Source organism: Manacus candei, unplaced genomic scaffold (genome assembly GCF_025592945.1).
Source record: "Manacus candei isolate 608988 ecotype Guabito, Panama unplaced genomic scaffold, ASM2559294v1 h1tg000046l, whole genome shotgun sequence".
NCBI lineage: Eukaryota > Metazoa > Chordata > Aves > Passeriformes > Pipridae > Manacus > Manacus candei.
In genome coordinates this window covers 8,016,673-8,231,839 of record NW_026138094.1, presented here as the reverse complement: position 1 = coordinate 8,231,839, position 215,167 = coordinate 8,016,673, and the positions used below count along the sequence as shown (strand labels likewise).

The 215,167-nt window shown below is 42.9% G+C and overlaps 5 protein-coding genes across 17 annotated transcripts; 4 read left to right on the top strand and 1 right to left on the bottom strand.

Annotated features, from left to right (window-relative positions):
• Positions 1 to 28,048: 28,048 nt before the first annotated feature.
• On the top strand, positions 28,049 to 56,930 carry ABHD17C (abhydrolase domain containing 17C, depalmitoylase). Its single transcript, XM_051796965.1, has 3 exons — positions 28,049 to 29,097; positions 52,557 to 52,736; positions 55,422 to 56,930. Exons 1-3 carry the CDS (start codon positions 28,565 to 28,567, stop codon positions 55,639 to 55,641), a joined length of 933 nt encoding a protein of 310 aa, XP_051652925.1. The 5' UTR covers positions 28,049 to 28,564; the 3' UTR covers positions 55,642 to 56,930.
• Positions 56,931 to 63,336: 6,406 nt separating this feature from the next.
• CEMIP (cell migration inducing hyaluronidase 1) lies at positions 63,337 to 176,393 on the top strand. Of its 5 annotated transcripts, none has more exons than XM_051796946.1 (29): positions 63,337 to 66,687; positions 121,044 to 121,151; positions 123,970 to 124,122; positions 124,794 to 124,932; positions 125,702 to 125,938; positions 126,322 to 126,501; positions 130,523 to 130,593; positions 131,323 to 131,418; positions 132,048 to 132,169; positions 134,358 to 134,499; positions 135,330 to 135,521; positions 143,988 to 144,163; positions 144,739 to 144,948; positions 150,297 to 150,502; positions 153,725 to 153,794; positions 154,544 to 154,672; positions 155,358 to 155,443; positions 158,156 to 158,287; positions 160,157 to 160,192; positions 160,284 to 160,439; positions 161,874 to 162,054; positions 163,781 to 163,996; positions 164,911 to 165,122; positions 165,586 to 165,771; positions 166,471 to 166,675; positions 167,484 to 167,567; positions 167,891 to 168,048; positions 171,044 to 171,144; positions 172,250 to 176,393. In XM_051796946.1, the coding sequence occupies exons 2-29, from the start codon at positions 121,076 to 121,078 to the stop codon at positions 172,375 to 172,377; spliced, it is 4,080 nt and encodes a 1,359-aa protein (XP_051652906.1). In that variant the 5' UTR covers positions 63,337 to 66,687; positions 121,044 to 121,075; the 3' UTR covers positions 172,378 to 176,393. The 5 variants fall into 5 exon arrangements, with proteins under 5 accessions (XP_051652906.1, XP_051652905.1, XP_051652903.1 ...); XM_051796945.1 differs by having other exon boundaries at positions 63,338 to 66,687; positions 123,973 to 124,122; positions 167,481 to 167,567; XM_051796943.1 differs by having other exon boundaries at positions 63,338 to 66,687; positions 167,481 to 167,567.
• LOC127475290 (cell surface hyaluronidase-like) lies at positions 66,681 to 113,849 on the top strand. Of its 8 annotated transcripts, XM_051796936.1 has the most exons (22): positions 66,681 to 67,361; positions 67,482 to 68,043; positions 68,325 to 68,494; positions 68,806 to 68,994; positions 69,314 to 69,483; positions 70,290 to 70,499; positions 74,235 to 74,440; positions 76,126 to 76,195; positions 76,832 to 76,960; positions 77,983 to 78,068; positions 79,424 to 79,555; positions 79,676 to 79,711; positions 80,166 to 80,318; positions 81,579 to 81,756; positions 87,007 to 87,222; positions 93,488 to 93,696; positions 104,559 to 104,735; positions 106,551 to 106,764; positions 107,512 to 107,613; positions 109,838 to 109,998; positions 111,250 to 111,359; positions 113,480 to 113,844. In XM_051796936.1, the coding sequence occupies exons 1-22, from the start codon at positions 66,992 to 66,994 to the stop codon at positions 113,698 to 113,700; spliced, it is 4,071 nt and encodes a 1,356-aa protein (XP_051652896.1). In that variant the 5' UTR covers positions 66,681 to 66,991; the 3' UTR covers positions 113,701 to 113,844. The 8 variants fall into 8 exon arrangements, 5 of the variants coding, with proteins under 5 accessions (XP_051652896.1, XP_051652897.1, XP_051652895.1 ...); XM_051796937.1 differs by having other exon boundaries at positions 66,681 to 68,043; positions 68,806 to 68,844; positions 113,480 to 113,847; XM_051796935.1 differs by having other exon boundaries at positions 66,681 to 68,043; positions 113,480 to 113,847.
• Positions 176,394 to 182,377: 5,984 nt separating the features above from the next.
• Positions 182,378 to 198,755, bottom strand: MESD (mesoderm development LRP chaperone). 2 transcript variants are annotated; one of them, XM_051796964.1, is made up of 3 exons: positions 198,484 to 198,755; positions 185,023 to 185,255; positions 182,378 to 184,268 (listed from the first exon to the last, which is right to left on the bottom strand). In XM_051796964.1, the coding sequence occupies exons 1-3, from the start codon at positions 198,601 to 198,603 to the stop codon at positions 184,004 to 184,006; spliced, it is 618 nt and encodes a 205-aa protein (XP_051652924.1). In that variant the 5' UTR covers positions 198,604 to 198,755; the 3' UTR covers positions 182,378 to 184,003. The 2 variants fall into 2 exon arrangements, with proteins under 2 accessions (XP_051652924.1, XP_051652923.1); XM_051796963.1 differs by lacking the exon at positions 198,484 to 198,755 and adding an exon at positions 189,449 to 189,640.
• A 127-nt stretch (positions 198,756 to 198,882) lies between these two features.
• TLNRD1 (talin rod domain containing 1) lies at positions 198,883 to 201,979 on the top strand. The gene has a single exon (XM_051796962.1). The coding sequence runs from the start codon at positions 200,143 to 200,145 to the stop codon at positions 201,208 to 201,210; it is 1,068 nt and encodes a 355-aa protein (XP_051652922.1). The 5' UTR covers positions 198,883 to 200,142; the 3' UTR covers positions 201,211 to 201,979.
• Positions 201,980 to 215,167: the final 13,188 nt, after the last annotated feature.

Below are 215,167 nucleotides of genomic sequence, written 5' to 3'. Positions count from 1 at the left end.
TGTACTCAGCCACCATCCCCCCCTGCTCTGTCAGGCTCTGCTCGCTACTTGCTTGTGCCAAAGACAGAGGTTGGTCCATGAAAATGTGCCATTCGAGCTGTTTTGCTGTGAAAATTGGGTTTTCAGCAAAGTGATGTTCTTTTGGCGTTTGCTCAGATGTTTGTGAGCATCTTTGATGAGTGGGCACATTGTGCCAGACCGTGAGTCCCTTTTGGAAATGCAGCTGCCTGGCAGCTCTTCGGTGCTTTTCCAGTGCATTTTAATAGGCTCTTAGTTGCTTTTGAAGAACATTACCCACACAGAACGGGTGTTGCATCCATGACAAGCAGGGTACAGTGTGGTTGGGATGTTTTAGGATCCCACCTAGCACTCCTTTCGTATGGATCACCATTAAATGTGCTCTCACATGCTAAATCAAGTGTACTTCTGGGCACCGTGGTGACAGCTGGGTGTGAAAGTGCTGGGAGATAGTAATTCTGGTGTGGAATATGGGTTTGGAGATGCTGGATTTGGGATGGAGCCACATGTTTGGTGACCAGTAGTCACTGCAGCTCAGCAGGGCACCATGATAGAAATCCACAGAGTCTGGTGTGCAGGAAAGAAATGGAACTAAGCCTCACTGTATCCCTGCACTTACTTAAACTGGCACTAATGACTCATAACAACAGGTCAAGTATTCATTATGATGATAGAAATACATTTTTCCATGGGAGCTAATTCTTAACCATATTTCCATCATTATACCGTCATAGTTCAGGAAGTATTACTCATTTAATTTTCCCAGATTTTCTCCAAGTTGGATGTAACAGGGAGAGATACAGGTTGAATTCTTCCCTCATGTTTTACCAAGTTTCATCGTATTCCTGGTTGGGAATACCTGGCAGCATCTTTCTTCAAACTTTGTGGTCTGTCCCACATAAAATGAAATGGAATCACTTGAGCTGTATTAATGGATGTGGGATCAGATCCAGAGGTTGCTAGGGCATCTTTTCATTAGCTCTGGAAAAAATTATCTTCTAATTATAGACTGGCACTAAATACTAATATACAAAATGTGCCATTTGGGACCCAGTGGAAGAAAATGTCAACCCAAGGCTCACACCTGGATGATGCAGCAGTGCAGAAGTGCAATTACCATGGCTTTTGCAGAAAAACATATAGTGGCTGGACACACTGCTGTAATTACAAATGTGCAGGCAGAGCTCAGAGACTGAAGAAAGTCCATACTGCAGCTTGGGAACCTTCCCCAAAGCACACACTCTGTTACAGGAGACTGAATCCCCCAAAGCTGCTGCTACCTCTTAGAAATAGCAGGTTCCTCTTTTTAGTGAAGAAGGTGAAGTTTTAGATACTTGGAATGCCTTTAAAAACAAGAGGTCTGGAAACATGGGAGCAAGTGCAAGGTTGAACTACTTTGGTGCACCCTGTCATCCCAAACATGTTTTGGGTGGCTCTCAGAGCCTCCCCACAGTTGCTGCCCATCCCTGGCTGCTGTGGCTAATGACCCTTCCCTTGGAGCCCAAAGCAGTTCTGTGTGTGGCCCTGATGGGAAGTGACTTCAGTCTGCAAAATAAAATCACAGTACAGTTGTTTTCCACTTAACACTGGGATTACTGGCCTCACAGACCCATTGCCACTGAGGAGCAAGGATTTTGAAGACCCGAGCTTGCCTTGTTTGAGGCCTCCAATTTGCTAAATGAACACGCAAGAGAAAACACTGCCCTGGCACAGGTACACACAGCCCACTCTGCCTTCACTGCAGTGTGTGTGGTAGGGGGCAAAAGCTGGATCATAATACTTTCCATTTCATGAAAGTGTTTATCCTGTGGAATTATCTCAGAAGCAGCACTCTGCTCCCTGGATTTCCTTTGCTGCATGTAATTTCAATGTGTCCAGAGCCAAATGTGTGTGACAGCCTTGGGATACCAAAACATGACTCGTGGAGGGGACATAAGTGCTGTGGGATTTCTTCCTTCCTTCCTTCCTTCCACTCGCTCAAACAGATGCCATTAGGTTCTGGTCCATGTAATTTGGAGCAGAAGTCATCAGGAGGCAACACCGTAAAGTGCTGGTGATGATAAATTAAGCCAGAGAGAGCCACCATAGAGTGAATGCTCTGAAAATTCACAGCTGCTTGAGGTGACCCATACTGGACTCTGGATGTGAGGGACAGATACAGTTACCTTGCTCTTCTCTGGGAAACGTGAGCAAACATGGATCCCACCTTCATAAGAGGTACCTGGAAACACCAGCTCATACCCCCCCCGGCAGTGTCTCCTTGGCACAGCTTGCAGAGGTGGAATTACATTCCTCCCTGTTCATCCCTGTTCCCCACAGTGCTCTCCACTATGTGACTCAGCCCACCAGAGCTCCTGCAAGGCTCCTGTACCAAAATGGAAAAAAAAATATGCTATAGTGAAAGAAAATCTGGGTTTGGACATTGATTTTATGCAGCATCAACCAGTCATGGCCTCTTCCTTTAATACCAAGCCATGTGTCATCATGGTTTTCTTGTGCAGTCAGGAAAGGTTCTTGCCCGATGATTTATTTGGTGACGTCGAAAGGGATCTTTGTCATTGCACCCAGGAAGCTTAAACACCGAATGTTTGCATCTCTTCTGGTGTGGCATGGAAAAATATCAAACCCTTTGACTGAAAAACTTTATTCTGTGCAACCCTGAAACTTCATGATGGTAACAGCTTTATGAAAAATTATCAGATTACTGATACCACAGTAACTTGATGTGTTTATCTTTGTCATTGTCTGTTTAAAAACTGCATTTCATGGGGTAGACAAAAAAAGATATGCAGTGAAATTTGTTAAATGCCTATGAAAAGTTTTAATTATTGAGAAACTATGTTGTGCACTTCCTTTAAGCCATATCGATGCCCCCACTCCACAGAGATGCTTAATCTAAAGGAGGTCTGAATTGGAGTTTATTTAGATTCTTCACATATTTTTTGTGACCTCCATGATTTAAGGTCAGAGACGTCAGCAGGGAGTCAATGGAAGTTGTCACTTTAATCATTTTAGTTCTAAAGATTCATAAAAGTTAAGCGAATTGACCTAAATTTTCAGATCCTGCTGAGGGAGTGGGGTTCTGCACTAACCTACCAAGGCTGACCTGGATATATCAGCTGGTAATGAAATACTGGAACAAACCCACTGAAGCAAGTGCCAATTATATAAATAAGGCTACTAAAAGACAAAAGCCTTACATCAGTCAAAGGCAATATTTGATATTTATAGATCACTATAGATACACATGACACTTGATCGCAGACTGAGCACCTGCTCCGAGCTCAGGTAACATTTCCTTTGACAGGTTTGTAAAATATCCATTTTGTCCCATGTTGGTGAAGGGTGAGTAGATTTTTGTACCAATGTTAATAAGGCGTCAAGGCAATTTTTCAAGACTCTTTTTAACACCAGCCAAGACCTCAGCATTGAAAAAGAGAACTTTATTAGCAGGGGTGGGAATATCAGATAACAGATTCCTGTTTTCCTCTTGGTTTTGTGCTCGTTCATCCATCAGGAGCATGTTTCACAGCCATTTAAAACACTGGAACTGAGCTTCCAGCAACAAGTCCATTAATAACTCCAGCTTCCAGGAGGTTCTAAAATTGGGTTAAAGATATCCTGAAGGCACAAATTTTTTTGGTATTTAAGTCTACCATCCAGAAGAGAAACTGTTTTTCTCAAAAAAAAAAAAAAAAAAAAAAAGGAAAACTTTTAGTTCTTTTAGTTGTTTCTCATGAAGAGAATACACACTAAATGCTGCATTTTTTGGCTCCCTGTCACCTGTGACATTGAGTTAAAAAACTACTTTTCTCAAATGTGTCCAGAAATGTTACTGAAATGGTTTCCACCTTCCTCTGTTCCTCATTGGACTTGGAGCTCGACAGTAGTGGAGAAGGTTTGTTTGCTGAACTGCAGGTCACAGCAGAGCTTTGCAGACACAACCCATGGCTCAGGAGGTGCAGTTTGGACATTTGGAAGAACTTCTATCAGAGAGCTTGTGCAGTTGGGAACAGGCTGCCAAGGGTTCTGCTGTCTCCATCTTTGGCTGGGCAGAGCCTTGGTTGACCAGATCTCAAGCTGGGGAGAGAGCCGATTCCCCAGGAGGTGGAAGAGGCAGGTCCATGGGTGCTGTAGCTCCAGTGTTCCTGGGATTTGATGGGGTCAGCTCCAGCCCTCAGCACAGCCCAGTCAGAGAAGGCACAAAGACCTTTATGTGGTCACTGACCCTGAGCCAGTTAAAAAGTCCGTCTGGCCTCCTCAGCCAGGCAGAGCAGCCACAGGACTGAACATACTTGGCCACAAGACTTGGGCTGCGACCACCTCCTCACCCCTTGACTCATCCTTTCCCATATCCAGAGTCCTTGAGAAAGTGCTCTGTACCACACACTGCCTGTCAGATGTTCTGCTGCTGAGCTGTTCCCACACCCATCCTCCTTTAAAGAGCAGATCAGTTCTCTGAAATGACTCAAGTTGTTGACAAAAATCCCTCAAGGCTGCTGACAGGAGCCCAGAGATACAGCCTATCAGCATGACCAGTCCCTGAGTTTTGCAAGCAACTTTTCCTTTTTATTACAGGCCCTGAGAAACCAAGAGAGGGAAGATAGAGACCATCTTGATGCAACACAATAGCTGTTGCCTGATTTGGCATGTTGTTTTGCTGGAGGATCTCCAGTATCCCATCATATAAAATGGTTATTTACAGAGTGAAACGCAAACACAGCAGTTGCCAGACGTAACACCAGTGGGAGAAGTAAACGAGGATCTTTAATAGGTAATGTCACAATTTAGCTGCCAGCTAAAATGTTTTCCTATAGGATTATTTCCACCATCACCCAGAAGCAATATGGATTGGTGTCCATGCAATTTGTAGGTCACATGTGAAGTCTACTCAGGAAGCACAATGCTGTGTCAGAAGTATCCTGGATTGATGCAGTCTAAGAAGGGAGGCTGTAATTTCCAGTGGTGTCAAAGTATAGGCCCTAGTTCAATATCATTGAACTATCAATTATATCAATTTAGGTTTTACTTGATTTTTAACTGTCTGAGCTGGAACTAGAGCCAGTCATTCCATGGCTCTTACAATCCCATTGTCATGCAAGCTCCTTTTCAGATGTAATATTTGATAGGTTCATCAGCTTTTTGGAAATTGATGCTTTTTAGTCCTTAATATTCCTGAGGTAAAAGCACTCTACTTGTTGGCTTTTTCACTTCAGTAAGGATCTGCAAAGCTGTGGGGATCTCTCCAAGAAGGCCTGTGTTCCTTACTGCTGGGAATAGGAACAAGTTGTTGCAGGGTGCTTATGGATGGTCTCGGTTTGGAGTAGGACAACTTACACAAGACCATGTCAGATGCATCATTTCTGATTCAGAGACTGCCTAACCCAAACCCACCAAAGGTGAAGATGGAGAAGGAAGTTAAAGCCAATCTGTTCCTTTCCAGTCTTTATTTGGGTGTTTTCAACCCTGGGTACCACATCAGGACTGATCCCCTCCCACCCCAGAACTCACACATTGATCTTCAGCATCACGCTGTGACAAGGAGGTGTCTTTTTGGGACACTGACATACACAGGGGTTAAATGACTCTATGCACCAAAGCAAATCACTGGTGACCCAAAATTACAACGTGGGAGTTCCTGACTCTTAGGACCATGCTCATTCCACTAGACCACACTGCCTCCTGAGAAAATATGTTTTAATGGTATCTGGCCAGCTGTGTAAACATGTCAAGAGACAACCATGTAAAAGTGAACTGCTCCCATTAGGCAAGTTGTAGTCTATTTTATTTGTAAGCAATAATCCCTCCTCCAGGATGATATTTTCACAAACAAAAAATAGGGAAATGAGGAAAAACAAAAGCATTACAGAAAATGTTGATGACATGACCAAGTTCATTTCCCCTTGAACAGTGAGCCTCTTCCCCTCTACCAGACTCTACTTTCTAGCCTGGCTTCTGATTTGAGAGCTAGTTTTGGGGGTTGATGGGCTGGTGCCCATATGGCAGGTAGGAAAGACACCTCTTTTCACCTTATGGGGTTTCCTCAGCTGATGAACAATCACCCCTTCTTAAAAATATGTTGCTGTCAGAGTCAGAGCTATCAGTTAATGAGTCTGAGCACCCTCAGTGTTCAGTGTTGTGATTCTTCATTTATGAGAAGAAAAAACTTTGCCTGATGTTGGACACAGCCAGCCACCCAACAACCAATCTTTATTCTTTTATTAAAATGCCTCTTTTCTGTCTTTGCATTACAGGGTACAGAAGAACAAGGGATGTATTTAACAGTAATGTGACCCATCCTGGTCACTGGTTTTTGGTATAAAAAACAGAGGATGGGTTGCCATTTACTACCACTATGAAGATAAAAAGCAGTGGGTTTGGTTAAGTAAAATGTCCCAGCACTTGCGTGAGCTGATTCCTCTGAGACAAAATGTTTCAGGCTTAGTGGGACTGACTGATGTCTTGAAAGAAAAACCATTGCTGTACCTGCTCCCTAGTTCACTATCAAGGGCCCTTCTCTTGGCTGTGTAGGCGGCACAGGCACCCTGGGGCTCAAATCACTTCCCTTTGCTCCAGCATGTGGGCACAGCTGCATCAAAAAGTAGTGACATTTCTCACTTCCAAACAGTTTGGTTCAGGTTCTGGTGTCAATGCAGTTGCTAAGTGATCCCACTGAGTGATCCCACTGCTCCATACTCTGCTCTACAGCACTGGAATGCTCTATCCAGGGGAGCAGGCTCTGGCAGTTCATTTCAGCTCTCAGCTTTGCCCTTACACATGTATCATGTTGTTTCTGCAGCCTTTGTCAGTAGTGCTGTCTCTGTTCCTCTCCAGAAGCTACATGCAGAGCCAGCTTCCCCAGGGAGCTGCACCCATGCAGGGCAGGAGATCCAACACTCTTCCTCTGCTGCCAAGTGCACGGCGACAACAGGAAAGAGAAACGCTCACCTTCTGTGTCACCTGCAACAGGCTTGTCCCACAGGGTCTTCAAGGTCCACACAGGTTTTCTGAGGCTGGAGGCTGACTGACAGCAGTAAGTACTGAGCCAAGCACTGCAAAAAGGCACAGCTCAGCTCAGGCTGGGGCTCTGAGCATTGATAATAAATTATTTTATTCTTTGTTCAATGGGATTGTGTTGGAGCCTGCAATCCCCACTGATGCTATCTTGTTGGGCAGTGGATGATAGAAACTAAAAGGCAGTCACAGTGAAAGAAATCAAAGATGATTCAGAAATTCCAGGTATGCTAATGAAGCAGGAATGCCTGGTACAGGCAGGAAGAAAGTTGGAGTGTTGGATGTTAAAGATAACGCTGGCATTGGCAATGCTGAGAGTGGATATTTCTCACAGAGCAAGTCAGGGGTAGGTAGTTCTCATGGCTTATTTCTTATCTGGGTTTCCCACTGGGACTGTTGCTTCCATGACTTTCCTCTTCTTCCTTGCCCTCCCCTTTCCCATCCTCAGCCCTTTTTGGGCTGGATTTTTCTCCAGGGGGTCACCCCACCCAGTGGGTGAGAAAATGCCTCTGTGGATGTGTGGATGGAGTGTGATACCAGCCCCACAAACAGGGATTTGGAGCTGACAGTGGCTGTGTTGGGCCCTGGCAATAACAGTGAGGTGGATTAAGCTGTGACCTGGCCTTGATGCAGCAGGGGAGCTGTTCTGTTCCCCTGGGGGGGCAGGTCTGGGCCTCCTCTGGCTGTTACACCAGGAGTGAGGATGAGCTGTACGTGGGTGTGAAGCCTCGTGCTCCTGGGCTGAAGAATCTGTGCAGGGCTCACAGGGAGATGCTGTTGCTTCACCAGCCCCATCCTGACCAGGCAGCTCTTGGCAGCTGTGTGAGGTTGCTGGTGGGTCCTTCAGACCTGACTTTCTCACATGAGGCTCCTCAGCCCTCTGAGGCTGGAGGAAGAGCACCTGGCTGCCTTGTGAGCTGTCCGAGGAGAGGGACTGGCTCTGAATTCTGCTGACGAGGGCTGTGGTGGAGGGTTTTTGTAGAGGCCCCAGCTCAGGGCAGGATTTTAGCAGGTGTTGAGGTCTCCCCGAGGCCGGTTTCCGGCAGGCTGAAAGCAGCCTTTCAGCATTACCAGTGATGACATTGGATGAGAAAACATTTTTTTTAAACAGTAGTTTCTTCAAAGCAAGATGTGAGAAGCAAAAAGTCCTTCTTAAACTACCATTTGCTTCCTAGAGTAGAGCACTAAAAAGTAATGAAAGCCAGGTGCCTTGGCCTGTCCAAGGAACAGGAAAGGGAAGAAAAACCAACCTCAGCAACCTGAAAATCTACAGTTATAGGAACCTGCTTCTGCACCCAGGGTCCCCCAAGCAGTAGAGGAGCCCAGGAAGGGCATGTGTTTGTGACACCAAAATAGCATGCATGTGGGCAGTGGAGGGAACTGGAGCTCCTGACACAAAATAAAGCAGCTTCCAGGGGCTGGGCTGCTTCCAGGATTTGCCAGGAGGGAGGGGAGAATGCTGAGAGCTGCTTCGGGCACTCAGGGCTCTGGTGCACTAAACAAAGCCCCAGTAAGCCCAGAGCCTGGCCTGAAGGCCTGCTGTCGCACAAGTTGTGTAGGTGTTCAGGGTCCTTCCTGGATGGGGACAGCAATTAGGAGATGAGCTGTGACCAGCTGTATTACACAACCATCAAACCAGTTTGGCCATCCACTGCCCCCCAGTTTCATGTTGAGGTGCCAGTGTGTAAGGCAGCACTGGGCTGACTACACTCCCATGGTGTGTTCATCCTGCCCTTCTGTGTCATCATTTTGCAGGAAAAGCGTTGGGAGTTGCACGTGTGCTGATGGAATTACATGGACATGGCAGAAACGATTCTGACACACTTTCTGAGGGACAAAGGTCACTGTATAAATGTGTTTATATGCAGGAATATATGTCTGAAGTAGGTGTGTGTGGATGTATAAATGTATGTCTGTGTGTATACGGACTCCTGAGCAAAACTTACATGGCTAGAAAATACCTGAAAGGGCTACAAATAATTGCTATGGTGGGCAAGAGGAGCAAGTGTCCCCTTTCCCTGGGCTCCCTCAGCCACCCCAACTCTGCCAAAGACAATGGCAGCAAGCCAAGGGGAAAAAAAGAGATTGGGGGGAGCAGAACCAGGCTGGGCACCCTCTGTTTCACACTGAAAGTGCAGAAATTCAGGGGCTTAATTCTTTTTGCATGAACCTTTCATCTGGACCAAAAGTGCTTGTACAGGCCTAGCTCACTTGCCATGCCCCTGGGCTTACGTACAGGACTGCAGATTTTATCCAGTCCTGCTGACTTTTCTGGGTGGAGATGAAACACTGATTTCCTTTCAGGAAAGCTCATCGGAAAACTCATCTCTTCCTGGGAATGGTTAAATAGTGCTGACTGCACGTATACCTTATGGGAGGAACAGGAGAGGAACAAACCCAGCCAGTTCTAGGTTTTGCAAGTGGTGCAGGCATTGGAGAATAATCTTTAGTAATGAGGGACTGATAAGCACTTTGTTACAGTTTATTAATTTACATGCATGTATTTGACTGATTTCAAGGTCAGATATTTCTGCCCTGGTGTCCTGGTTCAGCCCAGAGAAGGATGCCAGATCCAGGCAGCCACGGGTCTCCCTGTGCAGGATCTGGCTCGTGCTGATGCTGCCTGCAGGGATAGGTCAGCACAGGCAGTGCTTGGTGTGGGGAGAGTCTCTGCACATCCCTCTGAGTATCCCTCTGCATTTCCCTTTGTGTTTCCCTCTGCATATCCCTCTGCCTGTCCCAGCTGACTCCTTGTCCCTCCTGCACAGCCCCAAACTCAGCTGCCAGGTTTTGATTAATGATTGATCCACGCCAACGCCATGCAGGTCCTCCAGTTCCTGCTGACTCCTGATGGCACCTAGTCCAGCAGACACATGGGTGTTATTAGCACTGCAAGGCCAGCAGAGCAAACAGCTCTTCATTGTACACACTTTTGCCAAGATATTATAGCTCAGTTTACACTTCCTGGTAATTAACTCCATCTTTCCCATTCAACAAGAAGCACTGTGTGCCAGATAGGTAGGTCTGCAGAGTTGGGAGGGTTTTATTCCAGTTTGAAAACCCCAGGAAATTACTTTGACAAAACATTTTTCCAGTCATTTAAACACAAGGAAGAAGAAAATACTTCAGCAATAGTCTATAAATGTTAGTTTCTCTCCTCTCTGTTTTCTTCCCCCTTATCCTATCTGAGCCAAGCATGTACCAATGACTTTGAAATTAAATAAAAGTGGGATTGAGTATCGATGATATCAGTGGATACTAGTGGACATCTGACAAAGCTTTTCTTTATATCTAGGGTTTTGTCATAAATGTAGTACCAACTTTAGATACTGCTTTAGACAGATGAAATGCAACTGAACTTCTCCTACAAACAAACACTGTCATGTGTGCCCCTGTACAGGTTTGAGGACTATAAAAGATATGAGTAAGAGGGGGAGGATCTGGCAGAATTGAAATCAAAGCTCTTTTCTTTGCCTTGTTTCTTACCAGGAGAGTCACTGGAGCAGATGCCTGGATTCAATGTGAATTTTTTTTAAGCCTTTTGTTTGAGGGAGCTACCAGGAGCACAGCTACAGCCAAATAATTCTTCAATGTCATCATTACCAGCAACAGGTATTTATCAAAACATCAAGTGAATCCTTCTCTAAATACATAAGTAAAAGACTTGCAGGCTGATAAAGCATGAGAAATGGTGTTGCTCAGCTGACTGGGCACAGGATTGAGTTTCAGGTGACCTGGGTTCAGCCCTTGGCTGTACTGTGGACCCTGAGTTAGGGTCCTTGTCTCTCACCAAGCCCTGGTATTTGTCTAGCTTTGTTACCTACAGGAGTTACTGAAGTTGGTGGAGTTAAGAATAAAGCCATTGATGAAATGAGGAGCTGTTGGGGAGGGAAAGCAGGGCTGAAGGTACCTGGGTTTCCTTCATCTTTGCTGCTGCCCTTCCAGGTACTCAGGAGTGTTCTCCTGGTTGGGGATGGGTATGTTGGACTTGGAGTCAACTGGGCAGGTTGCACAGGTCCCTGGTGGTCCTGGCTGAAAAGGAAGAGCCAAGCCCTTAGCTGCAGGTCTGTTGGTAGGGCAGGCCCGATTTATTCACATAGGTGAGTTCAACTGCAAAGCCTTTGTGGCCAGGACTGTTTTCAATCTGGTGGCTGTGCCCAGAATAACAGGAGCAGGATGTCAGTGGTAGCCTCCAGAGTCACTGCAGCACAAATACTGATCAGTCCCTAACAGATAGTGTTTCCTGTCTCCAGCTTTTAAGAGAGCCTTGTGGGCCAAGGGACTGGAAATCTTCCTCTCTGTTTTACTGGTTGCGGTTTCCAGTTCAGGCAGGTATAACAGGGAAGCGCCTGTTCACTGCTCCATCAGCTCTGGATGTTCTCCAGATGCCACTGGGGAGACCTGATGGCTCCTGAGAAAGAAAATGTGCCCATGAAGGCTCACTGGAGTGATTACTAGCTGTCCCACACCTTGGGAAGCCAGTGCTATCTGTGGCTCTGCCCTGATGAAACAAGGTACTGTCTGGATAACAGCCAGGCCTGAGCGAAATGGTGGGGCAGGGCACAACAAGGGAGCCAGGAGGAAGGAAGTGAAGTCAGCCCTGTGATCCACACCAGATGCTTTGCTACAAACCCCTGCCCTGGTCTGCTGCTACAGCTCCTGGGGGAGCTGCCAAACTGGGCACAGACCTGGCCCATTCCCAGAGTCTCTTTTGGGCAGCAGGCAGCCCTTTAATGTGGGTGACACAGAGCTCTCCCTGCACAGCCAGCAGGGAAGTGTGGTGATCCATAGGGACTGGTGTGATCCCTCTGGGGCTTGCATGGGGGCTGATGGATGGCCAAGGCTGGAAATGTTGGGTGGGTAGTGATCACAGAAAATATTTGCATTGTTTATCAGGCCATGAAAATCATGGGGTTTAAAGGATATATCCATGGAATACAACCAGTAAGTAGTTGCTTAAGACAGCCTGCTGCTGGGACAGCCAAATCATGGCCTCGGGGCAAACCAGGGAGGAGATCCTGTTCCCTGCAGGTCTGCTGGCAGCAGCTCTGGCTGTCCTGAACTCCTGCAGGACTGAGATGACTGCAGCTCTGATCCCAGGGGCCGTGGCTGAGGAAAGAGGAGGCGAGCTCAGAGAGGCAGCTCCACAGGAGCTTCTGACACCAGGAGATGAGGTGAAAGCACTGAAGCTTGGCCTTTTCCTGACTCTTGGTAGCACTGATTTGTTCAAAGAAGTAGCAGTTGGAAGGAGAGGGAGCAGAGCAGATGCAGCTGTGGGGTAGGAGGCCAAGGGAGAAAGAGGCAAGACAAGGGAAGACCACTGCTAAGAGACTCATTTAGCCAAGCCAGCTGCACGTCTCATGTTTTGGTTTTTTTTAATTGATTTTTATACTAACAGACAATTAAGCTGATTTTTTTTTGGGGGGGATGTTTCTCTACTACTGAGTCATTTCCTGGGGGTGGGAAGAAAATAGGATTTCTCTCAAAGCTTCAAAACAGTGGTTTAGGGTTTGGATTAAGGACTCTATCTGCTTCTTCCCTTTCTTTCAATGAAACAGTTACATTTTAAAAAGCATGAAAACAAGAGCCAGTGGTTGACAACCCCTAAACTTCTGCCAGAGCTGCTCTTTGCTCACAGTGTCCACACCGGGTAGCCCAAGGCAGTGTACAGGGTGGAGGATGAGACTGGCCAAAGTGGCCCAGCTCCAGACTGACTTGTCATCATATCACCCACAGAGGTTAATGCTTTTTGCAGCTCCTGCACACGTCACTGGTGTCGGTGCCTGTCTGCTCCGCAACATGCTGACCTTTCTTCTGGTTTACACATCAAAACTGACTGTTTTGGCAGCAGTTTCCAGTTCAGCTCACATGCCTTTGCACTGTAGTGGGTGTAGGGCAAAGCTGCCTATAGCCCCAAAAGCTTATGTGTGGACCTGGGGAAACCTAGTGGTGAGTCTGGATCTTTTTTTGGCCAGAAAGCTGTAAATACAACATGTAAGTCAAATCTTTGCCTAATAAAGGTGGACATCTGCAATCAAGCTAATTTGCTAGAGATTAGAGCCTAATTAAAATTTAAGAGGCAAAGGGGTTGCCAGCCTCAGAGCAGCATGCATTGACAACTAAGGGATGCACTGGCTTTTTGAAAATAAACAGGAGTTAACAACCTTGAAGGAGAAGTCACACCACTCATGAAGCTCCAAGCACCAACTTCACTCTTTCCAGTCTTGCCTGTGGATTGGGGACAGGAAAACCACTGGCTGAGGTAGAACAAACAGCAAAATCTTCCATTGACATCAGTGGGTTCTGGACTCATCGCCTTTTTCATTTGTTTGTTAAGCATGACCTGTAATAGTGTCCAGAGTGTTTTATGCATAGTTTCTCAATGGAGAAGGAGGCAAACATAAGCTTTCAGAGTTATTATGTGTACATCACACAGTTGGCTTAGTGGGACCATTGCTCTTGGTTGAGCACTGGTGTAATTAAGCTGGAAGTCAAACAGAGTCACTGCAGTTACCTCAGATCCAGAGAGATTTATTTCACTGCAATATTTAGCCAGTTATCCTCCATAAATAGTGTGCCATGAAGCCAGTGGTGGGAGAACAGAAGACCTTTAAAGGTGTGCCCATTGACCCAGTGAATGCAGCAGGTATGTTGGCACCATGCACAAGACAAACTTGATCCTACTCAACCCCCAGTTTCTCATGTCTATCTTTCATGGTGCCGTTGCTTGCAAGGACCCTTAGTACTGCATGATGTGCAGTAACACCTGGAATTACAGGCTAGTCTGAAGCACTAACCCTTGGAAGTCAGCAGGCACATGGTCAACAGCAGGCGCTTGTAAAATACAGCCTGTCTGTTGCAAACAGCTTGTTTGCTTATTCCCAGCAGATTGTATTTTAACCCATTCTCAGCTAAGCTTGTGAGGGGCAGTGATTTGAAACAAAAGGAAGCAAAAGAATACGGGTGAATAATTTCCTCCAAACGACGTCATGTGAGTCGTCTTCCTCATGCGTTGTTTGTTTTGCTGATTAGTCTTTAGGTAGATATTCGTATATCAACTGTTATTTTCCTCTGTGAATTGTGGTTTTCTGCCCAGGAGCAAGTCCAGTTTCCAGGGTAATTGGGAAGGCAACTCCTTTCTAACTACGCAAAAGATGAACTGTGTTTCCTGCAACTTTAATGCAGTGGTTGAGTAATAGCCGGACACAACAGTGTCTTCTGTAAGGAAATATGCCAACAGTTGCTGCTTAGAAGTGAATAAAACTAACTTTTTTTTTAATTTAAAAAAAAAAAAGTGTTTTGAATGATTTGAAGCTGCAATAACAGCCCTTTCCAGGCAAAGCTTACTCTTAACAACAGGATGCATTGCTCTATTTAAGCAAGTAATAATATTGATTTTAGTCACTGCACACGCGTCGCTTCCTGTGGGGGGAATTGCACAGAAAAGTAGTTTATTGTGCATCAGATCACTAGTTCATTGCGTATTTGCAGATTTTATAGACAGAGATGTTTTCTAAAGCCATCTGTGTATAAGAAAATATATCTTTGCAGTAAGCTAGTATGTTTATTGGCTGTACAACATACAACAAAATCAAGGTAACTAGCTTCTGAAGGATTGTGTTGCTCTGTTAGCATTAGCAAAACTGTGTATTTAGTGTCTCAATGCTTCTGGCTTACAGTCAGAAAAATTTACTGTCATGAACTGCTCATTCTGGTTGTACAAGACTTTTCACCTAAAAACTCACTCGTGGTTGCTTAAAAGGCAGTTACTCGGAGCAATGGCAAGATTTCGCCTAAGGACTTCTTCATTTGCCCCCTGCTAATGATCTGCTGGGATTCTGGCATCTTCCACAAAATAAGCATAGCAGCAGTAATTCTGATGTCTGTCACTGTTTCCTTACTTATATTAACAGTTTATTTCATGGCTAACTTCCCATCTTGCAGAGTTGGTTTCTCCGTGTCAGGCTGTACTAATGAACAGAGAACAGATTCTGAGCTCTCACTTTTCCAGGGGGTAAAAAAGCCCAAACTCTGCTGAAATCGGTAGAGTTGCTCTGCTTTGACCTGGCATGAGGAGGATTGTCCTCCCCCTTCAGGTAAATGCCTTGGGGCTTTTTTTTCTGCCAGACAGGGCAGCTGCTGACACTGTCCTGGAAGCAATTAACATTTCAATCATCTTTGGGTTTCAGCAGTGCAGTTCCTGTCAGGGCTGAAGCAATACAACATGACAGGCAATGCCCCATGCCCCGACCTGAGACACCATAATAAGATTCCAGCACTTTCCTGATGGTGGAGAGCAGTCAGGATCTCTGCCCTGCACAGTTGGTGGGATGCTGGGGAAGGAAACACTTATCAAAGCTGGTGACAACTTTTGAGCGTGCATACGCAAAGCAAGGCTGTGCTGTGCTTTTAAAGAATTATTTTTTAATCTATCTGTATGTCAGTGGAAGATTTTTAATCAGAAAGCTATCAACATCTGCAGATCCAGGCTTTCTTTCATCATCTGAAGTCAGACTGAACATCTGTCGGCCCAACCATTTTCCTGCAGAGCTATCCACCACTGGGAAGAGGAGGGGGGTGTTAAGCCACCCTCTAACCCCAAGGGCCAGGTTTCTTTGTCAGTGTAAATCGGGAACCTCCTTCCAGTCCAGTGGAGTTGGAAATAAAATCACGATCAGAATGGACCATGCTCTCCCCAATGCCAACAGCCAAAGGGGAACTGGGTCACAGTAAACAGCACAGACAGGGGGGAAAAAAAGGCTCTGGGGGAACCTTGTAATTGAACTTCACCTTTATCCTCTGGCCACATGAATTGCAGTCCCTGAACACTTCAGCTCAAGCTGTTTAGCTCCTTTATCACTTTATCCCTTTTCCATCCTGTTTGTTCCTTTGGCCAGATCTTTCACTGTGGTTAATTGACCTGGTTTCACTGATTTCTGTGAAGACTGGCCAAGCCTCCCAAGCTGGAGAAGTGGGTCACTGTGCATCATGTACACCGAGCCTTCGGGGGGAGGTTTCCTCGACTCTCTCTCAACGGAGGAGCCTTTTTGCCAACACGTGAAGCTGCGTTATCACCTCGATTTCACAGGCTGTGACCGGCTTCTGAAGGAGGAACGCCTGGGAGGTGCTGTGAGGAAAAGGAGGGTCTGGTGACTCAACATCTGTGTGAACCACGCGTGTGTTGGTTCAGATAAATTTAACTTGGGACTTTGTTCGAGAAACTTCAGACGCAAAAAAAACCCCAGCAGATTTGAACTCCCCAATGAGGGGGTTATTGCCAAATGGATGCACTGCATCAAGTGCTCACAAGAAACAAATGTAGCCAAAAGGGAGAAGTAATCCTTCTGTAAGAAATTATTGTGAACAAAACTGCAAATGTTGCCTTCACTGTTGAAATTTGAATCGTGAGAGTGGAATTCCATCCCTCAAAAAAACTGCATTTTGGCCCAAAGGGGGAAGCAGAAAGCTTTCTCTTAAAAAAAAAATAATTAACAGCAGCCACAAGATCTACCCTTGAAACCACTTTCTTTTTAGATCTGGATAAAATTATGCTTAGAGTAGTATTTATTAAGCTAAATGATCAGCTCTAAAAAGACCCAGTCCAGAAGAACAGGAAAGTTACTTAGTGGATGTGTACAATTTTATTCATTTCAATGGGAGTGTTGAACTGTTTCAAGTTAAGCACCAGATTAAGTACTTAATCAGTTCAGAGCCAAAATTCATCCAATTTCTGTAAGAAAAAATACAGTCCTGTTTCAATACAACTAAAGCAGTGCATTGTACCAGTTTCCCTTTTGAAATATAGACAGTAATTGCAATTTGTGAACACAGACACCTCCCAGGCTGAATCATTGAGATGCCTGGAAATGAACAACAGCATTCAGGTAGTGATATTTGCTGTAAAACAAAGGAGCCTGATTTCACCCAAGTACTGCCATATCCTAGTGTGATGCTACTCCCTCGAGTACAGCTGCAAGTGTTTTTCTTATGATAGTGTGAATGACTCAGACAAAAGGGATTTTCCTTCTGTTTCCCCTGAGTGACCCAAATTGCAGAAAGAGGAAAATGCTGCATTTCACACGGGAAGTTTTCCAGTACCTTCCCAAACTCGTCAGACCTTCCTCCTCTGTTCTCCAACTCTGCAATACTTATACTGCAAGCTGGTAATGGCCTTGGTCGGACTGAAAAGAGACAGCACAGCTGGACCAGCAGATACACAGAGCAATGTGCCATTTTTGGACCACCAATTCCCAGTGCCCTCCCTCCAGAGTATCGCTGCAGTGGTGGAGGACACAGCTCTGGCATTAATACAGTCACTGAAAGCCTTCCTGGCATGAATCCGGCTGAGAGCTGGTGGGAAGGGGGGATCTTCTCTTGATAACCAGTGCACAAAGATCTGTCAGCCTGCTCCCTGCTTTGAAGGGTTGTGAGGCATCATCCCTTATGGCATTTGTGGAATCCAGTCTTTATTACCTGCTGACAGACATGAACACCAAACTCCCTTTTATTATTGAACGAAATGAGAGCAGTAAGATATTCAGGTTCCTGTGGTCATGGGAGAATAAGGAATGTGTGCTTAGCTGTAGGATAGTGCTCATCAAATCATGACTTACAGAGAATTGTTCCAATGACACCATCAATATATATAGGATTAATACGTGAAAACCCAGGAAGGCAAACATGTGCTTTGGGTTTTATCTTCTGCACAAGCCTCTAATCTTGCCTCAGGAAATTACCATGTACTTTATCAGTACCTTGGTGTTAATTTTTAAAATCTTAAGACTTCAGCCAAAAGGAACTGGCCATTTACTGTTTTTTCTTTCTTATAAATGTATTAGTTGTTACCTAATTAACTATTTAGCACCCTGGCAGGTTATCACAGTGAGTTCAGCTTGGCAGAGCAGCCGGGTTGTAACCCTGATGGAAAATGTCATTGCTCTCTGTATCTGAAACATTTTGGTTAGTAGAGATTTCAAAGCAGCAGTAACAGACCCTTAATAAGATACATTTGGCAAGAAGATACAAAATAACTATTAAGCTGTTTTACATCTGTTTCCTTTTTCATTCATTTTGCCTTCTCTAACTGTATACTTGACATCAAGCTGCTTTCACAGTAACTTGGATTATTTTCTTTCTGGGTCTCGCCTCCATGTCACTGTCACTGGGTTTCATTACTGCTGCTTCACCAGTGAGTAATGAGTGTCTGTGTACTTACATACCCGGACTCCTGCAGTCAAAGTGATTAGCAGCACATCTCTTTAAACACCCCTGTCAGACAAAGATATGAGGAATGACTGGGCTAGCTTGCTTTAGTTCTGTATTGCCAGTGTTCACACGAGTAGAGTCTGATAATCATATATAAAACAGCGTGAGATTTTGGAAGATTGGGGGCAAATTTGTGGAAAGCTTTATATACTTCAGAAAAAAAATGATCTTTTGAATAAGTACATATGCCCTGAAGTACCTCATATATAACAATGGATGTTGCATCACAGGTTCAGCAAAAGGGAAAATAGTTATTTTTTCATAAGATGGTAAGTAGTTTTTATAAAGTTGTTGTGGGGTTTTTTTCCTGGTACCATGTGTCAAAAAGAAGATAAATGTTTGTTCTCTAGAGAAATGTGAGAACCTTGCTCCTGCCAGTCACTTCTTGATGCTCAGGAGCAGAAGGCTGGCTCATGGGGTGTGGATTGGGGTAAGGCTGGTACTTTGCCCTGCAGCACTGCACTTGCCCAGCCGTGGCAGCATAAAGGCCTTCCAGGGAGACCCTCCCAGTCATCCTCGATGGCCAACAGCCATTGATGGCAGCACGTCATCTATAGACAGGAAGGAGTCTGAAAATAAGGATATTAAGTGTTTCCTAAAAAGGCCGGGCTGACCTGAGCACAGCCCTGTACTCAGCACTGGTTTGTTTGCAACTCTGCAGGTGCTGAGTGTGTTGATTGTATTAGAAGTGGATAACTGCTACCTGATAAGGACAACTGTGATGTTCTGTGTGTTGGTAGGAATAACCAATCGCAAAGAAATGGGGTAAAGAGCTAACAGAGCAAGCAGGAGTTGGCTGAAGAGGTATGGGGGGTTACAGTGAACTCCAGGCTCGATGGGAGCCAGTAGTCCCATGAAGCTCTTAATTAAAAGGAAAAAAAATATTAAAAAAAGGCAAACATTATTCTGGGATAGATCAGTGAAAGTGCAATCTGTAAGCTGTGAGCTCATCCTACTATTCTACTCACCATGAGTAAGGCCACAGCTGGGGTACCTCATCCAGCCTGGAGCTATGAACTTGAGGACAGTTGTGGGTCACCTTGAGAGAGACGAAGAACAGGAATTACTCAGAGACAGAAGTTGCAAAGAAAAGTTGAAGCTACTGCAATAATTTCTGAAGAAATGACAGAATAGAGGTAATGATAAATATGTAAATAAATGTTGTAAAGAGGAAAAGAAATTATTCTTAATGTTGATTGTACATAGAGTAGTGGTGGGCTTAAATTGTAGTAACCCACAGCTTGGAAATCAAGCAAAAATATTGCCAGTGGGAAGAATGGAAACAGAATGGAATAGCTTGACTGAGGTTGCCTCACTAAATGTATTTAAGAACAGGATAAAATGTTAGTTAGGCATGGCATAGGTTTGCCTTCCAGCAGGACTATGAGACCTCCTAAAAGATTACTCAGAACTACTTTTTGTGCTTCTGTGCTTGGATGTAATTATATTGCTTTTTTAGACATTAGAGATCAAATGTAGAAGACTTTTCTAGGAAACTTCCCCTAGACTATGAACATCAGGGTCTGACCTTTTGGAAACCACAATGACTAAAAGGCAATGTGGAGGGATTGAGTGTGCCAGCAAAACAACTCTGAGACCGCACAGAGGACTCTCAGCTCAGAATTTGTCTTCTCTTTTCTCAGAATTTGTCCTTGAGCTAAAAGGTGCAACATTTGGTTTTAAGTAATGGTAACAGTTACAGGGAATCGATGAGGAATAAAGCCAGAATGTGTCATTTCTGCTGCCTCCTACTGCTCTTCTCACAGAGAGGAGCATCTCTGCTCATCTGCCTCTACAGTTGCTTCTTTCACTGGTCCCACGTGCCCAATCCACTCAGCCAGTGCTGCATGTGGAGTATACACAGATTTATCTCAGCAGTTTTGGTAGCTTCATCTCTTCCCTGCACCAGGGATATCTGTTCACTCAAAGTTTGCCCTATTTGCTTTCAGAACATCAGGGTGGAGAATTCCAGATAAGTATTGCAAAAATGAAGATGAGGCTTGGGACAGGCAGCAGTTCTTGATGTCTTGCTGTTGTTGCCATAGGAAGTAAAAAGACTGTCGCCAGCACCTTGTGACAGGTAAAGTCACCCCCAACAGCACCACCAAAGAGGGAATATATTCCACAGTTTAGTTCCCTGCTTCTTCATGTACTGATAAAAGCAGAACAGCTTTTATCCAGGCTTTCTAGGGAGAATAGGGGAGATAAGAGCTTAAATAGAAGGAAGGGAGGAGTAGGTGATGCTTGAGAGTTGGGCTGCCTGGTTTCCAGCCTCAAATGCGTGTTCCAGGTGAAAAGATGTGACCTGCTTTTCAAGTTTACTTCTCTGTCAGGGAATCCAGGGATAGTCTCAGACTAATGGCATTTTTGGGTTTGTATGATTTGAGAAAACCAAGTTTGAGTGATGCTGAGAAGCAAAAACATAGATCTCCATGGTTATAAAAACAAATCACCCTTGGCCATTCTTGTGTTTTTTAAAAATGAAATTCAAGCTGATTATCATAGGGTTATTCCAGGTGAAGAATATGGTTCAGAGTTTGGATGTGAAGATTGACAGACAGTTGGAAGGGTCCACATGTTTCAATAAAGCATTGCTGATTTCTGACAGACAGTAGAATGCAGAAGACTAAATGTGTTTTTCTGTTTTAATTACATGACCAGTACTCATGAATGGGAGCCTGAGCTCCATCTCCACTGACCTTGAAAATGCCCTGGAGGTTTATGATGAAATGAAGCGTATGTTTTCTGATGATTTCTGGAAAATGAGGAAACACAAACAACACTTGTTTTGGTTTTGATTTTTTTTTCAGGGAACAGTGTGATACACCATCAGAGCTCCCACATTATGGCAGGAGAATTTGGAAGTTTTCTGCTTTAATTCCTATAACATTCATGGGATATGGCAGTTCTATGCAGATACTCAGGTCAGGATTTCATATATGACAGCCTCATCGCTGAATATCTGCACCAGTGCAAAACACATGACCAGTAATTCCAGCTCTTGCTGATAAATCAGATCATTTATTGTAGTGAATGAAATGTATGTCTATGCCTCGGTCACATTAATGACTCTGGAGTGCTGTAGACATACACAAGCTGTCTTTTAATTGATAGCTTGATTATTGGTCTGTCCACAGTGACACAGAACTCTGCCTTGTCCAGACTTTGGTAGCAATGCCTCAGTACTCAGTTTCACACCTGAATGAAAATAAGGGTCCTAAAGAGTCTTTGCAGAGCACTTGTTACACCCACACTGAATGCACAGGTGGAAGTGGAGCGTGGATGTGGATCAGCTGCCTTCTGAGGGTCGCCACGGCTGTTGGAAGCCCAGCTGGAAGCCAGGACTCCCAGTGAACATCCTAGATGTATCAGCAAACTAAAAATTCTCACTGGGGAATAGGTGGAAAAGTAATGGACAAGGACAAACATGCAAAGAGAAATGCATCTATGTGAATGTAATTGGCGGGAACTAATTTGTCTTTCACCCCAAATATTAGGTGACTGCAAGGTAGGTAGATAAAGTGGGTTTGATGTGGTTTCCTACAATTAGTATTCATTCTTTTCTCCCACTCTGGGTTTTCTATTGTCTTTGTCTTTTTTTCCCTCTCTCATGATCTGTCTTCATATCCATGTCTTACTATTTTTCACACTTCTTTTCCCTAAGGCTTTCACTATGCAGATTTACAACCCCTTTCATTTCCCAGAATGCTGCTTAAATTCACAGGATGAAAATCAGCCTTTTCTTGCCAGGTTATGTGGTCATCCTCCCTGCCACTCCTGAATGACTCTAGACTGCTATTCCCTTGAGAATTTAACTAGACTGGGATTTATTAAACCCTTAGCCCCCTGTTTGAATGATATATGGCCTCAGGCAGTAGGCACTAAGGTGAATGCACATTGCTGCTTTGTAAAGGCACAGTAAACCACGTTACAGAGTGCAGTGCCCCAGGCATTCCTAAACTATCTTGTCCTGTGTCAGCAAGATGCCTTAAAAAACTCTCTATAGAGCCTTCATTGCTCCATTCTCCCTCTGCTCCCACCCTGTGCATTTCAATACAGTACAGAAAGGATTTCATCCTTAATTGAAATTCCTTTCATCAGCCTAGATATACCCTGAACAAAGATACTGACATGAAAAAGCAGTCAAGAACATATCTTTAAAATGTCAATTTGCCAGTGACAGGCATAAAATGCAGTCACTGCAAATCAAGACTCTAAACCCTCATTGTATATCACATAGCTGCCACTTCCCTCCCCCCCACTATCCCTCCCATAAGTTTTGATGTTTGTACATCTTTGTTTTCCTTTCCACATTCTTCTCATTCTGTATTCACAGCAAATCTGAGGATAGCTGGGTCTTGATTAAAGCCCTGCAAACCTTAGAGAAAGCTGTTTTAAATCCTGAATAGTGTCATTTGTCTTAGGCTCATACTTCAGAAGAAATTGATCATTCAAGCTCCATCGGTTTTCTATTTTTCCTTCTTTTATTCATTTTGGTAAAATAATTGAAGCACTTTTGTCCATATAGACCCGTAAGTTTAATGCTACATGGATTTACATGGCAGGAAATGGCTATGATCTTGCTTGGCTGCAGAAAGAGAAATAAGTAATGAAAGTTCTTTCCACTGGCACAGTGTAGGGAAGGATACACCCAACAGAAAAAACATAAGTGTGGACCATCTACTGAGGGTTATATTTAGCTTGCTTACCCTGGGTAACTAATTTAGGTGGTATATCTTCAAGTCTTGACTTTACAGAGACCAGGGCCTGAAGAAGAGCAGACTCAAGAGAGACTTTATTGTTCTCTGCAACTACTTGAAAGAAGGTTGTTGGCAGGTGGGGGTCGGCCTCTTCTGCCAGGCAACAAGCAATAGGACAAGAGTAAATGGCCTCAAGTTGTGTCAGGGCAGGTTCAGGTTGGATATTAGAAAACCTAATTTCTTCACTGAAAGAGTTGTGAAGCGCTGGAACAGGCTGCCCAGGGAAGTGGTTGAGTTACCATGCCTGGAGGTATTTAGAAGATGTGTAGATGTGGTTAGAGATGAACTTGGCAGTGCTGGGTTAATGATTGGACTCTGTGATATTAGGGATCTTTTCCAACCTGAAGTACTCTTTGATTCTCTGATCTTCTCTCAAACACCAGAGGAATATATGCCTCCAGTAAGTTCTTGATGCCACAATCTGTTGCCATGCATTCTTTTCCAGACATACCACTTCCCACTACACCTGGTTCTCTTGTGTTGGGGAGGGTCTTCTTCCCTCCCCAAAGCAAATTAATTTTTCTCTTTCAAATTCTTCCTTCAAGCACATTTTGCTCAGAAACTGCAAAGAACTTGACAATAACACGGCTGATGAGAACAGAGCCAAGTACGCTCATTAATAGAGCTTCATTATTTCCCCTGCACCTGAGTTTGGTAGATTCCAGTGAGATCTCTTGCCTTGTGCTTCAGCTCATGGAGACATTGCCTGTCAGTGTTGCTACTGCTTTAACATTTTCTAAAATAGGCCTGGGATACACAGTTACTAACTTACATCAGCAGTAAGAAATAATAGTTGCACTTTTCATGCACTGTTTATCCAGGAAATGAGCAAAAACACTTTGAGGAACTTCCTAGTCTGAGTTTGGCATCTGTAACCAGTCCTGCAATCGGATGATGGTTGCAGGTGTGCAGGTATTAGATGTGGACTGTTTATCCAGCTGTAACAGTCACACAGTTGGCCAGCGGCAGCAGGAAGTCAGACATGGTTAATGTTTAACATATATAATCTTCACAGAGCTGCTGCCAGGTGTCTTCTTTGGCTTCAGTCTCACTGTCTTCTCGCCTATTCTTTTGTCTATCTAGTGTTCAGGAAAAGGAAGTGGAGTGCAAAGTTCTCTACCCTTGCAACAGGCATGGCGAGGCCACAGGACATGGAAAGAACCAAGACATAACCAACCACTGTGTGCTCCATTTGTTATATTTGCCTTTTTGGTAGCTATTTGAAGATCTTCCCTGCTCACCTGAAGTATCTTTCTAGGTCCATCAACAATTAACTAAAGGCTGGTTAACTAAAGGATAGTAAAAACATTACAGATAACATGGTTTCCTGTGGGATACATCCCTTCTCTAAGCAGGCTGGACATTTTGTTTATTATCAAATGCTTGCATATTCTTCCCTCACAGACCATATATTAACATTTAGTGAAGAAGCAGGGTACTTCATGGAGGCTTAGTGTCATATTAGCTACAAGGCAGAGCAGTAGGGATGTCTTTATTTACAGATCATTAAAAAGATGAGTTCTGTAGTAACAGAACAAGCAGAAAAACTTGCTTTTCTTGAGCATTTTCACAGTATTTGGTCAAGTGAAAACTATGCAAATGCCTGCTGGCTGCAAAAGGAAAAGGAGAAGCAAGAGCAGAGGGAAGTAAGGAGTTAGGGGAAAAGACATTTGAGATGAGAGGGACTGCTGGATTGAAGCAGTGGTATCAGGGGAACACACAGAGGAAAAATCCCAAATAGCCATTCTTCAAGTAGCAATTTCAAATGTTGAGCAGAGGAATATTGGCACGCTCCCTATCTGTTGTCCCACCATAGCTGAGTACCTGGACATAATGATGTCAGAAGATTTGCACATCCTGGAAACATCCTCATTCCAGGGAAAGAGTGAGATCTTTATCAAAAGAGGAAGCTGAAGGAAGGAGGAAGCATGTTATGAGGAACCAAAGCTCTCTGTGGTGGTGGATGTAGCTAGCATGGTTGTTTGGTGGGCTACTGGAATTAGGACAGCTCTAAGATTTGTATGAAATGTCAGGAGAGCAAACCAAGCTCTGGGCAGCACCAGGGACGGGGTGCATGTGAGAGATGTGTTGGTCTGTGTCCAAGTTTCCACAGCTACCCCTCCAGCCCTGCAACTGTGGGTCCTGGAAGGTTAGCGATGTAGCTGCCACTGAACAGCACACAAATAGATAGATGAAAATTCTCTTAATTTTCACTCTCTTAAGCACTTGTGCATTACAGGTTTCTTTTGAAAACTCAGGATACAAGATACACACTAAATGCTAATTTTGAGTCCTGATTGCATTACTTTCTTGAGCTACAACTTTCCTGAGCATCAAACTCGTGGACACTGTTTTCATCTTGCCATGATGGCAGCAATTTGGGAACTCCTTTTTCTTACTTTTCCATCCTTCTCATCCAGCATGATATCCATTCCAGCCACTTCCTCTTGCTCCCTTCTTCATTTTGCTCTCCAAGACTTTGACAAATGTTATCTTTCTTGAGGAGGCACCCACTGTGCAGCAATTATTTTACTGTACGAGTGATGGACTGAGATTAATGTAAACCCTAGAGAGTGCATGATGTGAACAATGAAGAAATAACTTTAATAACTAATGAGAACTAATGAGGTTTGCACAGCCTTGTTCACTCAAGGAGCAAATTCGTAACACTTCCCCTTTGATTCAAAGAGGACACTTTAATCTCACTACTACAAACATGAGCTAAGGAAGGATCAGGGTGGAGCATGGGAAACATTGTCCTTTTAATTGTCTATTCTTTGGAGTAGCAATCTACTTATGATATAACAGCTTCTGCTGTCTGGCTCTGGGCGAGTCATACAGCCTTTGAAAGGGTTCTGAGAAATGTTAGTTTCAGTTGGTGCTCCATGCCCAAATTCCAGCTCTTATCTTGGTTTCAGTGTGTGTGCAGTGAGAGGGGCACATAGCGGCAGCACGAGACAGGCTCTTCTCAGATCTCATCAGCCAAATCACTTCTCAGGGTATATTAAGGGTTTTCTCAGGGTTGTATCAGTCTTCCCGCAGATTATTTATGGTGCCTCTTGTAACAGCTTAGGTGGAGCTCGAGGGCATTTGTGATACCCAAGGAATTTCACAGGGTTCCTCATTTATGTGTTCTGTATTTTCTTTATCCAGATTTTTCTGTTGCATTCTGTGGAGTAGGAGACCCTTTCCTCATTTCATAAGGTGTTTGAACAGCCTGTACGTGGGGTGTGTTGGCTGTCTCCGCCACCTGAAGGCACCCAGCATCAGTAGGTGGGACACGTTTCATTACCCTGCCTGATCTCTCACCCTCTCACCCTCCCAGCAGGACATGCCTGGAACACATGTAATTAACTGTCCTCTAGAGAACAGTCTGTCCATGCCAGAGGCCACACATTCAAGCTGGTTGGAGATACACATTTCTCCCTTTCATTTTCTCCCTTAACAGTCAGTGTAGACACAATTACTGCTGGCTGAATTTAGCATTTCTAAAATTCCCATTGTTAGCAAAACTAAAGATTGATGTGGATGGAAGCTGGTCTCATTTTTGATGTTCCAAAGGCAAAGGAATATCACACATGACCAACCCTTTTGTAGGTTTTGAACGGACTTTTCCTAGAGTTGGCAAATATTAGCACTGCAAGAGAAGTTCATCTCAGGCTCGTCACTAATGAAATGACCTCAGTTCTTGATGTTTTTGAAACTTTGTTCCTCGTAGGTAGCAAGTCGGGTAATGGACACATATTAGGAGAGCACCATGAATGCCATGCTTCAAGTCAGGGCACTGCTTGGATGTACATGAATTTCACAGTAAGAGGAGCTGCACAGGTGTAATCTTCCCCATATTTTCACTTGGGCTACTTTAAGTGTTGGTTTGTTTTTTTTTTTCATCAAGCACAGAGTGCTCGATAATTAATTTAAGGCTACTGTTATAAGCTATGTTACCAACAGAATGAGACACATAAATGTGTCATTTGCCCACAATCTTTTGCATTCTGCCCTTAGCATTGGTGAATGCAGACACAATACCATGACCACTGATCCATGGGGTCTGCCATATGTCCAAAGTGATTAGCTAATTTATTCAGTGAATTATTTGGGATACGGGTTATTACCCTGATTTTCTGAAGAAATGAGGCTTCTGCCATTGCACCACTTTTAGTTTTCCGTGGTACCTCTTGAAACCACTGGCCAGTTTCACCCAAATCTAACACATCCTTTACACCTTTTGAGCCTGGGACCCAGGGAGCGGAGCCCTGGGCACTGCGGAGGGGCAGCTCCACTGGCATTTCTGCACCGCATGGACAATTCTCTAGGAGCGCTGATCAAGGCCCTGGGGCTGCCCCTCACACGGGGCTCACCCTGGCCCGCTCTGAGGGCTGACGCTGCCCCAGGTGTGACCGCTCAGGGTGACCCGGCCGGGGAGCAGCGCCCGGGACTCCTCAGGATGTGGGAGCTCAGGGGCTGCCCCGGCGCGTCCCCTCCGAGCCCCCTCGGGCGGCGCGAAATGGCCCCGGCGCCTCCCGCCCCTCGCCCCCGGCCCCGCCGCGCACGCGCGAGGGTGGGCGGCCGCCGGAGAGAAGGGGGGTCCCTTAAAGGGCCCGGCGGCTCCTCCCGTGTCCCGGCCGGCGCTGCGGGACCCGCCGCCCGCACCTCCCGCACCTCCCGGCGCCCCGCCCAGGGGCGGCACTGCGGGCACGGCCGGGCGCTGCCCCGCGCCCGCCCCGGCACCTGCGGCGGCGCCGCTCCGCGCCCGTAACCCGGAAGCGCTGCGGCGGCGCGGAGGGGGAGCCGGGACATGGCCGCTGCCCGCTCCTGCCTGCGCGCCGCAGCCGGCATGGCCCTGCCCGCCGCCGCGCGCGGCTGAGCCTCCGCCTCGCCTTCCCCTTCCCTTCGACCCTCCGCATCTTCCTCAGCCTCTTTCTTCTCCTCCTCCCTGCCGGGGCCGGGCCGGGGGCGGTGGCGCTGCGGGGGCCCCTCGCTGCCGTGCGGGGCGTCCCGGGGGCCGGGGCGGAGCGGGCGGAGCCGCGCGGTGTGCGGGGGGTGCGGAAGGTGCTTCCCGGGTTCCTGCATGTTCCCTGCGGGGGGTCGGCCCCGGTGCTGGAGCGCCGAGCTGAGCCGTGGGGTCGGGGCATTCATTTTGTAAATGTGTACGTGTGGCTCATGTTCCGTGAGGGGGGTCTAGAGAGTTGCGCTTGCTGTAGCGTTAGTTGCGGGGGGCTTTAAGGGCTGGTTGTAGTCCATCTGTGTTTCGTGAGGTTGGTTGTGGTTTGTTTTTTGGGGTTTTTTTTTGGTTTGTATAAGCAGTTTTGAGGCTTTGAAGAGCTGCACTGCTGCTGCTGAACTGTAGTTCCTCCAAGGTTGCCATTGTTTGCGTTCTGGGAGGGCGGCCGGTGTCCTCGCAGGGAAGGCGGCAGGTTGCGTTTGGAGGAGGGCTCTGGGGCCGGTTCCGTGTGCTTGTGACTTCTTTTCCAGGATAGGTTTAGCTCTCCTCCGCGGCGTCTCTGATGCCAGAACAAGGCCCCAGAATGAACGGTTTCTCTCTGGGCGAGCTGTGCTGGCTGTTCTGCTGCCCGCCGTGCCCCAGCCGCATCGCTGCCAAGCTGGCCTTCCTGCCCCCGGAGCCCACCTACACCGTGCTGCAGCCCGAGCAGCAGCAGGAGGCCGGGGCGGCGGCCGGGGCGGGCACCCCCACGGGCTCGGGCACCTGCAGTCTGCACCTGAGCGAGCGGGCGGACTGGCAGTATTCCCAGCGGGAACTGGATGCCGTGGAAGTGTTCTTCTCCCGCACGGCCCGGGATAACAGGCTGGGCTGCATGTTCGTGCGCTGTGCCCCCACCGGCCGGTACACGCTGCTCTTCTCGCACGGCAATGCTGTGGACCTGGGCCAGATGTGCAGCTTCTACATCGGCCTTGGCTCCCGCATCAACTGCAACGTCTTCTCCTATGACTACTCCGGCTACGGGGTGAGCACTGGCAAGCCCTCCGAGAAAAACCTGTATGCAGACATTGATGCAGCCTGGCAGGCCCTCAGGACAAGGTAAATGGATGTTGGGGACAAGGTATTTCTGTATCTCCCTTTAATCCTAATAAGTCTGATGTCTGCACAGTTAACCTGCTGAGAGGAGGGGAAGGGTTTGTAGGTGGTCTGAGTTACTTCGATGGCCTCACCGCATGTTCCATCCTCACCACAGCTACAATGTGATTTGCTGGATGGCTTCATTTGCTAAAATGAGGGACAAACCTTCATCCTTGGATGTTTTCTAGATTTAGGGAATTATTCATCTCTATTATGTGTTAGCCATTGCTTCACCATGGAAGATCTCCATCTTGAGTAGGACTTATGGCACTGGTTGCAGTTTGAGCTTGCAGGCTGCCCAAACCCTTTTGTTCAAGACTTGCCCACCACTGTCCAAGGTTAGAGGTAACCCAGGTGAGCCAAAGCTCTGACTGAATTTGGCCGTAGCCTGGGCTAGTGCTTACCAAGAAACTGCTGGTGTTCTGCAATGTGTTTGGTGTTTCAGGTGCAACACAGATGTCTTTCTCTTTTGGCAACCAAACAGCTGTTATCCAATGGGTAGGGTAGATGGGTGGAAGGAAGAAGTGTTGACAGTTGGAAGTGGAGCTGGGGATTCTGCCAGGAGATGCCAAAGTATGTGGCGTCCAGAGGGATAGAGCAGCAGTGAGAAGGCCCTGGCAAGGCAGCCTGGCCAGTGGAAACAGTGAGCCCTTGGCTTCTAGAAAATCCTGAGTAGAGCTGCTGCCTCTGGCTCTGAGCTACAACTGATTGCCCTCTCTGGGCCTCCTGCTTCTTCTGTCCACAGAAACCATGAGCTCCTTTTGCTGTTGCATAAGTGGTTCTTAAAGTATGACCTCGCAGAACATGTCCTGAGAGAGAGAGAGAGCTTTAAAAAGCTTAAATTGTTGCAGTAGGCCAAGAGAAAAGAACGATGAACTTTTTCAGTGCTTGGCTCTGGCGTTGCGTGGATGAACTTGGCTTGCGTGAAATGCGTATTTAATGTCTATCTTAGGGATACGTGCCAGCTTCAGAAATAGTGACAGGAGTTGTTACTAATTTAGATAATTGGCTTTGCAAGAATCCGGGGATTGGTTAGTCGTGGAGTCCAGGCACCTTTTGACATTGCTCTGCCCAAGTCAGGCTAAGAGCAGGGGGGAGAAAGGTGTAGGGGGAAGTTACCCTTTTATAGCATATGTTCTGTCTGTTTGGTGAGCAAACCAGATTCTGGGCTCATTTTCCAGGACTTTCAAATTTATTTTTTTTCCTTGAGTATAAGTAATATGGTTTTATGTAAAGAAGTAATTTTGATATGCTGTGTGCAGACAATGTTATTAAATGCCACTGCTACACATATGGATGATATAAATAAGGTTTAAGGGAGGAAAAGTGCTGTGTCTAAGTCAAACCTGGTTAGTGTTTGTCCTTCAGTTGCTGTGCTTTCTCTCTGTTTCACTTGATTTTTAGTTGATGATATTTTTTTATTTAAACCTTCTACACCTCTGAAAAAGTGCTTTCACATCTGCCTGGAAGTGTTTCTTCTGTGCTGATAGGCATTTAGTGTGTGTTTAAGTTCTACGTAGATCCAGAAACAAGGAGTTCCTTCCCTGGAGTCCTTCAAGAAGCTTCACCCAGTAGGTGATGCCAACACATGCACAGCTTGTTAGGAGAGGATCTGGCCTCCACGAAAGCGTGACTGGACAAGTTTATAGTTTTATATTAGTGTCGTTTCTGTGGTTTATACAAGGTCTAGGCTCTGCTTTCCTCCTGAAATTGAGGGGTTGAAATTTGCCAACTTTTGCTTGGTGATGTTTGTTAATCCCACATTTTAGTGCTGCCTTGAGAGTACTGTTAGAGTAGTTGTGTTATCACTGGTTAGATTTTTAGGAGTCGAAAAGCCATTGGAATTGGCTGCCCAGGGAAATGGTGGCATCACCACCCCTGGAAGTGTTCAAAAGGCATGTGGATGTGGCACTTGAGGATATGGTTTAGTGCTGAACATGGTGGTGCTGGGTTAATGGTTGGATTCGATGATCTTGGTGGTCTTTTCCAACCTTAACAATTGTATGACTACAGTATTTTAGGTGCCCAGTAAAGAAATTGGTTACTGTAAAATGTAAGTTTAAATAGGAAGTTAATTGATTCTCTTAACAGATGACTGTCTTCGTAACAGGTATGAGCTGAAACCTTAGTCTTTCTGCTGACAAATTCTCAAAGGAGTAGTGTGAACCTTATAGGACTGATTATTTCTTAGTCCTTTTAATAAGTCCAAGTGGCTCACAATTAAGTGAAATGTTCTACAGTAAAAATACAAGTCTGCCTGTTGAGGTAAAATGTCATGTTATACCATTCCTGCAGCAGCAGTTCCTTGGTAGCTCCAGGAGTTTGTGTGTGCTTTCATTCTTAATGCAAATTCCTAACGTTTGGCCTCTAGTCATATGGTAGTGAACTGTAATGTGAAGTTAAAAGTGAAGTCTTAAAATAGAGGTTCACTGTGCCATCAAAAGCATTTAGTCATCTGTGCTAAGTTCCGTGGGAAGCTGTTGCTCTTCTGAATCCACCAGACGTTCCACCTGGCAGCAGAAAGGAATCATTAAAATGTTGGAAGTCTGAGACTGTTTTGGTTTTTTCCTTTTAAATTGTGCCTCTGAAGTACCACTGATACTTAGCAACTATTAATTTATCAGTGTATTTTGAAAGTTGCCTCAAGTAAGGTGGCAATTAACCCTACACTTGGAGAAGGCAGATTGCTGTCAAATTTTAGAAATGATGGTGAGCTGACTGGGGTTTGCCAACATGGCTGCACATTTTGACTGTGTTTTTTCAAGGTATTGAAATGAGGATCTTTCTATCACATACACATTTAGGAATTAAACCTTACATAATGAATGACTTTAAAACTATCTTGTAAACAGTGGATGAAAAAATAAAATCATCAAGTTTTTTTGTTCAGTTTCAGTTATCAACCTGTCTTTGCAAAATCAGTCTCAACTGTTCTCTATTTTTTCAGCCTTTGTAAAGGAAACTTATTTGCCTTAACTTAAAGGAATTTAGTATCTCTCCTTATGAATAAAGTCTACTCTCAAAAGATAATTTTACTAATTATTCATTCTGAATGTGAACTGCCAACCCAGTAGAGATGTTGACATACAATTTTATTCCCTTTAAATGAGGTTTTATAGATTTTTTTCTTCAGAGGTCGTAACTATACCATTGGTTATTCTTGTTCTGATATCAAGTATTAATCAGTAATTAATTTGGGCTTTTATATATATTTTTTTCCACTTGATTAATAAATTTCCATCTGGTATCTCAGTGTTACTCAAAAAGAGTTTTCTGTCTTATTGCTACAGATGACATTTTTTTAAAGTGTTTTATTTTAGGCAGGTTGGTTTATTTCTGTTCTGTTTGTTTCAAAACCAGAACCAGAATGAGGAGAAGGTTTATTGGACTCTGTCTTCTCTCATGTTCCATGTGGTTTTAAGTTCCTGCTTTTTATTCAGATGTGACTCTTATCCTGATATCTGGTTGTGTTAGTATAACATCTGCACAGAATGCCTTGATTGTCCTCGTCCTCCCCCCTTTCCTGAATACCACATGGGAAGGTTGAACTTTCTAACACTTTTACATTAAGACAATGTACAGTCCTTAAAAACAGGATACACACGTAGGGTTTGGGCACAGTGCTTAAGCACAAAACCAGTACTGCTTTGTTGACTGCATACTATTTATATTCAAATCAATTTGTATGTTCCCTAAAAATTTGGAGAAGATTGGTGAAATCTTTTAAAATCCCAGTCAAATGAAAGAAGGCACTGCTGCCCCACTCCCCGTACTTCTGGAGTAAAGTATCAGAGGAGAACCTGTTAGTCCATCTTTTGTATCCTGAAAGGAGGGGAAGAAAATGTAATTAGTAAATAGCTTAGAAGAGCAGTTTTTGTTGTATTTAACAAAATACAGCTTAACGTGTTTTTCATGGTGCACCATACAAACTAGTATTTTTTTTAAGCTTCTGATAAGTGATGGATGTTATTGTAATGTTTGAATCCTTCCTTCTCAAAACGTTCACATTTGAATTTGTCTTTCAGTCCATAGGAGAGCATTGGTTCACTTCCATTTTTCCTTATCCTTCTTGGTAAATACGGCATGAATTGTGAAATGGTTAGGAAAATCCAAGGGCTTTTGATCATTGGGTAGCAGATAGATTAGAAAGCTTAAATAGTTTTTTTTTTTAAACTATTTTCCCAAATTTAATGTTATAAATAATCCACACCAAGCCTTTTGTTATAGAGAGATTTTATTATTTGTGTTGCAGATTATCAGCAGATCATTGCTGTTTCCTTTGCAGGAGTTGGTGGAGAAGTCTTATTGTATTCATTTGAGTAAAATCAGGAAATACACTTAATTGGATTAGACTAGAGTAATAACTAATCTTCTGAGGTTGTGTCAGTTTAGTTTGTCTCCATGCTGATGTGATGAAGTGGTTACAGCTTTCCAGGTGAATAATGGCTTCAGTGTTTTTTTTTTTACCTTGATGAATCAAAATAGTTAATTTCTAGTTTAATTTTCTTTGCTACAGAATCTTCTTTGACTAGCACTGTATTTCTGTGCATGATCTAATCTGAGTTCTTTGGATTGAATACTTAAAGGTTTTGATAAAAGGTTACCAACTAAATTCCTGACATGACCAAAGGCAGTGCTTGGTGGAGTCACGACAAATAGTCCTGGAGTAATAGGGTTTCCTTTGCTCATGGACCATCATCTGGTACATTTTTCTGTCACTGACTTTAATAGGATATTTCCCACCACTGGTAATGTTGTTACAGTGTTTCCAAAGGATTGTTCAAAGATGCTGTTCTCTAAAACTTAACTTATTCTACCTGCTATGGTCAAAATTTAAAGAAAAACTGCACATAACTTCATTCAAAAATAGAAGCACACAGAGTCCTCTCCTCTTGTCTATGCAATGAGCAGAGATTAATTCAGATGATGAGTGTCCCAGGGACAAATACCAACAACTGTTTAAAACAGGTGCTCTGATGTTCAAAGTTATTCAAAATGTTTACTGAGCTTTGGTGTTATGTTAGCTCTTCACTGAAGTAAAAGTAGTTTTGTTAAATATTTCCCTATTTCTGTCAGGACTGCAAGATCAAAGCTCTTTTAAAAAGAAAAAAAAAAGGAAATTTTTCACTATCAAGAACATTTTGCAACTGGTATTATTTGGGAAGAAAAATGAGCTGCCAAGGAGCCTTTGGCTAACAGTACATTATCCTGAGTGTAGATAGTCCTGAAATTCAACTGCCTGAACTGGAGATGTTGGTTTACCCTGATGTACATGGGTTGTAGGACCTGGTTCTCAACACAGTCAGAGCATTGAACATAAGGATTTCTAGAGGAACATGTTGTTAAGTCCTGCATGCTGAAGTAACTGAAGGTTTCTGTCTGCTTTTTAGCACTAAATTGCATGAAGTGCACGAGAAGGCTTGCCTTTCTCACTGGGTGGAGAAGCGTCACCTTTTGAGACTGAGCTGATGGTTGCTGTGCTGTGGCTGTTTGAGCTGTGCATGTTGCTGGTAGCTGTTAGATTTGTTCAGATTGGTCTTGACAGAGTGTGAGCTGGACTGTGTAAACTTCAGTGGCTTTGCTCTGAAGCCTGGATTGGTCTCCAGTCCATCACAACCTCAAAACCAAAAAATCCCTCCAAAATTCAACCTTTACCCTACATTACTCTGCTACCTTGGAGCGTTTCTAAGTGCTGGGCTAAACTTACACTAGTTCATTACTTGTGAGCATAAGTAAAAAGAACAAAAAGAACCCTGCTATCCAGGGTTGTCGATACCTGTGGGTATAGATAGATGGAGACCATTTCAAGCTATGAAAGTGGGTTACCTGCCAGCAACTGCCTTTGTGGGGAAAACTGACACTTATTCAACAAATGAATATTTCTGTTTCCTTATTGAGTGAAGAAAACGGGTTCTCTTCAGTTTTCTGGGGATTTTTTTGGTCCTGTGATGTTTCCTCATGTGGAGATAGACTTGTAGAAGGGATAGTGCCAAGCAGTTAGCTGTTTGGAGTCCAACTGGAACATAGGTCTGAATTTCCTATTTCCTTTTAATATGATGTTCCTGGTGGAGAGGCCAATGTGATGATAGTAACTTTTAAACTGTGTCTCAAAACTGTTTTTAAGCAAAATACTGAGAAATTAGTTCTGCAGTTGCATTCTCTGTTGGCTATAAGGCCAACAGTCTCAAAATTATGCAGCACTAGTAAAGGAAATGAGCAAATAACATAGCCTTTTTTTTTCTTAAAGCTAATAATAAATAGAATGAATAACTAACACTCCTTTCTGCCCTCCCTCACAAATATAAATCAATTACAAGGCTGCATTGGAAGCAGTTGAAATGAGTCATAAAATAAGGTACAAAGTGTTGTACCTAACATGCTTGTGCACATACAGGCTTGCTTTTGTCAACTAGCCCCTGAAAAGGTCAGAAATGCTTCCCTGTTGATTAGGAGACAGCTTCAGTTGCCTCTGAACTTGAGAGAAATTGCAGGCACTTACCTCTGGGCAGGAGGAGGGGTTCCTTGTGTTTTCTGGAATCTGGGAAAAGCGCATCTTTTTACAGTTTTTGAATGCTAGTGGCTCTTCAATGTCTGAAGTTAATTAAGAGTTCTTTTTTGTGTAACTCTACAAAATTGGGTTTGTATGGGCTAAAATCCAAACCAAACCAAGCCACAGGCAAACTTCTTGTATCTCTAGGAGTCAGTTTGTGGTGGATAATTGAGGTTGCTGGAGACAAATACTGGTGAATTGAATAAGCAGTGACCCATTTGCTGCTGCTTCATCTTGACTGCCCTGCCTTCCAGTTTTTAGGTGAATGACTTATATTGGTCTTGCACAGTCAGCTGACATCTGATGATGAAGCTGAATTTCATTCCTGACTCCAACTGAGTGTTTTGTTAGCGTTGTTTTTTTCAGTGTGTCAGGTTTTGGGACCAATGGGAAGTGTGTGATTGTAAACGCAGGAAACACTGTATGAACACAGAGGAATAAAGATGCTTTTAATTGAAGGCTAAGAATGTAGAATGGGATGGATGGATGGATGATGCATAGTGTCAGCTTAAGGTCTGAGGAACATCTTTGCATTCTTTATTCCAAAGGCTAATTTGAGAAAAATGGGTTATTGTTGCTTGCACACTAAGCTCTGCTGCCCACAAGCAATCACAGAGAAGTGCAGGCGTAGGCCAGTTGTACAATGACAGCACTATATTGGCATTATCTGTATACATCTCTTTATATTTTTTTTAACCACTCTGTTAACTTTACAGAACAAAGCTTCTCCTGTTGGCATAAAACACTGTGGTTGGATTTTCTGACTATGAGACCAGATAATACAAAGGCACAAAATTGGGCTAAACAGCAGGATCTGGCTCAGTGCCCGTCCACCTTCCCACCCTTGGTTTCATGTCTCCTGATGAGCACATGCATGTCTTTGGGAAAATCCCTACAATCATTAAATAAATCTGGAACCTCTCAACTTTCAAAAAGGGGAATTCCATGCGGGTTCACAAATGAAAAGTGATGTTGATGTGGAAGATGAGGTTTTAAGTTAGTACACTTGCCTCAAAGTCTAGAGGCAAAAATTTAAATTAGAGGTAATCTCAAAGTATTGCCTCTGGTTTTTATTTTGTATTGCAAATTTGTTAGAAAAACTTAATGTATGCTTTCCTGACAGTAATATTATTTATTGGTACAGTCTCTTGAAACTCTTTCTAGGTGAAGATGTCATTTTTAACTGTTGATTTGGAATTGATTGTTGGATTAGACAGTTCGGGCTATGCTTTTAGGAAGATTTGTGTTGCCATGCCTGATTAAAAAATTCTGCTTACATATAGAAATATTACTTTGAGAACTTTGACTCACAGGAGCCTTATTTATCAGCCAAGGCATGCAGCCGAAATGAGCTGCATAGCTCAGTGTCTGGCAAACAACCCTTCTCAAGGCATGCAGTGCCAGCTAGTAGCTCAAAGATATTCTTTCTTTATTATCATTATTACTGTTTTTCAGGATACTGCCACGTATCTTAAGATCCCAGTACGTTTGACTGGTGAAATTTAACTTTTTGTCATGACATGACCATTTCTTTTTGTGTGCAGCAAATGAACAACTGGAATAATGGATAATGGGATCCAAACAGTCTGAAAGTTCTGAGACCAACTTCCAACACTTTTCTCAGGAAAGCACCCTTTAAATAGTATGGCTTGAAATGTTTCTCTTTTAATAAGGTTGTTTAGAATGGGTTTTGCTCGGATTATGGGATCTTTCCTAACTTTCCTCCTCTCTGTGAACTTCTAGTTAGCTTTGCTTTGACTCTCCTCATAGAACTAGAAAAATGGTGTTCTGTATCAGCAAAGAAGTGGAACCAGCTGTATGGTTTTTATCCAGTGTGCAGATAAACTGAGATAAGATTCAGATTATTTTATCATTATTCCATGAATCTTAATTGCTCTTTATAATAAATTAAACAAGACACGTTGTCTTAACTATTACACTACACAATAAATTGCAAGCCTCAATAACATGCAAAATAAAAGATAAACCAACAGTAATAATGAGTGGACTTCTGCTGAGCATTTTGCATCCAAAATGTTGTATGGAACCATCTATACTTTAAGGGAAATCTTGAGAAGTGAACTTGCTGCCTTAAGCATTGGACCGGTTTGTTTGTGCAGAACTTAATCCTTGTCTCAGCTCTGTATAGTCTTCCCCAACATCTGATGAATTTATTTGAGATGCTGACTGTATGACAAGCTGGGAAAAGTGGCATCTTTCAAGGAAATGGTCTTGTTTTTGAAGCATGTTCTCCAGGGCAAATTTACAAAGGTCTTCTCCAACATGCTATTTGTTTTTTATATTAATTTCTCACAAAAACCTGTGTATGTATAAGTGTCTTTTTAGTGCCTTTTTTTTAAATGAAGTAGTTAATTTTGTGTAATATTAATTTTGGAGGTGTTGCCTGGACAGTTTTTACCTTGAGGTAGCTGATCAAGAGCCAGTCAATCTCCTCCTTCCCCAAAAACTGAAATGTACCTCAGCTTGCACATTACACATTTTCTAAATAGTATTTTTTTTATTGCTCCCTACTGCAAAAAGCTTGTCTTTTCCTGGTAAAGCATGGAGTTTAATGTGTGTTAATATTATGGAAAACGTTAGTGTTTCAGTTTGAGTATGAGCATCTTATCAAGTTTAACAAACTGTACAAGTACCAGAGTGGTAGGAAGAGGTGGGGTAGTGTTTCAACTATTTTTGTGCATTCTGGTTTATGCACATGTAACCTTTGCCTCAGACTGGTTAATAAGTACACCAGGAGTTAGCATGCATTGCAGGCAGCACTTTCTGATGCAAGAAAAGCACCCTCTCAGGAGTCAGTTTGGTCGTTTAAGGTATTAAGTGGGGTTTCAACCTTAAGCCTGACCAATATCCCTGAAAGGTTTTGAGTTTTGCTGTATCTCTGCCACATTCTCTGATAAACCCTCTGCCCTCTCCCCTGAACTTGTGCTAATTATTCATGTAATTTGATGTTCACTTCGAAAACCCACTGTGCATAAACCCAGTACAATTAGTCCTTTATCCTGTCTTTGAAATTTGTACTAAAAATCAATCTGATAATGCAGAAACAACTGTCTGTAAAGGAATACAGGCACAAAGTTGTCTTTTAGAAAAAGAAATGGTTCTGATTTGTATCTGCATTAACCAAGAATGAAGATGACAGAATCTACTTGAATATAATTTGGATCTGAATTATTGATAGATCTGGAATGATATGACAATCTTGAAAGATAAGGTTGTCATAATTCCTCCATGTTCCTGCAGTTTTGTAGAGAGGGTTGTAAAGTCTCTTTGATTTATTGAGTTCTTTTCTACCCTGAGATTAAGGAAGTTGGTGCCAAGTATCCCACCCTTCCAAATTGGATGTCCTTCTGTCAAAGCTCATCTAAGACTTGTAGATCATTTTGTGTAGAGCATTGAACACACAGTATTGATAAAAATAAGATCTGACACCTTCCAATTATTTCAGGAAATTACTCTTTCCATCCAAAAATCCACTTTAATATTCATAATAAGGAACATAAAACCTAAGGATGTTTCTTACCTGGATGTAGTAGCAGGAGAAACTGCACTAAAAATTATTCTTCTGTTTGGTTGGGCTTTCAAAGCAATTTTCTATTCTTTTTTATTATATTGATTTTTGTGTTAATTTGAAATAAAGGTACAAATGTTAGTTTAAACTTAGCTTATTTAATTACTGGAATTTTGAGGGGGAGAGGAGGATTTAACAGGCATAATTTGTCATCTTTTACTCTGTTTTTCTTCCTTCCACTACGGCCAGTACTTCTGGGCATAGCCTTATGTGAACTGTGTTCTTTCCTGCTCTTCACTCTAGAACTGACCAGATTTCCTCTTTAAATACTTTTTAAAAGTCTCTTTAAAAATTTCTATTTTGTCTCTGTCTTGAAAGCTTTATGATATTAGGAGAAAGGGAAACACTACATTCATTTGTAAAATGTAACTATGTGCAGAGATAAATAGGAAAAATGTGTGTTGGGGGAGAAAACAGCAGTAGTTTATAACTAAAAGTGCCCATGTCGTGAAATGGTGAACTGCAGAAAACCTACCTGGCCAAATGCCAATTTGGGTAGTAATGTAGACATTAATATACTTCTTTTCCAAGCACTGTGCTGTTATCTGTTATTTCAAAAATAGAAACTCAGACAGTACAAGACTTCCTTATGCTGTGCTGGTTTATTGGGAGGCAGTTAAGTGCCGGTGAGGCATGGACTGGAATTGTTAACATTTTTTCCTGCATAACCAGTTGTTCTGTGGTGATACTGCAATCAAGTAGGGAGCCTGTGTGCTTTACAAGGACTGCATCATAAATAGAGGCAAATAGGGTAGTGATTAACATCAGGAAGCTGCTGTTTATTTTTATTTTTTTAAATTTCTAAGATGCATCCACAGGTCAGTTTCTACCTTTAGCATCAGCTGAAATAATGACCTTAAGTGATTGCATTAACAGTTGTCCTTGATCCACTGCTAGGTACTTCTGCTTCTTGTGGAGTAGCTGTTAATTGTTAAACATCTTTTTTTGGTGGGAAAAAGTTGACTAACAAGAAATCTTTCACCAAAAAAACTACAAAAGCAATTGGCCCTGTTAACTAGGTATGTTGGCAGAAAACACAGTATGCAAATGTGCTGGTTAACCATTGTTAAAACCTCTTGATTTGCACAATCTGAGCAAAATGTCTTTTACTCTGTAGACACTCGGATGATCCCAGATAAGGCAGCTGGATAAGCTGAATAAGTATATATGACCTGGTTTCAAGATTGAATTTTCTGATGTGATTTTAGGAAAGTTATGAAAAAGTTAGTACCTTCCTGAATGTACAGAAGTACTGTTCCCTTTTTTTAGAATAACATTTGATGCTTTAAGACAAGTAAAGTTTAGTGATGCTAATTTTTTTGCATGTAATTAAATGCAGATATATGTTTCTGTAGTAAATTACTTTTTTGTGCTGTCTTTTCAGATTCTTAGCACAAGGCAGGTTTTATGTGCACTTCAACCAAACAGAAGTACACAGAAGAAACTTTGTGATAAATTTTATTGTTCACAATTCTAAGTAGTTTTTACTGGGAGGAGGGATTTAGCCCCTAGGTCTGTGATGATAAAGGCTGTGGCTAGGAAATTTGATTTTTAAGCTCTGAACTAGTTATCTGTGGTCTGCTGTTCTAGAACATCTGGTGCTGTTAATCCTGGTGATTGCTATATATTTTTTTAATCATCTTAGGTTTATATTGACTGTTACTGGGGGTTGAACATTGATTGTGCTAAAAGTTCATTAAAGAAAAATGTGCAAGAGGAAATGAAGGGTGAAACAGTGCAGGCCTTAATATTTGCTTGATAAAGTATAGATTTCGTGGACCAACCTGGTAGAGTCAAGTCAGCCCATCTTTGAGTGACAGGAATGGAAGAACTTCAGGATGAAAGGAATTGATGAGTCTGATTTAAAAGTCAAGTGCTGGTATAAAAATGGCACAGAGAAAGACAGAACACTGAGGTTTTCTTGTCTCTGGAAAGATGCTGGATGAATCTTTTCTAGTAACAGATTGCTTTCATGAAATGACTGTCTTCCATTTGGCAGTTATCGCTCTTGGTATTTGTTAGAATATTTAATGAATCTGTCTGAAAATGGATAATTGAGAGAGACAGAAGAGACTTATCAGGAGGGTTGTGTTTCTCTGTGAGGCTGCTTTTGCCACTTTTTGAAAGCAGATGCTTAAATGTATACAGACTCAGTGTAACAAAGCTCAGTTTGTTACAAGTAAAGTAAATTGGTGTGTGTTTTTTCCACTTACCTGGGGATAGGGAGAAAAATAGAGGTTACAGTGTCACTTATCCGAGTAGGATTTCTTCCTGTTTGTGATTCATAAGACGTGTCAGTGCAGAGGAAAGGCCTCTGTTGTTTTGCTTTCTAAATCAAAGTACTGCCTTTCTTCAAGTCTGTAGAAATGGTTAGAGTAACTCAAAGAAACGTGAAGTGTTTCCAGAGAATTGAAGAGTATTATCCAAGTGGGATATATGGTCTCCTGGATAACACAGGCCATTGTACTTCTTTGCTTGGCTTGCGCATGGAGCCCTTCAGTGTTTATAAGATATTGCATTTCTTTAAGAGAAGCTCATTCTTACTTAATAACTCTGTTCTTCTACAGCATTTGAGCATATTAATGTAAGTATAAAAGGAGAAAGAAATCCAAGTGCCAGCTGAGTCATCTTCATACAATGCTGGCTGCTAAAATACTCATTCTGGGGACAGATGGATTCATCTGCTGTTGGTGCCTTTTAGGAACATTAGACCAGTTCATTGGCATCGACCACTTTTGTATCAGGACCTCTCTGCCATTCCTGTCCTCCATCCTACCTGCCTGCCCTCTCATCCCTTTTCTGTCAGAGACTCTCAAATTACTGCCAGAGCTGTACTAATGCTGCTGGATGGGAAGAAATGCTGCATCCAGCTTGTCTGCTCACATACTTGCAAGGCCTTATCCATTCCAGCTTCCGTGTAATCCTCTGGGGCTCTGGTTCTGGTGCTCTGTGGGAGACACTGCATTCAGACTCACAGGGATCTTTGAAGAACAGTGTGAAAATGTCAGCTGTAATAGGATTTTGGATACAAGCACCTGCTGTTTGTTTAGACGGTTCAACTTTTCCTTTGTTCTCCCCTCTTAGCACTATGGTGATAACACTTGAATATTTTACCAGCTTGTGTTTCAGATAGAGTTGCAACTGCCTGTAAGTGATGTAAGGAAAATGCTACACCAGTGCTGCATATTTCACATTTAATGGCTTGTAAGCTGTATCAAAGAATTGTAGCAAAAAGTAATTTAATGTTGTTAATCTTTGAAAATGTGAAGTTCTTTGTAAAACCTGTAGATTAAATAGCTTTTACTTAGAGACTGAAGCATTAATAAAATGGCAATAGACAGATGAAAGAGGATGCAAAAGCAAGGCAAGAATGGGGAAAAAAAACCCAACAACAAAATCAGACAAACCACAAAACAGAAACTTCCCACACAAAAGAAAATGTTAAGTAGTTAGTTAAGTTAAAACAGTGGTGGGACTAGTTACCTGAGTAGTTGAAGGGCCAAGATCTATAGATATCAAACTTTTTGAGTGGTGTGCTTTGAATTTTTTTCATCTAGCCTTCCAAATATTCGTCCCAAAAGGATTAATCCCAGTTTTACAAACCATTTAATTCTTCTAGAGAATCTAGGCAACTAACTGCCTTCAGCAGAATTTACATATATACTGCTGGTTTAAGATCCTTAGGTCAGGAATACCTTTTTTATTAGTTACAGTGTGTGTGGCTAAGCAGCTGTGCAAACCTGCAGGTTTGCAGGTGAGCTTTGCAGTTTGATTACAGTTTTAGGGTTAGTCCTGTTTCATTGTGTGCTTACACAGTGATAGGTATTTTCAGAAGTTACTGCCTGATATATTGAAAGAAAACTTAACTGGCACCATTTCTTTTCCTCTTGACTATTGTGGTTTGTGCACTTCAGCAGTTATTCCCTGCTTTGTGGCAGCTGAGCTGGACCTGGTGGAAGGGTAGAAGTGTCAGAGGTGGGTGGAGGCAGGTCAAAAGCTGCTGCGCTCCTTGGATAAGTAATCCCAGCTCATGAGTCAGAGGCTTATGTCTGGCATAGGTGCAGCTCGTGGCAATTAGTGCCACAGCAGGGTGGCCTTCACCTCCAGTGTGGTGCTGTAGGTGTGTAGGGGTAAGGGGAACACAGCAGAAAGTTGGTGTTTGATGTGAGGAGTCAAGGCAAGAGCAATGCTCGAGACTGAGGTGTCAGAGGTGCTTCAGCAAACAGATGGGAGTACTGAAAGAATAATACAGTGCTTCTAAACAAAAATGCTTTGAGAAGTGTTGGAGAGCAGCACGATTGCTTCCTCCAGGCTTGTAAACCCCCAGTTTCCCAGTGCTGAGCCAGGGCCAGTGAGGAGGGTTATGTGATGGGCTTGGGAGGTGAGCCAAAATGCATTGGCTCACTGGGAATTTTCAGCCTCGGATATAAGGCAAGGCTCTCCAGTTTGGAAGTAGCTGAAATCTAAGAAACAGCTATGAAAGCACAAAACTTGTGGGAATGCATAACCAGCGTTAATATTTACACTCAGGTTTTCTTAATGTCTCCTAGGGAATCAGTTTCTGTGTTAGTTGACATATACTTGTTTTAACTGAAGTCTCTATTAAAACATAATGTGTTTAGGTAGATGTATATCATCAGATCTTTCTTGTTCTTCAGAACGACCATTATTAGAAGTATAGTTCTAGGGAGTGGTTTACTCATTTTCCAACTTTTGAGTGTAGGATGCCCAAAGTGAAAGTGCAGGCTTTTTGCAACAGTAAAAGGATGGTTGCAGTTTTAATGTCAGGTTAAGTGTTCGGGAGGAGCACACTTATCTGTCTTAGCTCTTCTGTGTTATAGAGCATAGGTGCTGTGTGCAGGTGAAGTAAAAGTACCCCTGGAGGATTGAGATGAGATAGAAGCTGGAGGTGAAGATAATGAATTCCTCACTTCAGAAGATACTATAGACTGAGCTTCTCTGTGAAAGTAACTGAATTTTCTCTGCTGTCTCAGCTTATTTGAATGTACCTCAGAGACTGACTATATAGGTTTTGTACAGCAGTTACAGTAAAGAGTATATAATAGAATATAGCTGACTGAGTTTTTGTGAATTATTGATGCTTTGGTCATGAAAGATAGTTCTTAGTGACCAGTAAAGGTTTCCTGTCCTCTGTATTCCAGGTTTATTTGCTACAGAGCATCTTAACTGAATGCAAAATACTTCGTTAAAGTGAACTCCAGTGCTCTATTTTTAAAATAACTGGAGTGAAAGATACATTTTATTATGCCATCTACCCGTTGTGTCTTGAGACTAAATGGTGTGAATCAGGATTGCTCAAAGAAAGCACTTTGTAAGAAGCAGGAAACTATGAAGAGTGGAAAGCTTCCGTGCATTCAAAACTATTATCTCATGCCAGTGCTGGCTGCAGAACTCCAGCTGATTTTTAAGGTTGCAAAAGCAAAGAAAGTTGGAGGCAATAGGAATTATACTTGAATATGTATATATATATATATATGTATATATACATAGCTCCAATTTCCACTGCTACTAGGTTCTTGTATTTCAACTTACAGTGGGTTTGGTTTGTATTTGCTGCTGTGATTAGAGAAATAAAATAAATAACCCCCTCTAAATGTTGGGAGTTTAGGAGTTTAGGAAGGTGCTCACTCCCTCTGAGTGCACTGAGTATTTGAGTGTTATTTGCCTTTTGTCATAAAGTAGCAGAATGGTAAAGGTAGGTGTTCAAACCGATGGCTCAGCCACATCACTTTACTGGATGTTTTCCAAGAGTCTTTTTTGCTTGTCATTGACCTTCTTGCTAACTTTGACTTGATATGAAAGAATTAATTATTGTAGAGGAAAAGTCACTCTGTTCTATTACATCATCATGCCCATGGCACAAGTTCCTGCTTAAATTTCAATGCATGTTTAATGAAAACTGTTTCCTCGTTCCCTGCTATCTAGGGAAAAAAACCCAAACAACCAAACAAAAAAAACCCCAACAAACCCTCAGTCAGGCAGAAGCAACTGTTCCAAATCTGTTTGTTGTTTATACATAAAACTGATACTTCATGTGGTAGACAAATGAGCAATCTATCATAAACCAAACACCAAAATGAGTATCCTGGGTTATTGTGGTGGTGAAAAGTTGTGTTATAAATACAGTTGGGTTCTCAGTACAAGAGAAAACAAATGGATTTTACTTTTTAGCTCCTTAAAAACATACCAAAGAGATCTGCAAGCACAGATTGCCGATTTTATGCCCATTCTGCCTTTTGTATCACAACAGTATCAGGTAGCTTGGAAGAGATTTCTTCCAGAACACAAGTTTGCAGAGGTTTTCTTTCCTGGCTGATGGTGTGTGTTATCTGTTAGTTTTTCTAATGCTCTTACGTTTCACTTCACTTTTGACTCCTAGTTCTGAAAAATGCTTGAAAATTTAGAATGGATAGATGCAGTTTGATTGCAGTTGTTAAAAAAAATCTCTGCTGTGAGATCATTAACTATAACTAGTTGTGGTGCTAGAGCCTGGTTTATGAATGACAGAAGAGAGACCAGACTGGATCTGTACCTGCAGGTTGCTGCCCTGGGCTGGTGGTACAGTGGTGGTAAGTTGGCTCAAAAATGTGTGGTGCAAGATAAGCACTTGGAAGTGCTGCTGTGGTGTGGTATGAAGTCCTCCAACAAAATGGGTGCTGAAGAGGGAAAAGGAACTTCCTCATAATGATAAAGCAGGGGGGCAAAAAAGAAGGGAAGTGGATTTACTGTTCAAGAGCACTTGGTTTTCCTCTGAGTCCTGAGCAGTTTTACTTGAGTTAGGGAAGGTGTTTCCCACTTTGACACGTGACATCCTCAGGAGCCTATGTTTGAGGTGGATGAACACAAGGTAGTTTCAGGCTGTATTTGAAAAAGGAGCAATTTTTTTAGACGGACCAGTATTATTTGGATTTTATATATATATAAAAAAAAAAGACATCCAGCTGTCACCCCAAAGCTACTCAGTGCAGATTAGCATAAATCAGTTAATTTAAAATGTAATCTCATTACAGTTTGTACTAGGGAATGCCGTGAAATATCATTTACATGGTTGTTCAGGGCAAACTTGCAGTGGGTGGCTCCACTGCTCAGCAGTGTGTAGATCACCTGCTTCTGTCATGGTTGCTTGAGCTCACCAGTGATATTCAATAGCCTTGTTAGGACTTGGTTGAACTTTGAGCACAGTTCTCAATATTTGATGACAGATCATTGATAGTCACAAGACAGTAATCAAGAACCAGTTGAAGTGATTCATGCTTTGGTATAATTAAGTTACTGTACTGCAAAGGATCATCCTAAGAAGTGCCTAAAAGTTGCTTCCACTTGATCCTTTTATTTATATGAAGAGATGGTACATCACTGGATTAGTGCTCCAGTCACAAAATCCAGCAAGCCTGTAATAGTGTAATATTTGCTGATAATTTAGAAAATAGCCCTTAAGAGGGCATTTTGAAGAGTCATAGGTTCATTCTGTAACTCTAGCATTAGTTAGCCTATACTGGTTGGCACTGGGGTTTCTCCATAGCATAACCAAATGGCTCTCTGGTGTGGCAGATTCCTTGATTAAATTTCTCTGGCAGCCATTTAAATTATTTTGAGTGTGAACACATTTGTGGAATTGCTTGTCTGCTCCTATGACAGTGTGCTGGGATATATGCCAAAAAAATCTGTCTTTTTTTTTTGCAGCTTCATAAGACAGAATACTGTACAAACCATTTTGGCTCTTACACGTGAAAATGTGAAATCAAAGATAAAGTGTGATGTACCTGAAGTGGAATCTCATAGTACTTGTAGACTTGGACAGGAAGGAGGTAGAGAAGGAGGAAGTCATCTCATAATTTAAAGAGTCAGTGTCAGTAAAACAGTGAGGAATTTTAGACCTGTGTTTGTGTGAATTCAGGGAAACTGGAGAAACTGGCACAGAGACTCTAGCTGTGTGCCAGGGTTTCCTGTGAATCTTGAAATTTGATTTTTCTCATTTGACAGTTGTTGTTATAGTTAACTCCAAAAATCCTTAATCTAATGCCTTCCTCTCAATTTAATGTTGGCATTTAGGCTGCAAATCTACTGTAATTTCTATGGTATTCTGGCTGACATGCTGGAGTGGTACTTGCTGAAGCACAATGCAAAATTCAGTGTTTTGTTCTGATACAGTAAATTTCTTGAAATAATCTTTATTGGCTGAACTGCTAGTGTTGATTTATTTTAACATAAAAGGCTCACAACATAAAGTCATGCTCAAGGTACACAATCTGCATGCGGGACTTTTCCTTAATTGAGGATTTTTGTTTTTCTTTCTATCCCCAAAATTAGATTTTTAGATTGATAGGGGATTAAATTGCCACTTATTTCTGAAAATGTACATGGATATTTTACGGAAGTGTATCATGATGATGGAGAAGAACCTGTTTGTGTTTCTTGAAAAGCAATCTAAATTCCTCTGGATTATTAAATTTGGAGATAATGCATTTTGAAAAGGGGATAAACAGCATGTTGTAACAAATGGTTTTGTATAAACAGACAGAAGTAGACTTGAATAGGTTATGAAGAACTGAGGATGTGTGTTCTAGCAAAGGTACTCTAGAAGTCACTATTTCCTCCAAATGTGACATGATTGGTGTCATTCTTGGTGTGTGCTGTGTTTTCTTTGTCTTTGAAATGAATGATTTCATTGGTGTTCTGCTGGAGAGGGGAGTGCCCAGTGTCAAACTCAGTCCCCTTGCAGGAATGCAGGAGCTGGTTACCTCATTTTCCTGGCCTTGTATATTTATGGACTGTGTTGTAAGGGAGAGCTTGACCATCACTCGATGCCTTAGTTTAGTAGCAGTTAAACAGCAGGTCTCCACAGCATTATGGAATGGGTTTTGTGCCATCAAAATGCTCTGCCTGGATAGTTTCTGTGGCTATCTTCAAAACTAATTTGTTGCTGTTGCTATATCCATGCTGCTCTATATGCTTTCCAGTTCAGGTAAGGGATAATGGGACAGCAAGAACCATAAGAATTCAAACTGAAAATATAAGGTGTGGTTAACTTCCCGGATTCAGTAAGCCTGAAAAAAGAACTGGCCTCATTACTGAATATGTATTTGGCACCTTTGAGGATTGGCACAGATGCTGTAGCTTTGACCGTGAGCATTGCAGGGCTTCAGCTGTGTGACATGTCTGCAGTCCCACAGCAGCATTCCACTGGCACTCTCAACTGAGTAAGGAGAGAGTAAAAATAGCAGTGGTAAACTTTCCATCTTTATCGCTCGAAGCTGAAGCCCTGGGGGGGAGGAGGGATTTGGTGTCTTATGCTTATAATTAAAGATGCTTTATGATAATACATAGTTTGTACATAGTGCTGTCAGCCAGAAAACATTAAGTACTGTGCAGTGGCAGTTGATGCCATTATCCATGTTGTGTGAGGAAACTGGGGAGGGACATGGCCCAAACCACAGCCATATGGCCGAGCAGATGAACTACAAGTAATTGTGTCCCATCCTCCTTCGCTTTACTCGCTGTCAGCAATATTCCCAGTCTCCTCTGTCCCACTGACCTGCTGGCGTGACTGAGGTCTCTTATTACTCTGTGCAGGAGTAAGTAAAGAGTCTGGGGTGTGGATTCTTAATAACCAGCTTTGGTGCACATAGTTCATGCTGGCATGGGGAGACCAGAACTGCTGGTAAACCTAATTTGTTTAAATTGAGGCAGTAACATGGAGGGCTGGAAAATAACTACTATGACTGTTAACTGTGGAGTGTGTTGGGGCCTTTCCTAGACCTGGCCTGAAGTTGTAGGTACAGACAGCTGTACTGCTTGTGAAGGTTGCTGGTTTGGTTTTTTTTCTACACACATAAATGTAATCTGTAAGCCACACGACATACTCATGGGTTACTGAGTGGAATAGGCTGGAGAGCTTTGAGCTTTGCCACCTGATAAGTGTTTGTGGGTAAGGGGGAGCAGAAGTGATTGCATCATTTATGTAGCAGTAGCTGCAGTTCTCAGTAATGGAGTTCCCTCTGGGAAAAAAAGCATGCCTATCTTTTCTAATTCTTTTTTTTCCCGTTTTCAAATCGGTGTTTTGCATGTGCCCACGGTAACTGAATTATTTTCCTCTTTGGCTGTACTGAAGGCTGGTTTCCATGTTGCAGTGTTGCCCTGCTTGTTTAGAACTCTCTGATGGGCTCCACAGGAGAAGTGCCCGAGCATATCCAGAAATTTAACTTGACTCTCCCGCTCCGTTGGATGGAGCTCTGTTTCCACAGAGACCAAAGCTTGTGTGCTTCAAGGAAGTTATTTTTAGGAGCTGCTGTTTAGCTGGTGGAAAGACTTTCTTCCTTAATAGGCGGGCAGATTGTAACCGGATTCCTCTTTTTCCAGAGTATCTTTTGCCTTTTTCTGTCATGTTCTTTCCATTTTTCTCTGTCGCTCAGTTATCCTTTTGTTGCTGCCTTCTCACCCATGTCTGCTCTTCCTCTCTTCTCTTTCACTTTCTGTATCACTGTTCCTGTTGTGCAAGGATCTAATACCACAAGGAAGTTTGCAGAGTGAGGGAGGGACCCAGCCTTTGCTTTAAGCATGTTGTATTTTAAAGATAAAATCCCCAGGTCGGTTTGTACCCCAGCTGAGCGGTGCTTGCTGAGTCACCAGCTGGGCAGCATTTGGGAGGACACAGAGGATCATGGAGCCAAGCCATGGCCCTCAGCTCTGAGGACCTTGCACAGGTCAGTTATTCATGGCCCTCATGAGTTGTCCTGTGTCCTTTGGCCTCACAATAAATAAATTTTACTTGTAGCTGTTTCTGCTGATGTTTGCAGTAAGCTTAGTGTCTCACTTGTTGATTGATGGCCTAATGGTGAAGGGCTTAAAAAGATAGATCTGTTACAGTAACTTGTCTATCTTGGAAAGTTGGCCTGTCCTTAAATAAAACAGTCCCAGAGATTCTTTTAGTTGTCAGTCAGTAGGAATACAAAAATAGAAAAGACATTTATGTAATGGTAGGCTAAGAGTGCACTAACTCAGTATCCTAATCCCTTTTGTGATTATTTCATTTGTCAAAGTTGTCACATTGACTTTCTATGGAGTTGGATACTGAATAGTTGTAGCATTTATTTAATGATGAAGGGCTACTTTAAGTTTAGAGATCTCTGGGTTTTTTAATGACTCTGTAGACTGTATCTGACTTTAACTGGCATACTAAGAAACTGAGATTTTTCAAACAAAATAACATCAAAAGGAGCGAATCCAAAGCAGATGAATGTTGAAGAAAATTGCTATACTTAGGCAATTGTATGTGTTGAATTCTCTTGCCACCCAATGCTGTCCTGTTACCCTGTGATTCCCATTCAAACATCTGTTTCCGTATTCTGCTTGTAGTGTAAACCTTTTAGAAAGGGAACTTCATGCTTGTCACGGCAGTGGAGTTCAGGATGGTATTGCAAAACCTACCAGCATTAATATATCATTCCATCTCCACTGAAGTGCCATGCAGAAGATCTTGTTTCAGTCCTGTTTTCTTGTATTCCCTGATGTGGATGCATTTCTACCTGTCTTTAATACGATGTAACAGCTGGTCCATCAGCAGATTGGATGCCTGTGCTGCCTTCAGAGCTGCATGCCTGCAGCCCTCCCCACCCAGCCCAGGGAACGAAGCCTGTGAGGACAAGACTTCGCTCCAAGATCTGATAACTGAGTCAACTGTGCTCCTCTGTGTGCTGGACTATATCTGACACTAAGGGAGGGGAAATAAATCTGCTAGGAGAACTTCACAAGATCTCTTTAAGAACATCAGGCCGTGTCTGTGGTGATAGACCACCAGTGTGAGCTGCTGCTTGGTTACCAAGAGGATAAAATTTTACTCCAGGGAGATATTTTTATACAGTTGCTTATTCATATTATGGTAGATGCCAAAAGCACCCTTATGCTCAGCAGTATAGAAGTACTAAGAAAAATTCAGTTTCACAGAGGCTACAATCCAGTCTAGTTATACTTCATCATAAAACGAGGCAATCTTGACAGCCTGTAATTGCATGATTAGTACTGGATTATTCTTCTATTGTAATTGTAATTTTAATTATTAATTGGTTATTCTTCCATTGTAATTTTTCTCTTCTGCACATACCAAATCAACCATTTCATGCTTGAAAGCTGAGTACTCTCCAGGCCTGACCATACACCTTGCAAGCAGCTTTGCAAGGAAATCGAAACCTTCCAGAGACACAGGGGGTATGGCCTAAACTGTAGGGTTTGATTTTCATTGTCAGTGACAGCAGGACTGTCGACAGTGTAGACAGGCAAAAAGACATGTTCTGCACAAATTTATTTTCTACTAGAAATGCATTCTCTTCTGCACTTGATTATTCTTTATACAGCTTGCAGTAGGAAGTGGAGTTACAGATAAAAATCTTCTGGGTAAATATTTTATAATTGAGTAACAACTTTGATTTGCAGCTTTTCTAACAAGTTGTGGTGGCCAAATGCTCTTCACTTCTTCCTATCCACTGTCACCTCCTCCTGTGCCCCTTCCAAATTCCTGTCTATTTTGCATACTTCAAGTGAAAACTTAGTCTCATCCTCAAGTTTTTTTGCAGTATGAAACAGCACACAGGCTAGGACAGTATTACAGACTAAACAGGAATATCAGGGAGCCATCCAAGACTCCCTGTGAACCCTGAATTTTATGGAGTGATGTATCTTTATAGTTACAAAATAAACTTGACACATTTTAAACTGGAAAAGAAAGATGAGGAATAACTTATACTAATCAGAAATTGGAAAAATTAACAGACCTGTCTTTGCTGTCTTCAGCTACACTAACAAGGCGGTTTTGACTTTTTGTTCCAACTGCATGGAAGGAAAGGTGGGCAGAGGAGTAACTATTGTGTTTAATGGTTGAAAAGGTCTTTAGCACCTCGGACATCCAACTGAAATTCCTGAGAGTGACTCTGGATAGGGGAAAGGTCTGTTTTGCTGTGCTGTGGAGTGAAAAACAAGAGCTGTTGATAAAGAAGGTGAAGATTAAGGGACAAATTGACATTCCTTCTTTGAGGACAGTTCTCTTTAACCTTTGTAATATTTTGATTATTTACTTTAATGGACTGGTTTAAAATTTAGATGTATAAGTTCTTGTCTCCTAGAAACAGATTTTAAAGAGCTACAGAGGAAAGGGGGGATGCTCCTAATTTTAGTTTCTTTGGTTTGGTTTTTGCTTCTGTGATGTGAAATGTGTTGTGTTTTGGCTTTTTTTTTTTTTTTTCAAAGGGATCTTTTTTTTCTCTACAGGTATGGTGTTAGTCCTGAGAACATCATCCTGTATGGTCAGAGTATTGGTACTGTCCCTACAGTAGACCTGGCATCTCGGTACGAGTGTGCAGCGGTAATCCTTCATTCTCCCTTGATGTCTGGATTACGGGTGGCTTTTCCTGACACTAGGAAAACCTATTGCTTTGATGCTTTTCCAAGGTATGTATAAATGCTGCAAAGATGGTTGTTCTATACTCAGCATGCTCTTTAGGTGTTTAAAAGGGACTAGTATGCAAATAGATACCAAGACTCGTATTTGTTTCTCCCTGCTGGGGATTGTGTAAGATCGCGATGTTTGTGACCAAAGCAAAGTAAGTCGCTGTCCCTGTTTTGGAAGATTCTGAGATTGTTTTAAGAAGCTCTTGAATATTTTACATACAGAAAACTATATACAACTGGTTTTAGGATAAAACAGTTGCTTTTATAGCGTGGTGCTTCATTGGAAAAGCAATTGCAGCAGACCTAAATTAGAGTATCCAAATATTTGGGAATAGTAGAGGTCCTGAGAACAGCAGATATTCCAGGAATCTTTAAGAACTCCGTTTAAATTATGGGAGAATATGAGAGGGGAATCCAGTCTCTCTGTAGCAGGGCATATAGACCTGGGGGCGAGGAGGGGAGGCACAGATAAAAACCTTGGTGGTCCATAGAAGGGAGAAGACAAAACAGACACTGAAGTCTTGTGCAATACTTGGCTTTGCTTCAGGTCATGCTTGGAATAAGTCTAGTAAGGGATATCTATAGCATTTCTTATGTTTGTTTTATTTTGGTTACAACAGATCAAAATTAGAAGGTGGAGGAGGCCATAGGTACAAATCTCTAGCCAGAAGAGCTGGAGGGAATGGTGACCAAGTCATAGTGGCTCTCACAGTGTCCATGTCCAGTCCCCATGTTTAGAATTCTTCCAAACAGGTTATTAATTAAGTAATTAAATTGTTGGAGGTGCAGACAGAATATGAAGCACTTATACTCCAACTCATTCATCATCCTCAAACCTGAAATCCAATATTTACAAATGCTTCTGCGGGAGCAGGAAAAAACAAAGCCTTAAAAATAGCTCTGATTACAGAAGTAACAGTGATTAGCTGTTACCAGCCAAATCAAATAACAGTTTTAAAAAGAAAAAGTGGAAGGGGAAACAGTGACAACAGATGTACTGTAGCACTCGAGTATTTTGTTCTTGCCCTACTGAGCTTTTCATTGCCGTCAGTCTGACTTCCCTGGTACTGGGAGCAGTGAAAATAAACAGCAGTGCACTTTATGAATGTGTGCAGCTCAACTGTCTGTCTTCACGGTGGGAAGCAAAATAGTTCTGTGTGCACCTACAGTGAATTGCTATTATGTGCATTTTATGTTGGGACTCTGTGAGAGTTTGGTCTCTGTAGATTTTTCTAGCTGCAGAGTCGTGTGGCTGAGAATACTAAGTAAGGCTAATGTGCAGTTTAAATACTGCTTTATGAGTCGCTGAGTTGGCAATGGGACGCCTTCCAATTTTCTGCAAAATACAAATATTATCTGGCTTAATGGTCTGTGAATATATGTGAAAAAAAATAGTTTCATTATCTGAATACTGAAGTGAAAGGGGTTTCCTACAATTGAGAACTTAGTATCTAGCCATGAAAATTATGCATAAATATCTCTGTAGCTGTATGTAGCTGATACATCTGTCACATTGTGGGACTTCGGGATAGACCTTTTCCATGGGCTTAAAACTTCAGTTTATATAGCATGTTGAATATAAAATATTTGCAATTTACATTTAGCTATGATATTAATTTGGGGATGAAAATTATGGGGAAAACTAAAATCTGCATTATTCTGAGGCCTCTCTTATGTTTTCCTGTATGCAGCATAGTTGCACACAACTCAAGTTCCAGACAGGAAAAGTGAAATAGGCTACATTTTAAATAGCACCTTAAATTACTTGAATCTTGCTTTTTTTTTTTTTTTTTTTTTTTGAGAAGTATTGAGACAGGCAGAAATGTGTTTACACTCAGATGTTTACTGGAATACCAGTGGCAGTTCTCTAGAATACTGAATGCTGAGGTTTGTATGTGTGAGGCTTAGTGCTTCAGTTTACATCTTAGTTTTTAGGTAACTTTATAGTTTCATAAAGCTTCTCTGAACCTGTTTTTAAGTCAGCATATGCTGGCATCTGTATTTTTTAAATAATTTTAAGCAGTCTTGATCATGTTGTAAAATCAACAGTCCTACCAGAATTGGATGCCTCCGTGTTCTTCAGGAGCAGGAAAATCCAAACACCTTTTATTAGGTAGGATAAAGAAGTAGACTTGTCCTTCTGTCAAATCGAATATTACCAATATTCATTTTTCCACCCACTTTAGCTGAATCTGCCTAATTTGGGTGTTCAAAGAGAGGTTCAAGCCTCATGAGCCAAGGCTTTGTTTGTTTGGTTTTTTTTAATGAAATCTTATGACTGGAATGTAGTTAATTAGTTCTTAAGCTGTTAAATTGGACAGTGATAATGTGTAATATGAAGAGTCCACATTTGCAGCATGTCCCATGGAATCTCACTTGCCTCACAGTGTTTTTTGTAATAGATACACCCTCTGTTTTGGTGGGGGCTTTTTGGTGCCAAACCTTATTTACATGCTGCCCATTCAACCTTCATGTTGTTAGCACTGGTGGGATGGTGGTGATGGCAGTGCAGGCTCCTGTTTACACGTGTATTTTGGGAATGAGCCTTGTCCCGTATCACTTTTGCACAACTCCGACGATTTGCAGCCATTTGAAAACATGCAGTGGTAACTGGATGTATCAATCATTTAATGGTATGAAAGTTAAAGCCCCGAACTGAGCTGTGTTTTCTTTTCCTTCCCCCAGCATTGACAAGATCTCTAAAGTGACCTCTCCTGTGCTGGTCATCCACGGTACCGAAGACGAGGTGATCGATTTCTCTCACGGCCTGGCCATGTACGAGCGGTGTCCGCGAGCGGTAGAGCCCCTCTGGGTGGAAGGGGCTGGGCATAATGACATAGAGCTTTATGCACAGTACTTAGAGAGACTAAAACAGTTCATATCTCACGAACTCCCCAACTCCTGAAGAAGCCTACCTGATTTTACCTCAGTTACTGTGAACGGAAGAAATTACCTGTTTTTGCACATGCTTTAACTGGATAGCTGTAATAGCTTTATACTATGAAGAAATGCCCTGCCTTGAGGGTGTTCTAATCAAACATCTGATGAAATTTGTCTTTTATATCTGGAAATGATTCTACTAATGCACACAAATATGGTCAACTACTGTAATTCCAACAATTTTTAGCTTCGTTGCCCTGAAGGAAGTGGGAATCCTAGCTGCTTATGGGGACACTTTTTACCTAGTGCTGTATTAATCGAAGATCAGTTCTCTCTGTCTCACTTCAGATCATTTATAATTCTGTCCTACAAAGACTTTTTCCCCCAGTGTTCTCAGTGTGGAGAACACAACTGTTATGAGCTACAGCTTGTTCTGAACAATCATGGGTTCAATCTAAGGGAGTACTTTCTCTGTGAAGTTTCTAGCTGTGGTATTGTAACTGGAAAGTTATTGTGATGAAGTTCCCCCTCCTCCCTTCTAGTGTTCTTTTGTTAACTTACTGATCTTCCCAAGTAAATTATTTAAATATACTTTTACCTGAAAATAAACAAACTACTATATGGGGCTAAACTCTGTAACGACCTCTCCATTACTTGTATAAGCATAACTGGAATATTCTTAAAGGATCTAGGGACAAAATTGCTTTTGTTTAAAAATAAGTGTGTAAATTTACTATTAGAAAACTCATTTTAATATTCAGATTGTCTGAATAATAGCCATAACAGACATTTCCTTCTGTAAAGCATTCCTGTAGACTTTTTAAAAGTACTGTACATATTTGAATTTACATTGTGCATAGATTCTTAATTGGTAGTTTTAATTTAAGTCTAGTTACAATAAACTGCAAAATTCTGGTTTGTATATGATTGAATACATTTTGTTAAAATATGTTTTTATCCCTATATTATTTTGCTATTAAAGTTTTATAAAGTTTCCAGGACAAAAAAAAAAAAATTTACACATTTATGTTTTGATGAATTATGTAACTAAATTTTCATTGAGCTGATCTTTTTAGTTTAGAAGTAATTTGATTCTTTGACACTGGAATCGCACAGATTATGCATCAGAAATGCAAAACACTTAAAAAATTGTTACACTGCTAGCATAGGTCTAATTTTTCCAAATTTAAAGGCCTTAAATGTACTGTAAGCCTCAGATTGTTGTATAAATTGATCGCGATTGATTGCAGTTCGTGTCCTGTTGCTACAATGCAACACAGTGATTGTAATGGAATAAAGGATGCATGGATTAGAGCTTGCTCAAGTTTTGAATCTTATTTGGTGCATAATTTTCATACACAAGGGAAGTATAAATACAGATTTCTTGATAGAGCAACCTGGGTATGTAAATCAGTTGTAAAAGAGATTATGTTTAAATGATGTTCAGCTGGTTTTAAGTAATGAAAAATCATGATTTGTTGCCTGGAAGAAATGTTTGAACACAGTTGTTATGAATCCTTATAATAGGCCTGCAGTTAATTTTCAGCACTGCAAGTGTGTATTGTCTTTGATTATTGCCTTGGCCCTATTTCTGCAAAAGGAAAAAACCTGGTATTTTCACTTACAGTGGAGGGAAATGAGGACATGCATCCAGCTCCACGCCATCTGGGTCCTTAGGCTCTGGATTTGTGCATCTATGTTGTCTAGTTGGGGAGTTTTAAATGTCCCAGGCAGCAGGGCCCCTAGCTGTTGTCTTGGTGACTCTTCCAGCCAAAACTGGCAAGTTTTGCCTATTCATCACCTCAAGCTCACCACTTCCCTCCTGTATTTTAAATAAATGTTCAGATACATGTTTGATTTTAATATCGTATTTATTGTACTTTCATAAATCCACAGTGGGGTTTTTTTTCAGTGTGTGCTTCCTGAGACTATAGCCCTGGGAAACAAAGCTGCTGTCTGTGGTACAGGTAGTCAAGATAACTTTGAGTCAGCCTGTCAATGTAGTGACTTGGGGGATTTTTGCCTAATTGGGCACTGGTTTTTTTCATACCCAGGTTGAACTTTGTGTTGCTCTGAAACTTTAGCCTGCAATGTTTCTTGTCCTTATGACCCCTTATAGCTACCCTTTTACTTAATACAAACTCGTACGTTTAACCTTTTCTCTATAAATTGATTTCTTTGATTACTACTTTTTCAACACCTGCAGTCATTTTGTGACTTGTCTTTGCAGTTGCTTTGCATTTTGTCAGTATTCCTCTGTTAATGAGAGCCCCAGATCCAAATTCAACATTACTGTATGTGTCCTGTGGTCTCTGCACAAGCAGCCTGAGTTCACAGTGTTCTGGATGAACATGAATTTCCACTTGGACTATCTTATATTTGCCTGAATTCCTGCTTAACTAATTCTCAGAGGTGCCTCGCTAATCTGGTTTCTGCATTGTCTGTTTTGCTTTGTGAAGTTAATCTGCATTTAAGTAACACAGATGTTTTGCTCTTAATTAAAATGTTAATGACCTATCATTGATCCACTGGTATGGATCTTCTTACCACTATTTTAATTCAGTGATTTGTTTACCTGTTTGGTCCCTTAAATAATATTCCTTGTAGCCTGGTTCTCATCCAATAGTTCTTCGATTAATTCTGATTTTTTTTATAATTTTCTGACATATGCTATACACAAAATAAATCCTGATAGTGAGCTGCTTTATATTGTAAACTTGTATCAAAGCATCACTTTCAGGCATTTCAGAACACTGCTGGTCAACCTTAGAACTATTAGTTGAATAAATGTGGCCAAGTCATGAAGCTGCAGTTAATCCGTGACAGTGGATTTCAGGTCTTCATTTTTTTAAAATAAAAAAGGGTTAGAACAGAGTTTTTAAATGATGGGAGAGGAGATAATGTGAGGTTATGAAAAACAAATTTTGGGCTAAAAAAAAAAAAATAGTCTGTTCCAGCAAACTGCTAACACTCTGTCATTTAAATATATAATATGGGCCTTTACAAGAACTTGTTATGCATATTTTAGAGCTATCAAGGTGTCACTGTAGAAATGGCTCTGTGTGCCTGGATAAATTATGCAACGGGTCTTCCAAGGGTGTGAGCTATCACTAACATTTTATTGTTGATGGGGATGCTCTGTCCATTTTTCCTGTGTGACTGACCATTCGTGTTCATGTAGTACAGCCACTGATGAGGTATGGCTTGTTCACAGGAAGGTAAGGTCTGGTACATCTGTTTACTATCAGTAGTTGTCTAGCGCTTGCACTTTGAAAAAGCCAGAGAAGAATATTTGTTACAACTTCAAAGGTGGCATTTTCCAAGGAGTCTGATATGTATCCTTTCAAAATTTATGTAACTGTTATAAATTTAACTTGTACTCACATGGAGGCCTGTTACCTGTGTTGCCTCTGCCGCGTTTTTGTTCCTCGTTCTTCCATGTCATTCCTGTAACTTGTGCTCTGCTCGGGGCACTGGCCCTTTAGCTCTAAATACCCAAACCTGTATTTATGCTTGGCATTGTACACATCTTCTATAAACTCTGTATTGTATTTGCTTTTTCTAAATGGTGCTAAACATAGAAATAGAGACCCAGTGTACCTGCTTCCTCTGGTTATTCGTTCAGCCGTAAACCTTGATAGTTCTTATTTGGAAAGTGTTTTCTCCCTTAGGTCTATTCTCGTGAATGCAAACTGATGATCTGGTTTAAGCCCATTTAACTTTTTCTCTATATCCTTTCTTGTAGAGTTCTCCAACTATTTCAGCTCTGAAATTTCTTGTGTGGCAAATGCAGTCATTTGTACTCCAGCGCTGGGTAAGGGTAAGGGGCCTCTTTGATGGTGGGCACTCTGCTGTTGAGAATGAGGTCAGGCACAGAAACTACCTGCGGAGCCTGTATTGCTTTCCAAGTCCAGTGGTAGTTCTTAGATCAGATGGGTGTGAATTTCAAAGTGAGAGGTTGAATTTGGGTCTCATAACTTTGCCACAACAGTAAAAAGCAGGAGCTGGTCCTTGTGGTGGGAGAGTAAGCGCTGCTCCTTTGACTCTGCCTCTGTCGATGTCTGGTTTTGAAGCTGGGTTTCTGCAGTAACTAAGCGAAGTCAGCACAAAGTGTTAGGGAGACATGCCTGCTATCTTAAAAAAAAAAAAAAAAAGAACCCCCAAGAAGACCCATACACCATTAGTATGTCAGTTATAAATTGCCTGCTGGTTTCTGTACGGGTAAAGGTGCTCTGGTTTCCTTAGGGCCCGGCGGTGCGGGGCTGCGAGCGCAGCACGTCGCTTTCTAAAGTAGAATTCCGGGCTGGCTGTACCTGGGCGCTGCTGAGCGCGGCTGTGTTCGCTTCTCCCGCTCCGCCTGGGACGGAGTTGCACTTCCCTCGCTCGCGGAGGCCGGAGCATCCCCGCTCCCCTGGGCCGTGCCAGCGGCGGCTCGGGACAGAACCGACCCTTGTGTTCGGCGGGGGAATCCCTCCGGGGAAATCCAGCCTCCGTCCGCCTGGCTCCGTGCCGAGGGGCAGCCGGGCTGCGCTCCGTCCCTCCCCGCGGGGCTGCCCGGGGTGGCCGTGGCCATGCCGCCAGGTACGAGGGCGGGCGGGGGGCGCCGGGCTGGGAGGGGGCTCTGCGGGACACCCCCGAGGAGCCCCTGGGCCGCCCGGCTGCTGCTGCTCCTGGTGATGGTGATCATGGTGATGGTGATGGGCGCCCGGCCCGGGGCGCAGGCGACGAGCGGACACGGTGAGTGACGACCCGGGGACGGGCGGTGCTGCCGGGGGAGGCGGTGCTGCAGCCCCGGGGGCAGAACCTTCCCCGGGACTGGGGCCCGGCTGCCAGCTCGGGCTGCCCGGGCTGTGGCTGCTCCGGGAGAGGAGAAGGCGCAGGGCTGCTGGAACTGACCCTTTCTTTGTCTGGAGAACCAGCGGAAGGGACACAACACACCTCTGGATCCCACTTTGACTTCAGGACAAACATAGGTGGCTCGGTTTGACTGTGACTTTGAAGGTGACTGCAAGCAGTGGGTCCTTCATTTATTTTCTCCTTTAGTCTCTTAGGCCTTTTTTTAGTTTAAGGGCTGCCTCTGAAGACAGGACATCGATCCAAAGTTTGGTTTATTCTAAATAACGTTTTGCAAAGCAGTTTGCTCTGGAAGCTTTGCAGACCTGCTTAAAGATTTAACGTTGCTTACATTCCAAGTCGCTCGGCTGCAGCGGTGCCATTAGGTGCACTTAGGAATGCTTTGGATCTGCCCCCAGACTGTTTCCCTTTGGCTCAGACCAGCACCAGTGGGATGGCAGCAGTGCCTGCCAGCCTCCTCTGCATGAACCATCGGCCCTCCAACACGTCTGCCCAGGAGGATGGGGTAATGTGGACTCCACTTTACTGGGGTCCTCCTGGAGCTGGGTCCTCTTTCCACTCTCCTTGGGAATTCCTCCCAGGGATCTCACACAAGCAGTTCACCTCCTCCCACATCAGCCCATCGCCAAACTAAACAGAAGAGCTCATTGATCTGTCAGGGGTCTTATGAAAAGGGCTCTTGCAATGCCTGTCGATTGCTCTGAATGAAAGATGCCATAAAGGTGCAAAATGCTGCTTTTGTTATGACATGTTCCCGAGTTACCTGCTGCCATCTAGTCCTACCAGTCATATTTTACAGTTTCTAAGTAATGCAGTGTTATATTTCAGGGATGATCCGGTCTGTCCAGCCAGAGCATTTGGATCAAATTCAGGGATGAATTACAGCCATAAATGGGCATTTTGATATGTGAAATTCCAACATAACAGTACAATACTTAACTAATACTTAGTTAATACTTAACTAATACAGTTACAATATGCAAGCAATCTCTTGGACCCTAAGTCACAACTTTAATCTTAAATCAAACAAAAATCAACAAACCTGAAGCTTGTCAAACATGCTGGGCTGGGATGCCCCTGTCGAAATAGAAGAACAGTCTTAAAAATCCTGTTCTCTGCTTGGAAATGAAAGGAAAGGCCGCAGGAACATTCCAGGGCTCCCAGGACCTGACCTCCAGCCTTTAGCAGGATGCCGTTACACTAAAACATTCAGCATTTCAAACACTTCTGGCAACATGCCATTGAGTTTTGGGTTCCTTGTCCCTTTTAATTATCGGAGCTTTCTTTTGTGTTTGCAGCCCTACTTATCGTGAAGTCCCAACCTACTTATATTGCATGTAATTGTTTTATTGATTAATTCTCAGAGTGTCAATTGAACCTTTGGGCTCAGCCTGGAGAAAGGAGAGGTGGGTAGGAGCACTACCTTAGAAGAAAGTTTGAGCTTCAGAGAGTGACAATTCTCCCTTATCAGTACCTTCTTACAGCAGGATGAAGCTACTGTGGCCTTTGAGCAGCTACAGCTTAACCTTGTTACACCGAGATAGTGGCTTTAATCAGCAGGCAGAGACCAGAGAGGGCACCTAGAAAGCAAAACTGAGTTTTTATGTGTTAGATATCTGTTAGAAAATTAGAAACTGTGCTGGAGCCTGGGGCTGGACCCAAAATGCAAATGGCTCAGTGGGAGTGTAAAAGTTTCCTTTCTTAGGCAACTATGAAAAAGGCTTTTACAGTCTTTATTAAGAATCATTATTTTTCTTAACATTTTCCAGCAAAATTTATATGGAGTAGTATGTACTCTTTTGGTGATGAGGGTTTTTTTAGGAATCTGTATACTCTGGCGTGTATGTATGAATAACTGAGATAGTTTTCCTGATCATTACAGAAAACAATAGTTTAAATTAAAAATTGCAGATGATCATTATTATGTTATAGTACCTAAAACCAGAAGTATCTCAAATCTATTGATTTGGCCTGTTGAAACATTCAATGTTTGTCAAAGTAGTGCAGTGATCTGCACTGTATCCAGGGCTGCAGCAGAACATCCATAAATGCAGATATATAGATATATAGAAATGCATATATTTTGAGGAAACAAACTGCCTGGGATTCTTTGCTTTTTCTGTTTAATAGGTTTTACTATATTTATGATTATTTCAGAACATGGCTTGAATCCCAATAGTTCTTGGTGGGATATGGATTACAGAAGACTGTTGCACAGTAAGAAAAACCTTTCTGGGACCATGGCCTCTTACAAACCCTCCAGCTCCTTCAGAAGCAGCTCTCTGCTGAGTTACCATGGAAGGAAAAGTTTGCTTAGTCAGAACCTGAACCAGAAGCCACAAGAAAAGCAGTTGTCCTGTGATATGCTCCTTAAACTCTCCAGATACATTTTAATGGATATCTTTAGACCTAGCTTGGCCTGGAATCTCTTTCGGTTTCATAACTGTGATCGAGAAGTCAACCTCCCCAAACTTCGTGCCAGCCCCCTCAAGGTGGCCCAGCACAAGGTGAAGCCGTTCCTGCTGCACAGGGTGCTCCGGCTCCTCGGGAACATGGGAGTGCTGTTTGAAGCTCAGCAGTCCAAGGCCTTCTCTCTGCTCAAGAAGCAAATGATTAAACCAAGGAAAACGCCGTTAAAGCCCGAAGAGGAGCAAAGTGGTAGGTACACAAGGAGGAGATGTGGGTTTGGTATCTCTTTCTGGTGCTGTCTGAGCGGAATCGCAGGGCCGGGCATCACTGGATGGAACCCAGAGGTCTGGTCTGTGGCAGGAGGCGCACTGGGCGCTCGGGCTGAGCCAAAGGCAGGACGCGAGGCGCTCATCCCTGGGCAGGAGGGGCGATAGGAGGGCGGGATCCTCCCGGCCCGCGGGAGCGGCTGTGCAGGGGCGCCGCCTCCCGCCCGGCCGCGGCTCTGCAGGGACCGGTCGTGTTCGCCCCGCGGGAGAGCGGGGCCCGTGTCCGTGTTCGTTTCCGTGTCCGTGGGGGGCTCCAGGCACGCAGGTTTGGTGGCTGAGCTGGCGCTGAGCGCACCAGACCCCTCCCACGGCCGGAGTTCATCCCGGGGCGCCTTCAGTTCTCTACTCCGTGGGAACGGGGTGTTGCTCAGGGGATGCTGCCTCCGCTTCTCCTTCCTTTCTCGGAGCAGTAAGGAGGAAACAGGAAACTGCCCAGCGAGGGAGTGTGCCCGGGAAAAAATCGCTTACAGAGGAGGAACCATCCTCCCTGGAGTGCCCGGGAAAACCGCTTTCAGAGAAGGAACCTTCCCGCATTCCTGTGCGAGAGCTGAATCCCTGGGCGGGGGTGTCTGTGCCTTGGGAGTCGATTCTGTCAGGCGACTCTTTCAGAGCAGCTTAGTTCTCTGCCCTTGCCTTAACATGAAGGTTCTCAGCCATCGATATTTGTTATTGAACGTTACAGCTGTGTTTGTAGGCAAAGCATCACAGTCATTGCAACGTGCCAAGACACAGAACAGTCGAGGTTGTCTTGTTCCTGGCAGCCTGTTACAGAAAATGATCCATTTTTTTTTGTTAGAAAGGTAAACTACAGTTTATAACTCACTATAGCACTCGGAGGAGGGGTTGGGTTGGTTATTTTTGTGAGGAAGAGTTACACTAGGCGTGTGTTGGAGGCAGTGAGTATTAGTCATGATTTCTCACTTGCAGGTGTGAGGATGTTCAGGAATGTTCTCATGCTGTGGATGCATCCTGTAATGGAGTGCTGTGGTATAAGCTTCAACACAGTGCTGCTGCAAAACAGAAATCAATGTGGAAAATGAAATTTGGAAAAGAGTGAAAGGAAAAGAGTTTACCTCTCAAGCACCAACCTACAGATAGTAATGGGTGCTTCTGTGTTTATCTTAAAAAGAGATAGGAATCTTTAGAAAACAGGGTAATACATCCAGTCTCATTTAGTCAGCAATTTTCTTCCTCAGGCCAGTGAAAACTTAATGTGGGGTGAAATGGCACTGAAATCATTCACCTGAGAGTAGTTCTTTCAGAAAAAGAATCAACTCAGTCTATTTCTGTGGATTCTGAGGCTACAGAGGAAAAACAGTTTTGAATTATGTAAACAGCACTTACACCTCAAAAATTTTGGTTTCTTGTTCAGGAAAAGTCCCAGGTAAGCAGGAGTGACTTTGGCTTTGTTGATTGTTCCATGAGGCCTGCAAAAAGCTTAGCACTAACCGAAGCCTGGCTTATATTTACCTCCACTATTACTGTGTTAGATTAATCATTGTTGCCTTTTATTTAGATTGCAAGCCCATGAAATCTTTTGCATGAAGTAAATATTTTAAATAGCAATGTATGAGGTTTCTAGGGCCGTAGCAGGTGTGAAATAGAGATTCAGGTCCTCTTCTGCCTCAAATTTTGAACTTCTAGAACCATTGAATTCAGAGAATTTAGTGTATTTTAAGACTAAATACTCCTATATGTCCCGTATTGCCTGAAATTTCCACCAGTAGATAAATCTTTCTCAAAAAAAATTTGCTATTTCTGGTAGCAGCTCTGCTTTCCCATGACCTGCATTCATATGTGTCATATTCAGATAAGGAGGAGGCACAACGCTGACTAATGCTGCTTTTTTGGAAGGAAAATGACAAAAGCTATTTGAGACAGGAATAGAAGTGCCAGCACTAAATGACAGATGAACAGCCGGTAGCAAAGGTGGCAGCTCTAACGTTTCCCTGTATTTATGGAGTACTGAAACAAGGGAGTGTTATCGGGATTTGTTTCTCTGGGCTGGATGCTTATCTTCAGATTCAGCAATTCTCTGGGTCCCAGGACCAGGTGTAAGAGAGTGGATGGGTTTTGTTTAGCATAAGTGAGTGCTGCTCCCTCTTCAGAGCTGCTGTCTGGAGCGTGGGGCATGGCTGTGCCCCACACCCACCCTCCTGCTTCCAGTCTGTTCCTATATTTTGTCTGACAGCACTTGCTCCTTATTAACATGACTATAGTCTCTTTGTGCCCTCTGTCAGAAGAAATCCTGCACCAGAATAAATTTCAGAGGTGACAGATTGGAACAGTTTGACCAGATGATGGCACACAAATGTCTCAGAGACCGACAGCACCTGTGGCTCTGTACCTCTTTGGCTTTGGCCTTGGGCAGGAGCAGTGGCTGGCACAGTTGCCTGCCCAGTTCCAGCTTGTCCTCTCTGGATGTTGTGTGGAGATGAGGGATTACAACTCTGGGAGAGAGAAGGCAGTGGCTGCAGTAAAGTAGGGACCTGTATTTATGTGCCACCCAGAAGCTCAGTTGTGCTGTATTTTAGAGCCTATAAAAAATGTGGTGTTCTGGTACATGGAAAACAAACCAGTGTGTGATGGTCAGTGATAGGTGTGATGATGTGACAGACAGTGCCATGTCCTTTGAGACTGGAGCCTGCAAAGCCAGGAAGGCAGCCCCAGGCCAGGGGGTTAAAAGCATATGGTTTTCTTTGAGGCTGTGTCTTGTCAGAGCATCTTCTAAGCCTTTCCCTCTCACTGCAGACTGACTACAGGTTGATTTGGAAGATGATGGGAGGTGAAGTGGCAGATACCTCTCAGCTCACCCGCTGTCAGGGGAGCTTTTGCAGCTGCTGGGTTACAGTGTTGTCCATAGATCTGCCAGACACAGGACAGCACAGGGCAAAACACCCCCACGGGAAGGTGCCAGAGGTGTCAGCTGCCCCTCAGGAAGGGCCGAGGCATGCCAAGCTCCGGTAGGCACTTCGGGGTCTGGGGCTAGAGCCCCCTCAGCCCTTGGGAAGGCAGCTGGCACTCAGAAACACGCTTTGCACGGGGCTGCTAAGCACAGCTGAGTGCTCTGTGGGTCTGCACAGACACCCCGAGGCCGCTCCCCATCACCCCTGGGAGCTCGGCGAGGAGCCCGCAGCCCCCGGGGCTCGTAGCTGGGGAAGACCTTTCCTGCTGGCAGCGGGGCTCCTCCCGGTCCTGGGCATCAGGGCGCCGGTCGCAGATATACGTCCAGGCTGGAGGGATCGTCCCCGGCTGGGAGGAGCCAGTGGCTCCGCCGCTGTAAACAGTGCGGGCACCGCCAGCGGTTGGGAGATGGATATAAATAGGGAGGCGGAGGGGAGGCAGCCGGAGCGGCAGAGCGGGAGCTGCCTGCGCCTGCCTGCCCTTGCCCTGCCTGCCCCGCTGGGTGCCCGGCAGCCCGGGCCGGCAGCTCCGAGAGGCGTCGGGCAGAGTCCGCGGTCGGCGCTGCCGGGACGCTCCAGGTAAGCGTCTGCAGCGAAGTTTGGAACGCGCCAGTGCCGCTCGTCGATCCGCCGCTGGGTTTGCTCCGCGCCGGCTCCCTCTGTCCGCGCTGCTGTTCTGGTGCCTCGCCGTGTCCGGGGCTGTGTGGAGCGGGAAGGGGGGTTCTGCTTTCGTTCTTGCGACGTTAAGTGGAGGGGGGGAAAAAAGGAAAAAACCCCCAAACAACAAAACCAAAACACATCGAAAGCAAAATGTGCCACTCGCCGGCTCCGTGCACAGCCGCGGCGCACGTGTTGCGGGCGGGGGCGGCCCCGCGGCCCCGGGATGCAGGTAGAGGATGCGGGACTGCCCGGGACGTGCCGAGCGCGGGGAGCTTCGGGGAGCCGTGGCTCCTCCTGCCCTTCGCGCCGGACCCGGAGACGGTCCTGGTCCTGGTGCCGACGCGGGACGCGCCTTGGAGCAGCGAACGGCGGCAGCGCATCAGGTCGGTACCGCGCCCCTCCGCTCCCCTCCGCCTCCCGACCCCGCCGCTGCCGCCGCCCGTCTCTTGCAGGGCCCTGCCCGGAGGCCGTCCCGCACCTCGTCCCGTGGCGACCCGGCTCCGACACCCGCCGCGCCGCCGTGGTGGGCCGGGGGACGGCCCTGCGCCTCGAGAGCTCCGCCGCCTTCCACTCCCTCGTCATCCGCGACGGAGGTAAGCGGGGCCGCCGCCGCCCCGGAGCCCGCGTACCGCGGGGGGCAGCCCACCGGTGGGGGCACCTCCCGGCCCGGCTGTGCGCGCACCCAGCCCCGCTCCGCTCCCCTCGCCACGCAGGGATGCTCGTGTTCGCCGACCACCCCCACGGGCCGCCCATCACCCTGCGGGCCCGCTACATCCTCATCCACGACGGCGGGGAGCTACACATCGGCTCGGAGCGCTGCCCCTACGACTCGCGGGCCACCATCTCGCTGTACGGGCGAGCCACCGAGGGGGCGGCCGTGGAGGGCTTCGGGCAGAAGTTCGTGGGCGTGGGTCGCGGCGGCGTCCTGGAGCTGCACGGCCGACGGCCCCGCTCCTGGACCCTCCTGGACAAGACGCTGCACCCCGGCGGGCTCCGGCACGGCCCCTACTCCTCCGAGAGGAGGTGGAGCAGCCGCGGGCTCAACCTCCGCGTCCTGGACGGCGGCACGGCGCGGGTGCTGGCGGCGGGGCGCTTCGACACCCACCTGCGGCCGGGCGAGGGCCGGCGGCTGAGAGCCTTCCTGGCCCGGCAGCCCCCCGGCAGCGTGGTGGCGGCGGCCGTGGGGGACTCGGCCGCCCGCAGCCTCACGCCAGAGACGCGGCTGCTGCTGCGGGACCGCCTGGGCAGCAGGTTCATCGCCCGCCTGGGATACAGGTGAGGCGGGGGCGGGAGCAGAGGGGGGCGGGAGCGGAGCCACCATGGACAGCTCCACGCGGGGCCGCGCTCCGCCGGGGGCTCGTCCCGACCGAGGGGCGGAGCGGGGCTCGGCAGGGCCCGCGGGCGGGGGCGGAGGGTACCCCGGGTAGGGGTGCGGCGGGCAACCCGTGCCAGAGGGAGGGAAGTGGTGTCGCTCTGCTTGCTCCCTCCTGTCTAAGATTTCTGCGGGGTGGAGGGTCCGGGATGTCACTGGTTTGCTCCTTCCCTGTCTCCTTCAGGCAGCCCTGGGCACTGGTGGGGATCCTAGGAGGGGATCAGCTCTCCACAGCAGAAGATAAGCGGGAGTATCACGGGAATGGAACAACGGGGTTAGCCATAGCCAAAAGAGATTTCCTCACCTACGACGGCACCCGTTTCACTGTTACTGCTTTCAGTGGGTGGATAAAAGGTTCGGTCTTCCCTGACAATTGCTTGTCTTCTGTTGCTTTGCTTTTTTCGGCTGCTGTAAATCTGAACAATGAAATGATAATCATATCATAATCTTTGGCTCACTTGGACAGTGACCAAACTAACAGCAGTTCTCTCTCAAAGTAACATTTTATTTGCCCACAAAGAGATGGCACTGGCATAGTTAATGGCTAGAGCACTTCTATCATGCACAGGGTTATCTAGACAAAAATTAAATTGGTATGCTCTTCAGTTAATTGCATGATTCTGTCATGTGCAACTGTAAAAATAATTGATTGCTTCATTTTTCAGGGGTGCCTCATAATGGATTTAAAGTGGAAGTGACCAAAGGTATAATTATTCATCTGGTGGACGAGGTTACAAGTTGGCTACCTGGTGACCGTATAGTCATTGCCAGTACAGACTATTCTATGCATCAGGCTGAAGAGTTTAATCTCCTTCCTTGTCCTGAATGTAAAAGTAATCAAGTGAAAATTGATGGTACGAAATATTTTTATCAAACTAATTGTTTGTAGTAACTATTTACATTGTCTCATCTTTTACATTCTAATTACCTTTTTAACACATGGGCACATATGAGAGCTGAAGGGCCCAATATTATACTGGGACTTGGAAGTTTGTCCAGAGGCAGCAGTCCTCTGTAGAAATCTGAGGAAGTGTTGATCTCTTCTGGGATCAGGTACTGGGCACATCCCCAGAATTGGTGATTTCTTAGGTGAAAGGTGTACGCTTACTCAGAACAATACAATAACAAATACACTGTGCTCACTCTGAATTAAAAGGTTTGTGATTTCCACAGGTAACCCACTTTATCTTCACATGGGAGAAGTCATAGATGGTGTCGACATGCGGGCAGAGGTTGGTCTTCTCACTAGAAACATACTTATTCAAGGAGAAATGGAAGACGCCTGTTATGGGCAAAACCAATGCCAGTTCTTCTCTTTTGATACATTTGGAGGACACATAAAAGTGAGTAACTTTTAATGCATGTGCTTGTAGGTGGTTTCAGATGGTTCCTTTCCTTTGTAAACAAGTGAAAGGATTAATGCACGAAACTAACATTGTGTCTGGGGGAAAAGACATATCTGTCCATGAAGAAGGGGGAAGTTTGTTGGCCTGTTTTGCAATGGACTTGCTGTAAGTTTGTTCCATTTTCTTCACTGTGTCTGCAAAAACATACCCTTCTATGGGTTAGAGGGGATCCTTTAGCAGCATTGCTGTCAGTAGAGTTAATGTGAAGTTAGTTCACAGGGTACCACTGAAGAAATTGTGCTTTCTGCAGAGCACACCCGCTCCCTCAGAGAAGTGCTGGATCTCACCCTGTTATGCTTCATGTTCTAGGTGGAGGTGCAGTCTTGCTGTGGTGGGGGCTTTATATAAAACTGCTCCTCCACCAGTCGGTGGAAATCAGGGAGCTAAAAATCACTTAAGAGTAAAAGCTGCCAGGAAATAGAGCCTGGTAGCAAATGCTCCCCCTTTCTGTAGTTGGCAGGAGTACCGTGTCTGTCACTGCTATTGCTAAACACTGCACATGCTGTTTGGCAGCTGCTCCTTGGCAGCCCTGAGCCCGTAGGTGTGCAGCTGCTGGCACAGGGCTCTGCAGGTCCTGAGCTGATGTGAGTGGAAATAGGGAGCTGACACTTCCTCCTGGGATCAAACCCCATTTTACTCTGTAAACGTATTGCCTGATGAGAGAAAAAAAGCCCAAACCCATTTTTCTTTTTGTGTGTGTTTCTATTGTAATGCTTTACTTGGATCTACATTTGTCTCAACAGATCCTAAGGAATTTTAGCTCTGTTCACATGTCAGGAGTGGAATTAAAAAACATGGGGCAGCAAATCCTAGGCAGTTACCCTGTGCATTTTCACTTGGCTGAGGATGTGGATGAGAGAGGAGGATATGGACGCCCAACGTACCTCGATAACCTGGCTATCCACCACTGCTTCTCTAGGTGTGTTGCCATACATGGAACTCATGGCCTTCTGGTAGGAGACATATTTTATTAGTACCAAGTTCAGCTCTTTGCTTAGCCAGTGCTAAACAGCACATACCACTTGTGATGTAAAGAGAAATCAGAACATTGAAATAAGGCATCTTTTACCCAAGAAATATACCAACTTCTCAACTTTATTTGCCTGGTGTTGGAGTTAGGACTGTTCCTCTGGTAGTGCAGTTCTTTGAAATGAATGTGAGGTTCTTAGCATAACCTAATTAATATTATCAAAGGTGTGATCAGATGTAGTGAAATCTTTGCCTTGGTAATTCCGGACAATTTGTGATAACAGGAACTTTCATTTAAAATTAAAGCAATGGACTTTAAATGGAGTTGGCTGAAGCAATGGACCTTTAATTTTCAATGGTGATAAAAAAAGACAGGGGTTGTTCAAGTCAGGGCAATGTGAAATATATCCAAAAATGTTCACATGACAAAGGGAATGAAATATGAGCAGGACAGACCCAAACGACCGCTTCAGTGCCAGAAAAGACCTCAGGAACTTGGCTTTGACCTAGATCCTCACAAGGGCATTGTAAAGAGGAACATAAAAAAAAAAGAAGGCTTTAACAACAAAAGAATCTCAGCTGGAAAAGAGAGATTCCTGCTCCAGTCCCAACATGTCCAGTTGCTGTGTGCTCTGCAAGACCCTGTGTGGTGTTTTGGTATCTGTGGGCATTTCCTCTTCACCTGGTGTGTGCTCACCCAGAGACATTCTCTGAGTTATCCATGACCTCCTGTGTTTTTCCTGACAACTTTTTCTCAGTCCTGGAGGTAAAGCTGTGTAAGACACAAAATACATGTGCTCTGTGTGTGAAAAAGTCCCCCTGAAAGGATGCATTAATGAAACTGGGATGCTGTACCATTTGGGAGCACTGTTCATGTATTCTAAACTTGATTTATATTGTCCATATCACTCACAATTATTAATTGCCTTCTAATATTCATCATTTACTCTGTCTGCAGAGCCTGATTCTGTGTAGAGAACCCTTAGGTTGTCAGAAGACTTGTCTAGTACATGTGGATGTAGTTTATTTCTTTTTCCTCCTGTGGGTATTAAACCTCTGGAATTGAAGTAACCTGCCTAGAATGAAAAATTAAGCTTTATGCTAATAATGGTCTTTTAAAGAACAGCAAATGGTCTTGCTCTTTATCAGAAAGGAAGTTATCAAAGGTTCATCTGGATATGTGGGACGAAATAGTTGTGAAATCAAGACTCAGAGTGTGAGATTGAGCCCTACTCATGTGATTGCTGTGGGCTTTGAGTCAGTGAATCAGTGAATAGATTTTAAATATGTAATTTAAAATATGTGATTCTGTGGAAGAAATGTGGTTTTGATATATAGTCATTAAGAAAAAGAGTAATTAAAATGTAATAAAAAGCCTTGCTTTAAAATGAATTAAAATATTTACAATTCCTGAGAAGAGTATGTGTATCAGAGCAAGGCAGTCAAATAACATAGAGGGCAGTTAAATAACATCTGATGCTTCAGCATCAGATTATGAAACTCCAGCCCTTGAGGCAGAGTAAACCAGAGAGGTGGTTTTCCCCATTCCTGTCCTGAGGGTTTAGAAGACGTAATTTTTAGAGGGACATTGGTTGGTACTCTGCTGTGCAGGGGTTATGCAGAGCTGTCCGCAAGGCCCTTCCCCATCTGCTGCTCCACGTGCCAGGCTGGTGCTGCTTTGCAAGCCAGCAGCAGCTTGGGTTCCTCACGGAAGCTGGAAACAGGCTGTGACCTGCCTCTGTGGCCAGACCCACGTCAGGCATGTGCAGGCTGCTGCAGTCTTTCATGTCTGATGTTGCAGTGCATAAAGGTCACTTATATTGTGTTGCTGAACTATATATAATTCAGTGTTTAGAGGCACCTTAATCATCTGCTGTTGGACACAGCAGCAAGGCTGCAACCTGTGCTGTGGACAGTGTTTCATGCTGGCACACACAGTAATGTGCCACTGTGACAGTGCTGCAGGTGGGTGGCTTTCCAGGCTTGTATTTTCTTTTGGTGGTATGCTGGAATTGACTGGGGTTTTGTTCTGATATGTGGACCCTTATCTTCCAGTGCAAATGGAAGTGATCTTTTAATCACGTTATTTCTGGTCAGGAGAGTGATCACTACAGTGTCCTGTGTGTAACTTTTCAGACCTGCCATGCAATTCTGAAGCTGGGACTAATCATATTAATTAAAGCTAAAATCTGGTTTTGGATACAAGTCTGGTTTTTCATGCAGCCATTTGAAGCACAGATTAGTCAAACTGCAGCTAAATGCAGAAGAATGAAACTCTACAATTGAAATGTTGTTTAAAACAATGAGTGGTTTGTTGCTAGTGTTCTTTCCAAAATTAATCCTCCGCGACCTCCTTAGATCAGCTTCTGCCCATCATTTGGGAGAGCAGAAGTAGCCAGGCTTATTGATCTTAGCAGGCTGGCAGAGACAGTTGCATTTTTGTCTAAATCCATTTCCTAGATCTGTATTTCCCAGACTTGGCTGGCAGGGAGGCACACGTTCAGTGTTGCTGTATGTAGGTTCTCTGTCACTCTCCCTGCAGCTCATTCTGAGGAGCTGTACCTGTGTGCAGGGTCAGTGGATTTCCAACACTCCATCAGTAGAGCTGGGTATCTGTTTGTGTTGTGGTGTATTTTTAACTCTCTTTTGAACACCTCATTGAGGCAGAAACAAGAGCAGCAGATGAAAAGTCAGAGGGGTGACTGCCAGGAAAACAATGAAATCCAGCAGAGATATACCTATGGGGACAATACTGTTTGTGACTCCAGATGTTATGTACAGTTGCAGCCCATTAAAGGGAAATTACAGGATATGATTCTATGAAATGGATTTATTTCAAGTATCCCTCTGTATACAAAAATAACCAAGTAGGTTAATATTAGTTAATCTTGCAGTCTAACATAGACATAACTGACGTCAACAGGAATTTTGTGTGCCTGGAGAGGGAATATATATATGCTGACAGGGATCATTTGAGTACAAAGTTAAGATTTCAGTAAGATTTAGTAACAAATAGCTGGTATTTTAACTAGCCTGATCTAGTATTTAAATTTAAAGGAAGGATTTCTGAATTTATCTTCATAAGACTGTACATCAAAGGAGGATTGTGCTAAGTCCTCTTGGTTGAATTAGGGTTTAATGCAATATCCCTGAGCATGTCAATTAATATTAAATAGACTGAAATGGTAAAATATCATCTCTGCCCAAGATGATCATTACAGGAATGAAGTGGCCAGGCACCTTCTGAGAATGGAGGAGAAAAACAGAAATCTCATTAATATAATTTACTTCACATTTAAAGAATTTCTTATTTTATTTTGGAAGTGTTGCAGTCATGAAAATTTCTGGATTAACCATGCCAATTTGTTGGTTTATCATGCGAGACACACTTATATTTACGTATCTTTATTCAGCTAGTCACTCCATGACACTGACTCAAATATTCTCTTTTAGAGCTGAGGGCGGTTTTAAATCAAGTACTTTGAATTTTTCCTTTAATTATGCATGTGATCTTCTTCAGAGTAATTTTAATAGCAGTTTTGCTTTATCAGATCAGTCCACAGCTATGCACACTGCATGTACTTCGAGTCAGCTCAGGGACTGATGGAGGCACCTCTTGCTGTGCAGAGGGGTATCAAACCTGCTCCATCAGTGTTTTGGGAATTTATTGCTAAGCAAAGCACATCAGCTCCTACTGTAGCCTGTATCCTTTTTCCCAGGTAAAAGACACCATTGGCTATGACACCCTGGGGCACTGTTTCTTCCTGGAAGATGGGACGGAGCAGAGGAACACCTTTTATCACAACCTGGGCCTCCTCACGAGGCCGGGGACGATCCTGCCTTCGGATCGCAGTGAGCTCATGTGCCTCGCCATCCGCAGCCACGTCCATGGGAATTACACTCCTGTGCCAAGCACTGACTGCATGTAAGTGCTCCAGGAGCTGTAGCCAGGTTTTGCACTTACATTGTGCTTTACAACTGGGTCTCGAAGACTGGTGTGGTGAAACTTCAAAGGTGCTATTTAATATGAAATGAGAAATTGTAGCTTTTTCTGCCATTTTTCATTTTAAAACTTAACCATGTTTTGCTTGCAAAGATATCTACTAACACCTGCATGAATCCTAGGCAAGGAATATTTGCTGGTGGTTATTCCTGTCACTGTTTTTAGAGAATCATGGAATCACAGAATGGCTTGGGTCGGAAGGGACCTTAAAGATCATTTAGGTCCAACCCCCTTGCCATGGGCAGGGACACCTTCCACTAGACCAGGTTGCTCAAAGTCCCATTCAGCCTGGCCTTGGACACTTCCAGGAATGGGGCATCCACAACTTCTCTGGGAAACCTGTGCCAGGGCCTCACCAACCTCACAGTGAAGAATGTCTTCCTAATATCTAATCTAACCCTGCCCTCTTTCAGCTTAAGGCCATTTCCCCTTGTCATATCACTCCAAGCCCTTGTCAAAGTCCCTCTCCAGCTCTCTTGTACCACCTTACAGGTACTGAAAGGTGCTCTAAGGTCTCCCTGGAGCCTTCTGTTCTCCAGGCTGAATAACCCCCAACTCTCTCAGCCTGTCTCCATAGGAGAGGTGCTTCAGGTCTCTAAATCATAAATATGTCAGAGCACTTTGCTTGTTTCTGAACACCTTTCAATTCTTTCTGAGTACGATGTTAAAGGCTCCATGAAATCTTTCTGATAAATGCAAGTTTCTCCAGCCCTAGTATAGACTGGCAACACAGTTTTGCAGAGGAAATTTGTATTTTCATATTTTCTGTAAAAGAATGCAGCGGACAAACTCTACTTAACTGAATTAATTGCAGTTATTGTTGCTGAAATGCTAAGGTTTCTTGTGTGGTTATTACAGAGTTATTTTACATCTCTTCAGTGGATTTTTGATTATTTAACAGTTAAGGTGGATAAAAAATGTTTGAAAAATCTCTGCTTAGAATGATCAAATTAATTGGTACCGTCATGAGAGAAGGTTTACAGAGTTTTTACATGTGGTCTTTATTACTGACAAAGATGTTATCCAATGCAGTAAGACAACAGATGACAATGTTTTCATAGCTATATTGGCTTCTGTTTGTACCACTATTGATCTTCCCTCTGAAGAAAAACTCCTTATTGGGACAGACAGAAAAATTATACCTCCTTAATCTTCTACTTAATGGGTTATTTGAGGCTTGCAAGGAGAGTTGTTTTGTTTTATTTTGTTTTCCACAAAAGCTTCAGAAATTCATAGAGAATCTCCTAACTCCTGCCATTGCCCCTGAATTTTCAAAACACAGACCAAAAGTTTCACTTTCAGAAATCTTCCAAAGCTGTTTAACTTAAAAAAAAAAAAATCTGGGTTTCCTTCAGCTGCATTGAACAGAGCATGGATTTTGTGTTAATGCTCTCATATAATTTACAATAGGTTCAGCATGTGGTTCCATAAATGACCATGTCTGACATTACTAGATGGTTTCTTTTCCTTTAAGAGTGTCATTAAAAGGTTGTGGGGAGTTTTAAAGTCAATAGGAGAGTTGTGGCTCAAGTCCAGTGCAGTGCTATGAAAATGTATCCCTTCCTGTTTGGTAACTGCTTAGGATCATTTTGATTTTGGTTTTTCAGGGCTGTCAGCACGTTCTGGATTGCAAATCCAAACAACAATTTAATAGAGAATGCAGCAGCTGGTGCTCAGGTAACCATTTAATGGTAGAGCAATGCTTCGCCTCCAGTTCCCATATATTCCACTTTTATTGGTGTCATTAGTGTGAGGGTAATAACTGTAACATTTAGATATGTACTTTTGCAACCTTTGTCTCTGTTAAGAACTTCAGTTATTTTAAGATACTGTAAGTATTTGCCTACACTCCTCCACTGACTTCTCTCACAACTGTAACTGGAAATGGTATGTGATGTCTCTTAGCAAATGTTGATTTTTATTAGTAGTTAATAGTTAAATGCTCAATCAAATTTTATATTTGTGTGTATAAATATACACTCTCCTTGTATTATCCTTTATGTTTACCCAAACCGTGTTTGTGTTTAATATGCCTGTACAGATTGGCTGTTTTCTAATACACCACATGAATTTCACCCACAATAAATGCATTTTTTAAATCCATGTGTGTGCTCCCCAGGGACCCACTGTGCATGCCAAAAGATAAACTGGGAGGTGTAAGAGTCATGGGCTTGTGTGTGTCTCCCCAAGGATCCAAGTTTGGCAGGCTCAGGTTAGGAATCTGGCCAGCACAGTGTGAAATCCTAAATTCCCCAGATAACCTGTATCATTAATTGCAAGGTCCCATTTCTCAGACCTCCCTTTGTCTTCTAGGATGTCGGGATATGGTACATCTTCCACCGGGTTCCCACTGGACAGTCTGAGGGGCGATATCCAGAGGGACAGGCTGAACATACCCCCTTGGGAGTATTTTACAACAACAGAGTCCACTCCAATTTCAAGGCATGTGGATGATTTTTATGTTTCTATCAATATAATAGTATGGCATGGGGCTGACCGTGTGTGCTTCTCTGAAATCAGATGATTGTGGGTGTCTTACATTTTGATAAAATTCTTTTTAACACTATATCAAGACACAATCAACTTTTGGGGGTGATGGTCTTTTTAATTATTAAAGAGGGAGCTGAGCAGAACAAAGGTCTCATTCCAGGCACTTCAGTTGCATGGTTGCATTAGAGGGGATGTGCTCAGGCCATAGGTACACCTACTGCTAAATGAGATTTAAGGAAAGACAGGCAGCACACTGAGCACTGCTGTTGGCTACAGTGGTGCCAGGATATAGGGGGATGAGCAAAAGTCCTTTGTGCCAGGGCCTGCTCATCATCTCTGGAAAATGAGACCAAAAATTCAAGGGTATTTCCAAGAAAAGCACTTTCCTCTAATATACTGTTTACATGAAAACATAATCTGTAAGTTATAAAATGCATTTTTAACTCCTTTCTCAGGATTCTATATTGAAATCAGTGGTGTTCTGTGTGACTTGTATATTTTACATCTTGGTCTAGGGCAGTTGCTGCTCTTGCCCAAAGCCTGTAAGTTGGCTACAGCAGCTCATGTTCTCTTTTGACTGTCAGGGGACTTGTCACTTGTTATTTGAAGCCTTAATTCTTAACAACACTCTTTTTCCAAAAAGTTATCAAGAGCTTGGCAGAGTCCCTTATTGCTTTCTGCGAGGGAGAGAGAGAGTGGGAGTTCAGAGCCTTGCTTTAGGTCAGAAGACAGCCCAAGATGCTGATGCATAACATATGGCAGGGCAGGCTCTGTCCTGACTTCAGCGTGCTACATCCTGTGCTAATGTCATGCTGAGCAGTGCCAAGTGACACCAAAAGGGAAGAGAAAGCCCAGGCTGCAGGCGCTCCCTGTGCCTGCACGCACTGGCTGCCCACATTCATTGATAAAAATCTGGGATCTCCGGTCTCTGTTGAGCGATTTGTTAAAGTAACTGGAGTCATGTGCATTTTCAGGCTGGTTTGTTTATTGGAAAAGGAGTAAAGACGACAAGAGCCAACGCTGAAGATCCCAGAGAGTATCTCACTGTCGATAATGCCAGGTAAGCACATGCTGTATGGCTGAGTATTTTGGATGGTTGTATTGCTTCTTGGCTTCTGCATTGCATTTAGCAGATCATTAATGCCTCGTTATGGCTGGAACGTCTGAGAAAAGCACACAAGCTATCTCTCGTGTGCAGAGGAAAATACTCCACAGATATGCACTGAATTGTTTGTGTTATTGCTGACCAAAAAGGACACACATGCACTTGGGGTTATGAGGACTAAGCAGTGAAGCATGTGAAAGAGGATTTAGATCTCATTAGTCCATTACTGAGTTTGTAAACTCTAACATTAATTACTAATTACTTAGAAGAACTTACATCTGAGACGTGATGTAAGAGACTGCTGAGGTTGGTCTAGGATTAATGAAGAAAATAAGTAGCCTCAAAGGTTTTTGTCAACTGCTTTGAAACCCCTGAGTTTCCTTCACAGGGTGGAAGGAGGTAAATTAAGGCAGTTTTCTCACTCGCTGCAGTCCTATGGGTGTATGTGAGGAGGTTGTGACAGAAATCAGCTGCTGCTCCTGGTCAAGCCTTGTTTTTTTCTCTCCTCCATTATGCCCTATCTATGCCACGTAGGATGTCCCCATAAGGCTGAAAGGAAAGGATGAGTATGTGTCCCTTGTGAGACTTCCCTGCCAGGATCACTCCCTTGGGCACTGAGGAGACATGTGCCTCAGTACATCAGCTGGAAGAAATGGGAGGTGAAGGTAGACTCAGATAAAGCAACAGTGATTTTTTTTTTCCAATTTGTCCAAATCTACCATTAACAGTCAGTATGGCGAGAAACAACCTGTGGGTAATTGAGATGGACCCAGTTCCCAGGGTGAATCCTTTTTTCTTTTGACAGCTTCTCTTTCAGCAGACAGAGAAGCATATGGAGGTCTGGTCTGTACAGGCAAGGAGAGCAGCTCCAATTACTCTGTTATCTTTGCTGAATGAGATTTTTGAACCTGCCTAATTGATTTTCTAGCACCAGCACAGGGATTCTCAATGGCCCTTGTAAGGACATCTACAAAAGGACCCAAGTGACTTAAGAAAAATGTTTTCTATGCCTCTAAATCACGTTGAATCAAACTAAGGAGTAGCTGTGGGCCAATTGAAGTCTAGTGAGAAATCACCTGCTCATTTCACTGGGGCCAGAATTTAATCCTTATGAATGTTTCTTGTTTTCTGCTTTGTACCAAAGCACAGAAATGAAATCAGGCTAATGACTCTGATCCAGACCATATCACCTCTTTAGATCCACCATGCCAATATTTGGAAGCCAAACAAGGTCTGCTGGGCACAACTGCCTCTGTCTAGGGTCAATTCCTGTGTCTCCTGTGCTGTATTAACTAAACTTCTTGCTTCAGGTTTCGCCCACATCAAGATGCTGATCCTGAGAAACCACGAGTTCCTGCTGTGATTGATAACCTTATTGCTTTCAAAAATAATGACCATGGTGCCTGGGCCAGGGGTGGTGACATTATTTTCCGCAACTCAGGGTAAGTTACTGTAATGACCTGTTCTATCATTCCCCTCACAGCAGACATAAATAGGTCTGTAGGCCAAATTCACTGCAGACATTCCTCATCATTTACACTATTGTGTTTCTTCTGTCCCAGGTTTTCAGACAATGGAATTGGACTCACTCTGGCAAGGTAATTTCCTAAAATAGACTTTCTTCCCATTATTTTTCCTCAGCGTAACATGCTCAAGAATAGAAGCTGAGACACTCCCCTGGTAATTAGTATTAGACAGGAGAAAAGCTCACATTTCCCTCTCAGACCACATCAAGTTGTCCCTGGGCAGCCATTAATACAAGGGGCAATTTATTCTTTCTCTTTGTCTCAGCATATCTGGGGAATACATCATAATGGCTGGATATTTCCTCCTGAATGGGAGGTCCTGAATGGGAGGTCCCGATGCTGAAGCACGAAGCTACCTTGGCACTAACTTGCTGGTTTCTAAATGTACTTCAAGGCAGCTTCTTATAGCAGTGCATGCACCTTCTTCCAAAATAAAGAAAAACTCCTGTGCCTGTGGTATAATTAAAAGTGTTAATTAATCAGCAGTGCTGTGCTGCATGGTTACATGGTGTTTCTTTGCTTGCAGTGATGGGACTTTCCCGACAGATGAAGGCTCCAGCCTGGAGGTTACACGCTCAATTTTTGTTGGAGAAAGCAGCAACTTTGGCTCCCAGGGAGGCCAAAACAGCTACTGGGGAAAAGGGGCAAATGGAGAATACAGAACACTGCCCAGAAACAAGTGAGTTATTCTTCTGCCATTTCTTCCTGGCGTGAGTATAAGCTAGAAGAAAAGCCTTAGGAATTAATGTCACTACTGATGAGTAATTTATACCAGGTGTTTAAATTACTGTACAGGCCAGAAATAATAAGCATCCAAATAAACTCACTCTTTAGACCAACAACTCGAGAGCATTCTTGAGTTAATGTGTTTGATTTAGTTTTCTCCTTAGTTTATTAGTCACTGGAGAATGGATTAGACAATCTGAGATATACCATTGGCTTTTGTGTAGTGCTTCAGTAGCGCGGCGTTGAGGTGATGGTGCAGCTCCATACACCATGACACCCTCCCTCTTGCAAGTGTAGCTGGGAAAACACGGCTGGTTTGACAAAGGAGAAATCATTTTTATAGTGTCTTCTTTCTTTTTTGACAGCTGTATGTTATTTTCCATTTTCAGCAGCACAGCCTCCTCTCTAGCAACTACAGTGCCTACCCCTATCCTCACAGCAAGGTGTGCTTCTCCAAGCCTAGATTCTACCTTAATGTTTGGTTTTGGTAAAGCTTACCAATTATTAAACCTTCCACAAGGTATATAAAATTAAGTAATAGGCAGTACTCATTAGATATGCCATGCACACAGCCCTGGCTATACATGTCTCGGCCATAAGTGATAACAGGAATGGGATCTCTGTAGGACAGTAAGAATAATCAGATCTATCCTCAGTTATTATTGGTGATTTTATTGAAATTGAAAAAAACCCTCTTTTGCAGTTCAGACAAGCTCTAATCACATTTTTAAGCAACGTGCTCTTGGAAAGGGGTACGACAGAACATCTGATATCTGTCCTTCTGCACTTGCTTCCAAGGAGACACTTGCCTCCAGGGAGTCTGACTGCTATCGTTTTCCAGTCATGCTCATGTTTTCCTGAGAAATCTGCCTGCCCTGGAACAAGGAACCTGATGGCAATGCTGACATACAGCCCTTTGGGTCTTCATCATGGTGATGAACTCCTGGGTGGCTGGGGGCAAGGGCTTTGAGCTGCTTTACCCCAGCCTGCAAGCCTTAGGCAAGCTTATGAGTCATGTTTTTGGCTTTTGAGCCTCATCCTGTACAGGATCTTCAGCAGAGTTTCATCTTTCCTGTGTGAGGAGTCTTCAGATACCAGTTTTGGGAAAGAAAAGGTGGTTTAGCTGCTTGTTAATATCCTTCTATGCTGTCAGAAGACTCGGAGTTTTCCTAAACTTTTAACACAGGACTGTGTTGGTATTTAAATCTCCCAGGACATTCCCTATTCGTGGATTCCAGATTTATGATGGGCCTGTCAGGATGGCAAGATGCACTTTCAAGAAGTTCACCCCAACTGTTGACAGACACTCAAGTGCCATTGGATTCTTCATGAAAAACTCCTGGCAGATCAGCCCCCAGAACAATGTGTCGCAGATCCTGATGGAGAAAAGTGTAAGTAAGAGAAACAGAAATGTGTGCTGTTAGATGTGCAGGTTTTTGAAGTTTTTAGAAGTGATGAGAGATCTATCCCACAGCAGGATTTCCAAGCCGTGGTGCTTGTTACATTGGTACATGCCAACAATTTATTTTGCAACACTTTTTTTTTTTAAATTAATGAAGGTTATTTAATAGGCAAGTAAAATATGATGATACCTTATGCCTGGGCAGACATTCATAAAATAATTGCATTGGAGAAAGGTTTCACCCTGTAACCAGAAGACCCAGAACACAATTCTTAGCTGGTGTAGCACTGCCAGCTGCTGAGGACCTGGTGAGGACCTGGCCTCAGAGGCTGAGAGGGTCACACATGAGATGTCAGGAGCTGGTGAGCTGCAATACAGTTCTTCTACAGAAATAGCAAATGCACTTAGAAGCAAAGCCATGACCCAGTTTCTGGGATCAGCTGTGAAATTCCTGTTGAGCACAACAGGGACTTGCTTTGAGCTGTGACAGCAGAATGGAGCTCTGTATCTCTGCCTTGGCAGGAGCTGTAGGATGCTGAGCAATTCCAGTCCTTGTCCTGGATTCCTGCAGGGATCATGACCCTGGACACTTGGCTTGGGAAATGACGGATTCCACCTGGCTGGCTCCCAGGGGTCGTGACCTCTCCTTAGATTTTTTTTCAGACAAGGTCCATACTTGTTATGATGTCCATGAACTGTAGTAACTTTGGCTTGAGGTTTGGCTTTATCTTGAGGAAAATTTCCACTGCTCTGAGATTGACCAATATCACCCCCTCTGACAAGCAGACAGTTTGTGTCCCCTCCCTGGTACACTTCAGACCAAGAACCAGAGGGTATTTCATGAGAGGATGACGTTGACTGCAGTCACTTGACTGCTCCCCTAAAGAAAACACAGTTAGTGTATTTTGGTAAGGAGATCTTAGTTACCTTAGATGCTTTATGGAACTCTGGAATAAGGGCTAATTTGCTGTACCTTCTTCATGTCCTCCCTTGGGGAAATGGTTATGAGATGGTCATGGGGAACATGAATGAGAAAATCAACCTGGGACTGGGGAGGGGAACCTAGAGAAAAAAAGTCTGATCAGTGGAGGAAAAAAGAGTTGAAAATTTCCTCCAGTAATGGCTGTAGGACTCTGTCCACCAGAATGGTTTCAGATGGTTGATATCTATGAACATTACACCTTGAATGGCTGAAAATGCAGCTCTTTAATACAGTCACACCATTTGAGGTCAATGAGCCTGTCAAATATCCAGCATTTTTTTGTCTGAGAGGCAGTTTAGTACTGCAAAGTCTTTAAGATACAAGGTTTTCAAAGCAAAAATGACCTTAAGACATCCTAAACTCTTCTGTAAAGCAAATTGAAGTAGTGTAGTGTAAGCCTATTACGAAAAAACCTAAATAAACCCAAACCCTAATGACACTATCCCAAAAATTATTTATTGTGTGTACATTTCCAAAAAATATCCATTTTTAAATTTGGTATTTTACCAACTTAAAAAACATCTATATTTGTAAGCACCTGCATCCCACCAATTTTCACTTTGATTCTGTTTTATCTGGATTCAACCCAGATGTGCTACATCTGATTTCAGACTTGAAGGGCCACAGCCAGTTTATTGTTGTTCATTGCTATATGGGTTAATATATCTTCGACTTGTTAAGATAGAGCCTGTAGACAATTTTAATTAATTTTCCATCTCCAGGGTTCATTTTATTACTTTTTAAAGGGTGGCTAAGTAGTAATTCCCTAAAGGACATCATTTTACCACAGTTTTTTAAGAAGAAATTAAACATTACTGCAAGTTTTATAGTGATGACAAAACTATTAGTCATCTGAAGGAATAATTGTATAATTAATCAGACTAATCAGAAGATTGGTTAGAAAACAAAATAATAAAGCCAGTCAGGTCTTGTTTAAATCCAACATAAAAATAACAGTCAAGCAGAACAGAAGACCTAAACATTACAATGCACAAAAAGTATTTCTAGTTGCCTTTCCTTTGACAAAGCTAAATCTGTGCATTTATCATGAACAACACCACTGCTAGGCTTGTTTGTTTGTTTGTTTTAAAAAGAGTGCTTTAAAAAAGTTATTTCAAAGCAGTGGAAAAAGTAGCTGGTTTTAACCCAGTTGAGATCATGACTGATGGTTGTGGTCTCCTGTAGATCTGTCAGTCAGCAGGAGCTGGAGAGCTCAAGGAAGATGGCACAGCCCAGAACAGAGCCATGCCCAGACAGAACACTTGTGCATCATTTCTTGATGATGCACAAGATCTCTTTTTATTCACAAAAAAGCAACTCATTTATCCCCCATCCATTTGGGGCCCAGGTCCTGTAGAGTGAGGTGAGGAGTAAGAGGGTGTACATGACCTTTTGGGCTCCCATGAACAAGACCACCTTCAGCAGGTGCAGGAGACTCACGAACTCTCCCAAACTCTCACGAGCTCTTTTTACCTCCACTGCCAAAAGTCCCTCTGGTTATTTTGTCCCTGCAGCCAGGAGCTCAGGGTGGATTCAAACCTATTCTACTCCTACCTGTGCCAGCACTACGGCATCTCAGAAACTATTTGTGCCAAAGAAACCCCAACAGTCTGTGCTGGAGGGGGTTGTGGTCCCCAGAAGAGCCCACAGGGGCCAGTGCTGACTTCTGGTTATGGAATAGCGACTCCCATGGGATTGCAGTCCTGCCTGGCCAAGAGATGGGCGCTTCCTAATGTTGACTTTACTATGTTCAGCCTGAGTTGTCTTAGTGCTGAGTTTCTGTGTTAAAGCAAACAGTTCAGGATGGGAAAAAGAAAAGCAGGCACTGAGTTAAAGTCTGTTATCTCCTAAAAATGAGGGCAGAAAAAAAATTATCCCAACCCTACAGAGACGCCTGACCAAAGGGAACTTGGCAGGGTGAGGGTTTGCATCACTCCAGCAGAGCAAAAGCCATGGGGGCAGAGTCCTTGGGTGGTAAAGCAGAGGAAGAGTCACACTGGATGAAAATGGTTTTCTTAAAATGATAACAGCAATACAGTGGTATGGTATGTCTTTTACTGGCAGTTTGTGCCAACACTTGAATTTTAGAAAAAGTTGCAAGTTATTACAAATGCTTTCCAGTACATTATTATTTTTTAATTTAGAGAGTGCAGTCGTCAGGTCTACCCTGCAGGTGTGTTAAATGCCTGCCTTTGGACAGGCTGAGTTAGCATATTCCTAAGAGATTACATACTCACATAAACATCATCTGTCAGGTCTCCCTGTCAGGCTTCAGACAGGTAATTCAAGTAACCTTTATACCATAGCACTCTGAGGCAATCCACACTTAGTGAAAATTAGGTGTCTGAATAGCAGTATGGTATCTATACATGACCTGTCTCTGCACCCTCTTCTAGCTCATTCCTAGCTCCATGTGAACATACCTGAGGAGCTGAGTTTTTGTTGCTGTGTGTGCACTTAGAAAAAAATATACAGTGCCATAGCTGTAATTGCAGACTCAGTTACACCCCTATCCCACAGTGTACCAAACTAAGGTAACCTTGAGGCTTATATAGGAAGTGCCACTGCTCATTAACATTTCCATTTAATTTCTGACTTTCAGACTTTTTAGAGGAGAATGTTAGAGATCAGAAATAGCATTAGCACCAAAACTGTCTGCTGCTGGATGGAAACACTGAGAGTGTTGATCAAATGTAAGCTGTACTGGCTGTGCCTTCCTTTGGTTTGAAGTGCAGCTGACTTTGTTCTGCTCCCCAGTGAAGTGCCTGTTTTCATATTCAACTCCAGAACTGCACTGTCACAAAGTATTTATAAGAGACCTTTGAGCTGCAGCAGTGTTTACATTTTTTAAAATCCCCTCTTTTATAAATTAAAACAAGAGAAAAAAACCAACTTTTGGGATCCTCCTACTTTGCCAAGTAGCCTTTTGGGAAAAACTTCCTGCAGTGCAGTAAGAAAACGTTCTAACAAACTCAAAAACACACATTAAATTTCCATGTGTTTGAACCTCCTTTAAAGGAGACTCTTTCAGGTGTTTATTTATGAGATTCAAACTTAGACAAGAAGGTGGCAGGAAAACGGTTCTAGGCTTCAATTTAATTTTAAAGGAATAAAGACTTTTATTCTGCAAGCAGTTGTTGCTGCAGTAGTCATTCTTTTTAAGGCAATGGGCATCCCATCTAACTCAGAATCACAATAACCCTCCTATTCTCCTAAGCCCTTCTGTTTATTATTGTTAAAATAAAGCCTTTAAAGCCTTTAGTAAACTTGCAGCCTAATCCTGCTGACCCTAATTCTTACTCATGTGCACAGTCCAATTAAAATTAGTTGGGCTAAATGGAACAAATTACAGTCCTTTGGGTCGGCGTGATCCAGTCGCTATTTATGCTGTTTGCTTTCATGCACACTGCTGCCGGATTCATTTGGAATGCTTGACCTGGAGTAATTATTTTCTTGATTACTTCAGAACTTAATCTTCGCAGACAGTAATAATTTTATCTGCGGACGTTAAAATATTCCGTGGTTGGGTTTTTTTGGTTTGTTTGTTTTTTGTTTTTTGGTTTTTTTTTTTTGCTGAACATCTGCAGTTTCCTTGTTTTGCTGGATTTTCATATCAGGGCAGATATTTTTACTTAGCTACTGAAAAATCTTGAGAACAGAGATAATGAGGATAATGCTGCTTCCTGTTATTTCTATTTCCTAAAAAAAAAAAAAAAAAAATTCTTCATGGGATATATTAGAATGTGCACAAGAGCCAATTCTGAGAATTGCTGTCACTTTTAAAAGTTTTATAGGGCTTTAGGAGGAACAATTAGAAAAAAATGACACTCACAGAACCACTAAGAACAGACATGGAAAATATATGAGAAAATTCCCCAAATATCCAGTAATTTTTGTTTCTTTATCAAAAGCTGTGATATTCTTCAGTAAATTTCCTAATCATCCAGTACTTCCTCCACTTTCAGGCATCCTCTTCCTTTTGCCACCACTCAATCTATTGCTGTATGACTTTAAGCAATACATGGTTGTGGGGGTGTCCAGTTTTTGTGAAAACATCTCCTAGGATTAAGGAACAAGAGGGAAAACCAGCATGGTTGGCATTTTTTTTCTAAATAGAAAAGGCAAAACAAAACTCTTTACTCAGACAACAGAGCTCTCCAGTTCCAGCTGTACCACTGTTTTGGCTGTTAGAATGCTGCAAGCGCAAGCCCTTACTTTGAGCTGACCAGTGATTTTTCATCTTATTTTCTCCTCCAGGTGGGACTGAAGGTGTTTTTTGGCAGACCAGGCCAGTGGTTTGGAAACAATGACAATGATGGTGACAAAATGTCAATCTTCCATGACCTGGATGGCTCAGTGACTGGGTACCCAGACACCTTTGTGGGCAGAGCAGACAACTACCTGCTGCATCATCCCGGGTGTCTCACTGTCCCTCGCTGGAATGGGGTGATGTGCACAGGGAAATTCGCACAGGTAACGGGGGGCAGTGCTGGCAGCACCACGGGGTGTGCAGGGTGGGCATCCTCAGTCTGTGAGGGGTGATGGAGTGAAGTGTCCTCAAATAGTCTGTGAGGTAAGAGCTGAATGATAAATTTGGCATAATCTTACTCCTTTCAGTGTCCTCTGCCTAATTCCAAGGAGTCAGTAAAGCTCCTGTTGTGCAGTTGCCTGCTATAAGGAACCCCATCTCCTCCCATTGCCCACAAGAGGCTGCAAGGTGTAATTGTGTTGGAGGAAAGTTTGGTGTTTTCTAGTTCCAGGCATTTGTCCACTCTGTTGTGGGATTCTAGTGGATAGTTCTGGTGAATCAAGTTTCAGTAATGGAAGATGTTACTTCTCCGGTACACCCTACTTGTGTTCAGGATGGTGAAACGGGTGGTTGAGATGAAAACTCCCACTTATTTCCCATCCAGAAGTCACTGGCTGAAGGATGGTCAGCCTTAGGTCAGGATGATCTTAAACCTTCACAGCAGTGAATATCCAGGGTATGTGTGTCACCTTAAGCTAAAAGAAATTGTATGTATTCGCATTAGTTGCACAGCAGAGAGCAGGAGTTGCTATTTAAGTAACTAAACACTGGACTTAAAAAAACCCTGGTGTGTTTTGGCTAGGCAGAAACAGGACTGGGCTCCTCTGAAACACACCCATTGGATTAGGGTTTTGTCCTTGGCACTTAGTTTTGCTCTGTTTCTCTAGAGAAATGGTCAACCCTACTCTAGCAAACCAACAGTTAAATTCAGAATTGCAAAAAAGTAGGCATTTATACTTTTATTTCTATTAATATACTCCTGGTTATGGCACTCTACTTGGTGAGACAGTTTTTCCACCATAGAAAATTTCCTTGGCTAGGTTTAGGCAAGCATAAACATTTGCTTCTCTGGGATCCATTACTTACCAGAGTTTTTCAACTCATCAGCATCCAGCAGGATGAGTAAAGGTCATATTAAATGCTTCACTTTATGGGTTTTGGGGAGGGAAATATATGTATGTGCAGAAGAAGCATGTAGAAGAAATTGGTCCCGTGCAGCAGGGTTTGATTAATTTGAAAAGTATAATTGTCAGAATATTTCAGCTTAACTCTGATTCTCAGCACCCTGAGTAAGTGGTGATTTGTTTGCTTGCTAAATTCTGAGTGTCATACTTCAGATCAAAAGCCTAAAACAGTGAATCCGATTATAGAGAAAGATGGTTTGCTTTGATCTTAGCAACTTTATTACAAAATCTGTTTTTCTTTTCCTTTTCATGTAGCTCTGGTAGACAAGAACTTTTATTCTTCCCTAGTTCAAGCAGGTGAAAATGTCCTTTCAGCTGAAGGAAATACTGACTCCTATGTTACTGCTGAATAGAGCCCTAGATAGTCAGTCTAGGGATGGGCTACTTGGCATGGAAAACTGAGATCCAAGTCCTTCAGCTAACATTGCAGACAAATCCTTTCTGAGCTAAGTGCCTAGAGTACAGTTAATTCCTTTCTGCTTGGTTTCTTTCATTCCCATTTCATGCTCCTCTTCTCCTGGATGTAATTTGCCCAAGAAAGGAAACGCCTGGGGAAAAACAATTCCTCTGGCAGTGTTTTTAGCTCCAAAAAATCCTGGGGACAGGCTTTCCTGAGGGTGTTTTAATCTGGCAGCTCAGGCTGACATTCCCACCCTCTTATGGTTAGTTCTTGGCCTTCCTCCTCACTGTCTCCAAGCAGCATCATGCCATGTTTCCCATGTGGTGTCCAAGACCTTCCTTGAGCAGGGAGCACTACATAATATCTCATGCTTAGGCTTCTTTGGTAGCCTAAAAAAAAGGCTACCAAAGAAGGGTTCTGGGACCAGCTGAAAATCATGAAATTCACATAAGCAAGGACTATCAGGTCTTTCTGTCCTCCCCTTTTGCTTCTGGAGCCTGTAAGGTTGCTGTTGTCCAGATAAGACCAACCCCTTTGCTCTTTAATGATAGTTGAAACTCTCATGTTGTAATGTAAATAAAGCAAGGCTTTGAGGAGGAACATTAAATAGAGGGAGACTCACAGGGAAATCCCAAGAGCCGTCAGCACCACATCTTCTGGCAGTCTCTGTGAGTCACTCAGATTCCATCATCAGGGCACTGAGGTCCTTGGTATTCTGTCAACCTCCCTGTTGCAAAAGCCAGTAATAGAAAATGTAGGGAGAGGCTCATTTCATAGTTCTCTTCATGCAGGTGTGTGAGATTTCCAATGGCACTGAACTGGGACTCCTTGGCACCTCCATTACTTGTTAAAATGTAAATTAGATTCCTGAACCTTTTCTGATATTTATATAAATTTTAAGACAAGTGCTTTGGCTGCCACTGGGTAGTTGAAGCTGTGCACTTACTACTTGCCCACAGACTTCACAGCAGCTCACGAGGGGAGGTTGTGGAAATTCTCCTTTTTGGTATTATTCTTTATTAAAATAAGCAGAGTTTTTGGCAGTATGTGCTATTTTCTTTTATAAGCTTAAGAAGGTGTTAGACAGTCATAAGAGACTGCCACATAGCCAAATTAGTGTCAGCTTTGAATTAACAAAAAATTGATGCCTTGAAATACTAAAATACCTTAGAAAATGCTGTTGATTTTGCACCAGTTCACTTAGTCACTACCAAACTGCAGTTGGCTGAAATAGAAATTATTCCATTTTTGTTAACTCTGTTCTTTCAGTGAATGTTTGCAATTGCACTGATCTTGCACCTCCAAGGTTTTGTCGACTGGGTATCTCTGTGGCTGCTTTTGGTACTGATGCTCCCAAATGTAAAGCAAGCAAGAGATGCAGGACGTAGTGAGGGGGGCTTTTCTAACCACAAGGAATCCATACAGCCCCAGGGTATCTGTGGTGCTTGAGGATTATCAGAACCTCACAGACTGTGAAGAAAGAAAAGCCTGTGAGGTGGTGTCTGTTTTCAGCTTATGATATCTGTTTTTGGACAAAGATGTCCAATTTCGATCTCTGATGTACACCAATTAAAACTCAAAGTAGTTTTCCTGCTGTCAGTGACACCCCAGTATGTCAGAGAAAGCAAGCTACATTTTTTAATTTCTGCAAGAAAGAATTTTTAAAGTATTTACTTGGAAATTTCGTCAACAAAAGGTTTCTCCCTTAGAAATTAACCTTTTTTGAACAGTCAGTCAACCAGAAAGAGGATAGGTTTTGAGCTTCTCATTATTAAGGTGTTTCTCCCCAGCCTGATAGCTGACAGCACCACAGAACAAAAGCAAGGGTAAAGAAACTAGAAAGCAAGAAAATGTTTTCTCAGAAACCAAGACTGTCAGCTCCAGTACTTTGCATGTTGCTTATCTTCATACTCAGTATCCAGTTGAATAGCAGATTCCTCTGAATTGTAAAGAACTTATCTTCTCAGTTTCACAATCTACTCGGGAAAACTGCCATGTAAGCACAGGGAAATCTGACACATCTCTTTAGCATGAAGTGTTAAGCAGCTAAAATAACAACTATGTCCATTAAACCATCTAGGCAAGTAGAAGGTTCACATTTTATAACATTTTAACCAGCTTTTCTTCTTCTATTACATTAAGTTGTCACCACTTCTCATATTGTAAAATCTCTTTATGACCCACTTTCTTTTAAAGATTTTGATGGAGTCAACTGAAAATCGTGGAGATGTTGCTAAGGAGCATGGATTTTAATTCTAGAAAGTGGATGGATTTTTCATTCCAGAGTCCTGTTGACTTAGTGATGCTCCCTGTGGGCTAAACAGGCTCTTCACACAGAATCTGGATTGATTAATCAGGGCATTTACCTGCTGGGACCTCCTCTAGTGAGAAACATTTTGCAAGATCCACCAATCCCCATGGGACTGAAAATCACATCCTCGGTGGCTGGCAGTTCTGGAAGGCAGTCACTCAGTGGCCACCAGTGGTGACTGCAGGAGACAAGTCATTTTACAAATGTTTCTATAACACATATGTGACATTTTTCCTTGTTCTGGTAATTACCCTTTCATTCTCAAAACAGCTGTCACCATTATCCTTAATGTCAGACCTGTGACTTGGTGCCTAGGCCTCTGGAGGAAAATGTTATCAACAAATCTGTGACATGCTCTCCTCATCATCTTACTGAAGCATTCTGCAAACTCTTCCTGCCCTTTTTTGGACTCATTAACCATAGTAGCAAGCAGCTTAGGCCACACATACCTTGCTGTCTTTTTTCCCCCCCTCTTTACACAAATAGCTTAAATTACATAGGAATCTTTTGTTCTTGGTAGTCTGTAATTTAGGAAACGTTGGGGATCATTGAATGCACCTCATTCTTTTCCTGGTTTATTCTATCATTGGTCCATTTAATTTTGTAGTAAGTTCATTCCAACTGTTCTTTGTTAGAAAATGCTGTTTTGATTGAGATAAATTAATATACTGATGGGATTTCAGATCTGACCCCCTGCTCTGATCTCAGTATTTCCCCATCCCGATGTAGCCAAATGAGATTGAAATATGGTTCATTGTATTGCATGTTACTTTCCAATTGTGGTTTGCATATGAATGCAAAATAGGTTTTTCTTCTTGGTCTCATAGATTAAAAAAAATCTTTTATCAGACTATACAAATAATTTATTCTTCCTTGATCCATCAAGAATGAACAAATGGACTGTGCCCAGAGATTTGTTTGGAGAGAATTACTTGATCAATACTTTCAGCCATCAGGAAAAATTTATGTTAAGGTCATTCTGGGATTCACTTTAATCTTTGAGGGTCTGCAGACATCACTCAGGATAGCTTCTCATCATTAACATGTAACGGTGTGAAAGGAGGAATGGATTGAATAGCCAAGAAACATTTACAACCACTTTTGGATTGCTTCTTTGACATGAGACCCAAATTTTTAACTTGAGCATTCAGAATGAGGCTGCTGAATTCAGGGGTGAGACAAAGGGTAGGCAAAGATGGCCTGTCTTTTGGAGGTCCTGAGGAGCTCAAACTCAACATCAGGAACAGGCACAACCACAGAGTCCTTCCGAGCATGAAACTGGAACTGGGAGCTGAACTCCCCAGAATCCCCAGCTAAAATAAGCCCACATATAGACCAGTGAGAGATAGTCTGGTTTTGCAGAGCTTTTGGTTTGTGTAGAAAAGAGGAAGAGAAGCAGATGTGGAGATGTGAGGGCCCTGCATTGTAAGGCAGATACCCTGATAGATGGAGTCATGATCTCTCTGCTAGTCTTGGCTGTGCTTGTATCCTTGTGGAATTAAAATCTGATAAGAAACTACTGCCTCCATTTAGATCTACCTCAAAGACACAAATGGAGTTTAAAAATAATTTTGATGGATGTATGCTCATGTGGAAGCTTGGACATTCCTGAGCTACCATGGATTTTTGTGTTGGATGTTTTAAGTTCTTGATGCAAAGAGCCTTATTCTGCGCTGCGGGAGAGTGAAGGCAGCAGGATTATAGGTGTCCTCATCTGTCCTCAGTGCATCTGAAACCCTTCAGGGAATATGACAAGCTGCCTGCTACAGCCTTGCGTGCAGAGACAGATTTATATGACTAGCTGTGCATCCTAGTTTTGCACTGGAATTTCACATGGCAGAAAGCAGGGGAACATCATGCGTCAGGCTAAAAACTAATGTTTGCCACATGAACTGGCCTTCATTTGAGTGATGGCAGGGCAGAAAAAGCATGCAGCTGGAGTATGGTTTTGTAATTGTTGTGTAGAGTTGAGCTACAGGTCAGAGGCATCTGTTGGTCTGTGCACAGAAGAGCTTTGCTGAAATCTGTGGAATACGGTATTTAGTCTATAAGGTCATATAGTCAGGCCACTGATTTTTAGCCCCCAGAATTTCAGCCTAGTCTACTACTTGAGAGTGAAGATGTGGATTGCATTAGATACCTGGACCTAATCCAAAGCCCATTGAAATAATTTCAGCTTTCTGTATTTTCAATGGAATAAGCCTGTTTTTAAAGTACAGTTATTTGAATTCATAAAAAAGAGTTTTACTCTGCAATACTTCCGTGATTACCCTTCTCCCTAAAGATTTTGAATAGTGAACATTTTTATGGCACTGTACAATTCATATCTCACTTCGTGGTGTCCCCACGGATGGCTGCAGATGCTATTTCTGGTTTACCTTTTTATTTGAACTGGAAATGTTTCAGTGACTTTCCAAATGCTCTGAACTCTTCATTGGCAAAAGCCATTTACAGGCAGCGATGATCAAATGCACATGTTACGGCTGTGCCTGCTGGTTTAATGGATGTGTTTGTCATTTTCCTTTCACCCTCAGCTTTATATCCAGGCCAGACGCCCCAAGAACCTGACCTTGTCCATTGCCAGAGCAGCCTACCCTTCCCATCCTGTGAGGCTGCAGGGCGTGAACAGAGGAGCACCGTACCAGCAGTACCAGCCTGTTGTCATGCTCGAGCAGGATTATGTCATCCAGTGGGATGGCAGAGCACCTGAGGATGTTATCCTGTACCCCATCAACTTCAACAGGTACTGCCCTGTGCTGTTTTCAAAAGGTCTGGAGCTTTATAATGTTCCCAGGTTATTCACAAGTGACCTTTCAAAAGTCTCAGCAAGTTCCGAGAGTGTGGAAGCAAGGTGTTAAAGGTTGGCACTTACTGATGCAGGGAGATGCTTCTGCTTTCACTTTATTCCAGCTTTTTTTGATGTGCAGAGATGTTTCTCTTTCCAGAAAGTTTTGAAATAGAATCCAAATAAGTCCTGGCTTGCTGTCCCTGAAATCCCTCCAGAAGAGCTCTGGCTCTGGTTCATTTGTTTGTACTGGTTGCTGCACACATAATTTATCTCCCATATATATAAAGTGCAGAAATATATCAGAATGTACTTAAAACTTTACATCTTCTGTAATCCAAACAGCTTTGGAATCACTGTTTCTTTTTAACTAAAGTTTTAAAATGTTAGGTTTCAGCACAGCAAAATTACAGGCTGTGCTGTGTTTATTTCCCATGTTTTCTTCTAGCATTATATAAAGACAGGGTATATCCATTTTAGATGTTACTTTTGTCCCTTGCAATCTGTTTCACTTTGCATAACTTAAGTTATGGTTTTTAGTACTGTTCTTACTTCAGTGAAATTACTTGTGCTTTGCACTAGTACCACTGTTAGGACAGAGTCCTGCAACCCAGTCAGCTTAGCAGGGACGTGCATTGCCATGGTCTGCACAGAGGAGATGCTGCAAGGGATGAGCACCACAAGAAAGCCTGGCCATCACCTTGGGTTCTGCAGTTTGTGTGAGTCCTTGGTTATTGGCAAAAACACACTACAGTAAAAGAGAGAGGTTTGTAAATGAAACCTTACATGATTACACACAACAGAGGCTCGGGTTTCCAAAGCAGGTTTTAGATAGTTGGAATGAAAGAAGGCAGAGGCACTGAGGGCGTGAAGCAGCATGTACTGCTGGTGAACCTGGAAGGTTCCCAAGTCCCTCCAGTATTATCCACCAAACCCCACACCCATCCGCTGCTCCTCCAGCAGAGTCTCCCTGCTGTGGTTTTAGCGTAGGATAGTTTTGGCAAAAGCTTGAGTTCTATTTGGTTCCTCTGAACCTTGGAACTGAGAAAATCTGGGGGAAAAATACTATCCTTAGTTCCCACTACGAAGCCCTGTGGGAATGCTCCTGAGAAGGGCAGTGTTTCCTCTTTATACATGCCCATTCCAGCAAGTGACATCCAGCTGGTCCTCTTGATTTAAAGATGTAGTAGTTGCAGGGCCATGACTGAGTCTCTAGATGATTGGTGTTTGGGCACTCCTGTCACAGGGGAATTATTAGAATTAAATCAGTGTTTTCTGTATTAATATATCTCTGTGCACTTTAAGGAAGAGGAAAACCCATTAGTCACTCACGGACAAGCTGAGCTTTGCAATTATTATCTGTCTTAAAATGGTGAGCTATTTCCTTGCAATTACAGAGCTAAATCTTCTGACAAGTAACTGGTTGCTCTGTCACTGTGCCAATCCATACTTGCCAAAGCTTTGGCCCAGAGTCTTCAGACACAGATTTAAATTTGAAGGCAGCACTGAGTCTCTGGTCGATCTCAGCTTGAATTTTAGCTCTTATTTAAGCAGCAACTTTAACTACATTTTGCTATTGAAAACCACAATGTGGTTGTGGTTCCCTTTGTCTTGTTTGAAACCAGTTATTTGAACTGGGCAAAGGTTTGTAGAGTTTTCTGATCCAGAAACAGTTGGCAAGATATCTCTTTTGAAGAATTATAAACAAGAAGTATACTGTAACAAAGGAAAACCACAGTTTTACTTCATTTCATTTAGAGCATCTTGCTAAGAAATAATTGGGAACGAATTGTGTGGCTGCTCTGTCTACACCTCAACTATGCTGGATGCTTACTAATGTGAGACTTCAGGCTGATGCAACAGTGAAATGTCCACACTGCATGGAAAAACATCGAGAAAATAGATTCTTGTGGAAGGGTAAAGGAATTAAAGCAAAAAAGAGGCTTTAGGAGTTTGAAGGAAAACAAGGGTCTGCCTAAGCAGTTCCACATATGACTTTTACTAAGCATTGTATTTTAATAATTTCTGGAGTAGAAGAAATCTTGGATTGTGGAACTCAGAGTAATTAGACATAAAAAAACAGGGAAATTATTTTACCTGTCCCAAGTGGCTTTATGTTTTGTTTGTTCTTTTAAAATTCATAATACTGAATAATATCCCAAAAATGAACTCTTAATATCATAACATCTGTGCCAAGTATGATGCAAAACAAATCATGTTTGATGAACTTTAATAGCAATATTCTAGGATTAATAATTTCAGACAAAACCTGAGTGAACAGTTAAACTGTTGGAAGGCTATATCTGGGATGCTGCCTTTGCAGCTAGGCAGCCCTCGTGCTTCTGGAGTGATTTGCTCTGTGCTGGCTAAAGGAAGGTCAGAGGGGAAATAAGGAATTTGACAGGGAGATGTGTACCAGGATTGGGATTTCTGTGCAGGTCAGGCACAGCACTGATGTTGAATACTTGTATGATTAACACTTTCCCTGCCCCTGAGCCACTGTAGAAAGACTCAGTAGAAGTCATGCCAGTCTGTTGGAAGACTGGAACGCCCAGATTCCTGGGGTGGGCAGGAGCTGGTCGGGATGAATTCACATGACTCAGCTGAAATTGGCAGCTGTGAGCTGCAAATCTTGTCCAGTGAGTTCAGAGGCACCGCTCGGGTGGATTTGCTCAGCAGAGGAGGACACCACCTAGAGCAGTCACCCAGCAGATCTTTTTCTTGTGCTTTCTAACCTCTTTCTTTCTATCTTGCTGCAGTACTTGTGTCTTCCTTGCACTGATTCAAACCATGTTTAGAGTAATCCTTCAATTTCTTCGCTTCCATCAAAATATGCGGCTAAACCAACAGAATTGCTGTGTCCCCACTCGCTGCCCTGTGGCGCAAAGGGGCTTTTTGATGCCTGCTGGTGTTGCTCCCAGGGAGGGATGGACTGGTTTGCATTTGTCAGGGTAGCTGTATCTCTCCTTGGTTTGATGGGTAAACATAAAGCCACGGTGGAGACCCACAGGCTCTGTTTTCAGGCTGCTGGGGAACATTGCTGGCTCAGCAGAAATGCCTGTTTATGCTATGGACCGGGTTGTCTGACTAATGGCTGGGAGTCTCCCTGTGAGGATGAGAACATGGATGGGTATTGATGCTTCTGGAAAGAGGCAGTGCAAGACAAGTAACTTCTAAACGTTTTGGCTAGTGAACAGAGGGAGAGCACAGGCTGGAATTTTAATGACTAGGAATGAAGTGTGCTCCAGAATCAGCCCAGATTTGTTGAGGGTGTTTTTCAGGGCAGAAAGTGTGTACAAAACCTTCATGAACCCTCAGACCCCTTCTCCATGGGTTTTGTTTCTTTGTTGGAGTGGTTTTCACCTTCTCTGCCCCCTCAGAGCTGTTTGTATTTTTCCATTTGTTGTTTTTGGTTTTTTGGGTTTTTTTGCTGCTTCACAGAAGTATGAGAGTTATCTGTAAGACTGAGTTAAGGGCTTTCCTCAAAATTATTATCCCAAAGAACAAAGGTCCACAGAGAAAATTAAGCTTGTTACAAGACAGGGGAGAGGCTGGTAAGTCAAGAGAAGAGGATGGAAAACATAATTTGGTTGCGAGTAAGTGCCTTCTTTCAGGAGCTGGAGAACAGTACAAAGACTGTCACTTCATACATTAATCAAAGTCAGAAATGAAGTCCTTCAATTTAATGACTCGGGCTTTGTGCCTGTGCAAATTTTCTAATCACAGAAGAAGCGAAGGTAAATACTATTATCAAAGGCACAGGGCTGTTCCATAAGTCAGCCAGGCTTCTTTGTGCTATCAGCACATCTAAAGATAAGAATGAAATCTCCTCAAAGCACATATCTGAAGTATAGTGTAATACGTTGTGTTGTTGGAGTGGCCAGAAAGCAGTGGCAGATTAAGCATTCCTTGCTTTTAATGAGGACATACCTCTATACCTGGTCTGCTAAGGCTCAGAGGGAAGGGTTTTCCCTTGTTAGGGCTCTCTGCCATGGTTTGACAGGGCGAATTCAGGGAAATGTGAACAGTTAATAGTATAAAGAGGGTGGGTTTTGTAGGTGGATTGCCAAAGTCTTGCAAGAGGGGGCTTTTCTTTGTACTGCATCTCTCCTGCCAGATGCTGGCTCCAAGGACAGTGCTGAGCAGTATTTCCCAGGCTCTCTCCATTGGTACCCTCTGAGCTTTGTCTGGAGAGGCACAGTGAGGCTCATCATATTGGTGTTCTTTGGTGCCTTGATGCAGGAGTTCGATCTTTATGAGAGTCTTAAAAAAAAAATAAATTAAAAAATAAAAAAGGCAGGGAAGGCCCAAATTTCTTTTCAACAACAAGCAAAAGGGCAGATGCCCATGTGTGTGCCCAGGCACGTGTTCAGCCTTTCCCCTGCTGCGGTGTTTGTGCAGGGATGGGCATGGATTCACTGCTCAACTCCTGTATTTGCTAGGCTGAAGACCTGTGCTTGGGCTTGTTATCTTATTCACCAGTGAATAATCTTAATTGTCTGAAAATTCAAGAGCCCAGAATGAGCTTGGGCCTAAATTTTTCATTAAAAATACTGTACCCTTTCGACCTTGAGTGGTACAAAGCCTCCAGGATGCTGCAATCTGTCCAAAGGTGGAGATTTCAGTGCAAGGAAACTTACACAGCCCAAGTCTGCACTGAGACTCTGGGGGACTCATTATGTTTGTATTTGCCAAGGTTGTGTAGGTAGGTTTTTTTCCTATGGCTTATTATTCAATGCCAGTCTGATTCATACTTTCAGCTACTTGTCATTTTTGTGATTAAATTCCTTAGTGGTGATAAGGTCTGGAGAAAAACAAAGATAACAAGACAAGGCTAGAATGTGCTCGTGGCAGTCTTGCCCAGTTTAGGGATATTTCCTAAATTGTTTCTTTTTCAGATTAACTTGAAATGAGCTTTTCCTCTTGCTTCCCAGATTGATAAATGCACAGGAAGGCATAATTGGTATTTCAAAGTGGAGCTAACTGTTTAAGGCTGTGAATGCTTTCTTGTTCTTGTACGTGCATGAGTTCTGACCTGGATCCCCCAGATCTGGATGGAATACAAGTAACACCAGCACTATTTCCAATAATAATAAGTAAAGTGCTACTTGGGTTTCGTAGCCTGCCCTTCCTGATAACATCTATAATTCAGAGTTAATCATTCACACAACACAGAAGTCAGCAGATATATTTAAATTCCCTTCTGTCTATTTAAATCTTCTAAATTATCCACAGACCAACCCGTGGATGAAAGCCACAGGGTATTTTTTTTTTTTTTAAATTGGAAAGAAGCTAAAACATTTGCCAGAACACCAGGTTGCAGATTGCACCATTTAGTAGAGTTGGGCAGGAGCGAGTGCTGATGTTGCCATGCTCCAGCCATGCTAAAGCCCCCAAAGTCTTTGCCTCCCCACCTGTTCCCTTGCTGCCCTCTGTCCTCTGCAGCCAGGATTAACAAGGAGACATGTCCTTCCTGAGCTGATCATTTTACAGCATGAATTAGAGCAATCTGAGCATCAGACAGTCCCCAGATGGCTGTGGCAAACCAGGCTGCTTGTCCCTTTGAAACCCAACATTGGAAACCTGAGGGTTTTTCCTCATTTTCACCTTTCTCGTGGCCCATGGATTGGGGCTTGGGGGTCCTGAAGGAGCCTCTCCTGACCTGATGTGTATCCAAGGCACAGCAGTGAAAATACAAAGTATGCAGAGATAGAGTACTTGGGAAGACATTAAAAAGATAGAAATTGAATTGGGATGTGATACTTCCATGAAAACATGTAGGGTGGGGAAAAAAGATGAAAAGATTATGTACTGTATTTAAATGCAGGAAGTTTTTATTTTTGCTTGAATACATTTGTCTGCAAGCCAAATGCTGTCTGAGTCAGACCCTGGTTTCATGAGGATCAGCAGAACTGTACCTCAGGGCAGGATCCCTCCTGTAATTTGTTGAGCTTCACAAAAGCAAAAATCAATCTTTTTGCCCAAGGAGATGTGGATAAAACAAAAAGTTTTAATTTATATTAAGATATGATATTTTCAATGGCATTTCCTAAATAGCGACATTTAGGAAACGCATTTAAATCCCAATACACACAAATCTAGTTAGCTAAACAGACACCTGACTTGTTACTATCCCTGCAACAGTCCTTCAGAAGAGTCTATCCTTAACAACAAGGCCCTGAAAAAATTGGCTGGATGTTCACGCAACAGCCATGTTTGTCATCACAGGAGGTTTGGGGTGTGTTTAATGGAGTTGACTTGAAGAGAAGCTGAGGTTGGGAGAAATGTTTTGAGGGAAAAAACATCTGTGTCCTGACTGAGAGCAAGGAGTACTGACCTCCTCTGATTTATTCTTGGGATGAGTTGGAGGCTGAATGGTGGTTATGCTTTTTTTTTTTCCTTTGAAGTTTAAAATTCGGCCTGTGAGAGACAAACTTACCAAAGGAGTACGTGGGGATTTCTGCTTTGTTCCCATATTATGAACAGGGAAGTTTTAAATTCTCAGTTCTCTCCCTCCCTTTGAAAGTTCAACTCACGTAGATGTTGACCAAAATGTCAGAGGGGTTGTTTTTAAATAGGAGTAATAACAGTTGGGGGAGACTGACTCACTGGATAGAACTCTCTTGTTTTTTCAAACCCAGGGAAAAAAAAAATGTAATTTTTAGTTGTACTCTATGGCATTCCCTCATTAGCTTACCCCAGATTTTCATCAGTGAGATCAGGATTTGGACCTTGCACTTCCATGGTCATCAGCTACGTGACACACCATGCCAATAAACATGGTGGGACTGTTTTCTAGAATACTATTCATCAGCTTAGAGGTTCCCTTTGCTAAAATGCAGCCAGGATTGACATCCAGCATAACCAGAAACCCCGGCACTAGATGATACCCATTTGCCCAGGAATCACACTCCATCCAGGGCAGCCAATATTGTGAATTGCTCACAATGTTGAACAAGTGTTGTTTATCCTCTCACAGGCAGTAAGAGCCACAGACATGCACTTTTTCTGTGTTTACTCCAGCCAAATCTCATCTCCAAGTTACATGACTCATTTTATATCCCACCACTGACAAAGGTCTCCCCTTCTTTGCCTGTTTGATCATGTTTCTCTGAGTGTCTTTGCTTTTGAGAGTTTGGGGTTGAACTGGGGGGGATGTTCTGAGGGTTGTAAATGAGGTATGTATGTGTGTACGTGCAGATCTGTATCTACCACATGTCCAAGAACAGGAAACCTCTTGCCTGCTTTTCTGCCTTTCCCTTGTCCTTTTTATGCTTTTGCTTATCCCAGGAAGCCTGCTCATTGCCAAAACATAAGAATACTTTTTTAGCACTTTATCTGATGTTTTTGCTTCACCTGAAAGAGCCAGAACTGCAAATGCCAATATCCTGGTGAAAAAAGAGCCATTTCCAAAAGAAAATAAGCAGGCTAAAGACGTTGGTAAAAATGCATGAAGTGCACTGTGGGGATTGTTGAATGACAGTGACAGAGGGGCAGAAGTGCCAGGTTTTATACATGTCGGTGTAGGCAGACTCTCAAAAAAAGTAATCTTTGAAACTGTTAGGACCTACTAAAGTCTTTTTCCTAGCGTATATTTAGTTTTTCTCCTTTAAATGCCAATTTTATTTTTGTTTTTTTTGCAAAAACACAAAGAAAAATGTTGGCCTGATTAAGAACAAGAATGAAAAAAAGAAAGAAGAATTTTACTTATTTATAAAATGAAATTAACTTTTTCACTAGAAAAGCTTGAGGACACAATCAGTTAGCTTTTGGGGTGCAAATATCCTAAATAGCTCAAGTTAATTTTCTACACATATTAGTATGACCTTCATTTAAATTGGAAAGTCAGACTTTCTACCTGAGAATATTTCATTTTGTTTCTCTTACAAAAAAATTCCTAGAACGAAAGTTGAAGACTCAAAAAAAAAAAAAAGAGTCCTCTGTATTGCTACATTGGCATTTTGTTTATCAAGTCTGACTTCTACCCTTGTGTTTTAAGTGAGATTTCCCCCTTTGTTTGTGCTGGTCTTTAAGCACAAGAGCACCTAAAGCTACACACGTTCCCCCAGCCTTCAGGCAGAAATTACTTTGAATTCATAATTTGGTATCTACTATGAATTCAGTGTTTTCATTCCCTGCCAGTGCTGTGTGTCCCCCCAAGCCTCTGGGCACCTGTGACATTGTCAGCTCATGTGCTGGTACTGAGAGCAGCAAAACCAGGACTTACCTACAGCATATTTAGGCTGGTTCAAATTTTTCTTATTCTACCTACAAATATTCACCCCAGAGTAGCAGCTGATAAATAATATAGAATTAAGAGATTGAAGCAGAGAAATAAAACAGAACCCACAGTTAATGACCACCCAAAAAAAGAGGAAGGTTTCCTGTACTTCAGCCCAGCCAGGAGGGCCTTGTGCAGTGGCTGAGGAAGATACACACACATCTGTTTTACTTTTGACTCAACGTCCAGGATGTCCCACACCTGGTTACTGCTTTGCCTGAGGCTGCATTTCTCCCTCAGTTTTGGCAATGCCATCTAACCCCCATCCAGTGCCCAGCCCAAAGGCAGAGTCACAGGACTGTGCTATGCACAGGGACAGCAGCTATGCTGACATCTCTTGTTTTGATTTCCTGGAGGTGCTGGAGCCCAGCTCAACCACACAACCAGGTATTTTGGAGGCTTTATGGTGGGTTTTGTACAAGCTGAAGAAACAGTCTGAAGTGCAGAACTAAATAGGAAGCTGTTATAATACCGCTAAATTAGAGAGAAAATAACCACCTTATTCCTTCCTATATTTACATAGAGGATAACTTCTAATGCCTTCCCTTCTCACATCTCCTCCCAAGCCCTCTGTTGTGGGAATGTACTAATTTCCATCTCTTCCTCCACAAATTCCAAAGTAGGTGCTTTTCATTTGAACTTTTCAGTCCTAGTGTAATTTATTTCAGTACTTCACTCAGCCTGCTCACGTGCACACCAGACTGTGGCACTCCTATTCCCAAATGCCCTGGCAACTCAAGACAGTCACAGCTGTAGATTTTTCATGCCTTTTTTCCCCCCCTTTCACCCTCCAGTTTCCTTTTCTAATGCCTTTCTCATTCCCTGGGGAGGTGGTAATCAGTGTAGCACAGCACCAAAGCTGGTTCCCAGCATCTGGGGGAGTGACCAGCTCTTCTTGTGATGGTGACTTCAGGGGATGAAATGTGCTAACACAATGCAAATCACCCTTATGAAACAGCCAAATGTCTTGGGATTCCATCCTAAAAATACTACACAAATATGGCTTTGGTACATTTCTTTCATTTCCTCCAGTCAGAGACCAGATCATCTGAAAATATATCCGTTTTCAAGCTGTCCTGTGTTATGACACAGCTGGAGTTGGTTAAAATCTAGAGGGCAGTATCTGGCTTAAGCTGATGGGTCTTTGTGTGGCTTTGATTTATTATCCTAGAACAGCCCGTCCCCTCTTCCATCCTGTAGATAGCTTTGTTTTGTTTTAATGAAAAAACCAGAACAAGGCTGAAATAGCTTTGCTTTATTGCTCTCCATGTGTAAAGCAAAGTAGAGGTCTAGGCATGAAGATTCCCAGATTTTCACCAAATTGAAGTGGTTTCCCCCCATTTATTGCTCTGCAGTCAGGGATGGGTGGTGGGTCACTTCAGGGAAGCCTTTGGAGAAATTTTTACTTCCTGAGGTGTGCAGGATGCAAGGAGACAGACAGTGAAGGTGATGTTTGTCTTTTTCTAAGCCAAATTTATATTTTCACATTTTAACCAGGAAGTTAAAAAAATACATTTAAATCCTTGATGGTTTTGGTGGCATAAGGAAAGCAAACTATGGTACTGGTTCAGGAGTCCTGGTGTTACAGGCTGAACCACTTCAGAGGGGAGGAAGGAGGGAAAAAAAAGCTAATTATCTTGGTATTCAATTTTTCTTTTTAAGTGTAAACTCCTTGTGGCTTTCTGCTTTACACAGCACAAGTGCATCTCACAGACAGGAAAGAGTGTTGGGATCTTTTGTGGAAGAGCCTTCCCATCAGTATCTGAATTACACTGTAGCTGCATCATTCTAAGTCTTGTACTAAAGGTTTCTAATTTGGAGCTGTTTTTTCTCTGCAAGAGGATGGCAGTCAGAATCACAGGATGAAGGAAAGGCACGGGGCCAATCTTTTTTGTAAATATGTAAACTGGGGTAAACAAGAGTTAAAAGGTGATTTAACTTCCCCCTTAGTTACTCTAAACTGACATTGCAGAAAGAGCCACAGAGAGGGAGATTTTAATGGAAACCATAATAATAAACTTTGCTGTAAAGTGGAGGAAGCAGGTCTATTTAGACCGTGGCTCTGGTTCAAGTCGGAGATTACTTTCTAATTCCTGAATCTGTGCCCCCGGTGAAATGTCTGCTGGATGCTGGTTCCCTCTCCCACAGCAGCTCCGGATGGACTGAAACAAGCCCCGGCTGCCTCAGGAGACGTGAGTGGGTATGTGACTGGTTGTACCTCAGCCTTATGGGGCAAGGAAGAGAAAATATCTGATTTTAAGCCATCCTGGCACCTGTCTCAAAGTCCTCTGAGGTCAGCTGGGGTCCCTGCATCAGACCTTCATAATAAGCAGCCGTTGTTTCCAGACAAAGCAAAAAAATCTGATTTTCTTTGGCTTTGAGGATTTGTTGTGTTTTTTCAAAGGAAAAAGAGAACCTCAAAGGACATTTCTTTGTTTTCCCCTGAAGACTGTACTCTTGGCTGCAGACCACCTCTCTTGTGCTCAAACCCTGAAGTGCATTTTTTCCCTTTCCCCCTGCCTGCCCTTTCTGCCGACAGAGGAGACTGGCTGCGTGTTGCCCTCTGCTATCCCAGGGAAGCCGTTTTCCAGGTGGTGGGAGACATCTACCAGCGACGGGCAGGGACGGTGCACAGTGTCCAGCACTACCTTGCTGCTCCTTCCATCGCTCTCAACAGAACTCGTGAGCGGCTCTTCTACTTTGACAGAGGATCAGGGTGAGCCCTGCTGTGCCCCTGGGTGGGCAGCAAGCCCTTGGGGTCTTTCTCTTACCAGCCCCAGCACCTCCTTTCTTCTTTCTCGTAGTTAAGATTCAGGTCTGCCCGTCTTGCATGCTCTCTTCACTGATTTCAGGTCAAAATGGATTTCCAGGCTGGAGTACCTGGGGCAGGTCTATGTCTGCATCCAAGTAGTGATTTGCATTCCTGCTCAGAGAATGGCTGATTTCTTGGCTGGACTGAGCACCTTGTGCATCCCTGCTACTTAGATCACTCCAGGTGTGGGCACAGTGTAAATATTTGTTTGAACTCAATGTACCCCAAAGGGCCATGAAAAAGAACCCTTTTGCAACTGCTGTGGCTCCAACACTGAGACAGTTTGGGAAGTTTCAACTTCTGCATATTCCCATGAAGAGAGATTTCTAAAATAATCACATTCTAAAAATCAGATTTTGTGAAAAAAGGAGAGCACCACAGCACATCTCTTATTTGGAAGGCGTGAAGATGGTTCTATAAATCTTGCACTATCTTTGAAAGGCTTTAGGACACCTTTGGTTAAAAAAACATATTACGAAACTGTGTTTCTCAGTCAGCTAAAATAGGGAGAAAAAAAGTGTTTTGTGGTTTAACCACGAGTCCCATGATGCTTCACCTGACTAAGTAGCTACTTCAGGAATCAGTCCACAAATGCCAGATTTGAAAATAAGACAGGATATATTTATTCATTCAACCATAACACATGAGCAATCGAATCCCGGAACGCCTTCCTTGCTAACCAGGCTCCTTGCTGATGGCCAGGTCTCTCTCATCACAGGAATTGTGAAACATCAATTTGCTAATTAATCCTCCTTAATAAAAAAAAAAAAAAAAAAGCTGCCCAAAGTCTGTAAACAGGTTGTTTACTACTGAATAGCGGGGAAAATGGTCACACGTGTGGATCTGGGGGGGAAAGGCCATGAGCTGCCAGAAGCCATCTGGACCTGGCACATGCAGATTGATGGGTCTAACCTAACTAAATTCTGGCAGTATCAGCGTTTTGGTTCCCCGTTTAGTTCAGCAGTGATTTTTTTAGCCTGTCAGAGCACAGAAGTTACGGGATTGGCATTTTTCTTTTCCTGTTGTTGTTTTTTTGACTTTATTTCATAACGAGTGGGATGTTTCCCCTTCTTTTTTTAACCCCACATCCTTGGAAAGGAACCAAGCTTATTCATTCTTTCTTCCAGACAAAAAGAAACAAATATTTAGTTTTAAAAGAAAGAGAATGAAAATTCCATGCAAAGCTCATGTATCTTTTTGATCCTGAAGCTGAACTGAGCTGTTTATGTAATTTCTTCAGCTTGAATTGTAGCATGGAGAGGATTGAAAACATACTTGGAACAGCCAGAATTAAAAATGAACTCCAAAGGCCAGAAGGCCTGGCTGCCTTGGAGATTCTGTCATGCATGCCTAGAGCTGAGCTCTGCCATGAAGTGAGCTGAAGGGCCAATGCTCATAATTCCAAACAAACCTGTCTCCTTCTGCACAACAGCCTAAGCACAGCTGCTGTTCCTTCTCTGGTGGGATGCCACCACACCCAGGAGCAGCAGGAGCACTTGGGGCTGGAGGGGGGTCTGTCCCACATGCTGCTTGTGTGGCGAAGGCTTGGGCATGGGGGCTGCAAGTGCTGCAGGTCTTGTTACACCAGGATGAGAGGGCAGCTCGACCTACATCCTTGCAGGACCCACTTGACAATGGATGTGCAGATCCTGTCTCTGCTCAGCTTGTCCCCTAAGCCCACAGGGGGTGTCTGATGCCTCTGTTTGCTCCCATTTGTAGGTACCTGTTTGTTCGCCTGCAAGCCCATGAAGCTCGGGAAGGACACAGTTACTGCTCTCAGCGAGGCTGCGAACGTATCAAAATCACGGCGCACATGAGCCCGGGGGACTCCTGGAGCTGTGACCCCAACCCCTTCCCTGAGAGGCCAGTGGCTGCCCAGCACCCCGTGTCCCAGCGCCCAGCTGGGCTGTGCAGGGCATGTGGAGCCCCACAGGTACCACCACGATGCATGAAACAGCCTCTGAGGTCGTGCAATGTATGTGAACCCACGCGTGGTCAATTTGTTCTGACAGTGTACAAGGAGAAGCCGTAGGGAATTCCCACATGTGAATCTGCCCAGCATCACGTAACCTGTGTAAAGGGGAGGGTTTTGCTCTGAATTGCTGCAGCTTTCTGTACTGTGCTTCAAAGATTGCCTCAGAGAAAGTGCCCAACTGGAAGCATGTGGATGCACATTCATGGCACCTTTTTTCCCCTTTCTTTCTTTTAAACTTAAACAAAAGGACCCTTGGGAGGGCTTATTTTGAAGTAGCTTTGAATTCAGAAGTACAACACTGCCGCTGTATTTCAAACTGGGAATAACTGAAAAATTAGATCCAGCTTTTCTCTTTGTTTAGTGTAGATTCATCCCACTCCAAATCCTGTAGAACTGTTTCAGACTCCTACAGACCTGCACTTGAGTTTATATTCAAGCAAAATATATGAAATCCATACTCAACTTTTAAACTTACTTAGTGGCAGAGTCACCATCAGAGGTCTCTTCCAACCAGCCTTCCCACGATCCTTTGACAAATGCTGTCTTAATAATGAGCACTTAATTGTGAATCAGGATCACAATTTGAACAAAGGACTCTAAGTTTTGCAATCATGTATATACAAGCATGGATACCTGCTGTCATTCTGCTGATGAAAACCAGTTAGCAAGCCAACTTTTAAGGTTCTATCTCTGGTGTAATTGCAGGTTGCCATCACCAGCACACCCTCAGTCGAGTATATAAGGATCCAGATCCAATCTCTCAGCAGGGTGGACACACAGAACCACTTGACATCTGCGTTCATTAAGGTATGTCGTGTTTTACTGCATTTGAAGTAGTGGTTAAACAGAGAAAACTTTATCTCCAAGGAAAGCTACTGCAGAATCTTGCTGAGCTTTGGCAGAAGGAAATGGGAAGTTCCCCTGGAAGAGGCAAGTGCATTGTTCTCCCTTACAATTAACTCCATTAAAGTCACTGGGAGTTCCTATTCTATTCAGATGAGGATTTGAGCTTTTATGGGGAAAAAAAGGCCTTTTATCACCTCAGAAGAAGAATTAACACCACCATTCTAATGTAGAGGAAGGGGAGGAAAAACCAGAAGTCATTGTTTACAAAGGATGTGGGGGAAAAAACAAGTTTGTTTTCCTGATTTTTTCTGCTGGCATTGCACTAAAAGATAAAAATAACTATATTTCACTACTGAAGCAGTTTGGAGCTCTCAGGTTGTCCCTGCATGTGCCTTATATGTCTGTCTAGACAGTGAAGGGTGATTGGAATCATTCTTGCAAGAACACTGTCCAGGCTTACATAACTGTGTGCTACTGAATTATAATTAATGCTAACAAATGCCAAGCAAAGCTGGTACAGCATCCTTTAGAAGTCTGAGCAGCCAAGGTTTCTTGCTAGTGCACTGGCTGCACCATCAAAATTTATTCAAAACCATTAGCAAGCAGGTGTTACTGGAGGCAGCATCCTCACCCATGGTGAAGCACAGACACCTCTGTGTGTGCAGCACTCGTGGGACAGGTGTAGTATCCTCAAAGCTTCTTTGCCTTTTCTTAGACTTTAATGCAAAGTGCTGTTTTCCTAAGGAAGTTTTATTTCTAACACGTGTACTCCTAGCTGCAGTAAAGGCTGGGCTAGGCAAGTCATAAAGATTACTGTCTAAAGGATGATTCTCACCCTAAATCTTAAAAGGTTTCAGAGAATTTGGAAATAAAGAAGTACATGCTTTGTTTTTGTTTAGCTGAATGAAGTGCAAAGGTCAGAATTGTTTTAAATTTCTGATCCAAGCTTCCCCATGGGCTGAGTTAGCCAGATGTGGTGTGCCCCACCCCAGTCCTGTAGGGCCATGGGGGTCCATGTGCTGCCTCCTCTGGGGGTCTGTAGCATGTGGATGTGGGACAGGACACACATCAGGACTGTTTCTTTGGCAGAGGCTCACACTTGGGTCTGTTTGCAGTGGTGGTTGCTCTCTGCTGCGTGTGCACCCAGACTTTGTCACACTTCCCACGCTTAGGAGCGTGAGACAGCCAGGACAGGCAAAAGATTTAGTCTGTCTTTGCTCCTCTTCGCTCCCCTCTGGCCACCCATGGCCTGGAGATTCATGTTTCCCTTACCCTTGACCCCCTATTGCATTCAACATCTCCTGACATCTTGCAGAAGCCACTTTTTGACACTTGGCTCCCTCATTCAGTCTGGCCCTATATTCCCTGAAGACATTCATGTCTCAGATTGATGGGATTCATCTGAGCTCCCTGATACCTGTGGGCTTTGGAATTCTGTGTGGATTGCAGCCTTGTGTATCCTGGGTTCAACCTGACCTTGGTACACTGTTGCTCTCCTTGGTGGAGGTTGAGTTCTCTCAGGATTAGCTGTCCCTCAGGATGTGGGGGGATGCACCAGTGCCAGGCACCTCAGAGAGTTTTTGGCTTTCTAAAAGTAAATACTGTGGCACATCTTGGGAAGTGTAACATGGGGAAGGAGCTCTTGCTGTAGGAAAGAAGAAGAGTAGGAGCCATTTCTGCTACAACTTCTTTGAGGCATTGATACAGCCCTACCAAGAAGGAATAGTTTGGTTTTGATATTTAAATTTTCAGAGAAAACAATAAAGTGCATGTGTTACTTCTATTCCCCCATCTGCTGTCTCAGCACCTCTCCCTTGCTCCGTGGTCAAATCCACTTTGCCAAGTGACAGTAATTTCCCCCACATGAAAGGAAGTTGTATTAAGGCTGAACTAAGCATTTACTCTCAGGATTCTTGGCTTCCCAAATGTATCTTCCTAATCCACAGAAGATGCTGATGACCTCATTTCTCATGTTTTTGTACCCATTTTAGAACTAAGGGTTTTTCTTCCTCCTACCACTGACCAACTATCTCACTTCATCTGTACTAATGATACATTTAAAATTATATGTATTTTTAAAATGTAGATATTTTCCTTGCTTACAATTCCCTTATGGAGGAGCAGGATCATAATCTGAGGCTCCCCAACCTGCCTCCATAAAACTACCTCTGTTTTTTTATTACAGGTAAATGGCACAGTGTTCCTCTTCAATAGCAGTGGGATATTCTTCCTGGTGCTGGATGCATGTTCAGGAGCAGTTGTGAGTAGGTGGCATTTTGACACAGTTGCCAGTGAAAACGCTGCCCATGCAATAGCTGATTATGTTCAAACATCCATAAAAGAGAGGTAAGTAAACTGCTGAGAGCCCATTTCATGTAGCAACCTGTGGCTGACAGATAAAGAAAGGAAAACGACCTACTTTCATAACCAAATCTCTGCTCTGAAGAAATCTGGCACAGATTAAACATGTACAAATTCCAAATATCAGCCAGACAATAAGAGAAGCAGCATCTCTCTCCCAGGATTGTACAGATTAGAGCAGTCAGGAACAGGTTTTCTGGAAAACTGGCAATTTCTTCTAAATAATCCATTCATTTTCTATTATGGAGTAGATAAGGCCCTTGCAATGACACTTGCAATCCTGCACACCCATCCCAGTGCCCAGCCATTTCCTGGCAGCCAATGATTCAGTTTTCCATTTCGGAAACAAGTTGATTTCTATTTACTCTTACTGATTGTTTTTGCCTCTTGTGGCAGATGAAAATCATAGGTGTGCCAGATTTTCCAGTGGGACTTTTCTTGGGTAAGCCAATGACTAGACCTGCCTGCCTGCTGGCTCTCCTACCTTGTGTGTGTCTGGCAATGGTCTGGATCCCCTCTGTTTGTGTCTGTCCCACATTCCTTTTGGTTTTATGTGTTGCCACATAAACACGGAACAACAGAGATTGGTAGATAAATTCTTGGCTGCTGGTAGAAGCAGGTCAAATAACCAGAAAACAGACTTTCAGTCCAAGACATTTCTGAGCAGTTTATGACCAACAATTTAAACACCACTGAGTTGTTACATCTGTATTTATGCACATGAGTATGTATATGTATCAGATGTGCATGAAGGGACATATATCCATGTGATGTCTGTACATTTGGTTTGTTTTTCTGGTAGGATGAGTATTTTGCAAGCCTAGGCATTCAGCTAAATGCAACCAGTTGTGCCTGTAATTCACTGCAGGTACAACTCACCGGGGGCTGAAAGCACATCTCTGAGGACCAAAGCAGGCTGAAGCCTGACTGAAAATCAGAGCTAGGATGTAGATAGTTTGAGTCTCACAGCAACTGAGTATCCCTCTCCCATAAGGGATGGACACACTCAGAGTCATTTGTTCTTGTTTTGATTCCACGTGAAGAACAGGTTTAATTTAGGAACATTTAAATGGAGGCTTAAACTTGTAAAAGCTTACATGTGATTGAAAGGGATTTAAACATGTTCCTAAAGTACATGTTCTTACGTACTTTTCTGAATTGGAGCTTAAAGGTCTTGAAGATTCGTAATGAAGCAGTATTTTGCAATCATGCAGTAATTACTGTCTTTCTTTTCAGATCACTTGTTCTTGTGTGCTCTAGAAGTATCACAGACGTGGTGGGCAGCTCTGAAATGTCTGTTTTTACCAGGTTAGGTTCATCAAAGCCTATTGTCTTCCATAAGGGAGGTAAATATATTTATTCCATTATGTTTCTTCTGCATTTTATTGCTTTTCACGTTTGTTTTGCTCTTAATTGGGTTGGGAAACACACCAGTAATTCTGGTGTTTCCCAATCAAAAATGTATATACATCTACATAGTGCTTATCAGTATATTTCCTGCCACAATATGCCAGTGTAACCTAGTAAAAACCTCTTGGCTTAGGGATAGTGAGAAGTAGGATAGTTATTTCAGGGATTTCACCCTACTTCACCCATCAGAAGTTGCATGCTGCAAATTTTTCATCCTAAAGAGAGGATTTTTGTTTTCCTAACAAAAAAAACCAACCAACCAACAAACAAACAAAAAAAAGAGAATCTTTTGATAAAAACTCCATCTCTAAAATTCTACAGCTTTGTGAGGAAAAAAAAATCATAACCTGAAAAGTTGATGAAAAAGAAAACAGCTTGCAGTGAAATAGGAGCTATTTATTTTTTGGATAGAAGGAAGGTGAAATCAACAGTTTGGGAAAGTCCTTATTACAATTTTACCTTGGATTGCTGCAAGAAATCCATTAGCATTGGTCCAGGAAATTCATGCTGGCTTTCCTCCTGGAAAAGCGGGGGCTATTGAGTCCAGGTTTGGACGAATAATGTGAGTGATAAGGGAACAAGAAAACAGCCATCCAGCTTGATTCAGGTTTCAGGACTTCACACAGAGATCAGATGGAAAATTAGCTGTAATTCCAGCTTCTTTTTTTTTTCTCTGGAGTTTGAGGATGTTTTTCCCTATTGCTTTACTGAAATTTCTATCAATTTCTGGTCAAAACTTCAAAGCTTGACTGTTCCAGGGGAGGACAGCACAGTCTTTACAAGAAAGGCAGTGATTTCACTTCGGTGCCTGTTTTGATTCCAAAGAAGCTGTTTCTTGTTTCATCCTTTGAAAAGCAAAAGTTTGAGGGTTTTTTTTGGTCCTGTCCTGAAACTTCATTGTTTCATTCTTTCATCAAAGCCCTGAATACTTTCGAAAAGAATTTTTTTATTAAAAAGGGATCTTTTTTTCTTCATTTTGCCAAACTTGGCCCCTTGAACCACCTGTGCCACTCACTTGGCCGTTTTGGGAGCTTGGTTCAGCCTCCAGTCCTGACTGCTCCTGGGGCACAAAAAGCAGCAGGCAGGGCCAGCACCCTCCCAGGGACATGCTGGTTGGTGGCCACGTTCTTGCCCTGCCACCTCGGTGGGATGCTGGCAGTGGGACTAAGCTGCTGCTGGCTGTTCACAAGCCACCCCTGTTTTGCTTTTCCTAAGGGCAAGGGTGTTCACCCATGTGTCTGCCCTGATTTCCAGTCTGGGTAATTATGTTCTGCTCCATGAGCTTCCTCCTGCTGGTTCAGGTATGTGCACTATTTGACTTCACAGCTCCAGGACTGCTCCTCACTGGGGGGGTGGGCTGCGTTTCAGGGCAGGCTGGAGCATTTCTCCCAAGTGCACATTGCTTCTGCCAGGGATAATGCAAAAAACCCCTCTTGACCCCAGCGGGATCAGGATTTAGGGTCTTGTTTCCTGGTTTTGCAAAACCTTATTTAAATTAGAAGTGTTTACGGGAATAGTCTTGATCCAACCAGCTGCAAATAGCCTTGGGAGTCTTTGCAAGGAAAAGCATAATATAAACACAAGACATTATTATTAAAATGGAAGAATACATAATGCCTTTGTACTTTGGGACAGCAGAGGACCAGAGCAGAGTCGACATGGGGGATAGTTTAGGCGTAACAGGAAGAAATGATGTAAACTAATAAAAGAAGGATTCAAAGTGTCTAACCATTTTCAGGTAGTCAAATATGAAAAAAAGTAACAGTGTTACTTAAAAATAAACAGTAAAACAATATTCCTGATAACTGACATCTGGGTGCCCAGCTTAGCCTGTTGAAATATCTGCAGATTTGTGATGCAGCGAGGTAACGGCTTCAGCGAGGCTCATTTCCGCTTTCATCACCCTTTCTCTCTCCTAAATGTTCCGTTGTATTAATCCAAGGAAAAAAAAGAAGGACTAAAACCTTTCCATGATGTGTGGAGGGAGTCCATGCTGTGCTGCTGCTAAATGAACTGACACACCCAGAAGGTCACTCTCTCTGTGTCTGTTTTTCAGGGAGTTTTGCCATGCTTGGTTATAAAGGACAAGCCAAACCCTCCTGGATTAAAGTCCTTAATCATGCTGGTTATCAGAAAGCTGCTTCTCTACAGCATTACATTCCTTTGAAGCTGAAAGAATATCAATGTCCAGCTAATGCTGATAAGTCACTAAGGTTTGCTTTTTCTCAGATTCCCTCAGAACACATCCCTGCAAAGGCTGTGGCACCCCGGGGTTAGCACTGCTGGGGAGCACCAGCCAGGCAGAGCCCACCACCCTCACCAAAACCTGCTCCTGTCCTTACAAAGTTGTACCAAACCAATGGTGTTCACCTGTATATTTTATAACTAATAAATATATTCTCATCCTCTGTGGTAGAGCTTTATTTTAAAATCAGTGCATCTCAGGGCAGAACAGGAGCAGCCTGTGGGGGAAGAAGTGTTTCTGTATATGTGATTTGGTATCAAAAGGTGAGTTTTAAAGGCAAGAGCCTGCTTTCTGGTAACACTGGGACTGGAAATGGAATTTGGTGTGGAAATTTTAGCAATATCCAGGGAAACAGATGAACTTCAGCAGAAGTAGGGAATTTCTCCCTTCAGTCCTGTTTTCACTCCATTAATGTCTGCTTTTAAAAAAACCAAAGTGTCCATCTGCCATGGCACCTTATGTGAACTCAATATCTGCTTGGTCAGTGTACAGTGATCTTACAACAGTGTCTTCTAACTGAACTGAATGCATAGGGTGCAACAAGGAGTTATAAACGTGTTTCTGTCTGAAGCTAATGACTAGTGAAATGATTGTCCAACTGATGTAAACATTTAATTAGAGACCTATGAAATACGTGCTGCTTAGGATAAAGTCTTGCGTTCCTTTCAGGCAATGCTCATATTGACTTTCTGCTCCCATTCAGGACTGAAACACCACCAGCAGTAGTGGCTAATTCTCTTTGCTTTTTTATGTGCTGCTGGTTGAAGTCAAGACAAAACCAGAGCTTTGTATGCAAAGTGAGAAACAACTGATGATCTCACGGACTACAGTTAAGCACACAGTTACCCCAAAATGGTGACAGACTCACTTTGGTTTAAACATGACGTTACTTGGTGACAGCAGTGAAGGGGCAGGTGATTTCAGACTATCCCTGTCTTCTTCTCAAGACTTACTCAAACAGGTAGGTGTAACAGCTTTGTAATTAATGTCCCGTTGTTTCTTTGGAATCCTCAGAAACGGCCAAACAAGTTGCTACAGGGAAAGGTTAGTGTTTTGTTGGCCAGACTTTTGCTCCCTGGTGAGTTGGTTGCTTTGGCATCCACACACTGGCCAGCTGATATTGTGCTCTGAGTGGGGACTGACTGCCTTGGCTGGGATGCTTGACTCCAGCAGACACAAACCACCCGTGGTCCTTGGATGTGGGGTGAGAGGACATCTGAAAGGTTTATGGGCAGAGAAGGAGATCGTGGCTCCATCCCTACACCAGGTAAGAGAGGTGCAACTCGGGTTTGGCCAGGGGAGAGGTCATGGCTTGCTAGAAAGTGTGAAGAAATCATTGATACTACTCAGTAAAGGTAAGATAAAGTATGATACACAGGACATCACGGGGATGAGGATTGGTAAAACAGCCTGAGCATCTGGAACTGACCCTCTAAGGAGCTCCCTGAAGTCCTTTTGAGCTCCTATTGGTACCTAATTGTTATGATTTCTGAGGCTGTACAGGGGAAGAAAAGCAAGATGTTTTTGGCTCGTGAGCATAAGCCCAGCATTGGAACAAGTACTTACAGAGCAAGCATTTAGCTTCTTGGAGATTTATTTGATAATCTGTGACATGTCCAGACCCTGGATCCCAATAAAACTTTGCAGAGTTCTAACCCCAGGCTGAGACTAAACAATTGGCAAAGGAAGAGCCTGGTGAAGGAAGGAGAGGAATGTGCCTAAACCTCTGAAAAATTTCTATTCCTCCTCCCGCTGCAGAAGGAGAGCAAATGGCAAATGTCCTGGAGAGGAAGGCGTGGAGTCGTGGTGAGCCAGATGCAAACAGTGAAGTACCACAAAAGCAAAAAGAAAAATATTTACATCCTGATGCAGTTATTTGGGTAGTTAAAAGCAGCAGTTTGAAGAGGATTCAGGATGCTGTGATCCTCTTCAGCCACTGCACACACTTTTCTTACCTGGGAGGGAAAAAAGCCTTGAAACCAGGGACACTCTGCAGAGGGTACAATTCCTCCAGGGACCCTTGGGCCATGACATTCAAGACGATGTTTTCAAAGGCTGCTGCTAACTTGGCATGCACCAGGAGCCTGTGTGTGTGAAGCTGCAGGGTAAGTGTTGCACGGGCATTGTGTTTGTGGGAAGCTGCCGTATTCCTCCTGCAGATTCCCTGAGCGGGAGGATCCCCACTCGCGTGCTGGAGTCCACACAGACTGTGCCTGTCCTCGTGGACTTGCAGCTGATCCAGGCATGTTCAACACATCTAAGGCATTTAGGGTATACAGCTGTTGTGGTTATCTATCCCCAGAGTATTTCTGCAGTGGGAACACACTAGGTCTGGCACTCCCTGGAAGCACAGGCTTGGCTATACACTGTCTGTCAGCAGGCATAGCAGAGTCAGTGCACCCTGAACCTCAGCAAACAGGGCTCAGCTTCCCAACACTTTGCTGCTTTGAAAACTTCATGCAGTGGATGAGGGTTTAATTCAGTGAAATGCTGAAATTCTGAGCACTTTGAAAGCTTGAGAAACTGGGAGTCAGTCAGCCTCAGATGGGTGGAGTGATGTGAATTGCAAACGATTTTGTTTTAGTGAAGCCAAAATTTCCTTTTCAAGGTCTGTAAGCCTCTGTAAAAAAGAAAAAAAAAGGGGGGGGGTAATTCTAAATAAAAGCATAGCTTTAAAATAACTTCCCCCCCCCTTTTATTTCTGTCTCAAAATAGTGTGCCAATACTGCAACAAATTAGCAAACACCTTAGCTTTCTTTAATATGTTAATTGTAAAAATTTTCTCTATCTCCTGCTTCTCATTCAGAATCTATTTTTATGGGCATCTGGAATCAAGGAATTTACAGTGATATTTATAAAGAGAATATATAAGCAGAACCTTCTTTCTTCTTGGAAAGATATTAGATAAATTTGTAAGAAACCAAGGTTCACTGGAAAAACAGTCAGAGTGCTGCTTTTGACTCCAGTATTGATTCATTGAGAATTAAAGTCTGTTCCTGAGTTTAATCCTCCTCTTCTTGCTAGTAAAAACAAGCAGCAGATGTGTGGGTGGCAAGCATAAGAGCAAGATGTGGAGCAGAGGCAGCTACACTGATGCCACAGGTTGGGACTGAAAAGCATTTTCATTAGTAACCCCCAGAAATGTGTGTGTTTATTTTCTGAAGATTTTAGCTGTGCCTCTGGCTGGGTGTGCAAAAGCTCCCCCTGCACAGGAATGTCACTGTAGCTAGTGCTGGCATGTCCTCGGGTCAGAAAGGCAAATGTGCACCTTCCTAGCTGGGGCTAAAATGCAAAATTCCATGAGCAGGGCAAGGGGACCATGCAATGTCAGCAAAAAGGGAGCAGAGGTGCTAATTAAACAGCTCCTCCCTCTCTCAGGATGAGCTTCCAAATCGATGTTGGCATCCTTGCATATGCATGAGGAAACAAGCAGCAAGGCTTCAGACCTAACTATCAAATCACTGCACCCTCAGCATCAGCAATGGCTGGGAGAGGGTCCGGGTTTGGCCACCCGGAGCACGAGGGTGCACCGCGGCCCTGGCACTGACCCATCAGGGTCTCCCAGAGCATTTCACCTTGCACAGGTGATCCTGGGGGCACACAGATTTTACTCACAGGGCATCTCAAGTAGCTGTGCAAATAAGTGTCTGCTGAGAGTTCACTCCTCATCAGGCTAGAAGGCACCTTTCTCTCCTGTGAGCTTTTCCAGTTCTTTGGGTATGGCACTGGATCCCTGCTTTGCTCCCAAGCAGGTCAGTGGTCTCTCTTGCTGGGCAGCAGCAGCAGGAGCCACACAGTTTCTTGCTTCTGTTTGATATCTTTGTCAGGGAAGATTAAGCAGCTGCTGCTTTTTTTCCTGTCCTTGTCATGTTTGTTATGGATTGTTAATGCTCCCTGCTTGACATACTGAAAGGAGCTCATCTCCAGCAGATGCTGAAGGTACATCCTCCAAAGAGTGCCAAGGCAGTCTTAAAAAGCACTTCAAAACACTCAATATTGGAAGCTACTTCTAAAAATTTTGTTGTTAGGCTTGGGTGGTTGGCCCAGAGTTGTGCAAGGTGGCAAGTCAAGGTGGGAGCCTGGGGTGTGTTTCTGAATGACTGGTGGTACCGTTCCAGAAAGCTCTGCTCTGACCCTGGGATTCAGGGTGTCTGTGTGACCCCACCATGATGCCTGTGACAATCCAGCTCCCTTGGAGCATTTCTTCACCATTTTGTTCTCAGGATTGTCTGCTGTGTCTTGCCTGAAACCGCAGGGAGGGCAGTGGATAGGGATTCCTCTCTGCAGTGTGCTTTCTAGTACAGTATCACTGCTGACACCTGCAGTAGCAGCCAGCTGAAGACTAATGGTTTCCTGCATCTACTTTTAGCATTGTCTGCTGCTATTGTTCACTTTTTGGAAAGATTCAGCAGCTGGGAATCATTTCAGAGAGTCTGCCTTGCCAGATCCAGGGATATGAGTCCCACTTGCCATTGCCAGGCAGCTTTTAATGGCTAGATATAAATGCTTTTCTCACCCAGGAGAGAAGTCCCAGACGGTATTTGAGAAATGCTGGAGATGATAGGCTTAGGCGGACACTTGTATGGCCCTTCTGCTCTCGGAATGCCCGAATCTGCAGGGAGATTTGTTGACATTGGTGGTTACATCAGAGCTGGAGTCAGCCACGCGGCGCCTGTTCAAGCGAGATGTAGCGTGTTGCTGTATCCCCACGCGGCTCCGAGCGCTGAGCTAAGGAAGCGCTGGCTGGCAGGAGACAGCTGCTCCTGAGCCCGCTCCAGCAGCAGACAGTAATGAGGAGAGTCACTATCTCTTCCTCCTCTTACACCGAACAGTAAAATCGTGTCACTGCTTGTGCCTAATGTTTTGGGAAACATGCTTAATTGAGAGGTTTTGAAGGAAAATTCCTGAGATTATCCTCCGAGCAGCATTTTTCCGGCCATGTGTTAGTCAGAGCTGAATCAGAGGAGTCGGATCCTCTTGGTCCTCTTGGCTCTCAGCCTTTCCAACCCAAGTGCCAGTTAATACTAACATTGCAATGAACTTGGGCTCGGTGCGAGCCGAATCAAACACCCTACCTCAGTCACAAAATAAGCAGGATATTCTTTGGACTGTGGCAGATCAGACACTGCGAAAACATCGGAGCCTTGGCACACAGCTGACGCCTCCAAAAATGACATTTCTTTCCAGTGTCTGATTGCTTGTTTTGATCTCTGCTGATGAAGATGGATGCAATCAGGGAAGCTGTCCCTGGTGAGCAGCTGGGGATATAAAACCAGAAGCCATTTTGCACAACCTGATGGTAAGTGCTATGCAGTTCTTGGCTCTAAAGAAAGCAAAGGCTGAGGAATTTCTTGAACTAGTTTCCTACTAGTTTGCTGCAGGTTTGTGTCAGAAACAAGGTCATGAGCTGGACAGAGCAGAGGTGCTCCTTTGAGCTTGAAATGGGCCCGAACAAAGACATTTACATTTCTTTGCTTCCTACAAAGCAACAGGAGAGCAAATGCATGCCATTACTGCCAAAAAATCAGTCCCTTCTTTTTATTCCTGTGAACTCTTGTATCATCTGAATGTATTTTATGATGGAAACTTTACCAGTAGGAATCTGGTTTTATGCAGCACTAACATACAACCGTGTCCACGCTCTAAGAAACACTGTTTATCTGCAATGACCATCCTGTGGCATTACCTCTTGTTTAGTTCTTCCTCTATCGTTAAAGCAGAACCCAGTGACTGGGTTTGCAGATCAGGCTGTGTAATAATCACCAATAAATCTTGACATTTTAATGGTGACTGCTGTACTTTGGGCATACCTCTAATGATGTTTCTTTAAAAGGGCTCTGGTTTATCAAATGTTGATGGTTAATGCTGTTAAAATGTCAGACACGTGCAGCCTGGTTCTGGCACAAATTCCATGGCGACAGCATTGCTCTCTGATAATGTATATCATTCAAAGTTATAGCGTTGCTAAGTGCATTCCTCTCTTCTACTGCTCTGTAGCAGCATTTCAGCACCTGATAGACTGTACCAAGTCCTGAGTCTATGCTGTTTCCAGAGCTCATGGCTGTTAAATACACTATACCAAAGCAAACAAACATTTCCCTGCTGAAATATTTCCTGTAAAATCTGGTTCTAATGCTATTTTTAATACAATCGCTGAATTACATGTGGTTTGAACCCATCATTGTACTTTGAGCTGTATCACCTTTACGAAAAGTACAGACGTGTTTTGCATATATACACTGCAAAATCTGCTCAACAAAATCCTTGCTTCTTCCATGTCATTTTCTCATGTGTTTTTTTTTTTGTTTAGCTTATATTAACAAGTGACATGAAAAATAACATGTGTTTTTTGCCCTAAAGAAATTGGGGCACCCTGGAGTTTTTTTCTATGCTTATTTTTGCGTCAAACTAAGTGGTGTGATACATACATTTATCCTGTTTCATCAGTGGGATGTGACATGACAGCTACAAATAAATGTCTTTGATATTCCTCAGACACTGGCTTATATGATAAAACCTAAAGGCTCCAAGGACTACATGTGAATTTTAAACAGTGCCTTATGAATACAGAAGTGGGTGTCCTTGCCTCCCTGTGAATACACATGTCAATAAATTGTCATGAGCCTGAGGCAGAGCTGCAGAATCAATCACCGGAGACCAGAGAGAATCACATTAATTCTAACTTTGACTTTCATGACACTGCTTGTTTGTTTTTGCTGGGGGTTGGCTATGGAAGAAACAAAAACAACATTAGGTAGACTGGTTTCAAAAGCAGCTTTTGGTTTTGCAAGAAAATTCTGAGCTGGCACACCAAACAGACAATATTTTCTTAGATCTGAAATCTAAGAAACTGCAGGCTTCAGGTTGGAAGTGTGAGTACGGTTTATCTCAGGGGTACACAAAACACCATTGCTAAAAATGTGTGGGTAGTTCGGGGGGGGGGAGAGGTGCCGCCGAAAGGTTACTTCGCGAAAATCTGTCACTCTGCAAACGCCTCCTCTGTTGTGTTTCATTACTTTTTAGCACGCGTGAATATGCAGCCCTAGAGAGTCCTGACACTGGATGTGTTTATACCACATTCCTAGGGTGTTTTTGGTTACAGCTGGTGGCTGCTTTCTGAGTGTCTATTTGGATTCCTGAGTGGGTTTATCCTAAACCAAACAAAGGGTTAGGAGCTGCCCATGGCTTCTCTCTCTATTCGGGCTGGTCCCTGAGCAGTGCAAAGGTGTTCTCAGCCATCAAGCTGAATGGGAGTGGAAGTGATCTGGCATAAAGCTGGATATAACCTCCTTTTTTATTATTTTGTGCAGTGAATGAGCTGGAAAGCAAAACAAAAAAAAGTGACATTTCCTTAATATTTTTTTTTTTTCCACAGGTATCCATCCAGAGAACTAAAAATCCTGAACAATGGCTCTACCTACCTCCCAGTATCTGGCTGGAAAGTTCATTTATTTTCTGTTTGTAGTCTCTTCAGTAAACACAGGTAAGTTTTCTTGCCATGGGGAAAAAGGGCATGGTTTATAATGCTATTTTTAACAGGTTTGGACTGAGCAGCTTTTCGCTCTTCTTTTTATAAGCGTCAAAGACAGAGTGAGAAAACTCAGGAGAAAAGCAGTTTTCTGATGGGCCAACATTCCCAGCTGAGGGTAGCTGGAGTGGCAAAGACTGAAATTTCTGAGCAGGTGAAAGAACCCTCAGAAATCCCTCAGACTCTGCCACACATTCTTAAACCAAACCCAACAAACTGCCGCAAAGAAATAACAAAAGAAACCTCAGGTCCTAGTAGCTGTGGCTGAGGGAGGTGAAGCTGAATATTTTGCTGTGTTGCCCTAGCTCAGATGAGGGTGGGACATCCCTGTCCCTTGGGTTTTTTCTCTTCCAAGTAGTCCTGTTACAAAGCAGTTGAGGGGAAGGGGAAAAGGGGAGCTTGATTTCCATATTCTATATACAGCTAATTTGGAGGTTTGTATTTGTTTAAAACAAAGAGACCATATGTCTTGCCCCAAACACCACAGCTGCATGAAGAAACCTTCCATTGTCATGCTCAGGCCCTTTTGGTCAAGAAGCAAACATTCAGTTAATTCCTCATGCTGGGTAGAATTTGCACTTTTATTTAAAAAATGACAATGAGAGTAATAATCAAGCTGTCAAGGTAGCTGGACCAGCTGGCAGAAGATGCTCAGCCTGACGGTGTCCTTGGCGCAGCAGATGTGGGTGATGTGCACAGCTCCTGGTACAAATTGGTTAATGAAATTGGGAATTTGGGTCCTTTGTTCTGGGTTGCACTGACTTTTGCTGATTGTCATCCCAAACATCAGCATAAATTCCTCTTGATTTCCCTTTAGGCTTCACTGTCTACCTCTCTGTTTCAAAATAATGAATTTGGGGGCACAAGCCATCTTTGGATACTGGCATAATCAGTAAATGGAAAAATGAACAAGTTTTTGTCCTGTCCACTTCATCTAGCTGATAAATTATACCTCTACATTTGAATTGATTCTTTTGGCTTTATATCACTTCTCATCATAAGCAAATTTTTCTATTATCCTTATTCCCAGAGAAAAAACAGGTCTTTTTTTTTGTTTTTAATTTTATTGTCAGTGTGTATTATAGTTATATTTGAACATCTAAACCCTGTTTCCTGTCTGAAATATTTATCTTTTCTCACTTTTATTAATTCTGTGTGTCTTCTGGTAGGAACCCAGAAACACCTTCTTATTTTTCTTAATTACTGTAAATCAGAAAAAGTGGCCCCACATTACTGATACATTTCCATCTTTCAGCTGGCACAAATGGTATCAAAATCAGTTCCTGGATGTTTATCAGTATCTGACTTGCTACCTGGTAGATTATTGGCCCTCTCTGATTTGATTTCTTAATGTATATGGAAAAAGTTTGCAGAGAGCCAAGGCATATGTAGCCCACATGAAACATCCCTTGCTTACCTTGAATAGATGGTATTTAATGGGGCTCTGGAGGCATTAAGGCTGTGGCCGGTCCAATTCTATTGTTTCCTTAAGACATGAAGCTGGTGGAGGAATGTGAGAGGAAACTGAGTGCAGATGGACAGATTTTGTTTCTGTTTCTGTGGAATCACAGATGTCCTTCAAGTTTCAGAGTGGCAGCATAAAACCAACTGGCTGTCAACTACACTAGCACCAGGAAATGTTTCCTTGCACAGATTCACATCATTGTCCTTTCCAATAAGTGAATGCATCAGTATCTGTGGGGCAAAACCCACCCAACTTTACTATATTAAGTGCCAGAGACATAACCTGCTGAGGTCAAGGTGTTTATCCCATGTCTATCATCACTGATTTGTCAATCCTGTCGTTTTCTCTATGGTGCTTTTGTTAGAAAGCTGGTGAGAACTCCCAGCCATTTCTAAAAGCAAAGGGCTCATTGTTCAAACTTCCACTGACCTCAGCTTCCTAGGATTAGGAAGGGTTCTACCCTCAGAAAATATGCATCACACATGAGACTCTCATCGCACTTTTGTTGATTAGAGTAAGACATGAGGCTCACATATAGACTGAGGTGTATCAGGGAAATATTTTACCTTAAGTTAATACTTACAACATGAGACTCTTGGATTTGGTATGAGCTGTTTAGACTAACATGTCATGGCAGCTCATCATCAAATTAGTGTGTGGAGACTGGTGATGTGTGATCCTAAACTGAATGAATCCTTATTGCTTCTGCCTGGAAAAGCTCACAAACATGTACACACTCTCTTGTGAGATTCCTGTTGCTCTCTCTTACTAGATGTACTGGTAATTCCTTGGTGTTTGGTGTTTTCACGTTAGTTTGAGCTCTTTTATTTTCCATCTCCAGTGAAAATACAGAATGCAACCACATTTTAACATCTTTACCTAAAATAAAGCAAGTGCTTTGGGGGCATTTTTAAAGGTAGTAGTTGTTTTATTCTTTCATCAACACCTTCCCTGGGCTTGTGAAAGGCTTTGTGTCTGGATGGTATGAACAGATTTGAATGTCACTGCAGGAAGGGCTCAGTTACAACCCCTTCTTCATAGTTTTCTAGAAATCCCATCCTTTGCAAGGCTTCTTTGCTTCGGGATTTTTCCATGCTTCCAGAAAACAGAAAACCATACAGCTTAAGCTGCTGTTTGTTTTCTTTTGGTCGTGACCCACATGTACTCTGCTGCACTGAGATATTGCTGTGTTCCAGAGGACCAGCAAAGGGGGGTACTGGGAATGATACTGTAAAGATGCCCAGATACAAAGCTTTCTGTCCCACACCAAACAAATGGTAATTGTCTTCACTCTCCATCTCTACCCAGCAGAAGCAGCTGTCACATGTCCTGACAAAGATCCTGAGTTAGAAAACTGGAATCCAGGTCACAATGAAGAAAACCGTGTTGAAATCAGTAATGGCAGGAAGCTCCTTCTCTCCTCTTCTGCGACTGTCCACTCTATCCACATCACCAGTGGAGGTAAAACGTGCTGGTGGCAAGGCTGGGTGAAGTCTACTTTCCACTGTGGCTGCCTGCATCACTCTGCACCACGCTGGGAGAGCTTCCTGCTTCTTGCTGAGAAGTGGGTGGCTACTGGGCAAACACAGCTTTACCTCAGTCCCAGGCTGGGTGGCAGCCGAGATGCTGAGACTCTTTAGCTGTTATAACCAACCTATTTTCTGTCCTTTCTGGAGAATTTACAAAAGTAGCTCAGTAAAATGATCAATTCTACTTCTGTGATTTGATTCAAAAGCATTTTTTTATTAAATCACTGGTCTGATAACATCATACTACAATAGTTGTATTCTCAGGGCCTCAGGACAGACAAATGCATATGTGCCTCCAAGTCTTCAAGGAGAGAGTCATAGTGTTACTGCCATTAATAGCTTTTATTCATCTTAACTCTGAATTTCTTTCTCAGTTTTGAACGAGTCCTCCTCCACGCAAATCTTAATTGCATTCTTCAAGACCTGCACTGAATAGAAAATGTGTAATGTCTTCAGGATTTGTATTGAGAGCTGTTTTGGGTGGACGGGCAGAATTTTTCAAAAATTGAGATGAGAGCCCAGCACTGGGTTTGGCACAATGATACCACAACCTCTGATGAGCTGCTGTGTGATAAAGCAAATGTTGTAACCTTTTCTACTTAGGAAAACTGGTCATTAAAGACGATGTGCAGCCTATCACTCTGCGTACCAGACATATACTCATTGAAAATGATGGAGAGTTACACATTGGCAGTGAGCTGTGCCCTTACCAAGGCAATGTGGATATCATCTTATATGGGCGGTAGGTATGCATGTTAAATATTATCTTTGAACTTTCTAGGATCTCTCCTCCACATCAAGGGACAAAAAATGTTCCTTAAAATTACATTTTCTTGGATATCGGTGCTCTGTGGAAAATTCAGTAACTTTTTAGACAATTTAAATGGTCCATAAAAATTGATGCAGGTGTGGGTTGTTTTTTTTACTCTTCTACTGGGATATGAACACTGGGATGTTTGGTCATGCCAAAGAATCAGCATGTACCTTCCCACCACTCAAGATGATTTTCTAGAATAGGTTTAAAACCTGTGGATTTCTTTTAGTCTGAAAATTCTCCTCCTTAAACATCCTTTCTTTCTGCATGAGAGTGGTGAGCTGGAGGATAATACCTTTATGTCTTGCAGATTGCTACAGGATCTCTTAGAATTTCAAGGATGCCAAATTCATATTTAACAACCACTAGACCTCCTAGCTCCTGGTTAGGGTCCTAACTGCCTCCAGACTTCAAAAATACAGATGTGTCGCTCAGTCTGGGCCCCAGGCCTCCTCTGGCCTGGGTAAAATGAATATAGCATGTATAACTCGTGTTCCAGACTGCTGTTGGTCTTCAGTAGTTGCTAGTACTATTTAAAATAATTTATTTTCTGTACAATGTGGGTAGCTGCTTGGAGTACCTGAAAGAAATGCTCTGCAAATCACGACACTTCTCCCCTCAGGCCATAGCAGCACAAGGAGAGAGGCTCCTTGACTGTCAGATACAAACCCAAACCTTTGCTCCCTTCCTGCTGCAGAGCCGATGACGGCAGCCAGCCAGATCCTTACTTTGGGCAGAAGTATCTTGGAGTAGGTAAAGGTGGCACTCTTGAGATCCACGGAAAGAAAAAGCTGTCCTGGACTTTCTTAAACAAGACTCTTCATCCTGGTGGCATGGAAGAAGGTGGATATTACTTTGAAAGGAGCTGGGGCCATCGGGGTGTCATTGTCCATGTTATTGACCCAAAGACAGGGGCAGTTGTCCATTCAGATCGGTGAGTGACTTTTTGACTGTCTGGATGTGAGGATCTTTGGGGATGGGTTGGGGCCAGCATCTCAGCAAGCTCAGAAACACACATTTTAGCATCTTGCTCAAATGGGTGTTATTGCATGTCTATTCAATTCTTTCTAGATCAGTAATCTCCAAAAACAGAGAGTTAGTAGTGGTACTGCCTTGCTAGTCTGTCAACTAGAGTTTAAACAATTTGGCTTAACAGAAATCCCTCATGTACCCTGTTAGATAAGGGCTTTTGCATTGGGATAATATCATTACTGTAAACAATACAAAAGAGTAATTTCTTAATAGCAATTGCTTTTCAGTACATAAAGGTGTAGTGGTCACTGAAGTAAATGCTTATGGGTGTTTTTATCACTTCAGGTTTGATACCTACAGAGCAAAAGAGGAAAGTATCCGTCTTGCCCAGTATTTGGGCAGAGTTGCGAATGGCATGATCCTCTCGGTTGCAGTGAACGATGAAGGATCCAGAAACTTGGATGACTTGGCCAGGAAAGCAATGACCAAACTGGGCAGCAAGCATTTCCTCCACCTTGGGTTTAGGTATGTGCCAGTCCTGCCAGTTCTCCCAGCACAGAGGCTTTATTATTTTCCTGAGATGTCCAAATAGTTCCACTCTCTCAAAGGCACAAAGTTCTTTCACATGGGAAGAAAAAAAAAAAAGAGGGAAACTTCTCAATCTGAAGTTTTAGCAGTTAATTAGATAGTTTCAGATGCACTCAGTGTCTGTACTGGGTATTTTTGCTAGCAGATTGAGGAATAGCATATGATTCACATTAAAATAGATGTTTTTCAAATTATTGTTCCCACAAGTTGCGTATTCCAATTTATTTTCAAGCCATCCCCCAAAGATTTAAGAGGCATATTTTTACACACACAGTGGATTAGATGGGCTGAACATTAAGGAGGATAGAATAATTGCTGTGCAGCCCTGGCTAAACACATATAGACATACATACAGCACATTCTTCAGCTTGTCCAATACAGATTTGGGGACTTGTGCAGCAAAGAAATTTAGCAAGCATGGATTTATGCTGTGGACTGTAAATACTTTTATGGCCAAAACAGTGTCTGTGTTGGCACACACACTGTTGAGAATACTTGCTATTTACCCAACTGTAGCCATTATAATTTTTGTGTTTATCTGAATTTATGTAGGCTTTTTTTTTTATGAGGCACTAAGAGGGTGACTGCAGAACACACACACACACAGACACACAAAATCTGCCTTGTAGGGAGAAGTGATTCAATACAGCAGTCTGTGGAAACAGACATGTGTCAGCTGGGCACACACAGATGGAGTAAAATTTGGGGTGGTTGATGAAGAGGTTGTCTCGAATGCTACATGGACTCCTGTGCACCAGACAACACATTTCAAAGAATCAACAAAGGCTGCAGAAATGGTCTCCAAAATCAGGCAATCTCCATCAGTGCAATTCTTGCTCTCAAATATCCAGACCCCATATTAAAGCCCAGTAGCCTGCTGGGTTTTTTTCCAAATACTGGAATTAGGGAAACAGAAAATGATTTTTGAAAATTATACTTTTTTTCCCCAGTTGTTCAACAGAAAAAACTTGATGGGTTTTGCATACGTTTACAAAAAGTAAATAGTACTTTATGTTTTTGGGCTGCTGTGGTGTTTTAATGCAAGTTTCTCACCACTTTGCCATCAATGCTTATAATGGAAATGACATAGAAATTTATCCATGGAAGTGTGACTTTCAGCATTTTTATTGTTTGCAGTCAAAAAGCTAATCCTTGCCATGCTGTTATCTGAAATACCACAATATTTCATTCTATAAATTATTAAGACATTGTGGGTACAATAATGTGGTACTAGTTGGTCAACACTGTCTTCCACCAGCATAATTGTGTGTGGAAAAATGTGTGGAAAAATATCTGGTATGTTATTTAAAATGTCGTATTTTTAGGAGTGTTCTCAGAGTTTAGGTTCATCAACTCAAAAAAACCATTGTCTGGATGGCAGCTGGGACCAGACTTAGAAAGGCTGTTGGATTGCACAGTGGAAGACAGGCAGATTTGTCAGGTGTATCCAACCTTTTCTCCTTGAGCACATTGAACTTCCACTTCAGTGTAACAAGATTTAGATGTACTGGTTTACATTTCAGACGCATCTATAGCTATGAATAAGGATGCACATACCTGACTTTTTGAAATTTTTTGAAGTACCTTATAAAAAACAATGCTCAGAATGAGAAAATGACACACACATGTACAGACTTTAATCTCTCTGACCGAGGAAGGCTCTGGCTGAGGAGAGCCAATGGATTTTTCTTTCTAACCTGCCTGTCACCACTCACTGCCTGGCACTGGGGTTTGCTGGCTGGTCCCACTGAATCCTGGCTGTCAGACCTTCTCAGCTCCTTGCCAGTGGCTGGGGCTGGCCATGGGCACCACTCAGACAATAACAGTGTAAGCCCCGGGCTCAGGAAATTTCAGTTTCACATTTTGTGAGGTGCCACTTGAGTCAGGCTATTGAGCCATACTGTATATTGTGTTGTTTTCTGGGTAGGATGTTGGTGGGGGTTATAGGGAAAAATTCCTATCTCCAGTTGCTCCAAATTCAACCAGATGGTAAAGTTGTGCAACTCCCCCTCGCTGTAGCAGAGCTGATGAGCAATGCTGATTTATCCAGAAATGTTTCTGTGGTCCTGGCATCTCTTTTCAATTGCCTGATTGCTGAGTCCAGAGCACTAGGAATGAAAGGAAAATCTTGCATTCCTCCTTTATTGTTGTCCTTTCAAAAAGTGTGTTTACTCTTACAGTGTGAGCCTTTTTTTTTTTTATCTTTTAGTAATAAATGAAGAGAAAGCCTTTTTGCACTTGATGACATAGTTGTTCTCTTTGGAATCCCACCCAAATATCACCAGTTTGGCTCCGGACTTGTTAGTCGCTTCGTTTTGTATAGCCCAAACAGATTGCATGTGTCCTTATATGTCAGGGTTGAATGACTTTAAAACTATTTTTAGTGGTAAAATAACTGGGAGAAACAAGTATTTTAACACATGAAATGGGGCCAAACCTTGAGTTGCAGAACTAAATAGCTTTTATTCTTTAGATTGTTTTTGCGGTATCATTTTTTTTTGGTCATGTTTCAAATTTGGTGTACCAAAACATTAATAATAATAATAACAACAAACAACAACAACAAAAAATATCTATCTTTACTGCTGAGCGATAAAGTGTCCTTCCTGCCCCCATCCCCCTCTCTCCCTGGATGGAGATCACAGCCTGTCAGTGCCTTTGGCAACTGGCGCACAGGCAAGTTTTCCAGCAGGAGCATCTGGCTCGCTGGCAGGCTCCCGAGGCAGTTGTGCTGGCAGCTTCCACTGAGCCTGGCCTGTGCTGGGGCTGAGGACACGCTGCTGGAACTCCCTCTCCTTGAGCAGCCGCGTCCAGCACATTTCTGGGGCCATGGCACAGCACGGGGTGTGCCAGTGCTCACCCAGAACCTGCTGCTCCCCAAGCCCGGGGCTGGGAATCCCAGCAAAGCCCAGCTCACAGCAGTGGTGATTTGTGAGTGTTTTAGTGGCTCTCTGTCAATGCCTGCATGTGTTTTCTCCTGGAGTCCCAGGGTGGTTTGGAACTTGGCTTATACCAGCGAATGGTCAATATAAGATGACCTGAAGGACTCAAGGGTAAATCCTGATGCAACTGAAATGACTGGATATTTATAACTATAGATCTAATGATCTAACCTATGGGAGGTTTTGCTAAATTCCCTTCCACCCTACCACCCTAAAAGCATATTTTTTTATTCTCTAAGTCATTAAGAGCAGATATGCCTGAACTACTCCTATTTTGAAGATAAAAATTCCTCCTGACCCCTACTAATTGGGTTCATCTCCAAGGTTGGGAAGCAATTTACTCCCTGTATCCATTGCTTTCTCATCCATGTGGTCATTCTCCAGTGATAGCTATTGAACCCATTCAATCAATAACCATCAGGTGCTTATGAACCAACTTCTGACATGGGATCAGATTTGAATAGACAATTCAGAGTCATAAACCTTCATCTCTGTTCAGTGTTCAAAATAAGGAAACTAGATATGCAGAGACTATTTAAGTATTTTTTATTGTCCTTTGCCAGCCAGTCTGTCTATTAGAAATTCTCATGGGTCATTCCAAACACATTGTGATATACAAGGTTTCAGCATGAGCTAAATTTATTTAAGCAGAAGTGGTTTCTTTTCATATTCTTCAGTGTATACACACACACAAAAGATTTATTTTCAGGCTCCCCAGGGAGTTGCCTGTGTCCCATGGGTCTGTCACACACAAGTTTCTTTAATCACTCATTTAAAAAAGAAACACACTTGTTACAGGAGTGTTTTAAGTGGGGATTTGTCTTCAAACTTCCTTCTCTTTTGATATATTTACTGAAGAAATATAGAGTGTTAAGATATTTTTAATTTTAACTAAGCTGCCTGTGACACTAATCAGACTGTTTTGAATGTGGTGCCCCTGAGAAATGTAAGAACACAGGGCTATGAAAAATACACATCTCATACTTGACATAACTCGATCATTTCTCATTTTCCAGGCACCCATGGAGTTTTATTACCATTAAAGGAAATCCCTCCTCTTCTGTTGAAGACCACATTGAATATCAAGGTATTTAATGCACAAAATGCTGGCTTGACATGATCTCTGGAACTTACTGGAGTTATGGCTGAGATTATTTTGGTTGATGGTGTTTCCACTTGCCACTGAATCACATTGAAGTTTTGAGGAATTCACGGTTTGACATATTTATTTGAATTCTCTCTGTACATATTGCTTCTTTCCACTAACGCAGCTGAAACAGCTGAGTGGGGGATAGCTTAGGTTATCCAAATCCTGATATAAGAGGTGAGATTCTACACCAGTGTAAATCCATGTAACTTTGTTGAGCTCAGACACTGCCTCCCTTAGACACAAAGCTATGGAACAGACCCAGTTCGCACCAGTTGAAAATTTAATCTGTGTATCCTGAATTTGTAGCTTCAAATCCTCCTGTGAAACCATTTTCTTGCAAGCTGAACACTTTTGAATCTGTCTTCTCATGACATTAACAATATGGCTTGCTACAACATCAAATAAAAATAGCAATATATTACAAATAATTGGGAGGTTTATCTTCTCTTGATTTTTGCAGATTTTTCCTCCTGATTATCCAAGCAGTTATAAAAGTGTCTGAAGCCTCATTCCAAGATTAGTAAATTTTTCTGGATGTTGTGTAGGGCTAATTTTGGATAATGTAGCCAAAATATTCAAACATGCACACAGACCATTACCTTTTCAGTTCTGACTTTTATTGATTGCATTCAGTGCTTGTACCAAGGTTTGGTTTTTTTTTAACAGGTCACAGAGGGTCAGCTGTGGCCAAAGTATTCAAACTATTCAAAGCTGAGAACGGAGAACATTTTAACGTCTCTTCGACGAGTGAGTGGGTTCAAGGTAAGAGGTCTGAGAGCTATTTAACTCAGTAGTAGACAGCTGACAAATAGGGTGAATCATCCTTTTTATTGCAGTTCTTTTCCATTTGGGAAGAGTGGACTTGCTAGCTGCTATTTACGTCGCCACAAACCCAAGTAAAGAACACTCAGAGATTCTTTCCCCAATTGTCTCCAGGACTCTCTGAATAACTGGGATCCTTTTTCCTTTACCGCACGGGGTATGAAATTCCATCTCCTATGATCTAAGAGATCACACACAACCTCTTACTTCTTTTGACTGCATAGTCATCATGTCCACGTGTCAGACAACACACAGTAACTGGTTGCAACTTGGTCGGAAAGATCAGAAAAGGCAGCTAAGGAGGACACAGATCCAAAAGCCATATCTATTAATAATGCCCATACTTCACCCTCCAATTATGTAGCTTTTAATAACTGCTCTCCTTTGGCTGGTTGCACTTCAGAGCATCATTAAAAGTGGCTGACACACTGGCAGGAAGAGGCAGGAATCAGATCATGAGTGAAGAAACCTGTGAATGATATCTGAGATCATATTACGCTTCATGCATTTTTGCTGCACTCATTAAGCTTGACTTTCAAATGACTATTCTTGTTTGCACTTGTCTCCAGATGTAGAATGGACAGAGTGGTTTGAGAAGCCTAATAAATTGAGATCTAAGGACATGGAGAAGCTGTCTGACTTCAAAGCTGCTCATCCTGATAAAATCTGTAGGCAGCCCATTGACATCCAGGTAGGCAGACTTACCGCTCACTTTAGAGGGGCAAGTCCTCTTTGCATTGACACTGAAACCCAAAATAATTGTGCTTGTCAGTAATTTTTGTTTCTAAATAAAAGACACCAATTACTTTACCGCTCTAATACATAACCAACGAGACCTGGTATTCAGTCTTGTATCATTCTGAGACAAAAGTTTATAGAATTGAGCTCCTTTCAGTAAATTCTGGCATGAAAAGGAGTACAGATGGGGTCATGGACAGCACAGATGCTATCATGAAATATGTGGTTCCCTATTGGAAGATTAAAAGGAGCAAGCACATGAAAATTTCAAAGTTTTTAAATGGACCTGGAACGGACTCTACCTAAAAAATTAATCACAAAATGTAATGAGATGGTAAAACTACCAGCTGTAGCAGGTAGTCAAGAATATTGGTGAGCTTGCAGCCATTTCTTGGAGTCTCTGTGGAAAGAAATCTGAATTCTGTTTGGAGCTAAACATTATAATTATGCCATCAGGCCAGAATGCTAAGGAGCAGTTATACACCTTTTCTGAGACTGCAAAAGCCTCTTTAAGGACAAAAAAAAACCCCAGCAGCAAAAACCAAGGTTTTGGTTTTTTTTTTTTTTTAATATTTTCACCATATACTTTATATGTCTACCTACTAAAACAACTCCAGCAAAACATTGCCTAGAAAGACAATAAAATCCTTCATATCTGTGCAAGGCTGAGTCTAAGGTTCCTGCATGCTCTGAACTAGTGGAGTTGTCCTTATTCACAAGAATGCAGCTATTGAAGTAAACGGGAATGCTGACAGTATGAGTGAAAGTTTCCAGGGCTAGATGTTATAAAGAATCTCTCTCGACCAGAAAGGAAAAAACTGCCCTATAATTTTCTGCCAGGTCTTAGCAAATTCACATTCATTTCTGCTCCCATATACATGTATTAGAAGTGACAACTTAGTTCAAAACAGGGGTCAGATGTTTGTTGCGATACAACCCCTTCTAGCCTGCATGTTAAAAGAGAAACAAGAAAGATATTCTTCTGTTCAAGAAACAAACCCTATTTTCCTCTTCTGTGAAATGAATTATGTTTTTTTTCCCTCATGTATATTAAAAGTGAGAAATTTTTCAGTTTATCCTGCAGATCTTAGGGCAAATCCTCAGGTAGTGTAATCTGGTGCTGCTCATTGCTTTCATAAAGTTACACTGATTTATAGCAGCTGGCCTGCTCCAGCTCTGCTACATGCAAGAAAATTGAAGATGTGATGATGACAATAACAGAAGTGCTGCACAACCAGAGGCACATTCCTGCAGCTGATGGTGCTAATCCCATACACAGCAGTGGGTGTGTGCATTATTAAGGAAAGTCTGCATGAGTGAGAGACTCAGGATCAGACCCTTCACTGAAAGGTGGTTTATCTCCTGGTGCCTTTCTAAAACGCATGTGGTATTTGGATCGCTCAAAGCAGGGCACCACATTTTTGTAAAAGGGTCGAGAGAAATGCAAGCTGTAGAGATAGACTGTGAAATCTAACATGACCCTGAGGGGTGATGTTGCTTCAGCAGGAACACAGGACAGGTTACATACCTCAATGCTTGTTGGTATGATACAGCCTTTTTTCTTAAGGCAGCTCTACAGGCAGGTACTTGTCCGTGAGGAAAAGCCACCTCTCCTTGTTCCTTTTAAAGCAATGGGTATTGCAGCAGCTTTGGCGTTTTTTTTAAGAGAGACTGATGCATGCAATGAAGAAATAAGACCCTTGACCCTTTCTTCTGCAAGGTTCAGACAGAGCTTAGCCACAAGCAATTAAAGGAGTGCAGTGCAGCAGCTGGAAACCATGAGTTCATTTGGGTGCAAGCATCCGTGTTCAACATTTCCATCTGCCCTCAAACTAACATAAAGAGAAAATCTAGGGCACCGAGGCAGATGTTACTGAAGCTCAGAATACTCCTCCCAGAAAAGCACATGGTCTCAGTATAGGCCCAGGAGAAAGGCATGCACCTAGCAATGATGTATGCAGCCTTTGGATAGAGGAGCTGTGTGCGAGCACCAGCTGGAGAGCCGAGTCACAGTGTTTTGTTATGCAACGGTTGTGCACGACCCAAAACACAGCAAAAGCCTCTTCTGATGGCATGGATGTTTTGGTGAAATCCCTTCAGCTCACAGTAACACCTGTGTTATATTTCCATTCTCATTCCAGGCAATGACGCTTGATGGAGCTGATTTAACAACGGAGGTTTTCTACAAGAGCGGCCACGATTACCGGTTTGTGTGCCACGGCAAGGGCCAGACAGGCGAGGGCTGCCAGAACTACAGAGTGCGGTTCCTGTGCGGCAGATCTGGTATGTGCCCCATGCCTGAAAGCCAGGACAGAGAACAGCAGAAATCCTGTCTCTCCCATGACTGGCTCTTGTTCGGTGTCAGAACAACTTGAGCAATTTCTCCAAGCTAAAACTTTGTCTGGGCTATCGACAAGAACTCAGATAAAATGGCCAAAGATTTATCTCTGGAAAAATTCCCAAGCACTAACAGAGGCAGCAGGGCAGTGTCCCAAAAACCCAGAAAGGTTATGGCAAATACTTGGCAAGTCCCTTTCTGTAAATTCCTTGTCTTTTGCAAAAGGATTTTGGGATAAGGTAGTATTAGTCAATCAGAATGTGTGAAGACAACAGGTTTTGAAATTAATACTTCATTTTGTAGTTATTAATTCCGACACCACTGTCCCTAACCTGGTCATTACAGGTCATTAGGGTTCTTTGGTACTCAGCTGGCAGGAAAAGAAGGGTGGAAGACTGTTGTTTTTCTGGAAAAAACAGTCATTACATTAAAGACCACTTGGCTGCTGTAAACAACAGCACCCAGTGCCCACAAGGGCTGCTGCTAAGTGGGTGTGGTGAAAATGAGCCACTAAGAGCTACATTTAAATTTAGTCCTGGGGTTAGTGGAAAATCCACCTGCCTGCAACTGGAGGAAAATACTTTCCTGTTTTCTTCTTTCCATGCCAAAGCTTGTAAAAAACATGTTTGGAAGAGTTAACTTTGCTCCCCCCTTCACCCCAGGAAATAATAATTTTGGGGGCATTCCAGGCATTAAAAAACTAAATTTAAAAAAGGCACAAGAATTTTCTGATCAGATTAACTGAATTCTCCACCCAACCATTTTGGCTTTTCAGTGAAACCAAAGCTCACAGTAACAATTGACACCAATGTGAACAGCACAGTTTTGAATCTGGTGGATGACGTGAGCTCATGGAAACCTGGAGACAGGCTGGTGGTGGCAAGCACTGACTACTCCATGTACCAGGCAGAGGAGTTCCAAGTACTGCCCTGCAGCACCTGCAGGCCCAACCAGGTCAAGGTGGCAGGTAAGGCTCTTCATCTTACTGTTGCAGTTCACAAATTCTGTTATTTGCACTGAGATGACTCCATAAAGAATTGCAAAGAATTGAAAGGCACTTGAATTTGAGGGCTGGTTTTTAGATGCTTTTGGGATACATAACTCCTTTCATGCTTGAAAGCCATCTGATTTGATTCTGGTTCCTTTCTGCCTTCTCTTTTCACAGCTGTCTCCGTTTTATGTCCCCAAGCACAGTATTGAGTGGGAGAATTTATTTAAGAGGGACAGATACAGGTCAGGTATTTGAAATTTTCAGTAACTGCATTTGAAATACCACTTCCTAGAAAGCAGGAGATGAGCACAACTCATGTGAAGAGTGATCTAAGGCAGGAGCAGACTGTGAGAGACTGTATGGCTATGAAGTAATGTCCAGCTGGCTGTTCTCTTAAGTTTTATTTAACAAGAACTGTAATCTTACATTTTAGAAATACTGTTTTGTACTACTGAAGCTACTGTTTCTCGTTTACTGTGTCTCTAGACAGCATTGCTTAGAGGTGATGTATTAACCAAACATTTCTGGTGGCCAGGGAATTGTCCTGAGCCACAGCACTGGGGAGAGGGGGTTGGCAGCGTGCTGCCTGAGCTGGTCTGAGCAGGAGGAGCAGGAGCCTTTGCAGAGCCACAGCATTTTTCCCTTGAAGGTGACTGGCTCAAATGCAGACAAATTGCTTTTGATGAAAAGACATTGTAGTCCAGTAATCGTAAAGTGGCCTCCAGATACTGAGTCCAATTAAGTAGCGTAACTGTGATGAGGCACAGACTATTATCAGTATAAAGGAGCATAAAAGTGAAATCCTGGGCAGGAGGTTTACATTTCCACTTGAGTCTGTAGTCTTTCCTTTCTAGAACCATGTTTTGGCACACTGATAAGCAGAGAATGGAAATAGCACATGAACTGCCTCTTCTCTGAATAGATGAGGATTTTTTTACTTTTATACTTTACAAAAGCAAACATTATTTTACAACATAAAAGTCTGTAGTAGCTGAGGCTGTGTTTCAGAGGCAACATCTGCCTAGTGGTAAATCATGCATATTACATTATCTTTTGCTTATACACTGGCTGTTGCTCTAGGCAGAGGTTTTGTCTGCATTTACAGTAAGATCTTTCTGAGAAACCATGAGGGCACTTGGAACATCCAATGCACCAGGGAGTTCATTCAGTTCTCTGAAATGAACCACTTCAACATTATCTCTGATGCAACTACTTCTGGAAGGTACAAATATACTTCCTTTGGCAACTGCCTCCCGCAGAACTCTAGCCATTCATTGTTGGAGATGTTCATCAAGCCAAGGAAAATGTTATTCACAATTCGAATGTATCATAGTCTTATGACTTAAAATGACTAGTGCTTTCAGAGAAGACACATTTCCAAGTAGAATATTTTTCTTGAGCAACTTTTCAAGCTATTGGGCCCGGACTAGTAGGATACAAGTCACATCATGAAGATGGTCTTGGAAGATGACCAGTACAAATAAAGATGGCACAGGAATCTTGGGCTTCCCATAATCTAATGGATCTGTGAAATTCATGTAGTTACATTTATCTTCTGCAACAAGGACAGCTAAGTTAGTTTAAGGAAATTAATAATGGGTTAAAAACAACAAAAGAGTTCATGTGAATTTCAAGTAAAGAAGCAGTGGAAACACTTGTTAAAGTAATTGTGCTCTCGGTCTCCGATTACTCTTTAGGAGAATTAGGACATTCCTTTTATTACCACAAATAACATGAACACCAGGGCCAAAGTCTCCCCTTACTTATATCCAGGCAACTCCATTGACGTCAATGGGATTTCACTGATTATATAAATCAAGGCAAAATCTAGTCCAGTTATAAAAATCACATCCAACTTTCTTTTAACAAAAACACATTCACACTAGAAAATAAAATAATCTACCTGAATCTAAGTTCAGTCTAGATGAAATAAAACCTGGGCAAGGCTGAGCTGTCCCCTGTCTTTAGGAGCCAAGAGATCCCTGAGTTGCTCTGTGGCCAGCCACGGTGTAACTTTATCCATTGCCCTGTGCCATGACGTGCAATTAGCCACAATAAGGACCATGCCTTAGCACGGGTTAGCTGCCCCAGCACAGCCTGGCCTTGTGGGTCTGGGTTAGGCTTGTAATTGTGTGCAGAAGACGTTCATCATGGATGTCTTGCATATGCTATGGACATATGCAAGATTGCTTTGCTTCTTCCGAGTAAAGCCTTCCACACATTCATATTACAGAGGGATGTCATTTGTAGTAAGTGGAATGGCTTAATTTTCCTAAGAGGTTTAGTTTAGCAGCTGAGAACTCCACAAGTCTGTCCTTTGAAAGACAAATGATAAAACCATTCCTACCTGTGATGGTTTATTTCCCTTTTAATCTTTATTTTTTTCTTTTCTATTTTTTTAAAAATGAAACCTAAATGTCAGATATGAATTACTTTAGCCTCTTAAAAGGCAGAAAACCTCTGCTTTGTGGACAGTCAATTTGGTGAGGCAGGTACTTGGCATACCAAGGTTTAATATAATTTATGTTCTCATTGTTTAATAGTATTTTAATAGACATGATTTAGCATATTGTGCCAAATAAGTCAAACTCATTAGTTAGCTCATGTCCTATTTATATTTGATACTTTCTGCTGAAACTCATACTTTCTTTACTTGCTAGAAATGGATTGATTAGAGCTTTTCAAAACAACTTAAGGGCATTAATACTTAATTGCCCTCAGGTTTTAGTAGGGTTTAGTTGTCTAACTGTGGACTTTGGCAAATCTGAGTGTAGAAGGCGAGGGAGAGCACCCAGGTTCTGATCTTTTGCACTCCTTTATTGGAGTAACTACAGCAATGTCGATGCTGTGGTTCCCATGGGTAAATGTCGTGTGCCTGAGGACCCAGATCTGCAGGTCCTGCTCCCAGTCAAATGGTCGCTCACTTAAATGGAACTTTTTTCCTCCACTTTCTTCTTTGTTTAACTTTTCTTGCTTGTCATTTTTGTGCCTAGATTATATTCTCTGTGGGAACAGATTAAAACTGTTTGATCTTCCAACTTCACAAGGTTTGGGGAGGGACGACATTGAAGGGCAGAGGGAGGGAGGAGGAAGGAAGGAAGGAAGGGTTGTGTTGTTATGATAGAACTGGATAGTAGGAAAGATCAAGTATTTTGTCTAGTTTCCCTGGGAAACAAGTCTTATCTGCATCTTGGTTGCTCTGTATGAAGTTACTACCAATGCTGATAAGTTTCACCATGGAACAGAAATGATGAAATGCTCTTTTGTGCTCCTATATGCTCTTGATAAAGGATGAAAAAACTATTTGTGCCTGGCATAATTACTCCAATTATCCCACATACTGATGAATCTATGATTACAAGCACACATCTCCTAAATCATGCTTATTGGGTTGCAAATACTAGAGATATGGAGTTTACTGTGATCTTGTTCATGCAGAAAACTTTGAATTAAAATGCTAATACATAGTTATGTCACAACTTCACAAACTGTGTCAGCATTCATCTGGTGCTGTAGGGATGGGAGAACTTTCTCCACTATCAAGATTCAGATACTTCTAGAGATTTAGGGTGTTCTATTTAGAAGTTGGCATCATTTTGTCTGCAACTTGCCAAAAGCTCTTTTTCTAATTCAACTCTGGTGCTTGAGGGCTGGGCAGGAAATCTTGTGAAACAGCCCTTTCTAACAGCCTTTCAGAGCTCCTTCTGCTACCTTTGGGCATTGCCTTAAAGCTGAATGGACAGAGAAATACTCAGATTTTCATAGCGTTTCAGAAGGGTTGAGTTTGAGCCTGATTTTAGTAAATATTTGAACTGTTTGTCCACCAAACCTTAATCTTCCCATTCCAGCTGCAAGAACTTACACGTCAGAATAAAGAGAGTAAAAACCTGGAAGGTCAGAGTGGGAAAACCTCACATTTACAGAAGTGTGTCAGTAGATTGCCAAGCAGCTGCTACAGAAAGAGGGTGTAAAGTGGGACAGGAGTGGCCTTAGGAAAGACAGTGGCACTGCCATTGGAATAAAACACTAATACACCTTGCAGGAACCTCTCAGTGCTCGGTTGAAGCCAGCATAGGATGCACTGCCCTCAGTGCCCTCAGTGCCCTCACTGCCCCAGTCCTTGTATCGTGCCCATCTGCAGCCTGAAGGTCCACTCATTTTAGCCCTGAAACCAAACAGCTACTGAAGCTTTGATCCAGTACAGCATTTGAACATACACTTAATATCCATGAGAACACAAGGCTCTTCACACTCCTACAACAGGAGGTGTATTTCTGAGCTTTGTGGGACACTGGGCAGGATTTTGAAGGAGAAAGGGGATTAGGGGCTGTAACAGGATGAGTTACCCAGCACGAAACTGTCTCAAGAAGGCTTAGTTAGCTCTGAACTGCTTATAAAGTTTTATGCTTTCTACTGTGGAAAATTTAATTTTCTATGTAAAAGTTATGAATTTGAGTAATATTTATTTGTTAAGACATCAGGTTGTACTGTGTGACTCAAGGAGCTGGTCAACTTACCCAAACCATGGTGCATTGCCTTACAGGCTTGGGACTTATGGATGCAACAGCAAACCCCATCAAGGTAATTGAGAATAATGAGATTTTGAAGGGATGCCCTGTGAACATTTGTTGGTTATTAAATATAAGCAATAGGGGCATTACCACCAGTGATGACAAGTGTTTGGCAAAAATTATAAATTTGTCAGATCTGGGCTGGCATCTGCAATGAGTTGCACTGACTTAAAGATGCCCTGAAGGATTCACTGTGACTGGATTATGTGAGTTAAGCAGACAAATTGTGTTTAGCATTTCCCTCAAAAAAATTGTTTAGGAAACATTAAAAGAGCATGAGACACATGGTCTTATCCTTAGAGAACTCAAAGTAGAAGACTCTTTAGAGAAAAAAAAAATATTCCAGGAGAACCTTGGCTTCACTTTATCTTCACCATACCCAGACCTTCAAGTGCCTGTTTCAGTTCTCAAAGGGAGATTTAGCTGTTTGTGTCATTTAAAGCCAAGGGATTTAGGAATGCCTGAGTGTACCTGGGAGGGTTTTCAGAGCGATCTGTCTAACTCACCAGACCTGAGCACTCTTCCACATCTGTAAAACAGCTTTAAAATCCCACCCATCCCAAGTTTGATAAGGCCTGAAACCCAGGTTTTATGGCTAGGTTCAGGTATGGCAGGTTTTCCTTGAGCTTTGTACAGTTTGGAGAGACTGTGCTTTGAATTTCTTTGTTGACATAAGCGTGTCCTTAATTAGTGGATCATCTATGTTTATTGTAATGTATACTTTCTTTTAATAATTACCTTGTCTTTGCCAACAACTGACGACTTCAATAGTGACTGTCTTGGGTAATAAGCATGGAAATGTGCTCATACTTTGCCGAATCAAGACTTCCACCAGCAAGCCCACATATTAAAGAGGTTGTTCCCTGTGAATTTACATTGTGCTAACTGGAGGCACTGGTATGATACAGCAGGAAACCCAGGGTGGTGTTTTTCCTAGTCCATCAAACAGCCCTGTTGTGGGGAGACATAATCTGTGTCACTACAAGGCTTTGTTTGGTTTATATTATAACATGGCACAAGCCTGGCTTGCTGGCAGGGCAATATCTATCCATGAGGGATGCAGCAAGCCCGAGCCCAAAGGACAAGGTGAATCAGTGGCCCCTGGGCTTGTTAGTGATTGGGCAATCGCAGCATTGGCTTTGATGCTGAAGCAGCAGACACATTCCTCCCACCTTCAAAGCACAGTGTTGTCTTTTTAATATCAAACCACTTCAGTGCCAGTTTGCAAACCCCAGGATTGGGTTTGCCCAGGGTCAGTGCTCAGGGTCTCAGATATCCTGGCTGCTCTCTGGGAAGCTCTGTGTGCCAGCTGTGAGCAGCAGCCTAATTTCAAACTTGTACTCTGCAGAGTGAGACACTCCTGTCCCTGAGTGAACTCCTTGAACTCAGCACAGAGCAAGCTCTTTATTGTTTGTTGTTTTTTTTTTTATTCCCATCACTAAACATGTCCCAGCAGGTCTCTGGTAGTGCCACATGTCTGTAAATGCACTTCATGGTACTCCTGGTCCCATGGGAGGTGCCTAGTGTTGGAGTGCTGGTTCCTTGCGGGCATGTACAGCATTCAAGGGCTCCCATGCCAGGCTCTGACTCCCACAGGCAGTTTCAGCCCCGTTGCCGTGGGGAGCTTGAATTTCTGTCTGCCTTGAGGAGAGGTTTGTTTTTCAAAACTCTGTTAAAGGAGCTATTATTCAAAATCCGCTCTGACTTTGGAATGGGATTGCTTTCCATCTCTCTCTTTATCTCCAAACATGTCAAGTCAGCAAAAGCACAAAGTGAAAAACATGCACCCAAGAAGCTATATTTAGAAACTGGTTAGTCCGTATTTAACATTCCTGTCAGGGCTTACCCTGTTTTGCATGTCTGGACTGGTGTTAAATTAAATTAAATACATGCAAGCATGACATTTATTATTCTAGAGCTCAGCACAGGAATAACAAAACTGCCTATCTAATTTCACTGCCACAAATCCTGGAGATGTGGCTTTAAATAGGATGTTCTTATGATTATCTGAACTTCTTCCTGCATTTCAGTAAATCAAGGAAAGGTCAGCTCTGAGGAAAACTGAAAAGTAACAACTTAAAAACAGTTTCATAAGGAACAGATTCACTCAAGGATCCAGCACAGAGTATTCTCACATGAAGGGGACTCACTCCAGTGGCTCTTTTCATGTATGTGGATAAGGGAAGCAGAGCTGCTTTTTGGATGCGTTGGGTCTGGTTTTGGCCACACACCTAGTGGGGCTCACTGGCTTCAGGGCAACAACAGGGCCTTGGGTAAGCCCAGGACTTCCTAGGGAGGCAACTGCAAAAGTGGGTGAGGTGCAAACCCATCTGCAGCCCCTCCTTTCTGGACTGAGTGCGGAGCTCAGAGGAGCTTCATCTTCCCACCACAGCCGAAAAACTGCATCTCCCTGTTTGGTCATCACCACTCCTCTAGTTAACAGAAGGTGTTTTTTCACATGATCAGATTATTTTGAAGGCAGAGGTGCCAAGGCAGAAGTCACATGTCGTGGTGTGAACCTCATCCCACAACACAGCAGCCTTGGAGCAAGGTGGAGCACTCACCCTTCCCAAATCCCAATACTACCATCAAACCACACTGCTCCCAGCTACAGGAGAAGAGGGAGTGAATGGTGTTTGCTTATTTTTGTTATGCAGTCAAAGCATCATGGTTTGGTTAAAAACAATGCTATTTCAGTGTTCAAAATCCTCCCCTTGACTTGGCACCTCTGTTTAAGCATAAAGTGCTTTGCAGTGATAGCCAGGCTTCAGGCTTGCCATTTGTTTCTAATTAAGGATTTGAACGATTCCATGGAAATTAAATACATGCGAGTGTAGCATTCCTTAAAGTTCAGTGTTTACTTAAAGAGTTTATTACTTATTTTTGCTGGAATAATACAGAACGTAGTCAGTAAGATGAACCTTTTCCCAAATGGCTTTTCTCTGCAGAAAGCTGCGGAAGGAAGGAGGGAGTAGGAATATGTTTGAATGAAATTACAGCAAAGAGATATTTTGCTTTCCAGATATCCACACTGCCTGGACTTCACCCTTTCTAGTCAGGGCAGGGAAAGCTCTCTGTGCTTTTAACTCCTCCATGGAGGGATGTGTGTGTGTGGAGGATGTTATGAATAACTTGGCTTGGCAAAGGGAGATGTGGTATGGGGTAAATGGAAAATCCTATTGACTCCAACAATACCAGGGCAGAAGGAAGCGTTGGGAGCAAGTTGGAGATGTGAGGGTAGATCTAAAATTGAGAGGTTTGGGTGGGCAGGAAGTGGGAGGTTTTACAGCCCACAAACTTGGTGAGGGGTTGCGATTGTCCCAAGCCACAGCTTCTGCAAGGCTTTCTGCCCAGTCCTGTCCTTGCTTGCAGTAACAAGTGTGATGTTACCAGGATCAGACTGATGCTTGCCCATGAGTAGTGTTGTGGGATCTGAGTAGCTCCCAGTGTCTTACTGTAGGAAATGCTGTGCTAACCTTGGGGGTTTAGACTTTTCAGTAGCTACATCATCAGGTTTTTTTGCACTGGATGTTCATACAGAGCTGATTGTAGTCCAAAATAAAACAGTCTCAAATGTTCGCAGTCCCTTTTGAAGGTAGGAAATGTGTTTTGCCTAACAGACTGTTAGTTTAACACCCTAGTTAAATGAAGCAACTTAAGACCAAAAACCCCACTTCCTCTTTTGCAAATATCTCAGCAAGAACTTGGGTGTCACCTGTGTTCCAGCCTTCCCTCCTTTGAGGTGTTGGCCAACAGTTTTTTGCTGACTTGATTACTCCTTTCATTTTCACGCCAACCACACCACAGGAGGCACAAGGGGAAACCAGCAGCATTGGCAGAGTAACCCTGAAACTGGATCTTGTTCCCTTAGGAAAAGCAACCTACCTCCACGTCGGGGAAGTCATCGACGGCGTCGACATGCGGGCAGAGGTGGGGCTGCTGAGCCGCAACGTCGTGGTGATGGGCGAGATGGAGGGGCAGTGCTATGAGTACAGCAGCAAGTTATGCTCCTTCTTTGATTTCGACACCTTTGGGGGACACATCAAGGTAGGGCTAGAGCCCTTTGCTTGCATTTTCCTCCCTCCAGCCACACCTTCACATACCAAGGAAGCCAAGATGCAGGAAGAGAAAAATTCCTCGTGTCAGCCATTGAGCAAACAAACTCTCCCCACATTACAGCAGATCCACCCTCCTCTGCTGCCTGTCCTTTGGATTTGAAGTGCATGTCATGCCCCTGCAGACACTGCTTGGCCAATGAGGCTGGTTATCAACCCACCTGAGATACAGTGTCAACATCCTGATCTCAGTTTTCCCCAGATTTTGGTAGTGCTCAGCCCAGGAAATTTGATTTGCACCCAGCTGGTTGAAATTTATAGAAAACATTAAATAAAAACTGTTTTCCTTCTGAAATTAAGTTAAATGTAACCATCACAACAGTGAGGTGATCAAAGATCACCTCTTAGCCACCATGACCCTCTTTCCCTCACCCTGCAGCCATACCCTTCTCTCCACAGAGTAAATCTTTCCAGCAGACACAGTGCAACCCTTCCTATGCCTGTATGCCCTCTTCTTGCCCTCAAAAGGCATTTGTGTTTCTTGACTGATGTTGTTTTGCTCTCCAGATTGGTCTAGATTTTAAGGCTACCCATATTGAAGGTCTAGAACTGAAATACATGGGCCAGCAGACAATGGGACATTACCCGATTCATTTCCATATGGCTGGAGATGTGGATGAGAAAGGAGGCTACAACCCTCCAACATACATAAAGGACACCTCCATCCACCATACCTTCTCCCGCTGCGTCACAGTCCATGGATCCAATGGTTTACTGGTAAGAAGTCTGACTCTACCTTAGAGATACAGGCACCAGCAAAAAAATTTCCTCACAGCGTGGGTACAGCTCAGTTATTGCAGGATGATGTGTTTTATTGTTAGAGCCAATGTCTGACTCTTCCCACTCTGGATATGCCAGGAGTATTTCAACCTGCCAGTGTGGCACTGGGGGCTGTGTGTGACTCAGAGTGGGCAGAACATTTTTCTGTGTGCAGCAATGTCAGCAGACCAGCCCATCTCTAATGAGTAGTTGGATCTATCTGTAGACAGAGCTTGCTATTTAAAGAGGATAATCAGAAGCTCTAAGGGTGCCTCATCTTTGCTGTAATGAAGGTTTGGGTTTGCAATGCCAGTCACAACATCAAGCACTCACAGAGCTCTGATTTGCCAGAGTTGCCCTCCAAAACAAGAAATCCTTCAGGATAAATCTATAAAATAACTGATGTTTACCAGCCAAGTTACAGCACACCAGAGACATGAAGAACACGGTCAGATTCTTCCCAAATGTAGGGGTGCCTTTGTTTTTGTAGTAAGGATGTTGGACCTCTTGTTTGTGAGCAGAAAAGGATTTGTGGGTGATGTGATGGTTAGAGGCCCTCTTGTGCATAATGATCACAAAATTATAAAGTTTTCTATTCACGGAGAAGTAAGGAGGGGGGTCAGCAGAACGGCTGCCTTGGTCTTTTGAAGGGCAGACTTTGACCTGTTTAGGAGCATGTTTGACAGAATCCCTTGGGAGGCAGTTCCTGCAGGGCAGAGGAGTCCAGGAAGGCTGGATGTTCTTCAAGAAGGAAATCTTAATGGTGCAGGACTCCTGTAGGCAAAGGACTCTCACCCATTCAGTGAAATGGCAGTGTATTCCAAAAGGAAAAAAGTCCCTGAAAAGGAGAATTTGTACCATCAAGAACCCTGTTCCTATATATGAGTTTTAAGTGGAAACATATCATTGGCAGTTGTAACCTGGATGGTCACTGTGCACTAGCAGTTCATACCTCTAAAACTGGCAGCACTGGAAGGGTGAGTCACAGGCATAATTAAAATGCACAGAAGTTGAACAAAGGACATTGAAATTACAGCTCCAGAAGCAGAGCAGCTTTTATCTGCTATTTATGAATCTGAGGTTTTTGGGTTTGACCTCTGTCCTTCTAAGTTTATAACACGATCCTGAAAACCTACCAAGTGAACACGGCTTCTGAAGAAAAAAGACATTCTACAGCATAAATTATATAAGTCATTCAGGGTCATATGGCATCTGCCCAATCTGAAGCCACCAGTACAGGGGCCTAGTATACAATTAATGTGCAGAGTGGCAGGGCAGCACTGTGGGGTCTTACAGGGCTCATTTGTCACACCATGGTGGGCTGTCACCAGTGGCACCATAAACACATCCTGTGGCTGCACAGAGGTTGCACAGCAGCTGCTGAGCTGCAGACCAGCTAAAGCCCTGCTTCTGGATCTAATGTGAGACCTTCATTCCCTGTTGCTTAATACTTGCCAAACGAAATACCCAGAGCCAGACATTCTCCTATCAGTCAGATAGGTGGCTTCATATAAAGCATTTGGAAATAACTTTGTCTCTTGTGCTTTCTCTGGGTGACAGCTATGCCATGAGGCATCCACGGCATAGGGATCCATGTGCTCAGGCTTTTCCAGCCAAGATGGCATGATGAAATTTAGACAGGCTGATGTAGCTGATGAAAGCAACTTGATTCTCTTGCTGTCATTCAACAACCACAATTCCCTAAATGACCATCCTTTGTCTCCATGAAAAGGCACCCTAGAGAGATCTTAGAATTTAGGACATTAGTTAGTCAAGAATTTAATCCCTATTGATTTTAATTTATCAAAATGTGTGAATACTGAACTCTATTTATAATACTTTACTTGTTTTTTTTTATTTTAACCTCATAATTATTGCTGACAGCTAAAAGGAAAGCCCCAATGAACTAAAACAATCTGATCAAGTTTGATCAGTTGTGTCACAGAATATGTGCTCCAAACGCTGCATCACTTAGATGTTGTTTCGTTGCTCAGATAGGCATCTGCATCAGCAGCTCCATGCCTTGACTTGTCAGGTGATCCCACCACAATCTCCTCCTCTGCTTTCTGACTCATTTCCTTCCTTTCCTCTTCCTTCTGCTCCAGATATATTCACTGACATGCACATGGTCTCTGATGATTACAGCAGTTATTCTATACATTTCCTAGTTACCTATTGTCTTTCTACTTGGGCAACACCACCTGTTTCTACATGCAAGAACATCATTTGTGCAAACAGAGATGAGATCTGTCTTTCCCTAGGTAACATTCATTCCCTCTGAGATCAGGTGGATCCAAAGCATTCTTTACTGAGGGAAAATTTCCCTTAATGATGTGCACAAACCACACTTTGGAAATAGCCATAAAAAAATCTAACTGGACCATTAAACCTCAGCATAGCACAGCACTTAATGATGTCCTTCACATTAAACTGTTGAACTCAGAGGGGCTTCTTGCATGAGTGTGGTAAAGTACCTGTCCAAATGCTTTAATAAGTGGGAGAGGGACATCAGTTGTTTTTAACTGTCATTAAAGCAGGTTGGTAATTTACATACAGGCTTCCCTGCTTGCTTTGCTGTCACTTTTCTCATGGCATTTCAGAGATACTCATTCTGAAAAGTCTAGGAGAAAAGGGTATCCAGTTATTCCTGATGACAGCTGTTTTTCTGTGAGTCTGTACAGTCTGCTAGAAGTTGCTGTCTCGACATTAGCTCACTTCATTGATGGGTTATTCTGCACTTGTCTGCAAATCCATATTATCTGGAAGGCACAGAGGGTCCTTCTGGAAATAAATCTTTAGAAATTATTTTCTCACCTTAATTAGTGTTTTAAAATGCAATGATTACCCAGTGTTTTCTTTAGTATGTTGGCCAAAAAAACCACCTTGTTACACCACTGCAATCCCAGGGATGAAACTTTGCTCTGATTCCTACTCTCTCCACTGGATCCCAGTGTGGAAGCTAAAATAGAAACACCCACTGGGAAAGGAAATTCATTGTGGATCAATAAATAGTCTGGCAGGATGCAGGGGAGAGCTGAAATTCATGGATTAAGAGTCTGAGCCATCAAACAGCTTCAGTGGTATCTGCTTTTACTAATCCAGCTATAATTCGCAGCAATGTTTTGCCACGGAAGGGCATTATCTGGCCCTAAATTACTCATGGTTAATGTAAGATTAGGGACTATTAGCAAGGTTTTAATCAAATAAAAAATTAAATACATTAGAAAAGTGATTTTGGAACAAGCATCTCATTTGCTATCCAAACGTTTCAGTACTGGGCTTGTGCATGAAAGCATGCCCAGGAAACCAAGTCAGGGCTGACCGAGAGGTGAGATACGGGGAATTAATTCATCAAAGAGAGGGTGAAAAATGCCTAAGGGACCAGGTCCCTGGCTGATAACTCCTGTTGTTCTGTGGACTTCCAGGGATGAGTTAGGAGAACAACAGGCATTTGCTGGCTCTGAGCCCCTCTGCCAGTGCACACACCTCTCTCTGCTTCCCCCCTCTCTCACCCTACTGGGAGATGTGTTCCCCTGTGATGGTACTCCCAGTGCACATAGGTGGGCTTTGCCCCAGCTGAGTCTGGTCACTGCAGGTGTTCATGGCCCAGCCCTGGTGCTGTGCTGTGCTGCCTGGAAAGATAAATGACCAAAGGGGCAAACCTTTCTCTGTAGAAACTGCTTCTGTCATCTAAATGTGGTGACACCATTACTTATGTGTCTTTTCAGTATTACTGTTCTGTGAGAGAAAGCTAATAGCATTTGGTGGCAGTTTCTGTGGAATTCTGACATCTCTGTAGTTAAAGGACTTTCTGTAAATGTTGGAAAACTTCTTCTGAAAAGATTGCTCACTCTTCTGAAATGTTCTTCTGTCCTGTAAACCCTTATTATTACATAGCTAAGAGAGTTCATTCTTCCGAGTGAGAACAGTTTAGTACGTATGTTTTACACCTTAATAAAGAAGCCTAAACCTTGCAAAATCTATCATTTTATTAGATATGGGAAGTTAGCAGTAAATTTCAGTGAGGTAGTTTGAAGGAATGCACTACTTTGCAGGTCATTTTAGCTGTGTTTAATTTACTGTGATGACTCGTGTTCAGAGATTTGAGTATTTACACTGGAGCACGGATGATACATAATAGAAGTCTGTGTGGATGTAAGCTAGTAATAGATTTGGCAGGAAAAGTGTTTTCTCTTATGTGAAAACATATTTGTAATAATTTCAACACTAATCCTGGGATTTTATTTGAAATTGGTTCTCCTTGCCTTGAGAACGAGGCATGAAGGTGACAAAGGAGTCTGAGACCTGTTTACAAAAGTAATTCAAGCACTTGAACACCCAGGTCTCTCAATGACATTGTGATGAACAGGTCTTCCATCTAGTTTAATATTGTCTTTTGCCCCTTGACAATTGCTGTTTCATCAGAAGCAGGTAGAAAGGTTTCCTGAGTCCAGGGTGATTGATGGGTGATGACTGATGGGAACAGCAAGGAAAGAGCCCAGGAGATCTAGACCTTCACCTGGTCAGTGGAGACCTGAAATTAATTTTCCATATCCCAGACATATCCACAAACAACTGACTTGCTGGACACACTTGCTGTGTATCCAGGGGCTGTTGTTTCCCACCCAGTCCCAACCTTGGGCTTCAAATTCACGTATCTGCTCCTGAAATTGTTTTCTCAGACCTTCCCGTGGTGTGATGGGTATTGTTCTGTCCAGCCAATGGTGTCCCAATGTTAACAACACGCAAACCAAACCCAGAACAGTGCTGATTAACACCAGCTGATTTGTCTCAGGCTCAAGTAAAGCTTCTGTCAACAACTTGGAAAAAAGGATCAGGTCAAACCCAAAACAAGCCAGCCTGTCTGGAAAATAACTTGCTGCCCCTCTGATAGCCTGAAAAAATATTCTTTCAGCTCAGCTGCATTTTTCAGTTGCATTTTGCGTAGCTGCTCATGCAATTCCACATGAAGATGAATGAGCCCAGATGTGATTTTAACATCTAATGTCTTCCCCCACCCCACGTTTTTTTCAGCGTCGTGCTAAGAAAGTCTCTGATTTCACAGGCCAACAAAAGAATGGAACGAGCATTTCCTAGGTGATGACAAATTCTAGTTAAGTTTTGGAGTTATTGCTTAGACTATAAGCTCTTAAGGGCAGAGAGTGATCTTCCTTTTAATTTTGCCTATAGATCCTGAGCTCAGAAGGGTACTGGGGCTCCTATGTGCCAGCACTGCAAAGTTTGTTTTAATTACACAGTGGCTGAAGCATGAAGCCTAAACACTGACCTTTGTTTTGTGCATGCAGGTGAAGGATGTGGTGGGTTATGATGCACTGGGCCATTGCTTTTTTACGGAGGACGGACCAGAAGAGCGCAACACGTTTGATCACTGCCTTGGACTCCTTGTTAAACCCAGCACGCTGCTCCCCTCCGACAGGGACAGCAGGATGTGCAAGCTGATCACAGAGGGAGCTTACCCAGGGTACATCCCCAAACCCAGGCAGGACTGTAGGTGAGTGGGAGCCTTCCTTTTCGTCTTCCTTCTCTTTGCAGGACTTAGCCATAGCAGATAGCATTGTATATGTGATTATGTAATCGTCTGTAGGGCTCTGGGCTGCATGTCCCAAAGCTGGGAGAGCAGTTTCCTTGAGGTCTTTATCCTTGTACTAATCAGATACCTACACACCTAGAGCATACTTAACATTTTTTGCATAAAGGCCACTGGGATGGTTCCTACCTCAGATACTGAAAATCTTTCTTTCAAAGTAAGCAGTGATGCCATGTGTCTTATGGAGTCTTGAACCCAATGGCTCAGCCAAAAGTTGCTGAGTTCAGAATGGGCTGTGTACTCATCCCAAATGGCAGCCGATTTTGGAAAGATTCACATTGATCCAGAAGTTGTTATCTGTGAAGAATAGATACTGTTTAATGGTACAGCATTGATATTATGCATTCGTTTGGCACAGTCTGCCCAAACTCTGAAGTGAAACCAGAGTGATATAATAAATGCAGTTTAGCATCGAATTGGAGCTTGACAATATAAGATCAAAGACTGTGTACATCCCTTGGATCTCTCTTCTGTACATGAGCTCATGAAAATGTTTCCATGAGAACTCCTGGAAACTTTCATTTGCCACAAACAATCTATTAAACTTGAAAAATGCCAAATGTCTTTCATCTCCCTTTTTGCAAGATCCTTTCCTCTAAGTGTCCTTGTGGATATGTCAAATAGAAACATTTGCAATAAGAAGAGCTTTTGCAAATTCTTTTTGCAGTTTTTTGGCCTTGCAGTGTCAGGTGAAAAATCAGGTGAGATACAGAAGAAACACAATCAACCTGACTACAGAGTTAAGCACTCGAATTTTTTCTTGGGGGAATTCATGGATTCTTCATTATCAGTAATTTTAAAGCACAGGTTAGAGAAATGCCCATCACAAATAAAAATGTGGTTGTAGTTAGTCTTGTCAAAAGGCAGGGTATGGACTCACTGAGCCTCTGAAGGCTACTCTAGCCTTTCTTTCCATAGTTTTCCAGTGGGTTTTCTGCCCCAAAATCAAGGTCAACCTGGGAATATGATTTCATTGCTAATTACTAGCTGTTTAGGGAACCTGCTCATTTTGATGCATATCAGGCAGTTAATTAGGTTTCTTTTTCTTCCCCTGTGCCCCAGACTCTTCTTAAGAGAGTACTAGGCTCTGAAAGTCAAACCTGTGTGTTTAGCAGCTAGGCAAGCACATCCCCAGCTGGAGTGCAGGGAGCATAGCAAGAGATCTGGAGCAGATCTGTGGAACCACATTGTTTTCAGAGTGTTTTCCATTAGAAGCTGGACATCAAACTTGCCTGTAAAGGGTTTAAAATTGATGGTGGATCATCTTGTGGACAAGACCCCTGTGCAACAACATGGGAGGTCTTTCACAATGAAGATTTGTCTTGAGACAACAGAGCATTGGTGCTGTGCTGAAGCTGCTGGGAGACAGGAACACTTCTGCCTGTAGTCCAGATTTTGCTCCAGAAATTTATTTGACTGTAGTTGCAGGGGGAAGGGATCTACACTAACAAAACCCTCAAGTTTCTGACCCTTCAACAGTCAATGAGAAAGGCTGTGAAGCCAGACTTCCATCCTGAAAATGAGACAGCTAGAAGCTGATTGATGCCTAACAGCTACAATTCTTCAGGGGATTTCTTTTACTTGAAAATACTCTCAATCTGTTGAGGCTGTATCAGTATCATCCATTCTGTCCTCAGAACAAACTGGGGTTTTGTCCAAACAAACATATTGTTAACTTTTTAGTTTGGCAAAGGAAAGAGATGAATTCATGCAATGCTCTTTTTCACATCTGTGTTTGTTTATAAAATACACTTAATGTCTCCATTCATAAAATAGGGTTAATCAGCCATTGTGCTAATTTTCCACTGACAATTCTTTTAATAGTCAGAGGGATATATTTTGTGCCATTTTGAAGACTGTTATATGAATATGTGCATTCTAATGGAAAGGTATTATGGTACTTTGATCTGACATGTGTTCCTTTATAAAAGGATTCAAGGTCTGACCAGAAAAGCAGCTTGTTTTGTATGGGGTTCATCCAGCTTGCAAGTGCACAAGTGCACTAACACTATCCCTGGGGTAGTGGCCAAGGCACCCAGCACAGGGACGTGGGATGAGCACTGGCTGTGGCTCCATCAGCTTGGAAGACACAGACAAGCAGCCACTTCCAGGAATTAAGACAATAGGATTGTGCCAAATGACACGATAACCTGCCCAATCCATATGGCTCTGAGGAACAGGATTGGGCTGAAGGACAGGTCACTGTGAAAATACTCTGTCCTTGCCCTCACCCTTGCCTACGCAGCAGGAGGTAGTCTATAAATAATCCAAACTTGGTTTTTTTCTGGGCCAGTCATAGGCCCAAAATAGAAAAAATTTGCTGTGTTTTGATGATAAAGTCGCACAAACAGAACTCCATCAGCAGAATCAGTTGGCCTGAAGCCCCTGTGAACTCCCTCATGACAAGATTAAAATAGACATAAGGGTTCCCTAGGTTCATCCTCTGCAGGAGGGAGATCTCACCCATCCAATTTAGGGGGCCAATCTGCTGGCTGTAAGTGCTGGGTGTTTTCCATGGCTGTTGCTTAATGAATGCTGTATGTCACAGGATGGACAGTGATGGATTGGTCTTTCCTCTTTAATGGGAATCTTTCAATTAAGAGTCTTTTATGTGCATTAGACAAATGAAGTCCTTCTGTTCCAAAAGAAATGTTCAGGAGAGTGGGAGCAAATAAAGTTAATGAATCACAGCAACTCCTGGCAAAGACAGGTACTGGGGTACACTTGGAAAGCCATTAAGAGGCAATTCATTGGGTCCCTTGATTAAATAAGTCTCTAATGAACCTGAGGGTTTACTTGGGGGCAAAGTTCTTTTCTTTGACTTGTGCAACAAATATTTACTTTATCATAAAACATGATTGACATCTGACAGCTTCATAGCAGGCTTGGAATTGCAGTCAAAATTCCTCATTTAATACTTGGTGTTTTAAGAGATAAGACCATGCTCTCTGTCAAACCACAGAGGACAGAAGGAATGAGAAGAGAAAGAAAAAACATTCCTTTTGCCCTCTGGGAAGGACCCCTTATCTGGGGTATTGGCCCTGCCTGTAATGGGGGAGTTGATGGGTGACTGGTGTGTGCTCAAAGTGTCATTCTCATGTTATTCTTTGTTTTCCTGACCTGCAGTGCTGTATCCACCTTCTGGATAGCAAACCCACACAACAACCTTATAAACTGCGCAGCTGCTGGATCTGAGGTGAGTGCACAAGTTTCTTATTTGGTAATAGCTCAGGCCAGTTAAAGGCCTGCAAGGCTGAGGGAGGCTCTTGCTGGAATAAAACTTGCTTCTGTAACACAGACATTTTTAAAACTGTTTGACTGAGACATACAGTAATGTGGCTGGTGCTACCAGTAAAAATAATGTTTTTCCTTTTGCTCCACACTTCTTGTCGCTTGCTGTTTCTAGAGCTGGGTGGGTTGAACCAAAATTCCCAGTGTGCAGCTTGAATAAATTAAATAAATGTGACTGCAGAGTTACAGAGAAGCCTTTGGCAATGATTCCATTGATTGCAGCACAGTAATGGTGCTCAGAAATTTCAATCAACCCTAGTGCTAATTCCACAGGAATTCCTTATTGTCCTATGAAGACAAATAAACAAGCAAACCAAGCCTTATACAGAAAGATGTGGTTTTTCCAAAGCTTCCAAACCTGAGCACCTAGATTAGTGCTCCTTGTACATTTTTAGGCAACTAAATAAAAATTATTTGATTTTTAAGTTTCAAAAGTCTCGCTTAGAACTTCAGTATCGATGTCAAAGATTAACTTCTGGCACCCTGAAGATGTGGGAGGGGGAATGTCAGTGTTTGTGTGCATTAAACTCTTTGCTGCAGAGACTTACACAGGTCAGTGCTGCTGGCTGTGATTTGTCCTGTCTTGGGCTTTACTGAGATCTCCTTGGGCTAATGTGGACCAGCCAAGTCTCAGGTGTCCATTCTCTTCCTCAGGAAACAGGCTTTTGGTTTGTTCTGCACCACGTGCCAACAGGGCCCTCAGCAGGCATGTACTCCCCTGGCTACTCAGAACATGTGCCGATGGGGAAATTCTCCAACAACCGTGCGCATTCCAACTACCGGGTGAGTCTGCACGCAACGGGAATGCTGCCCTCGGAAAAAACACCGTCTCCTCACTCCAGCTCTTTGGGTCTGCAAGCTATTAGTGCCTGTGCTTTCTGTTTCACTAAAAGTTCCTGCGAGCTTGTTTGTGTCTGCAGATAAAGCAGCTCACAGGCTGGCGTGGGAGCATTCGGAGCTGGCCAGCAGCAACTCCCACTTGGCTCTTGGGCATCCAGAGCAGCTCTCCCCTCTGCACAGGCTGCTTCACTGCCTCTGCACTCTTAAAGTAGTGCCTCCAGGAGCATCTATTGGCAGCTTGTCTAATTATACACCTCAACTGCCAATGTTAGCAATTAACTGAACAGCTTCTAGAGGGATAAATATGGCCGCTGTGTCTAATCGCCTTCCCTACTTATTTACCCCTTAGCATGCTGGGCTGTGGGACTGTGTGTTGCTGAGGGCTTTAGACTGCAGCAGAGGGTGTATGTGTGTGGGGATACATGCATTTATGAGAAAAGTGCAGTTCTAGAAGTTTGTGGCAATTTTGGGGGATATATGCAAATCTGGGTAGTCCTGGCAGCCCTCTGCTTCACATGCTACTAACAGAAGCTGTTATTAGGAGAAAAACTGGAGGTAGAGTCTGGAGATGGAAAGAACTGTAATATTTATAAATATACTGTGATATTGCATTTCTGTTTTTCTTTAGGCTGGAATGATCATTGATAACGGCGTTAAAACCACTCCAGCCTCTGCCAAGGACAAAAGACCTATCCTGACAATGATTTCTGGGAGGTAGTGTTTTACACAGTTTGGTTTGGAAAAGGTTTCTCTGTAGCACTGACTGAAAGCTATGAAATTGCCCCCAAGGAAGCTGACAAGAATCACTGCAGTGCCTTTGGGGTGGCTCTTATTGAGGGAGGGTCTTCACTTACACACACCTTGACATTTCTAACTTCATCTCTATATTTTCCTTTATAAGAGACCCCCAACACCCACACCCTTCTGGTTTTGTCCTTGCTCTTTAGCTCTGAGCTGAGCTGGCATGGATGTTACATGTGCTCTAGGGTGTTCCACTAACTTTTTGAATTTTTTGCAAGGAAATGCACTGCTGCCTGGTCAACAGTCCCCCTGGGCAGAACTTGCTGCAAGAGTTTCTTAGCAATTAGAAATTGAAGTATTTCCTGGGAATGATATTGATTTTATTCATTCTTTTAAAACCTACTTGAACAGGGAGTGCTTATGTCATGGAGCTCATGCTTTGATTTCCAATTTCAGTCTAGTTCCAAATCTGACACTGCAATAATAATCACAATTAAATACACAGAACGATCTTTCATCTCTGCTGCTGTGCACAACCTCTGTGCAGTGTAATGGAGTAATTGAGAAATACTGGAAATTTCTCTATAGACTGTATCATATCAGCAGAGCTACTTTGGTCTGGTTGCTTCTGAGAATTCCCAGGCAAAGCTGGCCCCAGTGAGGAGGCTGATGTAAGGACTGCACCTGCACCCTTGTATCTCATTAGAGGTTGAGTCTGGCTCTTAACTTAGTTACCAACCCCCAGACACGTAAAAGGACTTAAATATTCTCAAGTTTCATAGTTTTCTTTCCTGACAGACCAATTACCTCCAGTTGCACCCAACCTGCATTCTCCCACGACTGGGTTTCTTGACAGAAGAAACCATGTAAGGAAGAGAAACCTGCTGAAAACCTCTGCTCAGCAGGGGGAGAATGACAACTTTATCCTTTTGTCCTTTCCATCTCAGGGGTGTGGGTTACCCAGACTACTGTCCTCATGCACTGGGCAAGCACTGCAGGGGTAGGATCAGTCCTCCTCCCCGGGGGAGCCCAGCCAGGAGCTCAGATATCAGTTATCCTGTGATCCACATCACCCCTGGCTAGCAGCTGATGCTAAAAGATGTTCAAAAGTGAATGTTATTTACATTATTTTCATGCTCAGTTAATTGAAGTGATTAATTCAGTGGTAAAAGTAACTGCTAAAAAATAACTTATGAAGAGGAGCCTGTTCTTGGGATGCTGTTTTCCCATAGAGCTGAACACGTGCCTTGGGACACTGCCTGCTGCCACAGGCACAGTAAGTGATTACAAAAGGCAATTTCTCCCTTGCCATACAAGGGCAGGAATGACCCCTGGAAGCCAAACAAGTCATAATACAGTCATGGTTATGCTTGGGGATTACCCACTGGCATAGGCTGCAGCTCAGATTATTCCATTTTCCACTTTTCATATGTCAAGACTGAACAACTGAATAAATGATTATAGCTGGGCAGGCTGGGGCAAACTGTGAGCTAGATTGGACAGTTACAGAGTTGGAGAGATTATTCGACATTCAGTTACAGCATTAAATATCTGAGTAAAATTCTGTACCCTGTAGCATTCCTCTGGTTATCACAGATGTGAATGAAATCTGAATCCATCTCAAAATATCTGTATTTAACAATGTCTGGGGAATTCACAAGGGCTGATACTAAATCTCTCCCTGAAAGCAAATTCACAGTGATGAAGCTGCCAAAGCAATATTCATTTACTGGAACCCTATCAGCCTGATGCTCAGTTTTAGATTGATATGATGGCTTATTAAGCAAAGCAAAGTGCTATTGAATATCTGTTAGCAATTTGACAGCTTGGCCTCGCTATCCATTGGTGAGGAATGAATTTTAATCTCTGGACCATCCGTTGCTGGCACTGCGTTGGATACTCATCTGTCAGGTTTTCTAAGCTGTGCAGTATGATGGGAGATGCTCCTTCAACAGCAAAAAGGAGAGCTGTGCCTCAGGACTGGGTAAATGGCAGCTGGGCTCAGCATCACTGTAGAGAGCCAGACCCTTTCTCAGACCCTGTGGCCTGAGTGGTGGCTGACAGGGAGCAACTGAGGGCACATGTTGCCACAGTTTCCACTTCTATCTGCTTTTCTTTGCTACATCAGGCCAGTATTTCATCATATGGAGACCTTCAGAGTTAATAAATCTTGTACGTGTGTCCTGTGTAATGGGAATAGTGAAGGACATACTCTCGGCCCCTCTCCGAGATGTTTTAATTCCTTTCTGCAGCAAGAAAAACTTGGCAGTGGTACTCAAGGCCACAGTATAGCCAAAGTTAGGAGATAAGAGTGGTCAAAAGGGAAAACAAAAGGATATTTATCTAAATAACAGGAATATGCTAAAGGATAACAGTAAAGGATTAAAAAAAAAAATCTCAGACTTTTGGGAGCAATAATAAACTTTCCATGCTTTCAGCAATATATCAGCAATACAATACTGGAAAGGTGAAAGGAAACTTGGAGTGGGTCTTGACAACTGCCTTGCCTGGACCTTCCTTCCCTTGGCAGCTGGGTCTGGCCATCACTGCTTGACCAGACACGCTACGTGGATGGACTGTTGTCCCAAAGCTGCTCCTGAGTTACCACAAACCAGATGTTTAGCAGGGCCGTGCAGCGAGCAAGGCTACCTTCCCTCACCAAACTTTCTCCTCTCCTGGTTGCAGGTACAGCCCACACAAGGATGCTGATCCTTTGAAGCCCAGGGAACCTGCGATAATCGAGCGCTTTATTGCCTACAAGAATCAGGATCACGGGGCCTGGCTGCGAGGTGGAGATGTGTGGCTGGACAACTGCCAGTGAGTTTTGCCTTATTTCAACTCCTAAGAGTTCAGCCTGGTGTTTATGGCGAGCATAGCTGTGGTTCAGACTATTTATATCGCTTTGCACCTTTCATACGGCCAAGGCTGAAATAAAGATGAAATGTTAATGTTAAACCACAGACATTGTTTTATACAAACAAAACCTGCTCTGTCTGAGCTGAAGATCCCTTAGATTGTTTCTCTCTGTGATGTTGACCAGCACTCACAAATGGTCACAATACAAACACGCAGGCAGACAGGTGCAAATAACTAAAAATAATAACTAATTTTTTTACATGAAAAGTGAGGTGCCTTGAAAAGAAAACAGCAAAATGCACCACCTTCCCTGACTCAGCCTGGTCACAGATCAGTTTTATGTGGTTCACTGTTATGCTGAATAAGCAGGTACTGCCAAAGCAGACATAAAACTAGGCATCACAGCAGCAAGGGAGAGAGACTGGGCAAGTGCGTGTTGTGCTCTTTGAAGGCCATTTCCTGCCTTGCTCAGAGCAGATATTTGTCTTGCACTTGAAAACAGATGATCTGCTGCAGTTTCTTCTGCTGAGCCAGGCTCCTGATATCAATCTCAATGAAGAAAGAGGAGAAAAAGGAAGAAGGCCCTTTACAAGGCATATTGTGATAACCCTGGTGGGAATAGCTGATATCTGATGTCCAATTCCTGGCCAGAACTGCCTTATCTTTGAGTGACCCAAACCTCCTAAAACAACCAGTCATCTTGGTGAGAGTGGGGCTGTAGCAGAACAGTCAGAAACGTCATATTGAGCAATGCAGTTTGTGTTTCTTATGACCCACGAGTATCCAGCCCACTCCGTGGCCAGCAGGAGTTGTCCTCACAGGTCCCACTCAGGTCACTGGGACATTCATGTTTCTTATGGAGGAAATGCTAAAAGAGCAAGGCTTTATGAGCTTCCAGCAGCAAATCTCTGACTGTATGCGAATCGGAGGAAGCAGCCATCAAACTGCAATTGTCTTTATAGCCACAGTCATTTCCATTTCTATTGCTACAGAAAGACTTATGTATCGCATTAACAACGCAAACATTCATGTGGCACGCAGGAAAGCGAGGAGGCGATAGGGTGGGAAGGGCTGCCACCTACAGACAGCAGCACGGCGCTGGGCTCTGCCGAGATCGGGGATAAACTTGTGAAGAGTGACACTGGTGTGAAGACACCATCAAGACTGACTCACTCTATCAATTCATTGTAGCCTTTCTGTAAGAAATAGTCGTGGACCAGGAGTTGCGATTTATCTCATCTGAAAGCTTGAAATTTCAGCAAAATAGAAAGTTATTCTAATTTTTGTTTTTATTTTTAATAAGGAAGCTCTGATCTCTGTTTTCCTGTTGATGAAAGAGAAGCCAAGCTTCTCTCTTTTTATCACAGTTCCCCTTGCAAAGCTCTTTCATGGAAGCAGTATGTGATAACATGAAGACAGAGGAACACAGAAGTGTGCATAAGGCAAAGCACTACTAAATAATAAATGCTAGTTGGAATGGAAGTTAAGCATGATTTTTTTATCTAACAGTGAAAAGAGTGTGGTCATTAGACAAAGGGATAAAGCGTTATCAGACAAGTAAACTATGCCTAGTAATCACTGTCTGAAGCTCAGCTTGGAGTAGTCAGGTGCATGTCTGCTGCTTCATGTGATCTGCATATACTGCAAGATGTGCCAAAAGAGATATTCCGAAACTGGACAGGGAACAAACCTGGAAAAATCTGAGTTCTGCCTAAGCACTGTATAGTAATTAATGCCTGCTGTCCTCCACCTCTTTGGTTTGCTTGTTATAGTGATGATAAACCAAAACAAAACCAAATCTCTTCTGAAGAATCTCTGTCCTCTTTGCAGGTTTGCTGACAATGGCATTGGACTGACCTTGGCGAGGTAAGTGTGGCTCAGGTTGTGTGGCAGCCTGGGGCACAGGGGGTGGGACTGGGTGTGAGCAGCTCTTTCACCTCCAGCCCTTCCCTTTTAGTGGTGGGACCTTCCCTCATGATGATGGCTCAAAGCAAGAGATCAAGAACAGCCTGTTTGTTGGTGAGAGTGGAAACCTGGGCACTGAGACAATGGACAATGAGATCTGGGGACCTGGAGGTCTGGATCACAGAGGAAGGACCCTGCCCATTAGCCAGTAAGTTGAGCTCAGCACATCAAAGCACTCACTGTTCCTGCTCCCAGCATGAGCTCCAGCCCAATGTGGTTTCTTCAGTGCTGTTCAGTTTAATAACCATTGCACAGAAAGGATTTGATTTCACGTCTCCCGATCCCAGAGTCCTCCCTGTGCAGCTGCTGCTGGCAGGTACATCCTTGCAGGCTGCCAAGACAGCATCAAGCTCCTCTTCCCTTCCCCCTCCACTTTGGAAGTGGAGTTGAGAGGACAGCAACAGGACTGTGTGCTAGCAGGGCATTTCTGTACATGTGGCCAGCAGTGGCTGAGCAATGTGACAGTCTCCATCCAGGGCAGCTGCCAGGAAGGCTCCTAGGAGCCCAAATGTGGTCATGGATGTCCTCAGCACTACTGTTACTGTTGCTGCTGCAAAGGAATTTGATGCCTTTGTTAAACACTTTTGAGATGGGCAGTAAACTTTGTGTGTGGCCTCTTGTTTTGCTGTGATTCCTAAAAATATGGTTATCCTAACAGTAACCTCACAATGAACAAATAGCTTAGCTGTTATGGGCCTCAACTTTGCTGTCAGTAGCAATACAGAAGGCTTATTATTAACTCTAGCAATAATGAAAACCCAATCTTCTATGACTCTCCCAATATCCTTTATGCATATATATGTGGGCATATCTCATTTTGGGTGTTGTGTGCAGAAAGTCAGAGAGACAGAACAAATGCACTGGAGCAGGCAAGTCTTCTCTAAGGGAAACCATTCATATGAGGAAGGCATCAAATTTATTTGTCAGAAACGAAATTTGAAACATCTCAGCCTCTTAAAGAGCTTAAGCAACTCATTCACTTAATCTGTGTGAAAAATGATGTCTTCTTTACCTTGCAGATGATATCAGAAAAGGCTGTTAAAGGTTCATTAATCTACCCCTTCACCTACAGATTGTAGGACCTTTCCTAGTTTTCAAATCCTTTTTTTTATTGCAGTTGATTTTCAGTGTTTCTCTCCAGGTTACTTTGAAAGATGTGGTGGGACTTCTTTTAGCCCAGCCATTACTCAGCCCAAGGAGTCTGCATAGCTCTGTTGAGTTTCAGGTTTCACTGCTGCAGAACTCATTTCTGACGGCAAACACGAATTTATTCATCTTTAGGTCAATGCTTTGGCATTGGTATAAGTTCATTCCCTGGAGGAGCACAGACTAAATAAAGATGATCTGTTCAACACGGAGGAACTTGAGCTGAACTTGCAGGGATAAAAGGACTTCACAGACCTGAAAAGGAGGGAAATCCCTTCTCTTCCAAAACTTGAACTCAAGAGTCATCCTGTGGGCCGTGAAAAATGAAAGCAGCTGAGAAACAAGTGCTGTGGGACTGTTCATATCCAGCATACAGCTCATCCTGATGCTAATGTGTCATGACCAAGTCTCTCTGTCTCCTCTAAATGTATTTTAGGGATTTTCCAATTCGAGGGATTCAGTTCTACGATGGACCCATCAACGTCCAGAACTGCACCTTCCGCAAGTTCGCAGCCCTGGATGGTCGGCACACGAGCGCCTTGGCCTTCCGGCTCAACAACGCCTGGCAGAGCTGCCCCAACAACAACGTCACCGACATCCACTTTGAAGATGTCCCTGTGAGTTATTCTTCTCAGAAAAGCCTCTTTGGTTTGGAAATGGGGTTGTGGGCAAAAAAGGAGAAAACATGAGATCGTCAAGGGGTTGCTGATTGTCTTTGCCAGAAGTTTAACAACGAGGCAGCTAAGAGAAAGAAAATTGGATGGGTACAGTAACAAGAAAATCCAATTCTCTGGTAGGTTTGCAGCAAACCAGAAGCAGGCATCAGCTCCAAAAAAAAAAATAAAATTAGTGACATTGAAATGAAAATTATTTCCATTTCTGTTTGTCTCAGAAACTGAAAAAGGCAGAAGGATCTGCCCCCTTTTTTTCAACAGCAGTATAATATTAAAGCAACAACAGAAGGAAGTCTGTTTTGTGAAAAGTCTAACTGACCTAGGAGCAGAAAATACTGATTTTGGGGAACAGCCAGTGAAACTGAGCTGCTGCAGGGTAATTCTACAGTCCTGCACACCGGGGTAATTCCATGGACTCCAGCCCCCTCCAGACATAAATGAGAGCAAAGCCCAGCCAAAAAGGATTTGCCAAACTTTGAATTACAGGGTGAACTTCTGGGTGCTGGTCTGAACCCGTGCTGGGGCCTGTGCTTTTGAGTTATTTTTATATTTGCCTGCACAAATACATTCTAATTGGTTTGCTGAGGTTCACCTCTAGCAGCTGTTAAATCCAACTGCCAAACATTGCAAACAAATAAATAAATAAAGTGGTTGGACTGAAATTATTTGGGTTGCTTAATTTTCAAAAAATTAGCAGACTCACTCACAGGTCAGGAAAAGTGCTGACTAGTGCCAAATGTGATGGGAAAGGCAAAATTCTCCTAAAAGTGTTGGTCAGTCATGCTCTCACATTGCATGGGGCAGACTGGTGACATGACATTTATTTATGCTGGATAAAAATATCAGTCAGAAGTTGCCTCAGCAGCCATTTCCCAGGGGAGGTTGCTGACTGTTCCCCACATCAGTATGACTTCATATGGCTTTGGAACCTTAAAACTATATTAGCAAACAATGAGTGAAGTGACTGTAGTAAAATTGCCTCATCTCTTGAACCTTCCTCCAGAATTTTAAAACAAATTTCCCACTACTGAGGCTAAAATTCAAGTTGTTTTAGCCTTTCCCCTGTGGTCAGCAGGGAAATGTGTGTCTGCTCTGCCTGATAAACCAAACACACCTTTTAAGTGTGTGACCCAGCTCTGTGCTGACTTCAGGCTTAATGAAGAGGGAGTGTGCAGGCAGAGCCAACCCTAATGTGCCTGTACCAAATGGCGGTGATGTTCCTGCCTTTTATAAGGCCAGCTCAGCTGAAAATGACTTTGGTGCTCCCATCTTTGGGTGATTGGTTTCAAGAGCACACAGTTTTATTACTGCATAAGTTTTATTACCACATCAGCTACAGCTTGATGATCTCAGAGGACCTGCAGTCTTCACCTGAGTCATGGGGCCTCAGAACCATTGAACATTAAGCCTACGATGTCTCAAGCTGAGCAGCCAAAATCTGTGGCCATTTAAAGAATGGTGATGTTAGTGCATATAGATTTCTTCAAGCAGAAGTTGACCCACAAACCCAAAACTATTTCTTGTCCAAACTACTTTCAATGCCAAATAAAGTCAGAAAGTGGGTAATCTGAGGCATTGTAGTGACCCTAGGCATCCTTTGCTTTGTACTCTAAGTGATGAATTCCTTTCTGGAGATGTAAAATGTTTTACAAAACACTGTTTTGTTTAGATTACCTCAAGAGTCTTCTTTGGAGAACCTGGCCCCTGGTTCAATGATCTGGATATGGATGGTGATAAAACATCAGTTTTTCATGACATAGATGGTTCTGTGTCAGAATATCCAGGCTCATACCTGATCAAAGAAGATAACTGGTTAATCAAGCACCCTGACTGCATCGACGTGCCCGATTGGAGAGGTTCCATCTGCAGTGGACACTTTGCACAGGTAAAGCTGCTTACTTTGCAATATCATTATCACTCTATTTTATTTTAAATTCCTTGACTCTGTAAAACTTGACCTTTAGAAATGGACTTTCCTCAGGGTGCTCAGTGTGTATTTATCAGCATGTCTGCACAGGTGGTTTTGAACATGAGGAATATTGTGGTACATTTTCAAATACTTTGGCCTTGGCTGCTGACAGCTCCAACAACTTCTGCTTGAAGTCTCCTGAGAGCTCCATGGGCATTAACACATTAATATTCATAAATCCATGGGCTGTTGGCTAGTTATTTTTGCTTGATTTATGGAGGGAAGCATTGCCCACAGTGTTATGGGAAATGTGCTGAGCAATCGAAATTAGACTTCAGCTCTCATTTTCTTTCATCCTGTGTGTGACCACCAAACCATTCTTCCCACCACAGGAGCTCTGAGTGCTGCTGCCACAAGAGTCCTCACTTTCCTGTGCTGAGAGTGCCTGGTTTTATCTTGGGTGTTGCAACTGTTGGTTTTTTTCAGTGTAATGTCACTACAGCCAATTTCTAACCACTGAGCTGGGTTTCATGCTTCTGAAATCCAGACAGAAGGATCCTTGTTCAGCAGAAGTCAGATGTCTGAGTTAGATACTGCCCTGCTGCTGAGCGCTGCCATTAACACTGTGGAACACCTCAGCCCTGCTGCAGCCTGTCTGAAGCCTTCTCTGGCACATGTACTTGAACTCTGAGGATGAGGAAATGAGCCTTCTTTTTTTGGTTTGTTTTGTTGAAAAGGAAGCCTAAGAAATTAATGATAAATGAAAGGCATGCAGGTCTCTTCTGCGGTCACGGGGCTCACACCAGCTCACATCTATTGAGTATCTGGGCCTTTAATGTTTTACTGTAGTTCATTAAACCCTTTGTGATCCTTTTTTTTTTTTCACCTAGATATACATCCAAGCCTACAAGCCAGCCAATCTGAAAATGAAAATAATAAAAAATGACTACCACAATCACCCACTCTACTTGGAAGGGGCTTTAAGCAAAAGCACTCATTACCAGCAGTATCAGCCAGTTATAACTCTGAGGAAAGGCTACACCATCCACTGGGACAAGACAGCCCCTGAAGAGCTGGCCATATGGCTCATCAACTTCAACAAGTGAGTGATCCAAATTCCAACATTCCAGCCCAATAATGTAAACCACACATTTTTAATGAGTGAGGTCATCACCTCATGAGCTCTTCCAGAACGATCATGCTTGTTCCAGGAAGTCCATTCAGTTCACCATCTTTTCATTAGACATCTCAGATTCCTGTTTCCTCCCCTGGGAAGCCCTGCAAGATAACATGGTTCATTTTTGGAAGTTTAGAGCTAATTCATTCCTGGTGTGTGGAAGTCACAGGTGTAGAAGTCAGGAGCAGATCTGACCTACGTTGCTTAACTAACCCATGGTTGTTATGTCTAATTTACGTTGCATTGATTCATCCCAAACCATGAAAATTTTAACTGTCCAGGAAAAAATTAACTTACATTTTTCATAGTGGATTATTTAGTTTGGCTTCTAGCACGTCCAGTAAAATAATAGTTGACTTGTTACAATGTGGGTCTTTGCTATTTTTAGGAACGACTGGATCCAAGTAGGGCTTTGCTATCCTAAAGGGACGACATTTTCCATTCTCTCAGACATCCACAACCGTCTCTTGAAGAAAACATACAAAACTGGAACCTTCTACAGAACCTCTCAAATGGAGAAACTGGAGCACAGATACCCTACCAAAGGATACTACTACTGGGATGAGCACACTGGGTAAGGAAGCAGACCTTGCTGATTTGGACACTGCTTTGGGAATGCTGCTGGAATCGTGAGCCACTTGGCTAATGCCACTAGTGAGGATCACAACAAAACCAGGAAGGTTTTCTGGGAATGTGACCAGTGATTAATTTTCCTGGGACTTCCATGGCAGCCAGTCCTTCACAGCCTCTGCTGCACTGCCAGTTACTCTGGGAAGTGCTTTGCCAAGTGAATACAAATTAGAAAGAAAAAAAAATCAAAGACAAAAGCAAAGTGCAGACCATGAAACTTAAGACACACACAACTCTTGTTTTGAACCATTTGTAAACACTGTGACAGGGGCGCACAGGAACTGAGTGTAAATGTCTGTTATATTCTTTTAAAGGATTAAAATAATGGGAAAGAAAGACCTAAAATACAAAACATCTATTTCTACATATATGTATATAATTACAGAATAGAGTTCAAAGGGAGTTTAGGTGCCATCTTAATTCTCTGTTTTAAGTTACCTGAGCTCTCTAAACCATCTCTGAGACTTGTGTCCCCTTTTATTTGCATGTGGTGTGTTGGACACTATAAAATGCAGACATCAGTGTCAAGGATTTCAATGCACATCACTGCAAAGCGCAGGAAGGAGTCCACCAAAACTGGGAGTGGGTTTTTTTTTCACAAGAGTTTGAAGGATGCTGTTTGCTTTTTTTCTCCTGCCTGCAGGCTGCTGTTTCTGAAACTCAAAGCTCAAAATGAGAAAGAGAAGTTTGCTTTCTGCTCTGTAAAGGGCTGTGAACGAATAAGGATCAAAGCTGTGATCCCAGAGACAGCTGGTGTCAGTGACTGTGAAGCCATGGCCTATCCCAAGTACATCGAGACACCAATAGTGGAAGTGCCAATGCCAAAGAAACTCTCCAGTGCACAACTGGTAAAGCAGTTGATTTCTTATCACAGGACCACTGCTCATGTAAATCTGTAGTTGTGGCACGTATTGTGTGCACAGACATAGAAAAGCTTTATGCCAGGTTCAGAATATCCTGTGCCTGATTTTCTGAAATGGTTCAGGCGTAGGAAATAATAGGAAACAGATTCTTGCACATGAAGAGAGCACAGGTCCTCAAAGGGCAGAGCCACACAAGACTTGGGTTGAAGTTGGATGCTTGGCCTTTTGGGGCTCTGACGTGATGTGCTGTGCTTAAAAGCACAGAGTGAAAAGTGATGAGCTGGAAGACAGGTTAGTCCAGGGAATGTGGCTCTGGAGGTTCCTTGCCTGGCCCTCAGTTCCTCCAGGCTGTAAGAACAACAGTGTCAGAGAGGGGACTGCATAGCTGAGTGTCTCATTCATATAATGCACAACACTGTCTCCTGTATCCAGTCTAGTTCTGGGGGAGGGAGGCAGGATATTTATCTGCTATTTGGTTTTTTTCACTCATCACCCTTGGAACAGGAATGCACAGCAAACCTTCAGAGAATTATGTGTCAGTTCTGTAAAGTGAGAATCACTCTGCCATTTGGTGAAACAATTTAAATGGTGACAGGATGAGCGGGCAGGTTACCATTGTGCCCAGTTTCATTAGCAATGTAATTTGGCAAGTCAGTGCTTATTATGTAGCTTTCCTGTTGATTGAATTTCAAGGTTTAAAATGTTTTTGGAAAATACAGCATTCAGATAATGGGCACTTTCACTAGAAAAACTCTTTTCTTGTTTGTCTTTTTTTTTTTTTTCCAAACAGAAGACCAAGGACCACCTAACAGAAGTGAAAATAGAAACTTATAAGAAACAGTATTTCCACCTAAAGGATGACTTTGCATACATTGAGGTGAGCAGATCCTCTCAATGAACTTAATGGGATGAATTTCTTAGATACTTGCTTCATCGTTATGGAAAACTTGCTTACAAAGTCACCATGAGTAGTCAGATTCAGGTCACTTCTGATTTGTATTTTGAAAAAGAAAAAAAGGAAAAAAGGCTGTAACTTTCCCTACTAGTAAAAATGCAGGACAGCTTGACCTCAGAGACTTGGAATTCTGCCCTTTGATAGAAAGGTCAGTCCCATGACTCAGGTCTATCAGTGCTTCTTACAGATAATTGTTTGCAATTGTGTTACTATGATAGATCAAGAGTACTTTTCCCCCTGCACAGGTTGACGGTGTCAGGTTTTTCCTCACTGATGAAGGCATCCAACTGGTTGTGATTGATGGACATCATGGAAAAGTTGTTGATCGGGTAACATTCAAAAACTCCATTCTACAAGGAATCCCAGCACAGATAGAAAATTACGTCAACAACATCAAAGATCAGTGAGTAAATAATCTGGCGTCACTAAGGTGCAATGTACAAGAATGGTGTATAACACTCATCTTTTTCCTGGATTTTGTCACCCAACATGGGCCAGACACCCAGCAATGTGTTTTTGTGCCTGATGACTCCAATAGAGCCCAAATGTGTGCAGGGTGTGCAGGCAGCAGCAGGATGCAGGTTCTGTGATTTAGGGACTGATTGAGCCCCAGATAAACTGCAGAGCTACATTTTTGTTGTGGGTTACAGACAAACTGCAGACTTAAATTCACAAAGCACTGGTCAGTGCAGATGTGCACAGTTTGCATTTTTCTGCTTCCTGCGTGTTCTCTCAAATAGCAGAAAATTCCACTAATAAAATACATTCCCCTTTGTACATTTCCCTGTCCAGACCTAGGGGCTGGGTGCTTTAATACTTTAAGTATGGGCAGCTAGAAATGCAGTTTTGCAAATGAGTGATAAGTAGCCAACACATGTTCCTGCATCCTGGAGAACAGCAGCTTCATCTGCTGGAAGGAGAGTTGAGACAACATCAGAAACCTGTTAACCAAAGGGGTTATTCCCATATTAGCTTGTGGAGTGCTCCTGGGAAGTAAATTCTATTTCATTGTTATTAAATCTGTTTGGATTTGAAATCTAAAATGTAACATTTATTACAAATGTGAGTGCTTTCTTGATGAATCATCTGAAATAGTCGTGGGCAGATTGACAAGATATTGTTCTGGCACTTACTCTAGAGACTTGGGGGAAGTTTCAGCAGAGTGCCATGCAGGTGGAATCAGATGTGTTTCTGTTGTCTTAAATAATTCTGGAGGTTGCAAAAGTCACATACAGTAGTTACTTCAGAGAAACATGGTAGCTGCTCACTTTTCTTTCATAAAAAAATAAGAATTTTCTCTTTTCAGAGAGGCTGTCATCGTGCTTTACAAAAAAATCCAGTCTCAATCCTGGCTGCATCCAGCTCCTGGATTCTTTCTTACTTTGGAAGATTGAATCATATTAGACTTTAGATGTATTTATGAGCCTCATTGTCTTCTCAAAACCAGATTAGTGTTGGAATAGGATTAGGATTAGGTTTAGGATTAGGATTAGGACCGGAAGTTGAGCAGTCAGCATCTCTCAGGTCTCACTCAGCTATGTGTTTGCAAGAATTGAACCCCAAAATCATTGTCCTTTCACAAAAGTTTTCCCAGCCCAACTCCTGCAGGCCTTCCCAATTCGGTCGGGCACAGGTTTCAGCTGTGGCCATGGAACCCCTCCCATCCCTCAGCTGGATGACAGTGTTTGTTGCTCAGATTGAGCTGTGGGAACTGTGCAGGCAATGGGGCCGTGCAGGGGCAGCTCCTGGTCCCCCCTCCCCGCTGTGGGGCAGGGCAGGGGCTGCACAGAGAGACAGTGCCTTTGGAGGGGTCGGGGCCACACCAGCCTCGCCCATTGCTCTTGAGGAGATTGCTCAAACAACTCCAAGGTTCATGGATTTAGGGGTGTGAGGTGTTCCTAGCAAGGATAAGCCCTTCCATTCATTTAAGCAACTCTCTGTGGGCCAAGTGCCTTTTTTTTAAAAAAAAAAATTCATTTTTCTGATGAGTTTCCCAGGGATAAGAAAACAAAACATCTGGTGAATTTACTTTAAACTTATGTAGCAGGAAATGCTTAACAAAAAGTAATGATGTTAGTGAATTGAAGGAAGAAAAAAGAGGTGATTCAGCATTCACAAAGTTGTCAAAACCAGCCTACCAGCTCAATCCAACCTTGTAAGCACTGGAGCATTTTAATACCTTACATTTATTCTAGGTCCTGATAACTCTTTTGCTCCTCTTGCTCCTCTGCTACCACCCATTGCTATTTTCCCCTGAACAGTTCCAGTTCCAGCTGAGGTGTTAAGATAAAACTGCTGCCCTCAGGAGCTCATGGCTTGAGCTCCACAGGAGCTGCTGCCTAATTAATTTTAGTGACTTGTGTCCACGATGATGCTGTAAAACAGACCCAGCACAGCTCTCGTTCTGCAAGACTGAAAATGCCATTTGAGTCAGGGAAGTTACACTCATGGAAACCCCGCAAGGTGGAATGAAATAATTTCATCTAAGCAAGTGTTTGCTCAATTCATGTCATGCAGCTTTAATCAGGAGGTGAACAAAGACAACATCTCAGCCCCACAAAACATAATAGCAAAACTTCCAAGGAACTCACTGGATGGAGAAACCTCTTCCTCAGTCGGCTTTGAGATGACCATTGGAGGTGTCTGTGGGTCTTGTAATGAGCTTAACTTCACCAAGCATCCTGTGCTTCTCCCCAGAAAAGTCTGACTACCTGATATTTCTTCATGTTTGATTTGAGTTTTTATTCTATCCATCTAGAATTAAGCCTAACCAGTTATCAAATTTTACCCAAGCAACCACAGATTTGTGTTAGTTCAGCACACTTACCTCATGTCTTTTGTTTATCACTTGGCATTTGTAGAGCACCCGAAGGATTTTGAGTTGAAATAGAGCACATCCAAGTAAGTCAGTGATAGTGATAGTGATGGTAATAATAATAATAATAATAATAATAATGCACTTTTTAAGCAGAAGTGCACTGAAAGGAAAAGCATCAGCCAACAAAAGTCTCAGAGAAGTGAATTTCTTCTGGTTTAATCTGCTAATGAAAGAACAAGAAATTACTTGAAACTTGCTAAGAGCATCCCAGGGAGAGCATGTGTCTTTCTGAGCAATGCAGGATGGAACTACTGGTTGGAAACATTGGAACCATCCTAGAAAACAATGTTGTTTTTTTAAAAAAGTGACTTCTGTCTGCTTTCTAATGGGTTTTGCCTGACTGGAAAAATAATATATGACTAAACTGTTGGAAAGCACTGATAAAAGCCATTAAAGCTGAAGCCACTGTAGTTTGTGAGTGTCTGAGTCACACAGGCAGGAGTCACCAGTCCTCAGGGCAAAAAAACAAAGAATGTGTTCTGACTCTTCATCAGTTTATCCATGTCTTTGTTTCCTTCAGCTCCATAGTGCTGGTGACATCTAAAGGAAGATACATTTCAAGAGGACCATGGACTAAAGTACTGGAGAAACTTGGAGCAGAAGAGGGGCTTAGATTAAAAGGTAACTTCTCTTTAAAAACTCGGTTCTAACCCCTTTTGATCTATTTCCCTCCCAGGGTTCCAGTAAAGGGACCTTTTCTCTGCTTCTAAACTTTGCCTTGCTCGTTTCTATCAGCATGTGCTCAAACATCCTGGGACCAATAATTTATTTATTCTGTAAGGTTGTAGCCACTGCAGCTTTGGATAACAGCACTCAGTTTAAAACTGTGGATGGAAAAAGGATTCTGGCAGTTGTTCTTAAAAGTAGGTAATTTAGGGGGTCTGCTTTTCCAGATTAATTTTAAATAAAAAGACATTTTAACAATAGGAATATTGGACCTTTTTCCACACTAAGTGCCTGAAACCAGGATTTTTTACTTGTCTGAACTTATTTTTATCTGATTTTCTCTTGAAACAATTCCAGCTTTATGGCACAAAGTGTACTGATTTCAGAGCATCACATATTGCAGTAGAATACTGCTCTATATGCACGTTGTTCAAATCAGCTCTGTGAGCTTTTGGCATGCTTTCTTCTGGTGCTGTGTGTATGTTATACTCACTAATATAGGTCTTGTCTATCGTCCCGAAATTCTTTCCTGTGAGGGTGGTGAGGCCCTGGCACAGGTTGCCAGAGAGGTTGTGGATGCCCCATTCCTGGAAGTGTTCAAGGCCGGGTTGGATGGGACTCAGCCTGGTCTAGTGGAAGGTGTCCCTGCCCATGGCAGGGGAGTTGAACTAGATGATCTTTAAGGTCACTTCCAACCAAACAATTCTAGGATTCTATGATCATTCCCCTGCCTTCCCCAAGCAGGAAAGGAGTTTGAATATAACCACCATGCAAATAATAGCTTCAACAGACAACTGAAGCTTCCTGCTACAAAGGTTTTTCTTCTTCTCCCTTTCTCCTGTTACTTAACGGAAGCATACAAAATGTAAAAGAATTTTAATTAGGCTAAATTAGGAAAATATTTCTTTAGTACCTGGAGAATGCATGTTGCCAAAGTTTGTGTGCATGAGGGTGCTCTTATGAACCTGCACCCATCCAGCCATGGGGGCATAGCTGTGCACACAGGGGGGTTTCTGGCTCAGCCTTGATGCACTGCTGATATATTTGCTCTGATTTGCAGAAAAAATGGCTTTTGTTGGCTTCAAAGGCAGCTTCCGCCCTGTCTGGGTGAAGCTGGTCACTAACGAGGACTCAGCTAAAATCTACCAAGCACTGCCAATCCCTGTGGTGAAGAAAATGAAGTTGTGAGGACACCCTGCTGTGCCTCCTGGCTGCCAGCACTGCCCCATGGGACGGACTACTGACCGCTCGCCGCAGGCGCCTCGCCAGCCTGCACACCAGGTGTAGCATTTTGTTGTTGTTGTTGCTGTTCAAAAAGAACTCTTACTGTAAGTAGCTAGAGTGGCCACATGTGACAGAAAAGCCTTCCTCTGTGACCAGCGTGTGTCCTGTGATCGCCAGCCCCACCCGGCTGGGCTCACACACCGATGCCGCGTCGACCCTCGTGTTACTAAGCGAGGTTTGACCTGTTCTTACCAGGTGCTGGTTTTATCAGCGCCCCTGTGACAGACTAACCTACGTGCTGCCTCTCCAAGGGAGAGATCTAGGTCTAAAGGCCATCGAGGATTGTTGCTTTTACCAGCCTCTGAGTTGTCCAAACACTTTTTTTTTTTTTCCACAGTGTAACCAGCTGCTCACATACACGTGGAATGTCAGTTCAAAGGCTGGTTGACAATCTGAGGCAGAAAGAGTATATATTTGAACGATTACTTAGATGCTGGGAAATGTGACTGGACAGTAGGCATTTATCCTAAAGCTTCTGTGAGGTTTGATCAAGCTCTTTGGGTTGTGTTTTGTACATGCAACCCAAGGCACATAGTTGGGGAAGAGATGAGAAAAGGAGCAGACAAAACATGCCAGTGGAGACTGATGAAACCACATATTTCTGCTAGAAGGAGAGCAATGCCAATTAGCACATGTATTTTCTCAGCCTTTCCCATACAATCTTTCCCCTCTGTATAATAGTGTTCAGGATCAGTCTGGAGGGTTTATGGTTGCCAGTTAAAGTCATCCCTTTCAGGGCTTCCAGTTTTTAACTAGGAATACTGAGACTTACCTTATTCGACATCAAATAATGTCCTCGCCTTTCCCAGGACATCAGAGGGAACAGGATCAGACTGCTCTGCTGTGTGTTGCTTTCTAATCCTGTCCTCAGGCTTAAGGATATTATTGTCTTGGTCCTCCTGGAAGAGTTACATGAGACCTGCATGAAAGGTGACAGAGGTCTCACCAGGCAGCTGAAGAATTAAAGTGGGAATCCCCATGCACTAGTTGGATGTCTCGTACCTCCTGTCCCCCTGCTTGAAACAATACCTGGGTAATGAAGGCAGATTAGTGTGAATCAGGACTCTACAGGGGCATCTCTTGAAGCTGGGAAAGTAAACACTACCTTGTAAAACACTGAAAGCACTTCAAGTGTTTAATAATATTTGTGTGTGTTGCTCAGAAATGCCATGAAGGCGTCTCTGGAGGCTGTGGCTGTTCTAAGAAATCTGAGGGCAGGGGGGAAGTGTAAAAGACAGGTTGATGAGCCTTTTAAAGTGCATAGAATGACAATTTTGCCAATAATATTTGGGTTTGTTTCCCCACTTTATCCCTACCTGTCCCCATTGCCACATAAATTATTATAGTTGCTGATGGCTACTTCATTTTGCTGTCTTAAGTAAAATTTATGTAATTAAATTGCTTTTTCCCCACAGTCCCCAAATGCTACCTTGCAGCGAGACTGAAAAGCAAGGATTTTGTGTGTCATTCCAAAGGCTGGGCAGGTGCTGTACTCTATAAGCCTGGTTTAGATCAGTCACTCTGAAAGTCAAAGCAACCATGAGTAAAATTTAGGTAATCCTGTAAGTTACATTCCTCTCAAACCTCTCCTGGGTTTTGAAACTGGAAATGTTCTTTTCAGTCTTATTATATAATTGTTTCGAATTCATGGAATGTCATGTGTATTGTATTTGGGAAAAAAAAAAAAAAAAGAAGAAGGAAGAGCCAAGTGTTCCCTCCCTGCTTCCCAACAAGAGTCTGTTAACAAATGTTCTTCAGGCATTTGTGCTGTTTCCAGAACGAATGGCCAACACTTGTAAAAGGCAAGTAAGGTGGATTGGTTTTTTCCCCCAAATTCTTGTGATGGTTTGCGGACTTAACAAACTATTCCAAACATGAAAGAGTCAGTCTCACTGGTGGTTCAACCATGATCACACAAACATTGTTTATCTGATGTTCTCAGATGGCCAAAATGGAGCCATATCCATGAAGTCAAGGGAACAAACTGACAAGAAGTCCCTTGAGTCCATCAGTCTGGGTTATCTAAACCTTTTCACTGCCCTGAGCAAATTGCATTGATGCCATTGCACCAGTGTTGGTGGAATACACTTGCTTTCAAGAGATGGACCAAAGCAGGAGTATTTCTGAGCACTTAACAGATGGTGGGCAGGAAAACTGGGCTTGGAATATGCCTGGAGTGGGATCTGGCTTTGTACGACCCCCAGGGCAGGGGTTGCCCTCTGTGGTGCTTCACTGGCCACAACCATTTCCCCTCTCCTGCTCCCTGTAAGTGTATACATGGCCAGGAGGATCACACCAGGTGGGTCTATCCCCTGACAGGTTTGTTCAGCTTCTACGAGCAGCTGCCTTTATGCTGAAGTGTAGGTTCTGATTTTACTGTTTTGGGAATTCTCAGGGTGAAATCATAAGACTTGGCTCTATGAAAAAAACCTTTTTTTTCTTTCCTAAAAATCTCCTCTTATTAAGAGAAGAAAACTTTTAAGTAGCTTGTTCTATCATGCAGAGCTTGTCACATGGGGCCTGTTTTGGAGCTCGGGTGGGTCTCACGCTGTGAATATGGAGTAGGGAATCACTGCAGTCTGTAATCCCGAGGGATAGCAGAGCATTGTGTACCGGGACAGCCATGCCAGTGAAATGCAAAGGGCTCCCGTTGACCTTCATGGGTGGAGTCAGTGTGTTGCTCTGAAGACAGAATGAAGCCTGATACCATCACCAGTCAGCAAGAGCTTTGTGCCATACGATTACTGTTTAATCTTTGACTGTTCTAGAAACTGCACGTGCACATTCTGACTAGTGAATTACCTGACTGCTTGTTCCTTGTTCATCCTGTACAGTCACTGCACAAGCTGCAGTGACCCTCTTTTAATGTTTTATTACTGCAGATGTTTCCGTGTTTGCCTATGCAGTTGCCATTGGTAGAGTGGGGGTTTTTGATTGCATTTTGTTTGTTTGTCTCTTTGTTTGTTTGGATGTTTGGGGGGTTTTTTTGCCTCTGTTTGAATGCTTGTTTTACCTGTCGCCGAAACAGCTGGTCCTTTTTCGGAGTTAGATGTTTGTACATTTTCTTATAGACTTTCCAATGAAAAAAGATATATTTTCTATTAATTTATTACAATGGCACTAAGACAACTAAATTGCAGACATATGAAGCATTTTTACTGGAGTTGAGCATTGTCCAGGTTGTTAAGGAGGTCAGCAATATGTCTTTTCTGATAATCTGCTTTGCACTTGGAAGCTCTCTGTGTCCGCAGACCGTGGTAATGCATTGACTGTCGGGTTTATGATGACAAGAGCTCTTGGGACATTGGTTCCAACAGATTGTGGCTTACAAATGAAATAACATGTAGTTGTTTGGAGTACACAATTGTTTATCAAAATAAATATCGAGTGCAAATTTCTTATTTTATTTTTGACTCCCTACTTATTTCAAAAGACAAAACCCAGGGGGCCCAACAACCCCCTGTGTGCATTTGCTGGCCGGTCTGCACAGACCTCAGCACATTTCACTGCCTGCCCCATCACACACTTGCAAGATCTGAGAGAGGAAGATGGGAAAGGAAGGAAATGGAACTAGGAAGGGGGATATTATAGTGGCAGCCATTGGAAAGGCCTGTATTTGGGGCAGGTGGGGGACTGTTAGTAGATTAAAATAAAAATCTTGTTCCCTTGTTCCCAAAACTTATTTTTTCATTGAATAGGCTGAACATGGAGTGAATATATATATGGCAATAATATATAAAACGTGTACAAAGTTTTTGTAGTGGGCGGCTATCAAGGCTTATGAGAATTTCACTGTTACATCAAGTAAGACTTTGACTGTAAAATTTTCACCCTGAGATGGTGCCAGCTGGGCAGACTCTACTATAAACCTTTTGTAGGGTCCAAAACTGGAATGGGATTTTTTTTTTTTTTATGGAGCAATCAGCATTTCTAACATCCAAACACATATATTTTTTAACCAAGTATCAAAATAGTAGCTAGTGCATTAGAGGAGATGACAGGTCAGGAAACTGGAAATGCACCCTGCCCACTTGTGTACAGTTCGAATTACTGATACATATATATTATATTATAATTATATTATATTAATAATACATCATTTATCGGTAACTGCCGGCGCAGCCGTTCCCTGTCCGCGGGCTCCCTCTCGTGGCCGCGCTGGGCGCAGCTCCCGCTCCCGCCGTGCCCCGGGTGGTTCCGTTCCCGGCTCTCCCAGCGCTTCCCTATCCCACATGACAGTGATGTCCCAGCTGAGCGTCACGCTCCTTGTCAGTCTCTTCTGGGCAACAAGCGCCTAACTGAGCTCTCACAGCTTCTGCTGGCAGCTACAGGAGGTAGGGATGCTCCCTGCGCTGCTTCACAGAGCTTTGATTCTTCCAAATCTGCTGGACCATAAGAAATGTTTTACCAAGTCCCCAAAGTGCATTTTATGCAACCTTTGCAGACCTTCAGACCAGCCAGTGCATCACCTCCACCAGAAGCTGAAGCCACTGTGATGTGTCCAGGCTTTTTGCACCCCAAAGAGCATCTCAGCAGCTGTCCCAGTGTCACCCCACTTTCTTTCTGACCAAAGGATGGGGGAGGGATGTGTAGAAACCACCACTGCAGCTACACCCTTCCTTCCTCTTGCATGGCTTCTTCACCAAACACACCTCCAGAAGCTCCTCCCTGTGGTGATCCCTTGGCCATGGAGATGAACCCAACACTTACACTCACTGTATAAACTTAAACACAAAACCCAAGAGAGACCTCCATCACTTTGCAAACAGAATGATTTGCAGTTTCTGAGTGTAAGTCTCAGATGGAGTATCTCAACAGTCAGGAGTGGTAGCAGGACATGGAAAGGGTCCTTTGATAAGGGAGCAGTGACAGAACTCAACAGGACATTGCTCTAGAGGAAGCCACTTAAAAATAACTATTTCTCCTCCTTTGCCAAAGGGTGTAATGTGAGATCAAATGAAATTCCCAGATCCACCGTAACCTCATCTCCTCTCCTATTGTTAATGTTGGATGAGTAGTACAGGATAATGTTTCTTAAAGCACAGATACCTCACCTGAAACCCAAGGGTCTGTCAGTTGATAGCAATACCCCAGGAAATAATTGCAGTCGACTTGACTTTTATTTCTGCTTTCCCATAGTCCAGTTCCAGTATCCAACTGGTACCACTTCAGCATTTGGATGTCTGTTGAGCATGGTCTGCCCTGTTACAAATCTAAAGTTGATTTTCTCATCCCAGAAAGAGAAACTGTCCTGGCTTATCACTACTGCTGAAAATAACAGTGTGGCTGAAATGTATTTCAGGCCTCACTGGGGTTATCTGAGAACTCACCAATATGGCTTAAATGGTGGTGCTATGTGGGAACAGGGGTTGGGAGGATCAGTGATAAGATGGAAAGTGGCCTTTCCCTTGTTAGGTTACACAGCTCATTAGTTCACAACAAACCACCTGGCAGCCACATCAAAGCAAAGAAAGTTGAGTTTTTCAAAATCTCCTGCTCAACTGCTGCCCTAAATGCCAAAGCACTTGCATGTCTGGGCTTCCATTAATCTCCCTGGCAACTCCATCCTGTTATAACTGCAATTATCTAAAGTCCACACAGTTATTAACATGTTTTACAGCACCTGAAAATCAACAGCTGACTATCAAATCACAGGGGTATGGCTGTGGTTACAACTGACAGGATGAATAATAAAATATCCATACAAAAGTATTGTGTAATTTAAGTTATGCACTTAACTGATATGAAATATCAGTTTAGATGAGGGGGATGAAAACTGACTTATTTTTATTTTTTGCAAAAGAAGTTGAATGAAATAAAGTTGCACTGAGGACAAATTAAAAAAAACAAAACCCAACCAAAGCTACAGGACGGCCTGTGGGCATGGATCTGGGAAATAATAAGCAATTATGACATAAATACACATATTAAACCTCTGTTTCTTCATGGACTCATCATGTGCTCAACCACACTATTTTTTTTCCAATACACCTTTGCAGTACAATTATTCCTGTATAATTCAGTCTTCCTCATTACAAAGAAAACTTTACATAAATTACAGCAAGATCCAGGTCACTTCATGGTGCTGTTCAATCCTTGCACCTTGCAAGCAAATTCCAGGGCCTTGCTCTTTCCAGCACACACAGAGCCTTGTTGACATGTAACTCTGCTGTCAGTGAAGGCACTCAAATGGCTTTAAATATTAATGATTTAAGGAGTGCTCAATGCTCTGGTCAGTGCTCCCCACAGAATTAGTGAGCATGGCACCAATGCAGAAGCCCACCCTTTGTTCAGACATAGCTAATAATTACCTTTAAAAGCAGCAGATGCTATAGGCAGTAAAGATGGACCCAGTTTTTTTGGAAGTACCACTAAATTACCTAAGGGAAAAAAAAAGTTTTGGTTATAAACCTCATGAATTCGATCATTTTAGTCCCTATTTTGTAAAAAACGAGGGTCTCTTCTGTCCAACGGCAACAGAGCAGAGACACAGCAATTGTGGGCTAAGAAAGAAAAAAAATTTCTGTTTCTGAGAAGTGTCAAGAATCAACACATTCTTTCCCCATTTCATGCCATGTCCAGGCCAAGGATGTTACCAACAGGATTATTGTCACAGCCCCAGCAGTCACTGAGCCACCTGAATATTCAGAACTCTGATACAGGTCACCTCTGTGCTGCTCTTTCAGAGCTCCTTTAACTGTCCTGTTTCTTCCTCTCACAATACCAATGTCTATGTAATAATAATAATAAAAAATTATATATATATATAATATATATAGCCCAAATTTTTTTTTAAGATCAATTATTACTGTTAATTTAAATGGTGGTTAACAGATCTGGTTTTCATATTACAGAAACAATGATATAATGTCACTGATAACCCAGGCAACACCAGTATCAGCAGTGAAAATATAATACATGGGAAAGAAACAAAGCATTTACCATTACCAGCTGTCCTTGGCTAAAGGCTGGCACACTGTGTCATGCTTGATTGCAATGTTACATCAGCTTTTTAAATGCTAATCAAAACCTGCACTGCAGAGAACTCCAACCCCCTACATCACCTGACTTCTCTACTGGAAGAGAAAAGATACCATCAACCAAAAATCCAAGTGGAGTGTTTTTCCTTCTTGAATCCAAGCAGCTCCAGCCTTCCTTGCGATTTGATATTTTACCTGAATTCAGTGGGTTTTGTCCTGTTAAAATGGCACAGTATGAAAGACAGAAAATACTCATATGCAAAAATAGTTAATTTTATCTCAGAGAAAGATCAAATGGAAATGTATCAATGGACCTATTAGGATGTCAATAATCTTAGTAATGAGAAACACGAGAGTACCAATGAAATAGGCATTTTAAAAATGGGGCCTCCCAGTATTCAGGCACGGGTTCTTTAAATTTCTATAAATGTCCAGTGCAATTAAAAAAAACCAAACCTTCTGGGAAAGGCAAATGGTGCTACTCCTTGAATAGAAAAGGAAATGAGCCACAGATAAAGACTGGAAATAATTTCCAAGCCTTAGCATAAACCCCTCGAGAACAGCAGCCAAGTATCAGACAAAAGTAGGTTGTTCTGTATCTTAGCAAACTGGTGTATTAATTTATGATTTCCTTTTCAGGAGAAAATAGAAAGAGTTTAGGAACAGTAACAGGAACATTGAGTCTCCTAGAAGTCAAGGCTGACCTGACTGTTCAGAGAAATGCTTTGACCACTCTAAGATCAGAAATCCTGTCCCAATTGTCATAACAGGCTTAAAGATAGAATTTTAGAAATTGGGAGATCACCTAATAATAAATACAGTAACAAAGCTAAAGGCAAACTCTGAGAAGCTGAAAAAGAAATGGGAATCACAAACTTCCCTGCTGGCAAGTGATGTGTATAAAGAGACAGGATGTGCAGGAGATAGAGGGAAGGCTGGCAACAGGCAGGGCGTTAGAGGGAACATCACTGCACCATCACAGATAAATCTTAGCAGTGCTGTAACAACAGCACTTGCAATTCCTGTCCTTCTTAAATTATTATGGACACTGCTTGCATCTCTTAATTAGTAGGATTTAGTAGTTGGTGGACTTGATGATCTTAAAGATCTTTTCCAACCTAAATGATTCTACAATTTGTTATAAATTCAATTGCCAGTATTCATTCACTCACTGCACCCTGAACTTGCCTTGGGTCTTCTGAGCCCTGGTCCTGGCAATTTAAACATCAAATTCCCTACCTGCTGATGAAGTTCAGCCCTCAAGAACAGTGCATGCACCTGTAATCTTGTAGGTCAGGATGTAAATTGATTTTTTTTTTAGTAAAACAGATAATGCTAATATATACTGTGTGCCTTATCTTAAACAACAAAAAAGCCACAACAAAACACCACAAACCTGCCCCCAACCAAAAAAAAAAAAAAAAGCCAGAATATTTTTTCCAGTATTTTATTACATAAAAAGTTGATTGTCCATTGGAAATTTTTCACAAAGTGCAACCACATCTTGTGTAGTATCACTGACAAACTATTGGGTTTTTTTCTGAGAAGGACAGCTGTGTTAAAAATATAACAGTAACTTAGAAAAGTTAGTTATGGCACTAAACATACAAACCAATAAGCTGGGGGGGAGAAAGCCAGCAGACACTTAGTTGTCATGAAAACAGGTGATTTTCCACGTACCTCTGTATAGAACTGAAATAAAAAGGAAATAGTAAGAGCTATAATTACCACCCTACCTGTTGAAATTAGTTCTAAAGGAGGTATCTGAATGCCCTGTATGTAGAACCAAAAAAATATGTTATTGAAAGCCTGATAAGACTCCAATGAAGAATTCATCTTCTGAGGTACTTATAGAATGTTGGTGACCTTAAGTAACTTTTTGAAGACATTTATTTTTATATATAGGTATATTTATGTGCATGATAGCGCTTGGGCTTCTTAAATCATCACTAAATAAAATTTGCTTATGTAACACTGTACCAGGACAAGTACAAGGGTCTCAAAGACTTTGCCAGTTTCAAAAGGCAATCTAAGTTGTTTTGGAGTAATGAACTGTGATACCAGAGAAAGACTGGCTAGTAAAGCAGTTCCTGCTCCACACTGCCATATTATACTTAATAGTGTATTTCAGTTATGTGTTGAGTGTAAAGCATGAAAAAAGGGAGAAGAAAAATGGAAGACAAAAAAACCTACTTGAAGGTAGCATTTTGTATTTTATATCTAAAAGCAACTGCCAAGTCATCATACCTATTAAAAACCTAAAAAAAAAACCCCAAACAAACAAAAACCCAAACAAACCTAAACACTTTGACATTTTAATAAGCTATGGGGCACAAGACGTACCTGCATTTGGCATAGGCAACTTAATGACTCAGAAACAATCAAACAAAAAAACTTGGTCAAGTGCCTGGTTCAATTTTGACAAAGCTTCTTTTAACTACAAAGGGGAAAACCCCAACCTACTGTAAATGTAGATTTATGAATGACTAAAGTATCTATTCTCAAAAGCTAGGCTATAGCTATAGTGCAGTAATTGTTTCTCAAACATTCTCAAACCAAATTTGTCAAAAAAAAAAAAAAATCATGTTTATGTTTCGTAACATGAGAACTACAAAAACTGCATTTTCAGTGGTTTTGATCAAAATCTGAATTGTCATCTCTATACTACAGATTTAAGTTATAAAAAGAAAAAAAATCATTAATATTTCAATTTTAAAGTTTCATCTCACCTCTGTTCCTCTCTTGAGATGAGAAGCAATACTGTTTAAAAATGGTGGTGCAAACCCAGAATATGTGACTAAATCATAAATTAGTTATGAACAAGAAATGGACTGCACATCTCTCCTACCCAAACATCTACTGAGACTTCTCAACTCCGCTACACATCCGGATTAATAGCAGAATATAAAAATTAATACAGTTAATCCTGAAGAAACACATGATTTTAATTTTTCCATTCAAACAGGCACAGACCTATTTAATGAAGTGCAGCTGGAAAGGTTTCTTTAATCCTAAATTCACACAAATATAATTAAAATTAAATAAAATGGGTCACCCGGAACCTTCATCAGCATCATTTAGTCCTTACATACAGAAACCAAAAATGAGTTAGTCTGCCCCTGGAATACCTAACCAAATGCAGAATTATTTAAAAGGTTTACTACTCTGTGAAACAGTAAGTTTAGTGACATCTTTTATTTTAGAACAAACACAGTTTCGTACTTTTGATACTGAAGTATTCCACAAGGTCAACCATTATGGTTCAAGTAGGACCTTTTATCCAAAACACTTGGATTTTAGCACCTTAAATAAAGAGTTAAAGTAACTTCTTACTAGCATCGAATGAAGACAGTTAATACTGTGCTCATCCTCTGGAAAATTATGTGGACCATACTACTAGGTGCATTTAGTCCCTAACAGAGAGTAAGGCAGAAGGCAAACAATTCTAAGCAATGTTTTTGACTGAATACGTTCTGAAACAACATAACCTTCCCAATTATATAAAGTATTTGCTCCCATACATCAAACTTCATAGTATTCAAATCAAGTGGTCATTTACAATCAATCACATCAGTCAGGAATTTGTACCAAAAAAAAAACCAAATCCAAACCCAAATCTGGTTATTAAGCATCAGTAAGTGATATGTCTAACTAAAATTTTAACTCTGTATTGTGACTAGAGCTTTTTCAAATATTTAAACAAACCGTTAAATCAATAAACCAAATTAACTTCCGAGTTAAAGCTATTTCTTTTCACTCGCCATCTGGGTAACAGGGCACACATAACATTTGCTTCCACAGGCACAGTTCTGAATGCCCCAAATTTGGCTTTTCCTTTCACCCCAATACTGCTCATGCAGGTGCTGTAATTCCATTAACTTCTGAAGGGCACAGAATCTCCTTTCTGCATGGATTTGGAGTGCATTAGCCTAGTACCTGCCTAGCTTCTACCATGCTCCTTAGAACTTCCAAGGATTTCTTGGGACAGAACAGATTAAGTTTATTTTAAATAAACAAGCAGTCTAACCAGACATGTCCTAAACCCTGTAGTTTCAGGCATCTTTGGCCACTGTAACACTGTTCTTTGCAACTTTGGGAGTTTTGCACCAGCTGAGTCTGTCAAACTGGCTTCCAAGAGAATCCTTTCGCACTGCACTTGGCTGTCTGACAGCAGCTGCGAATCAATGACCCACCTGCACATCCAAGGTGGATATCTACAGATGAACATCAGCATATTCTGAGACCATAATTCTTCTTTTTCACTTAAATTAAGTTTGATGTTAGACACACAGATTCGTATGTTAATTTTAAACAGCAACAAAAGCATAAAAAAATTACAAACTAAAGTAGTCAATTGCCGGTATGAAGTGTCATCTTTCCCGTAACTAAACAAATGGCCAACAGTAAGGAGTAAACTGGTGAATTTCAACACAAAAATTTAAACCTCAGTAGTCTCTGCTTCCTCCCCTCCACCCCCCAAACCCCAGGACTCATAAGGAGATTCCCTCCAAGGAGCAGCAGAGCAGGGTTCAGTCTGGGTAACGCGTCCGTCATAGCTCCTCTCTCTGTTGGGTCGCTCGGTTGTCCTCTTTAATGCTACTGGATTTCTTCTCAGCATCTTTTTTCTTCTTTGCTTTTTCAGGTTTCGTTTTGTTTTTCCCTTTCTCATTTTCATCTGCTCCTTTGCCAGGATAAACTTGACCTTCCAGAGTGACATCCGCACACCTTTCTTGATTTATCAGGAAGTCTTTGATCTCCCAGGCATAGCCACCATCACGGAGCATAAAGATGGCCCGATTGGAGCCAACAATAAACCTAAAGGAAAGACCCATATCTTTTTCAGTTAACTCTGTGCTTTTCAAATACTACAGCATTTGCTTAATTCAGAGCACCTCCACAACTGAGGCACACATTTAAGAGAAAGATGCTGGTCTTGTTGTTGCCTGGGGATAGGGACAAGAGAACAATCGTCTAGGATGTTTAAGAATGAATTGTATTAGTTTATAAGTTTATAGTTTATTTCTTTATATGAAGAAAACTTAAGAACTAATTTGGGACTATGTAAAATCTACTAATGAGCACTGAATTTGCTTTATACACTTTCTGCAACCCTTCTCAGCCTCAATACAAGAGCGCAACATTCTCCTGTTTCAAAATGATCCCCTCTGTCTGAGAGAAAGGAAAAAAAAAAGTCACATTTTTTAGCCAGGGGAACAAAAGGCCTTTTGTGGTGACAAGTCTTCCAAGTGTGATGTTTTCCACTATGCACATAAAGGCAAACTACAGCAGCTAAAATTGATAAATAGCTGAAAAGTAATGAGAAAAAAAGAATCCAGGCTATATATACACACACCATGTGTAAGCACTGAAAAGATTTGTGCACCACACTAGTGGTTTTGTAGCCTGACTTGAAACAAATTGGAATATAAAGTGATACAGAAACAAATAAATAGTAAGGGATTATGGAGGTGGGGAATGACACAGGATGAACAGTTCAAAAGGTTTTCAGGAAGAAAGAAACAAGAGTTCTGCAAAGGCAGGAACTTTATCCTTGTGTATCACAGTTTACCTTTGCACGTCATAGTTGGCGTTGAAGAGGCCGCCCTGCCACAAGCTGGTGATTTCTTCTGTCTCCTTTTCTGTGGGATTTCCCGACACCGTGACAAACATCATCAAAGTCTTCCCCTTTTTTGTCAGCTTCAGGATGCTTTCAGGCTTGCCTGGATCAATTTTTGAGAAATCTATTGGTGCTGGAGGCCTCTTGTGTTCAGGGAGATCTCCCTCTTCGATGTCATCATCTTTCTGTTTTGAAAAGGACAAGGAGGCTTTAAATTAAGTTGTTCCAACAGGATGTTCTTTTTTTTTTGAAATTTCTTTGCTTAGAAAATAACTTTTTTTTGACAAAATATTTTTTAGTTTAATGATGGAGATTTTGGAACCAAAAGAAACAATGACTTTTTTTTCAGGAACTTCACCAGGAGTGCTCTTTCCATTTATAACCCTCCCCTCAAAATGATACACATTTTTGTATTGACAGGTAGAATTTCATTTTACCATGTACTGAGAAATATTTCAGCCTCAAGGCTAATTCAATACAATTCCACCTAGGAAATTCATAAAATAACACTTTTTTTTTCTTCACAGTTTCACAAAAATGTATTAAGTATATGAGATGAAATAAGAAAGTCACAATAAAAAACCCTTGTATACACATAAACAAAAAATCATTCATCTGCATTTTGCTTTCAGAGGTCAAAACTCACCTCTGGGAATCATGCAATTGCTTGAGAATTTAATTTTCCTTTCTTTGTTTCTTTAAATAAATAAAACCACATGAATTCAGATTTTCAATGTTCATGCCACAGGAAGATTTTATTAAAGGTTTCATGACTTTTCTAATGCACAGATGCAGCTCACAGTCTGACAACATAATCACCAAGAATAAATCACTCTTACAAAAAAGAAAAGAAACCCCTCTTGATGACTTTGCTGAGGCTGACAGGCATTTAAATATTTAGAAAGGCACAATTCAAACTGCTGTCCCTTGAAACAGCTCACAACAGAGGAGTGAATATAGTGACAACCTACATTAAGCCAGAACTTGATTTCTTAGACAGTGTTTGTATCATAGAATTAAAAAGCAAAAAATAGAACAGAAAAACCCATAAGTCTTACACTGGCATCCACCCAAGCACTAGTAAATAAGCAGGAATTAAGGCAGATATTTTAGGTGTTGTCATGACTTCAAATACACATGACTATTAGGAACATGAACTGCAGCAATATCTAAAGATATCCCCTTCAGAGGCCTCAAAGGTCAGGAGCCAAGCTTGATTTTTAGGACTTAGTATGCATTACCCTCACATCTCTGCACAGGCATGTACACAAACCCAACATCATCCTCCTACAACACCATAGCCTTTAAAGGTTAAAGTTTTATACAAGTGACTTATGTTCTTTCCCCACCTCATTTCCATGGAGTTTGTTGTCTTCCTGACAAGCATGTCTAAAGTTTAGGTACCACCGAACAAAAGTTGTAGAAGCCTTAGATTTTATCCTTTCTTTCCTTACTAAATATCTGTTTCAATTTTGCAAGTCTGAAATGCCTTCAAGTAGTTCACATGCCTTTGAAATTTTCATATTAAGTGAACTGGGAGGAAAGGAGAGCCCCAGGAAAGTCCCACTGCTCTCAGTAAGTGGGAACATTACTTATCTTGGAGGAAGCTGGAAAATGCTGAGATTGGTGAAGTACACTAAAAATACAAAATCTTACATGATTGAATGAAAAACGTTCTTCAGAATTAAAAGCAAACTGATCCTTAATTTAGTCTGGTTTGGCTAGTGCAAAGCCAGCTTATTTCACAGTTTTGAAAGAGAAAGGCAGAAAGAAACGTTTCCAAATACTCCTTATGCAATACAGAAACTGACTTCGGATTTAGTGACAACACAACCTACTAACACACACCACCTATTTTTCCCTGAACTATTCAACTAAATGCTTCTAAAGCTGTATTATTACCATTTGATTGGAACTATTATGAGAAGCTGTCAAAAGCTCCCTTAAATGACAATTCTTTTCTTGATCTTGTACCAACTATCATGCTGTTTAGTGTTTATAAAGCTATTTACAAAGTAAAAACCTGGAAGCGTAAGCTTTTCCTTTGAAAAGTCTAGCAGACTCATTCACTTTAACAGTAGCATGAGGTTCCAGAGGGAAAGCATTACAGACACAGTAATAATTACATATGCCTTCCCTTGCTCCTCCCCTCAGCTCTCCATTCTCACACATTTCTCATAAATGCCCTGGATTTTTATATTTAAAAACATTAGCAACATGTCACTAAATTCCTCCACCTATCCAATGACCTTAGCTCAGAGTCAAGCCTGAGAAACCCTGAGCTTATAACAACAATGAACTATTTAAAGCACGTGACCTTTCAGTAACAGAGAGACCTCTGGACCAGATTCTCAGTTCTGTTTCCAGCTCCCCAGGACTCAAGGCTTCTGGAGAGTCCCCTTCCATGAGGGGAATCCCTCAGTGCCTTCCTTCAAGCTCTAGTTGTGCAACTAAGCTGCTGAAGTGCCTCTGCCTCTTCTCCCTGTTCCCTATACTCGTTTTCCACTAGATCACTCTCCTGGATCACCAGGCAGTCATGCACATGGTGCAAGGGGCAGCACGAGAGCCGGCACAGAGAGGTGGCTGCTCCTGCTGGGAAGGCTGCTGGAGACACAGCCTCAGCCTCACCAGGCTCATGGCCAAACCCAGGTATGTTATAGCCACCATCCTCCAGTGGTTTTAAATGAATTGCCTGAGAAATAAAAAATATAAGAAGTCATCTCACTCTACTGAATTGATTCTGTACAGTTCCATGCCCTGTGCCCCTCACTCCCGAGCATAATTCCTGCTCTTATCCAAATTCACAATGGCCCCTTTGTTTCTCATCCTACTCCATCAAGTGCACTCATGCCCTTTTTTCTCCTCTGTCCTCCAGCCACCACCCCCTCAAGTCTTTCATGGTCCCTGTGCATCCTGACTCCCACCAGGCAAAATGCCATGCAGCTGACCATCCCAGAGACCAAACAGCCCTTAATTGTTGAGCCCTGCCTCAGTAATAACTCTGTTCTTTTGGGGCTCTGCTCTCTGTGTCTCTCCTCAGAGGCAACACCAGCCTGAGCAGCAACTCCACAGCCACTCTGCCACATCTGCACACAACGTGGCCACAAGCATTTGTGCTGCACATGGTGGCCTGGATCAGAGACCTGCTCCAGCTGAAGAGGAAAAACCCTCAACAGCCTCCTGACCTGTGTGCCACAGGGCACAAACAAAACTACAATCAGTCTCACACCAGCATTAACCTGAGCCTCCCTTTCATCCAGGCATCTGGCTCAAACTCAGAGATGCTCATCTTGTAAGACTGTTTCCTACAATGCCAAATTTGGTTGAAGTTGGGCAATATTATCATTTAAGCCCTGATTTTTTAGCAGCTAGGACTACTGGGTCCTTGGCTGATCCCAGTAACAGAAAGGCAAACTTTGAGGTTTTTTTCTGATTTTATTTCAAATTTTAACTCAATTTTCTAAGAACCTCCCTTCCTAAAGGCAGATGCACAGTAACAGTCCATGGGATGAACAAGTCCCCAGCCTTCAAACCAGGACCAAGGCAAGCATCCTTACTTCTCACGGAAGTTACTTCAACTGCATTTCACATTCAAAACCTACTTCTCCACCTTGACTTACAGCTGTAACTGGTGTTATTGGAAACAGAAGTTTTCACTCCATTATTTCCTTCAGTTTTTGTGCAACATATTCCATGAAAAAACCTCACGGGAAAGAGAAAATGACAGTGATGAGTGCTCTGGCATTTAACAGAAGATGATGGAAGACAAAATAGTGAAAGGAACTGAACAGTAGCATGACAACCACATGGAGAAGAGAGTGATGGGAAACCAAGGAAAGTTAAGGCAGTGGGATGATGGGGGTGAAGGAGGACGAAGAGAGCTGGAATGAGAAGCCTTTACTGCGAGGAGCGATAAGAAAACCAACAAAACCAATACCACTACATATCCATTCACGTAAACGTGAAATGAATATTCCTCCTGGTATGACCCCCTCGGTCGCAAAATGAATAATCCTCAATACTCTAAAAACCCCTGATTTTTAAGATGCCCAGGCTGCTGGCGTGCACCGATGGCCGGGAAGCGGGACAGGGCGGCAGGGCAGGCTGAGGGCAGCTCCGCCAGCAGACGCGTCTGTGGCCCTCGCCCGGACTTTGCAACCCCCCCACAAGGACCCAGAGGCTCGGAAGGAACAAACCGCCACCTGCCACCCTGCACCGGGCTCGGGGATCCCGCCCTCCCGGTCACCACCAGGCCCGGGGCCGCCAACCCCTGCGGGCCCGGCAGCGAGGCCGCTCCAGCGTGGGGCCGGCCCCGCTCCTCGGCAGCCGCGGGGCTCCCTCCGCGTGGTCCCGCCGCCGGTCCCGGCCCCTCCCGCACCTCCCACTGCTCCAGCAGCCGGGCCATGTCCGCGTCGTTGTAGTCCCGAATGTCCTTCTTCTTGGGCGGCCCCGCCCGCCGCTTCCCCTCGGGCCCTCCGGCCGCGGCCGCCGCGCTCGCACACAGCGCCAGGGCCAGCAGCGCCCAGCCCGCGGCCGCCGCCATCTTCTGCCGCTGTCGGGAAGGCGGCCCCGGCCGCCTTATGGGCGGGGGCAGCGCGGCCGGGCCGGGAGGAGGAGCGGGGAAGGCGGTGGAGCGGGGCGGGCACGGCCGGGACTGGGGCAGGGGCTCGGGACAGGAGGAGGCAGCGGCTGCCCCGCAGCGAGGGCGGCTCTTCGGTGCTGAGGGGGACAGCGGACCCCCCCCCGCCTGCCCCGGGTGCCGCTGTCCCGGCACAAAGCGCCGCTCCCCGCGGTGCCGCCCCCGGGCGCGGCCCTGCAGGGAGCGAACGCTGGGCATTGTCGGGGTTTAAAATGAGTAAATAAATGATGGCCCAGCTCCTGGGATCTAAGCTTGTGATTGTTTCTTGTTGCCTTCTTTTTTTTTTTTTTTTTTAGAGCAGGACGAAAAGTATCGTCTTGGCTAATCGATGTGATAGGAACCGAGCCCATCGCATGAGTCCTCTGATTTTGACTCGTGTCTCATCTATACTAGGTTTAGAAAATTATTAAATTTAAAGCTGTTTTACAACTTCAGAACATCTGACCACCACCACAAAAAAATGGGTTTTTCTTTGTACAGACTATTTTTCCATTATCTCAACCAAATTATACGGATGGATGTCCACATAGCCTTGTTTCAATTTCAATCTACTTTTTTTTTCCCCACATGGGAGCTGTTTTAATTACAAATAGCACCATCTTCTCTTCAGGCTTTCACCTTGGACTCCAAGAAGTTTAAACTTGGGAATTCAAGGAACCACCCCTGTTACTGCTACTGGTACAGTTACTGACTACAATTAATATACTCAGGCTGATTAAGTGAACAGACTGCTCTTCCATTCCATCATCCAAGGTGGATCAGGTTCAGAGCAGAGGAACTAATTCTACTGAGCGAACAGTTCAACCTCAATTCTGTTACTGTATATAGTCCTGTAATCATAGAACGGTTTGGGCTGGAAGGGGCTTTGGAGATCATTTAGTTTCAACCCCAGATCATATAGTTTCAACCCTACAATGAACCAGGAGCCCACTGCCCTTATGGGCACAATATGCAAATACAAAATAAAAGCAGTCAGTAGGCAGGGGTGTGAGTTTGAGGAGGCTTTTCAAAGCCTGGACTAACTGTTGAAGTGATCAGATACTGAAGGGCCACACGGCTTGTGAATGCCAGGGAGACAGGGCCCATGAAGCAGCACCTTGCCAAAAGCACACATAGCATGAGAAACAGCACAGGAGGATGTGGAATCCAAGATTTCAGCACCCCCATAAACAACCAGCCTGGTCTGCAGCCTCCACGCGTTTTATAACATTTCAGACACACTGCCAGTGCCCGAGGAACAGGAAGCAGTTAGCCCAGAGGTATTCGTGGAGCTTGTTAAATGTACAGTCCATGAAACAGGGCTTAGACAAGGACCTCTCACAGAGCTGTCCAATACCTAAGGAACTAATGAGCACATTTGCTCAGTGATTTCTCATTAAATATAATGAATATCAGGTATACTATATCAGATTGCCTTGATTAATGAGGTTTTACTAAAATATGTTTCTGCTAACTTTTGTTATTACTGGATCATGTGTACATTCACTGGAAAAAAATAAAGACTAAAGATTCAATCTTGGAATGCTGGACTTACCACATAAAATACTTTCAGTGCACTTCTGCTAGGAAATACTTTCTCCAATTCTGTTTTTCTTATTAGAACAAACCAACCCAACTTACTTTCTTTAATATCTGAAACTACATTCAGATATGGACCTCAAAAGTAATCTACTTTGCTTTGGTAGGCGAACAAGTTGTTAGGAATATCCAGCACTGCACCGAACGACACTATACATTTCCTTGTTGTGCACATAAAAGCTTTAGTTTGAAAGGGAAATATTTTCCGTGCTTGACTCTGACCTTGCAACTCTCTCTGTTCAGCCAAAATTCTGTGTCCAGGAAGACAGAACCCACAAAGTCTGCCCGTTGTGGGTTCAGCTGCAGGACAAACACCTGTTCAGCCTCTGTTCTCTGCTGTTCCTCTTTCCCATGCAGGAAACAAAAGCCATGGAACATGTTATCACTGACAGGAGAAAATTAAATTGCATTTTCTTTTTATTGAAGCACATTGTGTTTTGATCAGAGCATCTACAGAATCATACAAATATGCTTTTTATAGCTTAAGCGTTTTCATATCCCTTAACAGTTTTTATGGTCCTAGCAGCTAACACTATTATGATTGCAATACAGAACATATCCAATAATAGATGGCTACTTTCATTGTAGATTGCAAAAGTAATGCATATAATGCTTTATCTTGTAGCTTAAAGTCCCATCTAGTCAAGCCAGGGAAGGTCTCAAGCTGTGACTCATTTTTGCTTCTGCAACACGCACATTTTATTAGTAGTATCTTCAATTATAAAGTTACACCTTACCAGAAAGGCAAATCTACCTCCCCCTCTTGATGTAAACTGTTTTCATTATTGAATAGGGTTGGGTCAAGCTGTAATATGAGAGGATTCAGGATGTTCTAAGTTTCTGTTAATGAAGGATTCTCTTTCTCTTTTTCCTTTTTGGAACTGTATTTGTGCAAATTTCCCGTACCATTTTTTCTTATGAGCTGGGAGAAGAATGTGCATATATTTTTAGCTGCCAAAAGCTCTCTCAAGTCTTTGCTGGTGGTACGATTTTCCATTTTAAAGTGTATTCCTATTTGTCACATTTTACTTTTCTTTGCAAATACAGTACAGTAGGGTCTTAAAAGCTTGTTCCTTGACATTCCTTGGAATGAAACCTTAGAAAGAAAAAAAACTTGACTTCATCAAGGAAAGGGCAGTGCCTTCTTGGAAGGACATATATAGACAATTAAGACATTAAACCTACAAGATGAGAAGATCAGACCTAAGCATGCCGAAGGGAGAATGAACATGCAAGGGCTGCCTGCTATGAGCACATGCTGTGTCTGGAAGAATTAATTCATTTTAAGAACTCTACTGATACAAAAGGATGTTTAATAGTGCCCAGATGAATTAGGTGTTGTGCAAGGCAGCCTTTTAGTGATTATTTCGGAAAACTAAAATGATTGAGGTCTGGTGTGCAGCTGTGCTCTTCACAGCCTGACCAACACTACAACTGCTTTTGCACCTACAAAGAGAAGGACCATGACAATACTGTGCTAAACAATACTTGCTGAGTAACAGACCCCAGAAAACTTCAAGCAAGTTCTGAGATGACCCAGCACTCAGCATATTCTTCCCTGCTTAAAAGCACTGTCATACATTTTACAGAGTGTCAGGATATTATGAGTTATTTTCAGTAAAACATTCAAAATCAGTGTTTTCGTAGGTCAAATTACCTCGAGTGCCCTAAACATTCCCCTGCAGAGAGAATCTAATGCCCAAGCTCTCATACACAGACAGTGCATGTGTTAATGCAGCCCTCTGAATTTACTCACAGGCAGAGTAAAACTTGAAGAAGCAGATCTGAACATGTTATCTTTAAAACCAACAAGAATATGGCTGAATCTAAAGAAAAAAAGGAAAATTTAATACTGTTACTAGCAGCATACCAAGCAGAATATGCTGTCATCTAGAGCATGAACCTTTGAATGATTCAGAATAATTTCAGCCCTCAATTTAACTTCATGCATAAAACAAGCACACACACTTGCCATCTATTAAGAGAATGTGAATTTTTGTTCTAGAGCTACTCAGACCTTGAATTCCTGGGTCCAATTTGAAAAATTAAGTCTTTAATTCAAAATTTTCCCAAATTAGGTGTTAATGGTTATGACTTGAAATTCAGATTCTGAATTCAGTTTTTACCATAAAATAAGTCTTTACCCTGAATTGGTGTTATCCTGTGCATGCACATTTTATAAATTAAAATATATTGACTGGATGGAGATGTTCAACAAATGACATGACAGCTTCGTATCAATACCTATCTGATGAGGTTTGGGGAGTGAGCATGACCCCTGACTGTCTAGTCATCTGCAATAAAGCTATACACTGTGATCCTTAAATTCAAAAACACCACAGAATGTTCCTGTTAGTACTCATCTTACTGCAAGAATTGCTACAGATCTGTGCTGGTTAAAACTATGTACCAGTTACACAATTTAAAGTTACCCAATTAAGAAAAGAATTACATTAAATCAATGTCAAAGAAGCTTTGCACAGTTCCCACAGGAATTCCATTTATAGTCTAATTTTCGCAATCTAAATGAAATTAATTTTGTAGTCCCAATTTAATTTTAGGTTTACAGGTCAGTTTTGGCACCTACATCTAATGTAAGTAATACATTACATGAACTTCTGATGAATTAGAGGTGCTAGGCTTAAACTGTTAATGATCAACAGCTCTCCTCACTGAACAATCAGGCACAATGAGAGCAGTGTAGGATCAGAGACTTCTGTAAAAACATCTATTAAATTTCTCTCATGATACATAGTCAAGAAGGACAGGAAGGGGAGAAACCAAACCCTTCTGTAGTGTCTTACAGCTGGAGGACAGAACATACCACCAAAAGTGCAATTCAGGAAGGGTGGGCCCTTACACATTTTGTTCAAAATACTGCATTCTCTTTTGATCTCAAAAAACCCAGACCTAAGAGTCTGAAGGGAGAGCCTTGGATTCTTGTCTATACTGGACCACTGGAATGAGCAGCTTTTACCACTCTTCCATTAAGTGCTTCTGAGTTTCAAAGCAATTGACCTACAAACCTGCACCTGGCCCTTCTCACCTGCTCCGGGGAGGGAGAATGGACACAAGGAGCTCCTTCACACGTAATGCTCTCCCAGGCACCAGCCTCACAACAGGAGGATATCCAGATGTGCAGATGGTAGATAAGAACATGAAGCAGAAAGCCATTACTGGCTGTATCCACATAAAATACGGCACAGGCACAAGAGGAGTTTTGTAGTTGCATTTTCCTTTTCATAAAAATGTGTCTCTTTTCCATGTCAATGTATTAAATATCCATGGTAACAGCAGGGGACAAGCAATCGATTATATACGGCAAGTGGTGAAAACAACAGAGCAATAAATGGTGAAGAAAAGGACAACAAAACAAAAACCTCTTTCGCTGTATTATCTTTCAGCTGAGAAGCAGGAGCCAACCAGTATTCTGACACAACTGGGATATTTACATTACTGGTGTCTATGTAATGAACTTGTTCTTACCTTTGATGCTGTGTTTTTGACTATGTTGTATTAAAAAAAACAAACACAAAGTGCCACATCACAACACCAAGGTTAAACCTGTATGCAAAAGCCCACCCATTTTTCTAAAAGCCATTTATTTATAGACAACAGAAGAAGAAACAAAACTTGTGGCTGTTTGCACTTTGCTGTTCCAAGTGCCCAGTTAAATGTTCCTCCAGATCTCCAGCTGTCTTTTTTTGCTACACATAGACCAAATTCTTGGGTTGCATCCCCAGTGTATCAACCATGGCTACCTCTGTAGACTTGAGACAGACCCAAACCTCACAGTTTTAGTCTCTCATGAAGTACTGGCTCTAAGTACTGACCACAAAACACTTACTTAGCACCAAAACATTTAAGACAAAATAGATCCTACGAACAATAATCCAGTTAACACACTCGCCTTTCCTTCTGTATGACTTACCTTTCCATTGCTGCAGGAAGGAAGGCCCAGCTTCTTCCAGCCTCTTCTGCAAAGTCTGACTCTGTGTTAAATTATTTCTTCCATCTGTCTCTGCCAACTATCCTCCTTTGATTTTTAGCGCAGCCAGACAAACCAGCTGCATCCCTCAGAACTGGAGCTATCATTCCTGTAATTACCACCTCATGGGTTTAGTCACATATAGCTGACACAGGGGAACCACTGAATTGCCTTTTATTCCTTCATCAGCTAGCTCCCTATTAAGTTAGATCAATACATCCATAGAGGAAAGTAATATAAAGTAGCATAACCCACTGTATAGTAACTTCCTCTCACCAACCTGGCCACATACAGTGTTCATAAAATTATTACAACCTGGTATTCTTCAGCTATTACTCAACAGTGGCTACACTGGAAAAAATCAATTCTTCCTTCACAAAAAAATATTTTACTAAGCAATAAAAGGGTCAAGTCATGTCAGATGATTCAGGAAAGAAGACTTCAGCCTCCAGTTTCTGTTGTACTAAGCACAATGCAAAATAAAGATCAATGTGACAAAAGAAGAGCTCATACAAGTAAGCCAATCTTCTGTACACTACTAAGCCACATTAAAAAGCCTTTTAATCCCTTGTATCTGAAAATGCCTGCTGGTTTGAACCCCAGAGAGTTATTTCATTTAGACTCTGTCACTGAAATCTTTTTAAAGCCAAGCATGGCCACCTGATTTTCATGTCTTCCAGGTCTTTCTACCAATTCAGTGAGCTGCCCAAGTCCTGTGGCTCACCTCTGCACCCAGCAGCCATGAAATAAATGGGTATGCGCACATTCTCCTTGAAAGAGATATGCAGAACACTTATGAAGGAAATACCCACCCCAAACATGACTGAGTAAAAGTTTCCTCCTAAATCACACAGATACATGTACTGGCACTTTAAAGCATGTAACTAGCTGATCCTCAATGCTGCTCAGATTACCAGCCCAAGAGAATCTGCCTCCAAGACTGTCTTTTGGAATAAGACTTTGTGTTCATGGTAAACCCAGACTATGAGTGATTTTGTACCCAGCCAGGCTGCAGTCTGTAGGAAGGATCTAACAGGCAGCTGCTCCAGGAAACGCCACTTCCATGGTAAAAATGACCAAATAAGGTGGTATTTCTACATTATTTTTTTCAAACAGCAAAGGTCAGGTTACTCATGTAGAAGAGCTGAACACCCAGATCTACTATGGGAGGAGAATGGCATTTGGCAAGAGTGCCTTGTAGGCTGTCCACATGCAACACAGGACAATAATTACCTGTTTTCCCCCTTCCTAATACTGAGGCTGATAAGCACTGGATCAGTCTTGTGGATGGATTAAAGGAGCTCTAAGAATATTTGCTTCATATTATAGCAGTTACTAAGAGCTCTGGTGGCCCTGTCAGCTGATAGGAATGGCCATGGCTAAGGCCCAGCTGTGTTCCTGTGGAAGAAGGCTGGTGGAGGAGCCAAGCAGGACCTGTCCAAACCAAGGATCTCTCCGCTTTGTCCTTGGGGAATGGTACAAATCACACATATCATCATGGCAGGCAGCAGCATCTAAAAATGGAAAAGATTATTAGGTCATGTAACACCTCTTCTAGCCAGGGGTGAGACCTACGTTCTCTAAAATGAAGTCTTTCAAACCCTAATTAAATGTAGTCAATCCTCATTAAAGATAAACTAGGTTAATATTTATGAGAAGCATTCCTTGTGCTGTATACTATCTCACCTCACTTAAGGACATATCTGGAATCTTTTTGAAATAGTTTAGCTGGATTCTTCAGCCCATTGATTTTTATTTTTCAGAGTATTCTGAAATCATTCCTATTTATACTTTTGAAAACAAGTTACTGGCAGTAAGCCAAAATTGTTTAGGCCCAAATCATGACCTTCCTTTCAACTGCTATAATCTGACTCAAGTAAACAAAATTTCCCTCACACTGTTTTTGTGAGGAGGGATGGGTGGAGAACTGCCCTATTTTCGACACACCCATAGACCAGTATCTGCCCCTTTCCTCAAGCCTGGCTGTATGGCAAGGCCTTCCCTCACCCCCCAAATGTGTATATCCTGTTAACCCTCCACTTTGACATCTGTGTTCATCCTGCTCACGGCCCACTCTACGAGTAGGCAGCCAAGGGTTCCCCTAGTTAATGACTGAAAATATACACAAATAAAATTACCTGAAGCTCTTTAAATGTATAAATGCATGGAATCCATTAGGTTGGCTGGGTTTGTGCCACAACATCGCTGGATCTGGCCTGCAACTGCAAGCAGGGAGTTTGGTCCAATTTCCACTTATTTCAAGGTCACTTATACCCTTGCAGTAGTATGACTGTAGCAGGATGTTAACTGTGAATCGGGGCAAATGTATTTCGGGATTTCTGTAGGCTGCTAAATGCATTCTAAATGCCTAGAATTAGAAGCCTGACTTAAAAAGGGAATTCTGATTGAAAGGAGAAAAATAATATTATTATTTAGCTGCAGCTTAAGCTGCAGCTAAACATGTAGCAAACATAAGATGTGACTTCAGTGTGGACTTTAATTTGGTGTTGATTTGATGGGGTTCAGGATTATGTTGATGGAGATACTTACTGCATAACAGGACAGAATCTGATGCGTGGGACATAAATGTTCTTATCATCATCATTTACCAAACTATACATTCCCTTTGGAAGCATCCCAGGCAGCATTAAACCCATCTTCTTGTAACTTGTTCCAGCCCAATTAGTAATTTTAATTTTATTACTGTTTAATGGCATTTACATGAATGCCTCAGATTTACTGTGTGTTAACATCTTTGACAAGAACCATCTAATAAAGTTCTTGATGTGCTGCAGAATGGAAACAGGCCAGAGAAAGTCTTTCTGTACACAGCAGTGTCAGTAGGTTTACATTTTCTCTGCTGAAGTCTAACAAACAGTAACCAGTGTTCGAAAACGATGACAGAGACACGAGAGGAACGAACCAAATTCATCTTCATTGGTTTAAAAACTGGGTCAAGGCCAGTGCTGAGGGCACTATTTCTGTGTAAATAAAGATGCAGCAACACCCCATCCCGTGTGTACAGCACTCACGACAGCCAGCTGGGCACCTGGGGCAGCCGGAGCCCCGCGGGGTGCGGCGCGGCGGGCCCGCGGTGACACGGGCTCTGACCCGCCCAGGCTGACACACGCAGCGGCTTCTTCTACCTGGGCCGGGACATCCCGACACGGGACAGGGACGGGAGCTCCGACCGGAACGCCGCACTTACCTGGCGGGCTGCCCGGGGCAGGGGCCGGGCGGGGAGCGGCACCCGGGGCGTCTCAGCCCCGGCGGCTGGAGCGGGGGCGGCTCCTCCGTTCCCCCGCGGCATCTCCTCCGAGTCCGACATCCGAGCGCAGGACGCGCCGCCGCCCACCCGGCAGGCGCTCTCCGGCTGCCTCTCGCATTTCTCCCACCGGCCTCTCCCTCCAGCACCCCCGGTTGTTTATGTGCTCAGCGAGCCCCCGCAATGCCCCGCTCGGCGGGGCCGGGGCAGCGCCCGCGGCGGGCGGGCGGGCGGTGCCGGCGCTGCTGCCCCCTCCGCCTGGGAGGAGCGAGCGGCGGCGGGCGCGGAGCGGCGACGGGGGGAGGGCAGGATTTAAACGAAGGGCGGTGACACCGCACAAAAGATTTCGATAGGCTCAAGTGAGGTTACAGCAAAGGCAGCGGGGCGGGGGAGCTCCCCCAGAGCCGTGCAGCGTCTGGCTGGCAGCGGCGTCGCAGCCGCCGCTTCCCAGTAGTTTGTCTGAAAGCCTGAGAAAGGGAATTTAAACGAAGATCTCCTCCCCTTCTTCTTTTTATCTTTTTTTTTTTTTTAATTTTTTTTTTTCCCTGGGAGTTGGCGGCTCAGCCAGGGAAGATGGCAGGAGGAGCGTCAGGCCGGGCGGGTCGCAGCATCCGCGGCTGCAGCCCGCGGCCACCACCCTTGTTTGCGGGAAGAGCCTAAGTTGGTGCGGCGGCGGCCACGGCGGGAGCCGGCGAGGAGGGCCCGGGGGCGCAGGGGATGGACCGCGGCGGCGGGGACCGAGCGCGCAGCGGCCGCGTGAATGATCGCGGCAGGAAGGAGTGAGGCAGCGGCAAAGGAAGGGGAACGGATCCGCCCGCCCGCCCCAGCACCCGGATCCGGTGGAGCTTTTTATTTTTTTTTTTTTACCCTCCTCTCTTCTGTTTTTTTTCCCTTTTCCCCCCCGCCGTCCCCCGTGTCCCGGCTCCCCGCCGTGCCCCTCTCCCCTCCCGGCCCGGCTCCCCGCGGGTGCGCGGCGGGGCCGTGCGGGGCGGGCGGGCCACACCCTCCGCGGCGCTTCCTGCGAGCCGGGGCCGCGGCGGGCGCCGGGGGCGGCACATGGTGCGCAGCCGCCGCCCCTCCGGCCCCTGCGAGCTGCGCCCGGCGGGCGCTCCCCGACCGGAGGCGCCGGGGCCGCGGTAGCAACTTGGAGGGCTGCGCCCCTGCCCCAACTCCGCTCGGCGGCGGCGCGTCCCTGAGGGATTCCGGCTGCTGGAGGGAACTTCGCGCAGGATCCCCGCGGCCGGCGAGCACGGACGGGGTGCCGGGAAGGGAAGGCGAGCCAGCGTGCGAAAAGGAAAGGAAGAAATAGAGATTTGTAACTAAAGGATGCCGGACCGGGGCCCGGGGGCGCCCGGCGAGCGCCGCCCCGCCGCGGGAGCGCCGTAGGAGCGGAGGCTGGAGCGGGGCGGGCGCCCCGGCCGAGCTCGCTCCCCGCAGCAGCGGCAGCCCCGGCGCCCAGAGCCTTTTCTTGCCTCCCGGCGATTAATGGAATGATGTTGCGGAAAAGGCAGAGCGATCCTGCCGGGCTCAGTCGGGACTGCGCGGGCGGCGGAGGCGGCGGCAGCGGGGTAGCGAGCGGCATGCGAGTGCCCCCCCGGCGCTATGGCTAGCGGTGGCTCCGGCAAGTCCAGCAGCGAGGTCTCCGGCGGCGGCATCCCCAGCAGCAGCTCCCTGCAGAGGAAGAAGCTCATCTCTATCTGCGACCACTGCAAGATCAAGATGCAACTGGTGGCCGATCTGCTTCTGCTGTCGAGCGAGACCAGGCCGGTGAACACCGAGAGTCTGTCTGTCTTCGGTGAGTCCTTTGAGAAGTGCAGGGACACGATCATTGCCAGGACCAAAGGACTCTCCATCTTGACCCATGACGTCCAGAGCCAGCTCAACATGGGACGCTTCGGGGAGGTGGGGGAAAGCCTGATGGAGATGGGGGAGCTGGTGGTGTCCCTGACCGAATGCTCTGCCCACGCTGCCTACCTGGCTGCAGTGGAGACTCCGGGGGCCCAGCCTGCTATGCCTGGCTTGGTGGATCGCTACAAGGTGACCCGATGTAGGCATGAGGTGGAGCACGGCTGCGGGGTCTTGAAGACCACCCCTTTGGCAGATATGAGCCCTCAGCTCCTGCTGGAGGTTTCTCAGAACATGTCCAAGAACTTGAAATTCCTGACAGATGCCTGTGTGCTGGCCAGTGAGAAATCCAAGGATAAATTTGCTAAGGAGCAGTTCAAACTCAGTGTCAAATGTATGAGCACGAGCGCCTCTGCCCTCTTGGCGTGTGTCAAGGAGGTCAAGACCTCACCCAGCGAGCTGACCAGGAACCGGTGCGTCTTGTTCAGTGGACCTTTGGTGCAGTCTGTCTATGCTCTGGTGGGCTTTGCCACTGAGCCCCAGTTTTTGGGTAAAGCTGCCACCATTAATCCAGAGGGCAAAGCTGTGCAAACTGCCATCCTAGGAGGAGCCATGAGTGTGGTATCTGCTTGTGTGCTCCTGACCCAATGCCTCAGGGATATAGCCCAACACCCCGAAAGTAGCACCAAAATGAGCGATTACAGGGAAAGGTTGAGGAACTCAGCTTGCGCCGTCTCCGATGGTTGCAACCTGCTATCTCAGGCACTTAGAGAAAGATCTTCACCCAGGACTTTACCGCCAGTGAACTCCAATTCTGTGAATTAACCCCCACATCTTCTGTTTAGATCCCAGTCATTGCTAAAGGAAAATAATATCCCACCTCCTCACCCTTTTTTTGTATACCAAAGAATTTGCTTGGATGAGCCCAATCCTTTGATTTCGTGTGGTGAAGAAGCAGAACATATTCAAACTATATGTACTAATAAAGGTAGCCAGTTTTGGCTTCTTTTTACTTTACTTTAAAGTTAAGCAAGTATCTGCAGATAAATTTTTCTTTATTCAACAAGGTCTTCACACAAATGGTAATAACTGTTTCAAAGTTTTTATATTTGGGGAGGTGGGGGTATCTTAAAAAAAAGGAGAAAAAAAAGAGCTTTAATCGCGCTGGGTGCGGTTTTTAAAGTTTGTCTTGTCTTGTCTTCCGAATTTCCCTTCTAAATTTTGCTGTTCGGTTGTGCAGGAAAAAGGTTACCTCAGTTCTCACTCATTTAAAAAAATGAAAAAACCCAACAACACATAGATGATGGATGTAGCTACTATTTTGTTTGTTTTTGTTTTGTATGACTTTTTTTATTTTGCATCAAGTGTTAGGTTAGAAGTGCATTTGGTGTGTAGGAGTGGAAGGACTGGAGGTTGTGATTATGTTTTCCATGTGTTGATTTCCAAACTGGGGGAAAAGCTACTGTGAGTGTTTAAACAAACAAACAAAATTACACTATAACAAAAGTGATTTTTAATTTTTTTCCAATGTCAGTTTTTATCTTGCATGTACTGGAGTATTTATTTCATCTATTAAAATGTTATGTTTCTCAGATGCCTTTCTGTGAATCTCTTAATACTTGAATAATTGAACAACTAGGCCTGTTTGCATTGTATGTCATTTCCCCCAGGGAATGGGTGGTACAAACGTAACTGGAGTTCTAGACAGCAGCATACAGGCTTCAATTCAGTTCTTTTATTTTTATAAATACTGTCCCTCCCCCAGTACTACCCCTCCTCCTCAGAAGCCTCTGACAGAGCTACTCCAGTTGTATCTGTGGACAGCTGGGCAGTGCTGTGTACACTTGGATTGCTTGGCATTGGGATTGCTCTGCACTGGGATTGCTCTGCGGAGCGCTGGTGGTGTCTGCAGCAGGGCACAGCCTGGCTTTGTTTGTCTTTATCAGCATTCGGTGTTATCTTTTGAGTTTTGTGTTTTAACTCTTGCTGATGTTGTGGGCCATCTGTGTGTTAAATCTGTGACTTTCCATATTACTTCCTGAAAGACTTCACCCTGCTGGATGGCCCTGCGCGTTCTGTGTGTCTGCTCGGGATTGTGAAGGTTTACCAGAGTGGGCTCTGTATTTTTCAGAGGTTTGTGTTGGAACTCCTCAGTAGAGATTTCTGTCAAAGCAGTTTGAGGTTGATGTTATAGATTACAGGAAAAGATAGCCAGCTTTTGAGGCCCAGTCCACCTCCACTTGAATTCCTTGGGAACTGAGGGCAGACCTTAGTGAGTCCACCTTAGTGGACCATAGCATACTGCTGTAGTTCCAACAGTTGCAGTGGTGAATTTTTTCAGCCTAGTCTTTGTGGACCCGTGGGATCTGTTGCCTTCTATATGTTGTGTTAAAGGTAAATAGAAGAGCAAGTCTTCTGCAGGGAGGTTTCGTTTGACTGCCCTGCTGCATTGCCTAATTGTGGTTTTTTTTAATGGTTCTGCAAATTGAGCAGTGTTGAAAGCTATTGGAGAACACACCTTAAAATGTTGCTACCACAGCTTAAAACTTAAGTTAAAAGTACTGTCCTATTTATTCCTTTGAAGAAGGTAACCTTTGGGTTTTGGGTATGGGACAGCCCTGGAGTAGTGAAAGGTCTTCCATTTATAGCATTATTTTTTCTCCTGCACATGATGCTTTACTTAAATGGAGTGAACCCAGCAGTATGTGCTGCAGAGGCGTGGATGTCCACATCTGTGTGGTGTAGTATACAAGTATAAAGTACTCTTACTGTTTTTTCATGAATAAATTCGTGCACACGATGTTCTAACTTTGACTTCGATGCCTCCGCAGGTATTTCCTCAGAGGCTCTCACGTGTGCACGCACAAACGTTTTCCCATCTGTGTGGCAGGAACAGCTGTAGGACTCCAGAGGGATTCATAGGAGGTCAAGGCCATCTACGGAGAGGTCCTGTGTCTCTGTGGTGTTTGGAGTTGTCTGTCCCTTGTATCTCCTTGCCTCGTAGTGTGTTTCCGTGGAAGCCGAGACTCCCTCCCAGTTGACCCTTCCTCCTTTTCCGCAGTGGCTCTGTGGGGAAGGAGGAAAAAGGGACTGTAGCACACGTAATGCTTTCAGGATGTACTATCTTCTGCGGCTGCACACAGGAGGTGAGGAACCAGCTCCACCCTTCCTTTGCATAGATCCTGGATGGTGCAGAACTTCGTGTGGGACGTGCAGGGATGGTGCTGAGGAGCTGCAGGGCAGTGCTGTGCAGAGAGGGCACATGGCATCCTTTAACTCCAGGTCTTTGAGTTACTGTGACCTACATTGGTGAGGCCTCCTCCTTGCAGACATAAACCAGAGGATTCTGAAGGGCAGCTCTGCAGCGTCTGACAGAAGAAAGTGGCGTCCCACTGGCTCTTTTGATGTTTCTACTTAATAATTTTTGGTGCTGCTGAACTAATTAGGTTCTTTTTGATTCATTTATACATTATTGAGGTTATGTGGATCACAGTACAGCCTCCTTATTACCTCTGCATATGAAAGGCAATATATTATTAACGATGATAGTGCCGATCTTTGTTGTGGCAAGATCTTGTTTTAAGTGGTTTAGTGCAATTTTTGTTTTAACAAGGATATTGCAGATTCTTTCCCCCTTTCTTATTATATTTTCAAGTGAGGTACATGCATAAATATATAAATAAGTACGTATCTTTGTCCTTTAACACTGAAGGAAAACAAATCTCCCTTTGCTTTTGAGCTGTGTGAGTTTTGGAAGGGTTTGGTTTTATAAAATAAAATATGAAATGTAGCCAGGCCATGATTTTAGTTAACAGGCTCCTTAAATATATATATATGTACATACAAGTAGTAAATTCACCAAAGTAACTTACTGTGACATTTTAAAACAATAGTAATTTTAACAGTTCAAAATGTTCAGTCATTTCTTTCAAGAGTAGAACTCACACAAAGGGAGTCATGAGCTGCTCCCTGGCCTCAGCTCAAGAGAGTATCTGTCAGAATCTGTGCTATTCATGTAATTAGCACAACAAAGGTCAAAAAAAAAGGCTTTTGATACAAACAAGCACAACTTTTTATGCATTCTGACTAAATGTTTAACAGGAAAATGTCTATATATACATATGCATATTGTAGCATTTTATGAGCTGAAAGACTGGGGTTCCACTATAAAATATGAACATACATCTATTTTAAATACCATAGTGCCACATTTATAAAGAATTTATATTGTGCTAATTTATTTGGAATTTATTCCTATAGAATATTAATTCTGATACGAGACATTTCAGTAGGTATATTCATGTTTGTTTACTTTGTACTCTCTGGGACAAAAAAATACAAAGTGGGCAAGTTTTCAGGGTGCACTCACAGGCCCCATCGAGGTCACTGATTACCACTTGGCATCATATTTCAGGCCCTTGTTGCCCAAATGCTTACGCACCATTTAGGTCAGCAGTAGTGTCACTATTTCACCATGGGCTTAGACAAGCAACAGACACATTTTCTGATCTGGAATCTTGATGATTTTTGACAAAAGAAAAGGTTTTGTGGTGCTTATATCACATATCTAATAGATTAGTAGTGCATTTAATAAAAGGGTTAACTTATTTCTAAAGACATTATGCAATGCACATTTGTAGCCAAAAGCAACACTATCCCCACCAAAAGAGAATTAAACTTACTTCTTAAATGCAATAACTTTTTAATAGGGAAGAAGTTGTTACCTTTGTATTGTCTGTAGATTTGATACTATCTTTTGGTTGCTGCTTCAGCACAGGGAAGTTCATAGTTGATGTAATACAGCAGCTGAATCTCTGAGATTGAGGTCACAGCAGTGTGTTTTCTGGTTCTAAAAAAAGTAAGTTCTGTAAGACAACCAGTAAACTAGCAGCAAAATGTTATTGAAAAGCAAGTGCACTATTTAAGGGAACTTGCAAATGTAAAGCCATGTTATTTTTCAAAACTAAGAAAAAAAAGACCATGGGTCAGATAATTCCCTTTACTTTTTACCACAGGAAATGATCAAAGTAGCAGAAAATCTGCTCTTTTTGGCCAAACTTCTGTCAGAGACAGAAGGGGTCGAGCCAACACATGGTGTATGCAGCCTTGCAGCAAGAGAGGGGATGTGGCTGATGGGAAAGGAGGTGGGACCAGAGAAAATCTGTAGGGTAATACCTCTTATTAAACCCACAGGAATTTTCCTATTCTAGATAAAACAGAGGCTGATCCAATAAAGCAAATCTCAAACAACGCGACCTTTCTTCCCGGGCTGCTGGAAGGCTGTGAATGAGGACGTGGGGCTGGGAGCGTTTGGGATGCTCTGAGCTGAGCAGCTGTGCTGCTGTGGGGAACCAGGAGTCTCTAGGGTGGCCCTAAGATGTGTAAGAAGTACAGGCACAATGTGTACCTGCCAGAACAGTTTGGTGGGAAACGAAGGGGTTGGGTTTTATCTTTTTTTTTTTTTTGCTTTCTTCCCTATCAGGCTCTTTCCAGACTTTACAAGCAGAAGCAGATGGTAGGGGCCAGTACATTTTACTTCTTTGTTCTTGCTGCCTGTGAAAGGTGCCAGATGGGCAATGATAAAGATAGAAATTCTCTTCCTGTAGCCCAGGGATAGCGGAAAATGCAGAGCTTCAAGGCTGCCCTAGCCTCACAGGATTACCATAACATGTTTTTTTGGGCCCACTGTTTCACTCTTTGATTTTTCGCCAAGAAAATGACAGAAAATCCCAGTGGCAATTTGACAGGGGCATTGAGAACCATTGAAGTGTTTCCCACAGGACACCAAACCACCACCAAGTTTGGATCACTTACAACTGGGCCAAAAAGTAGAAAGGCTAGGTATGAAGTGCAAGGCCAGATCCTTCATATGACTAACTCAGAAAATTAAATACTGTGTACTCTGAGAGATGTTTATTTACTTGGGAATTAGAATTATCAAAATTTTTATATAGAATAGTTCAGACTTACATTTAATTAGCAGTATTCTGGAACATTTTCTTAATGAAGACAGACATCTATGGACATGAAGGGCCTCATCCATGACTCAATGAAATCTGTAATTAAATATTAATGTTTTCCAAGCTATGTTAAAATGTTAAGGGTTGTTTTGCGTGACAAAGCAAGGCATTTCATATTGATTTTTATTAATCTGAATATTTTCCTAGAACTGGTTTTATTGTACTAGAGTCCTTTGAACTTAAGGGGGTGTTTTTGTTTTGTTTTTTAAAACCACACAGTGTATGATGCTATATTTCAACAAAGTCAAAAGCAGCATTTCAAGATTAATGCAGAGATTCCTGGGGTCTTCTGTCAGCTTGCCAGGCTCTTGTTCCTGTTCTAACTTAATTTTTTATAATTTCCTTTTATGTTAATAAAGGCTTCTTGTGGCTGTAAAAGTTAAAGTTGTCTCACTCCATAGACAGCCTGGTTCTTATGTAGATACTATTTATATTATTTAGAAATCCTGCTGGTTGCCAGATGGAGCTCTTTTGGGTTTTATGTTAAATACTTGGAAAGCTAAATAGCTTGATTTTCCTCTCCTCCCTCCCTTCCTTCCTCAACAAAATAAATAAATACTTGAAAAATGATTACTAACAAGTTCCTTAACTTCAGTTTTAAGACCAAATTAGTTTTAGGTGAAGTGACTGCAAGTATGAGATACCTCAGAGCAGTAGGGTTTTGGTAGAGTTTGACTTACCTACCAGGATTTTAAACCAGCAGCTTTTCTCCAGTTTTGTTTGGGCAGCAGGAACCTGAACGTTAGTCTAAGGATGGAGAACCCTGAGAAGCAGAGAACACAGCCCTGGATCCTGCAGTAGCGTTTCTTGCAGGATCTGGACCTCAGGTGGAAACCCAAGATGGGCTTAGACTGCAGAGGCTGTTTGGATTGCTGGAAATCACTGGCAGGGTGTGGTTCTGTGCTGTGCTGGCCTGCTGTGAGCCATCTGTATCCTGGGATTAGTTTAACCAGCCTTTGGGTGACCGACAGTCTCTGCGGTAGCTCCAGTGCCTCTCGCTCCCTGCTCCGAGCATTTGGGTGAGTCAGTGAGGAGGAGAGATTTGACATCAGGTTCTCCATCACCAGCATGGCATCACCATCATAGTATGGGCATGAGGAGCCCATATTGATGCTAGGGTGGGCTCATAATGAGGTGTTTTATTTTCCTGAACTTTGGGGTGCTTCACTTTTCAACTCATTCTACCAGCTGAGTTCACAGGGTCTGTGTTAGTGCACGGAGCACCAGCAGCAGAGCCAGGCCAGGTCTGGTGGGCTTTGTCTGGATTTTAGCAATTGTGAGGCTTCATTTGCTTGAAATTCACATAAACTGCTGAGTAGGAATATTTCCCAAAAGCACAGTGCCTGTTGGGCACCATGGTCCTGATGAACTGATGGACCTCTGTTTCATACTGAAGGCATACAAGGTGTTCCCCCAGGTCATGCAGAAGTTGCTTGGGAAGCACTGGGAGTCAATGTCCCACTAATCATAATTCTGTTGTTGTCAATTTACAAAATGTCAATAGAGCAATTTTGGCCTCCAGGGTTATGTTTTTAAAGTGCAGAATAAAAAATTGCCCTTTCCTAGTCAATTTTTTTGAGTATGTATTGATTCTGTCTGGTTCTCATTACATATAGGAAGTCTCTTGAATTGCCAGGCATGCTGTTCAGGTGTACTTTGGGCCCTGTTTGCATTCTGAACATTCAAACTGGGGGAAAAAGGGAGAAAAGTCAGCTAGATCTGTATGTACAGCATGACAAATTACAGGCCCTGTAGCACTTCTGAACTGGCGTGCAGTTAATGCTTTGGTCTTATTTAAATGGCTCAAATATAGTCAGTGTTAAAAAATTTACTTTCTCTTTAAAAATTTACTATGAAATCAATCTGTTCTGGCAATATTAGATTCATAGTTCCAAAACTTTATCCCCTTTTATCATCTTAAAGTAGTCATTGGTCTGAAACTTTGCAATCTCTGGGTCTGGCTTAAAAAAATGAAAAGGAAATTGAGCCGTATAATTCAGTTTTAGTATTTTTAATAGCTTTAAAGCTAATGAGTTGACCTATTTTCAAATTACAGAGCATGGAAAAATAGTGGATGTATTCTTTTTCATGTTGAAGTGAGCTATTGTTTCTCTGCTCATAATTAAAAACTCACTTTTTAGAAACTCAGATTGGTCCTAGGCATTGCAAGAAAGTCCGTAAGCAAAACTGTCTGCATGAAATTTCCTTAATACTGACTCTAGGACTGACTCATTCAGGACCTGTAATCTTGTCTTGTCTTATGACAAGAGTATTAGGGGAGTTTGTCCCAACAGCCTGTAAATGGAGCTGGGAGCATCTGAGTAGGCTGAAGAGCAGTTGTAGAAGTGAGCAGTACAAACTCCAGAGACACGAGTACTGTCTTTGAAACTTCAGAGGTAGCTGCTACTGGCTGGGGCACTGCAGGTTGTAATACTCTCTAAAAGTTACAGTGAAATATAGGACTGAAAAAAGCTGTGAGCAAGAGAGGTTTGTTTCAAAGTGAGGGCACAACTTGTAGTTTTGAATGGGAAAAAATGAAAATATTTGGTCAGAACTGTAAGAGTATTTAGGGGCTTAACTCCCATTGATTTTCAGTGGGGGCTATGTCTGGATGTTTTGTGAACTTGGTCATTTGTAATGAACTTCGAATGCCTGTGGTTTTAAAATTAATTATAGGATGTTGCGGTAGAGCTTTACTGAAACTCTATAAAGGTATGAATTTGCAGCTGAAGTACCAATGTGGGCCATAATTCTTTTCTTGCCATCCTGACCTTTCCCTGTGGGTTACAAGCTCTTGTTATCCCTGTAGGCGCCCTGGCTGGCGAGCAGCCAGAGGCCCAGCTCTGCCTCGTGTGTCTCGTGTGGTTGCCAGATGCCAGCGCTGTGCATCTCACTTTCACATCAGAATCACAGGTTTCACCTCCGTCCCTCCACCCTCTGCTCCTGGTGCAACACCCAGATGTGGAAAAGAGATCCCTTTGTACTCTGTGCACGTTATCCCCGTCCAGGCCATGTACACAGAGATAATTCCTGCCAACCGAGGCCCAGATCATACATTAGGAACGTACCTGTTCTTTCTCTATGCAAATTCCAGCCACCTCAGCACCACATCCTTTCGAAACAGGTCTTCAAGAGCTGCCCACGATCCACATTCCCTGGAACTGCATTTCACACACAGAGAGCTCTAATGCTGCTCAGAAAGAAGGGTAATCTGACATAGGTATTTATGAGGTGATTTTAGCTGGGGTGGTGGCAGGAGAGCTGGATACCAGGAGATCTAGGTTAGTGGCTGGCTTAAAGTTATAGAAGCTCTTTCCCCAAGAGTAGCATTTGGGCTTTTGTGTGGCATTTTCTGCCTCTCTTTTAACTAATTATACTGTTTGCTAATGTGTATTGAGTTAATCTGCAGCTTTTAGTTCAGTAAGGAATAGGCAGCATCTGCATTTACACCGCTCTGTAAAATCTAATTTATTGATGAATCTCCTATAACTTTTCTGTGTTGGACCTCGAGGCTTCTTTTAAAATTTGTCTTGCTACAAGTTCTTTGTTTACCAAAATTATCTTCATTTTCTCTTCAACTGAAGAAAATAACCCTAAACCAAACCCTACGTGGTATATTTATCCAGTTTCCTAGCTATCTGCCTTTTATGGACAGTTTCAAGATAATTAAGTGAAAATCACTGTCTTTGAAAAGTAATTTTACTCCTAAATTTTAAAGTCATAGTCTGAAACGTGTGAGCACTTTGTTTTGTATGTGATTAAAGCCACATCTGTTCATTGGGTGGAGGAGAGGAAGAAGCATGCTCTTGTATCTTGGTACATAAGATAACAAAAGGCCAAATGTTCTTCTTTGATTCTCTTACACAGGAGTACCACAGTACACAGAAATGTCTGGCTGCACCAGTAATGCTGATTTGGACACTGAGTATCCTTTTGACTACAGGCCCAGAACTCTGCAGTCATTTATACTGGAGGAAAAAAGAAAAATCTGTTGAAGGACCCTGTTAGTACATTATATTGTTCTGAATTAGGTTTGATTTTGTTTAAAACAAGAAAGCTCAAATCAGAATTATGTGCCAATTCTTTATAAGATCCCACTCATTTGGCAAAGGAATTGCATTAATTACATGTTGTTTTCTGTACTGTGTCATTACAGAAGAAAGAGCACATGCTGCACTTGTGAATGAAATAATTCACTCACATCTTTGAAGCCTTTGCTGTATTTTTCCCTTTTCCTTTGAAAATAATGGTGGTCTTTCCCTGGATAAAGACTTTCCCTGGATGATAAATATGCTTTGCAAATGTACAGTGGTGCTCAGAAACTTGAGTAAAACAGACTTCTAAAAACTAGTAAATTTATCTGATAGAAACATGATAAAAAGAGTCAAAGTACTTTTTTAAAGCTTTTCCCAAAAGTATTGCCTTAGACATAGTTTTACCTGGTTTTGTTGTTACGTGCATTTAATGTTACTGTTGGATGTCTTCTCCCCTGGAGATGATTTTATAAGATGGACTGGTTTCACTTACAGAAGATGCAGTTGCTGACTGGTTTTGGATCCTTTTTAAGGCTGTGATCTGTGAGATTGCTGGTTCTTCCTTGTGCGTTTTACTGAAGTGATTTGGAATTCACATGAATCACTAATGTCCTGTCAAGAGAATGGAACATAAAGAACGTTCACAATACATCTATAGGAAAATGCTGTAAGATGGACAACTTTCTTTCTATAACTCTGAACTAGCCCCTCTACCTCAAGAATACAAATTCCAAATTAATGAGAGTATTTAAAGAACTTCAGCTGCCAAAAAACTTGATAATCTACAAGATACATGAAAGCCTTCCTTCATGTTTTGCTGTGTTCATAGTCTGTTTATCAAAAATAACAGTTTAAACGTTGGGATTTTTAAGACTAAAAAATATCAGGGTTTTTTAATCAGTGGGGAGAAAGCGAAGTGAAAATCTGTTTTTGTTTTCAAAAGTGGACTGCAAAACAATCAATATTTCTTCTACTCATTAAGATGCTGTATAACTAAGGTATTCCAGTTCTTACTGCATTCTGAAATACCTTTTTACCATCGATTTGCATTGATGTCCTAGAGTTTCATTTTAGAGAAGTGCTCAGCTTGTTTATGTGCTTCAGTGGTATTGACTGTATAAATTCTTCCTCAGAACCAAATAATCCTGGTTAATGACAGAGTGAAAGGATATTAAATTTATTTCTAAGGGGAAAAGCAAGTGTTTTACCTAAGTCAGATAAATTCAACCTAATAATTTTAAATGCTGCTGTATTTTTGTGTTTGAGGACTCTTGCAAGCCTGAAGCATGTTTTCAAACTATTTTATCACCGTTCCAGAAAGTACAGAATTATCTCTGTCAGACCAGGTTATTTGGGAATTACAACCATTGAGAATGCCCTTAGCAAAAATTTCCCCAGTTAGATCATTTGTGGAGTCAGTCCTACCTGCAGATATGAAACTGGGATATACAGGTTTAACATGTTGGGAGAGGGGTGGTTGTAATGCTGGTTAAGAACTGCATTACCTGAGATTAGGGTATCAGATTTTTCAGAGACACATATTTTTTATAAGACCCTTTAATTTTGTTTTCGTGGATGAAAGCCCCAGAAGTATTTTATGGTGATGTCACCCCTCTTTAGTTCTTCTCAAATACTTCCACTGCTAATTTGTTTATTTACTTACTTTCTAAATACACAGTAAGTACCCAGTGCAAATATGACCCATTGATGCTGGTGGAAAATCAGCTCCTGTTTTGAGTGGGGACAGAGTTTATATCGTGATTCTCTTCACTGGCTAAATTCTTTGTCTATAACATCTCTGGATGGACAGCAGATGTACCAAATTAATATCTAATACTTACTAAATACTAAGTAATTATTAAATTGCTAAAAATCTGCGTCAGAATTAGCATCTACTTGAGAACTTCTGCTTATAAGCAGGGACGTACATGAAAATATATTTGGTAATTAGGTAAATGTTTGTCATCATTGTACCTTGACACTGATTTTGGGTCTCTACATGTTAGGACTAGGAAAGAAGATGGAAACTTGTTTGATCAAAAAGTATAGCTCAGTTCTCGGGAAGAAAAAAAGCCCTTGCAGAGGTAGCTTGGATGAGCTGATCAATAGGGAGATGAAGCTCTCTGATAATTGAGGGATTTGCAGAGCACTGCGAGTCACAGTAACTGTTAAAGGCAGTTGGGCCAAATCTACTTACAGGGAATCTTTCTTCTTCATCAGAATGAAAGCTGTATTGTCCCCCCCAGGCTGCCATGTGTCTCCACCTTCCCATGTGTAGACAACCGTGCCTTTTCTAAAAACAGAGATAAAAAATAATGCACCTGTTTCCCATGAGGAATGCCCCAACATCCTCACTTTCTTGTGACTGTCTTGGTTCTATGTAATAAGGTCCAGTGGTGCTTTATTTTGTCTTGCTTTTTGCATTGTCACTCACATATTCCTTAGTGTACATCATCAGACTGGGTAACATTCCTCACCTCTCTTTCTATTTCTTCTCTAATGCTTCCAAAAATCTCTTGTACTGACGTATGAAACCAGCTGGAGCTGCAACATCACTCCATTTTAAGCTCTGAATTGTGTTAGCCATTACATTGGTTCCACATGCTGCTTGGGTGGAGACATCAGTTAAAATTCCCAGCACGGCCAGGACTTGCAGCTCTGTGTAAGTGGTGTTCTTCATTACATTACACTAAAAAAGAGGATTTTTCCCAGAGCAATTTACCAAGGGGGAAAAATGGAAATACTGTTGGAGGATGACCTTCTACCCCATTGATCTATTTGGCTGGTGTCTGTTATTGCTCAGCTTCTCCACCATGGGTTTTGCAGTCGTCCAGTGCTTTGTCATCACTACTAACTGGAAAAGTCCTGAGCTCACTAAAGAGCTTGTGAGGGATTTGGATAATGGCAGAAGGATTTATGAATGCAACTGCAAAACAAAGTATTCATCAAGGGTGCCTGAAACAAACATGGGTCCTATTTGAGCAGAGTTTAAATCCGTTGATTCTGACAATTTCTTCAATCTGAAGTGCTATTCCTAACCCCAAGATTCTCAAAAAGAGAGAAGGAGAGATACAAAAAAGAAGGAAATTACTTTGCAGCACTCCAGCATGGGAGCAGGAAAAGTGTTGTTGCAATTGTCTCCAAGAGAGAGGCAGTGCTGTAATTCTGTTTCATTTTCGTCCTCAGCACTTGAAAAGATTTTTCCTAGAAATGTGTAATGGGACTGTCAGAAAACAGACCCCTCCCCTTCCCAGTAGTTTCCTGCTGAAGTCATTTAAGGCCTCTCACAGCTTTCATCTGTGTAGGCACTGAGAGCTCATGGGCCAAGATTTTTATTTTTTTTAAGGGAATACAAGCAAAAATGAAGCCCTTTTTAAAAAGTCATTAGGAAAGAAAGTTGGAAGTTTCCCTGCGTGTGAAGCTGGCTCACCACTTAATCAGTGTCTCATTTCCGCTCTGTTTCCGTCAGTCCTGGTGAAGTGGCTGTAGGTGTTTTTCTTGTTTTAGGTATTGCTAAAAGCATGTATGTGAGCTGCCCAAAGGGGCGGAGAGGGAAGTTGTTCCTTACTTCACTTCTGGGACTGTCTGTTCAGGGCTTTACACAGGAGGTGACTTGGAAGGGCTTGTGAATTCCATTTACTGTGCACTCAGACCCGATGATCGCAGTAGGCTGAGCACACAAAACCTGCTCTGCAGGCAACAGCCCTTGTGCAGTACCTATTTAAAAAAAAAAAAAAAATCCCTTTTTGGAACTGGCAGATAGCCTGCCTTTGCAAAGAATTTTTGTTGGTTATATATACTATATATACTATGTTTAACACAAACGATCAAGGCAATGTGCTGTTAGAAGAAACCATTACTACTCTGAATAAATGGATGCTACTCAGCATGCATTTTCTGGCTGGACTGAATTCAAGCCTCCCATTCTGAAATGGATAGCTTTTTTGGATCGCATTCACTTGTCTCTCAGACAAATCTGTAGTGTGGATTTGTTCCTTAGATGAATGATACACATTTCATCCGGTTTCTTTCAAGTTGAACTCTGCCTGGCACAGGAATGATAAATGTTTTTTTCTTTCTCCTTCTGTCTAGAAGACCATGTTGTACTGTGAAAGATGAACCTCATTCCCAAGAGAGATGAACTGCATTCAGAGGTGGATTTACTGGTACATATTTGTAATGCTACAACAGTGCCATAGGCACATCATCAGACAGACATATATTGGGGTGGTTTTGGGCCTTAGTCACATTGCACATATCAGCCCTTTTCTAAAGCTTTAATTGGACGTTATATGTCCTTAAAGCCTAGAGGAGTCTTCTCTATAGGGAGTGAATTTTCCTGTTTTGTTTTACTATTAGTCTTTGGGGGTAGTATATTATACAAGTATAATATACAAGAACGTCAGCCTTGGAGCATGAAGAACTTCCTGAAGTTAGCTGGCTATTATAAATTACATATACACTTAAGAAAAGAAAATGCTAGTATTTAAGTAGGTTGCCAGCATGCTATGAATGCAATCCACTGCATTGATGTCACATTTAAAGTGCATATTTGCATTTGCCATGAAACTATGCATACTTAATGTGTAATTTTTTTTGAGTTTCCTTGATCCAGTGGATAAGGAACCTCAGTGACTTGAGCAGAGCCTAAAGAACAAATTTACTGCTTTGAATTAAACTCCCCATTAGGTCCTAAGATCGCATTTGGAAGTGATGAATTAACTGGCA

Bases quoted from the DNA above. Each gene is read 5' to 3' on its own strand.
- ABHD17C (XM_051796965.1), top strand. From the start codon at position 28,565: ATGCCAGAACAAGGCCCCAGAATGAACGGTTTCTCTCTGGGCGAGCTG. The intron at 29,098-52,556 runs GTAAATGGATGT...TTTTCTCTACAG, and splicing joins TGGCAGGCCCTCAGGACAAG to GTATGGTGTTAGTCCTGAGA. The intron at 52,737-55,421 runs GTATGTATAAAT...TCCTTCCCCCAG, and splicing joins TGCTTTGATGCTTTTCCAAG to CATTGACAAGATCTCTAAAG.
- MESD (XM_051796963.1), bottom strand. From the start codon at position 189,613: ATGGCGGCGGCCGCGGGCTGGGCGCTGCTGGCCCTGGCGCTGTGTGCG. The intron at 185,256-189,448 runs GTGCGGGAGGGG...TTTTCAAAACAG, and splicing joins GGCTGCTGGAGCAGTGGGAG to AAAGATGATGACATCGAAGA. The intron at 184,269-185,022 runs GTAAACTGTGAT...TCTTTCCTTTAG, and splicing joins GCCAACTATGACGTGCAAAG to GTTTATTGTTGGCTCCAATC.
- CEMIP (XM_051796943.1), top strand. From the start codon at position 121,076: ATGGCTCTACCTACCTCCCAGTATCTGGCTGGAAAGTTCATTTATTTT. The intron at 124,933-125,701 runs GTAGGTATGCAT...TTCCTGCTGCAG, and splicing joins GATATCATCTTATATGGGCG to AGCCGATGACGGCAGCCAGC. The intron at 158,288-160,156 runs GTGAGTTTTGCC...TCCTCTTTGCAG, and splicing joins GTGTGGCTGGACAACTGCCA to GTTTGCTGACAATGGCATTG.
- LOC127475290 (XM_051796935.1), top strand. From the start codon at position 66,992: ATGCAGGTAGAGGATGCGGGACTGCCCGGGACGTGCCGAGCGCGGGGA. The intron at 68,495-68,805 runs GTTCGGTCTTCC...TTCATTTTTCAG, and splicing joins TTTCAGTGGGTGGATAAAAG to GGGTGCCTCATAATGGATTT. The intron at 87,223-93,487 runs GTAACGGGGGGC...TTTCACCCTCAG, and splicing joins GCACAGGGAAATTCGCACAG to CTTTATATCCAGGCCAGACG.
- TLNRD1 (XM_051796962.1), top strand. From the start codon at position 200,143: ATGGCTAGCGGTGGCTCCGGCAAGTCCAGCAGCGAGGTCTCCGGCGGC.